General features: G+C 43.4%; 1 protein-coding gene across 1 annotated transcript; it reads left to right on the forward strand.

The window, feature by feature from the left end:
* Nucleotides 1-41,396: 41,396 nt before the first annotated feature.
* On the forward strand, nt 41,397-219,666 carry LOC126203537 (cuticle protein 18.6-like). The gene is made up of 3 exons (XM_049937861.1): nt 41,397-41,494; nt 207,727-207,968; nt 219,175-219,666. The coding sequence occupies exons 1-3, from the start codon at nt 41,444-41,446 to the stop codon at nt 219,275-219,277; spliced, it is 396 nt and encodes a 131-aa protein (XP_049793818.1). The 5' UTR covers nt 41,397-41,443; the 3' UTR covers nt 219,278-219,666.
* The last annotated feature ends 68,692 nt before the right edge of the window (nt 219,667-288,358 follow it).

Below are 288,358 nucleotides of genomic sequence, written 5' to 3' on the forward strand. Positions count from 1 at the left end.
TGGGCGACAAACCCTGCTTAACATACTGCATACTGTAAAGTAGCCATATTAAGACAGACGCTGAAATGGCTATAAGAATAGCCACTGGTCTGGGATAAACCAAAATCTTTCCACCCCGTGTTCCTAGCTCAAATAGAACGAGACCCACGACTCCCACGCCCCACTCTGTTACAGCGCTAAGTTTGCAAATGGTTCAAATGGCTCTGAGCACTATGGGACTCAACTGCTGAGGTCATTAGTCCCCTAGAACTTAGAACTAGTTAAACCTAACTAACCTAAGGACATCACAAACATCCATGCCCAAGGCAGGATTCGAACCTGCGACCGTAGCGGTCTTGCGGTTCCAGACTGCAGCGCCTTTAACCGCACGGCCACTTCGGCCGGCGCTAAGTTTGCAGTGAGATGGTACTCATGTAATTAGTAGCGTAACTATTCATTTTCTTGTTATATGGGTGACTTCAAGAAATGTAATATTCAGCCACAGAGTAGCAGTGAGAATGCTAATTTAACAAAATATTGAAAATATCGATAGAAAATATTAGAAAAAGAAATATTGTAGATTTACCAAAATTTTTGTAAATTCTAAGTTGTAAATTTAAACTGAAATTCGTAATTGTACGTCTGAAAAAGGAAATAAATTAACAGAAAAAAGAATTAACTAAAATCGAATCAGTCAAAAATATCCGCAGAACTGCTTGGCGGTTCTGGCCCGTCGCAGAAAGCCATCGGTGTGTGGCTTATTATTCCCGCCTTTCCAGCGCTGTCTGTTTCCCTGTTGCACCGAGTCCTGTGTACTTTCAGGCTCGACCGAGTACCCAAATGAATCGCTGGCCTCGATGGAAGACCGCCGTACAGCTTAACTCGACTACCCGAGTTTCGGGCAACAGAACGGAGCGGTCGGCCGCAGACGGACTCCAGCGAGAAGTGTGCCAGGACGCAAGCGGCGCGTTGCCCGCATCTCTACAGAAGACCTGTCAAATAAACGGGTCGCCAATAGGTGCAACCGCGGCTCACGCTATCCATGGGACTCCTCATTCCTACGGGTAGCGCGAGGCCTACGAGAAAGGCAGGCCGCGACGCGTACCGGTACGTCACGAAGGCAGGCCAGCGTGTGCTCGCTCGCTAGCTCAACTCAGCGGAGGAAGAGGAGGAAGAGATTAATGTTTAACTCCCCGTCGACAAAGAGGTCATTAGAGACGGAGTACAATTCCGGATTAGAGAAGGATCGGAAGGAAATCGGTCGTGCCCTTTCACAGGAATCATCCCGGAATTCGCCGGAAACGATTTAGGAAAATCAATGAAAACCTAAATCAGGATGGTCCGAATGCGAATCCAGTCTACTAACCACTGCGCCACCTCGCTCGGTCAACTCAGCAGACAAACTACGTTTCTACACCTGTTAACTCGTAACTTGGTGTGTACGTATAAACGAGAACTGCATCTTCTCCTAGAATCCGCTATTTGGAGTCTTACTCTTATTAGTTCTACAACGATCGGAAGTTCATAGCCTACTTATAATTCGTTATGCCTGTACTTGGCTACAAAAAAATTAAAATCATGCCAAAATGATTATCAGTTGCATAAGGCGCCATTTCTTGTATGCAATGAGGACTCTTAAGCAGAAGAGACTAAATGCTATAAGCAAGCCGTTATACCATTTATACCGAGTATTGATCTTAAATCTAATTTTGTTTAGTACTGTTAATCAGCAAGACTTCGTAACAGCAGATTCCAGTATCAGATGTCATTCTCGTTAGTACGAGCCCACCCAGCTGCGAGTTAACACGTTCAGAAACGTAGTTTTGTCCGCTGAGCTGAGCAAGCGAGCGAGTTCAGGGTTACCTTCGTGGCGTACACGCCGCGGCCTGTCTTTCTCGAGGGCCTCGCGGGTGGCGTTATGGACGTTACGATAATACGCTCCCATCCACTTTTTAAGACGATGCAAACGAGCTTCTCCCCCCCCCCTCCTCCCCCCCAGATCTCTGAATACTCGCAGTGAGACTACTGAGGACATTGCTCGACCTTACTGATGTACAAGTCTATTCTGTGATTAGTATGTCAGAGGCATACTCGGACTGAGATTCACAGTTATCTAAAGTTATTTACAAAGCAATTTACAAGTACCTAAATGCGAATTTCTATTAATGCTATTAACACTTTTATTTTTCTATGAAGATATAATTCGTTTCTGGACTTGCTCAGCAATGTGGCGCAGTGGTTAGTGCAATGCACTTATTCATGAGGAAGATGGTTCAAAACTCCGTCAGGCCAAACCAGATTTGGGTTCTCCTTGATTTTCTTAAACCGCTGCAGGCAAATGCCCGGAAGGTTCCTTCGAGAACGGCACTGCAGATCTCCTTCCTCATCCGTTCGTAATATAGGCTTGTACTGCGTCTCTAATGGCTGCGCTATCGACGGGAAATTGAATAATCTTCCTTCATTCCATCCTTGTTACTGTACTTAACCAATACTCGAAAGACTATGTCTTCAATGGCTACTATTCTACAAGAATAAATGAGAGTTGAACTAATGCCTGCTGTGGACTAATATGTGGTAAAATCCCACTTCTTGACTTGCTAATAGACTGTAGACCTATGTTCTCAAATCTACCGAGCGAGCTAACGCAGTGGTTATCACACTGTACTCGCATTCGGCGTCCTACCGTCATGATTTACTTTTTCCGTCATTTCCTCAAATCACTGCAGATAAATGCCGGAATGATTCCTTTGAAAGGACACGGCCGCTTTCCTTCTCCATCCTTCCGTAACCCGAACTAGTGGTTCATCGCTAATGACCTGGTTGTCGACGGGATGTTAAACACTAATCTCTTCCTGCAGTTCTCTCTCTCACATAAGAGTACACAGCGTCACTCGTTCACAGACAGATACCAGTATAAAACCACACTAACGTTTGTTTGCATTTAGATAGTTAAAAGTGGAATTTGTCTCGACTTGGGCTAAGTTACTTTCTATTAATGTCACTATTGCAAATTTATTAACTTAAGTTACAAATGTTTGAGCAGTTGCATACCTATTGAAACTGTATTAAAGTAAGCACTTTATTAATTGAAACTGTTGTGAAACTAATGTTAAATATCTGTAGCAAAGTTCCTATTTGCAGTGTTTGTAGTCATGCATGACAAGAATTGGTGTTTCGCTACAACAGCAACGTAATGACACAGCCGAATTAGTCAACGAACAACAACAATGTAATAACACAGCCGAACTAATCAATGAACAAGGTAATATCATAAGAACTAAGTCAAGTTGACGCTCATTTCTACTTCATCTTTATATTTATAATCCAGAAGAACGGACTGCGAGTAATATCCACACGTTCTCTGCAAGGAAGTATTTAGTTTTATTATTAATTTTAAGATTAACTGACACTGTTCTGAAGTACATTGTTGTTATCTGTATTTAAATACTATCAGTAAGTGTTACTTAGTTCATCGACACTGACACGTGCTGGTACTCGTCTTTTTGTTGCGAAAATGGCCGCCCAAAAATGTACAGCTTTTCTCCTCACCTGAGGCTGTAGTGACGCAGAAAGCTGAAGAAAAGCTCTGACTTTTAATTCCGTAGATGTTTTCGCTGAGCTCAGAAGTTGACAATGTGAGACTGCGCCTTTAGTTCAAGCAGTGAAAAATTAAATAAAAAATATCATCCTTCAAAATAGCTGTTCCAAAAATATGTTGGCGACATAAAAGATAGAGTATTCGGTTGGATTCAGTAAGCAATTATGGACGCCTACGCAGTCTTTTATTTATGTGGCGTGGTATCGGCTTATTCAAATTTTCCCTTCCGACTGAATTACTGAACACCGTTTCATCTTCTTTAGCATCAAGGCTGCTCAGCAGTCACTTTCTTTTGTACCGTTCATTGTCGCTGTAGGTCACCGGCTCTTTCCATCTACCAATCAAAACAAATAGCTGTCATTTTCTCCGCCACAGTCACTGCTATTGTTCCAGACACTAAAATTTTTTCAGACGAGAACCTGCACAATTCTTGTTCTTCTGATGACTTCATATCTTCCTCCACTGCCAATCAGCAGTGTCTACTCTCTTGAAAACTATTCCTATATATCGCTCTTCGGTTCTCCCGTATTCTCTCTTCCGTGTTCTCCCTCATCAGGCTCTCTTCTCGCTTCGGAAGTTTAGGACAACGACTTTTAATCGTCAAATTTAATGACTCATTACAACCTTCTCTGGGAATTTATTCATTCTGATCATCGCTGACCTTTAAAAACTGCTTCCATTGTCACAACCCTTCGACTCCCCTCTCTACAGTATTCGTTCCAACTTTTGAGCACCACAAAGGAACTACTTCTCTTCAACAAAACACGTTTCTCCTCTAAGAAACTAACATATCCTTTCTATCCATCTTTCCATTGCAGATTACCATAGTTTTTAATTATCAGGCTATAGCATTTGATACTTACAGTTAATGTTATATAGGACTTTACACTTGATCTCATATGAAATATAACAGACAGAAATTTAAATATACACCGAAAAAATTAACACAAAATCAATAAAACGCATATTACATTTGAATTTGCATTAACATCTGTAATCATGACTAAAGGACTAAAAGACAGGTTAGTTATGTTCACGTAGGGCGCGTGTGTTTTCTACCGTAGGGCACAAAGGAAGAATATAAATCGAAAACTGACGATTATGTAAAGTGCATGTTGTGAATCTTGTAAACAGCCGTCTGATGATGAACTTGTCAGTTCGAAACCCATTACGGCGCTATTTACTTAAATAAATAACATTAATAATAGTGGCTGGTTGCTGTCTTCTTCTTTGTAAGAATCAACCTACATTAATTGTACACAGCCAAGGTCTCACCATGTCAGTTTTAGACAAAATAGCTTTGTTTTTTCTTTTGTTGATATTCATCTTACATCTTCTTTTCAAGACGCTGTCCATTCCATTCAACTGATCTTCGAATTTCTTTGCTGTCTCTGGCGGAATTACAACGTAATCGACAAGCTTCGGTTTTTTTTTTCTCCCTCAACTTTAATTTCTATTTTAAGTTTTTATTTCGTTTTCTTTATTGCTTGCTCATTTTACAGACCGAATAACATCTGGGATAGGCTACACCCCTGCCTCATTCGCTTCTCGACCACTACTTCCGTTTCATGTCTCTTGACTCGTCAGGTTTCTGTACGAGTTGTAAACAGCCTTTCGTTCCCTGTGTTTTAATCTTTCTCCCTTCAGAATTTCAAGAGAGTATTCCAATCATCATTGTCCTCTAAGTCGCCAAATGCTATAAACATATGTTTGCCGTTTCTTATGTTCTAAGATAAGTCGTGGGGGTCAGTATTGGCTCACGTGTTCCTACATTTCTCCAGAATCCAAACTGATCTCCGCGAGGTTGGCTTCCACCAGTTTCTTCGTTCTTCTGTAAGAATTCCTGATAGTATTTCGCGACCGTGACTTATTAAACTGGTACTTGCATTTCGAATATTTTCACACCTCCTGTCAACATCTTTTTTTTCGCTTTCGAATTAGAATTAATACATTCTTCTTGAAGTCTGGGATATTTCGCCTGTCTCATACATTTTGCACACTAGGTGAAAGAGTTAAGCCCTGTCTGGCTGCCCCTGGGCTATCTGTGGTTCTGACTGGAGGTCGTGTACTCCTGGTGCCGTGTTTCGACTTAGATCTTTCGCTGCTCGGACAAATTCTTCTCGCAGAATCGTATCTCGTATCTGATCTTCATTTACTTTCTTGCCTTCACGTTCGTTTCCCTCGTAGAGACCTTCAGTATACTCCATCAACCTTTCAGCTTTCCCGTCTTTGCTTAGGGCTAGATTTCCATCTGAGCTCTTGATATTCATACAGCTGCTTCTCTTTTCTCCAAAGCCCTCTTTAATTTTGCTGTACATGGTATCTATCTTTCCTCTAAAGATACATTCTCCAGAATCCTACATTTATCACCTAGCCATTCCTGCTTAGCCATTTTGCGCTTCACATCGTCTCATTTTTTATATGTTTGTATTTCCTTTCGCCTACTTCATAGGCTGCATTGTTCTATTTTCTACATTCATTAGTTACATTCAATATCGCTTGTGCTATCCAAGGATTTCTACTAGACCTTGCCTTTTTTACTTATGTGATCCTTCGCTGCCTTCACTATATCATCTCTCAAAGCTATGCACCCGTTTTCTACTGCATTCCTTTCTCCTGTTCTAGACAATAGTTGCCTAAAGCTCCCTCTGAAGCTCTCAATAACTCTGGTTCTCTCAACATATTCAGGTCCTGCCTCCTTAGTTTTCTGCCTTTTTGCAATTTCGCAGTTTTATTATACGTTTCACAATTGTGGTCAGAGTTCACGCCTCCCACTGAAATTGTCTTACAATTTAAAATCTGGTTTCGAAAACTCCTTCTTACCATTATATAATCAGTCTGAAACATCCCGCTTTCTCCAGGTCTCTTCCAAGTCTACAACCTTATTTCATTATTCTTAAACCAAGTGTTAGCGACAATTAAATTACGTTCTGTGCAAAATTCTGTCATTACCTAGTGCTTTTCCTTCTCTTTCTCTTTTCTAATATCGAATTCTAGTCCCCAATCGCAATTAAATTTTCATCCCCCTTAACTATCTGAATAATTTCTTTTATCTAATCACGCATTTCTTCAATCTCATTATCATCTTTGTCGTACTAGTGTGGTGAGTGTGGGCTTCTTTTCTATCTTGGCCACGATAATACGTTCACTATACTGCACGTAGTAGGTTATCCATTTTCTTATTTTCTTATTCATTGTTCAACGCCGGCCGGAGTGGCCGAGCGGTTCTAGGCGCTTCAGTCTGGAACCGCGCGACCGCTATGATCGCAGGTTCGAATCCCGCCTCGGGCATGGATGTGTGTGATGTCCTTCGGTTAGTTAGGTTTAAGTAGTTCTAAGTTCTAGGGGACTGATGACCTCAGATGTTAAGTTCCATAGTGCTCAGAGCCATTTGAACCATTGTTCAACCTACTCATGCAGTACCCCTAGTTGCTTTTGTATTTGTAATCATGTATTCACCTGGCCAGAAGACCTGTTCCTCCTGCAACTGTACTTGACTAATTGTCACTATATCTAACATGAACCTATCGATTTTCTTTTTAAATTTCCTAAACTACCAGCCCGATTAAGGGATCTAACATTCAACGCTCCGATACGTAGAACGCCAGTTTTGTTTCTCCTGATGATATCCTCCTGAGTAGTCCCCACCCAGAGAACAGAAGGAGGGACTACTTTACCTCCGGAATATTTTACGCAATAGAATGACATCATCATTTAACTCTACAGTCGACCTGCACGCCCTCTGGAAAAATTACGGCTGTAGTTTCCCGTTGCTTTCAGCCATTCGCAGTACAAGCACACCAAGGCGGCTTTGGTGGCTTGTACAAGATCAGATGAGAGAATCATTCAGACTGCTGCCCATCTAATAAAACACTTTTACGCATTCATCCGTGAAATATAACACGACTGCAGAGCAAAAGGGAGTGTGCCATACGTCATATGTGTCTTAGCGCTACTAACTCTATCCGGCTACACGGTGGAGCCAGACCCACATTTGTTATAACCAGTCCTTGCAGCCCTAGAAAACACATCTGTCTTAGGCTTCCTGACCTGTCGTTAAAGTTGGGCAACTGGATGTCTTAAACATTTATGTAGTTTTTAAATGAATGTTTCATGAATTTTTAAGTAATATTGTCACTCTATGAAAATGGGAGGGCATATTGCTACGTTTAATTTATAACCATGTTCTCTCTAAACTTTAATTTTGTTTGCTTTCACTTGACGGCAAAATGTTATGGATAGTACTTTTATATTTGAAAATTACGCGAAAAGACATTAAGTTTTATTCTAAATTTTGTTATGTAGATCGTTGTATTATTTACTTTAGCGTTACAGAATAGCGGAGATTAATGTATTCACTTCAGTTAAAAAATAGAACTAATTAGTAATAATAATTTAGGGTGAATGAGCAAGAATTCAAAAACATGTGATAATTTGCCTTCAACCTTAGTTCCATTACCAAGCATGACGGCAGAACTGCCACTTTGGTCGCTTTACCATTCTTAATGCCAAACTGGTCGCCATCTAACAGATCCATTATTTTGTATGTTATGCAGCAAATTGGATACATGAGCTGACTGTGCGATAGTTATTGCACTCGCTAGTCCTTACTATCTTTGGGATCGAATGAATGATACTTTTTCTAAAGTCGTTTTTCTCAAGACTAATAACATCTACAATCCACAGTTATAGTAGTTTGATCGCCACCTCCCCCAGTAGTTTTAGGTCTGCAGGGACGTTACCTATGCTTTTCGTCTTATTTGATAGTAAGCCATGCAAAATTCTGACACTCATCCGGCTAAGTTTTCCATGTCGACACCACATTTCTTCTTCTTTCACGTCAGAATGGTTCCTCTCTCGCCCTCTCTCCCTCTCCCGTAGATGCCTTCAACGTACTCGTTCCACCTATTCGCTCTTGCGCTCTTGCACTTTTAAAGCGACGACTTAGTGTTTACTGTCTGCGAAGCATGTTTCGGTTTGCTGAATCAGTCCTTCCGATGGCCATTCTTTTTAGATTTCTTTGCATTTTTTCCTGGAACATCTCGCCTTACCCTGCGTTTCCACTTATTTCATTCTGAAGTTTTAAACATGGCTGCTTGGTTCAGTGACCGTTCCTAAATTAAAATTGAAACAAATGAGCCCTCGGTCGCAATTATTTTTAGTCTTATTGACTAGGTTTCAACACTTCTAAGAATGCCTTCGTCAGAATTAAAACAATTAAAATGGCCTATAACATAATTATAAATTTATAGCATATGACATTTTTGTATAAAAAGTGTGAGCACTGACTAACAATAAAAGACAGAGGCAGTACTTACATGTCACATATAAAATAATCAACAGGCCAGAAGGGTTTTAGTCACAAAATGTATAAAAAGGAATGCGTGAAAGCGAGCCACTATGGGCTGATTGTACCTGTGCAGCCACAGGTGGCAACGGACTGAGGTGCCCGGTTAACAAGTGCGGGCAGATGAACGTGACATTGCATCGAGAGTGCCATCCAGTAGCCGCAGGTACAACTTGGCTTCGTAACATTCAAGTGTAGACAGACGAAAATTGTAATGAATATTGTTCAGTAAATAATGTAAAAAGTAATATTTTGTTTAACAGTGACAGATAAAGTAATATTTTGTCTGCATCAGAGCTTAGCAGTACAGTTTGAAGCATAAAACCGTCATTATAGAAAATACAGGAGGGACCGAATGACACACCTCGAAGAAAGCGATATAACATGAAATACAGCCAATAAACGATGTAATAAATGAAAAATTATGATTTAACTTAGATGGGTTGGTTGGTTGGTTGGTTGGTTTGGGGAAGGAGACCAGACAGCGTGGTCATCGGTCTCATCGGATTAGGGAAGGTTTGGGAAGGAAGGCGGCCGTGCCCTTTCAGAGGAACCATCCCGGCATTTGCCTGGAGTGATTTAGGGAAATTACGGGAAACCTAAATCAGGATGGCCGGACGCGGGATTGAACCGTCGTCCTCCCGAATGCGAGTCCAGTGTCTAACCACTGCGAACTTAGATGGGAAAAAACATTTCGGTAAAGTGCACAAGGAGATCCGAAATCAAATGTCAAGTAACGGCTTTATACCGTTGAAGAAATTTTTATTACGCTGTTCCTTGAGAATGAGACCATCACTTCGAGAAAGATGTTTAAAAATCTGTAATTCTTCCAGAATGTCTAATTTACGTCCCCTCTTCTCGGTGTGCAAAATGTCGATACCGCAAATAGCTTTAGGCGCGTGACCTTTAATTAGAAGATGGTCGGCGAAAGAAGAATTTTGGGTTCTAGTGCCATTTTTTCTTAAAAGGTGTTCTTTATATCTAGTTGTAAAGGCACGTCCTGTTTGTCCTGCGTAGTAAGAAGAGCAGGTATCGCAGCCAATCTTATAGACGCCAGAACTTTCTAAAAGAGAACGAATCGATTTTAAATTATGAATGAAGATTTTTATCAAATTATTATTGGTAGAAAATGCAACGTTGCAGTTGTGTTTATTATGAAGAAGGCGTTGGATCTGATAGGAGATGGGCCTGCGAATGGAATAGAGGAATATTTTTTGGGTGAAATTCAATGAGATGGATGCCGAGCGTAGCAACTCTTTTAGCAGTTTTTTTTTTCAAAAATGTACTCATTATTAACTGCTATCGTTTTGATTTCGTCATTGAACTTTCCTTTCGTAAGTGGAATGGAAGTAGCTCGGTGGATAGTAGAATGAAAGAAGGCGTTTTTACGAGACTGTGGAAGTTTTTTTGTCGTTTTCTGAACATTTTTCTACATTCTTCTTTCATTGATCATCGTCAAGGATGCTTTGAAGTTGGCTTCTTGTTTCTACACTGAAGGAAGAAGTCGCATCACCAAGAAAGAGTTGTGAGGCATAAACTGAAGTTGGTAGGTGTGTTTCTACGTCTGAAAGATGATGTCTATTTAATTTTCCCGTCATTCGCATTAGAGTGACACTAGTAGCGCCACTATGGGGCTACAAATCCGGTTTGTTTTAAATACATACTTTAACGGTGGTGAGCACTTTGGGCGTGGTGAGTTGATGTTAACCGAGAATGCGTTTAAGGAGACAAAGTAGCCATTAATAACACCTCATTGAATTTGAACGAGGTCGTGTACTACGGCTACGAGAAGCTGGATGTTCCTTCAGCGATACTGTAGAATGACTTGGCAGGAATACAGCCACTGTAGATAATTGCTGGTAGTCACGAGAGTCTACGGTCTAAAGAAGACAGAGTTCCAGCTTTCCACGTGTTACTGCCAAGAGGGAAGATCATCATGTTCGATGTCTGACTCTGGCGCATGGTACTGCATGTGCAGCAGCAATCTGAGTAGCAGCTGACATCAGGGGGACACAACGAACTGCTAAAAATCGGTTACTTCAACGACAGTCCCGAGCCAGACACCGTGTAGCATACATTCCACTGACCCCAGACCATCGCTTTTTGCGACTTCAGTGGTGACAAACGAGAGCACATTGGAGGGCCAGGTGGAGGTATGTTGTATTTTATGATAAAATGTGACTCTGGCTCGGTGCCAGTGATGGCCGTATGTTGGTTAGACTGAGGCCAGTCGAGGGCCAGCAGACATCCTGTCTGCGTGCTAGAGACACTGGATCTACGCCTGGAGCTATGGTCTGGAGTGTAATTTCGTATGACAGAAGCAGTACTCTCATGATTATCCACGCAGCCTGACTGCAATTTTATACGTCAGTCTGGTATATCGACTTGTGCTGCTAATCAAGAACAGCATTCAAGGGGGTGTTTTCCAACAGGATACGTACTCTCATATACTGCTGTTGTAAGCTAGCGTGCTCTACAGAGTGTTGACATGTAGCCTTGGCCTGCTCGATCACCATACTCGTATCTTTCTCCAATCGAGCACATATGGGACAACTCCAGCGTCATCCACAACCAGCATTAACCGTTCCTGTCTTGCCTGACCAAATGCAGCAGGCATGAAATTCCATTCTACATACTGACATCCGGCTTCTGTACAACATAATGCATGCACGTTTGCATGCTTGCATTCAACATGCTGGTGGTTACACTGGTTACTAATGTAGTAGCTGTGCACATTTTCAATGCCTTATCTCGCTTTTACATTAACCTGTGATCCTGTAACGTTAATTACTTACGTATGTTACCTAGATAAATGTATTTCTTAAATTCCATTACTCTACGTTAATTATTTTTTTGTGTTGCGATATTTTCTCCGTCAGTATATGTCTGTCCAACTGTTGAATTCACTATCACACTGTCTACACCGTTAGGGAATTTCACATGTATCTCATCATTCCTTAGTATTTCACACTGATTCTTCTGGTTGATTCGCTCAAACTTCAATCCACTCTCCATCATTACTAAATTGTGCTATGAATCTTTATGTGATCACTTTACAATCCAGTATCTGCTTACGTATTCACTGTCTTGCCATGGTGTGATTCAGCTGAAAGCTACCCTTGTTTCCGGGACTTTTCCAGTATATTTCTTCCTCTCGTGACTGTGGACAGTGCATTCACTATTACTAACAGAATTTTGTTTGCGAAATACAATTAGTCTTCTTCTTCTCTCAATCCCGCCGCCGAGCTCTTGTACTTCCGTAGCACCATAATGTATTCCTTCTGCTTATATGACGTCACAGTCGCCCAATATTATTTTATTTTCATCTCCGTTTGCATACTGATCTACTAAGTATCCTCGATCATCTTCTGTTGTGTACATAGTTCCGCGTAGTCAGCGTGTAAGCAACTTTCCCACTAGAGTGTGCCCCGCTAAGCACAACAGCGCAGGCACAGCGCTCGTCCGTCTCCGCACTACGAGATGGCGCTGCCTTAGAGAGGGACCAAATTCTGCTTCCGCCGATCCGCGTATTAATATGTAACGCAGCCAATGAGATTGCTGCTAACGTAGAACCTTTTCTCCTCGTGGATCACACTCGCCCAGTGATACCCGAACGCGAGAGGTATTATAATGAGTGTACAGACCTCTGATCAGTCAGTCTGCATTAGTCTGTACGAGTCTGCATTTATCTGCACCTGTCAGTACCAGTCTACATTAGTCTGTACGAGTCTGCATTTATCTGCACCTGTCAGTACCAGTCTACATTAGTCTGTACCAGTCTATAATCAAGTTTCAGTCTGCGCCTAATAAGATTACCATATTCCTGTACATACCCATGAAGATAAATGAATAGACACTTGGTCAAGTATCAGAGATATGTGAGAATAGGATTAACGTACCAAGACCAAAGGAACTTCAGATTGTCAATGGTAAAGAGCATCCAGAATCAAGTTACGTAATTTCTATGCTTTTTATTATTTTAATAAATGTGTGTGAAAATTAATCAAGTTCTGTTTAAAGTTGGTCACCGTCAATCTGCTACTCTAAGCGTGCAAGTGGCATTTCTATCGTCTGACCTAACGGCCGAAGATAAACACGCCACGTTAAGACCACGAGACATATTGCTGACACTCGCCTACTTCGTTAGAGCGACAAGTCAAATAATCTGATCAGTACGCACACCACATCTTCCCTATCTCCCCATCTTATGCCTGACTTAGTACGTTTGCCACCGGTTCCCTTTCGATTTTCACGGAAATAATCCTATCACTGAATTGTTCGCAGTATCTTACTCTCTGCCCTACCTTCTTACTGTTTATGACGAATCCTACTTCTGTAAAAAGTGACTTCCACGGTAGGGAAATACCAGATTTATTAAAATATTCTGAGCTATGATGTGGTCGGATGGATTTTCTGTGGAAATCCAATTTTGTCCTCGGCTGCGGAGGATAATTTCGGATGCACAGCCAGTCTCACTACTGACTAAAGTAAAATTCTGTTTTCGTGGCTCCCCCGCAGAGCGCAATTGGCCGTTGTCTATTGCCAGGTCGGTATTTTTATCATCCCATGGTGGAAGACTGATACAGCACCTAAACCCAGGTTAAATAAATCAATAAATAAATAACTAAATAAATAAATAAAATTTGAGAAGTGAGGAACGCCTTTGAAACTGATTTGCTGGATACGAAATTGCAGTGTCTCATCAATGCTTAGCTCAAAACTGGGTATTCTTCCGGTGAGACAAACTTTTAAGCCAACCACCGGAAGAAAGGTATCCGCGAAGTCCAAGGCTTAACTGCCGTTCATTAAAGACGTTACTGACCGCATGATGGAATGGAATATCACTGTAACGTACAAACCCACTTGGAAGACACACGAATACCTCACATTAGCCATGAATGCTCATAAACAAACCCGCTTGGAAGACACACGAATACCTCACATCAGCCATGAATGCTCATAAACCGAAGCAAAACAAATATTTACAGGATCCCGTGTGGTTGTTGAGAGGTATAGTACTAGAAGAACGTTCGAAACAAGTCTAGAAGAACATGATGGCGTCTAGAAGTAGAGAAACAGGCAGATCAGCTATTGCGAAACATACTTTTCAACCGGGAGAGCACCACAATAGATCTGATGAGACTAAAGTTATGGGAGGCTGAAATGGAGACTCTTAAATGCTACAGAGTGAAGCGGTTGGGATCCTAAACACCCTAATAATTTTAGTCAAAAGGAGGAGGATCTGAAGTTAAGTGGAGTCTGTATTAGGGTTAAGAAGAAGTGTACTATTGTTCCACCACGGAATGGTAGCAATAGTGGACGACAACAACCGACGACGGTCAGCCGCTCGCAGGTTTTCAAAACGCTCAACGTCACGCCTTTGAGAGGCAGTACGTGCGCGCAGAATTTTACTGCAGTTAATAACGAGACAGAGTGTATATCGGACCTCCAAAAAAGTAGCAACCCCGTTGAAGATGTCCTCCGCAGATGGAACGAAACTTGGGTTTCATGAAGAAATTTATCCGACCACGATATTATAGTCTGGAATATTTTGTGGTTGGATTCACGAACGGCGGCAGTTCCCATTGGGGGAGACACGAATGGGGATTGCTGCCGGTTGCAAGCGGCACCTGCCGTACGTTCACGCGCGTGCTTTGCCTTGGTAGAAAGCTTGTATCCCACAAATTACCTCTCTCCCTTGCATATGCAAAATTTGTCGCTTACCACCAACACCCGTGATAACTCGCAACAAATGGAATAAAATTTCGCTAAATGACTCGTTACCATAATGTTTAATGCTCATATTGGCTACGAGATTCACAGTAGAGCTCTCATAAAACCACTGAAAGCACATTGTTTCTCAGAGATTGCGTCACGTAGATGCACAGAGGAAGCTTAAACTCTACCGTCGTCGTTCGTATTTCCAGCTACAAGACCTGTGAACCCTACTCCTGTTGTATCACTTTCTGTTGAGGTTGACATTGTCTTATTATGCTCAAAATCCGTTCCACTGACCCCTATTGTGTACAGACTGATGCTTGGATACCCTTTTTCATGCTTGCTAGCTTCACTAACACATTGTGGCATGTGACATTTCACTCGTTCATTGAATATTGCCATTTCATGGATATTTTATTTCATTGCCCAAAGCTACTCACCGTTGGCAGATATCTGCCAGACAGTCGCAGTCTTCTTCTGGACAATGGAGAGATCATCACAGCACTTTTCATTTACAGGTGAAATGCCCTTCGGACGTGCACAATGCGTGTTTAGTGCAGGAGCTTTCAGTGCCTCATGCATTTTAATACTATTTACTGTCATTGATTCTTCGACTATTAGAAGACGTTTTTCCACTTCAGGATGAAAAGGATGCCCAAAAACTCTTTACGCTCCTCATTCTATGATACAGCCACTGGCAGAACTAGGGTGACTACTTATACCATAAGTCTTTGTCACAGCTTACGAATTTTATTCAAAATTTAAACAGTGGTTGGGACTGAACCCGAGGCGCACAGAATATTTGTTATCAGTGAAAGTCGCTTCTCCTAGACCACGATGTTTCAGTCTAATCGCTGTTCAAAATCAAAATGAAGTGAAACTGGATTTAGGACCATCTTAGCCTCATTACTATTCAAAATTAAACTGAAATGAAGTGTGCCCGAGTAGCATTTATTGGATAATCAGTTACCATTCAAACAGAGCATCCCCCTTGATTCTTTCACTTCTAGTAGCTCATTTTATTTTCTCAGGCGCATGTATTAATTAGGTGTGGTGTTTATTCTAGAAGAATTCAAAGTAATATCAAACTATGTGAATGAAATTATAACTCTGTAGACAACCAATGCCGTACTTTTCGTTTTTTCCCTTTTCCCAAGATTTAGATAAAAATAGTTAGCAGACTTGTTTATCAGGAACACGTTTCATTTAAATATTTGCGAAAAATTACAACACAAGTAAGATTAAAAACTACATTTCAACATGTGGAAGATATAGTACAACGATTTCTCTTTGGTCGGAATCAGAGTGCAAAGGTACAATTTTTCGAATGTTTTGCCAAGGCAATGCTATCATTCGTTGATGGCACAAGATTTCATCAGTGTATATTAATATTTTTAAGAAAAACGTAGTTTGTGAGCAAGTTCATCTTCAATGAAATGTTTGCACAAGTCACGTTAATTCTTGACTGTTTCATAATTTCAATTTCATCGCAGCTTTTTATCTTTACAAGTGTGATCTTTCTATTGCAGTACTCTGTGCAGTCGTTCTGCATTTAGGTTTTGTTCTTAGAAATTAAATACCTGTTATGTTAGATTCCTTACACGCCAGAACCATGTGGTACGTTCGTATTTTCGCAGTGATCGTTACCTCTGAGTTCTCCGAATGGGTGTCTTTCACAGACTTCGTTTTCCGACGCTTCATGTTTGTGAATTTATGAATGCCTGCTGATTACTAAGAGGAAAGAGTGTACTTTCACTAGATGCCAAAATTTATTTAGGTACATGGTACAAAAAAGTATTGTTCCTGTACATGTACTGTTCTAAGCAGGATATTCCTAATTAAACGTTTTTTAACCAAAACATATTTTGCAGCAAAATTGTAATCAGTTTTTGTTTTTCATGTAATAATAATCGACATATATTTGATTCGACTGTGAAACCCAAAACCACAACGAATAGACACAGTAATATTGTGATAGGTCTTAAGCTGAAAACCACAAACTTTTTTGTCCCTACGCACTTGAAAATATAGTTGCGAAGAAATTATAAACAGGAAATCAGTTGCAAAACGGAAGGTTTATTTCAACGGTTTCGAGGTTCATAAAAGGTGTTCTTTAGAAAGAAAAGTGTGATAACTGGGCTACGTGTTTTGACGGAAGTAAGTTGAAATATGGCCAAAAGTCTTCAACAAAATCTAAAATTTCAACTCCATAACACAAGATGATGGTCGTCATTAAGTATTATTTAATGACGACCATAATGTTGTGAGTGATTTTAATTTTATGAAGATGAAATTTTACATTTTACTGACGTTTTTTGACCATATTTCAACATACCAACGTTAAAACAAGTAAACTATTTGTCATTATATCCTTCAGAAGACGATATTTATATAAACGTTGAATCAAGGTCTAGGTGTTTCAACATACCTTCCATTCTGCAATTGACACGCTGTTTATTATTTTTCACAAGATCCTATCCTACAGTTACTGCTGAAGCCTTGCACAAAATTTTAAAATTTAGTTCTAATTTGGTACACTAATCCACATAATAATGCATCGAATTTTACGGTACTCAGACTTGTAGCTTCCTAAAGTCACTTAAGAAAATGGAAGTACCTTCAATCAATATAATTAATGTTAGTGAAATATTGATACGCATGTTTCCTGCGGCCACTTTAGCTGCAACTAATTTTAAGTACGGCGTCCAGAGGAAAAGTTGGGTGTATTTGTTAAGTGAAAGCTTATGGAGCCAGAAATGTAGATAATAATAATTACAATGCTAATAATAGTAATAACAATAATAATAATAGTAATTATAATGAAAGTAGATACCAAAAACAAACACATTTAAAGTCCAAATAAAAGACCAGCGGATATTACAATGCTCAACGGTGAGATCAACGATAATGGTGTATGTGATGGCAACTCAGTCGGCCATATACCCCGAGGGTGTGGCAGTGCCTCTGCCAAAAGATTAAAATAGTAGCACAAAGAATTTATAGATCTTGTAGCATTACAGAACTGGTGTCTGTTGCGCAAATGCTGCAGGAGCAGTTTACAAATAAAATAAGTAAGGTATTTCCTGCATTGAGCTACAAATAAGACAATGATGTAGGCGTTGTGCTCATTAGGAGCACATCGCAACAACCTGTGGACCGCCTGTAGCAATCAGCGACACGACAGCCGTAGGTGCGCCCACGGCGGTTCAGCTTACAAAATGCAGCAGCGAGTGCGAAGTCGTAGACATCTGGGAGCCGCACACAGCCCGCCTCCTGCTGGGATCGCCCGGTGCCGCTGCCGCCGCTGCTCTGATGTGCGTTCGCGTCGCTGCAGCTGCTGTGATCTTCCCACGCGCTGCCGCCCCTGCCACAGAACACGGGCGGTGACGGCTGCACAGCGGGTGGCGGCTACTGCAGGCGCTCAGCGAACACAACGCCGTCCTTCACCTCGCTCCAGGCACGCTGCTATCCTCTGCTCCAAACGACTTAGCCAATCGCACGAGACCTGTAGTCGCAGCAAAACCTCGCAGTTGCCAGACCTACAGTCCCACCACTACACTACTAGCCTGTCGCACTAAGCTTCGGGCAGCGTGCGTCGTGTGCGGAGCAGTTATGTGCTCATGACTTGCAGTTGCGGGGTAAATATTTTATCTGCTGTGTTTGTGTGAATTTGAGCAATGTTAAAAGCTAGTTCATTAAATTTTATCCAGAAGAATAGTTGGACGTCTGCTGTTGACCAGGGGATTGCCGTACCAGACCATTCGAGAGAAATGGGTCTTCGCAGTAAGTGTAGGCACTATCCGTCATTATTCTGAATAATACTTCCGACCATTCTGTTGTAAGTGGCCATGACAAAATGAAAGGAGAACATGGTTGATTTGCTTCGGCCACTAGACTGCTTCCCTCTTACTGAAATTTCAACCAAGTATACAGGGCGACGCACGAGAAACCGGCCCCGAGTACACGGGCTGCTCATTGTCGCCCGCCAGTTGTCATCTATTGTTTCGAAGCTGTTACGACTACGTTTTGTATTGTTAGTACGAAAGTCGTTGCGACTTGGTTACGAATGTGGAGTAAATATCTCAGCGAGATGTATCCTCTTCAAAAAGGAATCACGTTAGTGGCGGTGTACATGTCTACTGGATCATAAAACGAAATGGTTCAAATGGTTCTGAGCACTATGGGACTTAACTTCTGAGGTCATCAGTCCCCTAGACTTAGAAATACTTAAACCCAAGTAAACTAAGGGCATCACAGACATCCATGCCAGAGGCAGGATTCGAACCTGCGACCGTAGCAGCAGCGCGGTTCCGGACTGAAGCACCTAGAACCACTCGGCCACAACGGCCGGCATCTGTTAAGACATCACGGAATGACATCCATGGTACTAGAGTGAGCTGTAGAGAGCAAGAACTGTATAGGAAGACAGAGATTGGAATACATCGAGCAAATAATTGAGGACGTAGGCTGCAAGTACTTTGTGATGAAGAGGTTGGCACAGGAGAGGAATTCGTGGCGGGCCGTATCAGACCAGTCAGAAGGCTGATGATCCCCCCACCCCACCCCACCCCCCCCCAAAAAGGGGGTAAAGTCCTACATAATGATATGTTTCCAGGAACTGAAGGAGGAAGATAAAGCAAAACGTGTGAATTACGGTATGTGGTTATGCCAAACAATTGAGCCTGGAATGTTGGATCCCCTGCAATATTTCATGAGTGATGAAGCGTAGTTCCATCTGACAGGACATGTAAACTCGCAGAACGTCAGATACTGGTGAACAAAAAATACCTATACGATTAATGAGGAACTTGTTCAGCATGAACGAATAGGAGTTTCGTGTGCACGTCATTAAGCCGGATTGTGGGTTCCATATTTTTTTGCACAACAATAAACATTGCTGTTTATATGTGAATCTTTGAGGAACTTTATCCACAATTAACTACCCCACTACCCTCCACCGCTGCCACCGTGATGCTGCTTCTCAGCAGTATAGGGGAAACTTGTCACACTTCACGTGAGTCAGTCTCGCGAATTCATGGAATTCATAGAAGAAACGACTGTCAGCAAAGGATTGTGGCCTCAGCGTTCGCTGGACCTAACCACCTTATGACTTCTACATCTACAAATACATCTACATAGATACTCCGCAAGCCCCCGTGTGGTGCGTGGCGGACTGTAGCCTATACCACTACATGTCATTCCCTTTCCTGTGCCACTCGCAAATAGAGTGAGGGAAAAACGACTGTCTGTACGCCTCCGTATCAGCCCTAATTTATCGTATCTTATCTTTGTGGTCCTTGCACGCGATGTATGTTGGCGGCAGTAGAATAGTTCGGCAGTCAGCTTCAAATGCCGGTTCTCCATATTTTCTCAATAGTGTTTCTCGAAAAGAATGTCGCCTTCCCTCCAAGATTCCCATTAGATCTTGGGTATTAATAACCGCTCTAGCTGTATTTAGTCCTTTGTTATTGGATCATACCGGTTCAGAGGCACTAAAAGCCACATCTTTAAAACATATGACTAAAACACTTGAAGATGTTGCTTTTACTGCCACGAAACCGCTAGTGATCCAGTAATAAGAGACTAAATACAGCTGAAGCGGTTATTAATACCCAAGATGAATATTCATAGCCCTGGTCGTCCAACCTAAAAGGTTGTCTGCATTCCCATTGGAGTTCCCAGAGCATCTCCGTAACACATTTTGTTCGAAACTATCCGTAACAAAGCTAGCAGCCCGCCTCTTAATTGATTCAATGTCTTCCTTCAATCCGACCTGGTACGGATCCCAAACGCTAGAGCAGTACTCAAGAATAGGTCGCGCCAGCCTCCTATATGCGGTCTCCTTCACAGGTGAACCACTCTTTCCTAAAATTCTCCCAACAAACCGAAGTCGACCATTTGCCTTAACTACCACTTTTTTCACATGCTCGTTTTACCTCGTATCACTTTGCAGCGGTACGCCCTGATATTTAAACAGACTTGACTATGTCATGTAGGACACTAGTAATACCGTAACCGAATTTTATAGGTTTGTTCTTCCTACTCATCCGCATTTACTTGCATGTTTCCACATTTAGGTCTAACTGCCATTCATCACACTAACTGGGAATATTGTCTAAGTCGTCTTGTATCTTTCTACACACACTCAACTTCGACACCTTAACGTACACCACGGCATCATCAGCAAGCCACCGCAGACCTCTGCCCACCCTGTCCGCTAAATCATTTGTGAATGTAGAGGACAACAGTGGTCCTTTTACACTTCCCTGGAGCACTCCTATTGATACCCTTGTCTCTGATGAATACTCGTCGTCGAGGACAACATACAGCGTTCTATTATTTAAGAAGTCTTCGAGCCACTCGCATAACTGTGAACTTATTCCATACGCTTCTACCTTTTTTAACAGTCTACAATGGGGCACCATGTCAAATGCTTTACGGAAATCTATAAATATGGAATCTGCCTATTGCCCTTTCTCCATAGTTCTCAGTATATCATGTGAAAAAAGGGCAAGCTGAGTTCCACACGAGCGATACTTGGTAAAACTGGTAGACGTGAAGTAAAGGAAATTTATTTTATACATCCATCTCATTATGCATCAACAATGGCAGTTTCAGTTGAAAGTGGCCTGATGTAAAGGCCAGAAGCGGTCCTGGGCTTAATAAAGTTCTTATTATCGAAGTAATAAAATTTGTATGGTTTCATGTGTAAATGTCGACGCAACACACGGCAGACGAACATCGGGGGTATGTTGAGTTGTCGAGCTGCATGGTGAACGGATTTCTTCGGACTCATTGTGAAACTATGGCAGATGCGTTCGACGTCTGTGTCAGACACTCGGGGACGGCCCAGTTTCTCGGAATTGTTCATGCCAGCGTCTAATGCTCTGTGCTTCAGAAGGATCCACAACATGTCTAGTATGAAAGTCACGCTGAACGGTTTTTACTGATCCGCACTAGGTAAAACGTAAAACACAAAACACTTTGCCGGCCAGAGTGGCCGAGCGGTTCTAGGCGCTACAGTCTGGAACCGCGCGACCGCTATGGTCGCAGGTTCGAATCCTGCCTCGGGCATGGATGTGTGTGATGTCCTTAGGTTACTTAGGTTTAAGTAGTTCTAAGTTCTAGGGGACTGATGACCTCAGAAGTTAAGTCCCATTGTGCTCAGAACCATTTGAACAAAACACTTTCTGTTGTCCCGACACAATGTTTGCTAGAAATGAAATGGGCAGACACTGCTGCTACCTAACGGGAACCATGTAAAACTCGAGAGTTTGTTCTTTCCAACATACGTTGCTCACGCATATATCTCAAATAACATAATGATTACGATTTTTTAAAATCGGATGAATCTTTTTAATACACCCTGTAGTTTTTAAAATGGAAGTAACGTACTTTCTAATCGAGTTACTTGCTTACGGATTATATCCACACAAAGTTCTTAAAAAGATTGAATAGAACTGTAGAGGTAATACTGGGATGTGAGTAGGCCTGATACTCTGTTTGCAGTGACTTTGGTAGTCAGTGTGGATAGACGACTGCCGTAGCTACCTCGGGCACGCGCAACATGGCCAGCATGCTACAGTGCTTATTAGCTTCCAGTTTGTTTACAACGTCTACTATTGCCGTATTTAAGGTAAGACTTGCACGTATTTTAGTACTTTCATGATGTGTCGTTGTGAATTTTGTGGATAGTAATGAAACGTTATTTACAACATGCCTTTAAATACGGTTTCTCTAATAAATCGAAACTATAAATCTTCAGAAAATTCGCATTTGTGATACTAACGGATAATAAATATTCTGTTACTGTGTAACTGTTTCATGTTGGGCATTGCATAACTAACAAGCACCGTTACTTTTCCTTTAGAGATAGAGGCCAATGTAAATTGATCGCAGCATTATAGTTCGGATCCAATGATCTGAAACTAAAGCAAAAGTGTATTCGGCTATTTTATTGGAATAAATATTTAAGATCTATTGAAGTTCTAGGTTCTAATAATTTTTTATGGCAACTGTTCACTAAATCATTAAAAAGTCTTTTATCGAGTAGCAAATTCGGCTATTAATCCTAGAATTATTATTGAAACATATTTGCGTACTACTATACAGTTTGGGTTGCCATACAATGGATAAATATATTTTAGGTGATGAATTTTTTTCGATTTAAATGACAGGAACATTGTTTCCAAATGTCACTCCAATACGAATTCCGTAACTATTTGTACCATTTAAATTAGTGAAAAGACGGAAACTACTTGACCTTCCCCCTAGCCCCCTTTATTAAAAAAAAATTCAATAGTTGATTTGGTGTAAACTATGTTCAGTAAACTGGGCAGACTGCAAAAGGAAAAAAAAAAAAGACTCATTGAAAGGTTTATTCTACTGTTGGTATAAAGATTCGTGTTGAAGATAATATAGTTCACACCTTTGTAGTTAAACTGGAAATTACTTCTTATGTGAATCTGGTAAATGATAAAATTGATCAAGTCTGACATTTCATCAAAACTGAAATAAGCGCTATGTAATCTACGTAATCTATGTAAACAAAAGGTATGGTGCTTGATTTTTAACTGTTTATGAACTAAACTGTTCTAAACAATGAAATTAGGCAATCTTGCGTACTGATTAAATTAAAGCTCATAGCAACGTCAATTAGGATTTTTTGTGGAACAGTATACTTAATATCAGATCTTATTTAATGTGGAATTTTAACTATTATAATTATGAACAAGATGACAGCAAAATTTAGTTTTACAGTGTTTCATTGTCTGACAGTAAAATGATGTAGGTATATGACTTATGGCACGAATGATACAAGAAGTTACAACAATAATAATACTATACGGCTATTGTGTTTAGAAGTTTGTTAAAGCTTTTCGTAAGGAACAAATAAACGCATAACACAGGTCCGACTCCGAAAAATTAAACAATTTTCATCTGAGAAATAATAGTAATGAAGAATTATTATTGCATTGCATTACATTTATTTCACCACTTGGACATATAACAAATCCTGTGGTTGCATCAGTAATTTCTTCCCTACTTCATCTTACTTATCTTTATTTGTATCTCTGGCGTCGTCTTCCTTCGTAATGAGCAAGTGGAACGAACTCCCACGTCTCTCAATGTATCTGTCAGCTGGATTATACCTGCTTACGTGGGCCATGCTAAGATTGTTTATGGACAATGTTCAGATATCGGACTACTTCGCTGCTATCTTGCAGTACTTCTTGTGGGCTAAATCCTATCTACAGGTTGTATTCAGGGACGCCGTTGTCACTTTGTGGATAATTAACGGCGCACTTAGAGCCTCACTAAGCAGGAGGGTAGGAGTACAAAATCCGGTTCTGACTCTCCCACGCCGTGAGACTGCTGCCAGTGCGCCTTTTTTTCATGAATTTTGTGAGGTCCAAACTGATGTCGTATGTTACTCCCATTAAGATGTCTAAGTGGCAGCGTTATGCAGAAACTGCAACTTAGAGCAAGCATCCATAATATAATAATTTCCGTTCTGATAAATCAGTTCTGAATTCTTCCTTTTCTGCCGATTACATCTATTTTTTCAGCTATTATAATTGTTAATGTACTCAGTCAACATATGAACGACTGGGTGAACAAATTCTACGGCACGATGAACCAGCGAGGGACGCCAGTAGCGTAACTTCTCTCGATGAGTGTCGCACCGTAAGTCTTTCTAAATTCATTTTGTGAATGAAATTTGCTTATCAGTAAAGTAGCGACGGATGCGGTTAACATTATGTACAATGGCCACTGCCGAAACAAAATACGATAAAAAATGTAAGTGCAGAACGACATCAGCGTTAATATTGAAAAGAAAATATTGTACAAAATACGAGGGCAGTTCAATAAGTAATGCAACACATTTTTTTTCTGAAACAGGGGTTGTTTTATTCAGCATTTAAATACACCAGGTTATTCCCCAATCTTTTAGCTACACAACACTATTTTTCAACGTAATCTCCATTCAATGCTACGGCCTTATGCCACCTTGAAATGAGGGCCTGTATGCCTGCACGGTACCATTCCACTGGTCGATGTCGGAGCCAACGTCGTACTGCATCAATAACTTCTTCATCATCCACCTAGTGCGTCCCACGGATTGCGTCCTTCATTGGGCCAACCATATGGAAATCCGACGGTGCGAGATCGGGGCTGTAGGGTGCATGAGGAAGAACAGTCCACTGAAGTTTTGTGAGCTCCTCTCGGGTGCGAAGACTTGTGTGAGGTCTTGCGTTGTCATGAAGAAGGAGAAGTTCGTTCTGATTTTTGTGCCTACGAACACGCTGAAGTCGTTTCTTCAATTTCTGAAGAGTAGCACAATACACTTCAGAGTTGATCGTTTGAGCATGGGGAAGGACATCGAACAGAATAACCCCTTCAGCGTCCCAGAAGACTGTAACCATGACTTTACCGGCTGAGGGTATGGCTTTAAACTTTTTCTTGGTAGAGGAGTGGGTGTGGCGCCACTCCATTGATTGCCGTTTTGTTTCAGGTTCGAAGTGATGAACCCTTGTTTCATCGCTTGTAACAATCTTTGACAAGAAATTGTCACCCTCAGCCACATGACGAGCAAGCAATTCCGCACAGATGGTTCTCCTTTGCTCTTTATGGTGTTCGGTTAGACAACGAGGGACCCAGCGGGAACAAACCTTTGAATATCCCAACTGGTGAACAATTGTGACAGCACTACCAACAGAGATGTCAAGTTGAGCACTGAGTTGTTTGATGGTGATCCGTCGATCATCTCGAACGAGTGTGTTCGCACGCTCCGCCATTGCAGGAGTCACAGCTGTGCACGGCCGGCCCGCACGCGGGAGATCAGACAGTCTTGCTTGACCTTGCGGCGATGATGACACCCGCTTTGCCTAAAGACTCACCATGCTTTTGTCCACTGCCAGATCACCGTAGACATTCTGCAAGCGCCTATGAATATCTGAGATGCCCTGGTTTTCCGCCAAAAGAAACTCGATCAGTGCCCGTTGTTTGCAACGCACATCCGTTACAGACGCCATTTTAACAGCTCCGTACAGCGCTGCCACCTGTCGGAAGTCAATGAAACTATATGAGACGAAGCGGGAATGTTTGAAAATATTCCACAAGAAATTTCCGGTTTTTTCAACCAAAATTGGCCGAGAAAAAAAATGTGTTGCATTACTTATTGAACTGCCCTCGTAATTACTGTTTAGAGGAAATGAATATACTTTGCAGATGACATGCTGTATACTCACAAAGTGACCCTGTAAAATCGAAAACCTTAAATTACTGCAACTTCATTTGCACGATATTCACAACAAATTGGGCACTCATGTTATAGTTGTAGGCCTAAGAAATTGAATCAAAATTCTTATAAATTTTGCATAAATAATTAAAAATTGAAATAAAAAGATTGGTCAGATTATCGTGAAATGGTCTTTGTAAAAGTAACAAAAGACAGATCAGAGCATAATTTTTCTCGAAAATCCTGCATTTTGTACTTGGTTCTCAGGAAGACTTTTTGACAGTTAAATGTCACATCAATAGGGTTTTTTATGTGAGATGAACTTTTCGACATTTCATACTAATTAGGTTTATCTAAAATACCCTGAATGCTTTCAAGCAATCAAATATTTTGTGCAAAACGAGTACCTATGCTTGTCACTTTGACTCACCGTTTGCTCATTTCTCACTCTTCATCTGGTCATGAAAATTGGGACAAAGCCACTCAAACTTTTGACTTATCTTATTTCACCAAAAATGCGATGTACACGTTTGCTTAAATAACAAGAAAAAGGAAAAACATGGTGTACTGTATAATGTAGAGCTAAACAAGAAAAGCGGGTGTTTATAATCGCAGCAAGATGTTAAACAAGACATAGAGTTCACGTGTGTTATTAGACTGAAAAGTATTTCATCATGACTCAGATTCAAAATTTAAACAGGAAGCAGATAAAGAGGCTGCAGGTTACCAAAACTATTCTTTATTCTAAACAGCCCTAGAGAATGTTCTGCCCTTCCAACTGGGAAACGAAGAACAAATACGAGTTAATAGAGCATGTATAAACCAGCTTCCTTTTGCTGATTAAAATGTTGAAATGTACGTGGCTAATTCGGAAAATAAGGTTACAAGAATTTTTTGAAGTACAAAAACTGAATTTATTTTAATAAAAAAATTACATGCTTTGTAGTATAGATCTCACATTATCTTTCCACATAGTGACCATACACCTCAATACCTCATCCGTGGGATGAGTTTTTTGACTCCTGTGTCTCTCGTCGCCTTTTTCAGCCAATTCTTCACTTCAAGTTTCATCTCGTCATCGTCGGAAAAGTGTTTTCCACGAAGATGTTCCCTCAATTTAGTGAACAGATTATAGCCACTAGGTGCGAGATCGAGGCTTAAAACATCCCAAAAAAACAAACGAAGTCAACAACTCTTGTTTTGCATGAACGGTGTTCGGACGCGTGTTGTCATGAAGGAGACAGACTCCCGTTGGCAGCACCCGGCGACGTTTCTTTTGTATGGCTCTGTGAAGTTTCTCCGTGTTCTCACAATATCTTGCAGCGTTTATTGTTTCGTCTCTTTGCAGAATATCAACGAGCAGAACCCCTTTTCTACCCCAAAACAATGACGCCACGATTTTCCTCGCTGTTTGCTGAGTTTTGAATTTTTTGGTTGGAGGAGAATAAGTATAGCGTCACTGCGTTGGTTGTTGTTTTCTCTCCGGAGTATGGTGATAAGCCAAAGTTTCATCTCTCGTCACTACAGAGTTGAGAAAAGCCTCGAATTCAGTCTCAAAACGGTCAAGAGAGTCGCGATTGGCACTGACTGTTCATTTTGAGCGCTTCGATAAGTATGTCGGGCACCCATCGCGCATGCAAGAACAAAAGTTCGTAAAATCTTTGGACAAACTGCATGCAGGTCGTCAATTGTCGAACGTCGATCGGAGATAAGATGTTCTTCAATTTTTTGCACCGCATCATCTGTCACAACAGACTCCATTTCGCTTACCGCTTCTGTCATCATCGCGATTTTCCACCTAGCAAAACTGAAATTCCGTACCCATCTCCTCACATGCTGCCTTAACATTACGTCCTCTCCATAAACTTAAATAACTTCGCCATGAGTCGCAGCGGCGTTCATGCCCTTAGCATGGTAGCGACTTACAGCGCGGACATGGGAGCCGGAACGATAACGCTGATTTCTGACAGTCACCACAACACTAATCGACGAGCTACTGATTGCTGGGAATGGTCGTTCCTTACGTTGTCTTCCCGCTACACGGCAGTGGTACCAACTTCCCCCATGGACATTCCATGCTAAAGCTACATGCCTTGTAACCACAGTTTCCGTATATCCCATTTGGCGTCCATTATAGACAAGCTTCATCAACTACTTCATGAATTCGACAGAGTAAGCTGCAAGTTAACTATAACCTGACTAAAATCACCTATAACTAACAAATTGAAAAGAAAAAGCACGTCCTTAAAATTAAGTCGTAGAGCCAGCTGACGAGCTTTTAATATGTAAGGCAGTTGAAGACAATAGATGAATGGACAACAAAAATAAACAGTGGACTAGGGGGCTGTTTCTAAACTAAGTAGGGGTTTCAGAAAGTAACTTCCACTGTGTGCGTATTTCCAGTTTTAACTTATGGCTATGAGACACAGACATTTAATGCCAAGATGATTCGATAACTGATTGTTGCTCAGTCAGCAACGGTGAGCTCGAAGAAGAAGCAAATGAATCTTAGAGCCGACTGGACTGTAAGGCGTAGTTATGGCTACAAGGAAAACGATATAAAAATGGGCATGTTGCTGGAGTGACTGTGCTGGTTTCCAGGCTCGAGACGACGACCTCCGGAACTGTATTTGCAGACGTCATACAAGGTGGCGTACTTTCTGGGCGTCCCGTTTATCTCGTCCACATAAGATAATTTTTTTGGAAATTTGTGGTAAGGTGTTATGGGACCAAACTGCTGAGGTCAACCGTCCCCAAGCTTACGCACTATTTAATCTAACTTAAACCAACTTACGCTAAGGACAACACACACACCCATGCCAGAGTGAGGACTCGAACCTCCGACTGGGGCAGCCGCGCGGACCGTGACGGGACGCCCTAGACCGCGCGACTACAGCACGCGGCCACAAAATAATTTTCAACACATCTGTTTAGTAACTAGGAGACTCGGGCTCGAATCCAGGTCCGGCACAAATTTTCAACCTGCACAACTGATTTAATCAACACCAACTCGCAGTCCAAAGAACAAATGCCTCATATAAATAAGTTTATTCTTCACAGATCACAGTCTCCTTGCGTAATCTTGCTTCTACAACTTTCCCAAATTTTCATTGTGTGTGCCATCAGTTTAATACCTCTATAGTTACTGCAGTCCTGCACATCGCCTTTCTCCTTAAATATTGGGATCAGTACACTAGTTCTCCACTCGTCTGGCATCTCCTGTTGCCAAATCTTCTTCATTAAATCCCAAAGGAGCTCAATTCCCTTTTTACCGAGACACTTCCATACCTCAACGGGGATCTGGTCTCGGCCAACTGCCTTCCCATTTTCATCTTTTCAACTGCCCGTTCGACTTGATCTGTACTTATATCCATCGTTAATCCTTCGCTTACCCCTCCTTCCTCAGGTTTCACTCTTACATTTTCTTCATTCAGCAATTTCTCAAAATAATTCAACCACCTTCGGATTATTTTTCCATGGTCATACAGAATTATTCCTGTTTCATCTTTCATTTGTTTTATTGCTGTTAGATCCTTAGAAGCTTTATCTCTTGATTTGCCTATCCGTATCAGTTGTCTCATATCCTGATTTTCCTGTAGTTGTTCGTATGCCCCCCTTACTGATTCAGCTTTAGCTTTAGCCACGGCTCGTTTTGCCTCCTTCTTTGAACTTTTGTATGCTTGCCCATCCTCAGCACTTCCGGACACACTCTATATTGGCTGCAATTATTAGAATTTTCTCTTCACGCTCATTACGCGTGATGTATGTAGAAGTAATATTTTGTCCGACTCTTCCTGGAAAGTGCTTTCTCGAAATTTCAATACGGAACGTCTGCCGAGCGAGGTGGCGCAGTGGCCAGCACACTGGAATCGCATTCGGGAGGACATCGGTTAAAATCCGTGACCGGCCTTCCTGACTTAGGTTTTCCGTGAGTTCCCTAAATCGCTTCGGGCAAATGACGGGATGGTTACTTTGAAGGGGCACGGCCGATTTCCCTCCCCATCCTTCCCTAATCCGAGCTTGAGCTCCGTCTCTGATGACCTCGTTGTCGACGGGACGTTAAACACTCATCTCCTCCCAAACCTCTCCGTGATGTACAACGCATCTCTTGTAACGACTGCCAGTGGAATTTGTTGAGCATCTCGGTAATGTTCTCGCACCAGCTAATTGAACTCGTGAGGAATGTTCCGCTCTTCCTTGGATCTTCTCTAAATGTTCTATCAGTCATACCTGCTATGGAACCAGTATCGATGAGCAATGCTCAACAATGAGTCAAACAAGAGCCTTATAAGCCAGTTCCTTCGTGGGTGGTGATTTCCTTAAGATTCTTGCTATGAATCTCAGTCTGGCATCTGCTTCTCCTACTATTTGTTTTTAATGTGGCCGTCCCACTTAAAGCCGCTCTGCATAATTACTGTTAGATTTTTACGGCAGATGCTATTCCCAGCAGTTTCTCATCAATAGTGTTGTTGTGCAGTAGTGGCTTCTTTTCCTATATATGCGCAATATGTTACATTTACTTACGTTCAGGTCGTCAGAGCCTACACCATTCAGTAATCCTCTGCAAGTTATTCTGCAAATGGAAACTGTCTTCTAGCATTCTACTTTGTTGCATACAGCCGCATCATCTGCGGTCAGTCTTAAAGAACATCCGATGCTTTTTACCAGATCATTTATATACACTGTAAACAATAACGGTGCTATCACACTACTTCGGAATTTACTTTCACCCCTGTCGATTTTGTTCCGTTAAGAACGAAGTGTTGAATTCTATCTGCAAGTAAGTCTTGAATTGCAAATCTGATCCGACACTCGGTAACCTCGCCCTTTTCTTTTTTTCCACTAAACGACAGTGCTGGCCGGTGCCAAATGCCTTTCTCAAGTCAAGGAATACTGCATCAACCTGAGCGCCGTTGCCTATGGCTCCATGTATCCCATGGAGGAACAGATTTAACTGAGTTTCGCAGGATCTCTGTCAGGAGGAAACCTTGTTGATTTAAGTAGTGGAGGTTTTCGTTCTCCAAAAAATTCATAATTCTTGAGAATAAAACATGTTCCATAATTCTACACTAGATTGACGTCAACAATATAGATCTTTAATAGTGTGCATCTGTTCTGCAGCCTTTACTGGAAACAGGAATGACCTGCGCTTTTTTGCAGTCGTTAGGTACCATTCGTTTGTTCCAGCGATCTACGATAAGCTGGTGCTAGAATGGGAGCAAGTACTTTTACATAACCCTTGTAGTATCTTATAGGTGTCTCTTCTGGTCCTGCTGCCTTTCCACTACTAAATGATTGTAGTTGGGTCTATTCTGCGGTCGGTTATCTCAGCATCTGGCATTTCGATGATCGTACTATGGTTGAAAGGAGGGTCGGTGTTACGGCCTTCCGCCATGAAACCATTTCGGAAGACAGAGTTCAGTATTTCGGCCTTCTCTCTGTTGTCTTCGTCTCTGTGTCAGTATAATATCTGAATGAATAGATGAGTTCGAACCGCTTACTGATCTTACGTAAGTTCAAAACTTCTTGGGGTGTTTACACAGATCGACTGAGAAAGTTTTACTTTCAAAGTCGTTAATATCCTCTCATTATTCTCCTTAGCTCATTTTCGCTTCATTCAGTTTTTATTTGTCACATAGGTTTTGACTTCTCTTAAATCTGACATGAAGCTCTCGTTGTTTACGGAGCAGATTTTGAAGAAGACCACTGAAGTTAGGAACATTTACAAACTTGAAGTCATACATTCCTTATTGAAACTACGACGGTCTAAGAAAGTGTAAAACGAGATACCTGAAATATTTGAGACTCGCGTACAGTACGTCATTATACGCACGGCTATTAAGCAACGATAAGCCTTCCCATCCCTTAAGACCTTAAACGTAAACGTCACATCCACCAGTTCGACGACGTAACACAAAATTGACGTTGGTTTTCCTGTGCTAGGACACGGCGCAAGTGCAAAGGCGCCCACACCCGGGGCAACGAGAGGCCGCACTCCTCCTAGCTCTCAGGGAAATGAAAGAAATATAGTGCCACCTGGTGTGTTTCTTTCAAGAAAATTATTTAAAAAACGGTAATATGCAGATTTTTAACAGGGTCGTAATTGGAACTTCTTATGGCTACTTACAAGACGCCATTCGTCTCCGTACACCGAGGTCTAGCCCCCCCCCCCCCTTTCTCCCGCGTACAACCTATGGTGTAGGCGCCCTTGTGCAGGTGCCCTAGATAATGTAAGTTGTCCACTTTCAGGTACAAGGAAAATTGTAACTTACATTCTCCACAGATTAGACACAGGCCTGCCTTCCCTTCCAAGGTGTATGCTGTATTCATACAAACTTTCAACCGAAGACGGCTGACTGAATGACAGGTGTGTATTTTTCTTGCGTTTCCATTTGTTTACCTTCAACTCCAGCAATTACATCCCCCCCTTCCTCGACCACCCTCTCCCCCTTCCCTCCCGCTACTGCACTGAACTGTAGAGAAGAGCAAAGTGTTTTATGTTACGTTTTCAATAAAGTGATACTTCCAATAATAAAACGGAAACAAAACGATAATGATAACTCACATTCTCCACACGTCAATAGCCTTCTCTTCGTTAATGCACCTAGTACTCATACAAGACCTTGAACTGAGGACGGTTGACTGAGTGACCGGCGTGTTTCCGTCTGTTTACTGCTAACCCCTCCAAGGGCCTTGCTTCGTTGAATACCCCGGTTCTCAGTTCAACGTCGGACGTCGGACGTGGCCAGTACTAGGATGGGTAACAGCCTGCGTGCGTCCCGTGCTTATGTAGATACAGTTCCCGATTACCAGATTCTGTGCCAGTGTCCCGGATTAAATTCCAACTCTCTCCACAGAGAGGGCTGCGACACAGTTGATGATGATCCATCCATCGGTTGGGGATGTTATGCTCGGCAGCTCCCTTGGTTCTGTTCGAAAGGATTAGACCATGTACCGACACACGGGGTTTCACCTCTCCCTTCTCTCATCACCATACAACACACACACACACACACACACACACACACACACGTATCACAGTCACTTGCACTTAAGAGGTGTGCACTCAAACACACAATCGTCGCATTCGCGAAGGAAAGGTGCTATTGTGCCTGTGACACGAAACTCTTTCCGATTAGGCGGCTGAACCTGCCATTCGTGTTCTACCAGGCAACAATTCTATACTACTTTACATTTTCACTGCCAAACCCAACAAGTGGGCGAGTTGCGGTACTCCCCGTAATTGTACTGTGTGTCAGTAGAGAAGAGTAAAAGTCAAATTTGTGTTACGTTCTTAACAGGTTTATGTTTGCCTGAAAGGTGCTCTGTGGTAAGGCTTTCAACAGATCTTAAGGAGAGGAAATGGAATATCCAAAAAATAAGGGCGTTGTATGTAAAAAAAAAGAACACGTATGAAACGTGGGACTTAGGGAAGGCAGGAAAGGGTGTGAACAGGGTCTTACTCAGTTACCGTCGGTTGCTCAGTAAACACATACAGTTTCTTAAGGAAATACTTTTTTTGTAAACAATCATTTTAAAAAATGACTGTAACACAAGCTACACTGACGGCTGAAGGCCTTATTCAGAAAGAATTTAAAATTATTTGTCGGCTGAAGGCCACAAGCAATACTTCAGAACAATTAGCCGCTGAAGGCCTGAATTAAAAGTGAGGAAGACATCTACACGTTGAAAATACCAAAATAATTTTTAAAACAGTCCTTAAAAAGAATTTAATGTAACATAAGCTACACTGTAGGCTGAAGGCCTTACTAAGAAGGAATTCAAATTAAAGGGGGGCTCTGAGCACTATGGGACTCAACTTCTGAGGTCATTAGTCCCCTAGAACTTAGAACTAGTTAAACCTAACTAACCTAAGGACATCACACACAGCCATGCCCGAGGCAGAATTCGAACTTGCGACCGTAGCGGTCTCGCGGTTCCAGACTGCAGCGCCTAGAACCGCACGGCCACTTCGGCCGGCAATTCAAATTATTTGTCGTCTAAAGGCCACAAGCAATAGGAATGATTTAAACAAAATACTATTTTTAAACAATTGACACAATCAGACCAAATAAAGAAGGGAGAAATCCACAGACAGTGCTCCAAGGATCGATCTGAGAAAAGTCCCTACAGCTGCGTAAGCGGTGAGACAGGCAGCCAAGAGTTATGCTCACTTAACGGAATGGCAACTGAAACCAGTCACAGTTTAAATGCAAGACCAACGCTCTCGCAAAATCTGCCTAACGTCTGATGCCCAATACAACGATGGAATAACCCATGCCAGCCACATAGGCGGACTACACTCTTGAGATCGTAAAACGACAAACATTATACAAAAGAATATGTTCAAACGAAAGAGTAATCCACGGTAATCACTACAAGTTGCCTCCACGAATCCAGTACGCACACAGCGTTAAAACGACTGCTCATTCAAAACCACACTAGATACACACGGATCCTCCACAAACAACTCAAACAATACTAAAACCAGTCACTATGGAACAACAAGGACGAATTACAAGTCGACACAAACACAAAGAACCCAGAAGCGGTCGGAAGAGCAAATACACGTCGTCCGTTGAGACGACTGACCGAACGACCAACCAACAGTCGCTCTCGATCAAGTCAGGCTAGGTAAACGTTTCAGTATGAATCGTCGACTGACAGTTTATTCCATGAGGTCACTTCGACGGACACACACACACACACACACACACACACACACACACACACACACACACACACACACGCCAGGGAAGGTTGCACTATTCGGATATAACGATTCATTCAACTTAAACTCGCTGAATCTAGTCTTCGACGTGGTAGTGAACTCTCGCGACCACGTCCTTACATCGAGCAGAGCATGTATCGCCAGCTGTCCCGGCGAGTACTGGCGTTGCGCGGACCTACCTGTTGCTCAACCGACTCCGACACACGACGACCCGGAAATACTAGATGTCGCTCCAAAGATAATACCACAGTACTCGCTATCGATAAACGCCGCTGCTGCTACTCACGGACAAAGCGAGCAAACATAGTGGTGCCATTGAACGCACTAAGAAAACTAGAGATCACAATCCGAATACACGACGCCAACCTGTCAACGGCACAAACGCGAGCCGGAGCACGATCAACGTACTGCTGTTCATATCTCCGTAACTCACAATTATACAAGAAAGGCAAACATTTGCTTGATACATTTTTTCTTCTCTTTCTGGACTAAAACTTATTTGGTATGGCCAACGTAAATGGGACACTCGTGTATCAAGGCCTTCCGGACCAAGGAATAATTATTTCTCGAAGTCTGTACAATTACCTGAAATGCATTTCCTCAATTTTTCTGCAAATTTTGGCACGCTCGCTACACGAAGTCTTCTTCTTCTTTCTGTGGGTTTTCTTCACCATGCCGTGTCTCTCGAATCCAAGTTTCCAGCTCCTTCGATCTTGCCAGTCCTTTTCTTGCATGGCTTTGTCCTGCATCTCACGCCTCACACCATCCTTCCTATGTAACCGGGGCCTTCTTCTTTTTCTGCGTCGTGGAAGTCTCCACAGCCATATTTTAGAAGGCCATCTCTCCTCTTGCATTCTTCTAAGACGCCCGTACCATGTTAAGCGTTCGTTTTCAGTTGTGTTTACAATATTGTTCTTAACTCCAATCCATTCTCGTAGCACTGCATTTCTTATTCCGTCTCTGCTTGTTACTTCCCAACTTTGTCTCCCAAATTCTATTTCCATTGCCTTTAATTTCTGCTCGTCGACTTTGGAGACTTCCCACGGTTCAACACCATAGAGAGCAATGCTCTCGATTATAGTTTTGTATTTCCACCTTTTGAAACTTTGTGCGTATTATTTCCTCGTTGCTTCCACCCTTCTCTGAAATGATTGTCCCTAAATATTTATATGGTCGACTACTCTTCACTGTAGATTTATCATCCTTACCAAGATCCGTTCCTGTTCCTGCGACAGATAAGAATTCAGTCTTCATACCCCACTGCTCATATTCTTATTAAGCTTTCTTAGTATTGTAAGTAGGCTGTTTAGGTTTTTTTATTGGTAACGCCACCTCTGTATGAAAATCACTGGCTGTGCTGTGTGCAGTCTGTGGCTGCTTTGCATTGTTGTAATACTCGCCATTGTAGTGTTAGGCAGCTGGCTGTGAACAGCGCGTAGCGTTGCGCAGTTGGAGGGGAGCCGCCAGCAGTGGTGGATGTGGGGAGAGAGATGGCGGAGTTTTGATATTTGTAAGAATGGATGTTATGAACTCATATATATATTATGATTATTAAGGTAAATACATTGTTTGTTCTCTATTAAAATCTTTCATTTGCTAACTATCCCTATCAGTAGTTAGTGCCTTCCATAGTTTGAATCTTTTATTTAGCTGGCAGTAGTGGCGCTCGCTGTATTGCAGTAGTTCGAGTAACGAAGATTTTTGTGAGGTAAGTGATTTGTGAAAGGTATAGGTCAATGTTAGTCAGGGCCATTATTTGTAGGGATTATTGAGAGTCAGATTGCGTTGCGCTAAAAATATTGTGTGTCAGTTTAAGCACAGTCTTGTATAATTGTTCAAAGGGGACGTTTCAGTATGAAATATCAATTTTTTTCCTCAGCGAAAAAGACCAGATCATCAGCGAAATTTGTGGAGAACAGTGTGTCGTGACGTATCCTTATTCCCATAGTTTGAACTTACTTTTCCTATTTGCCTTGCTACAGTCAAAGTCATTTTAAAGAGGGTAGGTGCCAAGCAGTATTCTTGCCTCCTTTTCTGGCCTTAAATTTCCGTGATAGTAACTTTCTAACTGCAACTTAACAATTATTATCTTAATACAGCTTTCCAACTGCTTGTAAGTAAAATTTGTGACTGTTCTGGTTATTCATTCCTTCCATCATCTTAGAATGTGGTACACTTTCAAAGGTCTTATGCAAGTCTATAAAAACCGTGTATCCAAGCCATGTGCCATTCTCTTGTCAGGCACCTGTATAATGCAGCAGATATTATCAATACAAGGCCTACCTGCCTGGATGCCACTCTGTTCTTTTACTTCCTGTATTTCTCTCTCAATTCCGTTTTTAAGAATCTTACTATACCCTCTCCGCACAGAACTGATAACTGTGATACCTTGACAATTTGCGGAGTCATCCGTGTTTCCCTTTTCAATCTTGTATATGATGAACCATTCTTTAGACTCGACTAGCATTTCCCATTCACTAATAGCTAATAGCTTCCCGAGATGTTCAAATAATACGTTTGGTTTGGCCCTCAACAACTCCATACAAACAGCTCGAGGTCCTGGTGACATGCCGTTTAAGAATTGCTTAACTGTCTCCTGTACCTCCACTATTATTATATCCTTGTTTTTTGTGTCATATTCTATGCCTATGTGTGTCTGTGTGTGTATATTACATTAACATAACAGAAATTCTTCTGTGGAATGGAAGGAGATGCCAAGGAGAAAGATTTCAGTTCACTTGTAAGTTTTACTTCGCTGTTTGTCAGACATTTGATATCACTGGGTAAGTGATGAAATTTTTTTGTTCCAGCATTGTGCACGCCTTTTTATGCTGGAGACAACCATAAGGTGGAGAAATGACTGCAATTTTTCCTTCTTGTATTGCAGTTACGCACGCCGTTGTTCCTTTTCAACTGTAGGGGGTTATTTACATCAAACCTTATGTAGGAACAAATGTACAGTACTGTAAAACAGTAGTCAGAATACCCAAATCCTTAAACAGATGTCTACAAGATGACTGTGGATGAGCACCACATATTATTCTTACAGAACGTGATTGAGCAACGAAACTTTCTTTCTTAAAAATAAGTTACCCCAGAATGTTTTTCCGTAAGACATTATTGAATGGAAATATGCAAAATATGTCAACTTACTGATTTGTTTCTTCCCGAGATTTGCAGTGATTCTAAGTGGAAATTTGACTGAACTAAGTTCCTTTAGGAGTTCCAAAAGGTGCTTTTTTCCAGTTTATATTATGGACTCCTAGTAATTTGGAAGTTTGCACACTAGTTATTATTTCTTCACCATATCTTACAATTATCACTGGTGATGTACCCGTAGATGTGCAGAACCAAATACGTTGCGTCTTTTTAAAATTGATAACGAGGCCATCTGTAGAAAACTTTTAAGAAACTTGTTTACCATTTCTGCTGTTATTGCATGTATGTATACAATACTAATGTCATCTGAAAAAAGAATTAATTCTGCTTGTAGATTAGATGTAATTTCGTTTACATGTATGATGAACGATAGTGTACCTAAGACTGAACCTTGGGGAACGCCATCTGTGATTCCTCCCAGTCAGAATTATGTCCCCAAACTATACTGGTTGAATTACCAAATAAAAGCTTCGGTGTTATCTTGGTTATATGTGAGATTATCCGTTGGTTAGCTATATCATCCGTCCAACACAATTTCAATTTATCTAGGAGAAAACGATGATTCACGTAGTCAAATACCCTAGATAGCTCGCAAAAAATACGAACCGAAGATACTTTATTATTTAATGGTTCTAAAGTTTGGTGACTGAAGGTGTGAGTGACATTCTCCGTAAAACAACTCTTTTGAAACCCAAACTGTGATTTGTTGAGGATATAAGCTGCGACACATTCGCTAATTGAACAGTGACCCGAAAATAAAATAAATTTCCTTTACTTCTCGTCTACGGCCACAAATTTTTATGTCATTAGACTACAGGTTTCGGTCTATAATGACCATCTTCAGATCTCTTTTACAAAAATATGTCCTAATATACTGGAGTCATAGTAGTCTTTGACTATGCCACTACGGCTGTAGTAAATTCGGACATGCTTTTATGGAACAGATCTGAAGATGGTCATTATAGACCGAAACCGGTAGACTGATGACATACAAATTGTGACCATAGACGCGAAGTAAAGGAAATTTATTGCTGACAATAGTATTGTTGCTAAGCTGAGATACTATTCTACAATACGTCACCTTCTAAAAAATTTTGAAAAACGATATCAGCAGTGAATGGTCGATCCACATTCCACTCGCCGGTAGGCTCTGCAATCCTCTGCCTCGGCACGATTTCTTTCCTTATAGTAGGCGCTCTAAAACATTTTTCGACGCACCCCATCTTCTGAAACAAAAATTATTCGCCCCTCCCCCTCACCTCCTATTGCTGGTAGGAACAGAAGAAGATACAAAAAGTAATATATATACTTTCATTAAATTCGACATTTTTTCCTTACTAGTACTTTCTTACGGGGAGAGACACTCCATGAATCATTTCCTTGAGAGATCGTGTTACCACTGTGAATCAGTAACACATCCATGTGAATGACGAACCTTTTTTCTCTTTATTTTAAATAATCTAAAGAGACAAAGGAACTGGTACACCTGCCTAGTATCGTGTAGGGCCATCGCAGTCATGCAGAAGTGCCGCAACAGGATGTGGCATGGACTCGACTAATGTCCGAAGTAGTGCTGGAGGGAACTGACACCATGAATCCTTCAGGGCTGTCCATAAATCCGTAGGAGTACGAGGGGATGGAGATATCTTCTGAACAGCACGCTGTAAGGCATCCCAGACATGCTCAATAATGTTCATGTCTGGGGATTTTGGTGGCCAGCGGAAGTGTTTAAACTCACAAGAGTGTTCCAGGAGCCACTCTGTAGCTATTCTGGACGTGTGGGGTGTCGCATTGTACAGCTGGAATTGCCCAAATCCATCGGAACTCACAATGGAGATAAATAGTTGCAGATGCTCAGGCAGGATGCTTACCTAGGTGTCAGAGTCGTGTCTAGACATATCAGGGGTCCCAATTCCAACTGCACACGCCCTACACCATTATAGAGCCTCCATCAGCTTGAGCAGTCCCCTGCTGACATGCAGGGTCCATGGATTCATGAGATTGTCTCAATGCACTTGCACGTCCATCCGCTCGATATAATTTGAAAGGAGACTCTTCCGACCAGGCCACATGTTTCCAGTCATCAACCGTCCATTGTCGGTGTTGTCGGCCCAGGCGAAGCGTAAAGCTTTGCGTTGTGAAGTCACTAAGGATACACGAGGGGGCCTTTCGCTCCGAAAGCCCATATCGATTATGTTTCGTTGAATGGTACGCACGCTGACACTTGTTGATGTTCCAGCATTGAAATCTACAGCAATTTGCGGAAAGGAGATACTCCTGTCACGTTGGTCCTGTTCTTGGAGGATCTTTTTGCGATCGCAGCGATGTCGATGATTTGATCTTTTCTGGATTCCTGATATCACGGTACACTTGTGAAATGGTCCTACCGGAAAATCCCGACTTAGTTGCTACTCCGAAGATGCTCTGTCTCACCGCTCGTGCACCTGCTGTAACATCACGTTCAAACTCACTCAAATCTTGATAATCTGCCATTGTGGCAGCAATAACCGATCTAACAACTGCGCCGGATACTGCTTGCCTTATATAGGCGTTGCCGACCGCAGCGCCGTATTCTGCCTGTTTAGCTATCTCTGTATTTTAATACTCATACCCATATCAATTTCTTTGACTCTTCAGTGTGCTACCACTGAATATACTCTGGAGTTCAGCCACTAGCTAAGTCATTGTCTGGTAAGTGACTCCTGCAGCGTGACTGAAATCAAGTGGATAGTAACAATCGCTGTGGTCAGCAATGTCTTCTTGCGGTCATTGATGGAACGAAGTGACGGTCATATTGTCAAACGGCTTACTGTTGGTATATTTTAAGTACGCCGATGATCGGTGAGAGGGCTGTGTGATGAAACAATTACTCTTCATTTTTCTCAGAATTCCTGCTGGCAGGATCTACTGGTCGATTGTTGTGAAATAAGACAGCAAATTAACTATGGAGGAGCTGCCTATCTTGGTTCATGTCTGTGATAATAATCAGATGCTAGCAATATTTTTTTCACTGGCAGGCTTTTTCTTAGCTAATACAAATATTTCAATGGAAGTCGGCGGCTTTCTACTTTGGAGACAAGTGCTCTATAGCATAATCAACAGCAAATTTGGGGCGGATATTGTGAATGATAAAGCAGACAGGCTGGCACAAATCTATGAACAGTGCACTCTTAAGGTATGGAATGATTTTCTCAAATGGTTCAAATGCCTCTGAGCACTATGGGACTTAAACGGCTGAGGTCATCAGTCCCCTAGAACTTAGAACTACTTAAACCTAACTAACCTAAGGACGTCACACACATCCATGACCGAGGCAGGATTCGAACCTGCGACCGTAGCAGTCGCACGGTTCCGAACTGAAGCGCCTAGAACCGCTCGGCCACGGCGGCCGGCAATGATTTTCTCCTACACTATTCTAGTATATGTGTATTGAATGATCCGCATTTAACTTTTGGTTCGATAGGACGGTCCAGCAGTTGTCAACGTTGTGGGCAGAGTGGAGCCGTGCAGAGGAGACGGCCGGCGGTGGGTGTGTTGGCCGCGCGCGCCCGCATCCTTGCCGCTCCGCTCCGCTATATAAACGCGCCGGCCGGCGGAGTCCTCACGCACTCCGTCCGCAGCGCGCCACTCTCCACGCACCGCGCACCACGCACCACGCATCCGCTCCTCATGGCTCCGCCGATGATGCTGGTCGCCGCGACGGTGTTGCTTCTGCTCAAGGTCAGTCACCCCGCACGCTCTACTCTCCTGCAGAACCAACCGCGTGGATTACTTGTGCAACCGTTCAGTGTCAATAAAAACATTTCGCTTTTATACCACAACGTACGTCTGTTGCTCATTGCCTATTCTAAACATGAACAGTACCGCGATCCCGGAGGAGAAGAAAATTCTAAAAAAGAATCTGCGCATATTTAGGACAACAAATAGTACGAAATACAGCTTGCTTTTACTTGTAAATACTAGACGCGGTGGAGAAGATAGATTTCGTCTTCCCTGACTTCCGTAATCTTTACGACACTGTGCCACACTGTCAGTAGATAACTGTTATACAGAGCGACCGACAAGTGACAGTAAATATGTCTATACATTAGAAATGCACCGCATTCTTCCGATCAACCATCGAAAGATAACACCACAGTTATTACTGACAATGAAGAGAGCAATTTAATGGGCACAGGTTGCAGTGTCTACGCAGTTCAGCACCCGATAAAATTACCGTTCCCCCTTGAGCATTGTTGATGAGTTTTCCCGGAAATGGACGACTAAGCTCGCTATTACTGATAGACAGAAGTGATGACACTTTCTACAGGACCTGACCATCATTTTGCAGGACAGTGCTCAAGCACGTTCAGTGCAAGCTGTTGCTGATTTGTTTAGCTGATGGAGCTGCTAAGTGCTATACCATCTACTGCAATCCCTGACTTAAGCCGTCGTGAGTTCAAGTCGATTTCTAAACTGAAGGAAACACTTCACGGCTTCAGAACTGCTACAAATTCGTCGGGCAATAGACCGCGCCGCTCGAACTGTCAACACAACTGTCACTGCTAAGAGTATCCTACGACTTCCACATCCCTTGCATCAGGTTATACACAATACTGGTGACTACTTTGAAGGTCAGTAAAACTTTGAAACACGTACCTATTTTGAAACTTCTTGGCAGATTAAAACTGTGTGCCGGACCGAGACTCGAACTCGGGACCTTTGTCTTTCGCGGGCAAGTGCTCTACCAACTGAGCTACCCAACCACGACTCACGACCCACCCTCACAGCTTCAATTCTGCCAGTACCTCTTGGGTAGCTCAGATAGTAGAGCACTTGCCCGCGAACGGCAAAAGTCCCGAGTTCGAGTCTCGGTCCGGCACACAGTTTTAATCTGCCAGGAAGTTTCATATCGGCGCACTCTCCGCTGCAGAGTGAAAATCTCATTCTGGACGTATCTATTTTGTACGAGCTGTAAATAAATAGTTGCCACTATTAAAGTTCCAACCCTCGTAATTCCCTGTGACAAATACGTTCAGATTCGGTAGAGGTTTGCCAGTTGTTCGTGCCAACGTGTTGTAGAACCATTTCGTAGGAAATATACAGATGCCGCAATGCTGAATAATTCAACAGTAGTGAAACTGATCATCTACTCCCGTGAATACAAGAATTAAAGCCTATAGATCGGACATTTTGACAGACGCTAAACCGGCTGACTAATGCGATGCGATCGCCGTCGAAAGGTCTGACAGGATTATCTGACCAATCTCATTTTTCGTATGACAGAACTCAGAAAATTCCATTTTTGTGTATGTCATGGTCGCAGTGTACAACATCTGAAGGCACTGGGTGAAGAAAAGAGTCTAGCGTAGTGTGCGCTAAGCGTCTTCCGTAATTTGTTTTCGTCCATGGAATCGCAGAACGAGACCATTCTCTGATGAGGTATGCACTCACCTTAGTGGATACTTGAATACGCAAAAAAACTCGAAATTTGGTCAAGAGAAAATGCGTAAGTCTTTCATGAAATCACCTTTCGCTGTCACATAATATAAGTATGATGTGTCGTACCATGTCGTCGAATAGTGGCCCCTATTTGCTTTGAAGCTACGGTGAACAGTGTGTTGTACCAAGACATCACTACATAGTTTATTTCGCTTCTTGACACTGATGAACATTATCTTTGGTTTCCATCAGAACCTGTAACTCCGCAGACATCTATAACTTTTTATGTGCGTCGTAGAGAGTATCAACGGAAATACATGACTGGTTCGAAGAATTTCGAGACAAAGAACACTGCAGTTAACACAATACAAAATAAAATATAGTAAGGACAGGTGTCCTATAAGGAACCGTAACATGATCTCCATTACTTTAAAAGTGCATAAAGCTTTTATCAGACATATCAGATTGTGGGTTTATGCTGTCTTCAGGGAAGTACTGTTCCTATATGATTGTATGGAGATATGGGACGGGTATAGAAAGCGTTTTCACAGGTGTTCAGAATTTCAGGTTCCATGAGACAGCCACAAAAAGAGAGTGAATCTTACATCATAAAATTGCAAGTAGTAAACTTCTGGAGAATGTTACATTGTTCAAATATTTGTGGGAGTAATACTGCGAAGCCACTTGAAGAGGGACAAAAGGATATAATAGATAGTAGGGAAGGCCGTTGAAAGACAGACTTGTTGGAACGGTTCTGAGAAGTTAGGTGCCTGTGTACGGAAAACCGCATAGGATACACAACACTACTTCTACAGTTCTAGAGCACTGCCTCAACGTTCGGAATTCGTGTTAAGTGCACTTGTCAGCGGGCACAGAATGAATTCAGCAGCTATAATGGGTACAACACATTCGAAATTGTACTAGAAATGTAACTGCGTAGGTTTTTGCGGGAAGATAGATAGCGTAAAGGGCAATCTCTGGAAGAGAGATGACTTTCTTTCCGCGATACCTTGTCAGGAAAATTTTAAGAATATTTACTCTAGGAAGACTGTGCAATGATTTTGCTCCCCCTTCCGTGTATCTCGTGCATATGTCACGAGGACAACGTGTGAGAGACAGTAGCGTGTCCCAGAGCATACAGACAATTATTTCTCACTTTCTACGCACGCGATGGAATAGGGCAGGAAGGGGCTAACCGTGGTACAAAAAACTCTACGCCATGTACTGTACAGTGGATGTCAGGTATATCTGTCTAATTTCAACAAGCTTCTCTAACACAAAAAACATAAAAAAAGTATCTGACGGGAGACCGCGCGAGAGTGCCAGGTCACAGAATTCCCTAGAAGATCCTGAACATCTTGAGGCTCTGCAATACATCATAAAGTAACGTCGGAATTGTTCGGATATTCGTAGCTATGATTATGGCACTAGTATACCGTAATTGACGGTATTTTCTGAGTTAGCAAATCACTTACTTCTGATATTTTTTTTATTGGATATGTGTCTCACAAGCGCTCACATGACGTAATTTAAATTTTTGTTTAAAAAATGGTCACTCCAGCTACGTGTTACTACTTGTGCCTAATTATCTGATACAGAACAGGAACAATCATTCTGGTCCCAAATATGAAAACAACTGATTATTTTCAAAGTTATATATCTTCCACTTAAGTGGTTAGTGACAGAAAAGGATAGACTAGATTTGTGTCCCACGGATGTTGATTCTTAAAGGTTAATGTCCTGTCCGCCTATAAACGTAAGAAACAATGTGTTACCACAGTAGCTCCAATACAATTAAGTTTTAGTTGCAGCCTTGTCGAATTAATCGTACTGCTGCTTAATAGATTTGTTTTCTTGGCAAGTGCGCTGCCCATTAAACAGCCATGATTTATGATTTACGTGATTACGCGAAGCTTTTTAAGCAATTACTATTGTGGATTAGCTTTGGAAAAGGCAAGGCTTGACAACTTCTACATTCGCTGTCCATATATGTTCGTACAATGTCACTTAATGGAAGCCCAGTGTTGACAAAGCATTAAAAACTAATAAACCTTACAAGGAAAGACTTTTCCACAGTGTTTGGAAGTTAATGATAGTGACTTTTCAGTTGTTAGTTTATGGTTCGTCATTAAATGTGTCTACTAGCTAAGTTGTCTTTTCAGGAAGACGTCTTTTATCTATGGCTCTATTTCCTTCTTTACGCTATAATGAATGTTAAACCTGTAAACATATCATATTACTCATGAGACAACACATGAACATAGTGTTGTCGTACTGAAGCAATAGCTGATCTCTGCAGCTATGAAGCTGTTGAGACTTTGACCGGTTAGAGTTTCTACTAGATAAAGTTCTACAGTAATCGCGAAATATTCTATCCCTGTGCTTTGTTTAAATTGTGAGACGTTTGAGAATAGATAAAAGAGGCTTGCTCTGCGCCGTTGTATTTGCAATCATATTTTTACTGAATTACGTGCGGAGGCAGTTCGCTAGTGCATTACAGTGAACGAAAGTACTCGTACTATGGATGCTATATAAACTATGCTCGCTGTCTTCCAGTAGCAGCTTGTCAGCCCTGGTAGTGTAGTGGTAAAACGCGTGCCTGGACACCCCTGAGGTCGCAGGGTCAATACCGGTCGGACCACGGAAATTTTCAGTTTGGTCCTGATCTAGCCTTCTCCTCTCAACAATGTGAATAGTCGACAGGAAAAATTACTCATTCGAATTCGGCGTTAGGCTGCAGGTCCCCTTACCTCGGTTAGATAACGCGTAGATTAGGGACAAACAAGTCGCCGAAAAGGCGTCCAATTGAAATACCATTGAGCTTCACGAAATTATTAATATTAGTAGCAACTTGCAGGTTTCACTACAGTCTACGATATCAGAAAGGCTCACAGCGGCGTTAGACGGTAAACCAGAGTGTAAGTTAACAAATGCCTTCATTGTGAGTCAGCGATTACACATTATATTCATTTAAAGACTTCAGTTAGCAGAATACCGAGACGAAAGGAAATGAAAAATTGTTTGCTTACAACTGGAACACATGAATCATATAACTTAATATATTCTGACAGTAAGTAGAACGTTTGCGCTTGATAGTGGAATGAAATAACTCTTTTCACTTATGACGTATCATTATAAACACAACTGTAAATATGTATAAAGTACGCGATGTTGTAAGTGTTTTGTTGGTCTTCAGAAAGAAAGAGAAGATTTTCACGTAATAGAAGAAAAAAACTTTAAAATGTATACAAGTGTGCCATTTCTATCGTGGCAAAGGCAGTGACTGATTGTTTACGCCCGCATCTCGTGGTCGTGCGGTAGCGTTCTCGCTTCCCACGCCCGGGTTCCCGGGTTCGATTCCCGGCGGGGTCAGGGATTTTCTCTGCCTCGTGATGGCTGGGTGTTGTGTGCTGTCCTTAGGTTAGTTAGGTTTAAGTAGTTCTAAGTTCTAGGGGACTGATGACCATAGATGTTAAGTCCCATAGTGCTCAGAGCCATTTGAACCATTTTTTTTTTTATTGTTTACGTTAACCAAATACTGTTACTTCACCTTGATAAGAACAAATTAGGTGCTACGTGGGCCCAGAATATTTTCGTCAGAATTCGGGTGAAAATGGCAAGAAGGCTCTGCGCTGACCGAGCGAGGTGGCGCAGTGGTTAGACACTGGACTCGCATTCGGGAGGACGACGGTTCAATCCCGCGTACGGCCATCCTGATTTAGGTTTTCTGTGATTTCCCTAAATCACTCCAGGCAAATGCTGGGATCGTTCCTCTGAAAGGGCACGGTCTACTTCCTTCCCCATCCTTCCCTAATCCGATGAAACCGATGACACGCTGTCTGGTCTCCTTCCCCAAACAACCAACCAACCAATCAACCTCTGCGCTAAAATATCGTGGCAGGAAGTTGCAGACAAACGGCAGTTCTTCTAAAATTTTATGGTGCAATTCGTACGCCGGGAAAGTTTTAAGTTCCACATAGGTGCTACATGATATTATTCACACGGATGAATGAGTGTGTGATTCCAATAACATCTGCGTCGGATGCATGAATGTGGATCACAGCATCACGAAGTCAAAGGTCCTGAATCTTACTCTAACACCAATACATATAGCCACATCAGAACGCCCCTATGGAGGTTCGACCTTCCAAGTGAGTTAGTAACATACTTACACAATTAAAGGTCGAACTAAAATCGCCATTAAAATAATAATCTTATTATGCACTAAATTGTCGAAAACTGAGTTGGCGAGACCTTATCTGTTTGAAGTACGAGACAGTCATACTGGAATAAGGAAAAACTAATATCCATTACCCTCTCCGCTTAAGTTCTGTACGGACGTTATTAATTTCGAACTTCTGTTATTGATATCCGACAGACATTCCTGATTTGCATTTCGTTGGTGACAGAGAGGCGTGTGCACAGTGTAGCTGAATATTTATTGAATAGTTGTGCCGTGGGTAATTATATAAGGGAGTCATGAAACAAGATTCACACAGTGGATAGGACACTAAACAGAAGAAGCAGAGATCACACACCTAGCAGTTTCCCACGATTTCCCCAAACCAGGTCATTCCAGTGTCTGAGTGAAAAAGTCACAAATTACCATTTAAATTATAACTTTATGTATAAGTGCGTTAAAGTCGTATTTCATTTCACCCTTCAATTTTTTTTCACTCCTGCAAGAAACTAAGTGTAAATCATCATAACCTATGGTCACCGGAGCACATAGAACAGCCACGCAATTACTTTGTTTCCTATTTATCGATAAGAGTGGATTTCGTTTTGATGTCCAAAACTTCCAAATTCAAATTTTTATTGCTCGATAAAATAGTAACATCTTTGTCATTATTGTCCTAATTTTTGTATTGTACAGGCATTCAAGTTGCACAGTGATTCTGTAGAGCTCTGGCGGCGAGGCCATGACATTGGTAGTGTCCATGTTTCTTCGTCTTTAACCCTTGCTCCGAGAATTGTTGGCAAGAGCCATCAAATGGTTCAAATGGCTCTGACCACTATGGGACTTAACTTCTGAGGTCATCAGTCCCCTAGAACTTCGAACTACTTAAACCTAACTAACCCAAGAACTTCACACATATCCATGCCCGAGGCAGGATTCGAACCTGCGACCACAGCGGTGGCGCGGCTCCAGACTGTAGCGCCTAGAACCGTTTAGCCACTCCTGCCGACCGACAAGAGTCATCAGTGGAGGGGATGTTGCAGTATCTACAGATATCTATGTAAGTAGAAAGTATCTGAAACATTTCTATTACTCTGTTGCTAATGAACTACAGCTTCATTTGAAAGCTTTAGTTTCCTTCGTTTCCTCCTAGCGGGTATTTAAACAGTGATGTGATTCGTTCTCCAGCTCAGGTTACAAATCCGTAATAGCTTACCTCAGTGAAACCTTCTGTCACTGTTTCTGTCAGTATGGAAGGCGTGTAATGAAATCAGCCGTTCCCTTTTCAAAGGAACCATTCTGGAATTTCCCTTAATTAAGTTGAGGACACAAAGCCTAAGTAAGAGCTCGTGATCATTTTTGCACTTTTTATTATAACTTTCTGACAAGGGCACAATTTTAATTTCATTGATAACTAGTTTCATTAGATTCTGTTGAAACATCAAATGAAAACAGAAAATTAGAAACATATTACATAACATTAAAAAACTGCTGGATAACTACAGTACAACAAAAAATTACGTGTATTTTTTCGGATACGTTGTAAACCGTTAGATTTGAATGCCATACACAAGTGCTCTGTGAAAGATAGCAGACGAGTACTTTTTAAATCAAAGATAAGGCGGCTTCAAAAAGTAAATTAGACTTTTTTTGGCAAGCCAAATAAATTTTATTAAATGATGCGCTACACTTCAAAGTTACACTATTTTTCAGCACAGACACCGGAAATCTGTAAACAACGGTCGGAACTTTCTACGAATCCTTCAGTTCCTCGACGACAGAAATCCTCTCCCCTGTCACGGAGCCATCCCAGAACCGCGTGTGAACATCCTTATCGCTGGAAGATCTGCGATTGCCGCGATACAGGTCCTCGATTGGCTGGACATTGTCGTCTGTAGTCGGTGTAGATGGTCTTACTCTACATTCAGTACCACCTACGTCTATGCGGTTTTCGTCAACTTATTGGCGGTATTGCACTGTGATTGAAGGTGACATTGCGTTTGCCCCATGTATCTCCAGAATATCACCGCGAAACAGCGTACAATTAAGACCTAGATATCCTTTCCCACTTGCCCGTTCTCACTCACTCACTTAGCCCAATTAATTATCTCTTTGTGTCTCTCTGTCCCCTGCCTCACAGCCACAGTCTCCTTCGCTCTCTTTTGTTACTTCTGTCTCACTCTTCCTCTCTCTTACTGCTATTACCTCATTTATTCCTTTCCGCTGCTGCCGTGTCTTTTCACTGCCACTATATCTCTCTCTTTCTCATTGTCATTATGACTCTAGCTCTCATTATCACTGGCTTTCAACAGCTTCCTCTTTCTCCTTCTCTTTATGCCTCTCCCGATGGTGTGTCTCCTTCACTCTTTTCCTAGCACTGTTCTGTCATTGTCAGCCATATTCCACTGCCACTGCGTTCCTCTCCTTATCTCGCACTACCACTGCCTCATTCGCTCTTTCTAACGACTATCTTCCAGTATTTCTTACTTTTTGGTCCCTTTCCCACTGGCAATGTGTCTTTTTCTCTCAGCATAATTGGCGCGAATTTGTTCGCATGCCAACCATTTTGGGAAAGTTTTTGAATTGGCTGAGAAATGTAGAATGCAGGAGCTGGTACCTCACTTTCAGCCAGAGTCTTTTAAACAGGAGCATATTCGCCTTTCTTTTGCTCCGTTAGGTGCATTTTCCCGCGGGTCCCTTCTCTTCCTTGCTACAGTGGGATATGTCACTCACATGAAAAGAAGTTTATAGGTCAGTATAATTTTGATAGTTTACTTATGTCGAACTGAAGTAACGCAAAACTAATTTTACACATATACCAAATTTTAGGAGCACAGAAAATTTACATGTGCAGCAGTACTGCAACATGGGGTTCCCGGAACCCAAATAATGATAATGGTGGTGCTTTATAGCATATTCCTCCGTCTACTTCGCTGTATAAACTACGTTTTCGCCTCACGCCGGATTTTACGTGTACAAGTTAACATCCGTATCTCCGAAACGGAAAAGATATAAGAAAATTTTCAAGGCCGTCAGAGATCGGGGTCTTATGGATACATGATAAAAATTTCAGCCATTTTATGTGCATAGCCATCCTGAAATCAGAGACTCGGATTTGCTATCCAAAAACCATATTGTTGGAGTGTTTCTCGATAAAGGATAAAGATTACTGAAAAAGAGATTGACGGCACTTCTAGAGAGCTACCTAGAGATCAAAATTTGAACAATATTCTGCTATTAATATATCGGCTGCACACCGAAGACCACGTAAAATGCAGAAGAAACCGACAGATTTGTTCCATTTGCCTAAGCTGAAGGAAGTGTGTAATATTTGGACTTTGACCTGTACTGTAGGATAGTCACAGTAAGGTGATGCTTCTGCTGGTTATACAAATGAATCCTAGGGCAAGGGCTATGCAAAAAAAATTTACCCTACCTTTCTATCACCAACAGCGCACGATGTATGAGCCCTGGTAAATGTCGTTTTCATTCGCAGCTTTTTGGAACATCTTGGTAAACCCAAAAAGATAAGTAATTAAGGAAAATAACGGAAAATCTAAATTTTGGATAGAGGAACAGGGCTTTCAAATCCGGTCCGACCAAATACGAATATAGTGTAAACCGCTACGTCATCTCGTCCGCTGATAGCGGTGAGAAACTGCCACGCTTTTGGCAGGTTTTATGATTTATGGGTTACGAGCGAGAATTTATGGTGGCTGTCAGCGATTACAGCATACTTAGGTGGTTGCTCGTGTACGCACGGTCTGCGTCGCGGGGCGTGGGCCCCGCTTTGCAGGGGTGGAGCCGCCAGCGGTGTTCCCGAGCGGCAATTAGGCATTCGCCGCGCCGCCCCGACCTGCCCAAGGCGGGCGACCTCGGCCCATCCGCGGCCGGCCGCCACTTTGCTGCGCGCCTCCGCCGGCCCGCTGTGATGACCGCTCCTTACATTTCTTATACAGCCTGATGCGCATGTTGCGTGGCGTTTAATGAGCAAGACGGTCGTTGCGCCAATTTTGGCTCGTAGCCAGCCTAGGACGCGGCCCCCAAGTTGTTTGCCCCTGAGAACACTCTTATTTACGTTGATATGTTTCTCTGTCGGTCTCACTGTTCAGACTCAAGCTTCGCCTTCCGGCCCCTAATGACCATCCAGTGTCAATAAGGCATCGAGCTATCGTCCGCCAGCGTTATTCGGATGAGCAATGGAGGAACATGTTTAGCACACCCTCGAACTGCGACTTCCCAGTCAAGGAGCTCCTTAATGGGCGTCACGAGGATGAGTGCCCTCTGTTCTAGTCCTCTCACGAAGAAAAAATCTTTGCCAATACCTAGAACTGACAGTGCCAACCGAATTGTAGACAGACACGCTGACCGCTCAGAAGTGGACCTCATTACCTACATGTTGTCGGCTATTTGACACATACTTTTGTTGTGGTCTGGTTGCTGTAGTTATCGGTCGATTCATATGGTTCAAATGGCTCTGAGCACTATGGGACAACATATGAGATCATCAGTCCCCTAGAACTTAGAACTACGTAAACCTAACTAACCTAAGGACATCACACACATCCATGCCTGAGCTAGGATTAGAACCTGCGACCGTAGCGGTCGCGCGGTTCCAGACTGAAGCGCCTAGAACCGCTCGGCCACACCGGCCGGCTTGTCGATTCTAAGACGTAGTCGTCAGCATTCAGAATTCACCACAATCTGACGTCGAAGATAGCTGTAATTGCCGCGCTGGATTAACCGAGCGGTCTAGGGCGCTACAGTCATGGACTGTGAGGCTGGTCCCGGCGGAGGTTCGAGTCCTCCCTCGGGCATGGGTGTGTGTGTTTATCCTTATAATAATTTAGGTTAAGTAGCGTGTAAGCTTAGGGACTGAAGACCTTAGCAGTTAAGTCCCATAAGATTTCACACACATTTGAACATTTTGAAAGCTGTACTTGGTTCTTAAATATACGTCTGCTATCCGCAATATGTCTTATAGGGAGTAAGGAAGGATACTTCACGTGTTACTTCCCCTTCTCACCCCCGTACCCTCTATCCTCTGCCCTTCCAGTCCCATTCGCGATTCCCTGTGAGTATCCGAATTAACTCGAATTTCTCTGATATTCACCTCGCGGCAGTTTTGTGACATCAACAGCGTAAACCATAACTAAAAAAAAAAAAAAAAAAGTTATCTTTGTCGCACCTGAACAAGAAATACAGAGTACAGTCACATTAATGTGACCACCGCCTACGTTCGACGTTGACATTAATAAGCACTCACAGACGACAGTTGGCAGCACTGGCAGTGGAGGGTGTATAAAGCGAGTCGGAGGGGGGATGTGGAAAACAGTACAGTCGATGTTGTAAGGCGGAATAGGAGCGAATTATCTGATGTCCAAAAGGGAATGATCACTGGCTTTCGGGCCAAGGGTGGAAGCATTTCCGAAACATTTAAGTTCTTAAACTGTCAGCGTGCTTCCTTGATTCAAGTATATCTTGCATAGCAAAATGGCGTTTTCCAAAACGGTACTGAGGCAAGAGTAGTGCGCCATGCGCCTTAGATAAGAGGTGAACGATGGCTGTGGATGTGAGTACGGGGGGAAGGATAGATGTGCAACTGTTGACCGGCAAGGTGAACCAAGGGGCTACCAACAGGATCTCCTCAACGAACGTGCCTCTGAAGCAGGTGCCCTGTCCTTGACCTATGCTGACAGTTGTTCATCGGCGAACTGGACGTCCAATTAGTAGCGACAGGTGGCCTTTCAAAGGAATCACGTTTTATCCTCCTTCCGACAGACGATCGTTGGCGTGTACGTCTGAAAGCAAAGGGGTCCAGGCCGGAGTAGGAAACGCAATGGTTTGGGGAATGTTTTCGTGGCGTTCTCTGGGTGACCTCGTCATTCTGGAAGGCATAATGGATCAGCACAGGTATGCATCTGTCCTGGGGGTGGTGTTCACCTCTACGGGCAGTTTGCTTTTCGTTGGCACACCAGGAGAATGCAAAGTCTCAGACAGCTAGCAGTGTACGTGCGTGGTTCGAAGAGCATCGGCCACCAAACTGCTTGGATTAAAACTCCATCGAGAATTGTTACACCAGCTCGATCGGCCTGTTCGCGGCATGGATCCTCGGAAGAGAAACCCAGCACAACTCGCCGCTGCACTGGAGTCGACGTGGCTCCACGTCCCGTTCGGTACCTTCCAGAACTTCAGCGACTCTCTTCCTGCACGTCTCACAGTGGTTCAGTGCAAAAGGTGGCTATTCATGCTTTTGACAGGTGGTCACATTAATGTAACTGGACTTCAATACTTCACATATTCCAAGTTTCTGCACACTCACACTTGTTAAATGTGTCCACGCATGGATGCAATACTGCACTGTATAGTGAGTTACAAATTCTTTCAGTCAGCGTCGGATCATCTCATAGAGCTTGATAGGAGTGTTCAGCTCGTTGCTCCAGCTCTTAAACTAATAAACGGCGGTTCAAAATTCGCCTACGGTTTTTTCTTGGAAGAATGTGTCCGCCCCCGATAGCTGAATGGTCAGCGTGACGTACTGCCGTCCTAAGGGGCCCGGGTTCGATTCCCGGCTGGCTCGGGGATTTTCTCCGCTCAGGGACTAGGTGTTGAATTGTCTTCACCATCATTTCATCCTCATCCGGCGCGCAGGTCGCCCAATGTGGCGTCGAATGTAATAAGACCTGCTCCAAGGCGGCCGGACCTGCCCCGTAAGGGGCCTCCCGGCCAATGACGCCAAACGCTCATTTGGAAGAATGTGATCACTTAGAGCCCCTAACCACACATTCAATGAGAAGCGTTGCTTATGTGATGACTAATGAACTGTATGTGGGCTACCCCAAATTTATACGCTGACTTAATCGAATATTTAACGTACTTTTGCACTAAATACGACAGTACATCTTACTGTGGTCAACAACGGCTCTTAAACACAAACAGTTCGCTGGCTTTAACGTTTTTGCTTCTATTATTGTATCCTTTCAGCGGTATCAGTTTTCTCCATTAACTATGATTCGCCCTCTATAGCCTACAATCCAACAGTATCATTTCCTCCAACCATCCCCTATCCTCCTGCTATCCACATTTCCACACCCTATTCTTTCAATTCAGTTTGCGACTTTTGTTAAATCTCCACATGAATTTCTCTGACAGAGCGAGGGCAGGCCGTGATTAGTACTCTGGACTTGCACCTGGGAGGTTGGCGGTTCAGATTCTTATTCGTCCATCTAGATTCAGACTATCCGTAGCTTCCCTGACTAACTTAAGGCAAATGGCGGTATGGTTGTTTCGGAAACGACGTGGATGATTTCCTTCCCCATTCCGAGATCATTCTCCATCTTTAACATCATTGACAAGGTAACGTTATACCGTAATTTTCCTTCCTTCCATCTCATCGTGTGTTTATGCCCCTCGTGGTCATGTTGTAAGATGTATGTGGGTGGAAGTAACGTGTTTCTCGCAAATATGCTTTCTCGAAGCGTAATACCTCTTCTATAACATCTGCCGTTGAAATCAGATGAAGATATGAGTCCTGCTTTAACTCTCATTATACAAAATAGTGACCAGACATGCTGCGCTCCATAAAATCTTCCCTGTTATTGTACCTAATGAGCGATCGAGATTGATGAGTAACACTCAGTAATCGACCGAACGAAAATTTTATAGGATATCTTCTGTATTGATCAACTACATTTCATCGGGATTCATCGACTCTGTCATCTTCACTTCCTTTTACTAGTGTCACACGGTCGTTCCACTTCAAATCGCCCTGATACCAAATATTCGAGGATTGCTATTGTTTCTATTGATTGTTTGCTAATCCTGTAATAAAATCTTCCGCCAGTTCACCCCCATTACCTGACATTTTCTGGGCTAACTTTCAGTTCCTGCACCAAGTGAATGTTCTCTGGGGCTTTTCCTAAACGCTACAATATTCTGGCGTTACGACTTCCTTTTCGACGTTATCCACTGGTCATTTATGTATGTCCTAAGGAGTAACAATTCTCTGACACGCCCTCAGTGTACGACCAAAGCTCACACTGCTCGCTAGTTGAACTGGAGGAGGGCGAGAGTAGATAATGCATTTTGCGAAATCAAGTGAAACGTCCAGGCATTAGACTGTAGCCGGGCTGGATTCCCGGCCGGGTTGGGGATTTTCTCTGCCCGGTGTTTGTGTTGTTCTCATCGTTTCATTATCATTATCATCATTCGTGACAGTGGATAGAGTGGATTGTGTAAAAATTGGACTGTGTAAAAATGGGATTTTCTACAGGCGCTGATGACCGGACAGTTGAGCGACCTACAAATCAAACATCATCATGATCATTAGACTGTATCGATATAGGCAAATTGTAAGAAACCTAAAGGACATTCACCAGAGGAGCTTTTGAACCACGGCGTCTCGAATATGAGTCTAGCGTCCACCGTCGCCCCCTTTCATTCTCCTTTCTTTATTTTGCCACATGTTTTCGGGCAATTAGTCTTCTGAAGGAATTAGTCTTCTGAGTACGGCACTGCGTTCAACCAGAACTACGCTGGTATGCAAAACTTAAGGACTAAAGAAGCTTTCGCATGATGTGTATCACAGTTCGAAAATGCTTCAAATTGCTCTAAGCGCTATGGGACTTAACATCTGAAGTCATCAGTCCCCTAGACTTAGAACTACGATACTTAAACCTAACTAACCTAAGGACAACACACACATCCATGCCCGAGTCAGGTCTAGAACCTGCGAGCGTAGCAGCAGCACGGTTCCAGACTGAAGCGCCTAGAACCTCTCGGCCACAGTGGCCGGCTCACAGCTCGATTGAACATACAAAGAAGTGTTACAGTGTACCACAGGAGGCAACTGAAAGAAATACCCAATGAAACCAACAAAAACGTCACTTTTATCTAAAGACAATAATTACACTGAAGTCACTGCGATTCATGATGGTTCCTTGTACATTACAAGAGGCAGGTTATGGTTATTAAACAGACATGCGAGCACCACAGACGGCAAAGCATCTTCTGCAACGTCTTCCCATACTGCCCTGGAGGTTGGTAAGGAGTTCTTGAGGTAGGGCGTTCCATTTCCCAAACAGCGCAATTGAAACCTGTGGAAAGATCACTGGCGCATGTGGACTTGCTGCGACACGTCCCCCAATGAATCCGACAAGTGATCGATGCCATTTAATTCGGAGGAACGGGCAGGACAGACCATTCGTCGAATAACCTCTCGTTCCAAGAGCCCCTTCACCTGCGACCTCGATGCGGTCGCTCATTGTCGTCCATAAAATGGACGTCAGGGCCGAATGCAATCCCAAAAACACTCACTTGTGGAAGGGGTACAGTGCCACAATATGGTTAACAGGTGATTTTACCGTGTTCAAAGATATGCAGGTCAGTAGTGCGACGGTAAAAACCGGTTACTGCTACTGTAGTCGCTCTTCCAAACAGCATCCCATACGAGCAAACCATTTGCGTCTGTACCTGTGGTTACTCGTACTTTAGCTACATGGGCTATACGCGGCTCTATTTAAGAAGGAATTGCTCGATGTAGTCATAGGATCGACACGCACACGTCTGCTCTCATGCCCCATAGCTAATTCGCTGCAAATAATAACCTGTAGTTTTGATTCTGCAGTCAAACAGTCTATGCATTGGCTAGAATTGAGAGTTAATAAAATACACAGAAATACAACATAAAATCTAAATGAATAATTTAATAAAAGAAGTACTATTTCAACGTCTGTACTGGACGCAAACGACAGAGAATTGCGTTGAAGAATGTTTATTCGAGAACGGACGTTTCAAATAAACCGGAAGTGGTCCTATGATATTCAGTTAAAGCAAAGACAGAAAATACCCTTATCAAATGCAGTACAGTTACATTGAGAGTGTTACGAGGACAGTAGCAAATTCGCAAAACTAAATTGTAATCAAAGATACGCGAAAACTAAGTCAATTTTGTAATCACAATGTACAGAACATTCACCAGCTCAAACAAGTCCAGAGTTGAACATGATGATTTACAAATTATCACACACAATACAAATCATAGTAACCTGTAATCTGTCTATCCTCCGTTCCGTAAAATAAGCGGAAAAATTTAGAAGTCTACTCTGGAGCACATTCAGACCTCTATAAATATAAAGTTTCTTCACAAGTGTGGTAGCAGACGTTCATCACCCAGAAACAAATACCTACACTATCGAATAACACTCGTTACTACAGCCAGGTTTGCCTGTTTCCAGAAAGCACGTAACTGTGTTTCTCGTCTGTTTATGTTCTGGATTCAATGTGGTGGTGGGGCAGTGTTTTGAGGGTGGTGTAAATGTAGCAGGTTTGTGAGACAGTCCAAAATCAGTCCCTTGAGCTCTTCATTCGAAAAATCTGAGTCTGCACGTGACTCCCAAAGGAAGAATGAAGGAGGATTGGGTTTAAAGCCCCGTCGGTATCGATGTCATTAGAGACGGAACTTGATTCGCATAGTGTTCCGCTACTGTCTGCCTGTCCATTTGCTGAAGGCCATCCCCCCCCCCCCCCCAAAAAAAAGAAACAAATACATCGTTCTACATTATACAGACATAACTTGACTTATCTTAAGCACTTCCTGGACCAAACTATTATATTACAAAAATATTTACATACAGAAATGCTGTAAACATTGAGTCACACTCAAATCATTCACAGTAAATAAAGGTTTGTTCTTTAATAAATAAGCCAGCACTCTTGCACAAGTGCACTCACTGTGATGAAAACTGATTATCTCTAATATCCTTTGAGCAATAATTTTGGCATGCTTGTCAGAAGTGTCATTTGGCACTCTTTTCCAAAGGTGGCATCAGCTAACACATGCGACTGACCACTTCTTAAATTACCGTGATTTTGTGTTATGTAGTTAATATGTAAATAAAGTTACTGACAAGGCAGTAAACGGTTCATTAGATAAATACACGAGTACGACGAAATATGAGATATTCATGCAGTATTCATTTGCTGTGTAATTGTGGAGGATACAACGTTCTGACAAACATTCGCATAATGAAACGTACACAAAATGTAATAAATCAAGAAATAAAACAGATGCAGATAGATAGCTTTCAGCGACGATAGCTATAGTGCAGAGCTATCACCTGAGATATCGTAAGCTGAAATCACATGAAACACTTAAAATCTATTAATTCAGAGGTTCATTATGCAAACATTTTTATTGTTTTATAGGTACTGAAATTATTGTCGTGCAATTGGATGCGCGCCTTTTTTCTGTGATCGCCGATGTATTCAGATTTGCATTAATATTTTACTGTACACTATTAAAGACTCTCAAAGCGCTTCGCCTTGTCTGACACTCCGTCAGTTTTGGAGCATAGTCTGCTGCACAAAGGCCTTGCTGGCAACAGCCGTTCAAATTCCCAGCTTTGGGTTTTACCCATTTTCGACAAGCTGCTCGTCAGCAGCTTATGTAGGCATATGTGTTTCAAGTTTTCGTCTTGTGTATACAGAACTTCACATCTGTAGAAGGCCGCGCGGGGTAGCCGCTTGGTCTTGGGCGTCTTGTCACGGTTCGCGCGGCTCCCCCCGTTGGAGGTTCGAGTCCTCCGTCGGGCACGGGTATGTGTGTTGTTCTTAGCGTAAGTTAGTTTAAGTTAGATTAAGTAGTATGTAAGCCTAGGGACCGATGACCTCAGCAGTTTGGTCCCATAAGAGCTTACCACAAATTTCCAAAATCTGTAGAAGCTAACTGTGCTGTATTCTTACTAGGTACGGCATAACATTTTTTTCTTCCCACTATGGTATACTAAGTGATGAAACAAAGCAGTAGGCTTTTACCAGAAATATTGACCCTTAGACAATGTGTCTAATAGATATTTTAAATACGACAGTATGCCATCTTAGGCACTGCATAACATTAAAACACTTGATAATGGCACATTGAAGCCGAAATCATGATCATGTAAATGTAATACTGCAAATAAAAAGCAGTCCAATGGCCCCACATTATGAAAAAATTATTACACATCCAGGCTGGCTGGCTCTCGCCGTTAATCCGCGGGGCGGATTCGATCCGGGGCCGGCGCGCCTACCCGATTCCAGGAAGCAACGTATTAGCGCCCTTTTTTTTCCCACTCTCAGCTAACCTGACAGGTCGTGGTTATGACATTGATTATTATTAGTATACGTATCAGGCACAATTTAATAAACGGTCTTTATTACCCTGTCAAAGATGTTAATGTTAGGCTAGTTCAGTAATATGCTCTGACTACCAAGTTGTTAATTATGCCTCCAAACGTGCAACAAAACTGCTCATAACAATTTCTAAATATTTATTCAAGAAGCTTCATGCAAAAACAGACTTCTCTGGTGTTTTTAGGATAATTTTCTACTTTTCACTTACCTTTCACAGCATATTACTTACAGGACTTCATTTGTGCTTCGAAATACATTGTATTACTCGTGTTCTTAATTGTAGTTTAGAGTACTGTGGTATACAGTACGTTAACCTGCATCCAACTCAGCAGTTTTAATAATCTCTTGTACTACTATGCCGTACACTAAGATACGTTATCTTAGCTGACCTGAGACTTCAGTAATTGTCAATAGTTCAATGAATAATTACTTTCGTGGTATTAAGTAGGGAGCGAGGTGCGAGTAGGAGGAGATGGAGCAAAAAGCATTCACAAATAAGTAGGAGCATAAATCACTGCGTAGCATGAGCTGTCAGCTGCAGGGCATCCGCCAATCCACATGATGCCAATTACACGAGGGATTTATTTTATGTCTACCACCCAAAGTTATTTACTAGCGATGCGGCGTCAGAACTCGTATTCCGGACGTCAGACATTAATTTTACTTTCTACTGACCATGAATAACGAAACAAATAAAACGGCTTAAGATGTGGAGGTCAACGGACTAGACACGGTGACAAAATGAAAGTGAATCTCTCCAATTCAAAGGGATAGTGCTTACAGGTAAGTCACCTGTTAACAAAAGCTACTTTCGTTGACAGGTTATCAATATTCTCTACGTCGATATTCCCGATGTGACATAAAAATATGATATCTAGGATTTGTTCAAACGGCTCTAAAAACTATGGGACTTAACATCTGAGGTCATCAGTCCCCTAGACTTAGAACTACCTAAGCCTAACTAATCTAAGGACATCACACACATCTATGCCCGAGACAGGATTCGAAGCTGTCACCGTAGCAGCAGCGCGGTTCCGGACTGAAGTGCCTAGAACCGCTGGGCCACAGCTGCCGGCTATCAAGGATTTGTCTGTAAAATAATTTTACCAGCGTTGTCAAAAATAGAGATAACTGGATTATTCAATATTTAAGATTACGTATGGAGAACAAAAATCTACCATTTTGTCAAACTGATAAGCCGATCAAGGAAAACCTACATGTCCTAAGTAGGGGGCTCTATTCGGATAGCGTGAAGAGCCGTAGTAACTGCTCCAGTGCTGTGCCGTCTGAGTTGAATCCGTTCGCTAGTTTGACGAACATCGACATCGTGCATCGACCATTGTAATAGCTGAAACTCGAAAGCAACAACTTTGTTTTCTGTTGCTGGAAAAACGGTAACGTAAAACAAATGAAATAATGAAAGAATAGAGAGAGTGAGAGAGAGAGAAAGAGAGAGAGAGCGAGAGCGAGAGCGAGAGAGAGAGAGAGAGAGATAGAGAGAGAGAGAGAGAATAAAAAAGTGATCGATAGACCAGTAAGAATTCTACGGAAATGGGGTCAATGGTTATCTTCTAGTTGTCGATATTTTCAGTTGGTGAAACAGACCATTTAAGTTAGATAGTATCCAATGTAGAAAATTAACTATAACGGAGTTTGAGTTTTAACATACGAAATCACAGTATTACTCCACCGTATGTATGATATCCGAACACAAATTCCCTTTTAGTTTTCGTTGAGCAGCCTCTCTAGTGGGTAGTTTATAGGTAAATGGAAATTTATTGCAGTTTACATCTATTGTGAAGACTTTTTTGTGTTGTCACTCTGATTCACTTGAACATCATATTAGGTGGTCCACTTCTCAAATTTTTCGCGTTCCTCGGTGAAAGGGAATATCTTTTGTTAAGTACTGATTAATCGTTAGGTGAATTAGTAGTAGACATAATGCTGTATAATACAGAACGATCTTACGTATGAATGGTTTTAGCTAAGATGCTGTGTAACTTTCATTGAGTATTTAAAAACATAGAGTGACAAATTTTAGTGGAAAGATTCCATTAGGACTCAAGTAGCCATTAAGGGTAAGCTGTCGGAAACAGTCGAGGTATGCAGGGAAATAGGTCCGACAGTTACGGTGATAGTTTGGAGTGACTTGTTTTCAAAGTATCTTACGTTGGAAAGCTGCTGGAGCTTGTACAGCTCTAGCAACCTAATCTCCCATAGTACACATAATATTCGCAAATGGCCCCTGGGTTGAATATCTACGTAAAATTCTTTATAAGTCATGGTGACAAATCTAATACCTCCGCGATGACGAAAGTCTAAGACTTCTCATTGTTATATCCGTGCTCAGCTGTATCGAACCATAACTGAGAACAAATGAAAGAACGAATGAGGAGAAACAGTAGTTCGAATTTATCCGCCTACCACTTTTGGTCTGAAGGACGTTAAAGTGATAAATGTTTCGAGAGGGCGCCTTTCTTTTCTTCAGGTACGTTTAGCGTGCAATGTGGGATTGGGATCTGTATCAATAAATGGCTATCCCGGTTCATGGTTGATTGTTCACGGTCCCTGTTACAGTTTACCTAACCAAATGCTTCCAGGGCCAGCAAAAATTTGATTTCCAATATTTCACGTAATTATTGATCAAATTTAAAAGTTTAAATGTTGCATAACGCACTCATTAAGAGGTACAATCTTATGATAACGTTTTTACACCGTTAAGAGACGTTTACAAACTGTGTGTATGCCTTGAGGCGCTAATATCCAGATTATAGCCTTTCAGCATTTGAAGATAAGAACACTTAGTTTGTAAACTTCACACATACTTTGAAAAGTTTTCGAAAACTTTTCTCACTGACGCCACCCTACTCCTCCTCCTCCCCCCCCCCCTCTCCTCCACACACACACGCGTACACACACAGTAGAAAGCAATGAAGAAAGTTTATTCTTTATTACATTTGCACTGATCTTGTAGTAGAGCTGCTGCATCAGACATGATGATTCAATTTATTATTATTTTTACTACTAATTCTATTCGCAATACGTTTTACAGACAGTGTCGACATATTTCAATGAATCTAAATGCAAAATTGTATAACTGTGCGACACATATTTTCGGAGATGTGACCGCATAAACGTTTAGATCAGTGAAAAATTAGATTTTTGTTGAAACGGAAAGCAAATTATCCAGATATATTCAACCAGCGTTTGATAGGCAGAGCACGTAGTGACTTCCAACAAACTTTAAAAATAGTTTCTTCGTCTAAATGCCTATGGACAAATGCGAACATTCGTACACTTAGAAATATATTTTATTGAGTGTCAGTAGGGAACAAAGAAGTCCTCATATTATGCATACGATATTGCAATGCCTGCAATTCTGATGTCGACGCACTGCGGCGACCACAGCCGTTAGGAAACACATCAGATGAATTCGCAATTGCGAATAATGACTACCATCAGCTGTATAATACATAGTGACGGTCAGAAAGTTGTCCGAGCTCACTTCCATACGCCCTAGGAATTGACCTGAGATGCAGCCACTGTTGTAGAACGGACCAGATGCCGTGCTACCAAGTCCCACACGGGCTCACTAGATCCGGATTTTCGTACTGAGAAAGGGATCTGACGAACAGCTCTCAAATCTCAGAATTTGAAAGGAAATATATTTCTACTAATTCTCCCCGAGTAAAGTATGTTATCGTAACGGTGTTCCTTAGTCTGAAAAGGAGGTAATCGGCCGAACTCACTATCTTATTATGAATGTGTCCTGCAATATTCTTATATCATACACCGTAGTAGGAAGGTCACGGTATGCTGCACGACGCCGACTGATGCACTCGGAAGGAAAGAAGGAATGAAGATTAGTAGTTGAGCCCCTTTGGCATCGAGGTAATTAGAAGCGGAGCGCAAACTCAGATTAGGGACAGATGAAAAATGAAATCTGCCGTGCCCTTTCAAATGGATGATTCAAGCATTTCCCTTAAGCGATTTAAGAATCAGGAGAACCTATATCTTGTTGGTCGGACGTCTTTTTCCCGAATGCGAATCAAGTATGCTAAGCACTTCGCCACCTCAATCGGTGAAGTACTCTTGTTGTTACCTAAGTTCCCCATTAGACGCCGCACCCGCAAGTCATATTCATTGACGTGAAGAAAGAATCGGTATTATTATTGGATAAGTATTTTATACCATCTGTCGATTCATCCATCTCTCCATCCAACCGTGCCGGTGGTTTGTAGAGGGATGGGGGAAGAGACCGGGCGAGCGCGCCTTCAATCGTAGCCCCGTTTCCAGCAGAAATTCTCAACTAAATTTTTACCGTCCTGTACTTAACCACATTCGACAAAAACGTCACGCCTCTCAAGGGGACATCATGCTGACGCCGACTCTGGTCTTGGTAATGGTCTCAGCTAGGAAGGAGCCCACATATATTTTTATGTATCCTGAAACCGTTTGATAACGATTTGATACCGCAGAGCTATAAAATTACCAGGTTCCGCTGTCTCAAGTTATGTGGTTATTTAGCGGGTCAAGCGAAGTGTTAAAGGACGCCTTAGTGTTTGTGTAAACAGAATCGTATAGGTGGAGCCTTGTGAACACGGCTATTGACTTCCTAGATGGTGGAATGGGCAGCTTTCTGTCGCCAAGAATATTGAAATAAATATCCTGGCTCCAAGTGATGGTACGAAAAACATCCTCAATACATCACAGAATCACCTCCAACCTGAGGTGAAGCGCCGCAGTGGGAAATCTGTGCTCCCGGTGCCTGGTATCATTTAAATGGTATCATTTAAATGTAGATAAAATCCCGACTCGCCGGACGACGCTACACGCGTCCAGTCAATTACTGCCCAGTTTCTGTATTGTGTGATTCCCTGAAGACGTGCAGCTTTATATACTGCTGAGAGCAACGGCCTACAGGGAGAAATATGAAACTGGCTGCGATGGGTCTGCATTCAATGACAGCAGTAACTCTTGTCGAACTTCAAATCGATTGTAATTGACAAGGCTGACATTTGTCTCTGGTTCGTGTCGATTTGAAACTTTTCACGCGTACTGTTCTTGCTACATGGTGTACAGCATGAGTCAGAAGAAAAGGTACATGCTTTGAGTGGTGATGGTGATTAGTGATTCTGAACAAAAAATTTCGTGGACATGTGCCCTACTCCGAATGGATTTCGAATTAGAACATATTTACTGTCACTTTATTTACGTATATCTTAAGCAACTCGAAAACCACAGCCCTCAGTGGAAACGAGTCGCAATACAAAATTAAACTACACTAAATTTCCTACAAAAACTATCAAATGGTTGAAATGGCTCTGAGCACTATGGGACTCAACTGCTGTGGTCATAAGTCCCCTAGAACTTAGAACTACTTAAACCTAACTAACCTAAGGACATCAGACACATCCACGCCCGAGGCAGGATTCGAACCTGCGACCGTAGCGGTCGTGCGGTTCCAGACTGTAGCGCCTTTAACCGCTCGGCCACTCCGGCCGGCCAAAAGCTATCCTATTCATTTTTCTCTAAGACTAAGAGTGTTCATTAAGGGCGCAAGTATACTGAAAATCGCGCTCGACGCGCATACGTTGCAGCTTAGGTACTTCTTGTAACCCACTTTGAGGTAGTTTCCCGAGTTGATGGACCACAAGTGTCCTAAATAGTTTGTCTCGACTCTAATGTGGTACATCGTAAGCAATGACATGGTTTGAATAACATAAAAATTAAACATCATTATACATTAAATGTGTTCTATCAAGGAATTTATTCGGAATGGGGCATATGTTTATTTTATTTATTCGTTGGGGGCCATCTAGGACCACGTTAACTCTAGTTGCACTTAGCACTGAGCCTCGCTTTTTTCTGAGCCCGGATTTCCCTCATTCGTTGTGAGTGGGCCTGCTTGTGCTCTTCTATCCAAAGGACACCGTGTCTTCTTTTCGGTTGCTCGTCTCAGGTTATTCCGCTTGTCACTATCTACTTTTGGAAAACAACTCTGTCAAAAGCATCTTCGGGTTTTATGTGTAGTATCTGGAGGTCTTCTTTGGTGTTTTTAAAGCATGATACCTCAGTCTTTGTTTTTGAATCATAAAAGAGAAGTATATTTTTGATGAACCTACTTCCGTCCATTCGTTTGAGGTAACATAAAATTGTGTCCGTCTCTTACAGATTGTGTCTGTATTTTTTTGTATTTTACTGTAGGCTTCCTTGTAGGATCTGTTTTAATGGATGCCATTCTTGTACTTGGATCCTAGGATTCTTCTAACGATTTTCCGTTCTTTTTCGTCCAGTTCTTCAAGGAGTCTTTTACCAGCGTTTAGGGATAGAGTTTCGAGTGCATACAAAACTACTGGCTTCAAAACTGTTTCGTCGTGACGTATCTTAGTGTTTTGGGAAAGGCATTTCTTGTTGTAGGTAGTGCGGGATGGTTAGTACGCTGTTTCTAGTTTGAGTATCCGTGCCCTAAGGGCTTCCTTGCCCAGTCCATTTTTCATGCCGATTTCACCTAGGTACCTGTATTTCTCTACCCGGGCGACGACCCCATATTTCGTACGGAATTTTGGAGGGGTGTCTTATGTGTTAATTATGACTTCTGTTTTCTCAAATGGTATTCGCAGACCAGATTGTTCATCGATTTCCTTTAACACTTCGATTTGAACTCTGGCGGAGTCTACGTCGTTTGACAGAATGGCAATGTCAGCGGCAAGAGCCAAGCAGTCTACCTCGATCCCCTTCGATTTGGTTCCAAATGTCCATACGTCCATATGGAGTTTTTATTTTAATTTATTCTTTTTTTGTCATAATCACTATGACCCCACAAAGTACGTGCCATTCCTCCTGACTCACCATGTGTAAAGAAACGGATCTACTTCACTCGCGGTACTATCATGGGCACATACTCGATAACTCATCTATACCTTTCTGTTGCATTTCCACGTGGTGGACCTGCTGCCACATCCCACTCTAATGCTTTACCTTTGGCCTACGTTAGTGGCAGTCGGTCATGTTTCCTCCTAGTACTAGTTGTACAGCATGTACCAGGCTCCAAACCGACTGGTGTATTTTTTTAAGAGATTGATATTTTGACCAAGGTTGCTTAAGAATTTTCTTTATGTTTCCAGTTGACCTCTACCTAGCGTATCATTCGTATTCACCGCATGTGGCGATACTTATTTCGCTTTTCTTAACATCGTAGGATGAAGTCAGTAACAGCATATCGTACCAACAGCAGTGCCTTGGGCGAGACTGTTACGCATAAGCCATGGAGGAACGTCAGAGCTATGTACACGGAACCGCCTTCTTGGCATTGTTCATACATTTTGCTGCAACCGCGCTGCCGCTTACTTGTGCGGTACCGAGCCAGTTATCGGGGCAGCGGCAGGGCTGTTAATCTGACTGCGCCCACGCAGCTGTAGTCCCACCTTTGCTGGCTCATCGCTGGCGATCACGTGGCGGCGCGCTTCGCTAGATTTACGATGTTGCCCGCAGCCAGTTCGCTCTAGTTGTTTTAATTACTGTGGCCTTCATATGGCGTCGTACGTACGTAGGAGAGTCACACGCGGGAGATGTCGTTTTGGCTGCCGTACCAAAAAACTGGTTTCTCCGGCGACCCACGTGGTCCAAAGAGCATCGACATTGTAAAATATGAGTTATTTCACCCTGAGATGGTGCAGGGTCTTGCGTGGGAACATATAGGAATACTGAGACAAGCTTCGAGTTAAATTATCAGTGTTAATTTACTGAGTGGACATAATTGATAAACTTTTGAGTTTTAGTCTGAATGTTTCACAATGAGAGGGGTGGAAATGTTATGCTGTTGTTGTTGTGGTCCTCTGTCCTGAGACTGGTTTGATGCAGCTCTCCATGCTACACTATCCTGTGCAAGCTTCTTCATCTCCCAGTACTTACTGCAACTTACATCCTTCTGAATCTGCTTAGTGTATTGATCTTTTGGTCTCCCTCTACGATTTTTACCCTCTACGCTGCCCTCCAATGCTAAATTTGTGATCCCTTGATGCCTCAAAACATGTCCTACCAACCGATCCCTTCTTCTAGTCAAGTTGTGCCACAAACTTCTCTTCTCCCCAATCCTATTCAATACCTCCTCATTAGTTACGTGATCTACCCACCTTATCTTCAGCATTCTTCTGTAGCACCACATTTCGAAAGCTTCTATTCTCTTCTTGTCCAAACTGGTTATCGTCCATGTTTCACTTCCATACATAGCTACACTCCATACAAATACTTTCAGAAACGACTTCCTGACTCTTAAATCTATACTCGATGTTAACAAATTTCTCTTCTTCAGAAAAGATTTCCTAGCCATTGCCAGTCTACATTTTATATCCTCTCTACTTCGACCATCATCAGTTATTTTACTCCCTAAATAGCAAAACTCCTTTACTACTTTAAGTGCCTCATTTCCTAATCTAATCCCCTCAGCATCACCCGATTTAATTTGACTACATTCCATTATCCTCGTTTTGCTTTTGTTGATGTTCATCTTATATCCTCCTTTCAAGACACTGTCAATTCCGTTCAACTGCTCTTCCAAGTCCTTTGCTGTCTCTGACAGAATTACAATGTCATCGGCGAACCTCAAAGTTTTTACTTCTTCTCCATGAATTTTAATACCTACTCCGATTTTTTCTTTTGTTTCCTTTACTGCTTGCTCAATATACAGATTGAACAACATCGGGGAGAGACTACAACCCTGTCTTACTCCTTTCCCAACCACTGCTTCCCTTTCATGCCCCTCGACTCTTATAACTGTCATCTGGTTTCTGTACAAATTGTAAATACCCTTTCGCTCCTTGTATTTTACCCCTGCCACCTTCAGAAATTGAAAGAGAGTATTCCAGTTAACGTTGTCAAAAGCTTTCTGTAAGTCTACAAATGCTAGAAACGTAGGTTTGCCTTTTCTTAATCTTTCTTCTAAGATAAGTCGTAAGGTTAGTATTGCCTCACGTGTTCCAACATTTCTACGGAATCCAAACTGATCTTCCCCGAGGTCCGCTTCTACCAGTTTTTCCATTCGTCTGTAAAGAATTCGCGTTAGTATTTTGCAGCTGTGACTTATTAAACTGATAGTTCGGTAATTTTCACATCTGTCAACACCTGCTTTCTTTGGGATTGGAATTATTATATTCTTCTTGAAGTCTGAGGGTATTTCGCCTCTCTCATACATCTTGCTCACCAGATGGTAGAGTTTTGTCATGAATGGCTCTCCCAAGGCCATCAGTAGTTCTAATGGAATGTTGTCTGCTCCCGGGGCCTTGTTTCGACTCAGGTCTTTCAGTGCCCTGTCAAACTCTTCACGCAGTATCTTATCTCCCATTTCATCTTCATCTACATCTTCTTCCGTTTCCATAATATTGTCCTCAAGTACATCGCCCTTGTATAAACCTTCTAGATACTCCTTCCACCTTTCTGCCTTCCCTTCTTTGCTTAGAACTGGGTTGCCATCTGAGCTCTTGATATTCATACAAGTGGTTCTCTTCTCTCCAAAGGTCTCTTTAATTTTCATGTAGGCAGTATCTATCTTACCCCTAGTGAGACAAGCCTCTACATCCTTACATTTGTCCTCTAGCCATCCCTGCTTAGCCATTTTGCACTTCCTGTCGAACTCATTTATGATACGTTTGTATTCCTTTTTGCCTGCTTCATTTACTGCATTTTTATATTTTCTCCTTTCATCAATTAAATTCAATATTTCTTCTGTTACCCAAGGATTTCTATTAGCCCTCGTCTTTTTACCTGCTTGATCCTCTGCTGGCGTCACTATTTCATTCCTCAAAGCTACCCATTCTTCTTCTACTGTATTTCTCTCCCCCATTCCTGTCAATTGTTCCCTTATGCTCTCCCTGAAACTCTGTACAACCTTTGGTTTAGTCAGTTTATCCATATCCCATCTTCTTAAATTCCCAACTTTTTGCAGTTTATTCAGTTTTAATCTACAGTTCATAACCAATAGATTGTGGTCAGAGTCCACATCTGCCCCTGGAAATGTCTTACAATTTAAAATCTGGTTCCTAAATCTCTGTCTTACCATTATATAATCTATCTGATACCTTTTAGTATCTCCAGGATTCTTCCAGGTATACAACCTTCTGTTATGATTCTTGAACCAAGTGTTAGCTATGATTAAGTTATGCTCTGTGCGAAATTCTACAAGGCGGCTTCCTCTTTCATTTCTTCCCCCCAATCCATATTCACCTACTATGTTTCCTTCTCTCCCTTTTCCTACTGACGAATTCCAGTCACCCATGACTATTAAATTTTAGTCTCCCTTCACTACCTGAATAATATCTTTTATCTCGTCATACATTTCATCAATTTCTTCATCATCTGCAGAGCTAGTTGGCATATAAACTTGTACTACTGTAGTAGGCATGGGCTTCGTGTCTGTCTTTGCCACAATAATGCGTTCACTATGCTGTTTGTAGTAGCTAACCCGCACTCCTATTTTTTATTCATTATTAAACCTACTCCTGCATTACCCCTATTTGATTTTGTATTTATAACCCTGTAATCACTTGACCAAAAGTCTTGTTCCTCCTGCCACCGAACTTCACTAATTCCCACTATATCTAACTTTAACCTATCCATTTCCCTTTTTAAATTTTCTAACCTACCTGCCCGATTAAGAGATCTGACATTCCACGCTCCGAGCCGTAGAATGCCAGTTTTCTTTCTCCTGATAACAACGTCCTCCTGAGTAGTCCCCGCCCGGAGATCCGAATGGGGGACTATTTTACCTCCGGAATATTTTACCCAAGAGGACGCCATCAACATTTAATCATACAGTAAAGCTGCATGTCCTCGGAAAAAATTACGGCTGTAGTTTCCCCTTGCTTTCAGCCGTTCGCAGTACCAGCACAGCAAGGCCGTTTTGGTTAATGTTACAAGGCCAGATCAGGCAATCATCCAGACTGTTGCCCCTGCAACTACTGAAAAGGCTGCTGCCCCCCTTCAGGAACCACATGTTTGTCTGGCCTCTCAACAGATACCCCTCCGTTGTGGTTGCACCTACGGTACGGCCATCTGTATCGCTGAGGCACGCAAGCCTCCCCACCAACGGCAAGGTCCATGGTTCATGGGGGAAGAATGTTATGCTAAGCCCTATAATGTTATGCTAAGCCCTATAAAAACTGAAGAAGACACAACAGTTACTGGAGGCACTGCAGACGTCCGTATCTTCCTTCATATGAGTTTGACGGACTATTTGCTAGAAGGTGGTTCGCAACTACACATGCAGAGAGTGCCAACATATCTCAGCCTATAGGCTTTGATGACCGTCGTCAGTGAAGGCAAAATTTACGAGGCTTTGAGGCTGCAATATAATCCCCTTCAAATTCTTCTTTCACAGTCGAAATTTCGACCCCTCTGCTGCGATCTTCTGGAGTCCCAGGTTAACTCAATACTCTTCTGTGTTCAGTTATGTTTCGCAGGTCCAACAGTCTTGATATAAATTACAGCTGGCTGAAGACAGGAAGAAAGATATGTAACATCTGCAGAGGCTGTCCAAGCACATACACAGTGTGTCTCAGTTTCGTTAGGGCTACTTGCATGAAGTTCCAAATTGCAGTGCTATCTCGTGACGAGTTGTGGCATTACGACCCTTGAATTTTCTTTAGCTGTCTATAAGGTCAAAGCAGGCGAGGCGTCCTGGCCGCAGACGTACCAGTACGTGACTGACACAGGTCGGAAAATGACGGTGGAAGAGCGAGGTAACATCAAGTTTTTTGAGTTCTCCATCATTTGTGGACGAGAGACGGGTTCCTGATTGCTCCTCCAAAACAATGCCAGACCACACAAAGTGAAGACATGCGCGTGTTTTTGGGCACGAAATGGATTCGTTCCATTTGCCCACAGCCGAATTCTGGTTGATCCCCGAAATGACGTTGACAATGGAATGCACACAATTACAATGCAGTTAAGGACATCCAAGGAAATTGTACTTGCAGTACTAAATGAAGTTCTAAAAATGGACTATAGTGCCCGTTTTAGAACACTTTTAAAACCATTTTAGCTGTGTATTTATTCATGTCGAGACTACTTTGAATAAATACAGCGATTATGAGAATATAATCTATCACTTTTATTTTTCGTATCCACAGTCCTAAAGGGATTGGGACACACTGTGTAATAATATATTACTCGTCCGTGCGATATGTTCAACAACGGAAATGATTGAAACTTGTTTGTCGTGACTCTTACCTAAACGAAATTCATGAGTTCTCGAATAAAAATGAAGAAATGGAGTTGAGCCCATCTGAAACATGTCAGTGTGTTCTCGTCTTACTCGTCCAATTTTTATTTCATTTCTCTATTTCATCCTGTACATTCTGGTACCGATAAATGTATTAATGCTGATTATGAGTAGCATCCACGTTTGCCAAAATTAAGCCGTGATTTCTTGGTTTAATATCCTCTCCGTACTGGATAGATTTTTCATCTGAATTTTCTGTAGCTACATGTCTGGGACGCGTAATGAGCTCAGAAAGGGATAGGCGCGGATCGAGGATTCCAGCATAGTCTCCAGGGGATGTCGGTCCTGTTCTGAGAGGAGTACTGGCGAAGGCCAATGGATCACGTGCAGACCAGTTAGGCCGCAGGTTGTTTTGATTCACCAGACGCCGATAAGGAATAGCTTGGTAAGCACTTGAGTTGAAGAGGTATGGACAGCTCTAAAAAGGGCAATCATGGAAGCTGGAAGGAAAAACATAGGCACAAAGAAGATAACTGCGAAGAAACCATGGGTAACAGTCGATCGACGAAAGAAGAAAGTGCAAAAAATTTCAGAGAAATTCATGAATACAGAAGTACAAGTCAATTAGGAATGAGGTAAGCTGGAAGTGCAGGGAAGCTAAGGCGAAATGGATACGTGACAAATGTGAAGAAATCGATAAAGAAATGACGGTCGACTGACCTGACTCATCATATAGAAAAGTCAAAACAACTTCTGGTGAAATCAAAAGCAAAGGTAGTACCATTAACAATGCAGTAGGAATTCCGCTGTTAAATGGAGAGGAGAGAGCGGGTAGATAAAAGAGTATACCGAATGCCTCTGTCAGGGGCAAGATTTATTTGATCAAGTGACAGAAGACGAAACGGAAGTCGGCGTAGAAGAGATAGGGGATCCAGCATTAGAAACAGAATTTAGAAGAGCTTTGGATGACCTAAGATCGAATAAGGTAGAAGGGATGGATAACATTCCACCAGAATTTCTAAAATCTTAGCTTAACAGCTCCTGCATCCAAAGTGCTGAAAATAACGATGTAGAAAAAAATGGAAAATAAAAATTGAGGATGTGTTAGATGATTATCAGTTTGGCTTTAGGAAAGGCAAAGACACCAGAGAGGCATTTCGACGTTGTGGTTGGTAATGGAAGCAAGACTAAAGAAAAATCAAGACACGTTCATAGAATCTGTCGACCTGGAATAAGCGTTCGATAACGTCGAACGGTGCGGTGTACGAAATTCTGAGAAAAATAGTCCTAGGCTACAGGGAAAGACGGATAATATACAATATGAACAAGAGTCAGGGGGAAACAATGAGAGTGGAGGGCCAAGAACGAAGTGCTCGGATCGTATAGGGTGTAAGGCAGGGATGTAGTCCTTCGGCCGTACTGTTCAGTCTATACTTCGAAGAACCAGTGATGGAAATAAAAATATCAATGATACGATTCGCTGATGAAATTGTGATCCTCAGCGAAAGTGCAGAACAATTACAGCATCTGCTTAATGGAATGTACCGTCTAATGAGTACAGAATATGGACTGACAGTAAATCGAATATAGACGAAGTAATGAGAAAAAGCAGAAATGAGAATACTGAGAAACTTAATACCAGGATTAGTGATCACGAAGTAGATAAAGTTAAGGAATTCTGTTACCTAGGCAGCATAATAACCCTTGATGGACGGAGCAAAGAGAACATGAAAAGAAGACTAGGTTTGGCCAACAGGGCATTCATGGCCAATGGTAGTCTACTAGTATCGAACATGTGCCTTAACTTGGGGAAGAAAATTCTGAGAATATACGTTTGGAGCTCAGCATTGTATGGTAGACATGACTGTTGTAAACCTGAATGATGACTGATAAGGTAAGAAATGACATCATGGAATAACTTCTGTGATAGCAGAGGGAGCTGCTGAGGGTAACAGCGGTAGAGGATTGGGACACATTCCACAAATAAATGAGGACGTAGGTTGCAAATGCTACTCTGAGATGAAAAGATTGGCACAGGAGAGGAATTCGTGGCGGGCCGCATCAAACCAGTCAGTAGACTGGTGAATATAGTGGTCAGTAAAGCATGAGGGTGCTTTGATCCATCATAAAACGCCGCTAGAATGAGCCATGAGGAAACCCTGTACTGACAACTGCCTATTTTTACAGAGCCAAAGCTAATTGGTCTAAGGTCGGTGACCGGCGACACAGAAAGAGACTGGAACGTCACTCTCAGATCAAGATCCCTGTCCTTTTCGTGAGAAAAGAAATACGTGAGTTCCTTTTAGAATTTTTCTCCGTTTGCAGGGCCGAAGTGCCGCCACCTAGGAATTGTCTCCACGCAGGCTGAACGGTCTGTCATTCCACAGAAAACGTGAAAAGCAACTCCATCGGGTGACCCTAACAAATCACTAGGGAGTGGTAGGTACCAAGGTTCTTAGCTACAATTAGAGACGAGCAAGATCAGCGTACTGGATGAAATTATTACATCTGTAAACAGTGGAAATTTTGTATTTAACTTTGAGGAACGGTACTCTCAGTAACATAAGCCACTGCATAACTGACAAACTTTTCCCAGGGAGGGGAGCTTAGCAGTTTTCATACAAACATAATCGTTGGACAGAATTTAACGGAGCCTTGGCTTTGGCGAAACGTAGCCTTATGTGTACTTCGGAGGGAGGAGAGAGGAGTTAGCTGTGGGACAGGGATTTGGATACAGCTCTGTGAACTGTGAGGACACAACTCTGCTGAGGGGCTCTTTTTCGACAGCTCTAGCGAACATGCTATGTTGAGCGACCGATACGTCGGGAGCCGTCCACACTACTCCTTTCTGGAGCTTACAAAGGTAGTTTGGATGTCTGGAAGAAAGCAAGCAAAAAATGTTTCTTTTTTCCGTAAATATATCACCTTACTTCTCCACATAGTCTCCTGTGAGGGATATACAGCTGGTCCAGCGAACCTCCCATCGCAAAAACAGATTCTATCAGACTCTGCAAAGTAGTCTTTGATTGCAACTATCAGTTCCTCATCTGATGAAAATTTCTTCGCAGAAAGCCAAAGTTTCAAGTTAGCGGATAGGAATAAGTGACTTGCTATGTCTGGCGTAAAGGGTGGATGAGAAACAGTTCAAAGCCCAATGCGTTCATTTTCGCCGTTGTTATCGCTGACGTGTGGAGTGGTGCATTGTTCTGGTGAAGGATTACATTTTGGCGTGACAACTGTGGTGTCACCGCTAGACACCACACTTGCTAGGTGGTAACTTAAATCGGCCGCGGTCCTGTAGTACATGTCGGACCCGCGTGTCGCCACTGTGTAATCGCAAACCTAGCGCCACCACATGGCAGGTCACAAGACACGGACATGACCTCGCCCAGTTGTACGGACGACATAGCTTGCGACCAGACGTACGAAGCTTTCCTCTCATTTGCCGAGAGACAGATAGAATAGCCTTCAGCTTAGTCCATAGCTACTACCTAGCAAGGCGCCATTTGTATCCGTGCTTATAGCTAACGAATATTCAAGAGAGATGTATTCCAAGGATTCATTAAAGTTAAGTATAAAAGAAGCTCCCTTCTTTTCTTTATAGTTTTCATCCAGTATCCTGTTTCAGACTTCACGCCCGTCTGCGTTAGTTTAGCGTGCACCTAGCTACCTCATTGTGTCTATGCTGTATGAGCTAGACACAACAACAACCCTGGTATTTTCAGCTAATGCCAGTCTCAAACGATCCATCAATGAACCAAAATAGGGTCCAGTTATGGTTCTGCCTTTTCCCAAGTAATCTATCAGGATTATTGCTTGGCAGTCGCAAAAAACCTTACCAGCTGATAACATGGTCTTTGCTTCATTCGGTGCACTTACACCAGTATTTGTCCATTGTTTTGACTGCCATTTTGATTCTGGTGTTTAATCTGCTGTTACATATTGGCGTAAAATGTCTTGCATACTGAAATTAAACATCGCCAGACATTGTGCTGAGCCAGAAGTGCTTTTGGTCGACTGTGAGCAATAGCGGTCTCGACCTCACACATAGCTTTTCCATAGCCAATTCTCGGTGCAGAATATGACGCACTCTCTCATTTGAGATGTATACAGTCTCATCACTCTCACCAAATTTTGTTCTGGGGTCTTGCATCACCATACATAGTTTTTGTCAATGGTGACCTCAATTTGACGGCGCTTCACTTCGTTGGTTGTGCGACCACGTTTAAATTCACCAGTCCAGAAGTAAATGGTCTTCACTGATGGTCCAGAGCCCGTGTGAAGTTCATCCAGTTCTGATTTGATTTTGCCCGTGTGAAGTTCATCCAGTTCTGATTTGATTTTTGCCTTCAAATTAAAATGTTTATTAAAGCACGAAACTGTGTTTTCACCATTTTCAATCACAGTCCACGAACTGATCAGTTCAGACGTCAGTCAACAATGAACTGTACACTGTACAGTGTTGACATTTTTTCATAATCCTTGGATATAATCGAACTTACCAACCATGAAGGGGCAACAAAAATGTTCCATTCTTTCAGGAATATTTACCCGACCCATCAAGCCATCCTCATAAAGCATGGGTGAAATTTGAGGCATATGCGAGATATAAATTGTAGTTGAAGACGTAATTTTGACTTGTTACTTTTGATTCGTCTTCCAGAGGTCATTACCAACTCAATCACGATAGTTGCATGTGATACCCTATGTCTTGTGAAAACATCGGAGCAATGACTGCGCAGACATCGCGATCGTTTCTTTTTATGAATGATGTCTAAAGTTGTAAGGTGATGATTATATCCCTTGTTCTTTATTCTCTCGTTGTGTTACTTGCTGTGCGCGTTATTCCTTTATATATCAGTATTTTTAATATCTGGTGTTAATTATTTGTCACAGACGTTTTGTAATAAAATAATGGGGACGAATTGACCGATATTTTATTTCATGAGATAAATGAACCCACTTTTATTGATATTATTAATACTTATTGAAGAAACAAACACCACGTTCATTTGTCAGGGCTGCCCTTTTCATCACGTTATTCCGTTGCATGTTCTGAATACCACATCTGAGGGGAGTGATTTTCCTATCGGAAGTTCAAACCAACGCAGATTAGTGTGGTTTCCAGAAGACATGTGCAACTTGTTTGACATCTTTCACATTCCTATATAGTACGACTACGTCCAGAAGTTCACCGTAACTTTATTGTAACAGTAAGGCTACTTATGTTTAGCTTGCGCGTTCTCGCAAGCCATATTAACTTTAAAAACGTTATTCGGTTCTATATGGGATGTCTGTTGAAAATTTATGATAAAATTTCAATTGATGAGAGGAGCCTTTGAACCTAGCACAATAGTGCTTACATTCAACCTCGGCTGCATGTCCAGCTAAATGTGATGGTACTGCTTCCAGGCTGGTACTTTCTCAGTGTTCAAAAACTTTTTAAATTACCTATTTCCAGGAAGTCGTACGTAGAAACAAAACTAGCAGGAGGATTAATGCTACAGCACGTAGTGACGGTAAACCAATTATTGTTACGCTTCAGGAAACATGGTTAAATAGAAAACGCCAAGTAAAGCTGTCCTCAAACGTCACAGTGTTTTGCTGGGCATGGTCCTATAGAAGGCGGTATGTTCTTGCTTTCCTTGAAGGCTGATTGTAGGGGACCTAGAGTATAACGTGGACTCTGACACAAGAAACTAGTTGGCATATTCCACTATAGAACATCGTTGAGAGAGGTATAGGAATTAATAAGTGACAGGGAAAACCGTGGGACAGATTGGGGATCGAATTTCGACTCTTTAGATTTATTTTATGACATCTATTCAGCGAATTGCATTATAGACTCTGGAATACTAAACACCACATAAATGGAAACACTGAGGTAACATGTAAAACACTTACGTGTGCGTATTTTCCGTTATTTCCCAAATAATTCAACTGATCTACTGTGACCAGTGGATGAAAACCTTTGATTAAGGGAGGGGTTCACATATTTTGTTGAACGCAGTTCGAAGATGTTTGATCGTGCCTACGTTAGCGATGACAGTTTCACTGTCTTATTCAAAAGTTGTTATAAGATGAATATAAGCAGAGGTAAAACAAAGGTAACAGAATGTAGACGAAATAAATCAGGTGATACTGATAGAATTATATTACAAAATGAGGGACTAGAAATGGCATGTGAGCTTTGCTATACCGACGATGACTGAAGTAGAGAGGATATAAAATGCAGACTGGCAGCTGCTAGAAAAGCGTCTCTGAAAAGGAGAAATTAGTTAACATCGATCATAAAACTGTAGGTACTTGTACTTGAACGCAGGTCAAATGTAGAGGAAAAGTGATTTAAACAAGAAGATTTGAGAAGTTTTTGAAATGTGGTAGTACAGAAGAACACTGAAAATTTATTTTTGTCATTCGCATTACCGGCTCAGTGAAACTGATAGGAATTACCTAGTTTAATGCAATTTTCATTTTCATTATTGCAGAGTATAACAAGACGAAGCGCATTTTCAGCTGCCACGTTGAACGCGTCTCTTAATTCTATAGGAAACGTGAAAGGATCTTGTATCTATCGCTTTATCATCTCACACTTATACAGCTCAAAACAATTAAAAGGACTAGCATTTGACCAAGTGTAGCATGTACGTAGTCTGTGCTTAAGATATATATTGTCGCTCATAGCCTTCCGACGTGTTTTAATAATGAGAACAATGCTCCACAATACTTTTGGAAGCCATGGCTTAGTGCCACCATTCAAATGTATCATGCTGCGTCTAAGAGTGAAACGGAAGAGCGAAGTCTCACTCTGTCATCTTATGAGTGTCAGTAACGAGTGAGTCTCTATACTATTGAAATTTATGGTAAGATCCTATGAGAACAAACTGCTGAGGTCATTGGTCCCTAAGGTTACACACTACTTAATGTAACTTAAACTAACTTAAGCTAACGAGAACACACACACACCCATGCCCGAGGGAGGATTCGAACCTCCGACGGGGGAAGCCGCGCGAACCCTAACAAGGAGCCTACGCGCGGCTACCCCGTGAGGCCGTCTCCATACTATTTGTGCATGTTTCATCAGTCAACATGAGGCATTAGCCTGAAGCAGGTAGTGACATTACTGCAGGAAGACTGGACTACTCGTGCAGAGCCTGCAGAGGTTAATGTAGCTTCATTAGTTGCTGGGAGGGCTCAGAAACGATTTCGTGAAAGTGGTACGTATATCAAGAAAGCCAGGAAAATGGTGAAAACGGAACACTTCGGCCAGAGACGGCCGATAACGTGGTTAACTTTCCTCTTCGCCTGCGGACTGCGACTATACAGGACCTATAAAATTAATTAAGAACAACAACTGGTTGCAGTGTCAGTGATCAAAAAGTAGGCAACAGACTACGAGAGGCTGATGTAAGACCAAGAAGACCTCGTCACGATCCTCGATTAAGAGCTCGACTCATGAAACATCTACATCGATTTCCTGAGGAAAACAGGCACTGGCAGCTGCGTCACTGGCGCAATGTATTGTTTACAGACGCTTTCGTGTAACATGGCACGACGGACGCATTCGTGTGTGTCGTTGCCATGGTGAACGTTGTAACGAAGCAGCAGTCAAGAGTCCACTGGTGTGGTGCGGAAACATCGCAACTGGGCAGTTCGGACGTCCAGATACTCAGAGGCCGACTTAATGCTCAGAGATACATCATCAAGATTGTGCTGGGCCATGTTATGGCCACTGTAGTTGTAATGGGTCCCCACTTTATTCTGCAACAAGACAATGCGAGAGCGCATTCAGCAACATGCACCACGGAAACGTTACAGGTCCTTGCGATTCAAACAGATTAACTTGCTCTCATTCCTTTCCTGAGTTCTTCATCTTTTGGATTTTCAGATCTTGCAGATGAAGGACCATTCACAACAAATCGTGAGTAATAACGAATACATACGCAAAAGATTAGGACACACCAAAACCACGTTTTTAAAAAATCAAGGGATGCGTTAACTCGCTGATAAAATTTACATTTACATAGTTTGGTTCGCAGATGACAAGCCATCAGTGCAGGACACTATACAGGTGATACTGCGAAACCAGATAACGTAAAATCATGGTAAGAACACAAACGAGCCGAAACTGTCTTTAGGCCTCATTTTGTTAGATCAGTTACAACGTAAAATATGTTCACTATTTACAGTTTTTCAATAAACAAAACCCACTGATGATGACACAGAGGTGCTGAAACTTGTTTGGAAACAAGAAACAACAGTGTTTTGCATAAAAGGCGGAACCTGTATCCAGTAATTCCAGAATTCTGTTCATCATTTATGACAGACGCTGGACAGTTAACTTAGGGCTCGTCCTGCGGCAAAACAGGCTCTTGATAAATTTGCAGAGGCCTTTATTGAGGCGTGGAAAAAAATCCACAAAAAATGTTGGCGGACATGTCAGCAGCATACCTCGAAGATGTGAGACTGCAATACAGGCACGTTAATGGTCTACCAGATGTTGAAATGCTCCCTCTTGTGCCTTAATTAAAGTATTTTCCGCTTTGATTTACTAAATTGCGTTAATTTTCTGGTTGTCGCACTGACATGTGTGGTGAGAACAGCATATGTACATTTCTTTTCAACAAAAGTTTCATTTTCCAGAACAAAAATCTGTTTCACCCCAAACATTCTTGGAAAAAGTATGGAGATGTTTAAAATTTTTTCCCTCTAATTGTTTGAGCAGTGTGTATGGATGTCTGTATTGTGGGAAAATAGCCATGTCTCATGAAATAAAATTACACTCTCGTTTTACGTGTATTAAGTGATAGATAATGAAAAAAAAGGAATTTGTTAGACTTTTTTTATGTTTCATGATTCGGTTGCCCAAAGCACTCTGTACTCTTTGGTCCTAACGCTTTCTTCCGACGTGTCGTGTGTTTGCAAGTTGTCGTCACGTAGGTGAACTGACGACGCGTGAACGCGGCAGCAATTTACGTCACGTTAGGCTGCTAGGAATCCGCGGCGGCCCGGCCGGAGGTGGTCATCTGTCAGGGGTAAACGGCCGTCCGTGGCGTCGCGGCCGCGGTAATTACCCCGCCGCACCGCGGCGCGTCCCGTCCGGCCGGACTCCGGATTACCATAATTGCTGGCGTGGCACCCCAAGCGGCGGCAGCGTGGGCCAGGTCTTAATGGCGGCCGGCTCTGGGCCGAGGGCACCGACCAGCCGACACCAGCCACCGCACACCTCTCCCTGCCCAACGACCCGTGGACCTTTCCTCATCACCTCGCTTTGCACCCGATAGACGGCTGAGTGAGTTTGTGCTGTGCCTGATACACTACTGGCCATTAAAATTTCTACACCACGAAGATGACGTGCTACAGTCGCGAAATTTAACCGACAGGAAGAAGATGCTGTGATATGCAAATGATTAGCATTTCAGAGCATTCACACAAGGTTGGCGCCGGTGGCGACACCTACAACGTGCTGACATGAGGAAAGTTTCCAACCGTTTCTCATTCACAAACAGCAGTTGACCGGCGTTGCCTGGTGAAACGTCGTTGTGAAGCCTCGTGTAAGGACGAGAAACGCGCACCATCACGTTTCCGACTTTGATAAAAGTCGGATTGTAGCCTATCGCGATTACGGTTTATCGTATCGCGACATTTCTGCTCGCGGTGGTCGACATCCAATGACTGTCAGCAGAATTTGGAATCGGTGGGTTCAGGAGTTTAATATGGAACGCCGTGCTGGATCCCAACGGCCTCGTATCACTAGCAGTCGAGATGACAGGCGTCTTATCCGCATGGCTGTAACGGGTCGTGCAGCCACGTCTCGATCCCTGAGTCAACAGATGGGGACGTTTGCAAGACAACAACCATCTGCACGAACAGTTCGACGACGTTTGCAGCAGCATGGACTATCAGCTCGGACACCTTGGCTGCGGTTACCATTGACGCTGCTTCAGAGACAGGAGCGCCTGCGATGGTGTACTCAACGACGAACCTGGGTGCACGAATACCAAAACGTCAGTTTTTCGGATGAATCCAGTTTCTGTTTACAGCATCATGATGGTCGCATCCGTGTTTGGCGACATCGCGATGAACGCACATGGGAAGCGTGTATTTGTCATCGCCATACTTGCGTATCACCCGGCGTGATGGTGTGAGGTGCCATTGGTTACACGTCCCGGTCACCTCTTGTCCGCACTGACGGCACTTTGAACAGTGGACGTTACATTTCAGATGTGTTACGACCCGTGGCTCTACCCTTCATTCGATCCCTGCGAAACCCTACATTTCAGCAGGATAATGCACGAGCGCATGATGCAGGTCCTGTACGGGCCTTTGTGGATACAGAAAATATTCGACTGCTGCCCTGGCCAGCACAGTCTCCAGATCTGTCACCAATTGAAAACGTCTGGTCAATGGTGGCCGAGCAACTGGCTCGTCACAATACGCCAGTCACTACTCTTGAGGAACTGTGGTATCGTATTGAAGCTGCATGGGCAACTGTACCTGTACACGCCATCCAAGCTCTGTTTGACTCAATGCCCAGGCATATCAAGGCCGTTATTACGGCTAGAGGTGGTTGTTCTGGATACTGATTTCTCAGGATCTATGCACCCAAATTGTGTGAAAATGTAATCACATGTCAGTTCTAGTATAATATGTTTGTCCAATTAATACCCGTTTATCATCTGCATTTCTTCTTGGTGTAGCAGTTTTATTGGCCAGTAGTTTACAATGCAGTCTTCATTATGCCTGCCTGTATTCCGAAGCTTCATGGGTTCAGCGTGTTAATTAGTGGAATTGACAATGATAACTGGGCTACATCAAAATTACCCAAGATGGTACACTCAATTCGGTAGTGGAAGATGTCAAAGTGTGTCGTTTTCGGCACTATGGTAATGTTGGCTATACTCTCTTTTGTTGCTGAGGTGACCGCTCTGACTGAAGTGCAGTTTTGTCTGTGCCAGGAGTAGGGGAGTCATTCAGTACAATTGCACGTCCCGATATATGTACGGTCAGAGCAGACAAATTGTTTACTTGGCTCTAGACGGAAGGCGCCGTCAATGTCTTACTGGATGTCGTTATTGTGTATATTGGTCACGAGAGTACTGATTATTGAAGTGTGTGTACGAATAAGACGTGCAGAAAGTATATACTTTAACAGTGTTGGAGACTCAGTGTTTTCAGGAAGTGCTTAATGATCATTGTGTCTCAGGTTATGAGTTCTTGCTTTTAAGTTCTGTGACTGTTCTTGAAGCAACTCCTAGATTTGGTGCACCACGTGAGACACTTGCATTGCAGACTTATTCTTTTACTTGTCTCCAGTCTTACCGCCTCCAGACTGTGTCACTGGTCTGAGTAAAATGGATATAAAATGCGCATGTGCCATTGCCAATATTGCATTTAAACGTGTACAATGTATTTACTTGATTCTGCTGAGTTACGTTAAACTTGCTCTGGTATTTTTTCTTTTTTTTAGTTGTCGTCTGCTTCGTTATTGTTTTGCGCTGTACTGCTCTGCGTGTTTTTATTGTGCATTTGTGCTAAACATTATCAATTTGAGTGAAGAGGCAGTTGCTGGCCCATCTCGGGACTCGCCAACAACCCCTACCGGCAGGCTTACGGTTAGAAGGAAACCAGTATTACGTAGCGATGCTCGCAAAATTACACTCCTGGAAATTGAAATAAGAACACCGTGAATTCATTGTCCCAGGAAGGGGAAACTTTATTGACACATTCCTGGGGTCAGATACATCACATGATCACACTGACAGAACCACAGGCACATAGACACAGGCAACAGAGCATGCACAATGTCGGCACTAGTACAGTGTATATCCACCTTTCGCAGCAATGCAGACTGCTATTCTCCCATGGAGACGATCGTAGAGATGCTGGATGTAGTCCTGTGGAACGGCTTGCCATGCCATTTCCACCTGGCGCCTCAGTTGGACCAGCGTTCGTGCTGGACGTGCAGACCGCGTGAGACGACGCTTCATCCAGTCCCAAACATGCTCAATGGGGGACAGATCCGGAGATCTTGCTGGCCAGGGTACTACCTGACTTACACCTTCTAGAGCACGTTGGGTGGCACGGGATACATGCGGACGTGCATTGTCCTGTTGGAACAGCAAGTTCCCTTTCCGGTCTAGGAATGGTAGAACGATGGGTTCGATGACGGTCTGGATGTACCGTGCACTATTCAGTGTCCCCTCGACGATCACCAGTGGTGTACGGCCAGTGTAGGAGATCGCTCCCCACACCATGATGCCGGGTGTTGGCCCTGTGTGCCTCGGTCGTATGCAGTCCTGATTGTGGCGCTCACCTGCACGGCGCCAAACACGCATACGACCATCATTGGCACCAAGGCAGAAGCGACTCTCATCGCTGAAGACGACACGTCTCCATTCGTCCCTCCATTCACGCCTGTCGCGACACCACTGGAGGCGGGCTGCACGATGTTGGGGCGTGAGCGGAAGACGGCCTAACGGTGTGCGGGACCGTAGCCCAGCTTCATGGAGACGGTTGCGAATGGTCCTCGCCGATACCCCAGGAGCAACAGTGTCCCTAATTTGCTGGGAAGTGGCGGTGCGGTCCCCTACGGCACTGCTTAGGATCCTACGGTCTTGGCGTGCATCCGTGCGTCGCTGCGGTCCGGTCCCAGGTCGACGGGCACGTGCACCTTCCGCCGACCACTGGCGACAACATCGATGTACTGTGGAGACCTCACGCCCCACGTGTTGAGCAATTCGGCGGTACATCCACCCGGCCTCCCGCATGCCCACTATACGCCCTCGCTCAAAGTCCGTCAACTGCACATACGGTTCACGTCCACGCTGTCGCGGCATGCTACCAGTGTTAAAGACTGCGATGGAGCTCCGTATGCCACGGCAAACTGGCTGACACTGACGGCGGCGGTGCACAAATGCTGCGCAGCTAGCGCCATTCGACGGCCAACACCGCGGTTCCTGGTGTGTCCGCTGTGCCGTGCGTGTGATCATTGCTTGTACAGCCCTCTCGCAGTGTCCGGAGCAAGTATGGTGGGTCTGACACACCGTTGTCAATGTGTTCTTTTTTCCATTTCCAGGAGTGTATATTGCGTATGATTGAATGCTGCGAAAGGGAAAGGGAGCAGAAAAAATTGCTTCGCCCCATTTACAAATATCCAGTGAGAAATGCTACATACACAGGACAAAGCATGCGTAGCATTGGATGATTCAAACAGTTTTCCAAGAATCATCCTGGCGTATCGCTACAAACGCCTAGTTAGAAAAGGTGAGTTTCCATTTTAGATATTTTGCTCGCGATCACTTTGAAGGAGCCCCCTATTTCGTCCGAATTACCTTATATTTCATTTTTCCTTGCTACCGTATTGCTTTGTATGCAAACACCACTGGTTACTGTATTGACAGTTACGTTATACTATATGACCTGTTTGAGTGTATTTAAATTTTATAATTAATAGTTTAACATTGCGGGGAAATGAAATAAAATGAAAAAAAATTGTAAGCACTGGGCATCGAACCCGGGTGGGCTGCATGACAAGCATTGACCTAATCAATTGCGCTATTTCCTTTTTTTTTTGCCTTTTTTTCCTTTATTAAAACAATCATATATGTACATAAGCACAAAAACAAAATATTGAAGTGCTGGAACTGATTCAACACGAATTGTATCCTACAATAGACTGAAGAATACATTTCAATATAGTGCCATTTGTAAGGTTGCAAAATAGAACATAAACAGTAAACTAACAATAGCCTGTTCACTCCAGACAGAGACATAGAACCGAGACGCAAACATATATATAATTGATTGTCTTAACTGGAATGACAGTTCTGTCATTTGGTTAATAACCGCCCAAAACTCAAAGTCATTTGGAGCACACAAACGGATAACAAGAGATGCACAGGAACATAAATTAATGAAAACGTCATAATGAATTTAATAACACCATTGAGAAGTCGGGAGTAGTCCTAGGAACTGGTATAACCCCTTATTCGTCGTGTATTTTGTCCGCTACATAGTCTTGCATGTGATTTGTGTCCTTACCGGCATCGAGAATTACCCTACGCCTTGTTTTTCAAAAATTATGTCTAACATGTTAGCAAACATCTACCTGAAATTTGGGTAACGTTTCATCTTCCAGCGTGCCGTTCTCATGTAAGCCTCGAAGCTAATGAGATTATCTTCACTATTGTGGATGATGATATATGTCACAAACTGTCCTAACATCCACATCACGGTGTTGTTCTTGGTGGCGGGAAAATGTTTCGCGTCCGGCCAGAGCTGGATGTCGGTGCAGTGGCTGGCTGGGCTGCTGCGGGTAATCAGGCCCATCCTCTGCTGCACCCATTTCCAGTTAATGAGATGACCGCCACAAGTGAAGCGATGGCGTAAGGTGTCGACCAGACCACAGCGGACGCATTTATCACTGTCACTTAAACTGATTCTATGCAACCTTTCATTAGTGTATAACATCGTTTACCACTTAATACCATATGGACGCCACTTCAGCAGTGTGGACAGTTAAACTTAGGTTATCCAAAACTGCCTTCCAATGAACACTCGGGTATTTAAGTTCAATGGGATTCCGGATTATTGAAGATTCCATCTTTTTAATAACAGGTGCGTCGTCGGTAAATCTTGCGTGAAATAATGTCCATCAATATAGCTTACTTCAAGAAAAAACTGCTTGACATGTCGTAATTTGTAATGTATTTTACCTACATCAATGGGTGGATGCATATTGGTGGGTTGTAAGGTTCGGAAGAGCCAACTGGTTACGCTGAGAGGTTCCTTGTCCAACAAATGGGAGCCCGCATTCTCGCTTCCCACGCCCGGGTTCCCGGGTTCGATTCCCGGCGGGGTCAGGGATTTTCTCTGCCTCGTGATGGCTGGGTGTTGTGTGCTGTCCTTAGGTTAGTTAGGTTTAAGTAGTTCTAAGTTCTAGGGGACTTACGACCACAGCAGTTGAGTCCCATAGTGCTCAGAGCCATTTGAACCATTTGAACCAACAAATGGGTGATTCGTTTTATATATAACGCAGTATACTTTCGGTTGATGTCAGGCATGTTTAGTCCGCCGGCCTGTCTGGAAGACGTCAGCGTGGTATATTTCACTTTGAACAGATGCCCTTGCCAGATAAATCTATTAGAGAGTTTCATCACTTATTTGGCCTGCATCTTGGGACTGGAAATAGTTGGGCCATATAGTACGCTTTACTGAATATATAACTGCTGAGGAGTCGTATGCGTTGGAGAATGTTAACGGATCGCCAATTGTTTTCATTACCGGCGTTGATTTTAGCACCGGAAGCACGACAGTACTCGTCTACCGCGGTCTTGAGGGTATCGTAGATTAGTGAAATATTGTATTGTCTTTTCTAAGACTGCGTTGTTTGAGGTGTAGGATGAGATATTTTGTATACTGCATGAAGGACTTTGATCAGACGAATACTTGGATGTCTTAACCTACAGCTTTTATTGTCTAGAGCTCCCACTAGTACCAAGGAAGTTATTCACTGATGTCCTACCATTCTGTCTCTTTTCCTTGTTAGTGTTTTTCAAATATTCATTTCCTCGCTTATACTCTGAAGAACCTCATCAGTCCATCTAATTTTCAACATTCTTCTGTAACACCACATCTCAAATGCTTCGATTCTCTTCTTTTCTGGTTTTACCACATTCCATATTTCACTACCATACGATGCTCCAGACGTACATTCTCAGAAATTTCCTCCTCAAATTAAGGCCTATGTTTTATACTAGTAGAATGCTCTTGGCCAGGAATGCCCTTTCCTCAGTGCTAGTCTGCTTTAATGCACTTCTCACTCCGTTTGCGATTTTCTTGCCTAGGTAGCAGAATTCCTTAACTTCATCATTTCATCTGCTTTATGATCACTAGTCTTGATGTTAAGTTTCTCGGTGTTCTCATTTCTGCTGCTTCTCATTTCTTTCGTTTCTCTTCGATTAACTCTCACTCCATATTCTCTGCTTATTAGAGACAAGTCCTACTCTATATTCATGAAAATAATTCCCTGTCAAAAAGTGACAAAGCTTATTGGTAACATGATTGGTAACAGAGGATTCCAGGTCGTCATGTGAAACAAAGCCAGGAGCCAAAAATTCCTTCAAAATGGCTTACCTCAAGGCTCGGTATTAGCCCCATTGCTTTTCAGTCTATACGTTGCTGACATGCCTGAAACAGCATGTAGGTAATTTGGCTACGCTGACGACTGGGCTATTGCATCAAGGCACACCGATTTTGACCCTGTCATCCGATCTGTCTGCCCTGGCAGCACACTTCCGTAAATGGAGGCTTAGGCCTAACGTCAAGAAGACAGAAGTAAATTGCTTCCACCTCAATAACAGAGAAGCCGACAGAGCTCTGGAAATATACCTTGACGACACGCGCCTCAACCGCAACAAGGAGCCAAGGTGCCTAGGGGTTACGTTAGATACACCTTACAAAAGGAGCTCCCAAGGTGAGAATAAGAAACAACCTCATCCATAAACTCCGCGGAACCACCTGGGGATCAACGGCAAAAACTCTGAGGACGTCTATGCTGAGCCTGGTATACTCTGCAGTGGAGTACTGCGCGCCACTGTGGCTAAACAGTAGTTATGTGAACAAAATCGATGTCGAACTTAACAACACCATGCGCATTATTTCAGCAACCGTTAGGTCTACACCTAACATATGGCTATCTGTCCTGAGTCATATACCACTCCAAAAAATACTACAAGGAGCAGCCTTGGTCAGGGAATACAACAAGATCGAAGCAAACCCTGAACTACCGGTACACACCGATATACCTCACTGGGGCTGACATCAACTCTTTGAGAAGTGAACGGCTCCAAAATGCTCCAATAACTTACCACCTAATGCCTTGTATTACTGAGGCAGTTCCTTGGTTTGGTCAGCCCCGCAAGATCAACTCTGAACCGACCTAGAACTGGGCATGGAAGATGTGCTGACTTACTCTTCAAATGGGGACTGCTGTCTTCACCAGCATGTGACTGCGGCGCACCTAAGCAGACCATCTAACACACCAGAGAAGAATGCAGTGCTAGAGCGTTCAGTGGGGACTTCGAAGAATTCCTCATGGCATCCCAAAAATCCATTGAATATATACAAGGACTAGATGTTTGTCTGTGATTATAAGTAATGTTATGTACTGTATGATAACGTGATCCAATACTGAAATGTTCTTAAATGCCATTCGCTAAATAAATAAAATAATACTTATTAGACTATTCATTCCATTCAGCAGATCTTGTAATTTTCTTCACTTTCACTGATGGTAGCAATGGCATCAGCGGTGCAAGATGCCGATGGTTAAAAATCTGTTTTGTTGTACCATTATCTACTTTTATGGAGGAATTTTCATCTTAAAATTCCAACCTTAGTAGAATTATCAGCACTACAGTGACGTTACCCCAAGATTGGGACTCCTCAGATTCTGGTGTTTGTAGTGGAACTTCAATTCCAACGTCTTACTTGATGCTCTTGTGAAATTCTGTTCATTAAGATCAATCGATTTTTAATTCCGTCAACTGCTTCTGTTGGATCAGTAATTGTTTTTATGAGCAGTTTAATAATCTTAAAGCTCCTGCAGGTTTTGAATAAGTATCATGTTTCAGCATAATAATTCGTTCTTATGAGATGTTTGATGATGAAAGGCCATTGTTCCATGGAACACACAATTGTAATTTGCTGAGATGTGGAAAATCTGTTTTATGTAATGTATCTGTCACTCAATCAATCGTTTCCCCTTTTCCTAATCCATGGGTCCCAATGCACATACGAGAAAAAAGTACAATTTCTTCATAACTTTATTTTACCAATAACTCTAATAATTCGAAAAAACAATAAAGGTCACTAACAACAACAATAGCATTTCTTTAAAACATATACAGTGTAAACATTACATTACATATAATCCCTGTGTGGAGTACAACATCTCACAAGGGTTTCAAAAATAACCGCTTGGGATAGCTTCCCAAAATGTTCCTCTCTCACACAGATTAATTATGATACAATGAGGATCACATTTTTCAGTGATCTAAAACACACATAAGAAACAACCATAGCACACGTGTTGAAGTAAAATAAGCAAGAAAATCCTCTACAGTCTAAAAAGAGAGAAACTCTTTCTTCGGTAATGTGGTCTGAAAACCAAACAACTGTGCTAAAACATATCTTCATTTAGTAACCCTATCGAATAAAAGTCTACTCTTAACTATGACTTAAATGAACAAGGCTTTATCAATACTTGGACAAAATATCAGGCATTAAAGATCGAAACATTTTTCCAACAATGTGATTTCAAAAGCAACTTGCCTGACATGAATCGCTGGTTAGACAAACTCTCTCTAAGAAAAACCGATCACTAATCTTAATCCAGAGCAGTGCTTTAAAAATATAATTGCTTTTAAAACAGTTTTTAAATAAATATTTAGCAAGATTAATGGCACTTATTCATACATAATTTTTTGAAAACGCTGTACCAATAATCATCACCATCAGTACACGGAACTTAAGAGCACCCTCCAAAACAAAGTACTGAAAAGCCTGGAAATCGAGTGAGCACACAGTGTACCACTCACAATATAGACTAGAAAACAGTTATCTCAACGCCGTCAGACAAGATTAATTGGTGGCGAACGTTAATACCAAAATCTGGCCAGTGTTTGCGTGTCAAACTGTAAGACTTTGTCTGTTTCTTTGTGTTCTTCCTTCTTTTACTGCGATGAAAATCCACAAGCAACACGGCGAAACCCAGTCAAATTACCAAATGACTTGGGCCGTGCTTGTTTCGCCTGCTGACCGTTTTATAGAACAGATATCACATTCAGCAGCACATACACACACGTAATCTCGCTGAAGAACGAACTGAGCCAGCAAGCATAACGCTTCCACGTCAATGCAAAGTTTGAACTCCAAACATAACTCGAATTCCACTTCACTAGCAGATGGCCCTGTAAGCTGGTACTGTAGACAACATGTAACTATATCAACATATTGATAAATCGGAAAGAGAATATCGACACATACCAGCGATATATCAACAAATAATCGCAATAGCTTTTTCATGATATATCGGTGCATAGATATGAAAATGGCAATATCGAGTGCCTGTATTTTTATTTCATATTATATTCTTTTCGCAATTTGCGGTAAAAATTTGAAATTATTCATTTTCAAATGTAGTAGAACATAATTTTACTGTCACTGTGTGGAGTCTTACTACTTTTTGGGCTTTCATCACGTCCAGTCTTTGTCTTTGACTGCATTAAGCATGGTTTTTTTTTCTGACTAGTTTTATGCGGCCCGTCACGCATTCCTCCTCTGTGCCAACCTCTTCATCTCAGAGTAGCAATTGCAACCTACGACCTCAATTATTTGCTGGAGGCGTTCCAGTCTCTGTATTCCTCTACATGATGTCTTAACATATGTCCTATCATCCTATCCCTTCTCCTTGTCAGTATTTTTCACATATCCATTTCCTCTCCGATTCTGCGCAGAACCTCTTCATTCCTTACCTTATCAATCCACCAAATTTTCAACAATCGTCAGTAGTACCACATCTCAAATGTTCGATCCTCTTATGTTCCAGTTTTCTCACAGTCCATGCTTCACTGTCATACAATGCTGTACTCCAAACGTACATTCTCATAAATTTATTCCTCAAATTAAGGCCTATGTTTGATAGTTGTAGACTTCTCTTGGCCAGGAATGCCGTTCTTGCCAGTGCTAGTCTGCTTATGATATCCTCATTGCCCCGTCCGTCATTGGTTATTCTGCTGCCTAGGTAGCAAAATTTCTTAACTTGATCTACTTCCTGACCATCAATCCTGATGTTAAGTTTCTCGACGTTCTCATTTCTGTTACTTCTCAGTATTTTCGTCTTTCTTCGATTTACTGACAGACCATATTCTGTACTCATTAGACTGTTCATTCCATTCAGCAGAATGGAAACTTGAATTTCTGTATTCCTGAATTTCCCTGGACATTTTTGTACTTCATTCTTTCATCGATTAATTGAAGTATTTCTTCTGTTACCCTGGTTTCTTTGCAGTTACGTTCTGCGTACCTACGTTTTTTTTTCAGTTTTTGTGATTGCCCGTTTTAGAGATCTCCATTCCTCTTCAACTGTACTGCCTACTGGACTGTTCTTTATTGCTGTATCTACATCCTCAGAGAACGTCAACCGTACCTCGTCATTCCTTAGTACTTCCGTATCCCACTTCTTTGCGTATTGATTCTTCCTGACTAATCTCTTAAACTTCAGCCTACTCTTCATCACTACTACATTGTGATCTGAGTCTGTATCTGCTCCTGGGTACGCCTTACAATCTGGTATCTGACTTCGGAAACTCTGACCATCATGTAATCTAACTGAACCCGGACTTTTCCAAGTATACCTCCTCCTCTTGTAATTCTTGAACAGAGTATTCGCTGTTACTTGCTGACATTTATTACAGAACTCAATAATTAGTCTTTCTCCTCTTTCTCATTACTTGTCCCATGCTCATATTCTCCTGTAAACTTTACTTCTTCCCCTACAACTGAGTTCTAGTTCCCCATGCCTATTAGAATTTCATCTTCCGTTGCGTATTGTGTTATCCTTTCAGTATCCTCATATACTTTCTCTATCTCTTCATCTTCACCTTGCGACGTTGGCATCTATACCTGAACTATGGTTGTCAATGTTGGTTTGCTGTCGATTCTGATAAGAATAACCTTATCACTGAACTGTTCAGAGTAACACACTCTCTTCCCTCCCTTCCTTCCTATTCATAACTAATTCTACTCCCGTTATAATATTTTCTGCTGTTGTTGATTTACCCTATACCCATCTGACCAGAAATCCTTGTCTTCTTTCCATTTAACTTTACTGACCCGTACTATATTTAGACTGAGCCTTTGCATTTCCCTTTTCAGATTTTCTTGCTTCCCTACCACATTCAAGCTTCTGACATTCAACACCCCGACTCGTATAACTTTATCCTTTAGCTGATTATTCAATCTTTTTCTCAACTGCTACAAAGGTATTAAAACTACAGCACTATAAAATAACTGCAGGACAAGAATTTAAACCGGGTTACCCTGCAGAAAGATTGCGGCTCTGTGAATTGATTTTGAGTAGGATGTATAACGGAGTAGGAGACCGTCACCGAACTTTCTTTTCGGACGAATCATCGTTCCACCTAATTCTATACGTTAATTCGCAAAAGTTTGGAGTTCTGAAAGCCTAACGTAATAAACGAGGCGCCCCTGCATGATGAAAAATAGGAGTGAGGTGTATTATTGGCGCTAAGAGAGTAATAGATCCTACTTTTCCAGGAAATATATAACAGTGAGAGGTATGTGGAAAATATTTTGCGCCATTTTTTGGTCAGTTGTTTGAGAGAGAATGTGCTTTTTCGACCTTTCAGCAGAATTCTGCGACGACACATACAGCCAACTCCTCATTACAGGAATGTCCTGACGTCTTTCAAGATAAGAGTTATCAATAACAAAAAATGGCTTCCTCGTATTCTCTATGCAAGTCCACGCGCTGTAGATGAACTTTTAGAAGAAACTGCTGCCATTTATCAGAGGTAATTGAAGAGTGTAAAGAGCAATATCCTAAGCAGGTGTCAGAAATGTTTGAACAGTGCAGGGAGGCAGTCCCAGCATCTCCTTGCTTAATAGATGTCGGTAATTTACTTTTCGTTTTACGTGTTTTTCCTTAAGTATGTTAGAAATAAATTACGCGACAAACCGTACCACATTCGCTTCGGACCTAGTGTCCAGCTGGTTTCGCTGGCCGGCAGCAGGCCGCAGAAGTGGTTGTGAGAACGAATAATCACCTTGTACAAAGTTTGCTAAATTTCGAGTTGCTGCTTTATGGTATGACACTTTCCATTATATACAGTGTACAAACAAAGAAATTACATACAGCTAAACTGGTGTACAAAATTAAATCAGCAAACCGCTGTTTCCGCGTCCTGTGTCTAATTCACGATATAATCATACGAAGTGTCAATAGATTTCCGTACGATCACGTACTGCACGGCAGATAGCATTCCTGTCAACGGGAAACCAGAGCAACGATTACGTCAGGGCACCTTTCACATGGAGTAATGTCTGCCGTGTAGTCCCACATCCACAATCGCTGTGTCCACAGTCACAGACGGTGAAGTATGCCACGGAGAAGACCCCTACCTGGCTCTCTGCGATGGATTGCCATAGGAAGAATGGAAGCAGGACAGTAGCAAGTTCATGTGGTTCGATAGCTTAATGTGAATCGTCCTGTTGTTCCTTGGATGTGGTGACAGTTTATAGGGACCAAAGCGTTATTCTGAGGACCAGGGCAGGGTCGTCCACGTAAATGGTGTACAGAAGGATTCGGCAGAGTGGCCTTTATTGTCGGACACGTGTTGTATGTGTACCTCTGACCCGTCCTCAAAGAAGAGAACGTCTAAAGTTGAGTCGTTCACGTACGACCTGGACGGTCGAACAGTAGGCCCATGTTCTCTTCACAGGTGAGTCCCAGTTTAGTCTGGAGAGTGATTCTCGACGGATTCTCATCTCTAAGGAACGTGGAACATGATTTCGGAACCCAAACGTTGTGTAAAGAATCTATATCGAGGAAGATCCCTACTGGTGTGGGCTGGGATTGTATTGACAACTCGAACACATCGCCATGAAATTGTACGGGCAAATCGGCAAGGTTTAATTGCTGTCAGGTGTCGTGACGAGATCTTGGGACCTCATGTGCTGTTACTGCGATGTGGTTTCGGCCAGGGCTTCGTATTAATAGACGACAATGCTCGATCTCATTGAGCACAGGTGGTTGATGTTGTCGCGGAAACGGAAGATATTGCATGCATGGCGTGACCTTCACGCTCCCCGAATTTGAATCCCATAGAGCACATTTGAGGTGCATCATGTCACCATCCACCAACCATTCTCCAAGACTTGCGAGCAGCTCTGCGGGGAGAATGGGCATTATTGCCTCAACATGAGATTGATGACATCATTCATAGAATACCCTATCGTTGTCAGGCTATACCGCTACCATAGGTGATCGAACCCCACACTGACCACATTAGCGAGCTGTGTGCAAATCCGTTAAGTTAGAAAAAAACGAAGAAAATTTTTCCGTTATGCATGTTACAGTTGTTTACGTTCTGTATTTTTTACATTGTTTTTAGTTTACTATCACCTATTTACACTGTTTTGTGGCGGAATAAATGCAGCCTTGCAAAATTTATGTTTGTTGTTTTAATTATGGACTCCAGTGTAGATAAAGAAACAGAGGGAAAAACGACTGTCAAGCTCTCCCAACCACTTATCGGCTTTAGAGCCGACTTGATGTTTTGTCACACGCACCAGAGAAAAAAGCACATTTCTAGTTGTCCTGAACGATATGTGCCATGATCTGCACCATCCTTTTACGATCACTGCTTGGAGAGTCTCGCCGTCCCAAACTATAGAGAGTAGTAGCTGTTCTCTCTGTTCCATGCCTGATTCGATTCAGTTTTCACCAGGTGGAAGACTGTAAGCGCTGGCTAACAGTCTCGTGGCCGTTTTCCAGGCTGGTTGAGACTTCAGATGGATTGTAGAATCTTCCTCAACATCTGAAGGTTCTGTGTTAAATTACCTTATACGTCTCCTGTCGGTGGTGCTGACAATAATCAGATGCAGCCGTACTGCCCTCCTGGTCTTCGCGGCTCTTCAGCAGTCTTTGTCAGGACTCACTATTACACAAACATACATTCGGCTCTTAATTATCTCCAAACTTAACATCGAAGGCGTAAACAAAGCTAACGGCAGTTACTTATTCAATATCCAGTAATTAGCCTTAAACAATTTAGGGAAATCACGGGAAACCTAAATCTGGATGGCCGGAAAGCGATGTGAACCGCATACCGCTTGGTCAGTGTTGTGGAGTTAAGGTGATCTGGCAGTTCAGCCAACGAAGAGTTGCATTGTTCTGTGAATACGTAAACCGCCAGTGAAGTGTCGCAGGCGACAGACATATGCATATCGTCAGGACATTAGCTTTTTGTGTCGTACTACTGTCAGATGATGAAAACATATCAAGAGTCCATGAGACTGCTTGCACCTCTTACCCTAATCGGTACCAAGTAGTGAGTAGGGGTGCATCGCCTCTAGTAACTTTCAGACAAATCTCCCCCTTATGTGGCACATACCAACGGGTATCAAGCAACATTAGACTGTTGTTGTTTTTCCTTACTATGAATCAGTCCGTCAGGTGTAATTGGTGGGTGTGAGCGGTTTTATGGGGGCAAGTTTACTGTACTGAAGTTATTCCTGTGAAGGTCTTCAGTCCGAACACTGGTTTGATGCAGCTCTCCTCCCTTGTTTATCTTGTGCAAGCTTCTTCATCTCTTCAACTTACATCCATACCGCATTCGAGCCTTGGTCTGCCTTCACTATTTTTACCCATACTTCTTCACTCCATTACCAATCTACGATTTCTGATGCATCAGGCTGTGTCTCATCAACCGATCCCTGTTTTTATGTCAGGCTGTATCAAAAATCGTTATCTCCTTGTTAGTGATTCCCCTTGCCCTTCTGATCTTCAGCATTCTTCTATGGCACCAGGTTTCACAAGTTTATATTCTCTTCTTGTCTGAACTACTTACTGTTCATATTCCACTACCTTCAGAAAAGAATTACTAACATGGAAATTTATTTTCCATCTGAAAAAAAATCCCTCTTTTGAAAAATGGTTTTCGTGCTGTAGCCGTCTGTATTTTATAGCGTACCTAGTAGGTCGATCATCAGTTACAACCGGAAAAGTCCACATATTGGAGCACAAAAAGGAGAATATGCTACTGTTCAAAACACTGTGACTCAAAAATGGAGTACCAGCTACCTCATCCTGCCTTCCTCAGCACCTTCCATAATTTTCCCAAACATTTTGGCATGCGAGCATATTCGCGCTTTTTTAAGATGCAACTCCCACAAGGTTCCGTAACTGTCCATCGCTGTAAGTCGCTCACACCCTTCCAATTCCATTTTCTCATCCTCATTCACTCGTTCACACGAACACACTCTCTTTCTTTGTGTCTCTAACTGTCTCTTGTCTCACAGCCACAGTTTTCTTCGTTCTGTACTACTACTATTACTACTACTACTACTACTACTACTGTCTGCCGCTTCCTCTCATTCTCACTGTCCCCATCTTGCTGTCTTTTATTATTTCATTCCTTCCCACTGCTGCTGTCTCTTCTCACTGTCACTATTTCTTTCTTCCTCGTTGTCATTGTCTCTCATTATCGCCAGCTGTCACCTCCTTCCACTTTCTCCTTCTCTTTATTCATCTTCCACTGGCACTGTCGATTCAATATTTTCTCAGCACTGTTCTGTCACTGTCAACTATATTCCAGTCTCAGTGTGTCCCCCTCTTTCCCTCATATTGTCATTGTTCCCTTCGCTCTTCCTATACCTTAACCAATGTCTACTATCGTCCAGTATATCTTATTTTTCGGTCTCTTTCCCGTTCCCAATGCCTCCTTCTCTCTCAGCATAAAGATGCATGAATTTATTCACATGCCAAAATGTTTGGGAAAGTTTTTAAACAGTCTGAGGAAGGTAGAATAAGGCAGCTGGTATCCTACTTTTCAGCCAGTCTTTTAAACGGGAGCATATTCGCTTTTTGTGTTCCGTTAGGAGCGTTTTTCCACTGGTTCCCTTCTTTTCCTTGCCTCATATGAAAAGAACCTTGTCGATCAGATAAATTTTAATGAATTACATATTTCCAACTGAAACAACGCAAAACTAATTTCACACCTCAGACCGGATTTTACGTTCACGAGAATTTTGTATGTGTTTTAGTACTACAACAAGGTGTTCTCAGAACTCTTCCGGTCATAATGGACACACTTTACGGCATTTTTCTACGTGCTGCTTCGTTTTACGTACTACGTTTTTGCCTCACGGCGAATTTTACGCGCCTATTTTACTCGCACGGTTAGGACAACTTTGAAACGGAAAAAGAATCAAGAAAACTTTTAAGGCTGTTCGACAATGGGATCGTGGGAATACATCGTAAAAATGTCAGGAATTTGCTGTGCGTAGCCGGCCGGCTTAGAATCCACAGTTCGGTTTTGTTACAAAACAATTATAAAAATCCTTTTTTTACTAAGGAAACACAGAGGAACTAATGGTGCCTCCGAAAGCTCTTTAAGGTCCACCATAGACGACATCATATGTAAAAAGAGCCAACCGATTTGTTCTCTTTGCCTAAGCAAGGCGAAGTGTTTGATATTCAAACTTTGACCCTACACTGTAGGATAGTGACACTAAGACGACTCTTCTGTTATGTATACAAATGGTCCCTATCTCAATATCACCAACAGAAGTTTTTATACGCGACGTTTTGTAACATATTACGTAGGGCACGCTGTTACGTGCGTACCGGTTTTGCCGCCAAAACAGCAAATCTAGTGTCTCCTTCCCTAATTTGATTCTCTCACGTCGCCTGATTTAGAGCCACTTTGTTGATGTTCTTCTTACAACTTCTTTCCAAGACTATACGTTTCATTCAACGCTCTTTCAAGTCCTTTGTTGTCTCTGAGAAAATTACGATGTCACTGGCAACCTCAAAGTTTTTATTTACACTGCATGAACGTTAATCCCCTTTCCAAATTTCTCCTTGACTTTTTTTAATTATTTGCGCAATCCATAAATTGAACAAGAGAGGCTGCAATCGTGCCTCACACACTTATGAACTGCTGCTTGCCGTTTTTTGTTTTTCGACTCTTTATAGTAACAGTCTGGTTACTGTAAAACTTCTAAGTAATCTTTCACTTCCTGTATTTTATCCCTGCCTCTTTTAGAATTTCAGAGAGTGGCTTCCCACCAACATTGTCAGAAGCTTTCTCTAAATTTACAAACTCTATAAATGTAGGTTTGTGTTTGTAGAGCCTACCTTCTGAGATAATATGTTGGGGCAGTAATGTCTCACATGTTCCTACACCGATCTGGAACAGTGTTTGAACTTCCCCGAGATCGCCTTCTACCAGTATTTCCACTCTTCTGTAAGGAATTCTTGTCAGTATATAGAAGCCATGACATATAAATCCTATAGTTCGATACTATTAGCACCTTTCAGGACCTGTCTTACTTACCTTCTGTGTTTCTGAGGGTATTTCGAGTGTCATATATTTTGCACAGCAGGTGTAATAGACTCGGCCACCCGCTCCCAAGGATCTTAGAAATTCTGAGGGATGTCGTCTACTCCAGAGGCCTTGTTTCGTCTTAGATCTTATAGTGCTTTGTCACATTCTGCTCTCAGTATTGCATTCCCATTTTAATCTTCATCAACTTCCTTTTCCCTTTCTGTAACAGTGTCTTTCATATCGTTTAGTTTGCATAGCCCTTTTGTATATTCTTTCTACCTTCCAGCCTTCTCTTTTTTGTTTAGTATTGGCTTGAATATCAACTCATAATATTAATACAGCTGCATCTCTTTTCTCCAAACGTCTCTTTAATTTTCCTATAGATGGTATCAACCTCCCCACACTCATACATGCTTCTACAGCCTTCCATATGTCATCTAGAAGTCCCAGCTTCTCCATTTTACACTTTCTATCATTTTTAGATCTAGTTCGTTCGTTTTGAAGGGAAACCAGAGTTTTAGATCTAGTGTTCATACCCTTCTGCCTGCTTCGTTTGCTACATTTTAACATGTTCTCCTCTCACCCCTATACGATCCCCTTTCATGCTTGAGATATCAGATGTCAGTGTTCTTGCGTGCTTGTTGATATTTGTGCTACGTATCATACAGTGAGCAAAAAATGGTTCAAATGGCTCTGAGCACTATGGGACTCAACTGCTGTGGTCATAAGTCCCCTAGAACGTAGAACTACTTAAACCTAACTAACCTAAGGACAGCACACAACACCCAGCCATCACGAGGCAGAGAAAATCCCTGACCCCGCCGGGAATCGAACCCGGGAACCCGGGCGTGGGAAGCGAGAACGCTACCGCACGACCACGAGATGCGGGCAACAGTGAGCAGAGACACACGAATTGGCCTACGGTTTCTGTATGCCACAAGGAAGAAGTAGATCACTATAATATGGCCGTTCATAAGCTGTTGTTCTCAGCAATGAACTAATGAATGTTTCGGTACACTACAATACGCGTGTGCGCTGTTATAGTCAGCGGTAGCAGCCGCGACCTCTGTCACCATCACGTTGTTGCCTCCGGCAGCTTGGAAGCGGCAGTTTTCCGCAAGGCGAGTTTCTTTCGGCGCACCCGCGACCAGTCTGCACATCTGCAGCTCAGTGCGACAACTTCCAGCACAGCGATCGCTCCCGGACTGTTGTCAGCCAGCGATTTTCAGGGCAAAATCTGTACATTTTGTTGTGGTGAGCCCAGTTCTTGACTCACCGTAGATTTCTTTTGTTTCTTGACGGATCTCTGAACAGAAAATTTCCTGACATCAACCTACTCATCCTCATGGCGTTCTTGCCTTTCACAAGGATGTTTCACATGCAGTCTTAAGTTACCCAACGTACTGTCAGGGATAATGTTTAATGATCAGCTTTTATTCTCCCAGTTCGCACCATCACCAAACTTCACTGAGTAGGTTTGGAGATGATGGTACGTAGTAGCGTCTAACCTCCATAGCTGCCGTCATACGTTGTTGTTTCCCGTGCAGTATTAGGTTTTCATGTTCCAGTGTTACTGTAACAGAATGCTATACCATTTTTAATTATGAGGATTGTCTTCCTGTTAAGATCTTCCATTTACTGCTCTGTTCGCAGTAAGCCATAGTAATTTGGAAATTTGTAGTAAGCTCCTATGGGACCAAACTGTTGAGGTCATCGGTCCCTAGGCCTACACACTACTTAACCCAACTTAAACTAACTTACGCTAAGGACAACACACACACACACACACACACACACACACACACACACACATTCCCGAGGGAGGACTCGAATCTCCGACGGGGTCAGCCACACGAACCATGGCAAGGTGCCCTAGACCGCGCGGATACCCCACGCTGCAAATAATTTATTTTTTAAGAAGTTACTGACTGGAAGAAGAAGTTACTGAAAATAGAAAATTTTATTTTCGTTAATATTTATTTATTACTTATTTCTATATAAATTAAAATTAAGAGACGAAGAATACAGTTTAACACAAGTTAGAAGGCAATAAATGTAGAATTTGTTTTTGGAAGAGTTCGTCTATGAATCCAGCAGTTTGACACATTCCATGGTTCCACTCTAGCACTTTTTTCCTCTGTACCTTCTTTTTTCTTCAGGTAGCGTACAGATAGTTTTCAAATTTGAATTTGCATTTTGATCAACGTCGTAACCTAAAGTTCCCTTTTTAATACACGTCATGAAGTCTATGATGACTATTTCTTTATCTTTTCTGATTTAGAATAAAGTATTTCTTCTGGTTTCAACACAGCCCGTTCGTGAATGTTGGCTGTTTTTTTTTTCTTTGTATTGTCAGTAATTTATTTTCGGTTCATAACCAGTTATTCAATTATTCTTGAAACCTTCCCGTCTCCTCTATATCTCTTTTGTTACGCCACCTTCCCTTCTACAATAACCTATGAAACCTTCCCTTAGGATTTCTATCTCTTGCGTAATAATAACAAATGAAATCTTCCCTTTGAAATTTATTCTCTTTCTCAATCTTCGCATACAAATTTAATTGCTGCTTATTAAAAGTGATTCTCTGATTGTTTCGATGAAACGTAGAATGTGTCGTCGTCGTGGCCCTCAGACGTTATCTGCAATAACCCAAAACTGTTCCTTACCTTTTCTACTGTTACAGGATCGCCATCTGACTGCTACATCGAACTGCTATATGAATATACTTACTCTGTTTTACTATACTTTATTAGCTGCTGGTGGGCTGTCATAATAAGTGGCTGTATTTATTACCAAAGCTTATGTTATTCTTTAATAGCAAAGCTGACGTTATTCTTTAATTAATTTGACTGACGTTACGTAATTCATAGTTAAAATTTGTCTTGACAACAATAAAATTTTGCAAAGTTTTACGTTGATGGTTTTTGGGATGGATTATAATCAGTAATGCAATATTGCTGGCAAAAATTAATTATGTTCTGAATGAAATGATTTTACAAACGTTCAAATGGGACTTAGTTTTTACAATAATCTTACAACTAGCATTGCGCAAACATACCTTCATTAGTCTTGAGTTTCTCAAAAAAATAATTCAACAATATTAGTTCCTCTTATGATAATAGTTATCTGATGTCTCTGTACATCCGTTTATAATCTCTTGTAAATCATATCTGGTGGCTGGCAGGCACACCGCTCCTCTCAACCTCTCGCTTCAAACCTGCTACCGACTCGCTTCACTTATCGTTTACCATCGCTTCACTTATCGTTTACCACTGACTTCCTACGAACGCTAAAGTGCGGTCTCTCCCGCCAACAATGCTTTCTAGTGCAGACAATCCCTGCTACCATTAAAAAATGTATCAATGCGCGGTCTTTTCCGCTCTTTTCTTAAAATGTATCCATACGCGGTCTCTCCCGCCCTTTTTAAAATTATATCAATGTGCGGTCTGTCCTGCCAACAATACTTTGGTGCAGACATTCCCTGTTACCAAAATTATTTCCAACATGACAAATATTAATTATTCCTACTTATCCTATTAATAAAATATAAACATCTTTCATAAATTGTGGTTTGACAGTAGACAAAAGAAATATTATATTCTGCACATACGGACTTGTATGCGAGACTACAACAAAGGAAGTTCGATATTAGTTACAGACGTGTAGTGTATTTAGCTTTTCGTTTGTGAAACATGCGAGGTACATTGTACTTTTTCGGTCACAGCTGTACATAACCCTATTTGTATAACATTAAAGCAACAAGTAGGATGGAGCGCTTGGAGGCCATTGAGCAAACAAAAGATTTCGATTACTGAAGTGTGGGAGGTGGGCAGAAACACACAGCGGAAACCAGAAGAGAAATAAAACGGCACAGTTAATTTTACAAGCTCGGCCTGTTGCTGGCGGTCTGAGAACCGCGGGCGAGACATTAAGCAGCGCGAGCAGGTGTTACCTGACAGCGGACCGCCCCCTCGTCCATCAAATCCAGCGCGCCAGATGACCTCGTTTTCTTGCTGCTCCCTGGGCTCCACAGCAGTACGTGCCTGCGAATACCGCTGTTAGTATACCAACACTTGTAGAGCACTAAGGAGAAATCGTAAAAAAAAAAATATGTACCTCCACGACCACGTTCAGAAGGCAACTTGATGTAGACCGGCCACCGTCTCGTCTTCTGCCAATCGGGTAGGTGGGCGTCGTTTTATGCGACGTGGAGGGACAGTGGGGCAGCATATCGCTTTGGAGCTGCTACTTCTCCTTCAAGTAGTTCTCCAATCAGCCTCTAGAGGCTAACAGTTTCATCTGATCAAGGACAAATCCTTGGTGGTTCCGGAAGTTGAACACAGATCCTGCTCTTATTTCTACGAGGGTTGGAACTTCAATAGTGGCAACTATTTATTCACAACCGATACAAAAGACGTACATGTTTGCACCTGTTACTGTCCTTCAAAGTAGTCACCAGAGTTGTGCAAAACCCGTTGCCAGCGATGTGGAAGGCGTACTATACTGTTAGCAGAGCCTGTTCTGTTGATGGTGCGAATGGAGAGGTCTACTGCCTGTCGAATCCCTGAAACAGTTCAGAAGTGAATGTCACGAAGTGGTTCCTTCATCTCCAGAATCAAATCAAAGTCACAAGGACTCAAGTCCGGGGAGTATGGTGGACGTTACAGTACTTCCCAGTCCCATCGACCGAACAGAGCAGCCACAGCTTGCGCTGGATGTACCCGTGCAGTGCGTGCAAAATCTTGGGTGGGTTGCGCAGAAAGTGTCGCCGCTTCTTTCGCAAAATAACGCCTTCTTAACGTACTGAGTTTTAAAACAAGAACTGAAAATTCAAAACATTACACCCACTGCCCACGGCAACGTTGGATACTGCCTGGAGGCGATGCGCGGACGTGATGCGGCAATAAAAACATGTAAACGGAGCAGACACGGACGGGGGATCACTCTAGCGAAGTTAAGGCCTGCCAATGGGGAAATCCATTGAGACAAGCGACTCTGACAAAGTGCATATTATTATTACGCAGGTCCTGTGAACGTGTATTTCGAAAACTACGAAGCTGTATGAATGTCCACGTGCTACTATCGTGAGCGTCTACGGAAAGAGGTAGGGCAGGGAAACCATGACTAGGCGATAAATTATTGGACGTCCACGACTATTCACAGAACGTTTGATTCTGAGGCTTGCCTGCCCTGTAGGACAGACGGTGATCTTTGGCACCTCTGCCGAAAGAGCGCAATGGTGGTACGCACACAAGTGTTTCGGATCACACCGTTCATCTTACATTATGAACATGGAACTCCGCAGCAGACCACCACTACGTGGTCACATGTTGACCCAACGACATCGTCAATTTCGATTGCTGCGGGCACGAGGCCTTCGGAATCCGACTGTCGATCGGTGGACGCCTGTCGGCTCTTCAGATGAATCACATTTTTGCTGCACTAGGTCGCTGACCGTCTCCACAAGCGCAGTCTTCGAAATGAACGGCGGCTCGAAACGTGCATCGCGCCAATATTTGTGGTAAGGTTTTATGGCACCAAACTGCAGAGGTCATCGGTTCCTTAGGTTACACACTACTTAATCTAACTAGCTTACGCTAAGGACAACACACACACACCCATGCCCGAGGGAGGACTCGAACCTCCGACGGGGGGAGCCGCGCACCGCGCCAAGGAAGCATCCTGGTGGGAGCAGTATTATGCTATGGGAGACATTCTGCTGCACTTGCATGGGACCTGTAGTAGTAATCGAAGACACGCTGACAGCTGCGAACCGCCTGCGTCCCTTCATGCTTGATGTCTTCCCCGACGGCGGTGTCATCTTTCAGCAGTATAATCGTCCGCGTCTCGGAGCTACAGTGATTTGAGGAGCATTATAGTGAACTCATGCCGAAGCATCGCCGACCAAATTCGACTGATGTAAATCCTGTGGAGCCCACCTGGATCGCTATCCGAAGCCATCATGGCATATGCAAATCAACAGGCCGTTATTTACGCGAATTATATCATCTGTGCGTAGGCACCTAATGCCAGATACCTACACAAACTTACGAACAAACTGTTGGATTCGTGAATCGCAGAATCAGTGCTGAATTTCGTTCCAAAGACGCACAAACAGGCTATTAAACAGTTGATCATAATGTTTTGGCTCATCTGTGCATGTTAGAAACTTTGTGCAATTGATTAAAACATGAAGATAACATGAACTATTAATGATAACTGGGTCGTTGTAGCGTATGTATAAATCTCATTTCCTGCTTGTCTCTATGTTTAGGTAAGTTTTAGCATATGGCATTAAAAGGCAGACTCTATTAGTATAGTGGCGGATTAGGGAGAAATTCTCTTTCGGTGCCTATCCGTTTTGGAGGTAGGCGATCATGATGACCGTTCTTCTCTTGTTGGTAGCAACAGGGAAAAGTTCTTTTGAAGACATACTGTAACAGCATCTAAGATTGTCAAACCAAGATATTCTTTTTCCAGGACCTCTTTCGCTGTTGTTTTCCCTTGAAGCATTTTTTGAAGCAAATCCTATCTATTTGTATTACGCATGATACGTCCTAGATATTGCAACTTTCGGAATTTCATTATCTTGGTTAATTTAGGTGTTGTGCTCGTTTTTCTCGAAACTTCTACGTTTGTCACTCTCTGTATTCTCAGGTGCTCTCAGGATCTGCCTATAAAGCCACAATTCAAACGCATCCAGTTTCTGCTCGGTGTTTTTATTTAAGGTCCATCCATGTCTTCACCCCATATGAGAGGGCTGAATACACAAAGCGGTGCAAAAGTCAGATTTTTCTTCTTAGAGTTAGGTTGCGGTTTTTTAAGACAGCACTGATTTTCTAAAACAGACTTCTTGTTTTCCCGATGAGAATCTTAATTTCTTGTGAATCTTAATCTTGTGAATCTTAATTTTAATTTATTAAAGTTCCAACGTATGTGTATTGTTTAACCCATTATATAGTGCTTTGATTAACAACTAATTTTACTTCTGTAATATTTTTCTTACTTGCGACCGTGTTAGCTCTTGGTGATGTTTATTTCAAGCCTATACTGACTGCTGACACAATTCTGTCCATTAATAATTGTAGCGTTCGAATAGTGTCAGCAAATACAATAGTACCATCTGCATATCGAATGCTGCTTGATCTTATTCCATTTATCAAAATTTATTCTTCTACTTCTTCCAGGACTTCTCTAAATATGAATTCTGAGTATATATTAAATAGCATGGGTGACAACGTACATGCCTGCTTCATTGTATTCTACATTAAGGCGCAACATCGCTGTTTGATTCCAGCACAGATTCTTAATGATTAGCAGATTTCGTGCCCCCATTCCAATATTTTTCAAAATCTCCATCAATTGGTCGTGTTTTACTCTATCAAAAGTTTTCTGGTAGTCTAATAAACAAGCAAATACATTTTTATTTACATTTTTACATCTCTGGAACAATATTTGTACATTGAACAAGGTTTCTCTCCTACCTACCACATTGACAAACTCAAGCTGATTAGGGGCTATCTGTTCCTCTCATAGTCTATATATTCTTCTGTGCATCACCCTCAACCCTCAAAAACAATTTCAAAATATGGCTCATTAAGCTTACCGTACGATGATATCCGCATTGTTTTGCATTTGTCTTTTTGGGCAGAGTAATGAACCCTGACTTCAGCCACTCCAATGCATTGTTTCCGGATACATAAATTTTATTGAAAACTTGGGTTAACCGTTTCACGTCATTTTTATCCATCAATTTTAAGATCTCTGTTTCTACTTTACCTGGCCCCACAGTGTTTCCGTCCTCCATCTGATTGACGGCTGTCTGAACCTCTACTTCTAGTATATCTGTATCTCTTGTACGTCAGTAAAAACCACATCTAGTGTCGTGAAATACATTTTCTATATTTTTTCCATGTCTTTTCCTTGTCTTGTAATCCATCAAGTTTCCTGCTTTGTCCACTAGTTTTTCATTGATGCCCTTCCTGTATTTCCCTGTTATTTCTTTAGCTTTCTTGTAAATATTGAAATTATCATATATACTTTGATAAAACTCGATTTCACCGCATTGCTCCGCTTTTTCATTTTCTTTTGCCCTTTTTTTTTCTTCTGACTTCCATATTTATCTTCCCGTATTCCATTGGGCTTCCTTTATGTAGCCACCTTTCCTCCATTAGATTCAATATCACATTCGTCATCCATGATTTCCTCTTCTTTCTCTCTGGTTTTATGTACTTTTTTTATTTATTGTACAACATTCTGTCGTTTCAAATGGTTCAAATGGCTCTGAGCACCATGGGACTTATCTTCTGAGGTCATCAGTCCCCTAGAACTTAGAACTACTTAAACCTAAGGACATCACAAACATCCATGCCCGAGACAGGATTCGAACCTGCGACCGTACCGGTCTCGCGGTTCCAGACTGTTGCGCCTAGGACCGCTCGGCCACCCCGGCCGGCTTCTGTTGTTTGTTCAATTCTAAATTGACATTGTTACGTGTAACATTCTTCATGTTAATCTCCAAGCTGAGTTCTGCTTGCAAATTCTGGTTTACTCTCGGGTCTTTCCTCTTCTTCAGATTGTAGATCTCCTCCTTCTCTCTACGCCCTGTTCATTCTAACTTTAAAAACTCCTACAAGCGCTGGGTGAGGAGAGTTTATTTCTCCTCCTGGTTACGTTTTTACTGATGTACAATTAATCCTAAAACGTTTATTTACTAGTATGAAACCAATCTGGTTTCTCACACATTTCCCGCGTCTACCCGCTGGAGACTTCCATGAATACAGTCTTCTAGGCGGACGTTTAAACTAGATGCTCATAATCACTGGGTCATTTGACACAGCAAATTTCTCAAGATCACCCCCTCTATAATTCCTCTCTCCTAGTCCAAGTGGTTCTAATTTGATTTATGTTAACATAAAATTCTCTTAGCCCTTCAACGTCCTTGTGCATTGTAGGGCCGAACAATGGTATTATTTTTATATCACTAGTGCTTGCACTCAACTGCAATAATGTTACATCGGCTGATACAGGTATGAAACTTTTGAGACACCTGCTAGTCTCGTTGATAGTATACACCGACTCCAGGCTCGTGCACCCTGTCTGCTCTTCCTGAGTATAGCACTCTATGTCCATTTATGTAAATATATCCTGTGTTCGGCCATCGCTTCTCTCTAACTCCAAGTATCTCTGTTCCAACGTCACAATTTTTTGAATTGTTTGCGTATTTTCCCTCCTTGACTCATTGATCTTACATTTCAGGTCGCCACTTTTATTTTTTCTTGCCATTTGATGTTCTTCTTGCCTATATTCATTACAGTTCCTCCCGAAGATCCGATTGAGTAACTAATTTCGCCATGATCATGACCGTGATGATTATTACGTTATTCCATAAGGTCTTCAATGTAGTTGTTATCCAGTGTGGTCTACATCCTCATGGTTCCTCCGCCTTTACGGACAGTTTCCCAACTCTTGGGAAAAAGAGTGCCCTAACCTCAATCCGCTATTTGCAGGAGAGGGGGGTCTCCTTGTCCCGTGAGCACTCGGTTGCCACAGCCTCGTCAGTCTAAAGCAGGTGAGGATGACATTTGGGTAGAATCTACCCATTACACTCCTAAGGAGAAGTAGTGGTATTAAAAATTCACTTTCAGCTTCTGTGCTTCATATTCTTCCTCATTACCAGAAGACGCTTGCCCTAGTTTCTCTTCATAGCGTTTAGTGCAAGATGTTGTGGTGTTTGTAACAAATAACGTTTCTACGTGTGGTTGCCTAATTTTATCTCCACAATGGAATTCTCACACTTACAAATGATTAAGAGACCCTACCATTGATAGCCCATGCCTAAGGATTCCCATACAACGAAGTATCGTGTTTCGGTTTTACTTCACATTAGTACATGAAACCAGGTCCTATCACGATGCTACTGGAATGAACCAAAACGTGAACACCGTAAATTACTCGTTGTCAAAAATAAAGAAGTAAATAAAAATTAATAAACAAGTAAATAAATAAATCATACAGAGTGCAAAAATTGTATAAATATGAAATACGTAATATCGGATTATTTCGAGTTGGGAGTACTTATTTTTTTACTTTCTTTAGACCGTTCCCTCCGTTATTAGATGGACACAAAGTTGACTGATACTGTTTAGCATTGAGAAAACTTCATCGCTACTGGCAGTTCCATAAAACGTTTGGAGGACAAACAAATAGAACTCAACACATTTATTGTGAGTGTTTCCCAATCCACCAAATCAGAATGCTCAGCACGGACAGCAGTTGCACTGCACTAATGATCAGCACGCTAGGGCGTTGGCCGCTGTGCAGGCGATGTACGTGGCATAACTGCAGTTCTCTGCCTACACGGTGGGCGCAGTATGCTGTCTACAAACTTCTAGGGCTGGAATTACCTCAGCGCAAGACAGAACGTCAGTCAATATTTCTGTTTGCTCACTAGCCAGGAACAGACATTCGGCCCAAGTATACTTCCGTAAAGAAGCACTTCAGTGCGTGTCAAACTCCACAGAGAGCTAAAGAATCTTCACTATAGTAAACAGAATAAGAACTCTGTGATGGACAAACGGCTTAATGTGATCCCTATGTCGAAAGTAACATTTCTCAAAATCTAAGCGCCAGATTCTCCTCTGTGGCTCTGGCCATCGAAGTCTCTAGCTCGGTCCCCAGAGGGGACTGTCTTTGATCGCTCCCAGCAGGGGAATGCTCTCCACCCATCCCCAGAGGCAAGACCTTGCTCATGTCATACTCCGCCCCCTATTGGACATGTGGCGTCTACGTTTTGTCTCAGGCGACAAATCCTAGCGGCTGCTACAAGAACATTACCTCCACTAAATGGGTCCTGAATCTTCTAGCCAATCCCCTGAATGTCATACTTCTTTTAGAAGATTTTCTGGAAAGTTCCATTTCCCCACTTACGTTCTTAGCGCTTCGCATAAAAAGACTCCTCGGACATCAGCTTGTGACCATCGTTTATAATCTCGTGCATTCCTGATCACTAATTTGATGTCCTTTCACCTTCTTCCGCCCCTGACGCTCTTTTTGAAGATACACTATAATGAAATAATTTTCCGTCCCACCAGAGAGCAAGCTTCCTCCAGCTCTGCCCTCTTACGGGAGTTCTGCGGCCTCTAGCATCGTAGACTGCCGGCAGTACGTTGTCTCTCTCTCAGGGCACGTAATGTGTGCCCCTGCAAAACATAACAAGTCTCTTTCTAGTCCCTCTTTAGCAGATAGCAGCTTCTGAGGAACGTTCTGACAGTGCTCAACACCAATTAACTCCCAGACATGTGGTACTAAGAAATTTTTAGTACTTGGTGCTAGCCAGTATCATCCAATGAAACGATTAATAATCCAATTGTGCAACGTAAACAGTCGTCTAATACAAAATTAATCTGCGGGAATACTAAACATATGGTGCCAAAATCTTGCCACCTTACAGCGTGAAGAAACTGAAACATAAAAGAACGTTGAGATGACTGACTCAGATGACAGAAAAGTGAGAACAACCTTCAGTGAAATTAAAAGCGACGGTGGTGACCTCAAGAGCGTAACAGTAATTCCATTGCTAGACGTAGAGGAGAAAGCAGTTAGGTGGAAGTAGTGCGAAATGCCAATCGAGCAAAGGCTTCCTCCTGGAATGGTATAACGATCAGCATAATTTGTGTTGCTGAGGGGCAGAGTGCTCCCTGAAGGACTCAGATAATGAAATAAAATGTTATGAAACAGATTTTAATCAATACTATTAAAAAAATTGGTGGCCCTAGTACTGAGTCTTGGCGATTAGCACCCCCATAATTCAGTATCAAAAAACTACACGGAATTGGGGGGATTCACTAATTATGAAATGATGATCTAGGCCCAAGTGAACCCAGATTTTTATTACAAAATATTCAGTATGTACTTATTAATAACGATATTGCATAGAATCAGGTTGTTATATTATAAATTAACATTCGATTTAGCCCAAGACAGCGAATTACAATAATGATTATAAAATAAATTAAAATTATAAAATAAATTAAAACTTGGTAACTGTGAAATATGGCAATCAACAAAAGGAAGTCCGGCGCTCGTGGTCTAATGGAGTCAGGTTTATCTGGTGCCACTCTGTATTACGCGTACGTCATGGCGTGCCCCCGTTTGCAGGGAGGTTTGGGCCTCCCTGATATTCGGGTTAAGGCTTCTGCCTCATTCATCCGCCACACCGTTTTAACAGGTCAACGCGCCGCCCAGTCACAGCTCGCCTTTGTGACTGTATCCGACCGGCGAGTTTAACATCTCCAATAGATATTGGTAGGATTAGTTATAAACTACGAATTTTTTCTTGAGGTCAGTTATTTAGGAGTAAATATCATTTCCCCACCGATTATCTCCCTAAAAATGGGAACCTTGCAGAAGAGCTTCTGTGAAGTTTGGAAAGTAGGAGACGAGGTACTGGCGGAAGTAAAGCTGTGAGGACGGGGCGTGAGTCGTGCTTGGGTAGTTCAGATGGTAGAGCACTTGCCCGCGAAAGGCAAAGGTCCCGAGCTAGAGTCTCGGCGGGCACACGTTTTTAATCTGCCAGGGGAGTTTCTCCTAACTATTGTTTTCAGTATTGTTGTTTTATTTATAATTTTTATCTGCTTGTCACATGTGCAGAATTCCTTATCACATCTGCATAATTCCATTTGATAAGGAAATAGGCATCTTTCCCGAATTCTTTTTCCCCATAAACTGCAATTTTTAAGCCTAGGTATTTAAATTGGCCAGGACCTAGTATTGTTCCCTTCCCTTCTGCTAATACTAAATTTAATGTAACAAGATGGATGTGAGTATAAACATCAGTGAAACGAAATGTAAGGTAATCGGTGGAATAAATGAAGATTTCTTTTTATCCTGCATTTTACAAGACTTAACAATGTGCAAGGAAAGGGGAAGCTTTCAGCTGTAAGGTAGTCGCATAAACATACCGGCATTCGCATGGAACGATTTGGAAAAAAAGTAGTATCAGGATTATTCTATCGGATTAACAAGTCTCTCATCTTCTTGACAAAGAGAGTTTCCGTACCTCTTAAAGTCCTTTAATGACTCACACTTCAAGCAACATAGTACAGCAAACTTAAACTTTGATTTCGTTTTGGCAGGCACCATAGTCAGTATAAATTAAAAGGAGGACATAACCATTTTCTCTGGAGTTCTTCAGTGTTAATCTTAATCCACAAATCGGTCTCTACCACAAGCCGTTGTCAAGTCTTCAGGGACGGTGATCACAACTCTAGTATAAAAAATATATGCACAATTAAAATTTATGTAACTTCTATCATGGCATGTTTGTACAAATGTGAACATACCAGTCAGTAACTTCATGGCATAACAATCCTGGAATTTACAACTTTCTCTCTGTCTTATCTGCAGCTCAAGTGCATATTGTACTGGGCGCAGTTTGTATTAGATTTTTCAGGTTACGCCAATTGAGCTATTTGTTAGGCGAGATGCGTTTTAAGTCTCAGTCTACAATCCATTACAGAAAAAAACGAAAAAATCGCAGTTAAAATCATCCTCAACTGACATTCTATTTCACCAATATCTCTTCGCAAAATCGGCATGCTTCACACGTTTAGTTAGTCTTAATATATCAAAACATATAATCTCAGATGCTCCAAACTCTCCTACTGGTGCGGCTATCGTGTAAACTTAGGCTCGGCAGGGATCTCTATCATCTGATTGTGTTACCATATGCGCTGCCCTTGTCTTTATGAGCATATGCTAATATAGAAAAAGTTTAACTTACAAAAAACTGATAAAAGGTGGTCCTGGGAAACTTTTGTAGCTGTCACTAACTTTAGTAATTTAACAGTTTTATCATCACGCACAGTCACTTTCAGCTGATCACAACTGTTGTGCTTCGACCATCGGAAGTCAACATTCAGTACACGCACAACTCGCGCATTCTCAAACTAAAATTATTAACTTGTTATATCAGTCACCGACTTCACTTTTAACAAGATGCCAGTGCTTCCACAATCTGAACAATATCTGGGTTCGAACTTGGTCTTTTGTTCCACTTTTTGCCCACGTAAGCAAGGACGACGCCTAGCTGAATTAGTGTCACTGGGGTAGATGGCATGACAATGGTCAACATGTTTCCATCCATTGCTGACTCTCTCTGTACTGATTGACATTCTGCATTAGTGCCTCCACAGAGATTCGTCCCTGCTGCTCGCCAACGATTTTGTCAATGGACTATTAACTTCGGTCCCAAAATTTGGTTTAACCTAGATTCACAGCTGATAACATTTCCATGGTTTCCTCTGGCCAATACAATCGAGGCTGCGAAATGCTTAGGTGAGTCACCCCCGAAGTTGTGCTAGGTAGATGGAAAGTAGGTCCCACTACACATGATGTCCCATTAATTATTAATAAACCACATCCATCTAACATTTTTGCTGTGGTGCATTTCACCTACTCGAAATAAATGGCTACTACGATTACTTTCTCGAAAGCAGAATACAACCAGTGTGCCTCAACTTGCTATAAGTATAAACAGGCCTAATTACCGTCTTCTTCTAATCTTTCTCCTCTTTCTCACCCAACAGTAGCTTTACTGCACAGGGCTTCTGACCCTCTCTCTTTACATTGTCTGGACAAACTGTACAAACCGTAATCTCAACCCTGTGACACTTCTGTAACGCCGTTTCTTCCATTTCCATTTGTCCGCTCTTGTCTTCTGTAACGAATAACAACTGTTGTACCTTTACTATGACAGACTTCTTCAGCATCCCCCACCCTACAGGATATGCGTGCACTACTTAATATTTGTACCATGCTTGCTTCCCTGCTGCTGGGAAAGAAAAAGAAACGTACATGTTTGCTCCATCGATCCTTGCTTCTGCTGTGGCTAGTTTAAAATAAAACAGTATACTCTGATTAGGTTCCAAAACTAACCCTAACTCTGGTGATAACTCTTTTTCCACTTTTCGTAGCCTCTCCAAGTGCACTCTTAGCTGATATCATACAGCTCGTGCGTACCTTCCAATAAATCTGCTACTTTTCCTCGCGCTTACCACACACTGTTCTCCAAGGACCCTTACTACTACTTGTCCAATATTTCTACTCCATTTTGCAATCTCTTAATCGTTCTGAGTCTCTGATTCTTCTGAAGGTCTTACGTAGCTCATCACTTCCCTGGTCAGGTGACCTAGTAGCCGAATATTATTCAACTCATCTATCTCCAAACTCGCGATTTGCGTGGTGTGCCATGCAATTGCTGCCTTGTTTCCTTTCACTCATTGTTTAATTACTTCCGCTGTGTCATTCACCCTCGACAGTCGTTTTAAGCGCTCCTTGATTCTCTGCCCCCTTTCGAAAATTATCGAAGGCTTACTCTAGACATGCAACCTCATGCCGCATCTTCTATGCTTTAAATACCACCTTATTACCTAGCGATCTTCTTGGTTAACGAACAGCACTCTCCCTTCCTGTTGCTAGTTTCATAATGCTTCCACTCCCATGACGACCAGTAGCCCAGTTACGCATCATCTTGTCTCCCGGCCCATCTCACCTGAGGACAGGGATACCTACTACCCTTTCCTCCTCCGGAAGTTCATTTTTCTTATACTAAATCTTTTGCTAGATCTATATCTAACATATATAAAACACAAATCTCCTAGATCTTAAGCTATGTGGACATACGATCGCTGGTTCACCTACAAGCTCTTGCTTGCTCCTCAGCACCTTCATTTTCATTTTCCTTTTCTGGTCCGGCCCTCCAATTCCTGGAATAACCTCCGGACTCTCTCGAAGAGGTCTCAAGCGTCCCACGCGCCTAATTGTCATTCTTATCGCGCAACTGAATCTTGACATTCGCTGGCGACATAATTTCCACATCTCGATATGGCCCCTGATACTTTGGAAAAAAACTCTTCGTCTTCCCCTTTGGAGTGCAAGAAGTCAATACAGTAACCACTGGCCAACCTTGTATTGCGGCATTCCCACTGTACGAATCACTGCTTCCTCTTGCTTTTAGTACTCGCCATGTGCATCTTGTTCCATATTTCTCTTATCTTCCTCGAAAACTCCTTAACAGATTCTTGGTTTTCAATATGTCGAACGGCGACGACATTTTACGACCATATGCTACCTCATATGGCGACAATTCTATACTGATAATCACCCCATGCCGAAGAAAATGTTTTTCTTTGATCTTCTGGAGCGACGTCTAGCTGAAAGTAGCCACTCCTTCAGTCCTTCGTTCAAAAGTACTTGAACTGGCCAAAATAGGCTATGGGTTCCGTAATGTTCAGCAAAGTGTGGGCATCCGTTAAAGTCTCAGCATTCTCGCGTCGGAAATCGCAACACAACCTATACTGCTGAGTTCTTGGGCACGGCAACAATTGCGGCCGCCATGGGCTATTATGCTTATCAATAATCCCATCCTTCAGCTGCAGATTGAGAAACTCTTCCAGAATCGACTGCAAAAGTCTCGGCGTTCTGTATGGTTCTTGGTAAGCCGGCGATACATTTGCTGTTGGTAATTGGTGCTGCCTAATATGCGTAATTGGCAACGGACCTTCTGGATAAAAACAAATCCCTAAATCAAGAAATTACTCTTCCCTCCATTTCCTGTTACTTCCTTTTAGGAAGTGTACCACTCGTCCTCCTCCAGGATATTCAATTTAGTGATCAGAAATCCCTTCCTTGACCGTAAATACTCGGCGCGGAAAATACAAATACAGATACCATTTTCTCATCGTTTATCCCTCATATGCAGATAACACTTCTATTTTTCAGATACAATCGTGTAGACCGAATCTTAGTGTGAATATTCGTGGTTTAAATAACTTTTTATTCGAGATAGACTTACCTCGACATCGCTACATTGGCAGCAGTTCCAACCAGCTGCAACATTTTCGAGCTCAACCATATGCTCCCGAAGATCGATTTTAACACGATGCATTTCGACACAATGCTGATACAATAAATTCAATCTCACAATCAATTATAGCCCTCACTCGCATGTAGCACAGTTTCTACACATTTATTGAACCGAATCGTACCCAGGAAAAATCTACGTCCACCGATCCCAACGGAGCTACATCTTTATCCCTTACATCAAGTTATCTATGTTGTGGTGGGTTCAGTTGCTTATGTTTTAAAGGTCGTCACTGGTAACCGACACATACGCTCCTATGTCCAACAGTACACTGCAGTTCCTCTTTCCTAGTGTTCCTCTGACTGCACAATTCACTTCTGCATGTGACTTCGTAGCGTGTAATGTGACTGGGAATAACCGTAGGTGATCTCTGATTCCCTCTGGCGTTTAATTTCTGGTTCTTTCCTGGTCCCATGACTCTGAGACTATTGTGACCTCTGCTTCTACTCCCATTATCCCGAGGTTGGCGGCATTGCCTAGTCAAACATCCTGTTTGTTCACACCTATTACGCCATCTGTTTAACCTACACTCCAGTTGCTAATACAATTTATTCAGATTATGTTGCTAATCTGACAGCTGCATGCAGATCAGTCCGTACTCTGAAGGTAATTCCCTTAAAAATGCGTCAAGTTCCCTCTGCTCAGAATATCGTAAAATCGCCTCATTAAATACAGCATTCTGTCCTAAGTTGTAAGATCATCCTTATTCTGTCTGCAAATTCTTCCGCCGATTACGCGTGCTTATTCGCCTAACTGCTCCCTAAAATTTCTGGCACTATTCTGCTTCGAGTACCTCTGGACTAACCCCTTCTTAAATTCACCAAATATTGTACCTCCGTCGAGACCCTCCGTATACTCTACGTAAGTTTTTGCTTCTTCCATTTATCCCAGCTCTGTCCTTAAAGGTTCCATGGCAGACCACCCTTCCACCTCTGCCAAATACTTAAGATCTTCCACAAATGCTTGCACATCCTCAGTTGATTTACCAGAGAAAAGAGTAACTAAACTTTCGGCTGACAAATTTCTGTGTTCCTGTGGTGACTGTCATTACTAGATCACGTAAGTAGGTTTGTATTGTCTGCTGTCAATTGCGCTACCTTTCCCAATAATATGCCAACTGCCTCTGGTTCTGATACACCTTGCATTTCTGACTCCTGCAGAAACAATGTTTTCCGGACAGTCATCTTGAAACAGCAGAAATCACAAAACCTAGTTCTTACATCTAATCAAAACCATTTCGATTCTCGGCACTACTTACTCATATGCCCATAGCGTTTAGATGTGGAACATGCCACTGATACTGATTCTGTACAGTTATGTCGTATGACCCACGTTACACTGCATACATCTAACATGTGCTACGCAGTTGTGACTCCCATTACCTCTGAGACGCGACAGATCTACTGATTCTTTACTTTTAACAAAAAGCATGGCAGTCAACCTTCTTTTCCGTGACGAAAATACTCAACAACGATTAATTTTCTTGACTCAGCATACTGTACGCTGTAGATTCAAACGATGCTCTGAAAAGGTGTCTACATTATTCTGACGGCAGTGAAGGAGGCCTGAGTCAGAGAGATTGTTTCGTACCTTTCAAATTCCTTTACTACGGCTCTTCTTTCACACTTGCTGTAGTGGCTTGCGAGGCTTTTTACGGTGTTTCGGTTTGACTGTCTGTTCGGAACAGCCGAAGTCACGCAAACATCTTTATAAAGACGAACATAGAGTGACTTAAAGGTGACCTTCTTGCTAGTGTATCACTAAGTGTCTGCAACTGCGAATGTCCGCGATTCGCTTCTATACAATGCCCTATTCCAGACACATATTTGTTATATTTTTCCCTTAAGCTAAGGTTTTATTCTTCATTTGGCGAGGCATTTCGCTTTGTTTATGCCAGTCTACGTTTTCTATCTTCCTTGCTTCGTCCGTCACTTGTTATTTTGCTACAAAGGTAACAGAAAACTTCATCTATCAGGTGGTCCCAAATTCTAACTTTAAGTTTTACAGTAGTCTAATTTCTGCTACCCCTCACTACTTTCCTCTATCTTTGGTTTACTGTCAACCATTTTTTCCCTAAGAGACTCCTTTATTCAGTTCAGCAGATCGTGTTCTTCTCTCTCACCTTCACATTGGACAGTAATGTCATCAACGAATCTTACTAATTATATCGTCTGCCCCCGGTAGCTGAGTGGTCAGCGCGACAGAATGTAAATCCTCAGGGCCCGGGTTCGATTCCCGGCTGGGTCGGAGATTTTCTCCACTCAGGTACTGGCTGTTGTGTTATCCTAATCATCATCATTTCATCCCCATCGACCCACAAGTCGCCAAAGTACGGCGGCACGGTACCTCAGCGTGTTCGTTCAGGGAGCTGGTTGGCCTCTGCAATAAAGAAAACTGAGTGGAAGGATCAACAAACGAACTTTAACGGATGTCATGTGACATCCGCAACGACCAAACCCAACGGACAAAAATACAAAAAAAAAAAAAAAAAAGTGGCGTCAGGTCGAAAGACTTGCACCTGGCGAACGGTCTTCCCGACGGGAGGCCCTAGTCACACGACATTTATTTATTTACCATTTATATCCAGACATCATGAATCCTAGTTCAACTTCTGAACATTTCTTTTATTTCTTTCATTACCCTTTGGTTACATGTTGAAAAGTACTGATAGACGGCATAACTTACTTACGAACTTTCTAATCGGAGCTTGCTTGTTTATTGTACATATAAAGCACATATACAGGGCGCGCGAAATGTGTTACCATTTTGTTTTTGAATATAAACTGAAAGGAACATACACTAAAATGAAGAGCCGTCCATGTAGATTTGTTCTAACTCAGCACAGGCTCAATATGTCCACCATTTCGTTTCCTAACTTCCTTGAAAAGAACCCTGAAGTTCGTTATTACCCTACGGCACATGTCTTTCGTAATTTCACTGCAAGCTTGAAGAATAAGTCTTCTGAGCTCCATTAAATCACGTGGACGTTTCGGGAAAATTTTTTCCTTTAGGTACCCCCAAAGTCACATGGATTAAGGTCTGGACTATTGGTGGGCCAATTTTGTCCGTCATTGAAGCAACCTGGAAACCTGAGTGAAATGATCCGCATGTCGGAATGCTCCAACACAGTGTTTGCAGTGTGTGGCCTTGCTCCATCTTCCATGAACCACTGCGTGTTGAAGGGCAAGGCAGTAGCAAGAAGCTGTGGAATGAAGCTATTGCGAAGCACGCTCAAATAACGCTCGCTGTTCACAGTTTCTTCAAAGAAAAATGGTCCAATATGTCCGTGACTGGAAATTGCTGCCCACGGTGTAATCCTCGGAGCGTGATGTTGCCGTTCATGAAGCACTTGTGGGTTTTCAGTGGCCCAAAAGCGTACATTTTGTTTGTTAACCACACCGTCTAAATGAAAATGCGCCTCGTCTGAAAACCAAACGTTGTTGAGAGTTTCTTCCCTATCCTCTTCCCACTGAGCAAACAGTAGTCTGTGCTGCTTTTGTTCTTCAGTGAGCTTCTGTGCACAGGTCATCTTGTATGGGTACATATGGAGCTCACTTTTAAGAATGCTTTGAACGGAGCGTCTGGATATTCCCAGTTGCACTGCTGCCTTTCTACACGATTTCCCGGGACTTCTCTGTACAGCAACTCGTACCGCTTCAATATTCTCCGGCGAACAAATCGGCTTAGGTCGACGTCGCTTCGCTTCCAGTACTGTTCCTTCCTGTACAAATTTATCGTACAACCTGTGGATGGTCTTCTTGCAAGGGACCCATCGTGTGTTAAACTGTTGTCGAAAACGCCTCTGAATCACAACAAGGCTTTTCGTTTCTTGAAAAATTAACACAATTGCCGATCGTTGCTGTGTCGTTAGTCTTCCATTGTCCGCCATTGTTGCTTACTAGTCTCCTAGCGGCAGGATCGTGAATTACACATCATTTCGTAACTCATTTGTTTTTCCAAGCTCTGCTCGTACTGCTGTAGAGATCCCAGCGGAATATCTAATGTGCGTCGTAAATTGTGAAAGAAGCAATTGGTAACACATTTCGTGCGATACCCTGTATATTTGTCTGGGGATTTCAAACGTCGTCATCCACTTTCCAGTATTTTAGATCGACAAATCCTCTGACAATGAGATGGTTGTACCTATATCTCGGTTAATTATAATCGAATGCCACAACTTACTCGCTGGTGTATTTACCTTTTCTAAACCCAAATTGTTTGTCACCCAATAAATCCACACTTTTCCATTCTTGTGTATGTTTATCTGTCCAACAACGTGAATGGGATGATACGTTTATTTTCCTGCTTTTGCTATATCCGGCATTGTGTGGATCGTCCTTCGGAAGTGCGATTTAGTGTGTCTTTCGTCTTATAGATTCTACACACTAATGATCTGGCTGTCAGTGTGCACAATTATTATAGAAATTCCGAAAGTATGTTATCTAACCTTTCTGCCCTGTTTAATGGAAAGTCTCCGACAAGCTCTAATACTGTATCCCCTATGTTTTCCAGATGAACACTCTTTATTTCTTCAGTCAGGTTAGCAGACACTTCGTCACTCTCGTAGATGCCCTCATTGCTCTCTTTCATATCAGCTCTCTCCTCTGCGCTTAACAGCGGCTTAACGTTTATGCCCTTGTTTTTAAATTCCCAAAATCCTTTTGAATTGTTCTGTACGTTGAATCTGCTCCTCAGAGAACATTTTCATATCGTTTTCTCCACATTTTTCCTGCAGTCATTTCTACTTATCTTGATTGTACTTACTAATCGTTTCATTTCTAATTTATTTTTGGTTTTTTCTTGTCCTGAATATATTTTCATTTTCTTTTCCCGATTAACCGAAGTAATTCTTCTGTTCCCCATTATTTCTTAGCAGTGGCCTTCCTTACACCTAATGTCAACATGATGTCCACTAATGAGCTCATTTGGACATCTCTCAAACTACTCTTTGTTTTTTCCCCAAATTTTTAATTTAAGTTTGCATTAGAAACAACTTAGAAAGGAATTAAGAATTAAGGAAGCAGAGTTAATATTAAACGTCCCGTCGACAATGCGTTTGTTAGAAACGTTGCACGAACTCAGGTAAACAAAACTTGACAATGAATCTGATCAAGTACGCTAACATCCCTCCATTCACATGATCGATTTAAGCATGCCAGGTAAACAAAACAAAACAAAAATCCGGATGGTTCGAAGGGAAAATGAACCCCCGATCCTCCCGAACGGTACCTTAAGGGTAGTTAGAACGGAAAACTTTTTTTTTTGTATTTTCCGATTTTTATCTCATTATAAAATTTCCCGAATATCCACAGGTTGAGGAAGTTGAAACAAAGTCTGAGAGACAAGATACTTTCTGATAGTAAAACCATAAGAGGCAGCCTACATCAGCATTATGGGATGACCATTAGAAATAATACTCAAGGTTTGTTGAAAATTAAGCAGGCATTATGGGCTTCCTTCTTCCACAGACTGTCAACTGATGAAAAACCAGTACACCACCCTTGCCCTCCCGAACCTGATTCATGGTGCAATTACCACAATGCCCAGTACTCAAACAGTTCATAAACATTCCATTCAAGCAGCAGTCATGGATATCATAAAACCTATTTACAGAGACCTGGCAAATCCTGCATTACTAAAGAAGTGTCTGCACGGTCAGACTCAAAATCGCAGTGAGTCGTCCAATAATATTATATAGACTTGTTTACCAAAAAACATTTTTGTTGGAATGAGGACACTAAAGTGGGGCGTCAGTGATGCTGTTATTGCTTTTAATGATGACAACACTGGTAGGGTGAAAGTGCTACAGCGTATGGGAATTTGTCCTGGAGCAAACTGCATCAGAGAACTTGAACGGATGTACAAGGTTCGCATTGATAAAGCAGAGTATGCAGCACAGTTGGCCACTAAGGAGTCCTAAAAGAAGAAAAGGAGAAAAGAACTTGGAAAAAGATCAAGAGAATGATATACGGTATGGTGTAGGGTGTTTCTGAGTGACTAAAAATAAAAAATTAAGCATATATTGAGTTACAGTCTTTTGGAACTTTAGTAGCCGTTCCAAAAAATTTACATTTTCTGTTGCACTTCGAGTAGAGTATTAAAATTTTCAATGTGTAATAACATATATATCCTGAGCCTACTGAACTAAAAAAAAACATATCGTTATGTATAATTAAAATTATCTAGGATAACGTGCAAAAAAGTACAGAAAGTTTTAAACGTTTAATTAAAAAATTGTATTTCCGAAAGCAGTGGTTGAAATTCAATTATTGTAGTTCAGTAGACTCAGAACATACAGTTTAATATCCTGGAAAAGTTTCATGTCAATGGCTACAGTGGTTCCTGGAATACAGGGGAGCGAAGTCACTAAATTTAACATTGTCAGGATAGGGCGTTCCAACTCCTTTCAACAACTGATACACCTCAGGTTTGAAGGGAATATGAACCTCCGATCCTCCTCAACGTGAATCCGGTACCTCAGCAACTGTGACACCTCGTAGGGTAATTAAAAATAAAAGAATAATTGAATTTCTTGAAACATTCTGGAAAATTGAAACTGTGCTGGACTGGGAATGTAACCACGGAGCTTGCCATCTGCAGTAAGTATTCTTACCAGCTGACCTATCCAGGCACGTCGAACAACCCAACCTCATAGCTTTGCTGCATCACGATTCGGCAACCAATTTGAATGTGTCAGTATATTCCAGAAATCAATTTTTATTTTGTCATAAGTCTGTATAAGGTCTGTCAGCAGAAGCACGTAACACTTAAAACTGTGGGGAACCTCCTGGTGGTTAATATTGCTTAAGGAACGAGCTCTGCGTTTACTCGGATTGGTAAGAGGTGCGCAAGTTCTAAAGTCTCCAGTTTCCTTTCTAAGGACTAGGAGCAAATAGAAATATTAGAGTTGGCTTCAAATACACTCCTTACACGCGTGACACAGTTGGCAACACAGAACGACCGTACCCCTAGAGAGAGGAGTGTTTTACACCAAAGAAGAGTGAGTAATGATATGGTTTCGCCACTTGTGCTGTGCGACGTCCACAGAAACTCACCGCCAGTGAGTGAGACGTGTGGTGCTGGAGCGTGATGAACGAGTCGACGTGGGTTAGCAGTTAAAAGAAGGTCCAATTTGATGAGACAACAGACCACAACAATCTCGGCGCTCCACCAGCTGGTCTGACAACACGGTCATGCGAGCAGGAATTTTGTTTTGGAGGATCACTAGAGGCCATTATGGTGACAAGTGCAGCTACCAAGATGGTGTATAGAAGGAACTCTCTTCCGTGTTGCGGGAAAAACGGTCGGAAGAGGCTTCACGTGTGATCTTTCGCCAAGACAATACATCAGAGCTTCGGACGAACGTGACGCAGTAGTTTCTTCGTGAAAGTAACTTTGAAGTGGTTTCTCATACTCTTTTCTTACCTGCCTGACTTCTGCCGATTTTTGGCTTTTTTAACTATGAAAGAAACACTTCGCGGTCGCACTTTCTCCAGTCGTGTCGCTATTCCAACATCGATTCTCCTGATGAAACAGTCTCCTAAAGAAACATTCGGAAAATAATGGTGTAGACTTTGTGAAATGAGTACACGGTTCCAGGGCGATTATGTTGACCAGTTATTGAAGGTTAGAAATGGTTTTGTGACTGCTTTGTAATGTAGTGAAAATAAACGACAGAGAGGAAGGGAGGGTAGTTTCGGACAGTGGATTGCATCCGAGAAGAGCTGTTTCTAATCTCTAGTGCGAGTGGAAGTACCTAAAGCGTCTCTGTAGTGAGAACTACAACAACAGCCTGGAGAGACAACATACACTCCTGGAAATGGAAAAAAGAACACATTGACACCGGTGTGTCAGACCCACCATACTTGCTCCGGACACTGCGAGAGGGCTGTACAAGCAATGATCACACGCACGACACAGCGGACACACCAGGAACCGCGGTGTTGGCCGTCGAATGGCGCTAGCTGCGCATCATTTGTGCACCGCCGCCGTCAGTGTCAGCTAGTTTGCCGTGGCATACGGAGCTCCATCGCAGTCTTTAACACTGGTAGCATGCCGCGACAGCGTGGACGTGAACCGTATGTGCAGTTGACGGACTTTGAGCGAGGGCGTATAGTGGGCATGCGGGAGGCCGGGTGGACGTACCGCCGAATTGCTCAACACGTGGGGCGTGAGGTCTCCACAGTACATCGATGTTGTCGCCAGTGGTCGGCGGAAGGTGCACGTGCCCGTCGACCTGGGACCGGACCGCAGCGATGCACGGATGCACGCCAAGACCGTAGGATCCTACGCAGTGCCGTAGGGGACCGCACCGCCACTTCCCAGCAAATTAGGGACACTTGCTCCTGGGGTATCGGCGAGGACCATTCGCAACCGTCTCCATGAAGCTGGGCTACGGTCCCGCACACCGTTAGGCCGTCTTCCGCTCACGCCCCAACATCGTGCAGCCCGCCTCCAGTGGTGTCGCGACAGGCGTGAATGGAGGGACGAATGGAGACGTGTCGTCTTCAGCGATGAGAGTCGCTTCTGCCTTGGTGCCAATGATGGTCGTATGCGTGTTTGGCGCCGTGCAGGTGAGCGCCACAATCAGGACTGCATACGACCGAGGCACACAGGGCCAACACCCGGCATCATGGTGTGGGGAGCGATCTCCTACACTGGCCGTACACCACTGGTGATCGTCGATGGGACACTGAATAGTGCACAGTACATCCAAACCGTCATCGAACCCATCGTTCTACCATTCCTAGACCGGCAAGGGAACTTGCTGTTCCAACAGGACAATGCACGTCCGCATGTATCCCGTGCCACCCAACGTGCTCTAGAAGGTGTAAGTCAACTACCCTGGCCAGCAAGATCTCGGGATCTGTCCCCCATTGAGCATGTTTGGGACTGGATGAAGCGTCATCTCACGCGGTCTGCACGTCCAGCACGAATGCTGGTCCAACTGAGGCGCCAGGTGGAAATGGCATGGCAAGCCGTTCCACAGGACTACATCCAGCATCTCTACGATCGTCTCCATGGGAGAATAGCAGCCTGCATTGCTGCGAAAGGTGGATATACACTGTACTAGTGCCGACATTGTGCATGCTCTGTTGCCTGTGTCTATGTGCCTGTGGTTCTGTCAGTGTGATCATGTGATGTATCTGACCCCAGGAATGTGTCAATAAAGTTTCCCCTTCCTGGGACAATGAATTCACGGTGTTCTTATTTCAATTTCCAGGAGTGTATTATCTGTGTCTAGTGATATTTTCTATGTACGAACTTAATATTAGATTGTTGCATTTTCTTTGCAGTAAAGTGAGCTTTCATTTTATTCTATCTTTAGATACAACTAATAATATTCTCTATATTGTAGGTCGTGACAATGACTAGTCTGATTAATGGTAATGGGTATGTCAAACTACAGCAGCAGCTTGTTCACGATGAATCGGAGAAAGCAATTTGGGGTTGCACCAGGCAAAACAGTTACCGTAAAACATTTATGATTTTTTCCTTTAACAGGCAAATATAGAGACGTCGCGACATAAATGGGATCAAAGTAACATGAAAGGCCGCTTAAAATGTCAGACGTCTTGAAATGACAATCAGGGAAGCGAATGAGAAATATTCACCTCACTACCACATTTGCGGGAAAACAAAGAGTTGGTCATGAAACGGCTTTAGAAAACAGTAAGTTTTTTTTTCCCGAGAACATTCAGTGACGAACAGGAAACGCACGATCAATGAAACATTCGAAGACGACTGAAGTGAATGTTACATTTGTGTGGGTTGGGCCCATGTGGATTGTGCTCATATGGAGCTGAACAGTGTTTACTATACCTGTGATAAATGTTTCGCTCAAGTTCAAATTAATATTCTGATTTAGGGCTAATCTATTCAGAGCTGTAAGTTAATACGCTTACTATGAATTTTTGTTTATTTGAGTCTACTGTCTTCTGACATAGAAACTTAGGGCTAAGATGTATAACTTGCACTTACACTAAGGGGACAGAAGTCATGGGATACCTCCTAATGTCCTCTCGGACCTCCTTTTTCCCGGCATAATGCAACAACTCGCCTGGCGTGGACTCAAAAAGTTGATGGAAGTCCCCTGTAGGATGAACAATGCTGCCTCTACAGCCGTCCACAATTGCGAAATTGTAGCCGGTGCACGAACTGACCTCTTAATTATGTCCCATAAACGTTCGATGGGACTCATGTCGGGCTATTTGAGTGGACAAATCACTTGCTACAACTGTCGATAATGTACTTCAAACCAGTATCGAATAACTAGGTCCCAGTGACATGAAATCTTTCTTTGGGATCATGAAAACCATGAATGGCTGCAAGTGGTCTGCAAGTAGCCGAACATTAGTATTTCTAGTCAATGATAGGTTCAGTTTGACTAGAGGACCCACTCCATTCCATGTGAACCCACCCGAAATCGTTATGGAGCGATCACTAGCTTGCGTAGTGCTTTGTTGATAATCCCGGTCCATGGCTTCATGAGCTTTATTTATTTTATTTACACGTCAAGCTCCGTAGGACCGAATTGAGGAGCAAATCTCCAAGGTCATGCAACGTGTCAGCACATGAAATTACAACATAAAAGTAACAACAGATAAAAATAAATATTTATGAACCCGAAAACAGTCAGTGCATAAGTTTAATTAAACGCCGTCAACAATACAACAAGATTCAGTTTAATTTTTCAAGGAATTCCTCGATAGAACAGAATTACTGATCCATGAGGAAACTTTTCAGTTTCGATTTGAAAGCGCGTGGATTACTGCTAAGATTTTTGAATTCTTGTCGTAGCTTCAAAAAAATAGATGCAGCAGTATACTGCACATCTTTGAGCACAAGAGTTAAGAAGTCCGTTCCAAATGTAGGTATGATTGCTGCCGAGTATTGAGTGAAAGCTGCTTATTCTTGTGAATAAGCTAATATTGTTAACAAGAAATTACAGTAAGGAATATATACACTGAAAGACCAATGTCACCCAGACTCGTGAACAGGGGTCGACACGAAGTACGTGAACATACACCACTTATTGCCCTAACCGCCCGTTTATGAGCCAAAAATATCCTTTTAGAATGGGAAGAGTTACCTCAAAATATAATACCATACGACATAAGCGATTGAAAATAAGCAGAGTAGACTAATTTTCGTGTCAAACGATCACTCACTTCAGATATCGGTCGAATAGTAAAAATGGCAGCAATAAGTCTTTAAACAAGATCCTGAACGTGGGCTTTCCACGTCAGCTTACTATCTATCTGAAAACCTAGAAATTTGAACTGTTCAGTTTCACTAATCATATGCCCATTCTGTGAAATTCAAACTCGAATCATACTATCAGCTCTCGTCAACTGAAATAGGGATTCATCTAGAGTTTAACCAACATGCCCAGGAGCCCAGGACAAGGGACGCAGGCGAAGTCAGGCTGTTACCAAAGGCAACAGCGTCTTTCGTCTGCTGGCACAGCCCATTAACGCAGAATTTCGCCGCACTGTCCTAACGGAAACGTTTGTCATTGGTCCCACTTTTGTTTCTGTGATTATTTAACAGAACGTTGCTTGTCTGTTAGCACTGATTACTCTGCGCGAAAGCCCTTGTCTCGGTATTTAAGTGAAGGCCGTTGGCCTCTACGTTGTCCGTGACGAGAGGTAATGAAATTTGGTATTCTCGGTACGCTCTTGACACCGTGGATCTCGGAATAACGAGTTCCCTAATGACTCCTGAAGAGGGGCAGCAGCCTTTTCAGTAGTTGCAGGGGCAACAGTCTGGACGATTGACCGTTCTGGCCTTGTAACACTAACCAAAACGGCCTTGCTGTGCTGGTACTGCGAACTGCTGAAAGCAAGGGGAAACCACAGCCGTAATTTTTCCCGATGGCCTGCAGCTTTACTGTATGGTTAAATGATGATGGTGTCCTCATGGGTAAAATGTTCCGGAGGTAAAATAGTCCCCCATTCGGATCTCTGGGCGGGGACTACTCAAGAGGATGTCGTTATCAGGAGAAAGAAAACTGGCGTTCTACGGACCGGAGCGTGGAATGTGAGATCCCTTAATCGGGCAGGTAGGTTAGAAAATTTAAAAAGGGATATGGATAGGTTAAAGTTAGATATAGTGGGAATTAGTGAAGTTCGGTGGCAGGAGGAACAAGACTTTTGGTCAGGTGAATACAGGGTTATAAATACAAAATCAAATAGGGCTAATGCAGGAGTAGGTTTTACAATGAATAAAAACGTAGGAGTGCGGGCAAGCTACTACAAACAGCATAGTGAACGCATTATTGTGGCCAAGATAGACACAAAGCCCATGCCTACTACAGTAGTACAAGTTTATATGCTAACTAGCTCTGCAGATGATGAAGAAATAGATGATATGTATGATGAGATAAAAGAAATTATTCAGGTAGTGAAGGAAGACGAAAATTTTATAGTCGTGAGTGACTGGAATTGAGTAGGAAAAGGGAGAGAAGGAAACATAGTAGGTGAATATAGATTGGGGGTAAGAAATAAAAGAGGAAGCCGTCCGGTAGAATTTTGCACAGAGCATAACTTAATCATAGCAAACACTTGGTTCAAGAATCATAAAAGCAGGTTGTATACATGGAAGAATCCTGGAGATACCAGAAGGTATCTGATAGATTATATAATGGTAAGACAGAGATTTTTCAATGGTAAGACATTTCCAGGTGCAGATGTGGACTCTGACCACAATCTATTGGTTATGAACTGTGGATTACAACTGAGGAAACTGCAAAAAGGTGGGAAATTAAGGACATGGGACCTGGATAAACTGAAAGAACCAGAGGTTGTAGAGAGTTTCAGGGAGAGCATAAGGGAACAATTGACAGTAATGGGGGAAAGAAATACAGTAAAAGAAGAATGGGTAGCTCTGAGGGATGAAGTAGTGAAGGAAGTAGAGAATCAAGTCGGTAGAAAGTCGAGGGCTAGTATAAATCCTTGGGTAACAGAAGAAATATTGAATTTAATTGATGAAAGGAGAAAATATAAAAATGCAGTAAATGAAGCAGGCAAAAAGGAATACAAACGTCTCAAAAATGAGATCGACAGGAAGTGCAAAATGGCTAAGCAGGGATGGCTAGAGGACAAATGTAAGGATGTAGAGGCTTATCTCACTAGGGGCAAGATAGATACTGCCTACATGAAAATTAAAGACCTTTGGAGAAAAGAGAACCACTTGTCTCAATATCAAGAGCTGAGATGGAAACCCAGTTCTAAGCAAAGAAGGGAAAGCAGAAAGGTGGAAGGAGTATATAGAGGGTTTACACAAGGGCCCCCCCCCCCCCCATGAACCATGGACCTTGCCGTTGGTGGGGAGGCTTGCGTGCCTCATCGATACAGATAGCCGTACCGTAGGTACAACCACAACGGAGGGGTATCTGTTGAGAGGCCAGACAAACGTGTGGTTCCTGAAGAGGGGCAGCAGCCTTTTCAGTAGCTGCAAGGGCAACAGTCTGGATGATTGACTGATCTGGCCTTGTAACAATAACCAAAACGGCCTTGCTGTGCTGGTACTGCGAACGGCTGAAAGCAAGGGGAAACTACGGCCGTAATTTTTCCCGAGGGCATGCAGCTTTACTGTATGATTAAATGATGATGGCGTCCTCTTGGGTAAAATATTCCGGAGGTAAAATAGTCCCCCATTCGGATCTCCGGGCGGGGACTACTCAAGAGGATGTCGTTATCAGGAGAAAGAAAACTGGCGATCAACGGATCGGAGCGTGGAATGTCAGGTCCCTTAATCGGGCAGGTAGGTTAGAAAATTTGAAAAGGGAAATGGATAGGTTAAAGTTAGATATAGTGGGAATTAGTGAAGTTCGGTGGCAGGAGGAACAAGACTTCTGGTCAGGTGACTACAGGGTTATAAACACAAAGTCAAATAGGGGTAATGCAGGAGTAGGTTTAATAATGAATAGGAAAATAGGAACGCGGGTAAGCTACTACAAACAGCTTAGTGAACGCATTATTGTGGCCAAGATAGATACGAAGCCCACACCTACTACAGTAGTACAAGTTTATATGCCAACTAGCTCTGCAGATGACGAAGAAATTGAAGAAATGTATGATGAAATAAAAGAAATTATTCAGATTGTGAAGGGAGACGAAAATTTAATAGTTATGGGTGACTGGAATTCCAGTGTAGGAAAAGGGAGAGAAGGAAACATAGTAGGTGAATATGGATTGGGGCTAAGAAATGAAAGAGGAAGCCGCCTGGTAGAATTTTGCACAGAGCACAATTTAATCATAGCTAACACTTGGTTTAAGAATCATGATAGAAGGTTGTATACATGGAAGAACCCTGGAGATACTAAAAGGTATCAGATTGATTATATAATGGTAAGACAGAGATTTAGGAACCAGGTTTTAAATTGTAAGACATTTCCAGGGGCAGATGTGGACTCTGACCACAATCTATTGGTTATGACCTGTAAATTAAAACTGAAGAAAGTGCAAAAAGGTGGGAATTTAAGGAGATGGGACCTGGATAAACTGAAAGAACCAGAGGTTGTACAGAGTTTCAGGGAGAGCATAAGGGAACAATTGACAGGAATGGGGGAAAGAAATACAGTAGAAGAAGAATGGGTAGCTTTGAGGGATGAAGTAGTGAAGGCAGCAGAGTATCAAGTAGGTAAAAAGACGAGGGCTAGTAGAAATCCTTGGGTAACAGAAGAAATATTGAATTTAATTGATGAAAGGAGAAAATATAAAAATGCAGTAAATGAAGCAGGCAAAAAGGAATACAAACGTCTCAAAAATGAGATCGACAGGAAGTGCAAAATGGCTAAGCAGGGATGGCTAGAGGACAGATGTAAGGATGTAGAGGCTTATCTTACTAGGGGTAAAATAGATACTGCCTACAGGAAAATTAAAGAGACCTTTGGAGATAAGAGAACCACTTGTATGAACATCAAGAGCTCAGATGGAAACCCAGTTCTAAGCAAAGAAGGGAAGGCAGAAAGGTGGAAGGAGTATCTAGAAGGTTTATACAAGGGCGATGTACTTGAGGACAATATTATGGAAACGGAAGAAGATGTAGATGAAGATGAAATGGGAGATAAGATACTGCGTGAAGAGTTTGACAGGGCACTGAAAGACCTGAGTCGAAACAAGGCCCCGGGAGCAGACAACATTCCATTAGAACTACTGATGGCCTTGGGAGAGCCATTCATGACAAAACTCTACCATCTGGTGAGCAAGATGTATGAGAGAGGCGAAATACCCTCAGACTTCAAGAAGAATATAATAATTCCAATCCCAAAGAAAGCAGGTGTTGACAGATGTGAAAATTACCGAACAATCAGTTTAATAAGCCACAGCTGCAAAATACTAACACGAATTCTTTACAGACGAATGGAAAAACTAGTAGAAGCCGACCTCGGGGAAGATCAGTTTGGATTCCGTAGAAATACTGGGACACGTGAGGCAATACTGACCTTACGACTTATCTTAGAAGAAAGATTAAGGAAAGGCAAACCTACGTTTCTAGTATTTGTAGACTTAGAGAAAGCTTTTGACAATGTTGACTGGAATACTCTCTTTCAAATTCTAAATGTGGCAGGGGTAAAATACAGGGAGCGAAAGGCTATTTACAATTTGTACAGAAACCAGATGGCAGTTATAAGAGTCGAGGGACATGAAAGGGAAGCAGTGGTTGGGAAGGGAGTAAGACAGGGTTGTAGCCTCTCCCCGATGTTATTCAATCTGTATATTGAGCAAGCAGTAAAGGAAACAAAAGAAAAATTCGGAGTAGGTATTAAAATCCATGGAGAAGAAATAAAAACTTTGAGGTTCGCCGATGACATTGTAATTCTGTCAGAGACAGCAAAGGACTTGGAAGAGCAGTTGAATGGAATGGATGGTGTCTTGAAGGGAGGATATAAGATGAACATCAACAAAAGCAAAACGAGGATAATGGAATGTAGTCGAATTAAGTCGGGTGATGTTGAGGGTATTAGATTAGGAAATGAGACACTTAAAGTAGTAAAGGAGTTTTGCTATTTGGGGAGCAAAATAACTGATGATGGTCGCAGTAGAGAGGATATAAAATGTAGACTGGCAATGGCAAGGAAAGCGTTTCTGAAGAAGAGAAATTTGTTAACATCGAGTATAGATTTAAGTGTCAGGAAGTCTTTTCTGAAAGTATTTGTATGGAGTGTAGCCATGTATGGAAGTGAAACATGGACGATAAATAGTTTGGACAAGAAGAGAATAGAAGCTTTCGAAATGTGGTGCTACAGAAGAATGCTGAAGATTAGATGGGTAGATCACATAACTAATGAGGAGGTACTGAACAGGATTGGGGAGAAGAGGAGTTTGTGGCACAACTTGACCAGAAGAAGGGATCGGTTGGTAGGACATGTTCTGAGGCATCAAGGGATCACCAATTTAGTATTGGAGGGCAGCGTGGAGGGTAAAAATCGTAGGGGGAGACCAAGAGATGCATACACTAAGCAGATTCAGAAGGATGTAGGTTGCAGTAGGTACTGGGAGATGAAGAAGCTTGCACAGGATAGAGTAGCATGGAGAGCTGCATCAAACCAGTCTCAGGACTGAAGACCACAACAACAAACAATACACAAGGGGGATGTACTTGAGGACAATATTATGGAAATGGAAGAGGATGTAGATGAAGATTAAATGGGAGATACTTTACTGCGTGAAGAGTTTGACAGAGCACTGAAAGACCTGAGTCGAAAAGGCCCCGGGAGTAGACAACATTCCATTAGAACTACTGATGGCCTTGGGAGAGCCAATCCTGACATAACTCTACCATCTGGTGAGCAAGATGTATGAGACCGGCGAAATAACCTCAGACTTCAAGAAGAATATAATAATTCCAATCCCAAAGAAAGCAGGTGTTGACAGATGTGAAAATTACCGAACTATCGGTTTAATAAGTCACAGCTGCAAAATACTAACGCGAATTCTTTACAGACGAATGGAAAATCTGGTAGAAGCCGACCTCGGGGAAGATCAGTTTGGATTCCGTAGAAATGTTGGAACACGTGATGCAATACTGACCTTACGACTTATCTTAGAAGAAGATTTCGGAAAGGTAAACCTACGTTTCTAGCATTTGTAGACTTAGAGAAAGCTTATGACAATGTTGACTGGAATACTCTCAAATTCTAAAGATGGCAGGGGTAAAATACAGGGAGCGAAAGGCTATTTACAATTTGTACAGAAAGCAGATGGCAATTAAAAGAGTCGAGGGGCACGAAAGGGAAGCAGTGGTCGGGAAGGGAGTGAGACATTGTTGTAGCCTCTCCCCAATGTTATTCAATCTGTATATTGAGCAAGCAGTTAATAAAACAAAAGAGAAGTTCGGAGTAGGTATTAAAATCCATGGAGAAGAAATAAAAACTTTGAGGTTCGCCGATGACATTGTAATTCTGTCAGAGACAGCAAAGGACTTGGAAGAGCAGTTGGACGGAATGGACAGTGTCTTGAAAGGAGGATATAAGATGAACATCAACAAAAGCAGAACGAGAATAATGGAATGCAGTCGAATTAAGTAGGGTGATGCTGAGGGAATTAGATTAGGAAATGAGACACTTAAAGTAGTAAAGGAGTTTTGCTATTTCGGGAGCAAAATAGCTGATGTTGGTAGAAGTAGAGAGGATATAAAATGTAGACTGGCAATGGCAAGGAAAGCGTTTCTGAAGAAGAGAAATTTGATAACATCGAGTATAGATTTAAGTGCCAGGAAGTCGTTTCTGAAAGTATTTGTATGGAGTGTAGCCATGTATGGAAGTGAAACATGGACGATAACCAGTTTGGACAAGAAGAGAATAGAAGCTTTCGAAATGTGGTGCTACAGAAGAATGCTGAAGATTAGATGGGTAGATCACATAACTAATGAGGTGGTATTGACTAAAATTTGGCAGAAGAGAAGTTTGTGGCATAACTTTAATAGAAGAAGGGACCGGTTGGTAGTACATGTTCTGCGACATCAAGGGATCACCAATTTAGTATTGGAGGGCAGCGTGGAGGGTAAAAATCGTAGAGGGAGACCAAGAGATGAATACACTAAGCAGATTCAGAAGGATGTAGGCTGCAGTAGGTACTGGGAGATGAAGAAGCTTGCACAGGATAGAGTAGCATGGAGAGCTGCATAAAACCAGGCTCAGGACTGAAGACCACAACAACAACAAACAATAACTTCCGAAATGGAATGTCCCATGCGACTAGCTCCAACCAGCAGTGCTAGCTCCAACTACCATTACGCGGTCAGAGTCTGTTAATTCCCGTCGTATGGCCATAACCACGGTAGAAATCTCTTCCCATGAATAACCTGAGTGCCATTTATACTTCCGCGTACGCATTGCCCTGTTATACCCTGTGTACGCAAACTATCGCCATTTGTATATAAGCATATCGCTATCACATGACTTCTGACACGTCAGTGTACTTTGATTTAAAGTTAATAAACATTTACGGCTCAGTTTTTGTTTTATACGAAAAATTTTTCTTACAAGTCGAGGCTTCATGTTCGATACAGCTCTCCACAACTCTGAACGATCCAAATGTAAAGGGTGGAAAAGATATAAAAAATTCAACTAATGTATGTTATTATGACACTGTTTTATTATTCTGTTTCGTAATGTATCATAGTACAGTTTAGGGTGAATAATGTTCCTATACACCCTTCACAAAGAGTTATAATTTCGAAAAAACCTGCACATCCCCTATACAATTTTCGATAAGGGACTTGAATGCATATTCACACTACACTTGAGACTACATTTACCGCCTCGTTTAGAGCAACTGTGCCGCCGCGTCTCCGTGACGTCAGCAGAGGGCGCCAACATTGCTGGCGCCTGGAGCAGGTGTTCGGCCCGTGGCGGCCCGCATGCTCTGCATCCTCAACAGGCGCCGCCGTGGCCCAGGTTTCTCGTTGCCACTGCAGTTCTGCACGGGACACTCATTTACCCTGTCCCTCCGTTACAATACTGGCCACAGCGACAACTCTTTTGGAAACCAAAGATAAAACAATCCTACTTTTAACCCTACCACAAATGCACAATTTTTCGATAGGCTGCAGGACTTCTAGACTATTAGAACACGAGACATAAATTATTTTCGCTACTTCTCATATTCTTAATACGAACTGGGGAGGGAGTAGCATCACATGTTCAATCTAACGACAACTTACTGCCGAAGGCACCTTAGGCAGAAGACAGCAGCATAACTACACAACCTTTTAAAAATCAACCAAGAAAATTTGACGTAGAAGGACACTCATACATGTCACGTTTGAGGTGACTTGCTCCTAGGTGTTCCTTCCAAAAGAGAAGCGACGTTCTGACACAGTTCCAGGTGAAGATTGTTGCTACAACAGTCACTCCGCTCTGTGACCGGCGGAAAATCTATGATATATATATCGAGTTTTGGTTTCCTGAGCAGTTTTACCATCGGCTACACAGTTCCTCTGGATTGACCCACACTACAGAAAACTGTGATCAGACTTCACATTTCAAGAAAGCAAGGTAATTAGTAAATTGGTTAAAACACTGCATTCATATTCAGGCCAAATCTCCTTCCAGCAGAGTCTGATTTAGGCTTTCCGCAATTCTTTTGGGCCGTATTCGGGTAATTCCACTGTATTTCATTCTTCAGTTTAGGGTCGATTATTTCTTACATCTCTTCGATATGAGTTCATGCTCTCTCTCTCTAACGATATATTAAGACTCTGACAGTCAGTCCGGTCAACTGACAGGATGCGAAGGTTTCGGTGGACCGTTGATGCCGTTATTTGTAGGGGTGCGATTTCTCCCGCTTTCAGATTCGAAATCACGTGTATTGACGGGATCTATCTGTCTTGATTGTTAGCTAGTTTCATTAATAAATACTGCAAAACAATAAGATTGGGCGCCGTTCTAAGGAGCGGTAAGGTTTACGTGGCTGGCAGTCGCTTCTTTCTGATTTGCCATGGTATGGCAAAGAATCAGAGAGCATATCACACTGAGATGACAGAAGTCGTAAAATACCTCCTAATGTTGCGTCGAACCTCCTTTTGCCTGGCGGAATTGCCGCAATTCGGCGTGGCATGCCCATGAAAACTTCATTAACCAACCTTTCTAAAACTCTATTGATTTGTAATGTTTGTGTACAAAACAACGTTGGCGTCTTGTAATGTAACTGATGACAGGTCATTGATGTACTGAAGAGAAAGTAAGGACTCAAATATTGACGACTGTGCATGTCACTTTAGTCGTACGATGTTTTAACTACAATGCTAACTGCCTGCAGCTGTAGTGAGGACTTTTTGATGTTGAGCTTTGCACTGCAAAGATCATTTACGAGCACAAAAGGATTTTTTCTGTGCTGCAGTTAAAGAGTCTCTCAACAGATATATCCTAGTCGCTTCTGAAAGGAACACACTGGTGGGTTTTGAGCGCTGCAGACGATATAGAACTTACTATATAGAACTTCCGATACAGAACTTACCCGAAACCGTCATATGAGCGTCCACCACAGACGTAAACCATGGCAGTGAAGTTTTGTTTGTGTTTGTGTGTGTGTGTATGTGTGTGTGTGTGTGTGTGTGTGTGTGTGTGTCAGTGTGTTGTATTACATCAGAGCAGTAAAATAGAGACGTGAGTGAATGGCAGCAAGGTGCTATCCCGTTTGATTATGCTCATGACCACACCGTGAGCCAGTTTTGCCGGTTTGTTAGTTTATCAACGCGGACTGTGCGACGTGCGTACAATGAATGATCTACCACAGGTAGCCAGGTAACACGACGCAACAACAGGGGCCGCAGACGCGTCACATGTCAATTCTATCGGTTTCAAGCTCGACATTAAAAGCTTCTACCAGTAGTTGCAAGTCCTTCTCAAGACGTTTCTAAGCAAACGCTGTAAACTACATGCAATGGATATATGGAGTCGGGTACCTGACAGGAGACCATTTCTGACAACGGCAAATCTCCTGGACCTCCATAATGAGTATGCTGTGGATGTTCCCGTTTGGAAAGATGACTACAGACATGTTCAGAGAGTTGCACGCTTACGTTCTTTGTTGGATAAACACCGAGGAACCCTGTAGCAGGCCATAGGTTTACAATAATATTTGACTGAAATATTGTGCAGTATATAGACGGTTGGTGCCAAAAGATTAATCGATATTGAGCAATATTATTGTCAAATTTCGGACGCGTCTATATGACGCAAGCGGACACCAGCTGTTATTTGGCTCTTCAGCGGCTCTGCACTCACTTAAGACACTTCAACGTGTCTGATAAATCAACGTAACTCAGTCCAAGAGAAAATGTCTAAAACCATTTGGTTCTGGTGGTGAAACGTAGCATTCTACATCCCCGCAATTTGGTAGCTCTAAGACATAGTCATCAGTGAGTGGCTTCAGCTTCATATTTTTGAATAAAATTGTGGACTTACTTCTTCTTCGGTTTGAGACCGTTATATGGGCTGCAGGTGGTGTTACACGGTATAATTGTATTGTCTCCAGGAAGATGAAAAACATTTTGCGAGGTTTGCTTATCTATGACGTCAGAATTAGTTGCAACTGTAGACTTCGTTACTTGTGTGGAAGTCAAATGTTGGTTTGATAGCATTGAACTACCCGTAGTTCTGTTTTAGATTATACGTCCCTGCTTATCCACGCAATTACAAAGCAATTCAAACAGGGTGTCCATAAAGTCTGGGCACATGGGGATTTCTAATACATAATAATAAGGCACATTTTAGTCACTTTAGTGTTAATAAATAATATTTTCAACATGATCTCCGCGCTTTTCAATGTATAACTTGATGCGCTTAAGGTGAACTCGATGGAATAGATCTCAATTGTCGTCGATTTCAACACACTGACTGGTAATGAGTTCTGTCAGGTGGTTTAAATTTGTAATCTTCATGGAGTAAACTTTCTCTTTCAGCATACCCCAGAAAATAAATCAAAGGGTGGAAACTCTGGTGAAAGAGGAAGCCACCCACATGACCTCTTCACCGAATCTATTGAGAAAAATTGTCATTCACCCAGTCTCTCAAAGCTGCAGCAAAATGGGCAGGGGCCCTATCCTGCTGAAACCAGTGTAGAAGTCCCTCACCCAAACACTTAATTTGAGGTATCAATTTGTCTCTCGGCACAGTCAGATAAATCTCACCCATTACATGTTCACCAAAGGAGAAAGGTCCAAGCACATGAGCTTTCCAAAACCAACCACACCATCACCTACTGGCGGCCTTGCTGGTTAGATGGACTCATCCAGTGTGGAGTGCCTTGAGACAAGTGTCGATGATTTTGCATGTTCACTTCATCATTGACATAAAACACAGCTTGACCACTTAACAAGACACAGTCTGTAGTAAAATTTATATTTTCATCCAACTTCTGAACAAACTATTCACACATGAACATGCATCTGTCGGGGTCATCTTCATGTAATTGATGCAATATCTGTAACTTGCACGGCTGAAACCTCTCCTCTGCCTGGATTTTGTGGATGATTGACCTTTGAACACGCAATTCCATGTATGTCCGACCAAGAGATTTCTCTTGGCTAGCATACACATTGGCCAAAACAGCTTGTTTCGTTTCGTCCGAAGTTTTTGGTGGTCCGGAACGTGGTTTGTCCAACACAATCTCTGTTTCTTTAAACTTAGTGGTTAAATTCCCGACAAGTAGGTGGACGATGAGGGTGGCGAAGGTTTACTTCTTTAAACACAGTCCTCATTCAGTCTGGAAATAAACAAAATTTATTAAAATTATTTGAATTTATTTTATTATTATTAATTATTTATTAATATTTATCGAATATAAATTATTTGTTAGAATTTATTTGAATTCCGTGTGTACCCAGACACCCTGTTGTGTATTCTGGTTTCCGAATCACAGTTTATATTATCATAAGCGATAGAAACGATACATGACGGAAAAGTATAATATCAATTAGGGATTTAAAACTGGGTCATTGAATTTGTAGTCCACCTCAGTTAACTGCTAAAAGGTATTAGCAGCCTCTAGAGGAAATATCGACCCGTCGCAAAGATTGACAACTAGTTTTTACCGTCTCTAATGACCTCGTTGTCGACGGGACGTTAAACACTAATTTCCTCCTCCCTCCACTAGTTTTTAATACAGAGGGAAAAAAAGTGAACTTTACGAAACATAATCACTAACGATGGCTGGAGTGCTGAAATCACAGTTACAGATAGTATGCGTAAACCACTGATGCAGCGTATATGTGGGACGTGATAGCCCCTACAGCATCAACTAAGGCCTGAAGATGGCGGATTGAAGGGCCGAAACTGCTAGTTACACGATAAATAAGATCGTAAGGACGAATGTAGGCGTTTCATTTTCTTATAATAGTGACCGCTTGATCCCGAAGATCTGCAGTCAAAAGGATGGACATACAAAAAATTACTAATCAGTCTTTTCACTACAGTCGATTTCTGGTCCACAGATAAAAGATAGGGGTATGGGTGTCGCTAGCCAAGCGAGAGATACTCTAGAGGTGCCAAGATTATCTGTACAATAATATACCGACATCAGTGCTATCATACCAGAACTACAGGGGGCGAGAATTGATAGCGATGACGCATCATACATTAACTCTAGCTTATCTAGTAACTTGATGTTTCACATCGCATCGGCAAATTGAAAAACATTTAGTATGTCTGCGTATTCGGCTTCGGTTGCTATCTAAGTCTCCATCGAACAGGCAGTACATAGAAAAAGAACTAACTGAGAATTGTGATGCGGCAGTTGCACTACTGTTTATGCTCAGCTTGAAATTCTTTAAATGCGTGGCACTGTCTCTAAGAATGATTTTACAATAAAAACGAAACGTTATACACCCTTCAAATACAGAAATGCACAGTTTAAAAAAATTTAATGCTACGCTTACTGTTTGCCTACCATATCTCATACAAAATTTGGGACTCCTTTATGAGAGGTTTTTAAACACTAATAACACCAGTTTATTGAGCTGGATGAAAACGCTGTTATACAGACTGAAGTCAAATTCTGCAGCATCGTCCGCTCATGCTGATTTACGTTTCGTATTAGAGCTCAAATTGGTTCAGATGGCTCTGAGGTCATCAGTCTGAGGTCATCAGTCCCGTAGAACTTAGAACTACTTAAACCTAACTAGTCTAAGGACATCACACATATCCATGCCCGAGGCAGGATTCGAACCTGCGACCGTAGTGGTCGCGCGGTCCCAGACTGAAGCGGCTAGAACCACTCGGTCACAACGGCCGGCTATTAGAGCTCATTTTCACTATTTAGGAAGAGAGGATTACGGAATGCCACGTCAGACTTCTACCTCCTCCTTCGCCCACGTGAACTCATGATCTACCTGTAACAACTTCAAACTTAAATCTTTAAATACCCTTCCCTCTTCTTTTCACTTACCAGTTTGTTCCAAGAGGTCGTACGCATCGGAAAAAACTGTCGTTCTGTAATTTGTTTACGACTTTGAGGCCAACATAAATTCGAATAAAGCAAGAATATATGAAGGAACTGGCCAAGGCCTTATTCAAAGAAAACAAAGCGAATTATGTAAGACGAGAACTGAAACACTTTGGCCCGAATACAGGTCCATAATGTAACAATTATTCCACTTCGCTCTGTTTCCGACTGGAAAAGGAGAATATAAAGAAGAAAACTCCCCAAAAATTGAAAGGTACGTAACTTGCTTTAATGGTGGCTGAAGCTATACCCAGCTTGAACCATGTTCCCAAACAGTCCATTAAATGTCAATGCAGTTCATGGTACCAGCAATGTGATGGCATTGTGATTAATTCACGGGACTGGTGTGCAGGACTACGGCACTTTCAAATCCCCGTTCAGCCATCCAGATTCAGGGTTCCCGTGGTTTCGCTAAATCTCTTAAGAGAAGGCTGGGATGGTTCCTTCAAAAAGAACACGTCACATTTCCTTCCTCATTCTTCCACAGTTCGAACTTGTATTTTGTCTCTGATGACTTTGTCGGCGACAGGACGTCTAACTCCAGTCATACATTTTCCGTCGAAGTTATCCTAAAGACGTGCTCAATGTTGAAAATTAACTCCCAACACCTCAACAAAGCCCCAAACTACTCAGTTCAGCGTCGTCGGGGGAACGCTCATGTTTCTGCCCCCTCGCACCGCTGACGTCATTTAAAAATGAAGGAAAAGGATAATTCTGTATCCACTTCCTCCACCGTACTGTACCCTCTTGACAGCGCTACACGAAACGGGCAACGGATGTTCCTCGAGAGCCCTTAAGCCCCAGACCACCGGGTGCTGGCGCTTTTGTACGATAATGGCTCATCCAGCTGGAGCGCCTTCCAGCTGGAGAGCGACTTCTGGACTCGTCTGACGTTCGGCGACTTTTTGTCCCTCATTTAACGAGCCACCCACTCGCCAACAGTTTACAGCAGGCGAACACCACTACTGACATGTTCTGCCTACGAATTACTGGCCTCGTATATTCTCGGGCCCTTCCCTTTTCGTGCGACGTCCAGCGAAATGCAATTGCCCACAACCTTCTATAGACAATCTTCAATCTCTGCTCTCGCATTCTGGTTCTCACGATTTACAATGAATGCCAGTGAGTGATCTCGTATGCGTAATGCGCAATTTAAATTTTAGCACCACTCCAAGAACTAGGTGCAGCGCAAATAAAATTTCCATTATTTACACGCATTATCAGGTACGTGAGAGGTTTTTCCTCTCTAGGTAAATAACCGTGGAATAATTTTTCTTATACGACTATTCGCATACACCTTCGACATCTACTTACGTACCTTCCGTTATCTCACTTCTGCGTACGTGGTAAATACCATTCCCATTGAGTCACAGTTACGTCTTTCAGTCCAGCGTGTTCCCTGGTACATTTGTACGGGGTGACAACAATTGAACTACAGCGTGCACACACTTTATTCGACATGTAAACATCACAACAGATATTCGGATTTAGGTTATGTTCAATATGCTTGCTATCATTTGCGATTATGTGCCGCACACGAATAGCGAAATTCTGCTTGACCCTCTGAAGTGTCGGAACATCGTTGCTGTCGATGACCTCCTGAATGGCTGTTCTCAGCTCATCAATGATTTTGGGGTTATTGCTGCACACCTTGTCTTTAGTATAGCCCCACAAAAAGGAGTGACATGTGTTAAGATCCGGAGAATGTTGTGACCAATCGAGGCCGATGCAAGTGGTCCCGGGTACCCCAGAACCATAATGCGGTCCCTAAAGTGCTCTTCCAGGACATCACACACCCTCCTGCTCCGACGGAGTCGAGCTCCGTTTTGCATGAGCCACGTCTTGTCGAAATCAGGGTCACTTTGGTTAAGGGGGATGAAATAATCTTCCAAAAGCTTCAAGTACCGTGCGGTGCCATCAAGGAATATCGCACCGATTATTCCGTGACTGGACATTGCACACCACACAGCCACCCGTTGAGAGTGAATAGACTTCTCAATCCTGAAATGCTGATTCTCAGTCTTCCGATGCGCCTATTGTGCATATGAGGAACCTATTCAAATTAAAATGGGCTTCGTCGCTAAGCCAAATCATATAATTCTACCGTGCCCCGCGGCCAGCTGTGCAGTTTAAACATCCTATCGTAAACCGTTTGAAGTTATGACGATTTTATTTCTTATAGTTCAATAATTGTCAACCTGTATATTTTCCTGCCCCTCTCGTTGGTTATCAACATGTATCTCTGTATTACACCCCGAGAAATCCTTTTTCATTAAAATTGTGGTCGCATTTAAAGTGCGTATCACAATCCCCGCAACTTTCTGTTCATTGAGTCGTTGTTGCCAGGTTCCCTACATTCACAAAGATTTCAACAGTTCTATAACTTCACTGTCAGTTTGTACTATTATCTTCCCGATGTGTTGATTGTAGAATGTTTCAGTCTTATAATTGAAGAAGTCGGCTGTAAACTGTGGTAAGGGAAAGTTCACGAGAAACCGAGTTTTGCGTGTAAGACATAATAAGTGATATGGTATATTCATTTAGTTGAGTCTTCCACGACAGACCGAGAAATTACAGCTCTATCTCCCATTTCAGACTCTCAGTAACGGCAGCTTTGTCAATATGCGTGCATGTAAACAGTGGTCGGTGCAAAACATGTCTGACAGTAGCAGTAATGCGGACGGTGTTCATGGTAGGAGAATGTTATGAGGGACGCTTTGTACGAATCTGAGGATGATGTCGGTAACTAAGACTCAGATAAAAATACTGAATATGTTCCTGAGAGCAGATGTGCTTCAAAAGTTGTCGTTTATCAGATAAATGCTACTATAGTGCGTAAAGGATGTAAGTACAGATATTTCTATTGGTGACCGAGGACGCTGTACCGAACGACATTACATCAACATTTATATCACTTCCAGACTAATTATTATAGCTTTTACATGTCATATGTTTTTCGTTTGGTTAGTACCTCCAAGTTCCTGTGGTATGAGCAAGCCATTAGTGCTTATATTTCCCTGGGAGGCATGTCAGGTGTTGAAGCGTGGACCCATGGACCAAAACGTTTAGTCTGTACTCGTAGAGATTGTCTCCGGCAGAAAACATCATCTCGTAAAGTTGGTGACGATGTGTGTACACATTAAGGCACCACATATGAAGCATTTAAATGACGTTAATTCGTGTTCTTTAGCGCTGTTTACATGAATGTACGTGACAATGTCATGTTAGACATGTTAAGGGCCATCCTTAACATTGTTTATATGCTGAGGTTATATACCTGCCAAAATTAATTTCTTATTGTGCTCAGTCATAAATAAATTTTTTAAGTTTTTATACTTTCTTATTGCAGAATCAGTTAATGCAAATCATACTATCAAAACCGGAAACAGTATATTGCTTAAATTCGCCCAGCAAGTAAACAGTGATAAGTCAAGACTAACCCATCTTAAATTCATTCAGTTTGCAAATAAATAGTGTTAAGTACCCATTGTCTATAGAGCTATCATTTGAAACATTAATCATTGCTGTAAATATATTTGAAAATAATGATTTAGCTGAAAAATAAAGAATCTCCTTGCGTATACCTGAATTATCTTGTTTACGACGTTTCACCGAAACTTTAATGTGCAGTTTCCCGAAACAACCAGTTTGTTCATTACCAATGTTAACAGCCGATATCTACAATTTATTTTCTTATCTACATGATAATCATAATTCACTCACTCGTTTTCTTTAATAGTGGTCTTGTTTCAACTGACAGTGTTTTCCTGTTTTCTTCTTCATACCTGCAGCGTCCTTCGACATTTTCATACTTACCCTTGTTAAAAGTGGTTTCACTCTTCATCAGTTTCTGTAAATCATTTTGTTTAATCTGGTATACGTAAATATTCTTAAATAAGTATACATATTCTACATACCTGTTTTTCTGTCTCATGAGGTTTTTTTCTAGCTTTGTACAAAAATTTTCGCTTTATATTTGTAGTCACTGATAGGCTTACGATCGTCACAACCTGTTCGTTATTTTCTTTTCTTCTTTCTTTCTTGATAAAATGTAGTAAGCTTTATTGCTTCTATGGCTAATCGGAAACTAAGATCCGATCACGGGCGACATGGAAACCACAATGAAAGTCGATAGAAACTTCGGACACATGTGTCAGGCAATGTCTGTAATGTAAATGGACAATTACAGAGCCCCAGCTTTGGGGAAGTTATCCGCGTTAAGAGTCAAACAACAATGATGGGTCAGCACAATAAATTTGAGTACACCCAAAGAGACTTGTCAAAATGTACGAAGCATGACTGCTCAATGAGCTAGGCCGGAACACCCCAGAGGATATATTATAAGATCCGTTAGACAACAGGTGTATAAAAAATCAATGAAGTAAAGCGTAAAGTCCTGTCCATCTACATTACGGAAACCATCTAAGCCTTAAGATGCGTCTATACTGGAGTGAAACCGGTAGCTGCGAATAAAGAACCATCATACAGTATGCGGCTTTTGGAAACACTTCATCATTGTTGACTTTTTAATGTTAATAATTTTTATGATAATTTGAATGGTTATTGAGTGTTGAGCGTTATTATTGTAAATTTCAGAGTCTGAGATCAACCTGGTTACTTCGGATTCCGATTATGTGTGCCTGCAGTCATCCTTGTCAGACAGTATTACAGTGACTTACGTGGTTAATGGAAGCTACACTGGATGGTTTCTGGAATCATCACTAAGCTGTAATAAAGGGCAGGATAACATTGGCAAGATTCGTAAGGAGCGTGTTGCATAGTGGTCAACATTCTGGACTCGCCTCCTGGAATGAAGTGGTGTAGATTTCCATCCAGCCATCCAGATTTAGGTTTCCCGTGCTTTCCCTGAGCCGCTTACGGCAAAAGCTGGTTTCTTTCCTTCTAAGAGGACACAGACGATTTGTTTCCTCATTCTTTCCCCAATCCACGCTTACGCTCCATCACAGTTGACCTCGTCATGCCATCGACGGAAAATTAAACGCTAATTTTTGTTTCACAGGATTCGTACTTCCAGAAGTAAGCGACAATGACGCCAAATACAAGGAGCAATTCAGCCCAACATGAAACGCAGCTGTTCTCGACCGCTTTGAGAGAAAAGAGCCGTGATGTAAATAGGAGATAGGGCCACGTTTGGCTGGCAATCCCGTCCCGGTTTTATGACAGGTGTCCGCCATTACCTTCGCCTACGCAGACGCGTTCGCTCTGAACGATGTGGAATTGGCTGCTACCAGAAACGGCCGCTGCGCCCCAGTGCTATTAACGAGATCCGAAAACTTACTGCAGCAATAACTTTGTGTGTAGGCTGTACTCCAAACATATCATTACCTGTACCTAAAGCCGAAATTTCAATTATTTAACCACTTTATAACCCGCCGGCGCCCCACTTGATCAAAGTCTTCCTGCATCTTTGCATACTGATTCAAAGATGCATTAACACCCACAGCTTTTTAATATCCAGTACACCGTAAATAAGGAAGACGTTGTGAAACGTTTTCGTTCCATGCACACATTCCTCTTTCTCCGAGATAGGATCGGCTGCGACTAATTTTACAATGTCGTTGAACTGTTGATAAGCAGCATGGCCTTCCCAAAAAAGTTAAGCGTAGGTGTTTCGAAGTATTCGTTAATGAAACACGTTTCATTCATGGCTATGTAACTGATGCTAACAGAAAAAAAAATCGCTCTGTTCATTGTCTGCAACTGTTTCGTTTACTAGGTTGTAAGAGCGCGTGCTGAAAAGTAAGCCTTCGAATTTCTTATGTGAAAATGTTTAAAGCTAAAACAAACGTTAGTAACATTCCACGTCTTATATTCTTCATGCCTATATATTTATTTGTCAACATAGCCACTGCCGCTGGACTCGTTTCTCCCATTTAGAGACCAGCTTGTTGAAAGCGGCACTGTAGAATGTTTGACTTTGTTGACGGAGCCACAATCTCACCTCTGTTTGCACCGCTTCATCACCTCGGAGGTGTTCTTTATGTTTGGAAATAGGTGAAAACCCGATGGGGCCAAGTTGGTGGTAAGGGGCGTTGATCAATGAAAGTGAAACGAAGGGTTCGGATTGTTAGAGATGTCGCAACGCTCATTGTGGTGCTGCGTTCTCATGCTTAAGAAGAGGTTGCTCCACGTGCGGACGCACTCTACGATCTCGTGCTTTCAGTATCCTCAGGGTGTCTCACGCACCGTCACACGTTACGTTAAGTTAGACGTCGCCACCTTACACGAGACAGATGGCTGCAACTTGCGTCAGCAAAGCCCTTAAGTCAATCGAGTAAGACGCATAGCCTCAAATGATATTGAGAACAGAGTAAAAAATTCGGAGCATTACTTTCCAGTGCACCTTCGTAAATATAATTAAATTCTCATTTAGAGATATCTCTGCATCATGATATGTTGCTTTCAGTGAAACTGGATGATTCAAATGCTGCGGACTTTTAAGGAATATACTATTCGTTTAGTATTTGGTGCTCTAAACGAAGATCGATGAACGAAAATGGTTAGTTTCCATGCTGTTTTACAGAAAATTTATTTACAGCATGCAGTGCACTCACTTCTACTCTACTCTGGACTCCTCGAATAACGAATTACACAGAGGGAAATTGAAAATCAACATGTTAACAAACATTACCAAACTTATACTCCAGTATTTCCATGCCTGTGGGTACGTTGATTAAAATGTTATCCTTATTTAAGCTTATTTTCAGTATTTCCAAAATAGATAAAAACCAAATGAAGTTTGATATGAGTAGAAGACACTATTGGAGTCTAGCGTTACTTTAACTTTTCAGATGGAGATCGCAACACAGCATGCCCAGAGTTTGTGGACGTGCAACTTATTATCATCTTTCGGAGTGTTAGAAGGGTCGAATTTTTGACATGAGTAGGGACGTGGGAGTACAGCGTCGTCGTGGCAGATCACATACTTTTCCGTAATGCGATTCTTGCCAAAGGAGAGGGAACGAGATGGACAACAGTGAAGCGAGAAGAGCAGAAGGGCTACAACACGAAGATTTCGTGCTATTGTTTGATTGTCTCTGACGAATACTCGTATGACAGCTGAAGTCTGGAGTGAGCGTACAGACAAGCGTGTCACCATTAAACATCTGGAGAAGATTACTGGAAGATGGGTTGAGATTTCGAGTTATCATTCGTCGTTTACCTCTGACAGTACACCACACACAACAGATTACAAGATAATTTTTGTTGATTGTGTTCACCAGCTTTGATAAATCTATAACAATGACATATTGTAACACGTGAAGCTGCTGTACAATTTGTTTTTAATTAAACGACCGGTTTCCATCAGATACCATTTTCCAATACAAATTTTTGTTAATAGCAGGTTTTAAAACTAAATATCGAATTATTTTTATAGATATATATTTTTTGACATTTCTTTTATAATGTATGTAACGTGTGCTGTCAAAAAAATATGTAACGAATAATTGCCTATGACCAAAAGCGGTTGTACAATAAAAATAATTTATACCACAGCTTCACTCGTTGTAACATGCCACATCTAAAAACAGACGAAGACGCTTGTAAGGTACAGGTCGAGGGTTGAGCAGAGCGTACAAGACGCGAAGGAGTCCTATAGATCTGCGTCTGACATCTCTGATGTGTGGCAGCCTTGTAAGCCACCAATCGAGGGGTGAACCCGACATATTTCTGTAAATTGAAGGAAGGGGGTAGAAGGAAAGGAAAGGAAAGGGAAGGGAAGGGAAGGAAAGGAAAAGAAAGGAAAGGAAAGGATCAGCTGCATTGGAACTTCATGCGGTATCAGCGGCGGCGAGTGAAAATGTCCACACATGTTCGAAGGAATAGACACCATGCACTCATATAACACACACAAAATATATTGCTGGTCTTCTCCATGTAATGGCGGCCACCTCCTCCTCAGAGATGATGTCGATGTTGTCGTCCTCTGCCATGGCTATCAGGAAGGTTAGCAGCTCATGCTCCATACGATGGACGTCTTCCTGGTCGACGATGTCGTCCATCACCATGAAGTTGGCCTCCAACATGTCTGCCAGCACTCTGGCTTTTTCGTCTGGGTAACAGGCGGCGTCCTGACCGAGTTGCAGTGGTCGTCATTGGAGTTTAGCGTTACCACAAGGCCACCCAGTTTGTTCTCGTGTCCCGTATGATTTTGCCAGCGTTTCGGGTCGGGCTGGCAGTTGAGCTGCCACTTCCGGAATATTCTTTCTTTCGGATCTCTTCCGTGATGTGAGGTAGCAGTTGTCGGGAGAAATCTTTCGGCTGTTGCAGGCGTCTCGGCACTGCTCTGTCAGTCTCTCGCAGCAGCTGACGGATGAAGAATGCTACTGCCGCTTCAGACCTCACGGCGTCCAGGTCTGGTAGGTCCTCGAGAAGTTTGACAACCTCTGCTCTGAAGCGCTCGCCGTCCTTCCGTCAGTGATTTCTGCTGCGGGCGGGCAGCACTAAGCCGATGACGTCCAAGGCGTAGGTTACCAGCAGGTGATCGGACAAAAGGGTTGCAGTGCTTTGTGGCAGACGTCAATTGCCTTACGCGTTTGCGGATAGCGACTTCGAGCACGTCCGGCTTTCATCTGTTGCGAGGAGTGCATTTTCACACAGCCCAGGATGATGACGTCGTTTTTCTTGCCAGTTCACAGGAGGGCAAGGTGTATACAAGAAGGAGGTAGATCAATCACGCTCCTGGCGAGTAAACAATTCCAGACGCTCTTGCGCACCTTGAGGTCACATTGAGAACTCTAGTGGCTATGCATTCGGCAAGGATGTCATGGTGTGCATCCAAAGAAAGGAACTCATTTCATGTAAATCATGAGCAAGGGTCAGTGTAATCACGCTGTGCTACAATGTATTATTATTGCTCGAAGTACGATAAACGTTATTTATCATGGTTTTTTCAGGGTAAATACTCCGAACTGGATTGGGGAATAAATTATAGAAAGCAGGCATGCAAGAGGAAAGATATGAAGGCAGTACATAAGTAACACTCGAAATAGTTATAAGTCAAACATTAGTTTAAGGTAAATTCATTCACATAAATTTAATATTTTTTCACACAATACTGGATTATTCTATGTCACTATATTGCAGGAAATAAATCAGTTATTTTGCTCAGGTTTACTAGTGTCAGTTTCAGTTTCTGGATATTGTAGGTTCATTTATCGTGAAAATAGCCGATATTTCTTTCGTTTTCTCAATATGTACTAACTTCTCCAGTGCAAGAAAATCTCGTACAACTTGCAATTGAACTCCTGCACATTTGCGTGCTCTCTGCCACCTTAATAATAAGAATGTGTAGTCAATAAAAATTTTCTGGGGTTTTCACCGCATTGTCAATATGTAAAATAACCAATCTTTCGATCACTGTTGCAAGTGGCCTTCTTCAGAGTGTCATTGAACGGGTTGGCAAAATCCTCCGCCGAGCAGGCATCAAGCCGATTTCCGAAGTTAAAGATGTTCTTCGCACAACGAAAGATGCAGTTGACAAACTACAAGCTGCTGCGGTATACGAAATCAGGTGCAAATGTAGATTACTGTATACAGGCAAGACGTGGGGACCCATAAACACACGGATATCTGAACACGAAAGATATATCCAACTAAGACACTATTCCAAGTCAGCGGTGGCATAATACCAGGTTGAGTGCGGCAAACAGATTGATTATGATGAAGCTTGCGTACTGGCGAAACAGCCTCTTATTTCAGGAGGAAGATTAGAGAGGCAGTAGAAATAGCCACAGCCAGCCAACATAAACAGTGTCCGCAGCTCGTGGTCTCGCAGTCGCGTTCTCGCCTCCCGAGCATGGGGTCCCGGGTTCGATTCACGGCGGGGTCATGGATTTTCACCTGCCTCAAGATGACTGGGTGTTTGTGTTGTCCTCATCATTTCATCATCATTCATGAAAGTGGCGAGATTGGACTGATCAAAGGTTGGGAATTTGTACGGGCGCTGATAACCGCGCAGTTGTGAGCCCCACAAACCAATCATCATCATCGTCATCAAACATAAACAGAAATAACAGCGTTAGGGGACGACAGCTCACGTAAAGCAATACACACAGAAGTCTGCAGCGGCCGCATGTACACAGAGTAATGGCGTGCCTCAGCCGTGCTAGAAAGCAGGAAAAAAACGCCACGTCACCACTGTGGCCTGTTTTTCCATTCGCCTACTTCAACCAATCACAAGCAGTAGTGCAAACATCAGTCAAAACGCCGGGTTTCCACCAATGAAAACAAATAATAAAAACACCAATAAGAACTTCTAATATCCCTCCCCTTCATCCTTAACAGCCTATCACATTAGATAACAGCCACGTCTGCAGGTATATAAAAACAATGTTTTCTCATTCAGCAGTAAACAAGAACACCCTGAAGACGGTAACTTGCAACAGTGAGCGAAACGTCGGTAGTTTAACATATGCTGTCGATGACCTCCTGAATGGCTGTTTTCATCTCAACAATGGTTTTGGGGTTATTGCTGTACACCTTGTCTTTAATATAGCTCCACGAAAAGCAGTCGCAGTGAGAATGCCGTCCCCAAAGTGCCCCTGCAGGACATGAAATGCTCATCTGCTTCGATGAAATCGAGATCCGTCATGCATGAGCCACATCTTGTGAAATAAGGATCACTTTGGATAATGGGGATGAAATCATCTTCCAAAACCTTCAAGTACCGTTCGGTAGTCACTGTGCCATCAAGTAGTATCGCACCGATTATTCCGTGATTGGACATTGCACACCGCACAGTCACCCGTTGAAGGTGAAGAGATTCCCGATCGCGAAATGCGGATTCTCTGTCCCCACAATGCACCAATTTTGCTTGTTGACGAACCCATCCAAATGAAAGTGGGCTTCGTCACTAAACCAAACCGTGCATGCACATACTAATTCTCATCATTCCCCGCAGCCAACCGTGAAGTTTGGACGTCAGTTCAGAAGTTATAGTTCAGTAAGTGTCACCCTGTAGATTTGCATGGAGAACCAAAACAGAAAATCGATGCTCAAATTTACGTTCCAAAACTAATTTTCAGTACTAAAGCCACTCTAACTATTTTTACGAGGCAAGGTGAAAAAACACTGAGGCTGACATCGTCAGCATACATTTATCCGTTGTGAGCATTATAGTTTGTGTAAAGATCGTTAACGATGCAACATGTGAGCGGATCCTTCAGGAAACAAAACAGAAACTACATTTCTGTCGCACTGTTGCAATGTGAGTACTGTGGACATCGATCATATTGGTTTGGGATTCAGCACCATCAGAATGTTTGAACATCCATTTGAACTCCCATCATAGTCGGCCCTTCTGCCCAATGGCACAGTATATAGTCATGTCGCTGAAAGATGGACGCAATTCCGAACATATCCTATCCTGAACGGAGTCCAAAAGGCCAGAATTGAACTTAGAAGACATGGTCTCCTCATATCTATATATCGGCGGCTGCCGTGCCGTCCTCATTTACGACGGATAATCAAGGACTTTTTCCGGACGGGGGAAGGATGGCCATCTCCTATCCGAATGCGTCCAACGCCGGATCACACACGGATCGGTGACACTGGGAAATAAAACGCCCATTCTACATGTTACTGACTCCACTCCGACAGCGGCACCCCCATAAACAGATGATGATGTCCAGGTGATTAAATGGTGATTCACTCTTAGATCGTGCCAACTGCGACCTTTCATTGCCGGAGCGTCGTGAGTCGCTGCCGCCATCTGACACAAAGGACGCACCAAAAAGCAACGATCCCCAAAGCGCCGTAAGCGAAGGCACAGAGAAACTTGTGAACAGGTTGAGGACCAGTTTCTGGTGGACGAGGACTTCAGCCACCAAGACGATGATCCTACGAAGGCAACCGCCATTGGCCGCAGCGTCGGAACACAGAATGGGACTGAAGGAGTTTTGTATGTACTTGCCCTCAGCTGAGCGATCCGACACTGATACTCAAAGAGGGCTCTGTCGTCCACATGCCAAAGTGGTGGACACCCATCCTATGATCTGAGGAGATAGAAAGTGGTCTTACCCTCCGTTCAACGGCGTGGAGTGGCGGGGGTAAGGGCTCCAGGAACGGTTCCTGCAGAGGTGTTTGGGGTGGCCAGAGGTGACGATGCAGGCTGAAACACAACAGAAATTTCCGAGCTAATGAATAACGTCGCACCCGCAGTTAGACGATAGGCTTATTGTATCGCCACAGTTAACCTCAATGTGATTAGAACAACGGTGAAAATCCAGCTGCTGCGAGATTGCTTCACCCATCGGATACTGACTTGCTTTATTGCAAGAAGTGCATCTCCCATGCCTCCCTTGACACTAGTGATCAGACTAACAGCGGTATGGTGATACTAGTCGAGATGGTAATGCCATCGAAGATGTGACTTACCTCCCTTTAGCTAGGGATCTGGCCGCTGGGCACACGTATTTTAATGTGTATGCTCCATCAGGAACCGACAAACGCTGCCAGAGATCGCAGTTTTACTCAGAGGAAATCGCCCCCCTATTTATTGGCCGCTGCGATCAGTGTACACTTATCAACCAGAACATCATGTACAACTACCTAATAGCCGGTATACCCACATTTGGCACGGACAATAGCGGTCAAGCATCATAGCATCGAAGCAATGAGGCCTTGATAAGTCGCTGGAGGGAGTTGACACTCCCTCTGCAAACATGTCACCTAATTCCCGTAAATTCCGGCGAGGGGATTCCTGGCCTTGTGACATAACGCGTTATGTTGTTGAAAAATGCCTTTGCCGTCGGGAAACATGACGGTCGTGAAGGGGTGTACGTGGTCTGTAACCAGTTTACGATACTCCTTACTCGTCATGGTGCCTTGCACGAGCTCCACTGGACCCATGAATGCTCACGTAAATGTTCCCTAGAGAATAATGGAACCGCCTCCGGCTTGTCTCCATCGCTGAGTACAGGTGTCAAGGAGCAGTTCCTCTGGAAGAAGACCGATTCGCGCCCTCCCATCAGCACGATGAAGAAGGTATCGGAATTAGTCAGACCATGCAATGCTCTGCCACTGCGCCAACGTCAGGTGCCGATGGTCACATGTCCATTTCAGTCATAGCAGCCGATTCGTGGTTAACATTGGGATATGAGTGAGCCGTCGGCTGCGGAGGAATGGTCGGTGCACTGGGTGTTCAGACAATTGTGCTCTGTCTGGCATTAAATGGTTCAAATGGCTCTGAGCACTAGGGGACTTAACATCTGAGGTCATGTCCCCTAGAACTTAGAGCTACTTAAACCTAACTAACCTAAGAACATCACACACATCCACGCCCGAGGCAGGATTCGAACCTGCGACCGTAGCGGTCGCGCGGTTCCAGATGTAGCGCCTAGAACCGCTCGGCCACACCGGGCTGGCATTAAAGCCTGATGTTAATTCCACCACAGTTCGCGGTCTGTCCTGTTTTACCAGTCTGCCCAGTCTACAATGTCCGACATCGGTAACCCCAGGACGTCTGGACGTGGTTTCACATTGGTTTCGCCGCGTGTCGAACATACTCACCACAGCACTCCTCAAACAAGTTGCACAGTTTCCAAAATGCTCGTGCCAAGCCTCCGGGCCACTACAATCTGCTCTCGGTCAAACTCAGATACACTGTGCGCCTTCGCCTTTCAACACTCGTGCAGCACACTCACTGATTCTATATGTACCGTGAGTATGTCTGACTAACAGTCATTCCCTGCTAGGTGACGCTGCTATCGCCTAGACTGGTTAATATCAATAGTAGGTCGATGGTCATAAAATTCTGGCTGATCAGTGAATCTTCGATGGCTATTTTAACTGTCTGCTCCACCCCAAAGACCAAGTGCCACACTTTTCGACCTGCATCTCATCAATACTTGGTAGAAAGAGCAAGGTGCCCTCCCTAGACATACATGTCTTACTGGTCACGCGGCCAGTCGTCTTGATCGGATCTATGTCTCACACGATGTCAAACGGTGGCCTATTGTCTTTTCAGACCGTAGTGCCTTCATATGCACTGTCACCCTCCAGCAACAGCTGATGAATGTGGCACACTTCCAGGACCCTGAATGCCGTCAGATTATGGCCACCACGTTTGCAGAATGCGAAAGACGTCTTCCACGATACCTTTCGACGTTGAGATGGTTGACAGATCGTAAAAAACCAGCTTTCCGGCGGTTGCTTATACAATATGGAAAGGACGTCAGTGCACGGCATCGTCACACTTTAAACTTTTATTACAAGACGCTTCGCGAACTCGCATACCATCCGCCGTCACCAAACCGACAGATGGCAAGCCGCAGAATTAAAGCCAAAATATTGCCTCTTATACGGAGAAAATTGGAAGGGGTCGTCGTGTCGCCGCGGCGTCAAGACCGAACGAACGGCGAATGCATCACATCGTGCTTGATAACGGTCGACGCCGACGACATCTAGTCGCGGACATCACTTGGCCGGATGGTCGATCCTTAACCATGCGACAGCCATTGTGGAAGTCTTTGAAAACAGTTATCGACGTTTTTACTGGGAGAATAAAGTAGAAGAGGGGGACGATAACGATGTATGCAGCACGTATCGCACACCCTCGACGTCACAGCAGAATCGTCACTTTCAGTGGAGAATACGCACGGCTACACTGAGGACGCGCTAAATAAGAGTGCACTTAACAAGTCGCCTGATCCAGACGGCCTGCCTCTCGAGTGCTTTCGGACTTTCTGCACCCTGATGACGCCACGCTGGATCGCCATGTACCGAGAGCTGATGTCACCCGAATTCTGCGTGCCACCTGCCTTCGTCGATTCATTACTCATCCCGACACACAAGTCTTAAAGAGGTTGAGCAATGGAGAACTACTGCCCTATTACAATATTCAGATAATAAATCTTTACCCGGTTCCTGCCAGCGCGCATAAAGAAGATCCTGCCACTAATCCTTCTAATGGAGCAAACGATATGAGGAGGACCAACACGCAAACGGTTATTGGTGAATATTGGGATTTGATAACTCTCGCCACATCCTATAGCCTTACAGCTGCGGTGATTGCAACTGACTTTGACCACGCTTTCGACAGATTGCACCATTAGTTTCTTATGTCAGTTATAATCCTCATGGGCTTCCCATTTGACTTCCCCGGCGTAATTTTGCGTCTCTTAAGCGGAGCATCATCCGATGTACTGGTAAATGGACGCACCGTGGGTCCCAATCTGGCATGCGGTTCGACAAGGATGCCCACTCTCCACGATTTGTTACGGGATCGCCGGCCAGAGTGGCCGAGCGGTTCTAGCCGCTACAGGCTGGAACCGCTCGGCCGTTACTGTCGCAGGTTCGAATCCTGCCTCGGGCATGGATGTGTGTGATGTCCTTAGGTTAGCTAGGTTTTAGTAGTTCTAAGTTCCAGGGGACTGATGACTCCAGAAGTTAAGTCCCATAGTGCTCAGAGCCATTCGAACCATTTGTTACGGGATCGCACTTAAACCGCTCATAGGTGGTGTGAAATGCAAGCTTTCGGGGATCATGAACTAGAGACGTCTACTGCAGGCGATACGCACCGAAGTCTACCAGAACCTATTTCGACGTATGTCCAGTATTATAACGTTCACGTGGCGACCAAGTTGAGACACATGGCTCTGGTTCTTCCACTACCGACAGCGATTGCACGCAGACTATGGACGACATTTGGATATTGCATTACTGCTGTATCCCTCACCCTTCGTCAAGGTTGACAAGGTCTTAACGAAGGTATAACCGCGGGCTGCAGTCTGTTGGAAGAACTGATGCCAGCGTCCCTCCTGCCACCTGTTATGACTGTGCACGTCAATCCCTTTCTTTTCCACATTTCGGCATTCATCCTCGAATACAGCTGTGTAAACGCTGACTTGCACATCTACATCTACATCTACATCTACATCTACATCTACATCTACATGATTACTCTGCAGTTCACATTTAAGTGCTTGGCAGAGGGTTCATCGAACCACAACCATACTATCTCTCTACCATTCCACTCTCGAACAGCGCGCTGGAAAAACGAACACCTAAACCTTTCTGTTCGAGCTCTGATTTCTCTTATTTTATTTTGATGATCATTTCTACCTATGTAGGTTGTACTCAACAAAATTATTTTCGCATTCGGAAGAGAAAGTTGGTGACTGAAATTTCGTAAATAGATCTCGCCGCGACGAAAAACGTCTTTGCTTTAATGACTTCCATCCCAACTCGCGTATCATATCTGCCACACTCTCTCCCCTATTACGTGCTAATACAAAACGAGCTGCCCTTTTTTCCACCCTTTCGATGTCCTCCGTCAATCCCACCTGGTAAGGATCCCACACCGCGCAGCAATATTCTAACAGAGGACGAACGAGTGTAGTGTAAGCTGTCTCTTTAGTGGACTTGTTGCATCTTCTAAGTGTCCTGCCAATGAAACGCAACCTTTGGCTCGCCTTCCCCACAATGTTATCTATGTGGTCTTTCCAACTGAAGTTGTTCGTAATTTTAACACCCAGGTACTTAGTTGAATTGACAGCCTTGAGAATTTTACTATTTATCGAGTAATCGAATTCCAACGGATTTCTTTTGGAACTCATGTGGATCATCTCACACTTTTCGTTATTTAGCGTCAACTGCCACCTGCCACACCATACAGCAATCTTTTCTAAATCGCTTTGCAACTGATACTGGTCTTCGGATGACCTTACTAGACGGTAAATTACAGCATCATCTGCGAACAACCTAAGAGAACTGCTCAAATTGTCACCCAGGTCATTTATATAGATCAGGAACAGCAGAGGTCCCAGGACGCTTCCCTGGGGAACACCAGATATCACTTCAGTTTTACTCGATGATTTGCCGTCTATTACTACGAACTGCGACCTTCGTGACAGGAAATCACGAATCCAGTCGCACAAATGAGACGATACCCCATAGGCCCGCAGCTTGATTATAAGTTGCTTGTGAGAAACGGTGTCAAAAGCTTTCCGGAAATCCAGAAATACGGAATCAACCTGAGATCCACTGTCGATAACGGCTATTACTGCGTGCGAATAAAGAGCTAGCTGCATTGCACAAGAACGATGTTTTCTGAAACCATGCTGATTACGTATCAATAGATCGTTCCCTTCGAGGTGATTCATAATGTTTGAATACAGTATATGCTCCAAAACCCTACTGCAAACCGACGTCAATGATACAGGTCTGTAGTTCGATGGATTACTCCTACTACCCTTCTTAAACACTGGTGCGACCTGCGCAATTTTCCAATCTGTAGGTACAGATCTATCGGCGAGCGAGCAGTTGTATATGATTGCTAAGTAGGGAGCCATTATATCAGCATAATCTGAAAGGAACTTAATCAGTATGCAATCTGGACCTGAAGATTTGCCCGTATCAAGCGATTTGAGTTGCTTCGCAACCCCTAAGGTATCTACTTCTAAGAAACTCATGCTAGCAGCTGTTCGTGTTTCAAATTCTGGAATATTCCATTCGTCTTCCCTGGTGAAGGAATTTCGGAATACTGCGTTCAATAACTCCGCTTTAGCGGCACAGTCGTCGGTAACAGTACCATCGGCACTGCGCAGCGAAGGTATTGACTGCGTCTTGCTGCTTGTGTACTTTACATACGACCAGAATTTCTTCGGATTTTCTACCAAATTTGGAGACAATGTTTCGTTGTGGAACCTATTAAAGGCATCTCGCACTGAAGTCCGTGCCAAATTTCGCGCGTCTGTAAATGTTAACCAATCTTCGGGATATCGCGTTCTTCTGAACTTCGCATGCTTCTTCCGTTGCCTCTGCAACAGCGTTCTGACATGTTTTGTGTACCATGGGGGATCAGTTCCATCTCTTACCAATTTATGAGGTATGAATCTCTCAATTGCTGTTGCTACTATATCTTTGAATTTGAGCCACATCTCGTCTACATTTGCATAGTCAGTTCGGAAGGAATGGAGTATTGTGCAGGACAGCAAGGAATGGGGGCATGTGCCTGTACACTGTGTGTGACTTAAAGAGGCTGCTGAACAGATCCCATAGCCCAGATGTTCTAGTTCGTTATTGAATTGGTCAGGTTCCATCTACATCGGAAGGTGGCAGAACACCACCTTCAGGAGCTTGAGGGGACTCAAGTGTGTCAGTGGAGCTCCTCTTTCGCAATCAGGTCATCCACCCTTCTGTAGTCGTCGTTGGTGCCAAGGGTAATCTTGTGGATGTCATTCCCAGCAATGCAGATAGATGTTGCTGTGGCTTCATCTGGAATTGATTGAATGCCCCAGTCCAATGTACGACAATGGGTGGTGTTGGCGGTGGTGCTGGTGATGGGAGAGGCTTGTTCACTTTCAGGGCAGTCGTCTCATCCTCCACGACAGTCGTACGCATGCTACTGTAGCAGTTTGCCGTCTGCAGTGGTCACTCTTGCTCTAACAGTACGGACTTTGCAGTGTTCCTCCGCCTGGGGGATGACGAACACATCGCCTTCACTCTGGTGGGCAGCTTTTGCTGTTTCCTTCTCCTGCCTCTTCTTCTTGCTCCACTGCTTGACTGGGGCGGACTGGTGTGACTAACTGTTCCCATGAGTGGCTGTCTTCAGGTTGGGTAAAGGGTTTATGGTGTTCAGATGAGTAAAGCGAAAGAAATCTGCTTTTATGTCACACGATAGACATCCATGACTCCTCAATGAAAATTGTATTTTTACATTGTCGGTAAGTCGCAAGTAGGCATTAAATTATGCCAAGTGCATTGTTAACTTTCGTCTGATGATGAGCTAAGGCTGAAACGCAGAGCCATATTTTAGTAAGGGAACCGGACAAGATATTAGTCACCCCCGTAAAGCGGAACAAAAATCGCTTTGGACACCTGTAGGTAGTGTAGAAACTGTACCAGGCAGTTCTGTGACCGTCCATTGCTGACGTAAATCACTGTCAGTCGGTTGTGTGGAATCAGTGCAGTACTGTGAATTGAGATGGAGACGTGACTAAAGGTTTTTGGTGTTGCTTCGAGACACTCTGTGTAATAATGTCTAAATGAATTAGTTCGGTAATAAAGATAACTGTAGCTTACTTTCACAGTCAACTCACAGGAAGAGAGCGAGAGAGAGGAATAAGCAAAGAGGAACCTAGCAACACGACAGGATTTGTTTCGTTCACTTCGCCGTAATAATAGAAGCCATTCAGACAGTATCCCAATTCCGGCTTCAGATAGAAAACATTATTGGAATGGAAATATACAGCTGTATTGATTATTTTCGTTATTTCGATATTTTTGAACGGGGTAGATTGCCTGTTTAAGATTAGTTACCTGGACGTAACTAATCTTACCTCCAGGTACTTAGTGTTACCAGAGCGAAGGGCATGGAAATTAATTTTCAAAGCCATACTGCTATCTAACTTCGGCAAGTCCAGAAAGTCGGATGTCACATCTGAGTTGCGAACGCCACAGAAAACAACAAATTATTTACGACAGTGTGGCTGCTGTTGTATCCGTACCTACGACAGTGTGGCTGCTGCCCTGAGCATTGGGACATAAACAGGAGAGCTGTGTGGGCGGAGAGATAAAGGAATGGCTGCGCGCGCACACGCGGCGATTATTTCCGATTGTTTTACGGCTGTAACAGCCCTTCAGTACAGCCGCGGTTTACGGCGCCACTCCCACGATTTACCAGCACAATGCTGGGCCATTAGTCTAATCTTCCACACAGGCGGTTTGAGACTACCCGTGCACAATAGCTGGTTAATGGCTTGATGTCTTCATGGCTTTTTATTGCTGCATCGTCGAGATTCAGGCTCCTTATCTTTTAGTTTTGTTTTTAAACTGCTTCAATGCTCGTGCATCTGTTGAAAATGTGGAGAGGTGAATAACGCAGGGAGGACGCTATTAAATAACAGATAGATGCGTAAGATAGATATTAAACCGTGCGGTATTAAATAACACGATGTATGCGTCTGGAAGAAGCGGCGAAATAGCTAAGAATGATGGCTGATAAGATTCTTTTGGAAGCACTTTCCACTGCATAGTATTTTTATATTTGTATCTGCGTTAACTACTCCAGTGAGACTTAAGGGTTCGAACCTGCGACCGGAGCGGTCGCTCGGCTCCAGACTGTAGCGCCTAGAACCGCACGGCCACTCCGTCCGGGCAAAATGTAATCACATGTCAGTTCTAATATAATATATTTGTCCAATGAATACCCGTTTGTCATTTGCATTTCTTCTTGGTGTAGCAATTTTAATTGCAGTACTGTAGTATTTGTAGCTGATATACAGAAAACTTCCTCATGAATGTCTATTAAAATCGCATCAAAATCCCTTCACTAATTCCTGAGATTTGCCTGAACATACTAACAGACTGTGATGGTTGTTTTCAGTTTGTATGTGCGCTAGAGATAGAGGAAGAACATAGGTAGAAGAGCACTTGCTGCTGAGCCAAACACGTAGCTTTTTAAGAGAATACCTCAGAACAACAAGACCTCGACGAAGGTCGTATCCCGAAGTCAGTGGGAGCGGACAGGTTTGGGAGCCGGCGGCGCTGGTGAGCAGTGTATGGGGGCGGCACGGGCGCGCCGCGCCGTGGTAATTGGCGGCTGCAGAGGGCAGCAGACGTGTGACTGTGGGGCGCGCCCTGCCGTCTGCCAGCCACAACACAAAACACGTCACGGCGCCACGGGACAGGGACCTGGCGATTGGCCGGCGACGCCTGTCACGCCGCTGCTGGCCTCGCACACCGTGTCTCCTCCGTGGATCACCCTCCTTGAGTTTTGTGTACATCGACTTGTTTTGTTGAGTCACCAGCCTCGCTCCTACCAACGAAGCAGGGCTCACCAGTCTCGTCATGTACACTTACATAGAGGTGACAAAAGTCATGGGATTCTTCCTAATACAGTGTCGGACCTCCTTTTGTCCAGCGCGGAGCAACAGCTCGACGTGCCATGCACTCAGCAAGTCTTTGGGAGTCCTCTGCAGAAATACTGAGCCACACTGCCTCTATAGCCGTCCATAATTGTGGAAGTGTTGCCGGTGCAGGACTTTGTGCCCAAACTGAACTCTCGAGCATGTTCAAAATGATTCAAATGGCTCTGAGCACTATGGGACTTAACTTCTGAGGTCACCAGTCCCCTAGAACTTAGAACTACTTTAGCCTAACTAACCTAAGGACGTAACACACATCCATGCCCGAGGCAGGATTCGAACCCGCGAACGTAGCGGTCACGTGGTTCCACACTGTAGCGCCTAGAACCGCTCGGCCACTCCGGCCGGCTTGAGCATGTCCCAAGAATCTTCGGTGGGATGCATGTTGGCTGGCCAAATCACTAGCTTGAATTGTCCAGAATGTCCTTCCGTGTGGCCTGGTGACATGACACATTGTCAGCCATAAAAATTCCATCGCTGTTTGGGAACATGAAGTCAATAAATGGTTTCAAATGGTCTCCAAGCAGCCGAACATAACCATCTGCAGTCATGATCGGTTCAGTTGGACGATGGGGCGCTGTCCATTCCATGTATTTCTTATTTATTATTTTACACGTTCCATAGGACGTAATGAGGAGGAAATCTCCAAGGTCATGGAACGTGCCGGTGCATGAAATTACAACATAAAAGTAATAACAGATAAAATGAAATGTTCATGAATCCATAAAAAGACAAGCCATAAGTTTAATTTTTAAAGGAACTCCTCGAGAGAATTCAAGGAGTGACCCATGAGGAAACTCTTCGGTTTAGATTTGGAAGCGCGCGGATTACTGCTAAGATTTCTGAACTCTTGTGGTAGCTTATTGAAAATGTTAGTACACTGCGCATCTTTCTGCACAAGAGTCAAACAAGTGCGATCCAAATGCAGATTGGACTTCTGCCTAGTATTAACTGAGTGAAAGCTGCTAATTCTTGGGAATAAGCTGATACTGTTAACAAGAAACGACAGTAAAGCGTATGTATGTATTGAGAGGCCATTATCATAACGAAAACGTGGTAATGTCCCCCGAACTCAAATAAAACCAAAGGACAAACAGCAAGCTTAATAAAAAATATAAAAGAATAAAAGTCACCACCTAAAAAAATTAAAGCTAGTAACATTCTTATAAAAACAATTCTAGTATACTCAGCTAAAAAAATTAAAGTAAACCCTGTCAGAATACCCAGACTATTCAACAGGAGTCGACAAGAGGTTCGCGAAATTACACCACTTATTGCCCGAACTGCCTGTTTGTGAGACAAAAAACATCCTTTGAGAATGGGAAGAGATACCACAAAATATAATACCATACGACATAAGCGAATGAAAATAAGCAAAGGAAATTACTTTTCATGTCGAACGATCACTTACTTCAGATATCGTTAGAATACTAAAAATGGCAGCATTAAATCTTTGAACAAGATCCTGAACGTGAACTTTCCACGACAGTTTACTATCTACCTGGACACCTAGAAATTTAACTGTCAGTTTCACTAATCAAGTGCCCTTTCTGTGAAATTGAAACGTCTGCTTTGTTGAATTGTGTGTTGGAAACCTTAAAAACTGGATCTTATTGCGAATTAGCGTTAGTTTATTTTCTACAAGCCATAATCTCATGTCATTAACTGCACTATTTGAAACAGAGCCAATGCTGCGCATAACATATTTTACTACCAAGCTAGAGTCATCAACAAACAGAAATACTTTAGAATTACCTGTTATACTAGAGGACATATCATTTATGTAAATAAGGAACAGGAGTGGCCACAGCAGTGATCCCTGGAGCACTCCCCCCTCCCCCATTGACCCTGCCCCACTCAGACCCCACATCACAGTCATTCTCAGCACTGTCTGTTGTTAAAGTAAGAGGTCAGCCAATTGTGAGCTACTCCCCGTATTCCATAATGGTCCAACTTCTGAAGCAATATTTTGTGATCAATACAATCAAACGCCTTAGTGAAATCAAAAAAGATGCCTAACGTTCGACACCCTTTATTTAATCCATTCTGTACTGACAGACAAAATAGAATATAGCAATTACAGTTATTAAATCACTTCTAAAGCCGAGCTGTACATTTTATAGCAAATTAAGTGATATAAAATGATCAATTATCGTTACATATACAGCCGTTTCAATAACTTTGGCAAACACAAATGACATAGAAATAGGTCTAAAATTGTATACGTTGTCCCTTTCTCCCTTTTTATAAAGCAGCTTTACTACTGAGTACTTTAATAGTTCAGGAAACCGACCATTCTTAAAGGAAAAATTACAAATATGGCTAAGTGCAGGGCTAACACGTGCAGCACAGTATTTTAATATTCTGCTAGCCACTCCATCATACCCACGAGAGTCGTTAGTCTTCAGTGATCTAATTATTGACTCACTCGCCACCTTGTCAGAATCACAGAGGAGTATTTCAGACATTGACCTAGGAAAGGCATTTTCCAGGAGTTCTTATTTAATTCACCAGCAATTCTCAGAAAATGATTGTTAAATACTAAACCAAGGGCGATGCCACTGGGCAGTGGATGCCTGGAAACGAGTCATTTGGAGTGGTGAATAAGATCATACTCTGTGGCTATTCGATGAAACAGTTATGGGTTTGACGAATGCCGGGAGAAGATTACCTGCCATCATTTGCAGTACCGACAGAGAAGTACGTAATTGAGTGTTTTTCACGCATAGAGTGTGGTTCTCTTATTGCACTTACGAAACGTTAACTGTGGAAGGATATTAACACATTTTCCAGCGTAGTGTACTGCGTACAACAGAGAAACTGTTCGGAGGCAATCACTGCATCATTCTGTTATAAAGCATCATCTGTGGGGTAAATATTTTTGGTCAATTATATTCGTTAAATGTACTGAATGGAATGGAATACCTTTGGGATGAGTTAGAGCCTAGCCTATTTACTTTCTCTGATTTCGGCTCTTGAGGACGAACACCTTGAGACTTTCAAACACATCACTGAAAATGTCCCTTCCAGAGTTCAAGCCATCATAAAGCCCAAGGGTGCAACCCCCCCCCTCCCCCACATAAATTGTGTCCCGTTTCCTCTGATCAGACATTTTCCTGAGGGTCCCAAGAGTCCGGCGCCATGACTACCGGTTCAGGATACAGCTTTGAATTTTCTTTCGGAGTACAATTGGTGTGCCACCACTCCATCGATTGCCCTTTTGTGGTCGGTTCAAAGAGATGAACCCAAGTCTCATCGCCGATGGCGATGTTAGACAATAAATTGCAGCGTTCAGCCTCGGAACGCGCTAGCAATTCCGTACAGATGGTCCTTCGTCGTTCTTTATGTTAAGCTGCTAGGTGGTGAGGAACTCAGCTGACACACACCTTTGATTACCCCAACTTTGTGTAAGAGAGTGTCAGCATTACCAATAGAGAAGTCCAGTTGTGCAACAACGTGTTTCATTGTGATCCGTCGATCACCTCGAATGCGAGTGTCCGCGCGTTCCAACGTTGCTGGAGCCCCAGCTGTGTGCGTCCGGGTGGCACGCAGATGATTGGACAGGCTTGCGAGACCTTGTTGCGGTGATGGCAGACGCTTCGCCCAACGTCTCAACATGTTTTTGTTTACTGGCAGGTCTCTATAGACAGTATGCTGGCGCCTATGAATATCTGGGATGGTCTGGTTTTCCGTCAAAAGAAACTCAAGGACAACTCTCTGCATGAAACGCATCTCATTTTGAAGCCTGCATATAGCACCACCACCAATCGGAACTTCATGAAACTATAGGCGCTGAAGCGGAAATATTCCACAGCGTCCGACAGCAAATTCCGCAATTTTTCAAACCAAACTGGTCGAAAAAAAAGTGTCTTTTATTGCTTAACAAAAGTCCCTCCTATTTTCAAGTTTTGCAGCATAACTTCCCCCACCCTTGCACACCTTGCATAATCCACATTTTGCATTTAATTCAAATGACCATTTATTTCCATTCGATCTTCCTCGCACACTTCACTGTATCATACCTCTGGTCTACGAATGATTTTGTGTTATGGCTTCTCTGCAGTCCCCAAAACTCTTCCTTTGACAGACAGACTGTAGTTATAGATCTCTTTACTCCGGATAGCATTTTTGTTTTTTATCGAAGAAGCTCCTTGGCTAGGTCTTGGAAGTTTTGTTTGGAGATTTCATCATTTCCCTCGGATTTGGCAATATTTTTTGGATGGACACTTTCAACCCACTTTTTGGCTGCCATTGCTTCTTCTGGATTACATTATGGGGCAATTCGTTTAGTTCTACAACGTCGAACGCTAGTTTTCTTACGTCCGACATGCGTAAGCTAATCGCCGTCTCTTCAAGCGTAAGGTTAAGTTCTTCCGATTCGTTTTCAACTTTGCTGGAAATCACTTTACTGTGAGCAAAATTTTGTACATCCCATTTTGTTTTATTGTTTTCATTTTCAGTGTGTGAACCTATTTCACATGCGAACACATTCATTTAATCCACGATCCTCATTTAGATACACTGTTACCCCTAAATGCAATTAATCTGTTCCACTTTTCATAACCCCTTTACGTGCCATACCGTAATGTGATGAACACATAAGAACACCACATTATTTCTAAACGTAATGTTGCGCTAACAGTGCTAAACGCTTTTTTTAAAGCTCACTAGACGAGCAAGTTTCTCAAATTGGCCCGTTACAGTATCGGAAACTTACAGTGGTACGTTATAACAATGTTGTCATTTTCTCTTTTTCATTGCCCTACAAGTGAACCACGATGACTACAGATTCATAACTGGATCAAACTAAGATCATTTCACGTTCAGAAAAAATTGGGTGAAAACTACAGCAAAACCAGCGCTGTCTCCAGGCAATCTATTCCTCGATACACAGAGCTCATTGCTGACAATATGACTCCAAAATCATGTACTTCATGCTGACCACATGAAATGTCAGTTAGTAAAATTTGATAGCAGTGGTAGAAATTAGAAGCCGGTGAAATATAGACAATTGCCCTCCATATTGTAGGAGGTAATTATCTAAATAAGGGAATGATTCTATTAAAAACTCTTAAATTACCGATTCCTGCATCCTCACATAAAGGGCTTAGGTGCTCAACAACGTTCTCTTGTCACCAAATCTGACAAGGAAAGCAACTTTACAGTATATATAAACGTTTCCGACAGAAATAAAGCTCACCTGAGTTAGTCTTTTCATAGGTACCCATTTCGTTAAATATAGACGAGTGATATAGTCGGTACTGTTGCCTAGATCTTCAGTCATTATCGGCATGTGGGTGAAAAACCTTACTGGTTTCTGACGACAGTGACCTTTCCCTCTAGCGCTCCCAGTTCTGCAACAATTTCTGCGAAAAATGCCTGGTAGGAGCGTCACCCTCCGCTAAGTTCAATGAACACTTGTTTTTACCAAACAGCGAAGCAGAACAGTGACGAAAGTCATGGTCGCGAAGACAAAAAGACACCGCCAATGTCCGAGGAAATTTAACGACCGACACTGCAATTAGAGCCGCATTAGCGACAGAACGAGAAACCAGACAAGTTCACAGTCGTGTAATTAGGTGACAGCAGACTATTCATTACGAATGTGATTTGACGAGCTCCCGGCGAGAGGAAAACACTACCACACAGGCATCCGGTAGCAATCAGTGACTTTTCGCTTCTGAGTGTTATGCTGTACAATTACTACAAGCAAAAGGTCAAGAATCTCATCGAATGGTCAGTCTTATATATTGTCGTTCATTCTTTCTTTTCTTGGTTTTATGTTTCCGTCACAAAGGATCTGTATGCAGCAGATCTCCTCCATACATGTAATTTAAGTCGGTGATCCGGGTGCGGCTGAAGATAGCAAGAGTTTTGTAGAACTCGAATAGACAGTAATGTGGGTATGAAGATTCTCAGTGCTCAAGCTATTGATATTACTGGCATTTGGGCACTAGACTCGCCACTTTTGAAGTACCAGATGTCTTTATACAAGTACCCCTTATTATTGTTTTATTTAGTTGGTACAGTAGTTTTCTTATTGTCCATTCTCAATCGTCATACGTACGTATTTCTGTGGCACTTGATGCAACAGCTATGTAGGACACCCTTCGGAAAGTTTCATTTGAAACTCACGCGCATGCCCGCGGCGAGAATCTAGCCTACGATCTGGTTTGTGGCCCAGCCGGACTCCAGAATTTCGGAATTCCCACTGGAGTCGATGTTGACGTACCACAGTCAGAGACCATCGTGATCGCGTACACGGTGTCAGCATACACGCCATGTCATTCAGTCGATCGAACCAGAAGCTCAGACGTTCTTGTCACGACCAAGGGTACGAATCGCTCCAGGTTCACTATCAATTGGAGAACTGTGGGACCTCTCTTAATAGGTTGGGAGTGCACTATACGCAGGACGTGGCATTTAGACTAGTAGAGCACTTGCGACGTGCACATTTGGGTTTTACAGAAAGGGAAATTCGCATACACGTCCTGTTAAATACAGAGAGTAGCATTCCTCGTGTCTAATCGGAGAAAGTGGATTTTTATGCAGTATTAGTTAATTTTAGTAGTGTTAATCTAAATATCTCACAACTTGTCTCGCTTATAAATGGTAGTAATGCCCCCATAGTACTGTTAAAAGTGAGTCGAACTATGGTAATATGATGCTTTTAAAGACTGAGATATAGCAAAGAAAAATTTCAAGAATAACTGGAAGAACATTCAACGTAAATTTCTTGGACGCCTTACACTATGTGGGGCAAAATTTCGGTGAGACTGGTATTTGACTGGGGGTTATGTACGCGTGGCCTTCTGACCACATGATTTGTTTCATTAGCAACGTTTGACGTTGCCACAGAACAAACATAAGTAAATAAAGCAACACTTCGTTCTGTGTTCACATCAGGCAACTCCAAAGGAAACAACAATTTTAAAAATATTGGCCTCACAGTAAGAAATAACGAAAGCTTGACAGCGGGCATTAAGGACCTACAATAGTACTTAACCTAAGATACACCTTTAGATATTGTAGATATTGTACATAAGAAATATGGCTTCAACCCGCAGAAACTAACTTTACAAGGGTCACAAACATAATACTGCACGACAACGCTATCTTATCAGAAAAAACAACAGCATGCAATTTTAACGAATAGTTTAACCACACCTCGAACAGGCAACACCACTGAAGACACAATCTATTCTGATACTAGGCACTAACACACAATAAAGTATAAACGGCTGATAGAATTACAAACCTTCTATCTACAACAGAATTAGACACACCACAGCTACGCAGTGTCTTTTCACTTCAATTACAGTATTAAGGCAGTAAGAACACTCAAAGTACTCGCCGTGATTGATTTAGTGCTAGCGTTTTTGATTAGTAATCAAAACGCCCCACCACTACTTAAATTTTGAATAAAAATCATCAGCAATTGTGACCGAAGTCTTCCGACATAAGGAGTCACCCTCAAACAGCCAACGGCTTTTTCAAAGAGGGCGGAGGAGCGGACAGAAGTTCAGGGCATTCCCTTGACCTTGGGGTGGGAAACTGCTCCTAAAGGGCGGAAAAATCAGCAATAATCGACGTCATGATTATGCAGAAGAAATGAAAACCACTGCATTAATTATCCATATTGGGTATCCACAGAAGATGGGGCCTGTAATTAAAAAAGTGTCTTGATTGGCAAAAGATTCCAGACTAGTCCTCCATTCGGATCTCCCTGTGGGGACTTACAAAGAGGAGGTGGTCATGAAAAAACGATTAATAATGAACGAAAAGATAACGTTCTACGAGGAGAGAAATGGAGTGTCAGAATTTCGAATGTGTCAGGAAGTTAGAAAATCTAAAAAGGGGTAATTCTAAGGCTCAAATAGTGTGTGTGTGTGGGGGGGGGGGGGGGGGGAGACTGTGAAATGGAAGGATGATAACGATTTCTGGTCAGATGAGTATTGGGTAGTATCAGTAGCGGCAGAAAATCATATAACGGGAGTGAGATTCGTTATGAATTAGAAGATAGGACAGAGAGTGAGATACTGTCAACAGTTCAGTGATAGACTTGTTCTCATCAGAATCGACAACAAACCAACATTGACAACAGTACTTCAGGTATATATGCCGGTGTCACATGCTGAAGTGATAAAGTGTATCAGGACACTGAACAGGTGTTACAGTTAGATGAAAATCTAATAATCATGGGGATTGGAATGTGGCTGTAAGGAAAGGAGTAGAAGAAAGGGTTACGGGAGAGTATGGGGTTGGCACTAGGAACGAGAGAGGAGAAAGATTAACTGAGTTCTGCAAAAAATTTCAAATGATAACAGTGAATACTCTGTTCAATAATCACAAGAGAAGGAGGTATACTTGGAAAAGGCCGGGAGATACGGAAAGATTTCAGTTCAGAGCTTTCGAAATCAGATATTGGATTGTAACGCGCACACCAGGACTAGATACAGTCAGATCACAATTTAGTAATATGAAGAGCAGACTGAAGTTTAAGAGACTTGTCAGGAAAATCAACGACAAAGAAGTAGGATACGGAAGTACTAAAGTATGAAGAGTTTCTGTGAAGTCTGGAAAATAGGAGATGAGGTACTGGCAGAAGTAAAGCTGTGAGAAGGAAGCGTGAGTCGTGCTTGGGTAGCTCAGACGGTAGAGCACTTGCCAGAAAAATGTTCCGAGTTCGAATCTCGGTCCGGCACACGGTTTTAATCTGCCAGTAAGTTTTATGAAGAAATAAGTTCAAGTTCTCTGAGGCAATAGATACTCAGAGGGTAGTTCAGCTGAAGGGGAATGGCCCTCCATAAAAAGGCCTATACCTGATGTTGGAAAGAAAATGTGGGTACAAGGAAGGTAACTGCCATGAAACCATGAGTAACAAAAGGAAATCCAAAAGTATTCCAGGAAACTCTGGAATAAAGAAATACAAGCCACTTATGAATGAAACAAATAAGAAGTGCAAGACCCTAAGCGAAATGGCTCCATGAAAACTGTGAAATCGAAAAAGAAGTAATTGACGGGAGGACTTGCTCAGCATATAGAAAAGTCAAAAGAAGCTTCGATGAAATTAAAATCAAGGGCGGCTACTTTAAGAGTGCAAAGGGAATGCCGCTATTAAATGCAGGAGAGAGAGCGGAAAGGTGCAAAGAGTACATTGAGGGCCTGTATGAGGGAGAGAGATAGTACTAGTTGAAAGAAGAGTCAGGAGTCGATAGGGAAGAGTAAACGGGGGGGGGGGGGGGGGGGGTCCAGTATTAGAATATAGAAGGGCTCTGGAAGATTTAAAATTCCACCGGAGTTTATAAAATCATTGGAGGCTTTTGCGAAATACCATCTCACTTTCAGAAAAATATCATCCGCGTAATTGCTAAGATTGCAAGATCCGGTAAGTACGAGAATTATCTCACGATCAGCGTAACAACTCATGCATCCAAAGTGCTAACAAATGTAATATACAGACGAACGGAAAAGAAAATTCAACATCTGTTCGATGATGACCAGTTTCACTTTAAGAAAGTTAAAGGCACCAAAGAGGCAGTTCTCACGTTGCGGTTGACGGTGGAAGTAAAACTGCAAAAAGGATTTGTCTCCCTAGAAAGAGCCTTCGACAACGTAATTTGCTGCAAGTTGTTCGAAATACTGAGAAAAAGGGGGGTAAGAGGTACTGGAGGGAGCTGTAGACGGTAGAAACTGTAGAGGAAGACAGAAATTGGAACACGTACAGCAGTAAGGTAGAACAGGAGAGAATTCGGGGGGGGGGGGGGGGCGGGTCGCACCAAACCAGCAAAAATGCAATTGTGAGCATACTGAACAGCACAAGTCACTCTTATGCTCTTGTTTAAAATCGTCATGATGGAAACTCTGTACCGCAATTCCTCCCTGCCTAACAGCTGCCATAGCTTCTGGAAGTACAGAGGAAACACCGCCTGCTGCCTCAGCCAGGAGAAGTCCACATGACAGGTGGCCACACTGTGCGTCGACCGTTACACTCCCACTGCTGTCCTACCTCCATCATTTTCCACAACTCCAGGGTGCTCTCTGCTTCTATAGGGTCTGTCACATTTCGCTGGCAGAAACTCACTGCCAACTGCCCAGTACTACATGCAAGGTCCTGGCTGCCACTGCTGCCCATGATACCCAGAGCTGGCTGCTGGACGCTGTTGCTTTCACATCGTGCCAGCATACTGTTCCCTGTGTGATCTGAGGGTTTCCCGGCGTACAGAAATCTTGAAAATTTCTCGGGTATTCTTGGTAGACACCAAGAACGCCTGAAGATGGCAAGAAGTCGGCTTGCCGAAATATCGCGCCTTTTGGACGACGCTACCTGGCTGAATACCAGAGAAATTTTCAAGATACTGTTCCCTGCTGTGCCACGGCGACACAGCTGGGCTGAGCATGATACTGCCTCCTCCCATACACCGCTGGCAGGACTGCACTGCCTGGCTCATGCTGGCGCGACCATCTTGGCATGCGGGAGTATTAAGGTGTCGTCAGATTTACCAGCCATAGACTGGAAAACGGAAGTAATTAGCATATGTAGTAAACACAGGGAACAGTGTGAACTTTTCTAAATGGCTTATCTGAAAATTACCTTGAGCTGTTAACATTTCAGCTCAGATAACGTAGAACGGGGATCAGTGAACATAAGGCCATTGTATAGCATCATTGATCACACATGTGAACAGAAATGTAGAGAAAGGTGGCAAGAAATATCGGCTTAATGGATGCAACAAAAAATTGTTTTCGTAGTACCTCAACGATCAACATGTTCATCTCTCAAACCGTAAATGTGTGAAGGGGACTTAGACCAGTAAGTCCAAAGCGAAGTTTTGATGTATGGGAAGGCCTGATTTAGTTCGACAGCTGTTTTATAAACATACTCCGAAAGCAAAGAGAACGTCGCTGCGCATTTAAACGTAGCAAAATTCTCGTACATGAGCAGAAACTGAACGAGCAAAACCGATTTGAGGAAAACTGTGCAAAACGTTCAAAGTCTCACGTCGTGAGAGTAGATACTTTAGTTGCGCGTTACACCAGTAAATGGATGATTTTGGATCAAAATCATCTGTCCATACACTCTGTGGCTATAATGGCATCGATACAGAGAATGACAAAAGGCCGAACTATTTGTCCAAAAATTGCTTCAATGAGGAAGATCGTACTGCTCCTTTCAAATGCCACACAAACGTCAATGTGACAGGTACAGAAATAAGTGAGTTCAGGATAGGAAAGCAACTGAAATCCCTCAGCAGAGAAAAAGCGGCTGCACCTGTTGGGATATCTTGACAATTGTTTGTCTAAGACTGGCCTTCATCCTCTCATTTTTAATCCATTTCTTCATGATGATATGCTGATTTGGGAATTAATTGAATCGTGCTTGCGATGCTAAACCCACTCATGGGAATCGATGAATGGTTATGTGATCCACCTGCAGTCTCATTTCGTCGTTCTCTTCCAGTTTCCTTAGATTCAGGTCCATGTATCGCATTTTTTTAGCAACGCCAGCGGCATGCTAGTTCGGTGGTTCTGTGTGAGCTGCAGCGATAAGTGGAAGAGGGAAATTGGTCGTGGTTTGTATGGCGACCATTGCAAAGGGGAGATACCTGGTGGAGAAGGGACTCAACACCTACGGCCCAGCACATTAGCAGGGACCGGGATGACGCTGTCAGTGTGGTGCTGGGATGCTCCTGTTGTACAAAATGCTAATTTTTTGGCCTTGACATAAAATGTTTATCAGACGAAGACCTCTAGCCGTAGAAAATACGAAAGCAGTTTTACACTAAAAGGGCATCTTTCTGGACTGCTAGCAGACAAATTTTTCACCAAGATAGCATATTTCTATGTCGCGTGAGAAGCAGACACCGGGAAATGTTTTGTTTTTGTTTTGTGGCGCAGAAGGTGCCGGTCTGGCACCAAGCCTGGGAAACGATTTACTCATTTCTCTGTACGTGGAGTGCAACCCATTGGTTCTTTCAGAAAATTTCCATAAGTGGGAAATATAACTTTGTTATTAAATTTTCTACGCCATAGAATGGAGCTAGCCATCCGATTGGCGGAGGAAGGTGCGTGACACTATAAGACTGACCTCTGGAGCTGACAAGTGGTGGAGTCTGGGGGCACGGGGGGACGGTCACGTGGGAGGTACTCTTGGAGACTTGGCTTCCATTAAGCACTTTACGCGCTCGCTGCAGACTTAGAGAATGTTGCGCTTACGTACTGTAGAGGCGCAAGGACATGAGAAACGATGGACATCTGTCAATAGTGTATTTGATTTTGGGGCTTCTCCGGTTGCGGCAACGCATGTCTTGCAGCTGTAATTTCCAGCATACAATTGGTAAAATGTATATGCGGCTTGGGGTTTCGAGACTTTCATGGAGTTTAGGTGCTATCGTACCATAGGTTTGATTCAGTCTTTCATCAATTCATACAGTGACACACAAGTGATGTATTGGGAAAAGTTTGGTGTCCGGGTCTACGTATAACATTACGATCACATTTGTCTAACCACTAATGGTAAATTCTGTGGTTGTCTCTCCAACCCAGTTGGATATTATCCATTTGGTCACCCATTATCAGTATGGTCGTCCACCCTTATATTCTACTAATTAATTATATCAATTATTCAAAATGACAGTCACAATCGCATTATTTATTTTGCCGCCAACCGGTTTCAACCCGCGATGGGGTCATCTTCAGGGCAATTTACACCAAGTGGTCGCTCGCTGGGGTCGTCACCCTGCCTGTGCACGGTTGGTAACCAAATGGTGTAAATAACCCTGAAGATGACCCCATCGCAGGTTGAAACCGGTTGGCGGCAAAATAAATAATGCAACTGAGACTGTCATTTTGAATAATTGATTATAAGTAAATTAATCGCTGTTTATCTCCATACAACTACGTTGTCTAAAAAAACAATAAACTAATTGTATCAATTTTTGTAGGTAGTGTGATATCATTATTATATTATACTTCGTGACATAAAATTACTGTACCTTGTTGATCTCATGTGAATACATTCAGAGGAAATAAATGTAATTCCACTGGGACTCGAATTTAATTTCAGTATTTAGAAATTCTATCCCATTTCGCGTTAGATATTGTAAATGTAAAGATGCCGTCAACGTGACTAAATAAAATGGCCCCTTTGATATTGTTTACACAATTAATTTTCATGAAAACAATTTTAATAAGTAGTTGGGTTCATGGGCGCTGTCTGTCTCGCGTAGGCCCAACCAGAGTGGAAAATTTTTATCGAACTCTGAATCAGACCTCGGTCGATATCTTGCAGCCTATAAGATTCCTCATACAGTATGCGAAAGAAAGCGATCCTCTTCAAACAGCAGTGAACCATAGGTTTCTGGAGTAGCGTTCGAGTGGAGTTTTTGTATAAATATGTGCTAATCATTCCTTTATTCAATGGCACAGACCATTGATAGTGAGATGGGAGACGCCATTTTTCTTTAGCGCTCTAGCGGCGTGCTATGGTATTGCGAGATTATAGTTCATGAATACCTCATGAGTGCTCCACATTATCAATGGGCTATTTGTCCATTATACTCGTCTGCTTAAGTTCTGTATCTCTCTTGCCTTATTTATTGTCAGTTCTGTAGAGTATTCAGGAATTTCTCACGACATACTCCCCGCTATTCCATTTCGTCTGATAATTTCAGTCGAACATGTCACAAAGCTAATCCAGCGTCTGTTGGTTGTTGTTTTCATTTTAGTCACTCGTTTCGGTTTCTGAATGGTATCGCTTCGTTTGTTGGGATTTTATCTAACTGGCCATTTCTCCATGCAGAACTGAAGACTTTTTAAGTAACGGTCAGTCTGTCGTGTGCTCGTTCCTGAACCCAATGGGCAGTGTGGAGAGCATAAAGTTGAACACCCTCATTATTTTGAGTCGTCTTATGTGTTGTATGTCGGTGGTGCATAATGAATTTGGTGGGGTGGGGGGAGGGGAGGAAAGGAGGGGGAATTTGAAACACATCTTTATTGGCGTTTATCGCACGTTGTTAGTGAACCACTACATTTCGTATAAGTCACACTGTCTCGGGGGACAGCAGAATAGCCCGCCAGGCCTCATTTTGCCAAAATCCCTCTTGATGTCCAGAAAGGTAACGATTTTGCGTTGAAAGATTACCGTCAAACCTCCTCCCAGGGACGCCAGATGAAAGTTGATGTCGTGAAGCCCTGAATGAAGATTGCGCAACGGATAACGGGAGAGGGGAGCTTGAGACCGCTACCTAGAGAGCGTGCCCTTTCTCTACGATACTAGCCAAGGGGCTGGAAGCTTACACGCTAATGTGTGGGTCCCTGCATTCTATATATTTTATTTTAAATGAATTCCTTTAACCTGATACCTATGTGATTTTTGGGGTATGTTAAAGATTGATGACAGTTGATTACCTATTTATTTTAAACATTATTTCTCGACTTTACAGCGATTGCAGCAATTGTTCCAGTTTACAGATATTACAGTTTTACAACTTATAGCTCGGGTATATTATATACTAATCTGCACGCACATTTCTACGGACAAGACGGAATTGTATTGGCCAAATGTATACCACCAAAGTCTCCCAATATGTGAGGAGGATAACGGGCAAACTGGGGACCAGATACATTAACACAGGGGGTCAAATTTCCGAAATTGAACATTCATTTCCTTACACAATCCGAAGCTGGAAATAAAAGAATTAGTGCAAATATTCAAATATCTCTCTTCCACGAGTGAACATCAAGATAGACGCACTGAGGACATGTCTGCTCACTTACCTGTCTTCTGTAACACTCCCAGAATATCGCGGGCACCCGGAGGTCTTCCTGGGCCCCGGTGAAGGAGATGGTTGAACCACTTGGCCGTGACCAACCTCTCCACCCCAAATCTTGTGACACTGGAACGTCTTTGACTTTTACCTGCTTGTGCTGTCTCTCTGATCCCCTACCGAGGAGTAAGGTTGGCACTACTATACTACAGAACTACTTCCCAACTAAGATTCGGCCACGCTTTATGGAAAGTTGTGAGATGGATTAGGAAAGTTCATGTGCTGATTCACATTCACGAACAAGAAATGCATAACACACGACACATATAAATATCTATTACGAAGCCTGACACATTTCTTTCCACCCGTCCACATGGGTTCTGTTGCACCCGCGGCCGGCCGCGTCGTCCAATAAAATTGGCGGCGGAGCCGCCTCCGTTAGTATTTCCCGCTGCGAGCGAGCAACGAAACCTGCTGCTTATGGAGCAGCAACTACTGTACCGTTTCACTGTGATGCTCAGTCTTGATGGCTTTAGTGATGTCAGAAGTCAGTCGTAATAGAGGATCATTTGCTTGATATTGTCTTAAGCTGGCTCTAAGGATCCATTCAAAGACCCTGTCGTATCACCTTTGTTAACGAAATTGGTGGGTATGATTTAGGATCTGCCCATGTTCCGTTTATCTGGCGGATCATGATCTCACACGTTTTACGTCATTGTGGTGATGTTGATCATAAGGCAGTTGTACAGTGTAACCTTCCCACAAAAATATTAAAAAAAAAATAAGAACCGTGTGTAAACTCCCCACGGAAATAATAATAAAATGAATTTTTAAATATTGTTACTTCTGAACAAAATTGGCTCCCATTTATAATCTCTGTGCAGAAATGCATTCACATTTAATGTTCCCACAAAATTCTTTTCTCATTTAATGTTAAGTTCGAAACAGAAAAATTCCTAAACACCAAAATAATAAAAACAATTCAGTAACCTAGTAAATTTTATGACGACAGCAGCGCTGCGCCACGGCCCTGGACTCTGAATAAAAAAAAAAGCAAAAATTCTTACCTCAATAAAAACTGCAAATATATTTGCTCTTACATAAAAAATTTTCGGCCCAGCTCCGTGCAATGCTGGCCTATGCTTTGTGACTCGTGAAAGGAATTAATTATCCATTGGAAAAAATCTTTAAATTGAAATGAATGCTTTTTTTTCTTTTTTTAAAAAATTACTTTATATTGGCTCTGAGCACTATGGGACTCAACATCTTAGGTCATAAGTCCCCTAGAACTTAGAAGTACTTAAACCTAACTAACCTAAGGACATCACACACACCCATGCCCGAGGCAGGATTCGAACCTGCGACCGTAGCAGTCCCGCGGTTCCGGACTGCAGCGCCAGAACCGCTAGACCACCGCGGCCGGCTTTACTTTATATTACAAAAATTATTATTGGGGCATTTTTTAAAGAAACTGAATGACAGTTGACATACATTATTAGATATGCGCAAGGCTGCTTCTTTACCTTCTACAATAATACTCATCCTCCAGAGTCCCGACCAGAGCAGACTGCACACAAGCGCAGACACGCGCCGACTACCGCCGACTACTGCCTACTCACGCAGACTACTGAAGACTACTGCCGACTCACGCAGACTGCTGAAGACTACTGAAGACTAATGCCGACTAGCGACAAGCAACAACTAACTACATACTGCTCTCTGGTCAGAGGCTCTCCAAAGTCTTGCCTGTTACAGGCAGCGCATACATCGCATACCTCTTACAACAGTAGTCGCAGTATGGAAACGACGGTCGTACGGGGAGCTTTCCGAAGAGTGGAGTTTTTTTATACCAATTCTTGCTGTAGTTAAGATTTGTTCGTAATCATTAGGATTCCATCACACCACGTGAGCTATTAACACGGTCGCTACCGGTGCCAGAACTCACTATTTTGTCGGGCATTAGTCTGTGAAACGTAAGTGGACGTGGTAACTCTAATGACGAGAAAGAAATCATACGGTTATGACTCATCCACAGTAGTCATCTCGAATATTAGCGATTGTAAATAGACGAGATTGAAGACACTACTTCACACAACAGCGATGAATGTTCTGAGTAGCAGCGTGAGACATAGTAGGACTGCGCTGTTGGTGACACAGTACCATCCAAAGGCAAGTATGGAGGCTATGGAGGCTCGAATCACAGTCTGTTACGATTTGTGATGTATGATTAATTTACTCTGGATGTAAACATCGTGTGAATATATATACACTCCTGGAAATGGAGAAAAGAACACATTGACACCGGTGTGTCAGACCCACCATACTTGCTCCGGACACTGCGAGAGGGCTGTACAAGCAATGATCACACGCACGGCACAGCCGACACACCAGGAACCGCGGTGTTGGCCGTCGAATGGCGCTAGCTGCGCAGCATTTGTGCACCGCCGCCGTCAGTGTCAGCCAGTTTGCCGTGGCATACGGAGCTCAATCGCAGTCTTTAACACTGGTAGCATGCCGCGACAGCGTGGACGTGAACCGTATGTGCAGTTGACGGACTTTGAGCGAGGGCGTATAGTGGGCATGCGGGAGGCCGGGTGGACGTACCGCCGAATTGCTCAACACGTGGGGCGTGAGGTCTCCACAGTACATCGATGTTGTCGCCAGTGGTCGGCGGAAGGTGCACGTGCCCGTCGATCTGGGACCGGACCGCAGCGACGCACGGATGCACGCCAAGACCGTAGGATCCTACGCAGTGCCGTAGGGGACCGCACCGCCACTTCCCAGCAAATTAGGGACACTGTTGCTCCTGGGGTATCGGCGAGGACCATTCGCAACCGTCTCCATGAAGCTGGGCTACGGTCCCGCACACCGTTAGGCCGTCTTCCGCTCACGCCCCATCATCGTGCAGCCCGCCTCCAGTGGTGTCGCAACAGGCGTGAATGGAGGGACGAATGGAGACGTGTCGTCTTCAGCGATGAGAGTCGCTTCTGCCTTGGTGCCAATGATGGTCGTATGCGTGTTTGGCGCCGTGCAGGTGAGCGCCACAGTCAGGACTGCATACGACCGAGGCACACAGGGCCAACACCCGGCATCATGGTGTGGGGAGCGATCTCCTACACTGGCCGTACACCACTGGTGATCGTCGAGGGGACACTGAATAGTGCACGGTACATCCAAACCGTCATCGAACCCATCGTTCTACCATTCCTAGACCGGCAAGGGAACTTGCTGTTCCAACAGGACAATGCACGTCCGCATGTATCCCGTGCCACCCAACGTGCTCTAGAAGGTGTAAGTCAACTACCCTGGCCAGCAAGATCTCCGGATCTGTCCCCCATTGAGCATGTTTGGGACTGGATGAAGCGTCGTCTCACGCGGTCTGCACGTCCAGCACGAACGCTGATCCAACTGAGGCGCCAGGTGGAAATGGCATGGCAAGCCGTTCCACAGGACTACATCCAGCATCTCTACGATCGTCTCCATGGGAGAATAGCAGCCTGCATTGCTGCGAAAGGTGGATATACACTGTACTAGTGCCGACATTGTGCATGCTCTGTTGCCTGTGTCTATGTGCCTGTGGTTCTGTCAGTGTGATCATGTGATGTATCTGACCCCAGGAATGTGTCAATAAAGTTTCCCCTTCCTGGGACAATGAATTCACGGTGTTCTTATTTCAATTTCCAGGAGTGTATATATAGGGTGTTTCAAAAATGACCGGTATATTTGAAACGGCAATAAAAACTAAACGAGCAGCGATAGAGATACACCGTTTGTTGCAATATGCTTGGGACAACAGTACATTTTCAGGCAGACAAACTTTCGAAATTACAGTAGTTACAATTTTCAACAACAGATGGCGCTGCGGTCTGGGAAACTCTATAGTACGATATTTTCCACATATCCACCATGCGTAGCAATAATATGGCGTAGTCTCTGAATGAAATTACCCGAAACCTTTGACAACGTGTCTGGCGGAATGGCTTCACATGCAGATGAGATGTACTGCTTCAGCTGTTCAATTGTTTCTGGATTCTGGCGGTACACCTGGTCTTTCAAGTGTCCCCACAGAAAGAAGTCACAGGGGTTCATGTCTGGCGAATAGGGAGGCCAATCCACGCCGCCTCCTGTATGTTTCGGATAGCCCAAAGCAATCACACGATCATCGAAATATTCATTCAGGAAATTAAAGACGTCGGCCGTGCGATGTGGCCGGGCACCATCTTGCATAAACCACGAGGTGTTCGCAGTGTCGTCTAAGGCAGTTTGTACTGCCACAAATTCACGAAGAATGTCCAGATAGCGTGATGCAGTAATCGTTTCGGATCTGAAAAATGGGCCAATGATTCCTTTGGAAGAAATGGCGGCCCAGACCAGTACTTTTTGAGGATGCAGGGACGATGGGACTGCAACATGGGGCTTTTCGGTTCCCCATATGCACCAGTTCTGTTTATTGACGAAGCCGTCCAGGTAAAAATAAGCTTCGTCAGTAAACCAAATGCTGCCCACATGCATATCGCCGTCATCACTCCTGTGCACAATATCGCTAGCGAATGTCTCTCGTGCAGCAACGGTAGCGGCGCTGAGGGGTTGCCGCGTTGGAATTTTGTATGGATAGAGGTGTAAACTCCGGCGCATGAGACGATACGTGGACGTTGGCGTTATTTGGACCGCAGCTGCAACACGGCGAACGGAAACCCGAGGCCGGTGTTGGATCACCTGCTGCACTAGCTGCGCGTTGCCCTCTGTGGTTGCCGTACGCGGTCGCCCTACCTTTCCAGCACGTTCATCCGTCACGTTCCCAGTCCGTTGAAATTTTTCAAACAGATCCTTTATTGTATCGCTTTTCGGTCCTTTGGTTACATTAAACCTCCGTTGAAAACTTCGTCTTGTTGCAACAACACTGTGTTCTAGGCGGTGGAATTCCAACACCAGAAAAATCCTCTGTTCTAAGGAATAAACCATGTTGTCTACAGCACACTTGCACGTTGTGAACAGCACACGCTTACAGCAGAAAGACGACGTACAGAATGGCGCACCCACAGACTGCGTTGTCTTCTATATCTTTCACATCACTTGCAGCGCCATCTGTTGTTGAAAATTGTAACTACTGTAATTTCGAAAGTTTGTCTGCCTGAAAATGTACTGTTGTCCCAAGCATATTGCAACAAATGGTGTATTTCTATCGCTGCTCGTTTAGTTTTTATTGCCGTTTCAAATATACCGGTCATTTTTGATCACCCTATATATATATATATATATATATATATATATATATATATATATATATATATATATATATATATATATTCGTTCACACGAATTTGACCACCATCACAGACGGCAGGTGGGAGGTGTAGAAGTGGAGGGTACATGAAGCGTGGCTGGTCCCGGCGGAGTTTCGAGTCCTCCCTGGGGCATGGGTGTGTGTGTTTGTCCTTAGGATAATTATGGTTAAGTTGTGTGTAAGCTTAGGGACTAATGACCTTAGCAGTCAAGTCGCATAAGATTTCACATACATTTGAACATTTTGAACATGAAGCGTGTCGGGGAGACGTGGAAAACAGTGCTTTCGCTGTTCTAACGTGGAACCGAAGCGATTTATCTGATGTGCAAAAAAGCAAGATCATTAACTGTCCGGGCAAGGGTGGAAGCGTTTCTGAAATAGATAAGTCTGTAAACTGTTCCACGCCGTACCGTGCAAGGCAAATTGGCGCTATCCAAAACGGGTGCATAGGCAGCTGCGGTGCACCATAGGCCAAAGACGGCTGCGGTGAGCGACGACTGCAGAGATGTTTACGCAGGAATAGATGTGCAACTGTTGAGCAACTGAACGACCAGATGAACCAAGGGGTTGCCAACAATGTCTCCTCAACGAGCGTATAGCGAACGTTGCTGCGCGTGGGCCTCCACAGCAGGCGGCTGGTGGATGCACCCATGCTGACTGCTGTCCATTGATGACGAAGGCTGTCGTTTGCACACCGGTGCCGCAACTGGACGTCCACTGAGTGGTGACAGATGGCCACAAGGGAGATGTCATGAAACGTCTGAAAGCAAACCAACCTGCAACAGTCGTCGGAAGTGTCGAAGCGGGGAGGGGGGGGGGGGGGGGGGGGGGAGAGGAGCGTTATGTAAAATTGGAAATTTGTGGTAAGTTCCTATGGGACCAAACTGCTAAGGTCATCGGTCCCTAGGCTTACACACTACTTAATCTAACTTAAACTAACCTACGCTAACGACAACACACACGCCCCGCCCGGAGCGTTATGGTCTAGAGAATGTTTCCGTGGCATAACCTAGGTGATCTTGTCATTCTCAAAAGCACAGTTGATCAACATATGTCTGCATGTATTCTTGGGGACCAGGTCCAAACCTGCCTGCATCTTGTCTTTCCTCGACACGATGACGCCTACTAATAGAACAATGCAACATGTCACCCAGCTTCCAGTGTACGTGGTTCACCGTGTACCAGGATGAGTTTACCCTTCTCTCCTTGTCACCAAACTATCTGAATTCAAACCCAATCGAGAATCTGTTGGAGCACATTGATCGCGTTGTTCGCCACAGGCATTCTCAACCGAGAAACCTAGCGTACCTGGGACAGCACTGTAGTCGGCAGTGCTCCGAATCCCTGTCGGTAGCTTACAGAACCTCACTGATGCTCTTTCTGTGAGTCTCGCAGCGTTAAGCGCTACAGAAGGTGGGTATTCAGGCTTTTGACAGGTGGTCACATTAATGTGGCTGGACTACATGATATTATGATAAGTTAAGTATAAAGCTTTCATCAAGCCGGAAGTTACTTTGAACACCACGGTGCTTCACTAGTCATGGTCCAACAGGAGGTGGTGTGGCCTTACTATCCACTGACCTTCGAACTGACGTACCCAGCGAGTTATAGGTGGACCTACAGAGTAACGTGGACACCGAACTCCGGTACCACACGGCATTTTTCTCGTTACAAACATTTCCAGAGTTGAATAAAATGATCTGAGAAGAGGAAATGATTGCAGATCGAACCCGAGACCACTTGGTTAGGCTGACACTTTGTCACTGAGCCGCCGAGTCATTGATGCCTCGGATGTACCGAAATACGTAGCCCTTGTGCTATTTCTAAAATGAGGACTTGCTTACCACTATTGCTATCAAAGGATTAGATTTAAATTTCTCATTGACTGACTCTTGTGAGCCGATGTACAAAATCAGATTGTGCAAGGGCAAGGAAGGAAAGAGATAGCCCCGCTGGAGCGTTCAACATATTTAGAGCAAACTTGGAAAAACCTAGAACTGGAAGTCTTAGAAATTAGCGCCTCGCTCCTACTGAATAAAATTCCAATTCCCTAGCCTTGACATTAAGTCACTCGGATGAGTAAAACTGTGATTAGAACTACTGGTTCTTAGTAGAATTAGATCTACAGAAGGTCATCTGATTTCATAGAAATGTAGTGTAGACATTTATTAACAAAAGTCTAGTCACGTTGTTTATCTATTTATTGTTACCGGTTTCGGATCTTAAAATTTTAAACTAAAATACAGGAGGATTGTTGAAATTACCAGCGTCAGTTCTTGTACGTCGTTACTGTTGGCGTGACGATGCAATAATTTACGCCATGGCTGAATATGCGTGACGCGGTTAGTGCTTGGGAAAGACCCCGACCAGCGCGCCGATATCTGCATTATGCGGGCACTGCTCTGTCAAATGTGTGGGCGCAAAGTTTCAACGGATGAGCCTCCTATTATCTCTGTACTCCCGGCCAAAAGTCAGGCCTGGTGGTCTAGCGCTAAACAGCTTACCTGGCAACCTAAAGGTCACGGAATCGAATCCTGGTTGGATCAACACTTGTTTCAGTACTCCTTTTACGCATGCACACACCTCTCAGTTACGTATAAATTTGCCAGAAACGACACGGTTCAGATTTCACGTTAAACTGTAGGTCCCCTTTCCGCGGTTGCAAAACTGTGGTACGTTAGGGACAAACAAGTGACCGAATTGGCGCCCAAGTGAAAGATCTCAACCAGGCAAGTGAGTCACACGAAATTGCTGTTTTTTCTTCAGAATTTCGCAAAAATTCCTCCGCTAGAAAATTAAATAGCTGTCCAGGTCTGCTTGACACTTCAGCTAGTCAAGCAGCAGCCTCCTAAGCGTTCCACTTATATGATGCTGGATCAAATTCTGTCACTAACGCTTATTCCAGGATTCACACTGCAGTGTGAAGTGAAGCGAGTCACATAAAAAATAAATGAATATAGTAACCATACTGGAAAGGCACATAAAACTACTTTTTCGCCGGCCGAGGTGGCCGAGTGGTTCTAGGCGCTACAGTCTGGAGCCGCGCGACCGCCACGGTCGCAGGTTCGAATCCTGCCTTGGGCATGGATGTGTGTGATGCCCTTAGGTTATTTAGGTTCAAGTAGTTCTAAGTTCTAAGGGACTGATGACCTTAGAAGTTAAGTCCCATAGTTCTCAGAGCCATTTGAACCATTTTGAACTACTTTTATAAAGCAAACAGCGTGTCTCCGTCTGAGAGCGTACCTGCAGCTAGCGACTTCGATGCCGATATATAAGCACTGACATGTAGACAAGAGATCAATGCGGCAGTAGTGTCTTTCTGACGTGCTTGCGGTAAATGCGGAAAAGTGAACTATGGCGACGTTACTACCAAATACATTCAAACTGGACCAACATGCTGTTATTCTTTTCTTGGATGCCGAAGGGCAAACACCGGTTGACATCAATTGCAGAATTAGAAATGTGTATGGGGCAGCATGTCTGTCGAAAATCATCGACAAGGGTTGCTGCTGCATTACGATAACGTACGTCCCTATGACGTACATGTCGTAGCGCAGAAGTTACGCCAAGTCGAATGTGAGGTGCTCGAGCACGCGCCCACGAGACTATCACGCCTTCGGTCTCTTAAGAAAGGCTCTCAAAAGATCGACGATTCGTGTCGGACGACGATGAGCAGTAGGCAGTTATGACTCCTTCACACAGTAGGACACGGTGTTTTTCCAAACGGTATCTACAACGTGGTACATCGATGAGACGATTGCCTCAATGATCAATGTGATTTTACCTGTTTGCCATACCGATTCTGCATTGTACGGCCTTCGAACGGAAAATTTTTAATCGCCCCTTAGACGTATCGCGAAATGAACTTGAAAAGTTTCCAGATAGATTTCGCCTTGAGCAAACGATTTCCTTTTCTCTTTTTACCTAGACATATTTCGCATCATCAGTGGATATTCGTTTCAAAAGGCCTCAAAGGTTTGTAGCAGTGAAATAGATTTCTCCGGGAAGACCGAGGTGCGACACCTCGCTGAATCGCAGTACAGGAGAAGCCCATAGCCACGTGGCGCCAGCAGCGTCTACTGGTCCAGAGGTCAGACGGCGGTAGTGGGCGGGACCGCCGAAACCTCCTCCGCCGTGGTAGGTCCGCCCCTGTAGTCACCGCTACGAGGCGCTCCACGCCACGCCGCGCCGCCTCGTTACGAAATGCCGCCGTTTCCGCGACGCCCACGCTGTGCTCGATGGCCGGCCGGGAGCTTCCCATCCTGCCTCGTCTTCCTAGCACCTCGCATGCTTCGTCATGCAGCCATGTGTTTGAGTTTTGTGCACGTATTTTCACAATAGGATGTAAGTAGGCTCATTAGGTTTTTATATTGGTAACGCCATGAAGCGCTCTGTATGAAAATCACTGACTGTGCTGTGTGCAGTCTGTGGCTGGTTTGCATTGTTGGAATTTGCTATTGTAGTGTTGGGCAGTTGGCTGTTAACAGCGCGTAGCAGGGCAACACGATTCTTTTCCCGATTCGATTCCTACGATTCAATCTCACATTGCGAATCGATTCCTACGATTCGTTCACGATTCATGTAGTCTGCGATGGCACGATTCTTACGGAATGCAAAAAGTTCTACATCTTACTCATAGATGACAGGACATGTCTGAAATTGTCAATGGGGTTAGAATCGAACTGTGTCATAAGATATGCAAGAAGTAGTTTATTTATGAGTAAACATGCACATGACGTTACAAGTGTGATTCTCGATTTATACGTATAATGCCTTAATTGCTGAAAGGTCAGGTTTGATTTGATTGCATCTATTGTTTTATTTCAGTATGACAGGAAAGAGGAGTCGATTTGTGCGAAAGGTGGTGCAAAATTACGTGGTATGCCAGTTTGGTTGTGTGGCTTGAACGTATCTAACTACAGATGTCTGTTTTATAGTAACAAAACCTAGCAGTGAGGCAGACGTGGTTTGGCTCATATCATCCTATGTTTTTCTGTGCTAAGATGTCTTTCCAAGTCCACATCATCCTTGTAATTCATAACGCAGCTGACAGCCCTCCCACACAGCAAATTTAGCTTAACTTTCATTTCTTCTAAATACAAAGCATAGGTATTTTGCTTTTAATTTGTCTGAGAACTTGCCGCTGTCACTACTGTTTACGTGAGAAGACGACATACTTCTAAACAGTAGGATTCAATCGTATACAGCGACATTACTTCACTAAAATTTAATATGGATCTGAACACGATAACATTCGAAAACTCGAACTTGAAATTGCTAATTAAAAAGCTTTTGTTTAAAGATAAACTTAAAAATCAAAATCCGTATCTAAATATAAAATTTTATCCGAACTTTTAAAGCCGTTCCCAAGAAACACGAAATTCGCGTTTTTATTCAAAAAATTCTTTTGTGTAAAATCGCGTGCTGTAAGGAAAGACACATAAAGACAGATAAACATAAAAACCAAAACCTTAACTACATTCAATACGCACTAACAAAGTTTTACGAGATGGCGTTATAAAAACATGTGAAATAGCGTTTTTATAATATAACATTGCGTTTTTACGAATGGAACTATGTAGGTGAACTTAAAAAGCAAAAACCAGTCTAAATACAAAATTTCATGCAAATCGTTAGGGCCGTTTTCGAGATACGCGAAATATAATACACAATCGTGTGTATAGAAGGTGTGTGTGTTTTGCATTGCATCTGCATCAAATAAGAGGTACGTATTTATTCATCATACTTGGATTTCTTGATTTTAATCGGGTGTATTGGGAGCTGTGTACTCGCTGTATATCGTTTCTGTCATCACTAGATCGTGTATTACTCGCGCAAACTAAGCTGACGTCGGCGCGGTGGCTGATGGTAGCGATAGTAATTGGGAAATGACTTTACGCTCGTTCCCGTCAGCCACCGCCAAGTGTCAGCTTGGTTTTCCACGAGGAATATTACGGTCCAAGTGTCCGCTTGGTTTTCACGGGTAATGTTACAGCTCACGAACTGCGTTTGTTCGTTCCTTTGTTCACATGCATGCTCCACTTGACTGCCATCTGGCGGTCATAATCATTCGGCACGACTCGGCATGATTCGGAAGTTGCCTTCGAAAAATATCGTACTAAGAATCGGTGAATCGTTGGAACTTGGAATCGTCACGACTCGGAAACACGCAATCGTTCTTACGATTCTTTTGAACGACGATTCGTCCGTATCACGATTCGATTCTTACGATTCTTTATTTAGAGTCGTTCAAATGGACGTCTCATTCACGAATCGCCACAACTCTATTGCGCAGTTGGAGGTGAGCCGCCAGCAGTGGTGGATGTGGGGAGAGAAATGGCGGAGTTTTCAGAGCGGATGATCTGGACGTCTGTCCATCAGAGACAGTAAATTTGTAAGACTGGATGTCATGAACTGCTATGTATATTATGATTTTTCAACACTATTAAGGTAAATACATTGTTTGTTCTCTATTAAAAATCTTTCATTTGCTAACTATCCCTATCAGTAGTTAGTGCCTTCCGTAGTTTGAATCTTTTATTCAGCTGGCAGTAATGGCGCTCGCTGTATTGCAATAGTTCGAGTAACGAAGATTTTTGTGAGGTAAGTGATTTGTGGAAGGTATAGTTTAATGTTAGTCAGGGCCATTCTGTTGTAGGGATTATTGAAAGTCAGATTGTGCCAGTTTAGTATTGATCAGAATAGGTAAAGAGCGAAATGTCTGAGTACATTCAGTTCTGCTCAACTGTTTGAAAATCAAATAATGTAAGAGATTTATCAGCACAGTAATTCATTAGTTTTTCTAAGCGGACGTTTCAAGGATTACGTCAGTTATTGAAGTAATCTATATCTATATCTTCTATACTAATAAAAAATCTGTAAAACTGGCGAATCCGTCTATTTTAACACGCTTCTCCAAAACTACTAGACGAATTTTCATGGGATTTTCGCAGGTAACTTGAGCATAGCTTGGGGCACCGTATGGCTCGATTTCGCCCAAAATCGCCGGGCGTTGTGGCCGAGTGGTTCTAGGCGCTTCAGTCTGGAACTACGCAACCGCAACGGTTGCAGGTTTGAACCCTGCCTCGGGCATGGATGTTTGTGATGTCCTGAGGTTAGTTAGGTTTAAGTAGATCTAAGTTCTAGGGGACTGATGACCTCAGATGTTAAGTCCCATAGTGCTCAGAGCCATTTGAACCATTTTTTCACCCAAAATCGGATCGCGAGAAACAAAATAACAATTGAACGTTTCATTCACAATCGACAATAACACTGTAAATATAAAACTTTAACTCTGTCAGTTACGTTTTCACGACTAAGACACTGAACCGATACCAACGAAATTTGTATGAAGATAGTCTCAACCTCGAGGAAGAACATAGGCCACTGACGAAAGTGTTTAGTACAAGATATTCATTGATTTGAACAACTTAGTCGCTGAGCAGTGATCTTGCTCGTCCGGAATTTAATCCCACGTAGTATTACAATTAAATATGACAAACTTTGACTTGATTCTATAGCAACTACAGCTGTTATGGCTGGTCTAAATTAGATAACTCAGTAAGGTTCTCTCAGAGCAGCGAATGCGAATAGATGTCCTTGTGCGAAACGTACGAAACTGCCGGTTTACAACTAGAAAGACAGTTCACCATAGCATGGACCATATATCAAAACATAAAATTTTCTACAGGACTACAAATAAACAGAAAGATAGAGAATATAATAGAAAAGCAATGCTCCTGGCGGCTGGTGCGACAGTTACATTAAACACAACATATGCTCAACACACTGCATAAACAGTGTTGACAGCCGCTGTCGCTACCAGAATATTAAGCATATAAAGGAAAATATGTATTCTTTGAAATAGCTATTTAATTTTCTTACTTTTGACCTTTATCGTATTCGTGAAAATGTTTTTATAGGTTGATGCGTGCTACGTGATGCAATTCAAAGTAATGAATGCAATGCTTATACAATCTTGACTGTGTTCAGTTCACACATCCACACTATTTGTTGCATAACGTACGCGTTGTATAATGCATAGCACGATTCATAGACGCACGCTCCTGCCCACGCCCTTCTGTATGCACTTTTCGGCAGCGATGCTGAGTGTGCCTATGCATCGTTGGTGGGGACAATTTGTGAGGGGTGTGCATCACGAGCTATCCTTACCAGAACAGGCAGACACGTGAGGACAGCTGACATTATGGAGCGTGGAGTATCTTACTTACATCACTCATCGTAACAAAGCTACTGATGTATGAGTGCAGCTACAGTTAACAGCTAGAATCAAAATAAAACGCATTTATGTCATTATGTATTGTGTTGCTGTTACTGTGTACTAATGGTAATTTGCAAAAAGGACAAAAAATTATTTACCCTTAGGAGACATCACGCCAGTATAGTGCAACACCGCATTTACCCCAGATAACGGCCTCAATTCTATAAGGAAGAGTCCACAAGTTTCTTGCGGTATCCCATATCGAGCCATATCGAGCTTGGGGATCAGACCCTGTATGGGGTTCAAACACAGCAAGCTGGAATCTTTCCATCTTCTCGTACTGCACTCCTACTAATGAGTACTTTTTACTTCTTAATATCTTTCTAAATCTAATTCACACTTTTTGTACATGCACTAGTTGCCCAAACGTATCTACTTGTTATTGGGGCCGTATCCCACACAAAATTTATTATTCAGAGGATAGTTTTCGAGGTGCTAGTATAGGAATGTATTTAGTTTTCCGAGAAACCATATTAATTAAAAATAATGAGGAAAATTACACTACTGCTTGCATATAGTGAGGAATTTAGACCGAGGTAATAAGTAATTTTGGCAATACTAAGACCTGCTATTAGAAAGCTAGAAATCCAGACTTTACAATAATACGCTTTAATTTGCCTGAAACCAATTAAATTACCTGATAATTATTGTTGAAGTTCAACATCAACCAAAAATTTCTGTAGGCTTTTGTGCCATGGTACCTACGTAGCGCCCAAGTTTAACGCCATACTTTGCTGGCCTGATTTTAGTGGACTGGGTGACACTCTTCATTAATTAACTAAACCATTCATTAAGAAATTGCATAATTTATCATAATTTCAAACTCTACTTGTAAATACAGGCTGTCAAATCAAACACATTTCAGTCTTCTTATTTGCAAACCGTTATTTTATTTGGCTACCAGTTTCGGCGATTCCCTACCCAAATCGTCAGGCACGTGACCGACGTGTAAGAAGATTCACATCCCGGTTCCGGTCAAAATAGTGGCCAGCATTCAAATACTGCTATTTGAAGATTTCTGCTTACTACAGCGATCACTTCAACCATCATCTGCCGTCTCAAGTACGCCTAACGAAACAACTCCCTAAAATCTACCTGAACTGCACCTATTGAAACGAAGAGCGCAACACGCCTTTTGTTGCTGTCGTACCGCCATCTCGACCGGTTGCAGACTGTGTAATGGACCAGCGATCTGGCTGCAGGATGGAGACCCCCGGCTGCAACCTCGTGCACAGCCGAACCGAGACGGGCTTGCGCCCAGGCAGAACTGCCAAAGACGCCTCCTGAATCCATCCCCTTTCCTATGCTATTTGTTCAACGCAGATTTAGCCTGTTTTATACTGTTGTAAGTAGGTTTAATGAAAATGAAGCACGTCGAAACCTAATTTTCAGGTCGATTTGACACAAGAATTTTCTCCATTTGCTCCGCAGCACCGGAGTGGCAACACTATGTTTTTCCAACGAACGCTCTTTACCCACGAAGCCACTCTTACGAACTGCGGTAACAATCATTATACACTGAAGCGTCAAAGAAACTGGTATAGGCATGCGTATTCAAATACAGAGATATGTAAACAGGCAGAATACGGCGCTGCGGTCGGCAACGCCTATAAGAGACAAGTGTCTGGTGCAGTTGTTAAATCGGCTACTGATGCTACAATGGCAGGTTATCAAGATTTAAGTGAGTTTGAACGTGGTGTTATAGTCGGCGCACGAGCGTTGGGACACTCGATCTCCGAGATAGCGATGAAGTGTGGATTTTCCCGTACGACCGTTTCACGAGTGTTCCACGAATATCAGAAATCCGGTAAAACATCAGATCTTCGACATTGATGCAGCGGAAAAATATCCTGCAAGAACGGGACCAACGATGACGCAAGAGAATCGCTCAACGTGACACAAGTGCCACCCTTCTGCAGATTTCAGTGCTGGGCCATCAACATGTGTCGGCGTGCGAGCCATTCAATGAAAGATCATCGATGTGGGCTTTCGGAGCCGAAGGCCCACTCGTGTACCCTTAATGACTGTACGACACAAAGCTTCACGCCTCGCCTGGCTCCGCCAGCACCAACAGTGGGCTGTTGATGACTGAAAACATGTTGCCTGGTCGGACGAGTTTCGTTTCAAATTGTATCGAGCTGTATGGCTATGGAGACAACCTCATGAATCCATGGACCCTGCATGTCAGCAGGGGACTGTCAAAGCTGGTGGAAGCTCTGTAATGGTGTGGGGCATGTGCATTTGAAGTGATGTGGGACCCCTGATAGGCTAGATACGACTTTCACGGGTGACACGCACGTAAGCATCCTGTCTGATCACCTGCATCCATTCATGTCCATTGTGTATTCCGACGGACTTCGGCTATTCCAACAGGACAATGCGACACTCCACACGTCCACAATTACTAGAGGGGGTTCCGGGAACACTCTTCTGAGTAAACACTTCCGCTGCCCACTAAACTCCCTAGACATGACCCTTATTGAGTATATCTCGTATGCTGTACAGAAGAGATCTCCACCCCCTCATACTCTTACGGATTTATGGACAGCCCTGCACGATTCATGGTGTTAGTTCCCCCTAGCACTACTTCATACATTAGTCTAGTCCATGCTGCGTCGTGTTTTGGCACTTATACGTGCTCGAGGGTGCTCTACACGACATTATGAAGATGTACCAGTTTCTTTGGCTCTTCAATGTGTCACTGTACACGTCTCTTCTAGCACACAATTCCATTTTTTAAAAAAATCGTACTTGCTTCAGTATGCCGATCGATGTAGGGGATAAGACTCTATACCACACACCAAAGTACGTGTCCCTTAGCGTACTATCTTTTGCCAAAAGCCTGTTTTCGATATCGAAAACCGTTCACGAAATAAAAGGTGTGTTACGTGTCACACCAATCACCTTGTATATCTTACTTGTTATTTTGCTCACGGGAATTGTCGGCTGTGGTTTCCACTCCCTTCTGCTGTCAAGATGGACGTGAACGTTTACAAAACAGTGCCGAAATAACGACTTTCTGTCACTTCCTCCTTCAGCCTTTACCATGCTGCAGAAAAGACTGAGTTCAACAATGTGGCGTACGGATTCCGCCCGCAGTTCCCAACACATTAAAAACACGGCAGCCACTAACGTGCCAGACAGCCATCGTCGATTCTCATAAGGACATCCTTACTGCACAACAGAAATACGACAATAGTTTACCATTTGTCGGTAGACAAGGAAAACCCATGTCGGCTTGCTGATTCTATATTCAGTTTCATGCAACAGAACTGCTTAGTGCAGTACAGTTGAAAGAACACAGTCATGGTGTACTATTGTTTTGTAAATCTATACTTAGACCCAACACATCAGTCAATAAAGCAGATACCATTTACTGCTCTAGAAGAAAGAGAAAGAAGTGTGAAATTTCAGGGTCTAAAAAACTAATTTGCAAGGTTTGGATCTTGTCGAAGACTGTCAGCGTAACACAGTGTCACGTGCAATCACAGAGCTCTGAATTATGCATTCCAGTTGGCACGCTGCACAATAATATGACTAACTGGAAGACGATGATTACATTTGTGCAGTCCTAGGCCGCTAAAAGTTGATTCTACAGCCAAGTTTGAGAATGGTTTTGGTAGATTTACCGTAATGGTATATTCGTATATTGTCCTTGTGCTACACTTTAATTAGCCAGGTTCAATAATAGTTATTTTAAGTTTATTCCCAGTTTCTCCACATCGAGGTTTGTTAATGTGGAGTCTTCGTTTATGTTCAGCGGGACTTTTATAATATTTCTTTTTTTCAGTTTCAACGTAACGTTGTGGGAGTATGAATGGTAGTAAGTTTTCTGTAATTCTACTCAAAGTTAGTTTTTAAGGCACGACACCAAATTAGTTATGTCCAAAATGGCAGTTCTCAATTTTGCCCCTCCTGGAAAAATTTCTGTTGACACCCATCAATAGGAACGACACTTGCGTCTTTAGATGCTTTACCATGAGTCAGTTTCATTCGCTTTAGAATAACAAAAAACTTGTACGTAAGTACAAGTTACACGTAAGTAGCGCCTACTTTCAGTAGACTTACGACAATGGACGCTCCAGTTATGTAGCCGACGATCAGTCAGCGCTCGTTTGTTTACTTTGCTCAAACAGAGTATGGGTGTGTATAGGCACAACGACTAACAACTCCTGCAGCATTATTAATCAGCTGCAGAAGACGTATTCTTGTATTACGTTTTATTCACACAGCAGACCTTACCAACCGAAAGATCGAAGGAGCAAAAGTACTAACTGGAGTGAGTAAATTACATATGCTCTCCACAATTTTTTCTTCCTTCTTCCAGCTAAAGGTCTTGCTTCCACCATCGCGACTCGCCACAGTCCTCCGCCGGCAGGAATTGGCAGAAATCGGAAGCCTTGGATCAAATAGTGTATTTCCTTCAGTACCCGGTCGCCAACCTTTGACATCCTACAATGTCGTGGCAATATCTCCATTGTTGGTCATGAGGTGTTACACGCTTCACCCACGGTCCCTGCTGTCGAGACATCTTCGCGGGTACCGGGTGCGGTTGGGCCACCCTCTCCCCAAGGCGAGTGGCGGGTTCAGCGGCGTTCGCGGCGCATGAGGCGGAGGGTCAATGTGGAGGCTGACCGTGTGGCATCGCCCGCTCTGCCTGTGAGTGGACATGTAGCCGCTCCTTCAGCAAGATCCGAGCAAGCACACGGCGGGAGGGGTTTATTAGTGATTGGGAGCTCCAACGTTAGGCGGGTGATGGAGCCCCTTAGGAAAATAGTGGAAAGGTCGGGGAAGAAGGCCAGTGTTCACTCTGTCTGCTTGCCGGAGGGTCTCATCCGAGATGTGGAGGAGGCCCTGCCGGCGGCTATAGAGAGCACTGGGTGCACCCGATTGCAAATTGTTGCTCATGTCGGCACCAATGACTCCTGCCGTCTGGGTTCAGAGGTCATCCTCAGTTCATACAGGCGGTTGGCCGAGTTGTTGAAGGCGGAAAGCCTCGCTCGCGGTGTGCAATCTGAGCTAACTATTTATAGTATCGTTCCCAGAACCGACCGCCGGCCGAAGTGGCCGTGCGGTTAAAGGCGCTGCAGTCTGGAACCGCAAGACCGCTACGGTCGCAGGTTCGAATCCTGCCTCGGGCATGGATGTTTGTGATGTCCTTAGGTTAGTTAGGTTTAACTAGTTCTAAGTTCTAGGGGACTAATGACCATAGATGTTAAGTCCCATAGTGCTCAGAGCCATTTGAACCAAGAACAGCTTTCATTAATAAACGGTCACAATGCCCACATAGTACATCTATCTACATCTACATTCATAAGTAGGGGGAAGCAATATACTCGATACCTCATCCAGAAACGCACCCTCTCGAAACCTGGCGAGCAAGCTACACCGCGATGCAGAGCGCCTCTCTTGCAGAGTCTGCCACTTGAGTTTATTAAACATCTCCGTAACGCTATCACAGTTACCAAATAACCCTGTGACGAAACGCGCCGCTCTTCTTTGGATCTTCTCTATCTCCTCCGTCAACCCGATCTGGTACGGATCCCACACTGATGAGCAATACTCAAGTATAGGTCGAACGAGTGTTTTGTAAGCCACCTCCTTTGTTGCTGGACTACATTTTCTAAGCACTCTCCCAATGAATCTCAACCTGGTACCCGCCTTACCAACAATTAATTTTATATGATCATTCCACTTCAAATCGTTCCGCACGCATACTCCCAGATATTTTACAGAAGTAACTGCTACCAGTGTTTGTTCCGCTATCATATAATCATACAATAAAGGATCCTTCTTTCTATGTATTCGCAATACATTACATTTGTCTATGTTAAGGGACAGTTGCCACTCCCTGCACCAAGTGCCTATCCGCTGCAGGTCTTCCTGCATTTCGCTACAATTTTCTAATGCTGCAACTTCTCTGTATACTACAGCATCATCCGCGAAAAGCCGCATGGAACTTCCGACACTATCTACTAGGTCATTTATATATATTGTGAAAAGCAATGGTCCCATAACACTTCCCTGTGGCACGCCAGAGGTTACCTTAACGTCTGTAGACGTCTCTCCATTGATAACAACATGCTGTGTTCTGTTTGCTAAAAAATCTTCAATCCAGCTACACAGCTGGTCTGATATTCCGTAGAATCTTACTTTGTTTATCAGGCGACAGTGCGGAACTGTATCGAACGCCTTCCGGAAGTCAAGAAAAATAGCATCTACCTGGGAGCCTGTATCTAATATTTTCTGGGTCTCATGAACAAATAACGCGAGTTGGGTCTCACACGATCGCTGTTTCCGGAATCCATGTTGATTCCTACATAGTAGATTCTGGGTTTCCAAAAACGACATGATACTCGAGCAAAAAACATGTTCTAAAATTCTACAACAGATCGACGTCAGAGATATAGGTCTATAGTTTCGCGCATCTGCTCGACGACCCTTCTTGAAGACTGGGACTACCTGTGCTCTTTTCCAATCATTTGGAACCCTCCGTTCCTCTAGAGACTTGCGGTACACGGCTGTTAGAAGGGGGGCAAGTTCTTTCGCGTACTCTGTGTAGAATCGAATTGGTATCCCGTCAGGTCCAGTGGACTTTCCTCTGTTGAGTGATTCCAGTTGCTTTTCTATTCCTTGGACACTTATTTCGATGTCAGCCATTTTTTCGTTTGTGCGAGGATTTAGAGAAGGAACTGCAGTGCGGTCTTCCTCTGTGAAACAGCTTTGGAAAAAGGTGTTTAGTATTTCAGCTTTACGCGTGTCATCCTCTGTTTCAATGCCATCATCATCCCGGAGTGTCTGGATATGCTGTTTCGAGCCACTTACTGATTTAACGTAAGACCAGAACTTCCTAGGATTTTCTGTCAAGTCTGTACATAGAATTTTACTTTCGAATTCACTGAACGCTTCTCGCATAGCCCTCCTTACGCTAACTTTGACATCGCTTAGCTTCTGTTTGTCTGAGAGGTTTTGGCTGCATTTAAACTTGGAGTGAAGCTCTCTTTGCTTTCGCAGTAGTTTCCTAACTTTGTTGTTGTACCACGGTGGGTTTTTCCCGTCCCTCACAGTTTTACTCGGCACGTACCTGTCTAAAACGCATTTTACGATTGCCTTGAACTTTTTCCATAAACACTCAACATTATCAGTGTCGGAACAGAAATTTTCGTTTTGATCTGTTAGGTGGTCTGAAATCTGCCTTCTATTACTCTTGCTAAACAGATAAACCTTCCTCCCTTTTTTTATATTCCTATTAACTTCCATATTCAGGGATGCTACAACGGCCTTATGATCACTGATTCCCTGTTCTGCACTTACAGAGTAGAGAAGTTCGGGTCTGTTTGTTATCAGTAGGTCCAAGATGTTATCTCCACGAGTCGGTTCTCTGTTTAATTGCTCGAGGTAATTTTCGGATAGTGCACTCAGTATAATGTCACTCGATGCTCTGTCCCTACCAGAGACAGAAAGTTGGCTGAAACCAGATGTAAACAGTAATGAAATTCTAAACTCAGATTGGAATGTATACCGCAGAGAAAGGCTGGACAGTGAAGGGGGAGGCGTGTTTATAGTGATAAAAAGTGCAACAGTATCGAAGGAAATTGACGGAGATCCGAAATGTGATATAATTTGCGTGAAGGTCACGGTTAAAGCAGGCTAAAACATGGTAATTGGATGTCTCTATAGGCCCCTTGGCTGAGCAGCTGTTGTGGCAGAGCAACTGAAGGCTAATTAGGAAAATATTTCGAGTAGATTTCCCCACCATATTATAGATCTGGGTGGAGATTTTAAGTTGCCGGATATAGACTGGGAGACTGAAATATTTATAACGGGTAGCACGGACAAAGAATCCAGTGAAAATTTTTAAGTGCTTTATCTGAAAACTTCCTTGAGCAGTTAAACAGAGAACCGACTCGTGGCGATAACATATTAGACCTTCTGGTGACAAACAGACACGAACTATTTGAAACAGTTAACGCAGAACAGGGAATCAGCGATCATAAAGCGGTTACTGCATCGATGATTTCAGCCGTAAATAGAAATATTAAAAAAGGTAGGAAGATTTTCCTGTTTAGTAGAAGTGACAAAAAGCAGATTTCAGAGTACTTGACGGCTCAACACAAAAGGATCAGTGAACAAAGTGGACAAAGTTCAAAACCATCGTACAATATGCATTAGATGAGTATGTGCCAAGCAAGATCGTGAGAGATGGAAATGACCCACCGTGGTACAACAACCGAGTTAGAAAACTGCTGCGGAAGAAAAGGGAACTTCACAGCAAACATAAACATAGCCAAAGCCTTGCAGACAAACAAAAATAACGCGAAGCGAAATGTAGTGTGAGGAGGGCTATGCGAGAGGCGTTCAATGAATTCGAAAGTAACGTTCTGTGTACTGACTTGGCAGAAAATCCTAAGAAAGTTTGGTCTTATGTCAAAGCGGTAGGTGGAACAAAACAAAATGTCCAGACACTCTGTGACCAAAATGGTACTGAAACAGAGGATGACAGACTAAAGGCCGAAATACTAAATGTCTTTTTCCAAAGCTGTTTCACAGAGGAAGACTGCACTGTAGTTCCTTCTCTAGATTGTCGCACAGATGTCAAAATGGTAGATATCGAAATAGACGACAGAGAGATATAGAAACAAATAAAATCGTTCAAAGGAGGAAAGGCCGCTGGACTTTATGGGATACCAGTTCGATTTCACACAGAGTACGCGAAGGAACTTGCCCCCCTTCTTGCAGCGGTGTACCGTAGGTCTCTAGAAGAGCGTAGCGTTCCAAAGGATTGGAAAATGGTAGAGGTCATCCCCGCTTTCAAGAAGGGACGTCGAACAGATGTGCAGATCTATAGACCTATATCTCTAACGTCGATCAGTTGTAGAATTTTGGAACACGTATTATGTTCGAATATAATGACTTTTCTGGAGACTGGAAATCTACTCTGCAGCGATCAGCATGGGTTTCGAAAAAGACGATCGTGTGAAACCAGCTCGCGCTATTCGTCCACGAGACTCAGATGGCCATAGACGCGGGTTCCCAGGTAGATGCCGTGTTTCTTGACTTCCGCAAGGCGTTCGATACAGTTCCCCACAGTCGTTAATGAACAAAATAAGAGCATATGGACTATCAGACCAATTGTGTGATTGGACTGAGGAGTTCCTAGATAACAGAACGCAGCATGTCTTTCTCAATGGAGAGAAGTCTTCCGACGTAAGAGTGATTTCAGGTGTGCCGCAGGGGAGTGTCGTGGGACCGTTGCTGTTCACAATATACATAAATGACCGTGTAGATAACATCGGAAGTTTACTGAGGCTTTTTGCGGATGATGCTGTGATATATCGAGAGGTTGTAACGATGGAAAATTGTACTGAAATGCAAGAGGATCTGCAACGAATTGACGCATGGCGCAGGGAATGGCAATTGAATCTCAAAATAGACAAGTGTAATGTGCTGCGAATACATAGAAAGAAAGATCCTTCATCATTTAGCTACAATATAGCAGGTCAGCAACTGGAAGCAGTTAATTCCATAAATTATCTGGGAGTAGGCATTAGGAGTGATTTAAAATGGAATGATCATTTAAAGTTGATCGTTGGTAAAGCAGATGCCAGACTGAGATTCATTGGAAAAATCCTAAGGAAATGCAATCCGAAAACTAAGGAAGTAGGTTACAGTACACTTGTTCGCCCACTGCTTGAATATTGCTCACCAATGTGGGATCCGTATCAGATAGGGTTGATAGAAGAGATAGAGAAGATCCAACGGAGAGCAGCGCGCTTAGTTACAGGATCATTTAGTAATCGCGAAAGCGTTACGGAGATGATAGATAAACTCCAGTGGAAGCCTCTGCAGGAGAGACGCTCATTAGCTCGGTACGAGCTTTTGTTGAAGTTTCGAGAACATACCTTCACCGAGGAGTCAAGCAGTATATTGCTCCCTGCTACGTATATCTCGCGAAGAGACCATGAGGACCAAATCAGAGACATTGGAGCCCATATAGAGGCATACCGACAATCTTTCTTTCCACGAACAATACGAGACTGGAATAGAAGGGAGAACCGATATAGGTACTCAAAGTACCCTCCGCCACACAGCATCAGGTGGCTTGCGGAGTATGGATGTAGATGGCTGTAAAAAAATAGCACGAATTTAGCGGGAGGAGTGACTCATTAGTTCCAGAGTGCCACCAGCAGTCCAGCTAGCATGATGACTGTGTGTAGGGAGTTGGAAAGAATGGGGTACAATGGTCGAGAAACCCTTCATAAGCCACATATATCTGTGGACAGTATCAAGCGACGCTTGAGGTGATGTAAAGAGCCACACCATGGGATAGTGGAGACTGGAGACGAACGACCTGGAGTGATGAATCACGCTATACCCTATGGAAATCCTATCGAAGGATTTCGGTTTAGCGAACGCCTGCGGAACGTCAAATGTCTTCCTGAATAGTGCCAACGTTGAAATTAGGAGGAGGTTACGGGGTGGAAGGGTCTTTTTATTTTTAGGCTATGGTCCTCTTATTGCCCTTGCGAAGACGAGGAATATGAACAAATTTTACGGCGTTGAGTGCTGCATACAGTAGAGGAACAGTTAGGAGACGATGGTCGTTTGTACCAGCATCTCATAAAGCAGAATCGAGGCACTGGGTTGTGAGCAATTACATTCCTGGAATTGACTAGCCTGTCCACAGTCTCGGTCTGGGCCCAACAGAACAGCTTTGGCATGAGTTAAAACATTGATTTCGCTCCGACGCAGGCGTGAAACATTACCATCTATCCTGGTTTCGGTTCTTGAGGATGAATCGACTGTCTGCTCACCAGATATTCTCCTCATTGAAAGCGTCCCAAGCCGCCATAGAGGCGAGAGATGGACAGTTGCATATACGTGGTTATATTTTGCAAATTATTTCTTGTGCGATAAAGATCAATGGACTTTATTCGCTTTGTTTTAGTAAGTAAATTTTACTCGTAAATTTTATTTGTGCATATTATAAAAATTATTTGTTGTGTTAAAATGATAAATATGTTGGAATAGAACAAATGCCTACGTATACTGGAGACGGGACTTATCGGGATATTTTCACTATTTTCTTCAAGGGGAAAATGGTGACGGATGTAAACATACAACAAAACACACAGATTGTGTTGCTACAAGTGTCAGTTGGCTGAACGAAGTTGCAAACAGGGAAGGAAACGTGTAGACGACATAGCTTAGGGCTCTTTACCGGAAACGCGATCCAGATCGGACGCGGCGTGCAGTGGTGGTCTGGTGGCCGTGATTACGCAACACAACTCCGCGTAGGTGCGTGGGCCGCGGCACGCATCTCTGCATGTGGGAGGCGGGTGGCAATTAAAGCCACGACCGTGGCAGTGACCTACGGATCTTTCGAAACCGCCCCCCACGGCCGCCGCCGCCGCCGCCGCCGCCGCCGCCGCCGCCGCCAAGACGAAGCAGAAATACAGCCGCGGACGGCATGATTTGTCTCACCGGCTTCCTGGGCTTGGGCAACCCGGCGACCCGTGCTGTTGACCCCGCAGGCGGAAGAGCGAGCAGCGGCAATCATACAGTGGCGGGGACGAGGTTTCGCCACGCTCCGCTGGGTGCGAGCGTAACTAAAGCCAACTGCCCCAGCGGCGACGGGAATATCGAGAGCGGATGCCCGGTCGGCAGGTAGGTGCTGCATCCACAGTTCGCTTGTAACTTGCAGCCGTTTGTTTTAGAAAGGTGAAGTAATCGGTGCGATCGCTATCCTGTCTTTTTACACGATAGCCACAATTACCTTTATTACGTAACTAAACTGGTGTTCCTGTCGCTACAACACCAGCTGGTCAGTTGGAAAGGCTGCTTTCGACAGGAATACAGAAAACAATTGTCGTATTTGTTAAATACTCTCTTTAAGCTATTGGGGGAGTGTTCAGTGAAAGCGAAAGGCGGCAGTGACCGCGCTAACAGAGCAAGTGTTCCTCGTGTATATAGATACACAGCGCAACTGCTGTGTGCGAAGTGTTGCATAACCGAACGGCGTGAAACGTCTTCATCTTCTTCAGCAAGCACCTTATGTATAGCTCACCGTTGCATAAAACAGCTTCAGACTTCTGATTTGTCTACTTTACAAACGAGTTAGTGTGATTAAGAAAGTTTACAAAAACTTTGAAATTATGTTTAATATTTATTTAAAGTCTTTAAGTGCTCTTATCCTCAAACACTGGATGACTTTATTCTGGGAAATCTGAATTCCGCTTTAACTGAAAGCTAGTTTTTCACGCATCTCAACTTTTAGAAACATCATATCTGTTGAACTACGTGTCATAGAAACGTATAAATTTTCCATTTACAGTCAGTGGTATGAGTGAATACTGTATCTAAAATGCGTTCAAGAAATAGATGATAAAAAACAAGTAGTAAGTTAAAACATCATGCCTGATGTCGCAGTTTTACTGCACGAACAGCGAAAACGTAGCAAGCGATAACATTTTTCCTTCCATTATACTGGGAGGCGGTGAGGGGGGAGGGGCGGGGCTGTCGGAGAGAAACGTAAAATTTGAAATTAGGTCTTAAGTTTGTTGGAAGTCGCTAACTGCTCTCGTTATCAAGCACTAGGTGAGTATATTCTGGGTAATTTGAGCTTCGTTTAAAGAGAAAGCTGGTTTTTCACGCACCTCAATATTTCTGACATATCTGCTGAACTGTGTGTCATAAGATGATATAATTTTGCAGGTACATTCAGTGGTGTATGTGTATATTGTCCGCAAAATGCGTTGCGAATACAGTTAGTAGCAAAGAAATGATAAATTAAAACGTCTCACCTGATGCGGTGGTTTTACTTTATGAACAGCAAAAATGTAGTAAGCGATAAACATTTTTCCTTTCATCGCTTTTGTGTGTCTGTGTGGAGGAAAGAGGGGTGAGGAGGCGAGGGGAGGAATCGTGGACAGCGAAAAAATATTTCTCAAAAGTTTGAAATTATGTGTAAAGGTTGTTGCAAGTCACTATCTGGTCTCATTCTCAAACACAGGATGAATACAGGTTGGGTATCTGCACGTAGTAAGTTCCGCTGTCTGCAGAGAAATACAAAGTTTTTAACTGTAATATTTATCTTACTGCCTTGAACATTTCACATAAGGCTATATCTGTTAATGAGTAGATTACATCAGCGTTTTCAATTTTTCAGTTCGGTTTATATTTATATGACATGTTGAAAACCAGATTTTTGTTTTTTCTGAAAGTCATTAGAAAGGCAACCTGGGACTGGGTCCGGATTTCGTGCCCCAGATGTAGATGTTATGCACCGCTTGGTATGCATCTTTAGCGAATGGAGTATATTGATCTTCTGTAGTCGACGTCACAAGGAAATGTTAGTTTTGTGATGTACAAAGCTGAAGAATTTCGTTGCAGTCCTAAATTTGGAAGATACTTCTATCTGTTTTTTTGGTTGTTCCTTGGGGGCGAATTCACTTACTTAGAACCTAATCTGTGCTTCAGTGCCCTATTGAAAACATTAACGTGGTTTGATTCTCTCCGTGCATTTCATCTCCAAAATCGCGAGGGGTTAGAGCTCGGCCGTGATTGGAGAATACCTTTAGGAGGCATCTCTGTTTAGTGGGAGCACGAGATTTGCGCACCTACCACCAACCTTTTGAATCACACCCTGCATCTGTGGCTGCTGGAAAGAATGTCGTGAAGGGTATGTTTTCGCTGCTGGCTCACAACACCTGCTTCTCTCTGAGTGAATCTTCCAAAAAATGACTACCAAAACTTCTTAAAAACGGTTACCAAACAAACTAATTCCTAACCTAAAGTCGTGTACTGTGCAGAACTCTGACTATACTGAATTATGTAAAGACTTAATATGATTTGCTCAATGTTTTCTAAAAATTGCAACTAAATGCTCCTATAAAAATGAAATGCTACCCTCAATGTAACCTGAATTCTGAAGTAAATGCGCAACTAAATATACAAACAAATTCCTGCCTTGAACTGTATTTTCACTTGCCTCGTGTCCTAGAAAACAGTATTTACAGATTTCTTGAAAGCAGCGCACAGCATAAAGCAGGGAAGTAACGTTAAAAGCAACTCCTGAAAACGTCGTACCACAAAGTACTATGTGCGTACGTACATAACAAACCGAATGAAGGGTGGGAATTTTAACTAATACGAAATAGATTTTGACAAAATTCAAATGAAACTCCATATTCAAAAGTAATGCCTTAAAAATCAACTGAATGTTCACAGTAGTATCTACATGCCGTGACCTTAAGGAATATGCAAGGGGAATCTCATCTTCCTATCACAGCATTCCATATAACAATCCCATGTGAAATTCGTTACTACAATCTCAATAGCAGAAAACAGTTCTACTCGCTTGCATGCTTTCCTCCATCCCTCAAAAATCCAAAAACAACTCACAAATAATCTCCTTAGCTTCTTTCTGCATAAATACATCAAAAATATTCATACTCCAAAAGCATCATACTAGTATCACACTTATAAAGAAAATAAACTGACAATCCTTGAAAATACATCTGATACTCAACACTGAATGCGAGTAGCTTTAATAGCGCTTTCGGGCAGAGGTGATGCAATACTCACAGATATTGTAGCAATAGTTAAAGAGCACTCGCCTTCATGGTTTTGCTTTGCGTGACCTATGAACATCAGGCACAGAATTTACAGAGTGACCAAAATGATTTGCACACCTCACACAGCCTCAGAAGGTTTCTCGATGCTGGGCGGGAGCTTTTAAACTGCCGGAGTTCAAATAGCAAGCTGAATTTTCGGTGGGGTGAAATGAAAACGACAAACTGTGACTGTTGGCAATGAGAAGGAGGAAGAGGTACAGATTGCACCCTCTGAAAACAGAATATCCACACAACGGATGCTTCTACCAGTTATATCGAAAGCTCGTGTTTAATTGCAGAGCGTTTTTTCAGACAGTTGGAAATGTCACAACAAGCTTATCACTAATTACGCTGTAGGAAATACCGCAACTAGCCACAATTTTTGTAAAAATTATTTTATTGTTGTGTTACTAATTTCGGGCTGAGGCTATCTTCAAACGGTAGCGCTGATTTCTTGGCAGGCTTTACGTTTACGTCCTCATAAAAAGCTCTTCCTTACATATTACGAGAGATAGGTTTGTTCTCTTTTTCGATCCATTCTGATCCATGGACTAAACTAAACATTGTATTTAGTTCATTCATGGAATAACATGGATCGAAAAAGAGACACTAAAACAAAAACCAAACGTTGTGTTTTGTTCGCCTCATGGATCTGCATGTATCGGAGAAGAGAATCAAATCTCTCTCATTTAATGTGTAAACGATAGTTTTTCAGGAAGACAAAAATGTAAAAATTTCCAAGAAATCAGCGCTACCGTCTGACGATGTGTTCAGGCCCAAAACCACTAACACTACAATGAAATCACTTCTAAATAAACTGGTGGCTGGCTGCAGTATTTCCCACTGCGTAATTTACGAAAGCATCTGCAGTGCTCTGTAATCTGGATACAATCAAACTTCTTTCTCTATTTTAAACATTATTGAAACAGAAATAGTTAAAGAGCTGAAAATAGACACAACATGCGATTGGAAGAGCGGTTCTCTGATAATATAAAGGCTGATCAAACAGTTCCCGTTCTAAGGCCATACAATCAAGAATGGGAACGCCAATCAGGCAAAATTGCCGTGAGCACTGAGGCAATAATTCCATCGATGCCACAGGTTGAGGATATCCATTTGGTAAGACACAGTGCCCTGCTGTGTGAAGAAGCGCGTAACTGACTGCTGCAAATCACCGTCCGATACGAATCATCTGCTCTTCAAGGCATTTTTTGAGGCACCAAAGGCGCGATAGTCGCATGTGTAATGGTAGGTCTATCGGGTGGGTGCTCGTCTCCAACTTGAGTTAGCGTAACTTCTGCTTTTTGACATTTGCAATGTAGGGACGTGCGTTATCGTGAAGCAGCAGCGCCACTTGTCGCACCATTCCATGAAGATGGCCACGCTGCCCCATACACGGTCATCTTTCTCCGAGCGATGTCTGCCGTTGTTTATCCTTCGTCAGCCAATGAAAAAAGTAATGGCACATTGGTCATGTTGAGACGCTTTTGGTAATAACGTTGCTACAGTTCACGTTTCAGCATCTCCCGCACCCGCACGTCGAAAGTGCACAAATGCCACACTGATCCCTTACCTACATGTCGGTGATTATATACCCACATCGGAGTCGCGCTGCGTTGCATAGACTGAATCGTTTTGATCGCCCCTTACGTTTCATCGTTTATTAGCTACGTCTACTTCGGGTACTTAATCATCCCAATATGTTACCGAGTAAAATTAAATTTAGTGAAACGGAAGTATGAAGTTTTGACATTTGCTACATATAATGTTATCCAAAGTGATGCAGTTGTGATAGTCTGCATTATACTGATTCGTATTCAGATGTGGCTGGACTAGATGTTTGTATGAAATCTTTACTAATAATTTTCGCTCTTGAAATTACTTTCTTATCATACAACAATCACTACTGTTTCCATATGATGCCTGACAGATGGAGTAACAAGCATCAGTCTAATTAATAACAGCATGGCTAGAAGCAGTAAATCAAAGTACAAGTTTCGTGATGGGTGGCCATGGTCGCAACTCCGAATACAAACAAGCCTAACATCGGAAACCTCAGTTTCTCCTGGCATATACACCGTTCAGATAACTTGCGCGAATGCAGCGGGGTGACGTCTTCGATAACCGCCGATATTTCGACAGGTTTAACCACACGCAAATGATGGCCAACGTCAGGAATAATCAACGGTGAATATTAATAACCAACTGATGAGGTAGCATCAACTACGTACCTCTGTTTCTTGAGAAGTGAAAGAGCAAGATTCCATGGGGAATTTAAGCAAAAGCCTCCATATCGTCCGTGAAGAGCACACAACCCCATGGATGGTTCTCAACCTACAAGTCATCGGATAATGAGACCAGCGTGGTGCATTCGCCGTGCCATTGTGGATCGTGTGCCTGCGTGTCTTTCAGTGCGGACAAACGTGGTTGTAATGCGACTCGCTCTTTGACACGGGTCCCCCGGTGCCCGTTGCACGACGTAGCGGACAATGACAGACCACCTCCTCTCCAGCGTTTCGTAACGCTCCCTATGCACGTTAACCAATCCTGTGAGCAAAGTCAAATTCATGGGCTACTCGTCACACTTCATCCGTTTTCTAATTTCTTTGTGAGTCTTCCCCGAGTAAAGTCGTCCACATCTTATCCCTGTTCTATTGTATAATGGAGAACGCCACCACAGTGCACCATAACTGCTCACTGACTGAGAAGCACTGCCTTTTGCCGTTCCTTCAACTGCCTCGTTTTGCGGGCCCAGGCACATTTGGCCCTACAGTCACCATGACCTCAAGAGATTTGAAGTCCAGCTTCCTGTGAGCAACTGGGAGTTCTTTGGCAACACGCTCCCTCACATTCATTCATTTGCACCGAATAGTTAATGTGCTATGTTACTTTGTTATTTTAACTATCTCTTCTTTAAGGTTTGCCTAGCGTTGCAGGTAAAGGCCAGTGTGTTGCCTTAAGGCAATACGCTGGGTCTGTGTCAGCCAGATATTGTCGTCAGTCGAGGTTTTGGCGCGTGTCGTGAGGCGATCAGCGATGGTGCACTGTAAATGCTCCACTAAGACTCAGAGGGCTTGTTTGTTTTGCACAGTGTGACTCTGGCCATGTGCGTGCAACGAAGCTGTAGCGTAAACGTACCGCCGGCCGGAGTGGCCGAGCGGTTCTAGGTGCTTCAGTCTGGAACCGCGCGACCGCTACGGTCGCAGGTTCGAATCCTGCCTCGGGCATGGATGTGTGTGATGTCCTTAGGTTAGTTAGGTTTAAGTAGTTCTAAGTTCTAGGGGACTGATGACCTCAGAAGTTAAGTCCCATAGTGCTCAGGGCCATTTGAACCATTTTTCGTAAACGTACCGTATGAAAACATTCACGCCGGCCGAGGTGGCCGAGCAGTTCTAGGCGCTACAGTCTGGAACCGTGCGACCGCTACGGTCGCAGCTTCGAATCCTACCTCGGGTGTGGATGTGTGTGTTGGTTAGGGTTAAGTGGTTCTAAGTTCTAGGGGGACTGATGACCTCAGAAGTTAAATCCCATAGTGCTCAGAGCCATTTGAATTTGAAGACATTCATGTCGCAGTGACACTAACACCACACGTCGCCGTGCTTGTGCAGACGCCGACGCGGGCGTCGCCGCTGAGCCTGGCGGAGGGCAGCACGTCGTACCACGAGGTGGAGCCGCACGGGCCGGGCACGTACGCCTGGGGCTACGACGTGGAGGACGCCGCCACGGGCAACACGCACTTCCGGCAGGAGGAGCGCCACGCCAACGGCACCGTCACCGGCAGCTACGGCCTCCTCCAGCCGGACGGCGTCGTCCGGGTCGTCCACTACGTCGCCGACGACGCGGGCTACAGGTGCGTCTCTTAGCGTCCCCTGCCTCCTCCCGTGTGTCACTTACTCCTCCGATGAAGCACAGTCATAACAGACGGAGTGCTAAATTTTGTTTCCAGACCGAAACGTTCACTCTTCAGCGGATTGTGCGCTGTAGAATGAAACTGTATACCAGAACAGGACCAGAACCCGGAACCTCGCCTTTCGCGGGCAGTGCTCTTGCCGACTGACTTATCCAGGCCGAAGTCACGACCCACACTCACAGCGTTACTTCCACCAGCGCCTCATTACAACTTTCTAAACATCGCATAAGCTGTGATTCCTCAATTTCTCCATATGCATTTCATGACGAAATAAATCTTGGGTGAACAGCCTGGTGTGACTGTACAAAGGACTGTATCATCAACGAGTTTATAGACATCAGAGTAGGAAAGCCTGAACTGAATCGTGACAGCGGCTATTCCGTTAACCAAGCTTGGGAAACAGCCATTACCCGGATTAAGGAGAAGATAGAAAATCCCAGAATGTACTGACTTCGAGGGCGGGGGGAGGAACCTCCGTTGTCCGCAGCTAGTGGTCGTGCGGTAGCGTTCTCACTTCCCGCGCCCGGGTTCCCGGCGGGGTCAGGGATTTTCTCTGCCTCGTGATGCCTGGGTGTTTTGTGATGTCCTTAGGTTAGTTGAGTTTAAGTAGTTCTAAGTTCTAGGAGGCTGATGACCATAGATGTTAAGTCCCATAGTGCTCAGAGCCATTTGAACCAGTTTTTGAACCTCCGAAGCCGGCCAGGTTGGCCGAGAGGCTCTAGGCACTACAGTCTGGAACCACGCGACCGCTACGGTCGCAGTTTCGAATCCTGCCTGGGGCATGGGCGTGTGTGCTGTCCTTAGGTTAGTTAGGTTTAAGTAGTTCTAAGTTCTAGGGGACTGATGACCTCAGAAGTTAAGTCTCATAGTGCTCAGATACATTTGAATCATTTTTTGAACCTCCGAAACGCCGCCGGCAAACCTCCCTGGTCGCGGACCTACGAGGGAACACCCAGACGCTGTGCCACAAGTCGGGCGTCGAACCCCGGCCCGGATGGCCGAGAGAGCGCCCGCGGAGTGGAGGGGGAGGGGGGGGGGAATCTGATATATACCTCGAGGCCTGCCGTGCCTTGGCAGTACATCAGCACACCTTATGATGGCAAACAAGGTCGACTGCCAAAATAATGTGTCCTTTGTACGCTCACACCAGGCTGTACACCCGAGATTTATTTCGTCATCACGTAAGTTCTCCCGCATGCCTTGCGCAATTCCTTCCTTCCAGGGGATGCACGTGAAATCAAAGGTTTCGGCTTCGTGTCCCGATCCTGCACTTCCCTTTAATCTACCAGGAAATTTCGTTAACCTGGTTTTTTCACTAATACAAGTTTATTGCGAGAGCGTAGTAGAAGCTCCGGGGGTGTGGATACAGATACAATGACAACAATAGAACAGCAAAGTCGACTAAGCTAAAGGGGCCTCTGATGTAGGTTCATTTCGAGCAACAACAGTCTGTAGCACAAATTTCGATACCACAATGATGAACAAGGCAACGGAGAGCAGTCCAAGCGAAACATATTTGTAGCCATTACCCTGTAACTGATATAGTAAGAAGGTTTAGACAACATCCATGGTAAACATATCACTTGTTATCAGCTCTCTTTGCCTCGTCCTTAAAGGTTGAATGGTCAGTTCGTGCTCTGATCCACTGCATAGTCGTCGACTTTTCAGCCAAATATCAGGCGAATTGACATTGAGGCAAACGGAGTCCCAAATGGGAATACTTCTGAGGCCATTTGAAGTTGTCGCATTTTGTCTTACAATCATAGCGAACGTCCCGAAATCCGTGGTTAGTAATGTAGAGTTGGAGCCCAATTTAAATTTACTTATGAGACAATAAATCTCAGACAAAAATATGAAACTGTACTTCATATTTCTTTACGTGGATGACTTGCTCCATAGCTTAGCGTTCATGCGTCGCTATCAACTGCAGGCGAATTTAGTATTTCGTTCTTCTTTCTATGATTCCGGCTTCAGTAATAGTACGTTTGCTGAGCCATTTGGTAGATGACTTCCATTCATTTACTGATAACCGAGGACCGAAACCTCTAGGAAGTTTTTATCAGATCGGTAGACAGAACTTTACTTTAGCTTCGTTGAACGCCTCACACATGCCTCCCCTGACACTATTTTCGTCTTCGTTCATATCTGCCATTCAACAAGATTATGGCTACATTTAAAACTGTGATAGATCTCTCTTTACTTTCGGAGCAGCACTGTAACGCTTTTGTTGAAAGACGGATGACCTTTCGCGTCCCTCACAGTTTCACTTGGAACGCCTGTATAAAGCGTAGCCCTATCGTACAGTACTATTAAGCTTCGTAGATTTATACTGAACATTTTCTGTCCCAGAGTTGAATGTTTAATATTGAATGCTCACCTAATCTGAAATCCATTTCTTCTCGCACTTACTAAGCAGATATTTCTTTTCATATTTCTGAACATTCCTACTCACACTAGCAGTCAGCGATGTTGTGGCAGTTTTGTAGGCAGATTCTTAATTTTCCTTCCCTAGGTAGAGCGGGCTGTTCGGATAACGATCTATGCAGATTCACAGACCTTTCTTTCAAATACTAGGCTAGGTGGTAGTGAGGCAAAAGGAGTCTCAATTGGGAATGCACTGACGGAAAAAATCACATCAAGAAGGAGTTGTGGACACAAACAATAGTTGGCAGGCGTGTTTCTACATCTGAAAGATGATGTCTGTTCAGATTTCGCGCCAATCAGGTAAGAGTGTCACTAGTAGCGTCACTGTGAGGATTCAAATTAGGTTTGTTTTAACTAGACGCTGTAACGGTAGCGAACGTTAGTTACCTTCCAGATTGGCAGTGGTGAATTGCTGGCAGCAAAGAATGCCTTTAAGGCTACAAAGACGCCATTATCAACACCTCACTCAGCTTAAACGAGGTCTTGTAATAGGGCTACGAAAACCTGGATGTTCCTTCTATCGACACTGCAGAAGCACTTGGCAGGGAGGTAGTCACTGTCCTTGTCTGCTGGCAGCCGTGATCACAAGAATGCACAGTCACAAGAAAATCGTGCTCAGGACGACCACATGGCTCTATTGACTGGGAAGAGCATCGTGTTCGGTGTATGGCTCTGGCACATCATATTGCATTTGCAGCAGCAGTGTGAGTAGCAGTCGGTACCAAAGTGACACAACCAACTGTTACAAATCGGTTATTTAAAGGCTAGCTCCGAGTCAGACGCCCTGTAGCGTGCATTCCACTGACGCCAAACCACCTCAATTTGCCGCTTCAGTGGTGTCAGGCCAGACCTCATTGGAAGACAGGGTGGAGATCTGTTGTTTTTTCTGATGAAAGTTGGTCTTGCTTTGGTGCCAGTGGTGGTCGTGTGTTGGTTAGAAGGAGGTACGTCTCAGCGTGCTAGACACACTGGACTGACATCTGTAGTTATGGTCTGGGGTAAGATTTAGTATGACAGCAGGAGCACTCTCATCGTTATTCCGCGCACCCTGACTGCCAATTTGTATGTCAGTCTGATGATTCGACCTAATGTGTGTCACTCATGAATAGCATTCCAGGTGATTGTTTCCAAACAGTATAACGCTCGCCCCCATACTGATGTTGTAACCCGATATGCTCGACTTTTAGCTTCGCCTGCTCGATTGCCTTCAGTCGAGCACATATGGGACATTTTCGGACGACAACTAAAGCGTCATCCACAACCAACATTAACACAAGCCGACACCCGGTACCTGTGCAACACAATGCATGCACGTTTGCATGCTTGCATTCAACCTTCTGGTGATTACACCGATTATCAATGTACCAGAATTTCACATTTGCAATGGCTCAGCTCGTGATTACGTTAACGTACGATCTTGCAATGTTAATTACTTAAATATATTACATAGACCAATGTATTTCCGAAATTTCATTACTCTACATCAACTACTTTTTGGTGGTGCGGCTTTTTTCCGTCAGTGTATTTGGGAGCGGTTTTCCAATACTGCATTTGCCTTACAACTAATGGAAATGTCCCGAAAACATCTGTCGAAATAGGGGGATGAAAACAACATTTAATTTTTTTCTGGAACAACGTTCTCAGGGTAAAATAATTGAAAACCTTGTATATAAGTATGAATCATTGTTTATGCGTCTGCAGAGCAAAGTCTTGCTCGCTGTCCAGTTGACGGTGTTCTGTGAGTTGCCCATCGGGCCTCTTCATGCACACACCATTACTAGAGGGATTTCCAGCGACGCGCAATGAGAGCAATACTTATGACACGTCTGGAATTCGCACGAGCTACGCCTACGGTGGTGTGCGATTATTTCGAGCTACAATTAACTGTCCGCTGAGAACGCTAAATTAACTTTTAGCTGTCGCTGGACAAGAGTAGGGGAAGATATGCGCATTACCCGAATCGGTGCCGAAGGGCTCTAACACCCGTTTGTGCAATGACGCTCGATTCGGTGGTGACCGCTTCCAGTCCTAGAGGTGGAAGAAGTTTTTGTTGTCAGTAATGGACTAGCATCGGAAGGGGAGATTGTTGCATCAAGTTTCTGATCACCAAGCTTTGTGGTAGTATCTTATATTAAATTCCGACTTTTCCGCAATGTCTAATGTTGTGAGGACGCTTGTCACTGTTGTTGGTGATCCGCTGGTCGGTTGGGGCATTAAAATTTGTGGCCACTACGAGGTGTGATTGGAAAGTTTTAAGAATGGGCTTGTAATTGTACAACGGTGGTACTTGCATGCTACTGTGATGCATCTCCTTCAAAATAGTCGCCTTCTCACTGAACACACCGACCCCAACGGTGTTTCCACTTTTGGAAACGTTCCTGGAAATTTTTTCCTGAATTGTGTTAAGGACGCTCTCCGTATTTGCCTGGATGTCTTCAATCGAATCAAATCGCTTCCCTTTCAGTGAAAATTTCAGTTTAGGAAAAGGGCAGAAATCCGCATGGGCCAAATCAGGGTAATTGGCGGTTGTGGAAGCACAGGAATTTTGAATTTGGTCAAAAATTCAAAGACGAGAAGGCACGATGAACCGGAGCGTTGTCATGGTGTAGCACCCAACTACTGTCTTTCCACTATGCAGGCCTTTTCTTCCACACCTTTTAGCGAACACACTCAATGACGCATTTGTAGTATTCCTGGTTAATTGTCTGTCCTCCAGGGGTAAATTCATGATACACGATATCGGTAGAATCGAAAAAAAAATCACCAACATTTTCTTCACCGTGCTTTTTTCTGTCGTTGTGAACCTAGAGTCTTCCACTGCGAAGACTGCACTTTGGTTTCAGAATCATATCCAAGTACCCACGATTCGTCACCTGTAATCACACTATTTAACAAACCTGGGTCATTTATAGTCCGATTAATCAGTTCTTGGCACACTTCAAGTCAATATTGTCTCTGGTCACTTGACAACATTTTTGGAATGAATTTTGCGGACACTCGACTCATATTCAGATCTTCAGTTACAATTGCCTGAAATGCAAAGAAACTTAAATTAAGTTCATCAGCCATATCCCTAATTGAGAGTCTACGATCAGAGCGCACTAAGTAGCGAACTTTCACATTTTCATTCGTCTTTGACATGGAAGGACGGCCGTACCGTGGTTCATCTTCAGATCATTCGTGGCCATTTTTAAATCTGTTCAACCAGACAAAAACATTTGACTCGCTCATCCAATTATCTCCAACAGTTGTTTTTAATAGTTTGTAAGTTTCAGAAGCTGATTTCCCGGTTTTAAAACAAAATTTCACATAAATTCGTTGCTCCGTTTTTAAGTCAATTTTCACGCAGACAGAATCCGACAACAAGCCCTAACCGACCCGAACTCAAGCAGCTGCCACAACGAACTGACTAAAGAAAAAACGTAGTTTCTCGTCAGAGGGCGTTCAAAGTCAAGGCAATGACTCAGTCCCACTCTCCGTGTACCTGATCGCCAAACCAGTAAGCAGTATTGGATGCATTCTTAAAACTTTCCAATCACACCTCATATTTTTTCTTGACAGGAATAGTCTATTTACTCGTATTGTATTTCCTCCCCTTCCAATTTCATCGATAACACTGCGCTAAGATTCCCACCCTCTCATTACAATCAATTACATTCGACAATTACAGCCACTGGTTGCGAAGAAAAAAAAAACTTTACAATCAGAACGAACCGACTACCTGGGGCTTTCCAGAAAACCATAATGTTTTATTTTATTTTTGTATCCGAGCTTTCATTTTAAGTGATGCAGGGAAATCATAGAACTCTGTATTACGATGGAACGGCACTGACATGATCTAATTTTTTCGAAACAGCATCCTAGTGACTCATTTCCACAGGTCTCACACGATATATATCTCTTTGTTACTGGTATTTAATTCGTCATAACGTGTTCTCATTCAGTCTTAATAAGATGTTTCTTACCCATCCGCATGGCTTAGTGACTAGGTGCTTAAATGTTAGATTCGGTATCCAGATTAACAATCAGAGTGATATCTAAAACTTTCTTAATGTGCATATCACGGTTTGTCGGAAACAGATACAGCTTGGAAATGCAAGGAAGTATTTAAAATCTGAAATCTAATTGAGACCACACTGCAGGAATCCAGTTTGTTGAAATAAACAGCCTCGGATTCGGTATCATTAGTAGAATGTTCGTCTGGTAGAGCACTGCCTGAGATAAAAGTGAAGCACCTAGGGAGGAAGAGGAAACAAAACGGAACTTAACAGGAAGTCAACGTATATGATGTTATTTCAGTGATGACGAAATCGAACCAAATTTGAAAATAACTTGGCAGCATTAGCCTACTTATGAGTTGCACCCCTTCTGGCCTGGATGAATGCACTGATTTATTTGTGAAGGGAGTCATAAAGCCGCTGTATCCTCTCCTAATGCAAGCTGGCACAGAACTGTTGCAACTGGTCCTTGATACACTGGATAGTTGCACTGGGAGGGAGTTGATGTCCGAAATGGTCTCAGACAGGTCTGGGCGTCTTGCTGCCATCAGGAGTAGCCCCGTATCACACAGACTGTTCCAAAGGGACACGTTCCATGCGTGGTCGAGCACTGTCCCGTTGCAAAATGACACCACGGTACTCTCGCCTAAGAGTAACAGTTGAGGTCACAGGATGTCCGTGACGTGTCGTTATATCGTCAGAGCTCCGTCAGTCACTACCAGCGCGACCTGAGGACATGCCCGATGGCTCCCCACACAATGGCGCCAGCTGTAACACCGTTGTGCCTCTCCCATACATTGGAAGAATGCCACCTCTCCCCGCGTCGCCACCATGCTCTCCGACGATGGTCATCCGTGGCACTATAGAACCCCGATTCATCACTGAACACAAAGCGACGTAATTCGTCAGCAGGCCATGTTTACCGGTCGCGGCAACACTACAAATGCAGGCGTTTGTCTTGTGGTGCAACAGTAGCGTACGCATGGGCCGGTAATTTCCTAACCCGCCTGCTGCTAGTGCCTGACCAATGGTGCGGGATGACACAGAATGCTTCAGGGCGTCCATTACGCGTTCTCGGATGGCAGGCGCAGGGTTTGTAGAGGTTTCAGTGTGCTTGATCCAAAATACGGCGTTACTCTCTTATGGGCTCCTACATGGTCGACCACAATCTTTCCGACGTGTATACTTGCTCCCACGTCCCCATTCAGGCCAATACCGGACCACTGTCACATCCGAGTGCCCCACAAATCGCATACTGCGATGCAACCAGTCAGCCAAATGGAGATCCACAATCAGGTCCCTTCCAAACTCTGTTATTTGATGATGACGCTATCTCACACGAGTGACTGCAAGGTAGTAAATTAACAAAAACGTTCGACAGAGGAAAACGAGAGTGTACCTGATTGTATACCATCATGATACTATATACATTATGCGAATGAACTTGGCCTTCGTTTAATAGCACTCTGTCTTACAAGGAACCCGTTGAGTGAGAGGTTGCATGTTGAATCTTTAATAAGGCTCATTTGAAAGTGTTGTCTTAACAATTACGACAGGCAATATATTAGCTGCTGGAGACTCACCATGTGCATAAGGAGGGCGACAGAAAATGAGTGCCCGGGGTGTATGTATTACACTTCACAGGATGGACATCGTCGACGTTCAAAAAATGTTCAAAACAAACTATTAACTTGCACATGAACACCGAACTAAAACTGGCGTGCCACAGTGATCACAAAGGTTCACAGCACCAAGAGAGAAGGCGAACTTCATGGGCCTTACAAAATATACAGGACCCTCAGGTAGTAATCCCCTCTTAAAAAATGCGTACAGAACCATATAGATGTAACGAGTTGATTAGAACTGATTAAGTTTGAGTACATGCAACTTAAAGCGAAACAATCTATCATGGAGTTTATCGTGAAACAGACTATCCTTTAAGGTGTAGTTTCGGGTGGTGCGCCGGCCGCTGTGGCCGAGCGGTTCTACGCGCTTCATTCCGTAACCGTGCGACTGCTACGGTCGCAGGTTCGAATCCTGCCTCGGGCATGAATGTATGTGATGTCCTTAGGTTAGTTAGGTTTAAGTAGTTCTAAGTTATAGGGAAATGATGACCTCAGATGTTAAGTCCCATAGTGCTCACAGCCACTTGAACCATTTCGGGCTTATAGTTTTTAGCACGGAGAAAACAAACATCCAGAGACTGAGTTTGTCCTGTGGTTCCAGGTGGTATGGAATGCAACGTCACATACTTTTCAGGAGGGATAGATTGCTCAAAAGGAGTATAATTTTTATACGCAGACCAGGATTCAAGCAACAGCAAGTTATTTTGGCCAGATATAGGCCAAAAGCAGTGCTCATACCGTAGTTATAGTTCTCTTGCGCCCATTTTTCCACCCTTTCTTGTTGTGGTGCAAATATTCCCCACTGCCCTTGTAAGACCGCGCACACGAGAAAGAATCGTAGGGGGAAGAGCACCCCCAACTTCTTGTAGCACAATAAATAACTTCACAGCCAATTTACCATCCGGATTAACAATTGGCTGAATTGTATACGAATGCGTTAAGGCATAAAGTTTAGTTAATCTTGATACGACTTCTTGGTACTTCTAATTGCAGGGTTCCTTTCATACGGACTTCCTTTTCAAAACCAGACTGGTCGGAGTGGAAAAAAAAATCCTTACTGAACGATGGGATAAGTTTGTTTATCTCAGCAACTAATTTACGGGCCGATTACGCAGTTTGCTGTGCAGCGTCAACTTACGCATTGTTTGAAATTTCGTTCTCATACGACTTCCAATTCTTAACTAGTGTTCAAAGTTATGCAACAATCCACTCCTTCCCTTGAAATCACTGTAACCTAAGTTGCGCGCAGTTTGATGTGTATAACGTAGTAAGTCACTATCATGCACATCCTGCAAATTGTGTTGAGCATTCTTGAAAATCGCAAACACCAGTTTTTGTAAGAAGTGCTCCTTGTCCTTCCTTGAATATCCGTAGTTTTTCTTATGCACAACGTCTTATTTCTGTGGACTTACCCGAATCTGTTCATAATTGGTTTTCTTTTTACTATGCTGTGGATGATCTTCCATTTAGGTAATTATGTTTAGTACTTGCTCCTTCGACAACGATTTGTCCATCACTGTGTTTCACTGGAGGTGGGATATGTGCCTCGCCGTCCGAGAAGGATGATGAATTGCATGGCTCCACACTTGTTTCAGTATCACTTTCAATTGTTAACCACAAATTGTCTTTATTGTACTCCTAATTTACATTGTCAACACAGTCGACCATATACAACCCCATATATTCCACCGACTCATATTACACAGACGGTAATATTTCATCCGCCACTTCTTTCGCACTGCGATATTCGAAGGGGTTCCTTTCTGACTAAATGTCAACGTCGGTAACTGTTGTTTATGTAATGCCAATATTTTGGACGCATCGTAGACAATATGTGGACAGTCGAATGCCATAAACATCACTGGCCTTTTGGGAGTTCGCACTCAATGGGCTCCTTGTTAGTTCGCTGGATAAATACACAGGTCATTCTCAGTGTCAACTACAGAAGTTAATAAATGCATAAAACTGGATATATGTGGACTATGTCCTATTCTAGTGTGGAACCATTGTCCTAGCATATGTTTATGAAATAGCAGTTCGTAGTTTGGTATTGGTGAACTGTTTACAAGTTCAGTATTTATTCTTTTATAGCCTGCAGGCTTCTTGTGTTCGTTAAGCATCAATACTATTCGGAACTCTTATATTATTACTGTGTCATTATTGTATTTATTTTATCATCTCCTTCAGCCAAGTGTAATTATCACTGTACCAAAAACAGTGTCTTTGTCTTCTTTATTTAAATATTACGTTAAGTGGTATGCTTTCTTTGTATTTCGTTTATAGCATGTTCTATCTGACTGACGTGTGTCTCCAAACATTTCCTTTCAATGTGTGTGTGTGTGTGTGTGTGTGTGTGTGTGTGTGTGTGAATGTATATATATACATTTTATACGTGTCAATATGTATGACGTTACAATTATGGAAATAATCGGAAAGGCACCAAAAAGAATATGCAAAGTCACAAAGGTTCCTAAAATTCATACTGTCATCCAATCAGCACACTTCATTCTGTCATCACCAAGCTGTAAACTATGTCTATACACTTGGAAAGCTCATGACATTTCTATAATATGAGGCAGCACCATACCTCACATGGAAGTCGGGAAAAGGAAAAGGGTGCTTCAGGACCATTATCAAACATCGCTTGAGTGGAATCTGAATAATCAACTAAAGCATTTCACAGTACGTACTCCTTAAAAACAGTTTATGAGATCAAGAAAAGTCAGCCAGTCGCCTACTTTCCCGTTCGGAACTAATAGGTGAAACATACCAATAAGATGGGACAGAGTGACGTCAAGGAATAAGTTTCCCTACGTACAATGATTCTACTTGGAGAAGATATAACGAAAATGTCCGAATATTGGCGTACAATAAGCTACAAAATTTTAGCGGAATTAGGAAACTCAGGTTATATTCTTGTGAAAGTGTGCATCGGTTTGTTTTCTACATATCTGAAAGTATTATCAGTACAGATTAATCCACATTTAAGTGTTGAAAAGATACTTCTGTAATCAATTAACTTTTTTTGTTGAGCGAAAAAACCAGGCGTGTTATTATGCAGGTAATGACGTTCTGTGATGCTGAACCCCTTTGTTTCAGATCGAGGACGGAGTATCGCCAAACCAGAAGCCGAACGTCCCTACCCAGCCCGTATCCTAGTCTCTTCAGCGCTGAAAATTACGTCTTCACAAACCAAGTGTAATGCTCGTCATCACGACAGACCATATTCATCTTAGTGCCGTAGCGGACAAGCTTCCTGTAACAACTACAGCAAATCTTTTAGTTATTGTGGGACTCTAATCACGTTACGGTCTCTTTGTGGAGAGGTGTAATGGCTTTAGCTAAACAACGCTGAGAACGTATCGCACACGCAGAGAGAAGAAACAGATGAAGCTCTTTATTTACTCAGTACAAATTAGGCGTAACGAAGCATTTCGTCGTCAGTGATAAATCACGGTACTCGTCTTCATCAAACTCAAAAACGTTCAAACTGTAAGAATAATTCAGCTGATTCTTATATTTATTTTGTTATTTATTATTTAAATTTTATACTGCAGAGCTTAATAAAAAATAAATATACTAAAATTTGAATTTGATGATTTTTTATTTCATCTTCATACCCTTACCACATTTAGGTGGTTCCAGCATCCGTCAGTTATTGCGCTTATCGACCTTTTCTTCATTATGAATGCAGTGTTTCTCAAATTTTCAGGGCACAGTAGTACCTCTGGCTGTAGTTACACTGTTTCGATGTGATGGAGAAATCCGTCAAATAAGACATTACATAAATATCACGTACTGCTCGAATAAAAATATTATTATGAGTTCAATTAATTTACATTACGCAGCATTACATCACATTCCCAGGGTTCTATGGCAATGGGTCCTGTGATGTGGAGAGAAGTCAAGGATACACATTGTATTTACATCCTATAAAATAAAATAACTCAGTATAATTAAATATTATAGTTTTACAGTGTTAATATTAGTCATAAAATGTCTGAAATACTCTGAACCACTGTGAAGATATTCCTCAACGGTGTAAGAATATTTGGCAAACTGAAAGTTTTTAATAATCTACAGCTTCGTAATTTAACCATGTAATTTAAACGCAAGCCTTTAATGACATTAAACACTTTCCAATAGAAAAACATTAAAGAAGAAACCTGTATCTATATACATGATGGAATGTCGTTGTTTATTTATTTAAGTCTTTAGGCTACATTACCTCACAGCCAGCATTATGTATGGGAAATTCCGTTTGAACATTATTTTGTATGACACGTTGCCAAAGTTTCAATCCGTTGTCGTTGTGATACAGTCCTACATTGCATTTCTGTCTTCGTCAGGACTTCAACAAAGTAATTATGTAATTTAAAGTGATACAAAAAATCAGAAACACTTATGGGAAGAGCAGTCACTCTTGAAATCAGTTTCTTGTACCATCTATCTTGTGCGTGCATCTGCTTTGTGCATGATAGAACGATATTTTAGTCTCGATAACAATTTGCAGAATCAGAAATTTTTGCATTAAATACCAGTAAATGTTAGTTTTAAGGAAGGCCATGTCTGATATAATAAATTGTTTTCTTCTTTTATTTACTGGATTACGGCCACAGGCTTTAATTATACAAATACTGATTTCAGCTCTAAGTCATGATTATAGAGTAATCTAAATACCGGAAATCACATAGGTAAAACTGGTGATAGTCGTCGAGTAAACAAAAGAAGAAAATAGGAAATAATATATTATTCCATGTAAATGAGTAATATCCGGGTTGCATAAAAAATTAAGCAATTAGTCATACTGGCTACGAATTTATTTATTTAAAGCATTGCCGGTTGCGAGAAATTCCAGTTACTCTTCAGGCGATACAGGGTGTTCACATAACAGCTGAGCACGAAATCTTCACATAAACTGGTCATAGTAACTTCTAGATCCTGCTTGAATTTCAAAACTGTGGTGCAATTTCATCCGTCCACAGAAGATGATGTTTAATACTGTCAAACCATCGCCGTCTCTAACAGCGTGGTATTCATTTGTTCTGCTTTAGACTCTTACCATTCCTGATTTTCCCATTAAAAGCAGATTTCAGAATTAACTTTCAAATCGCTGTAATGAATCTGCATTAATTGGAACTAATCTTTCCAAATATCCTCCTTTGCTAAATCGTTAATACTTTCAGTACAAGAGATGTAAAATAGCCTTACGACGGATGTCCTAGTAATAAAACATTTGAGATTCAAAGATCCGATAACAAACAGAAATGTAACAATCTACTGGCTAATTTTCTAGGCAGTGGAACGGCTCAAAAAACTGCCAGTTTGTAGGGGGAAGAAAAACAACGGATACAAGTACAGCTGAAATGCACGGAGGTACAAAATGTCTAATTAGAGAAGAGGCAGCGCTTTATTCTTGAAATCAGTGCTTCACCTATCTAGACAAAACCTGATGTATGTAGAGGCTATGAATTTATTCTGAAGCCATTTGTTACAGGCAGTAATGACGCAGGAAACTGAAGGAAACGCTCTGTACATATTGCCAGATCAAACATGATTGCCGAACAGCTTCGTATCTCATTGTGTAGGCGTCCAGTCTGGTAGCTTTTTATGTACGTTATTAGACCAGGTGTTCTCGAATTATGATAACATCCTTCTGACCATGAGGAAATTGAAAATGTTTTGCGTAGCTGCCGCTAAATTGGTAACGCAGTATCGCCCACTTCCTACTTATTACGAAACAGCACAATTATTATGAAACAGTGTCTGCTCGACGTATAAAGTACTTCCTAGATGTTTGCTCGTTAGGTCCGATGTCTGTGGTGGCCCCTGTTAAGTGCAGAGTCCTGTTCACGGACGATACTTCAAGCTGTGTGGGCAGCGCATTTTAAATGATACTTGTCCTTCCTCGCCACATGTTTACACATGCGGTAACATCGTCAAGGGGATAATTCATACAGGGATGGTCGTCGTGACACGTATCATACAGTCACTCTGACGCAATTAGTATAAACAACTCTGGGGTCGGACTTCAACAGAAAAATATTCGAGAAGTATCATGGGTCTTTCAGTGCAACCAGTGAAATGACATCCTTGTGCACAATAGTTCATTTTATCATCGCTTGAATACATATACGACATGTAACACTGACTCGTTCGAGCTTTCATAATTATTCCTGCATCAGTCCGACCACAGACACTGTATGCAGAGTGGGCTCCACATAGCAGCAGGGAATACAGAAATCGACAGTGTACTGAGATTACTCGTTTGTATAGATTTTACTACTGACGACAGCGACAGATAATTGTTTTTTATAACTGAAAAGCCCATGGAAAAGAAAGGGATGAATCTCATTTTGTACAGTTTTCACGACAGGAAAACGAAACTTTCAAGATTACAAAATATACTTAAAATTTTCCTATCGATTATAACCAGTATAATTATGGTTTCAAATTTAATGTTCGTACAAGAAATACATTAGAAAAAAAAACAAACAGCAGTAATTGTATGGTAAAAAGACAAAACATGCAGAGAAAGTACATCTTTACCACGAAATGGAAATTTCTTTTTGCTGGTCTTTGATTTTCGTCCAATATGTGGTAGGCTGGAATAAAAACTTCTTGCATATTGGCCTCAAAACGGTTTAAGTTTTTGAAGGTCTGCATAAATTTCATAAGATTTATTGGAAAAACAATCTTGATTTATTTACAGGAAGCTTCATATTACAAAACACTTACAATTATATGTTCGATGAGGCTGTAAGAAGTCATCAGATCCCTGTAGTTGATACTCAGGTTTGACATATACTTGCAGATTAACAGAACGTTCCAAATCTTTTGGTGTTCAGGCTCCATTGTAGGTAACCCTCTACGTGAACAGCTTATCTTCTTTCACAACCAGAGCTTCTCTGAGCGGTCGTGTCTTGAAAGAACACTTCTGTTTGTAGCATTCTTTTAAAAAGGTAGTCCAATATCGTGTAATTTCTTGTTGAACAGCAATGGTTTTGTAAAGCTTTCGCTTCGCTCCTGCGGTTTCAAAAGCATTAACCCAGTCTTTGGTAATACTGTAACAGTTTTCTTTTTTATCAAAGCAAAGTTTCTATCACTTTCCAAGTAACAGTGTTCTCTTATTGGAAATACTAGTTTGACCATCTAATCTCTTAATGGTGCGAACGAGATAGTGAAGGTATTAGAACACAACGTAGTTCTATTTTACCTTTTGGATCGAGGATTTCACTTACATAACTGAGCTATAAACTAATAACTTGATTCGCTCATTTATTTCTTGCACCTTCAATGCAAGTATAAAGTACTGTTTCACCGTTGAACATTTCATGTATGTTGAAACTGTAAAACTATAAATGACGCTTGTAGTAAACATCATTAGCTCTGATATTTGGTAAAGGTAGGTTTTTTGATAGTTCATACTTATTGTTTTATTTTCCACTATCACTCTACTATCTTGCCTCGCTTTTCACTTTTTTTGAATAAAATGTAACATTCCTTAGCTTGTGAACCTGGTCTTCCATACTAAGTACTTTAATGCTTTTGTAACTTCTAACATTTCTTTCTCAGAGATGTTTTGTGAAAGCTTTACATTCAAACCTTTTAATTCTGCTTGAAGTCTGTCACATATTGAACAGGTATCAGCATGTGGGTATGAAAATAAGTTGAATTTTCTGTTAAATATTTTGCTGTATGTCTCATATGCAACAAGAAGTTCAGGCTGTATCACTCAAGGCGTTACTTTTATTGATAGTTTTTCTGGAAGGTAAGTTCTATTTGACTTTCCTTTGGCATACTGGCTCTTTCTTTCCTTAAGTAGACTTATATGGTTTATAACGACGGTCTTCTTTTCTTTGGATAGTTTCAGAAGCCAGTTACCACGTATGCCTCTTTTGGTTTTGGGAGATATTCCAGTATCCTTCATACTTGATGTATATAGTGTGCAATCTGCACTTTACTAGTCTGTGCAAAGCAGTGAAGGTCTTTTGGCAAAAAGGAATTTCACTCATGCTATCGTTTCGTTTGATTCTTACGATGTACCTGGAAGAGCAATCTCTGGCGTCGGAATCATCATACCTAGGCCTTCTACAAGTAATTACTGTCACTGAAATTAGCTGCTTAAATAGGGATATTTATCATTCCAGTTACCTAACAAATTAAAGTTCGTATTAACCTGTTCTCTTTTGTGGGGTCTAATTTGTTTGAAACACTCAGAGTATGAGCATTCGCAGTCACTGCCTACCTCATAAGGCATTGGCCTAAGGTTCCTACAAACACTACTCAATCTAACATTTGCCCGCATCTCGTGGTCGTGCGGTAGCGTTCTCGCTTCCCACGCCCGGGTTCCCGGGTTCGATTCCCGGCGGGGTCAGGGATTTTCTCTGCCTCGTGATGGCTGGTTGTTGTGTGCTGTCCTTAGGTTAGTTAGGTTTAAGTAGTTCTAAGTTCTAGGGGACTTATGACCACAGCAGTTGAGTCCCATAGTGCTCAGAGCCATTTAGCCAATCTAACATAACTTTTCTTTTGTTAGGTGACTGATTAACAGATGGCTTCTCACATTTATCTTGTGATGTGACAGACATTTTAAAGATTCTAAAAAGACCACACTGCTATCACACACCAAACTAAACACTGTTACTATAAGGAAGCAACACAGAGTAAGAAACTTAACTGATCAGGTTTGCAGCCAACTGACCTAACAGGTGTAATGAAAGCAAACCTTGGACTTGTCCCATTCTTTACGTGAGAAGACCGGCTTAGATTTTCGTTTCTGTTACCACTAAAAGTGAAACCCTTTTCATCACGGTGACAGGCCACATTATTTGAAAGTAATTTCGACTTCGTAGTAACACCGAGGGCTGTCCATCAGAATGTACCATATACTCATTTCTTCATCTAATGGACTTAGCCACATTTTACCGGGCGGTGATCATTGTATTTTTGTTACTTACTCCACAACAGGAGTACATACAAAATGGATAAGCTTAATTAGGAGCATTATGAATTAGAGTGCTGGACACATTCTTTAAATATACAAAACACAATCCAAATCGTGATGTCGGAGACGCCTCACGGTTACATTTTACAAGAGAAGTGACACTAAGATTCACTTAGAACTCAAACATTTTACATTGTATTTAACTGCTGCTATTCCGAATATCAGTTGGAACACAGATTTGTCTGTAATTATTCTATCTATTAATGTTTCCAGTCCACAGTAGAACTATATTTACAGCAGCTGGATTCGGTGACAATTAACATACCATATATTACTTTTTTCGTGAATGATTTTGTGGGTAACCTGTTTCACTGCCTCTGAACAGAAAATGAAAACAATTTGCTTGAGTCTATGGAGTCAAACATTAACACTTAGTTGCAGATGAACAGCAATTTTAATACCTTTCTGCGTTTACTGTATGCTATATCCACATTTCTCGTTTGAACTGTTCTAAAGTGAGAGTGTAGAAATGGTATACTATATCCTAAAATATGTAATGATCTTATATTGTAATGAATACAGTAAAAGAGTCGAACATAACAAGTTTTAGATGACAACTGCGTGTGTGAGTGGATGAGATAAAAGTAGAATAGAGGTACTAGGCCGCGTTCCCATCGAGAACCATCTATCCAGAGTCACTGCTCATTTCCTCCGTACTCGCTACTCTGATATTCCTGCAGAAAGTCAGACGTACTTGTGCATCCACAACGAAGAAGGTCGATCGACTGCCCATCTGGGCGAGTCAGTTATACGGATGTGTGGTGTATGTTCTTTTGGAAATGTCCGTAAGAATAGACACCACGCTTTCATATAACATATAACTGAAATTATCATGGGCTGATAATTTAGTAGGAGTAGTGAAGTAAGTAAATTGCGGAGATTTGATTGTGCATGGATATGTGTGTGTGTATGTGTGTGGGTGGGTGGGTGTGTGGGTGTGTGTGGGTGTGCGTCTGTGTGGAGAGAGAGAGAGAGAGAGAGAGAGAGAGAGAGAGAGAGAGAGAGAGAGAGAGAATGAATGATAAATTATAAATTGGCAAAGTGATGCTGTTGAATAAATTGACAATTGTATCACAACTTTACTACTTTTTACTGTTTTCCCAATACCGTGATATAACTGCGATTCTTCGAATTGTCTATTAAAATAACTACGAAGTGTACTTGTTAAATACAATTGTGTTTTTTATATTACTTATATTATTACTGAGACGACATTTTCTCAGAATTGAACTGAAATGTGGGTGTCAAACAGTTCATACAAGCAAAGATCATGAGCTTCCGAAAGCTGGTGCTTCAGTAGAGCTCTAAAGGTTAGTTGGGTAGATCGCTTAATTAATGAGAAGGTATTAACGAAGGATAAAAGAAATTTATGACACAAGTGTGCTATAAAATGCATCGATTGGTGAGGCATATCCAGACACGTCAAATTGTAAATCAGTGACCTGACTGAGCAGCAGAAACATTTATATACTGAGTTTATGTATAAATAGTAGCACAAACGTTTTGGAGAAAGACTGGAAAACACACATCAAGCTCTGACATAAGTACAACAAAATTTTTATGGAAAACGTTCTTCAGTTTATATTTTCCACTCAATGAATTTTTGTAACTTAATAGAAGTCTGAGAATTTGTTAAGTCCTTTAAAGTTTTACGTTTAATATTAGCAAGAAAATATTTTATCAGAAGAAGCCAATTTAGGCAATCTGAGTTTCTTCCTCTTTTGCACCTCTTAAATTTTCTCTATTTTCTAAACAAAAAAGGAAGGCAGGTATTCACCTCTTATACACAAGCAAAACAATTAATATTATTAAGAGGCAAAACCTTAAATTAAAACTTCGAAAAAGATGGCAAGCTAAATGAAGAGGAACTCATACCGACAAAATATGATCTTCAGCGATTGCCGCACTACAAGTCTGGAGGTTCAGCGTTCGGTTCTCGTTCGCACCAAGATTTTTATCCTTTATTTCACCTATAGCAATTACTTATATACGTGAAAATAACGCTGTGGTTCGAGATACACATTAAACTGTAGGTCATGCTATAGCTGTTAAAGTGCGTTAGTTCAAAGGTCGAAAGAAGAGGTTAGTATGCCACCTCCAAAATAACTAATACTAGTAAAATACTGCTCTTTCATACAACGTCATTGTTTCTGATATGCTATGCAGTACGAAGAATTGTATGATGCATACTTATGTTACCTAATCCTGCGTAAGCCTCTCCGCTTCTGGGTATTTGTTGCAACCTGCATCCACTTGTACATGCTTACTGTAGTCAAGCCTTGGATTACCCCTACATCTTTTGTCTACCACACTTCCTCCCATAATCAAATTGATGCTTCTTTAATTGATCCGGATATGCCTCATCAATCGATGCCTTTTTAGTACACTTGCGTCGTAAATTTCTTGTATCCTCCGTTCTGTTTAGTACATTCTCATGAATTATACGATCTACCCATCTGACCTTCAGCATTCTTCTAAAGCACCACCTTTCGGAAGCTTCTGGTCATTTCTTGTATGAACTGTTTGACAAACACATTTCAGTTCCATTCTGAGGGAATGTCCTCTACTGTAGGGGTCTTATTCTGACTTTGGTTTTTCAGTCCTCCGTCAAATGCTTCTTGCAGTATCATAATTGTCTCCCAACTCATCTACATGTATTTCTTCTTATTTTTATGCAAAATTGCCTCTACAGTTTCTATATATTCTTTCCACCTTTATGATTTACGTTCTGTCCTTAGAGCTTGTTGACCATCAGAAATCTTAACATTCCATCTTTTTCACAAATGTTACTTTAATATTCCTCTGAGTGGCGTCCATTTTTACCGTAGTCATACATGCTTAAAAAACTTTGCATTTTTCATGTAGCCATTTCTGCTTCGCCATTTTGAAATTTCTGCCAGTCTCATCTTTTAGCCGTTTGTATTCTCTTTTATCCGTTCCATTTGCTGCATTTTTATATTTTGTCCTTTCGTCAACTAAACATATGGTATTCCAACCAAGCATTTCTACTGGGTCCTGTCTTTCTTTTTATTTTATTGTTCACTACCTTCATTGTTCCATCTCTCAAATGTAATCATTCATCTAATGTACTGATCTCCCCCATTCAGTCTGTCGCTGCCCAATTCTGATTCGAAATTCTCAACAACTTTGGTTCCCTTTACTTATCCAGGCCCAATCTCCTTAATTTGTTACCTTTCCGGAATTTCTTCAGTTTTAACCGGCATTTCATAACGAATAAAAGATGGACAGCTTCCAAATCTGCCCTTATAAATGCTTTATGGTTTAAAATCTTTACCGATACCTAATCTTTCTGAAACCTAACAGTATCTCTAAGTCTTTTAAACGCATACAACTTTCTGTCATGATTATTTAACGAAGTTTTATCCGTGATTAAAGTGTACTCTGTGCAAAGTTCTATCACGCAGCTTTCTCATTCATTCCTTTCTTCCAATCCACGTCTTTTTACTACTTTTTCTTCTTTCCCTTTTCTCTCTAACGAATTCCAATCCTCAACCACAACCAAATTTTCGTCTTCTTTAACTACTTAAAATATTTCGTTTATACCATCATACATCCTTTAAAACTCTTCCTCATATGCGGAGCTAATAGGAATATAAATTTGTACTACGGGAGTGGGTGTTGTCTTCGTGTGTAACCTGGCGACGATAACGGGTTCACTATGCTGTTTATAGTAGCTCACTCCTTACCGTGTACAGACATAAGAAGGTGGATTGAACATATTCATTGTTTTAAGAGCGAGCAGTAACTGAAGAAAGGTAATTGAGCAGCGAAATAATAAGTGACGAACCGGTCTTCAAGATCGTGAAAATTCCGAACAAATAAGATTTCCTGCAGTTTCAAACAGTGCAGTTTGATGGTTTGCTGCAGACCGAGTAATCATGTCGACGGCGTTATAGAGGTTGACAATAGCGAGACGTATCATGGAGAATGGGGATAAAAGCTTTTTGTTAATTATCGAAATAAGGATGTATTGTAGTCCCGCTGATTACTATAAACGTAAGAACAATGTTTGCCATAGCTCTGACAAAACGACCTAGATACTACTTCGACTTCTTAATAGACATATATCTGCAGCATCACAGTCACGTAATAATGAATTGTGTTGTTGTTGCTGCTGTACTGATCAGTCTGAAGACTGGTTCTATGTGGCTCTGCAAGCTAGTCCACACAGCAGTGCTGTATAGCTGCGGGAAGTAAAGGAATTGCAGTTTCTATATCCCCTCACCCGTGCATTAACCAAATAAATTACATCTTCCAGAAACATATTAAATCTCAACTTTATCTGTGATAATGAATGCAGGCCGAAGCAATGAATTAACATTTGTACCAAGGCCGGAATTTGAACAGGGGTCTCCTTCTAACTAGGGAGGGAGCCATACTAGGGTAATGCGTGCAGCTATGTTATCCGTTGTGCTAGCATGGCGTGGTGTTCAGAGCATGTGCCTGGTGATCAGGAGGCCCAGGGTATAATCCCGGACTTGGTACAAATTTTAATCCATTGCTTCAGTTTGTGCTCATCGTCGTAAATGTGTTGATGTTGTCTCTCCACAGATCCCCTACACACGTAAATGCCTGCAAGAATTCTAAAAAACAAGAACTCGTGTGCTTTTAACGGAATTTCGAACAAAATTCTGAAAAGCAGTTCCAACTTCAATAACTAACATCCTTAGCGATGTATTAAGGCATCATTGGTACAGTGAATGTTTAAAGCCAGGTTAAAATATGCAGTTGTTAAAACCTCTTCTCGAGGAAGGTGACAAGTTAGACTTAAACGACTCTCAATGTACTCGAGAGTAGTCTCACACTTAAGTAGGAACAATTTACTTAGCATATCACAGTCTGGTTTCCGGAAAGGTTGCTCATCCGAGAATGGTACTTACAGATTCACAATAAAATTTCGCCAACTGTTATTTTTTGTAATCTTTCGAAGGAATATGGTTATGTAGATCATGTCACTCTCTAAGAAAAATCAAGTTTTATGTGACTGATGGCTTTAGACACACCTGGTTTGTACCATGCTTAACAAACGTAATGCAAATCGTTGTTCTAAATAATTCGTACAATGACGGAAAGGCAGACAATTTTAGTGACTGAGGATAAATCACAAATGCAGTCCTACAGGATTCAACATTTGGTCCACTTCTGCTTCTTATATACGTGAATGACCTCTCACTTAATATTGTACAAGCAGAATTGGTACTTTTTACAGATGATACTAGTTTTATAATAAGTCCCATTAGAGAGAAAGCACCAAAAGAGATTGTTAATTATAGCTGCCAATCAATTATAAAATGGGTATAATCTTTGAAAACAAAAGACAAACGATATTCAGTTCTGTGCATCAAATAGAGTCATACGAACACCTGATGTAGCACATGAGCAGGAACCTGCAAATAGAGTAGAACGCTTCAATTTTTCGGTTGTACATATTGATGAAATCTTGAACTGGAAGCAGCATGTTATTGAGCTTCTCAAACAATTAACTTCAGCTTCAGTTGCTCTTCGTATGATTGCTGATCTTGGAAACAAACGTATTAATCTCCTGGCACATTCTGCATATTTGCACTAAGTAATGTCTTACGGAATAATTGGCTGGGACAGCCCAACACTTGGAAAGAATGTACTGATTGCACGAAAGCGAGCAGTAAGAATAATATGTGGTGCTCACGCATGAGCATCATGTCGGTATCTCTTCAGGTAGCTAGGTATTTTAACTACGCCACCGCAATACATGTGTACCGTAGTGAAATTGGTCATAAATAATCCATCACAATTTGAGAAGAACAGTAGGGTCCATACTTACAGCACTAGAGGGAAAGATTACCTTTCTTACCCATTATCAAAGCTGTCAGTGGCTCAGAAAGGAGTACAATAAGCAGCAAAAATATCATAGATCGGTTTCTTATCAATACAAACTATGTGACATGTAGCAAATGAAATCGTAAATCTAATCTAAAATCATTTCACCTAGACAACTATTTCTATTCCTCGTACGAATTTCTATTTAAAAACTAGTAACCTGTTAAGAAAAAAGGACTAGTTTGTAAGCGAAGTTGCATGATGGAACTAAAAAAGAGTGTGCTCATTAACGTTAGCACTGACCATGTGCATGTATCTTGTAGGCTGATATATTCATCACAATTGCGGTCCAAGAGTCATTCGGGTGGTCTATGGAACACGTAAGTAGCTAACTAACTAAGTAACTCTACCGTCGAGGTACACAAGCTAGCTCAGTGGGTCAAGATTCATCGTTAGTAGGTGGAGTACAGTGTGGAGGGACCAAGCCCACTAAGGAAGAGGATTCTGCTATGTAAGGTATATCATAACGTGAAGAATTATAATGATACACAATACATTTAGAAAGGAAATATTCGTTTATACTAGATAGATGCCAATAATTAAAAACTGAGTTTCACTGCATCAACGAGTCCAGATGTGCGCTCTGCTTTCGGCAGCCCTCTACAGTGAAATAACTGCGGAGCAGTATCCAGTCGACGACAGTTTATTCGTGATTGCCAAGTATCGCGGCTGCTGTGGAACCTGCGCGGCTCGCTGCGACAGCGAGGGCAGGCGGCGTCAGTAGACGATGAAGGAGATGTGCGCGGGGACGGCGCCGGCGTCGGTGAGCGCCGCGACGAGCCCCGGCGCCAGCGCGAGGCAGCCGTGCGACTGCAGCGCCGCCGACGGCGTCTGCGGGCGGCGCAGCGACGCCACGGGGCCCCGGTAGGAGGCGCCCAGCGCGCCGCGGCACGCCGTCGCACTGCCGCAAATACAGACAGGGCTAGCGGCTCTGCACCGACCTCAGCACTTGGTGAGGAAATTCATTTGCCACAAGAGTCAGCAGCCTAGCAGCAGATTAGTCACCCTCCTACGACAAATGAAAAACGAGCTTCCACTCATAAGATCTATACTGGCAAACCATATCCACATCTAAATACAAAAGCAACTGAAATTAAGCAATGGTGGGAAGGCCATTGGTCCAGACGAGATACCAGTACGATTCTACGCATAGAATGTGTACCATGGGGTTATGGAGGAGCGAAGAGCTCCTGATGATTGGAAAAAAGAGCACAAGTCAATCCCGTTTTCAGTTAAGGTACCGACACTTAAGCCGTCGGCACACGGACCTCGCTGTCGAACGTTAACGTTGAGCGTGCCAAGTTCAACGTGCAGCTGAACGCTCAGGAACGATGCGACTTGTGCATACGGTACGTTAGCCCCAACGTGGTATACACGATCGCAAAGCACTCCAGCGGCAGTTGAGGGATGATTCTAGTTTCGCTGGCCGAAGTGGCCGAGCGGTTCTAGTGGCTTCAGTCTGGAACCGCGCGACGGCTACGGTCGCAGGTTCGAATCCTGTCTCGGGCATTCATGTGTGTAATGTTCTTAGGTTAGTTAGGTTTAAATAGTTCTAAGTTCTAGGGGACTGATGACCTCAGAAGTTAAGTCCCATAGTGCTCAGAGCCATTTGAAGCGATCTTTTTTTTTTTCTAGTTTCCTAAATCACACTGTTTACTCAATGCACCCGCGTAAAATTCCCACGTTAGCTCTATTAAAACGTACATTTCCTCCATCGTCCACGAAAAGGAAAGTACCATGTCCAGTCAATAAGGACACAGGCTTCCATTACAAACAGTGCGGCACAAATTTGGAATACTTCTCTGCATAAGACTAATAAATAATGTTTATTATTTCATCATTCCCACATTTTAGTAAAACCCCAAGGTGAGTCTTACTTGATCACTGTTCCTACTCAGTAGCATAATCTTTGCAACAAGTGAATTACGAAGCGTAAAAGAAAAAGAAGCAAAATATCGTTATACAAGTAGCGCAAGCTGTCTAGTAGATTAAGCCAATCGAACAAAGTTACCCCTCAAAAAAAGGTGAACTTATATTTACATAACATCAAATATTATAGTATATACTTATATTAAACTAATAATAAAGTAACAGAACCTAATAAAAACGCGATTGTTAGGAAAACAATTAGGAAGCGCCAAGAAACAACTCACTACCAGACGGTCGGTGATTCTCCTCATTACGATAAGCCAGCTACACACCTCTGTCTTTTTACCATAGTACGTTACACCTTGCTGAAAACCTTAACCGTAGATATGTTACTAATTGAAATTTAATTATAACAAATAGTACGAAGAAAAATGCGTTTTGGGTGGACCTTCAGTATGTCGCCGGACGGCGTGGCCGTGTGGTTCTATGCGCGTGACCGCTACGGTCGCAGGTTCGAATCCTGCCTCGGGCATGGATGTGTGTGATGTCCTTAGGTTAGTTAGGTTTAAGTAGTTCTAAGTTCTAGGGGACTGATGACCACATATTTTAATTCCCATAGTGCTCAGAGCCATTTGAACCATTCCGTCTGTCACTGCCTTCAAATAGCCTACTCTCATAATACGCAAGTTACAATAATTCTTTTGCCACGAATATGATGTTTCTCATTATTTTATTGGAACGAATCACACAGTTAACAACGGGTTTTCCAGTGATTCTCAATTTGCTGGTGCTCAGAAACGGCATATATACATATAGGTTTGAAATGAATGCCAATATGGGGCCTCACAACTCTCTACTGAAGAGAGACGGCGTGCATGTGACGTAGGTGGCGTTGTGCCATCTCATTGGTTGACGCTCAGACGCATGCTCAGAATATCTGACTTGCCAGATATTGCTCTACACGTTCGGAAAGACTCCCGAACGTGCTATTCCACGCTATGACGTCAGAAACTCGGCACGCTCAACGCTCAACGTTCGGATGCACGGTCCGTGTGCCGACGGCTTTACAAGTACTGCAAACATGTCTAGCCAACGTTATAACCTAGCGAAAGATGAGTGAGGAATAGGACTTAGCTTCTTCTCGATAGTAACAGACGGAGTATTATCTCAGATGAACAGTGGAATGAATCGACTTGCTCATTATTGAAAGAATAATTTCGACATTTAGGACACCACGTAGATTCTACAATACGAGCTCAGTGCCGCAGTGTGTCGTGGCATTAACCACAGTATTATAGCCGAGTGCGGTATTGCAGTGGTTAGCACACTAGACTCGGATTCGGAAGGACAGTGGCTCAAACGCGCGTTCGGTCATCCTGATTTAAGTTTCCCGTGATTTCCCTAAATCGCTTAAGGCAAATGCCGAGATGTTTCTTCTGAGCTTCTGCTCCATATCTAACGACCTCGTTGTCGACGGGAAGTTAAACACTAAATCTCCTCCTCCTCCTCAGAGTATTACAGAAACTAAAAGGTATTATACTGAATTTATTTATATGCAATCGCGCGTTCGATGTGTGCCGTGCTCAACTGATGGCTCACTCCACAGTGCGCTAACGTGATTTGTAATAAAATTCTTCTGTCAGTACCACAGTTTCGCCGCCACACGATACGTGCGCCTGGCCACCGTATTGGATACTGATCGAGGACTGCAGCTTTTGTTTACGCCAGGGCAGTGTGCTCTGAAGCTGTTAGGCCCATGGGGCGGCCGCTACGGGGGCCAACGCCGGCCCCGGAGAGTAGCACGCTGACCACCATCATGGGGGTAATGCATCTCTGCCTACTACGTCACCGACCAGCTGCTATTCGACAATGGCGAGTCGGGGCGTGGAACGCACCGCTGCAGCACAAGGGACATGCAGGGGCCGCTGAGCATGAAGTAGCGCCGCTCGCGGATGAGTTTGGGTCGCCAAGGCCATGGACGTCCGAAGCTGCACTGTATCAGCATTCTTGGGCGTCAGTAACACCCGAGGCACCAGAATTCCTTGGTTAAGTTGCCGTCGTCCTGTACTGGGATCTACATCTACATCTACATTTATACTCCACAAGCCACCCAACGGTGTGTGGCGGAAGTCACTTTACGTGCCACTGTCATTACCTCCCTTTTCTGTTCCAGTCGCGTATGGTTCGCGGGAAGAACGACTGTCTGAAAGCCTCCGTGCGCGCTCGAATCTCTCTAATTTTACATTCGTGATCTCCTCGGGGGTTATAAGTAGGGGGAAGCAATATATTCGATACCTCATCGAGAAACGCACCCTCTCGAAACCTGGCGAGCAAGCTACACCGCGATGCAGAACGCCTCTCTTGCAGAGTCTGCCACTTGAGTTTGCTAAACATCTCCGTAACGCTATCACGGTTACCGAATAACCCTGCGACGAAACGCGCCGCTCTTCTTTGGATCTTCTCTATCTCCTCCGTCAACCCGATCTGGTACGGATCCCACACTGTTGAGAATTACTCAAGTATGGGTCGAACGAGTGTTTTGTAAGCCACCTCCTTTGTTGATGGACTACATTTTCTAAGGACTCTCCCAATGAATCTCAACCTGGCACCGGTCTTACCATCAACTAACTTTATATGATCATTCCACTTCAAATCGTTCCGCACGCATACTCCCAGATATTTTACAGAAGTAACTGCTACCAGTGTTTGTTCCGCTATCATATAATCATATAATAAAGGATCCTTCTTTCTATGTATTCGCAATACATTACATTTGTCAAGACGCGGCAAGACACAATAACAAAGAGCACTGGGTACGTGCCGACTGTTCTCTGGTGCCGCAAGGCTTCCGTACAGCCACACCCAGGTGCTGACACCCACAAGTGGGTACGACAGTACGAAGGTGTAGAAGAGACGTTGGTCGACTGAGGAAAAGCGAGAAGGTTGTCGGAACGAATCAAACGCTCAATCATTGAAGGAAAAAAGAAGCAATGCATATGATAATTCCTATCAGGCTAATGTAAATACTAAATATTTAGGAGGGGTGTTCAATAGGTAATGAAACACTTTTTTTCTGAAATCAGGTAGCTCTCATTCAGAATTCCAACACGTCATATAATTCTCACTCTTTTGGCTACAAAACCCTATTTTCCAAAAAAAATCTCCGTTCAATGCGACGGTCTTACGCCATCTTCCTGAGAGGACCTGTATGCCACGATGGTACCACTCTACTGGTCGACGTCGGAGACATCAGTAACCTTCCCACCATCCACGTACAGCTTCCCACAGAATGCATCATTCGTTGGTCTTTAGTTGCTCTAGATGGTCTTCTGTTAGCAAGGAAAGCAGCCACACACCTCTGACTCCCACAACTAGCGGACGAGCTTGCCAGCACTACCAACAGAGACGTCCAGTTGAGCAGCGAGGTGTTCTTTTGACATCTGTCGATCACCTCAGATGAGGGTGTCCTCACGTTCCACCACTGCAGGAGGCACAGCTGAGTGCGGCCGACTGATACTTTGGAGATCAGGCATGTTTCTGTGACCTTGCTGCAATGATGACAGATGCCTCGCCCAACGACTCACCACACTTTTGTTCACTAACAGCTCTACGTAGAACTTCTGTAAGCTCCTATGAACATCTGCGATGCTCTGGTTTTCCATCAAAAGTAACTCAATGAGAGCTCTCTGCTTGGAACGCACCTCCATTACAGTCACCATTTTGATGGCTACGTATAGCGCCATTGCGCCTACGGGTGAAACTATAGGGGCTAAGCGGAATTATTCCACGCTGTCCCACGACAAATTCCGAAATCATCCGACTGAAATTTGTCGAGAAAAAAAATTATTTCCATTACTTATTGAAGGCCGGCCGAAGTGGTCGAATGGTTCTAGGCGCTACAGTCCGGAACCGCGATACCGCTACGGTGGCAGGTTCGAATCCTGCTTCGGGCATGGATGTGTGTGATGTCCTTTGGTTAGTTAGCTTTATGCAGATCTAAGTCTAGGGGACTGATGACCTCAGAAGTTAAGTCCTATAGTGCTCAGAGCCATTTGAACCATTTTACTTATTGAAGGCCCCTCGTTTGTACCAATTTCCGAGTACCACGTGTGTCTGACTGCTGATGTGTTACGCAGTACAGTTCATATCAGATTCTTCTTGAAACGTACGCTCCCAGAAGAGTGACCGTATAGCTTTCTGTGGTGCACAACGCCGCTTCTGTATCATCTATCAAAGGAGAGTATTTAGCATCTCCGCAACGTTCTCGCGCTTATTAACAAAACAGTCACATAACGCGCAGTCCTTCACTCGATCTTCACTATCTGTTCTAGTAATTCAGTCTGCTAAAAGTCTCTGCATGTTGACCAGTATTGTAGCATTGGTCGAAGAACTATTCCGCAAGCCACTTATTTTTGGCTGAACATTTTCTTCAGATTACTCCACTGAAGCTCAGCCGAGCAGCAGCTTTTCCCATGACCATCTTAATTCGTAATTCCACATTATATTACTTAGAACGTTTATTTCTAGGTACTGTACGGCTCTTCCTGTTTACAGTAATTTATCACTTACAGCGTAAATTTAACATAGAGCTCTTCCCTTATACATGCACTGTACCTAAGCTTTACAGGGTCTGGCAGAATGAGTAATAGGATATAAATGGACATAACTTCGAAAAAATTATCACATGGACCACAACAAAACCGACCACCATTTACTGGAAAACATGAAAATGAACACAACTATTTTGCATCATTTATATACACTGAACCGCCAAAGAAACTGATCTAGGCATGCATATTCAAATACATAGATATGTAAACTGGCAGAATACGGCGCTGCGGTCAGCAGCGCCTATATAAGACAAATACGATAGGCAATTACATCTCTACCATTAAAACTTTCAAGACCAGGTACACTAGAAACTCCGCTACCACCTCTTACTATAGCGACGGTGAACCATCCGTTTCCATGTGAGAAAGTATCGTTTATATCCAAGCTAAAATTAAGAGAACATCCAAGAAATACACAAGTTCCATCGACGAGGGCGTGGGCTGCAACACTCTTCACTGGAATGCGATTCTTCTTGTCTCCTGATGTTGTTGTAAGTTCAGTGTTTTCTATGGTTTTGTAGACTGTTGTGCGGGTACGACGATACCTCCTGTAGGGCATGTTGGCGGCGTTCAATGCAGTTGCCCGTGCAGCAGCAAGACACAGACTGAGCGTAGCGCGAGAGCGCGCTCGCTTGTATACTGTGCGAAACCTTTGACCTGGCGCAGTAGTTATATCGGTTACTGCTGCTACAATGAAAGCTTGGTTCAAATGGCTCTGAGCACTATGGAACTTAACTTCTGAGGTCATTAGTCCCCTAGAACGTAGAACTACTTAAACCTAACTAACCTAAGTACATCACACACATCCATGCCCGAGGCAGGATTCGAACCTGCGACCGTAACGGTCGCGCGGTTCCAGACTGTACAATGAAAGCTTATCAAGATTTAAGTGAGTTTGAACGTGATGTAATAGTCGGCGCACAAACGATGGGACACAGCGTCACTGAGGTAGCGATGAAGAGGAACTTTCCCGAACGAGCATTTCAAGATTGTTCCGCAAACATCAGGAATCCGCTAAAACATCAAATCTCCGAGGTCGCTGCGGCCAGAAAAAGATCCTGCAAGAATGGGACCAAATGACTCTGAGCACTATGGGCCTTTACATCTGAGGTCATCAGTCCCCTAGAACGTAGAACTACTTAAACCTAACTAACATAAGGACATCACACACATCCATGCCCGAGGCTGGATTCGAAGCTGCGACCATAGCGGTGGCGCGGTTCCAGACTGAAGTGCCTAGAACCGCTCGGCCACTGTGGTCGGTTAGAACGGGATCAACGACGACTAAAGACAATCGTTCAACGTGACACAAGTGCAACCCTTCCGCAAATTGCTGCAGATTTCGATGCTGGGCCATCAACAAGTGTCAGCGTGCAAGCCAGTCAACGAAAGATCATCGATGTGGGCTTTCGGAGCCGAAGGCCCACTCGTGTACCCTTCATGACTGTACGACACAAAGCTTCACGCCTCACCTGGCCCCGTCAACACCGACATTGGACTGTTGATGACTGGAAACATGTTGCCTGGTCGGACGAGTTTCGTTCCAAATTTTCAAATTTTATCGAGCGCATGGACTTGTACGTTTGAGTCTATGGACCTTGCAGGTCAGTAGGGGACTTTTCAAGCTAGTGGAGGCTCTGTAATGGTGTGGGGCGTGTCTAGTTGAACTGTAAATGTCGCGTGACTAGGGCCTCCCGTAGGGTAGACCGTTCGGCGGGTGCCAGTCTTTCGATTTGACGCCACTTCGGCGACTTGCGCGTCGATGGGGATGAAATGATGATGATGTTTAGGACAACACAACACCCAGTCCCTGAGCAGAGAAAATCTCCGTCCCAGCCGGGAATCGAACCCGGGCCCTAAGGATTTACATTCTGTCGCGCTGACCGTTCAGCTACCAGGGGCGGACTAGTTGAACTGATATAGGATCCCTGATACGTCTAGATACGACTGTGACAGGTGACACGTACGTACTCATCCTGTCTGATCACCTGCTTGCATTCATGTCCATTGTGCATTCCGACGAACTTGGGCAATTCCATCATAACGATGCGACAACCCACACGTCCAGAATTGCTAGGGAGTGGCTCCAGGAACACACTTCTGAGTTTAAACACTTCTGCCGGCAACCAAACTCCCCAGACATGAACATTACTGAGCATATCTGGGAAGCCTTGCAACGTGATGCTCAGAGGAGACCTCCATCCACTCGTACTCTTACAGATTTTTGGACAAGCCTGCAGGATTAATGGTGTCAGTTCCGTGTAGCACTCGTTAAGACAATAATCGACTCAATGCCATGTCGCGTTGCGGCACTTCTGCGTGCTGCCGGGGGTCTACACGATATTACACAGGTGCACCAGTTTCTTTGGCTTCTCATATTATAAAATGGAAGCACTTTAGCGTATTATTGTTAATGAAACAACAGATAAAGTGGCACTAAATACTCAAAGATTCTTGCGCAGTGTGGGGTAGACGAGATGCTGTTAATCAAAACATTTACACTACTGGCCATTAAAATTGCTACATCACGAAGATGACCGGCTACAGACGCGAAATTTAACCGACAGGAAGAAGATGCTGTTGTATGCAAATGATTAGCTTTTCAGAGCATTCACACAATGTTGGCGCCAGTGGCGACACCTACAATGTGCTGACGTGAGGAAAGTTTCCAACCGATTTCTCATACACAAATAGCAGTTGACCGGCGTTGCCTGGTGAAACGTTGTTGTGATGCCTCGTGTAAGGAGGAGAAATGCGTACCATCACGTTTCCGACTTTGATAAAGGTCGGATTGTAGCCAATCGCGATTGCGGTTTATCGTATCGCGACATTGCTGCTCGCGTTGGTCGAGATCCAATGACTGTTAGCAGAATATGGAATCGGTGGGTTCAGGAGGGTAATACGGAACGCCGTGCTGGATTCCAACGGCCTCGTTTCACTAGCGGTCGAGAAGAGAGGCATCGTATCCGCATAGCTGTAACGGATCGTGCAGCCACGTCTCGATTCCTGAGTCTACAGATGGGGACGCTTGCAAGACAACAACCATCTGTACGAACAGTTGGACGACGTTTGCAGCAGCATGGACTATCAGCTCGGAAACAGTGGCTACGGTTACCCTTGACACTGCATCACAGACAGGAGCGCCAGCGATGGTGTACTCAACGACGAACCTGGGTGCACGAATGGCGAAACGTCATTTTTTCGGATGAATTCAGGTTCTGTTTACATCATCGTGATGGTCGCATCCGTGTTTGGCGACATCGCGTTGAACACACATTGGAAGCGTGTATTCGTCATCGTCATACTGGTGTATAACCCGTCGTGATGGTATGGGGTGCCATTGGTTACACGTCTCGATCACCTCTTGTTCGCATTGACGGCACTTTGAACGGTGGCCGTTACATTTCAGATGTGTTACGACCCGTGGCTCTACCCTTCATTCGATCCCTGCGAAACCCTACATTTCAGCAGGATAATGCACGATCGCATGTTGCAGGTCCTGTACGGGTCTTTCTGGATACAGAAAATGTTCGACTGCTGCCCTGGCCAGCTCATTCTCCAAGTCTCTCACCAATTGAAAACGTCTGGTCAATGGTGGCCGAGCAACTGGCTCGTCACAATACGCCAGTCACTACTCTTGATGAACTGTGGTATCGTGTTGAAGCTGCATGGGCAGCTGTACCTGTACACGCCTTCCAAGCTCTGTTTGACTCAATACCCATGCGTATCAAGGCCGTTATTACAGCCAGAGGTTGTTGTTCTGGGTACTGATTTCTCAGGATCTATGCACCCAAACTGCGTGGAAATGTAATCAAATGGTTCAAATGGCTCTGAGCACTATGGGACTTAAGTTCTGCGGTCATAAGTCCCCTAGAACTTAGAACTACTTAAACCTAACTAACCTAAGGACATCACACACATCCATGCCCGAAGCAGGAATCGAACCTGCGACCGTAGCGGTTGTACGTTTCCAGACTGTAGCGCCTAGAACCGCTCGGCCACCCAGGCCGGCAAAATGTAATCACATGTCAGTTCCTGTATAATATATTTGTCCAATGAATACCCGTTTATCATCTGCATTTCTTCTTGGTGCAGCAAATTTAATGGCCAATAGTGTATGTAACGAAAAATATTTGCCATCTGAAGATGGGCATGTTAGCCCGAAACCGCTAATGTCAGTAAAATAAAACGTTCAAAAAGTATTTGTGGTTGGTTGCTTCATTCATCAACTATTATTACATTTCTTGAAACAAACATTGAAAACACACAGCGATTACATATGATGTATGCACTTGGGTTTGAATATAGCACCATACATGGACTGTGGAGTCAAATGTAGGCATGTTGCACCACGCAGTCACTCCTTCACACTGAGGGGGTTTCTGATACAGCCACTTAGTACAGCCTAGGCTGCGTGGCGCCCATTGCCTGTAGAGAATGTACACTACCGTCTAGATGGAAATGCGTCTTATTCAACAGCAGTATGTTGTTTCGGGTCTGGGAGTCACCAACTGAAATTTTCAGGAATTGCAAGGCGAAGGTTCCTTCTGTTTCTGTGTTACCTGTAGTTTGTACACATGGAAGCGCAGGCTATCACGAATGATGAACCACAGGGAACCATTGACATTCTTAGCGTCAAGGCGCGTCTGGCAGCAGAACAATAAAGACTTTGGAGAGTGCTTGGTCCACCTACACTAGCTCTGCGATTCGCAGTTTTCTTCGTCGCCCTATCGTTTCTTTCTTTCACAAGATGCGTTAGTCCTGAATTACTGCACCCATCATACAATCGACTGTCCAGAAATTTATTACGTCGGTTCAACTCGAAATGGCGGAGAAACAATCGCTGGACTATCTTGGGAATCCTTATCTATGAGTTATGCATCGAATACGAATGCTCGATGCTCTGATTTCCGCAAGGCCACAATTACACATGGCTGTCCTTCCTGAATGTAGCACGCATATATTTATTCCGCGCAGGTACAACAGCGATCCCGTGGTACATGACTCAAATCTTGCTATTCATTCTGGCGGACTCTGTATTTATGTTCTCGGTCAACTGCCTGCACCAAATGTCAATCCCCTCCTGGTGCTGATGCTTTTCGCTACAGTATTCTCGCGTGACACCCACCTACACAAAAAAAACCGGTACCGACCCGGAAAATCCTCACGGAGCTTCCGAAGTTATCCAGTGAAACCACCATTTGTATTTATTGCAAACGATAACACTCCCTATAACAGTTCGTTGTGGTGGTACCTAAGGATTTTCTCGCTGTGACTGGTTAGTGATGTGCTGCGGATTGTTCAGTAGGTCCCTTGTTTCCGTTTTAAGCCACTTCGCAATTGACTCAGCCATCTTATTCAAGTACAACATGTTTTGCATAGCAGCGTATCAGTGTTTACGGATATTGGGCCACCATAGGGAAGGCAAGCACTGCTTGGCTTTTCTTTCCGCATATATGTTTCAACTTCTTTGTCCAGCGTTCTTGATTTTCACAGCAATCTCTGTTTAATTTGACGATATGCGTACCATACGTAAGGCTCTCCTTGATATAAAGTGAGCTAGCTCTGTGAACCCGAGTCTTTTGCAACGAATTTATTTGTAACAGATGGCTCGAACCATGGAGATAGAGTATACGTGGGTTTTCTATGTAAACTGACCCAGACATCCGTCGAGCCTTCTCATAACTAATATATCTTGTTCTCGGCCAACTGCCTGCCCCAAATGTCAATCCCCTGCTGGTGCTGACGCTTTTCGCTTCAGTATTCTTGCGTGACAACCAACCTACACAAAAAAAACGGCAACGACCCGGAAAATCCTCATGGAGCTTCCGAAGTTATCCAGTGGAACGGGCCCTCTTTTCCAAGCTCCAACGTGAATTTTATATCAACGTGCATAGCCATTAAATGTTCCAAGAAATCTTCTAGATGTTTCGCTCCATGTGAACGCACTACAAAAAAGTCGTCTACGTTTCGGCAGAAACTCACTGTTTTGAACTTAACAGAATGTAGGGCACTTGTTTCAAAGTGTTTTTTTCTATATTTCTCAGCGTAACGCAACTAATGATCAACCGCACTACCAGTGATACAAAGGCTCGTGGAAGGAACATCCGGTTCATGTGGTCGATCATGGCAGAGTTCACGATGTGAATGGGTAACGAGATATAAATCTAGAGCTAGTGAAAGTCGTTGTAAGCATGCACAAACAGTGTGCAGAGCAATCCAAATCCAAAGGGTAACACAATCAAGATCAATAAGCCTATTGTTAATCGTGCATGTCAATAGATTTATCAGACAGCGAGAGCTAACAGACAAATGTCGAGTCGCATTATTTACATGCATGCTCGCGTCAGAGGAGAGGCCCACATAATGTGCCTGTGGCTGCTGCGGGGCCCTCCACAGGAGCGAACTGCGGCCGTGGTATCAGGCCCAAGTATCTCTGATCTTTCCGCCGTATCAGTAAAAAGGGTTGGGCAGGGAATACGAATCACTGTCAGATACCGAATGTTCCATGTTTCGGTTGGGCGCGACAGATGGTTGTATACTACCCATGGCCACGCCGTTGATTTTTACATAACACAGGTTGACAATTATTGAACTATAATTACTGAACGGTTTGCGTTAGGAGGTTCAAAGTGGACGGTTGGCCGCGGGGAATGATGGGAATTAGTATGTGAATATAGTTTGGTTTGGGGACGAAGCCCACTTTCATTTGGGTGGGTTCGTCAATAAGCAAAATTGGCACATTTGGGGGACCGAGAAACCTCATTTCGCGATCGATAAGTCTCTTCACCCTTATCGGGTGACTTTGTGGTATGCATTGCCCAGTCACAGAATAATCGGTGCGATATTTCATGACGGCACGGCGACTACCGAACGGTAAGTGAAGGCTTTGGAGGATGATTTCATCCCTATTATCCAAAGTGACCCTGACTGTGACAAGATGTGGTTCATGCAAGACGAAGCTCGACCCCATCAAAGCAGGATATCCCGGAGGAGCGCTTTGGGGACCGTTGGCATGAGCCTCGATTGGCCGCGATTTTCTCCGGATCAGGACACACGTGACTCCTTTTTGTGGGGCTATATTAAAAAAATACAAGGCGTACAGCAATAACAGCAAACCATTGCTAAGCTGGAAACAGCCATACAGGAGGCCATAGACAGTATAGATGTTCCGACACTTCAGCGTGTCAAGCAGAATTTCACTATTCGGCTGCGCCACATCATCGCCAAGGATGGCAGGCATATCGAACATTTCATAATGTAAATCTGAATACCTATAGTGACGCTTATTGAAACTAATTTATGTTTTTTTTTATATAGTTCACTGTCATGCTGTATTTTCATTCTTGCGCACAGGGTCCCGGGTTCGATTCCCGGCGGATTCAGGGATTTTCTCTGCCTCGACATGGCTGGGCGTTGTGGTGTCGTCTTCATCATCATATTTCATCCCCATTACGGTCGGAGGAAGGCAATGGCAAACCACTTCCGCTAGGACTTTGCCTAGTCGGCTGTGCGGGTCTCCCGCATCGTCTCCTACTCTCCTCGGAGTATGAGACCTCATCATCATCATCATTTTCACTGAATCAGGAAATAACACGACGTGAGAACCTGTCTCAAATGTTCAATGAAACAAATCAGTGGAGCACCTGCAAGCACACCATTTAGTTCCTTGGGTTTCTGCCGAAATTAATATGGCACGAGCGAGGTTTTTTTTCTGTAAAGAAAAACGATTTGAGTTCTGTCTGCAAGGAAGCCCTGGAACCGATTAAAAATCTAGTGTGGTGCCCTGTAAACTCGTATCTGGTTCTCTAAAAGACAGTGCGGAACTGTATCGAACGCCTCCCAGAAGTGAAGGGACCACTGACAAACCTGGAGGCGACGTTATCTACGGGGCGCCACGCCCTTCCTTAGCACGTACCCTGCAGCTTTGCCCACCTGTAGGTGCAGCTGCCGCCCTCGACGTCGCACAGCCAGACGAGCAGCGCGGCGCCCAGCGCGCCCTCTGCCTCCCCCGGGGTGGCGTGCAGTGCCGGGCCGGCAGCCGCCGCCGGTGGCGACCCGCCCAGGAGGCGCGTGCGTGACGTCAGCACCGGCAGCGGCACCACGGTCCGCGCTCCGTGCGACGACCGCGAAGTCCTGCAGACAGAGTTGTGTTCGCGCACACAGGGTGCCCAACAAGGGAGTCCCTCATCTTACGATTCAGTCACAAGAAACAAAGAACAACTCAAAAAAAAAAAAAAAGCAGCGTGATAAATGCATGCTTGAACACATGCTAGCAAACCTTCATGTTGCGCTGTTGTACACTACTGGCCATTAAAATTGCTACACCAAGAACAAATGCAGATGATAAACGGGTATTCATTGGACAAATATATTATACTAGAACTGACATGTGATTACATTTTCACGCAATTTGGGTGCATAGATCCTGAAAAATCACTACCCAGAACTTAAATGTCCAGCAGCTATCATAAATCACGATGAGTTCAGTATGATTATGATCTTTGAACGAAATTCGGATGTGTTATTTCTGTTCGTCTCATTGTGTATTTCTTCCAGTTACCTTCTTACCATGATGCTACAGTTCTTTGCTTATGTATCCAAGTTTCATCAAACTACGTTACTCGGCAGTGACACACAATGCGAAAAACTTTTGTGCTTCAGCTTTGCGCACCAGTGTAAGTGTGGAATCTAATTCGTCCAAAGTGACTCAGCCATGTTAATAAGTTGTGTGAAAATCGCTGCAGCTTTGATGTGATGTCGTGCCCTCCTTTGGGACGGGTGCGTAGCTGACGCGCGGCCTGACCTGTGGACGAGGAGAAGAGCGACGCAGGTGGCCATCTCGAGCGGCACGGTGGTGGGCAGCAGCGCCAGCGTGGTCTCTGCGCCGCGCACCGTGTTGGCGACGGGTACGTCCGGGTGCTGGAAGCGGAAGTGCGACAGCAGCGCCGTCACCGCCACCAGCCGCCGGCACGGCTCGCGGGGGCAGCGCAGCGGCCGGTGCGACGACGCCGCCGGCGGGGAGCCGCACTCCGACCTGCCGGCCGCCAGCGCGCGGTGGAGTGGTGGGTCGTGTACCTGGCTCTCACTGGACACAGAAGTTCTTCCACACGTCCAACGGCCTGATATCGCTCACTGGTCCAAAGCAAGTGGACAGCATCCAGTAAGCTACCAGAAACGCAGTACATTAATAGTCCTCAGGAACCGATTAAAAGACGTGGTCATATATCACATTCATATTTATTCTTGATATAAGTTATAAAGTAAGAAAGACGTAATTCTTGCAGAGATCCTGAAATCAAACTTCCTGGCAGATTAAAACTGTGTGCCCGACCGAGACTCGAACTCGGGACCTTTGCCTTTCGCGGGCAAGTGCTCTACCATCTGAGCTACCGTAGTACGACTGACGCCCGGTCCTCACAGCTTTACTTCTGCCAGTATCTCGTCTCCTACTTTCCAAACTTTACAGAAGCTCTCCTCTTCGCAGGAGTTTTCAGGTGAGACATAAATGAAATGATCGTACGGCGCTTACGGCCGGAAGTCCCCACCTTGGGAAGTTAAGTGCCGAGTTGCAAGTTTTTGCAGTTGACGCCACTTGTCGATGACGATAAATGATGAGGACAATACAATAGCCAGTCTCCGAGCGCAGAAAGTCTCCGATCTGGCTAGGAATCTAGCCCAGACGCGCTGCATGACAGTCAGACGCGTGGCCACTCAGCTCAGGGAGCGGACATTGAGACATAAAATACCCACGGAACAATGTTACGCTCTGAGAGGTGAAAATGTTTAACAAAATGTCACGCACAGCACACTTTATTTTTACAACGATACGGTATTTGCTTCACATATTCACCGTTACAGAGGAGGATAAATAGTTACAGACAAAAACGCAGACTTATGAAGTAAATAAAGTGGTCAGTTTGTCCACTCACAACGGAAAGATCTCGACGAAAATCAATAGCGCAGACGAGGGCAGACTCGTAGAGGTTAAGAAGTGAGTTAGTTCCTCCACTAACAACCCAGTCATAGTCAAGGTAACAGTAGTAGCGACTGTCCCATTATTTACCATCAGCTATATTGCATGTAGCACACACGTGATGAAAAGCCAGGCGATAATAAACGTGGTGAACCTACGTTGTAGTAGCGTTTCCATAGTAGGACTCTTGACATGGTACCGAAGCAAGGCTGTCTTCCTCCAGTGAAGCAAAACTGGACTTTCAGTCTTAATACTAAACATGTGAAGAATTTTATCAATGTAATGTGTGCATGCATTTCATTCTTTAAGTAGTAATTGCCTCACATGAGTGTCCATCATGCATGTAACACAAGTAAACAATAATTATACATTATGTTAAGTGCGTGTACATTCTGTGCTGGAATGAAAGATTAACTGGATGTATGTACATATTTAGTTAAGTGTGCTGAGGATCAGCTGTATCATAAAAACGAATTTACTTCTAATACCTTGGAATTTTGTGCATACTTCATAAGTATGTCCATAGTGTCTATACGTAATAAAATGTGTACAGTAAAATTCGCAGCTTGCGTTAAAGTTATTCCACAGATATTTAGAGTAATATCCACCTTGTGTACCTAAAGGATGGTATACTATGTGCATCTTGTAGAGAGCTCAATTAGTAAATAATAAAAAAAGAGGAAAGGAGAACAAATTGCAGGTGCACTTCAATCCATCTATTTACACAGGGAATACAAACTACGTCAAAGCACAACACATACTACACAAGGATATGGAAAAGGAAAGGTGCTTACCATGGCTTTGGTAATTACTGTGTGCTCATCTGCAGAGCAAATAACACATTTGCAAAAAAAGTCAGTCAGTCATCAGTCGCTATTCTTATTTCTCAACTGGTACTGTCTTGGTGCTCAAGCATATGTCATCTTACCATATCATAAGAAAAATTGTAAACTATTAGTGTTCTATTTGTGTGACAAATTGCATCTTAATTCCCTAACAACTTGTGTCTCAAAACATATCTTCCACGTTATTCATATCCAATACATAATATTAACTTCATCTCTTTACATCAATAAATTCTTTGAAAATTCTTAATTTGAGTTTTGTATGCGATGCGTGGGACGTTTCAAGTGTGTTCCCCTGCTTTTTTTCGTAATATAAGAGTTGTACTAGCTCGTCACATTGGCAACAGCGCTGATGGCTCTGTGCACTATGGGACTTTTTTTTTTTTTTTTTTTGGTCATCAGTCTTCTGACTGGTTTGATGCGGCCCGCCGCGAATTCCATTCCTGTGCTAACCTCTTCATCTCAGAGTAGCACTTGCAACCTACGTCCTCAATTATTTGCATGACGTATTCCAATCTCTGTCTTCCTCTACAGTTTTTGCCCTCTAAAGCTCCCTCTAGTACCATGGAAGTCATTCCCTCATGTCTTAGCAGATGTCCTATCATCCTGTCCCTTCTCCTTATCAGTGTTTTCCACATATTCCTTTCCTCTCCGATTCTGCGTAGAACCTCCTCATTCCTTACCTTATCAGTCCACCTTATTTTCAACATTCGTCTATGGCACCACATTTCAAATGCTTCGATTCTCTTCTTTTCCGGTTTTCCCACAGTCCATGTTTCACTCCTATACAATGCTGTACTCCAGACGTACATCCTCAGAAATTTCTTCCTCAAATTAAGGCCGGTATTTGATATTAGTAGACTTCTCTTGGCCAGAAATGCCTTTTTTGCCATAGCGAGTCTGCTTTTGATGTCCTCCTTGCTCCGTCCGTCATTGGTTATTTTACTGCCTAGGTAGCAGAATTCCTTAACTTCATTGACTTCGTGACCATCAATCCTGATGTTAAGTTCCTCGCTATTCTCATTTGGTTCAAATGGCTCAGAGCACTATGGGACTTAACATCTGTGGTCATCAGTCCCCTAGAACTTAGAACTACTTAAACCTAACTAACCTAAGGACAGCATCACACACATCCATGCCCGAGGCAGGATTCGAACCTGCGACTGTAGCAGTCGCGCGGTTCCGGACTGCGCGCCTAGAACCGCTAGACCACCGCGGCCGGCTGTTCTCATTTCTACTACTTCTCATTACCTTCGTCTTTCTCCGATTTACTCTCAAACCATACTGTGTAATCATTAGACTGTTCATTCCGTTCAGCAGATCATTTAATTCTTCTTCACTTTCACTCAGGATAGCAATGTCATCAGCGAATCGTATCATTGGTATCCTTTCACCTTGTATTTTAATTCCTCTCCTGAACCTTTCTTTTATTTCCATCATTGCTTCCTCGATGTACAGATTGAAGAGTAGGGGCGAAAGGCTACAGCCTTGTCTTACACCCATCTTAATACGAGCACTTCGTTCTTGATCGTCCTCTCTTATTATTCCCTCTTGGTTGTTGTACATATTGTATATGACCCGTCTCTCCCTATAGCTTACCCTTACTTTTTTCAGAATCTCGAACAGCTTGCACCATTTTATATTGTCGAACGCTTTTTCCAGGTCGACAAATCCTATGAAAGTGTCTTGATTTTTCTTTAGCTTTGCTTCCATTATTAGCCGTAACGTCAGAATTGCCTCTCTCGTCCCTTTACTTTTCCTAAATCGAAATTGATAGTCACCTAGCGCATTCTCAATTTTCTTTTCCATTCTTCTGTATATTATTCTTGTAAGCAGCTTCGATGCATGAGCTGCTAAGCTGATTGTGCCATAATTCTCGCACTTGTCAGCTCTTGCCGTCTTCGGAATTGTGTGGATGATGCTTTTCCGAAAGTCAGATGGTATGTCGCCAGACTCATATATTCTACACACCAACGTGAATAGTCCTTTTGTTGCCACTTCCCCCAATGATTTTAGAAATTCTGATGGAATGTTATCTATCCCTTCTGCTTTATTTGACCGTAAGTCCTCGAAAGCTCTTTTAAATTCCGATTCTAATACTGGATCCCCTATCTCTTCTAAATCGACTCCTGTTTCTTCTTCTATCACATCAGACAAATCTTCACCCTCATAGAGGCTTTCAATGTATTCTTTCCACCTATCTGCTCTCTCCTCTGCATCTAACAGTGGAATTCCCGTTGCACTCTTAATGTTACCACCGTTGCTTTTAATGTCACCAAAGGTTGTTTTGACTTTCCTGTATGCTGAGTCTGTCCTTCCGACAATCATATCTTTTTGGATGTCTTCACATTTTTCCTGCAGCCATTTCGTCTTAGCTTACCTGCACTTCCTATTTATTTCATTCCTCAGCGACTTGTATTTCTGTATTCCTGATTTTCCCGGAACATGTTTGTACTTCCTCCTTTCATCAATCAACTGAAGTATTTCTTCTGTTACCCATGGTTTCTTCGCAGCTACCTTCTTTGTACCTATGTTTTCCTTCCCAACTTCTGTGATGGCCCTTTTTAGAGATGTCCATTCCTCTTCAACTGTACTGCCTACTGCACTATTCCTTATTGCTGTATCTATAGCGTTAGAGAACTTCAGACGTATCTCGTCATTCCTTAGTACTTACGTATCCCACTTCTTTGCGTATTGATTCTTCCTGACTAATATCTTGAACTTCAGCGTACTCTTCATCACTACTATATTGTGATCTGAGTCTATATCTGCTCCTAGGTACGCCTTACAATCCAGTATCTGATTTCGGAATCTCTGTCTGACCATGATGTAATCTAATTGAAAGCTTCCCGTATCTCCCGGCCTTTTCCAAGTATACCTCCTCCTCTTGTGATACTTGAACAGGGTATTCGCTATAAGTAGCTGAAACTTGTTACAGAACTCAATTAGTCTTACTCCTCTTTCATTCCTTGTCCCAAGCCTATATTCTCCTCTAACCTTTTCTTCTACTCCTTCCCCTACAACTGCATTCCAGTCGCCCATGACTATTAGATTTTCGTCCCCCTTTACATACTGCACTACCCTTTCAATATCCTCATAAACTTTCTCTATCTAATCATCTTCAGCTTGCGACGTCGGCATGTATACCTGAACTATCGTTGTCGGTGTTGGTCTGCTGTCGATTCTGATTAGAACAACCCGGTCAGCCGGCCGAAGTGGCCGTGCGGTTAAAGGCGCTGCAGTCTGGAACCGCAAGACCGCTACGGTCGCAGGTTCGAATCCTGCCTCGCGCATGGATGTTTGTGATGTCCTTAGGTTAGTTAGGTTTAACTAGTTCTAAGTTCTAGGGGACTAATGACCTCAGCAGTTGAGTCCCATAGTGCTCAGAGCCATTTGAACCACTTTGAACCAACCCGGTCACTGAACTGTTCACAGTAACACACCCTCTGCCCAGCCTTCCTATTCATAACGAATCCTACACCTGTTATACCATTTTCTGCTGCTGTTGATATTACCCGATACTCATCTGACCAGAAATCCTTGCCTTCTTTCCACTTCACGTCACTGACCCCTACTATATCTAGATTGAGCCTTTGCATTTCCATTTTCAGATTTTCTAGTTTCCTTACGACGTTCAAGCTTCTGACATTCGACTCCCCGACTCGTAGAACGTTATCCTTTCGTTGATTATTCAATCTTTTTCTCGTGGTAACCTCCCCCTTGGCAGTCCCCTCCCGGAGATCCGAATGGGAGACTATTCCGGAATCTTTTGCCAATGGAGAGATCATCATGACACTTCTTCAATTCGGTTAAAGGCGCTGCAGTCTGGAACCGCAAGACCGCTACGGTCGCAGGTTCGAATCCTGCCTCGGGCATGGATGTTTGTGATGTCCTTAGGTTAGTTAGGTTTAACTAGTTCTAAGTTCTAGGGGACTAATGACCTCAGCAGTTGAGTCCCATAGTGCTCAGAGCCATTTGAACCATTTGAACTTCTTCAATTACAGCCCACATGTCCTGTGGATACACGTTACGTGTCTTTAATGCAGTGGTTTCCATTGCCTTCTGCATCCTCATGTCGTTGATCATTGCTGATTCTTCCGCCTTTAGGGGCAATTTCCCACCCCTAGGACAAGTGTATGCCCTGAACCTCTATCCGCTCCTCCGCCCTCTTTGACAAGGCCGTTGGCAGAATGAGGCCGACTTCTTGTGCCGGAAGTCTTCGGCCGCCAATGCTGATTATTTATCAAAATTTAGGCAGTGGCGGGGATCGAACCCGGGACCGAAGACGTTTTCATTATGAATAAAAGACGCTATCCCTATTTTTTTTATTTTTGGTGTAGGAAAAAAAAGAATAATAATACTGATGTAAGCTAAGAGGTGTGAAGCAATATACAGTGGAGTGAGGGAGAAACCAGTGTTTTCTGGTGTAGTGCATAAAAGAAAGGAGGCGCGTGTCCATGCGCCTACTCCACTGTGGGTTACAATGTAGAAAGTAGCGCGGGGGGTCTCAGATGTCAGCAGGAGGGGGGGGGGGGGGGAGTGCTGTCGGCGTGTGGCACCATCCAACTGAGCGGGGGTGACGCAAAGATCGCATGTAGGTAATTGGCGAAGAAGGCGCGGTAGCGCGATCGATGTTCGACTTCACTGTGGGCGGTTTGTAAGTACTGCCAGAAATCAAGGCGTGATTTGTCGCCATCATTATACATGTAGGTGATAGTGCATCCCTTGACACATACAATCGCATGAGTTTTGGTGGTGGGGAAATAAGTATTCTCAGGATGGATAAAAGTCCATGGGTCAATCGAGTCCGGCGGAACGCGGAGGTAACAGGCAACGAACTATCGGGCAAGTTTCCAGACGTCACTGGTGGCAGCACAAGACAGTGGATGGACATCGTCATCCACGAGGTGGCAAATGGAACAAAGTGGAGAGTCCTTTAGTCCGATGGCGTGAAGCCGATGATTTGTGGCGAATTTTTCATTTGCGACTTGGTACCTTGTTGCCCGCACGTTGGAGGGAAGAAAAGGCTGGTGGATGTGACGCCAAACCGTGGGCCACTGCGTGGACGGATGTCTCAGTTCGATATTGTTGCTGGATATGGAACGAAGGAGTGGGGTGTAAAAATCTTTAGGTCGAGGAGAACGCGTGGTCGGTAAATGTGTGTGAGCATAACTGAAGTCGACGATGAAATCAGAAATGTGCGTCAGATGGTGCGTGATGTGTCCGACTGGTACTGGTGGTGTTATGGTCACGGGCACAAGAATTTCCAGCAAGCTGCGCGTAAGGGAGGTGCCCCAGTGCCACTGCTTGTGCATGGTGGACATGTACAAGGACGCCGCGCGGAGTCGCACATTGACAAGGCCGAGGCCCCCCGCTCGCGGGGGAAGGGTGAGCGTGTCGTAGCGGACCTTAAAGAGCGTACCGGCCGTAAGGAAGTATCCGAAGGCAGCCTGGAGGCAGCGTCCAATACTTGATGGCAGCGGGAGGACCTGTGCAATGTGGACCATTCTGGACGCCACATGTTGATTGAGGTATTGGACACGTTGTAAAGAATCGAGTTGTCGGAGAAGATTTTGTCGCACCGTCGTGCGGATAGTTTGGAGTGCACGCCGAAAATTGATGGCAGCGGAGCGGCGCACGGTTGAGGTGAAAATGATACCAAGGTATCGAGTTTTTTTGTACACACGGGAGAGGTGCTAAGTCGTCGTGTGAGAGGCCGCGTCCAATGGGCATCGCCGCGGATTTAGCCACATTCATGTTACTGCCCGCTGCAGTGCCGTACGTTGATATCAAAACAAGTACCGTGTTTGTTTCACTCCGTGAGCGGATCAAGTGGAGGAGGTCGTCCGCATACGCACAACATCGGAAACTGTGCTGTCGCAAAGTGAGACCAGAAAGGTGGCTCGTCAGACTCCCGATGAGTGGCTCCAGGCTTATGGCATAGAGTAGGGTCGAGAGTGGGCAGCCTTGCCGTACGGAACGTCGGATCGCCACTGGTCCCGCCACACGGCCATTAACCTGAAGCAGAGATTCGGCGGTGCCGTACAGGCGCCGGATCACGTCGATAAAGGCTGGTGGAAAACCCATGCGGTTCATCACTGTGAACAGAAAAAGATGCCGCACTTTGTCGAATGCGCTGTCAAAATCAATGGCAACCACTGCGGCGCGGAGTCTGCACACCGCTGCCAGTGCAATTAAGTCGCGACATTCTCCTGTGGCCGTTTGTATATTAACTGAGCCGCCCAGAGTTGTCTGTTCCGGGGATAGAATGCTAGACAGAACCTTGCGGCATCGCGTTGCCAGTAGGCGTGTAAAAATTTTACAGTCTGTGTTAAGCAGAGTCAGGGGACGGTAATGTGCTGTCGTCACACCTTGTGTCGGTTTGTGGATGGGTATAATAATTCCCGTGACGAAGGACGGCGGTACGGCGTTCCCCATCGTCAGCAGTTCATGAAACATCGTTGTCCACCGTGACGCCATTAGTGTGAAGAAAGCGCGATAAAATTCTATCGGCAATCCGTCGACACCAGGTGACTTATTCAGAGCACGTTGTTTGATTGCATCGTGGATTTCGTCACTCGTAATGGGCTCCATCAGCTCGTCTGCTTCGTCGCTGGTGAGGGTGCGAGTTATGTGTGGTAACACAGACTCCTCAGCGTGGTTGTTGGTAGAGTCCTCCTGGTACATTGTGCGGTAGTGGTCGACAAAGGCACTGACGATTTCGGCCTGGCAAGTGACGTGCTGGCCGCGACAGGTGGTGATCTCGGTGATGAGTTGTTGTCGTCGATGTTTCCTATCGGAGGCGATATGATGCATGGTCGGATATTCTTGTTCCGCCGAATCTTGACGTCGGGTTCGCACCATAGCCCCCTGCAATCTACGGCGTGTCGAAGTTACAATTTGCGCCTTAATCCTGCTGCGTTCCCTCTGGGTGTCGGGGGTGGGCGGTTGGGCGTCCAGGCCGCGGAGAACGGCGTAGAAATAGTCGGTAGTGTGCCGGTGCCACATAGCAACTTCCTTTCCATACTGAATCAAAGTACGTCGAATGGCAGGTTTGGCACATTCCAGCCACCAGGTGAAGGTCGTGCAGTATTTAGGTAAGCGACGTTCACCGGTGGCCCATGTCTCGGTAACACGTTGAAGACATTCGGGATCATGAAGATGGGAGGTGTTTAGCTTCCACGGTGCACGACTACGCCAGACCACTTACTTGGGGAAGAGAATGTTGCAGATGTAGGCACAGTGGTCCGAAAAGGCCAAGGGCCAAAGTTCTGCACCTTGGACTGCAGGTGTGAGTTCCCGAGAGACGTAAATTCCATCAAGGCGGCTCGCGGAGTGACTCGTCTGGTAAGTATGTCCAGGCGCGTCGCCGTGCTGGACTTCCCAAGTGTCGCGGAGCAACAGATCTCGGACGACAAGACGCAGTTCTTTACAGGTGTTGTAGTGGGGCACTTGATCTTTAGGGTGCAAGACACAATTAAAATCACCTCCAAGCAAGTAATGGTCGCAGCGTCCAAGAAACAAAGGAGCGATTTCTTCTGAATAGAAGAGTGCCCTGTCGCGTCTGCGTGTGGAGCCTGACGGAGCGTAAATGTTGACGATACGCGTCCCCATGACGGTGGCGGCCATACCTCTGGCAGATGGAAGGTATGTGATATCGGCCACTGGAATGCCTTCTTTGGCGTAGATGGCTACGCCGCGTCCCAAGTGGTCACCAGGAGAAGGATAAGTGTTATATCCCGCGACGTCTGGAAGTGTGGCCAAGTGTACTTCCTGTAGTAGTGCGATATCGACGTCCGACGCCCATATCATCTCTCGCAGCAGTTGAAGTTTCACGGGTGAGCTAATGGTGTTAGTGTTCATCGTCGCTATTCGGTAGGTTTGGAGCCGTACCCCGCCGTAGAGGGGAACTCCACCGGCGGAGGATGAAGAGGGGCGAGGCAACGGCGAGTCGTGCCGTACGCCGCCTGACGGTGCTATCAGCGGCGTAACGATGCTTCCGTCTGGGGTAACTCTGTCCCTAGCGTGTGGCCGGGTCCTCATGGACGTCCTCACTCCACACCATTGAAGGCGTTGTCGTTGTGATGGTCGTACGTTCCACTTCGGTCGTAGGGGCGGAGGACGTCTCGGCGGCAGTCGCATCGGTGGAGCCCATTGGTCCAGGAGCACCTGAGCGAGCCAGAGTAGGCATCGACACATCCACAGTCGGCGTCATGTTGTCGTCATTCGTATCGTAGTGTAGGTTCTCCGAGGCCTCGTCGGGTCGGACGGCCTCTGGAGCATCAGGGGGAGGTGATCTGTCTCGTTCCGAGAACGTACGGCGCCTCCTCTTGCGCCTCTTAGGTGAACGTTGTTTGCGGGTTCGTCCCTCCGTGTCGGAAGACGGAAGGGAGTCGCGTCGCTCTGAGAGGAAGGCCGTCGCGGGAACGTCAAATGAAGGGGCGTCCATATGTTCAGGCGGGTGGGTGTCGGAAGTCGTCGCTGCTGGCAGTGGCGCCGGAGTAGCGTCAGGCTTGGAGCGCGACGTGTCGGCCCCGGCGGTATCCGTAGCAGCTGGAAGCGTCACCGGTACATGGTCCGACGGGCGGTGGCCGGTGGGAGGAGAAGAGAGCGCCGATGCGTAGGTGATCGGTAAAACCGTCGTCGGAGCCGGAGGTGCCACGGTAGCGGCTGGCAATTGGGTGATTCGTCGCTGAAGACACTCAGATCTGAGGTGGCCTTCTTTGCCGCACCCGGAACAGGTCTTGGGTTGGCCGTCGTATATGACAACCGCGCGGCACCCGCTAATTTGCAGGTAAGATGGCACGTGGCGATGGAGGTCGATGGTGATCTGCCGTACACCGTTAAGAACGGGGTACGTTTGGAACTGCGCCCAGCGTTCGGCAGTGTGGCCATGTACAGTGCCATAGGGGCGGAAAGCCGCAATAACATCTTCCGCCGGAAGCTCGAACGGGAGTTCGAAAACTCGTATGGTGCGCATTCCTAAGCCGGCATGGTCGACAGTGACCGCTCCGACATTGCCGTCGGCGTGGCAAAAGCGTAATCCATGGTTGGTGTCACTAAGTATTCTTTACATACCGCGTCATTGACGACTTTGACGTATACAGTACTGCTCAATATGGACAAATGTATGCCCAAGATGTCTGAAGCTCGGATCTTAGCAACGTCGCGTAGGAAGCGTTCCACTTCCAAGGCCCTTGGTCGAGCGTAGTCGTAGCAGAAGGTGAATCGTAAAGTTGATTTTCGAAAACGGTTGGCCATGGTTCTAGTGCACGTAAGCGACACGTATGTGACGGCCGCTGAAATCTAAACAACAGCGAGCGCGCGCGCTCCACAGGCGGTAACAACAACACGTCCGCACTGCACGGCGGCGAAAGCCGGACTGTCCCCCTAGACCACGAGTCTCTTTTGGGATTTAGAACTACTTAAACCTAAGTAACCTAAGGACATTATACACATTCATGCCCGAGGCCGGATTCAAACCTGCGACCGTAGTGGTGGCACGGTTCCAGACGGTAGCACCTAGAGCCGCTCGACCACCGCGGCCGGCGCAAAAGCGTTGAGTCGTCCGCTCCACGGAGAGTATTTTCTGAACATTACTAGTTGAGGGAGTTGAATTAAGATTCTGAGCAGTTCATGTTCCGGCCACAGTCCGGGCTCATCTTCGTAAGCTATCTGAGTTTGGAGTAGTGCGACCCACTTTCTGAGCAGCTCTGTGGTTAGGCTACTTACTACAATTTCTGTTACTTAATTGGCTATTGTTTGTTGATTCCTTTTGTCTCGTTACCTCTGAATTAGAAAACTGCCCAGAGGTGAAGATATTATTGGTTTTTCTTTTTCTCTCTATGGTCTTCCGTACAATTTGGTACCTCTCCACGGTGTTTGCGTCACTTTGTGATTTCATTTTCAACATATAGAGAACATTTCTCTGTTTTAATTATATGTGTGTTACTTCAGTCAATAAGAGAAAATCTATATCTGTTACGCTTCAATTAAATTGGAAGATCCCTTACTGTCCTATAAATTTTCCAATTGTTAGGCCACTCGCAAATAATAAATAAAACCTATTATATTCCTGAGCTGTTGATCTCAGTCTGACCGAGTTTCCGTTGTGCACTGTGGCCAAACTCAATGATCAGCTACTTTAAAAAAAATCAGAGAAGCGAACGAGCATTGCACTCGCTCGTCTTGTTTACTGACCAAAGAGAGTGGTTTCGATTTCGTCTTTGTCTATAACTTACTTTTGTTGGGTTTCGTGACACTGCGGCTAACGAACCTTAAGACAGAGATCACAACTTTCAACAGGATGTAGACTGAGCGCATATTGTTATGCTCAGCGAAAGCATGTTGTTTTTGTGGTCTTCAGTCCAGAGACTGGTTTGATGCATCTCTCCAGGCTACTCTATCCTGTGCAAGCTTCTTCATCTCCCAGTACCTACTGCAACCTACATCATTCTGAATCTGTTTAGTATATTCATCTCTTGGTCTCCCTCTACGATTTTTACACTCCGCGCTACCCTCCAATATTAAACTGGTGATCCCTTGAGGCCTCAGAATATGTCCTACCAAGCGATGCCTTCTTCTAGTCAAGCTGTGCCACGAATTTCTCTTCTCCCCAGTTCTATTCAATACCTCTTCATTAGTTATGTTGAAAGGTATGTGCTGAGATTCGATCAGGATAGAGCCAGTGAAAAATGTCGATAGTTCCCAACCGCAAGGTTGGACGAGTAGTACATCTTCGAGTAGTAAGATCTTTGACAGCTAACAGAGCTAGGTGCACGCGGTAAAAGTTTGAGTAGTGGTGAGGAGATGCGCAGAGACAGCAGACGTGTTTCGATTCGGAGCTAGAATTGGCGCTACGCACATAATAAGATATATATTGAGCGAAACTCGGCACATACCTGGGGAAACTAGAAAGAATAATTAAAAAAATAGGTTTTCTTTGGTTAAATAATGTCTAAAAGCTAGATAGAAATCCCATTGTTGACGCAATAAGCGTTTTGTGAAACTTTCTCGTAAATCCATGCTATAGAAGGTTTTTTTTTCATATTTTCACATGTGCCTTAAAAATTTGAACAATAAATATTTTTTAGATAAAATTAGAGTTTATGTCGTTCTCCGCATCCTGTGCTTGCATTGAACCTAAAGGTACATTAAAAGTAAAGTTCCCATGAGTAAAGCTAATAATTTCTTTATCAGAGTAAAATAATCTAAATGCCATTGCACAGTTGGCAAATTATTCAGATCAGGACAGAATTTTTAAAAGTAACAAACAGGGCCAAAATGAGTGAAGTTATCTAGAATGAAAATTTTATGCCATTGCAACTACGGCTGAGTTGAATATATGTTTTATTATCGGCTAAACGGGAAGGAGTGCACGAGCTACGTCCACAGACGCAGTCAGATGCAGGTTGGTCACTTTCATTTATTTTTACCACTAAACTTTCATGCAGTCAGATGTGTATTTTGAGTATTTATTTTTCCAACAATATTTTCATGCAGTCAGATAAAGTTCAGTTCAGTTAAATACGCAGTCAGATGCAAGTTTTATTAAAAGACTAAAGAAGTCACATGCAGTTCAGTCTATTTTAAATGGAGAATTTTTATTAAACAACACTTTCAATGTGATCGACCCATCTAACCTTCAGCATTCTTCTGTAGCACCACATTTCGAAAGCTTTTATTCTCTTTTTGTCTAAACTATTTATCGTCCACGTTTCACATCCTAACATGGCTACACTCCATACAAATACTTTCAGAAACGACTTCCTGACACTTAAATCTATACTCGATGTTAACAAATTTCTCTCCTTCAGAAACGCTTTCCTTGCCATTGCCAGTCTACATTTTATATCCTCTCTACTTCGACCATCATCAGTTATTTTGCTCCCCAAATAGCAAAACTCATTTACTACTTTAAGCATCTCATTTCCTAATCTAATTCCCTCAGCATCACCCGACTTAATTCGACTACATCCCATTATCCTCGTTTTCTTTTTGTTGATGTTCACTTTATATCCTCCTTTCACGACACTATCCATTCCATTCAGATGCTCTTCCAGGTCCTTTGCTGAGCGAAAGCATATACTAGCAGAAATAAAGGAGCTTTTCAAAGGCAGAGACGATTCGTCCACACATCCACATTCTTAAGACGGTAGTTTTTCAGCAGCAGAAGCCTGTCTTACGCGAATAAAGAAATATGTTGGGTTAGATAGAGCAGCAATCAGTCGAAGAATTAAGTTGCTTTAATACGACATTTATAGTCACAACGCAGATCAGATTTCGACCTTTGTCAGGTCATTATCAACGCAGTGTGGAATTGTAGCAGTTGTTCGTGCTCAAGTGAATGCTTACACAGTAAAGGTTGAACTGTGTAAGCATTCACTTGAGCAAGAACAACTTCTACAATTCCGCACTGCATTGATAATGACCTGACACAGGTCGATATCTGATTAGCGTTGTGACTATAAATGTCATATTAAAGCAACTTAATTCTACGAGTGATTGCTGCTCTATCTAACCCAATATAAACACAGTCGTTGCGTGCACCCACCCCACGGAGGGCAACCTGATAAAGAAATATGGTACCTGGAGGCGTCGTCCTTGCCGCTGTCGACTCGAGAGGTGGCCATGGACGAGGTGGAGGCGAGCGTGGCGGTGGAGGGCGAGGGCCGCATGGCGGAGCCCCTGGGCGCCGGCGACCCCTCGGCCAGCAGGTGGCACAGCTCCTCGGCCAGCAGGTTGCGGCCCTCCCTCACGGGCTCGCCGCACACCACGCAGCACGGCGGCTCCGCGCTGCATTCCTCGTGGCAGCACTCCCCGTCGCTCCAGTCCAGGAAGCAGTTATCTGCGCGGCACACCCGCAGCTTCAGCGACGTGTTCGTTTCACTGCACAACCGTCGTGTCACATCATTTCGTGGCCGCCTCTGCGTGCTCTTCTTGTGGCTACTGTCTGTGCCAGAATCGGTACCAGTGGGAAGGAAGTTTCTCCAGCTTGGAGGTGATGCTCTGGTGTTTCCCCAAACCTCCTAAATGGGTTGTTTCAATCCCTGCACTGCCTCAAGGGCAAGTAATTTTTTTTCCAGAATGTTCCAATCAAGTGGTTGGAAATAAACATATGAAAAGTCCAGACAACAAGCATTATTTTGAAGTGGATTGATTTTCAGGAGTGGGTAACGCCCGATAAAATTACCTACTTGCGTTTACTGAGTCTGGCTGTAAAAAAGGCAGTCTGGGGCTTGAGAAGTCAAGGGATAGGTCGGTAGCCCTCGTGGGGCGTACGTATTACACTACTGGCCATTAAATTTGCTACTCCAAGAAGAAATGCAGATGATAGACGGGTATTCATTGGACAAATATATTATACTAGAACTGACATGTGATTACATTTTCAGGCAATTTGGGTGCATAGATCATAGATCCTGAGAAATCAGTACCCAGAACAACCACCTCTGGCCGTAATAACGGCCTTGATACGCCTGGGCATTGGGTCAAACAGAGCTTGGATGGCGTGTACATGTACAGCTGCCCATGCAGCTTCAACACGATACCACAGTTCGTCAAGAGTAGTGACTGGCGTATTGTGACGAGCCAGTTGCTCGGCCACCATTGACCAGACGTATTCAGTTGGTGAGAATGTGCTGGCCTGGGCAGCATTCGAACATTTTCTGTATCCAAAAAGGACCGTACAGTACCTGCAACATACGGTCGTGCATTACCCTGCTGAAATGTAGGGTTTCGCAGGGATCCAATGAAGGATAGAGCCACGGGTCTTAACACATCTGAAATGTAACGTCCACTGTTCAAAGTGCTGTCAACGCGAACAAGAGGTGACCGAGACGTGTAACCAACGGCACACCATACCATCACGCCGGGTGAAACGCCAGTATGGCGATGACGAATACACGCTTCCCATGTGCGTTCACCGCGATATCGCCAAACACGGATGCGACCATCATGATGCTGTAAACAGAACCTGGATTCATCCGAAAAAATGAGGTTTTGCCATTCGTGCACTCAGGTTCTTCGTTGAGTACACCATCGCAGGCGCTCCTGTCTGTGATGCAGCGTCAAGGGTAACCGCAACCATGGTCTCCGAGCTGACAGTCCATGCTGCTGCAAACGTCGTCCAACTGTTCGTGCAGATGGTTGTTGTCTTGCAAACGTCCCGTTACAGCCATGCGGATAAGATGCCTGCCATCTCGACTGCTAGTGATACGATGCCGTTGGGATCCAGCACGGTGTTCCATATTACCCTCCTGAACCCACCGATTCCATATTCTGCTAACAGTCATTGAATCTCGACCAACGCGAGCAGCAATGTCGCGATACGATAAGCCGCAATCGCGATAGGCTACAATCCGACCTTTATCAAAGTCGGAAACGTGATGGTACGCATTTCTCCTCCTTACACGAGGCATCACAATAACGTTTCACCAGGAAACGCCGGTGAACTGCTGTTTATGTATGAGAACTCGGTTGGAAACTTTCCTCATGTCAGCGCGTTGTAGGTGTCGCCACCGGCACCAACCTTATGTGAATGCTCTGAAAAGCTAATCATTTGCATATCACAGCATCTTCTTCCTGTCGGTTAAATTTTGCGTCTGTAGCACGTCATCTTCGTGGTGTAGCAAATTTAATGGCCAGTATTGTATGTGCCATCTGCGGTGGAAATGGTGTTTTCGTAGCGTAGCTCAAAATCCATGAGATGGAGTTCCTACGTGAATGATCGAGTTATTTCTTGCAGTATTGAAAACTGAGGAATTGCGTTCGATTGTATGGATGCGGATTCCAGGCTGACCTAGCGAAGTTGAATAGAAGCCACGAAATTTTATTTGTTTCGATGGGAACTTGACATTGATGCTCTTGTGTGACTCTGCCCCTGCTGACTTTGAACCGTATTCCAGTTTGTTGTCGTGGTAATGATTGGCAATAGTGGTTAGTAATCAGTTGGAGGGAATGTGCTAAACGTTAACGGTGAACATATTCCAGTTCGGCGGTCGAATCTCAGGATCTTTCCTGAAAGTTGGAGTTGTAGAAGTTTAACCGTGTCTCGCAGGTCAAAGCGAGGGTAGAGACCATTATTTACAATGACTGCTAGTGTAGAAGAGCAGAGAACTAATCCGGTCCGCCAGCAAGTGTTTCTGATTAAATGCGTGTAGCAGTACATCGTATAGATGGTGTCGCGCGCCGCACGTTGTGAAGAGCGTGTGGATTATGTGTGGGACTTCGCAAGATGCCCATAAAGTGCTACATTTATTTATTTATTTGCAATGCATCATAATTCATTACGTAATATTCTGCAACCGGGCCTTTTAGTGCATACAATTCTATTTTTATAATTATGAATATATTTTTACAAATCCTGCAAAAATTACTGTTAATGTCGTTATTACTGCTGGTAATACTATAACCATCTCCATCCATACTGGTTCTGTGGTATCAACATATGCCTACCACCACCATTCTTACAGTGGGTGGAGAAGAAGATGGAGACACAAAAAACATACGGTGTAGCAAAATCGTTGGTGTTCAAAGTAGCTTCCAGTCGTCTCCGAATGGATAAATACAGGTGTTGTATCGTTTTCAAGGAAATCCTGTACCATTCTTCCTGAAAACAGAGGCAAATTCAGGAAATGATGATGAAGGTGGATAGCGATCATCCACCCTTCTCTCCAAAATAAACCACGAAGTCTCAGTAACACTGAGATCTTGTAACTGCGATGATGAGGGAAGATGCCACACTTCACCCTTGTGCGCACACAACCATCCTTGACGATGCGAGCTGCATGAGTGTCGGCCTTACAATGAAACCCTACAATTTTTATTGGGAAGTATACTCGACCAGAAACTGTCTGAAACAAGACTCATCCAACCGAATGATTTTCTCCGTTTCTCCATAGTCCACTTAGACCTATATGAGATCGACACCGCGTTTTCCTCTTACGGGCATTTGTATCACTGATGAATGGTTCTCAAATTCCAGCTAGACCTGCGGGTCCCTGCTTATGGAGTTCCCTTCGTGTTATTCTTCAATGACCATCCATCAGGATCATTCGACATATACTCGTACTTTCGTTCGCGTTGTGACTTTGCAGATGACATTTTTCCTCTTTCGCTTGTAACGTAGCAACTACGTTACGTTGTGTTGTGTAAATGTAGCCTTCTCTACTTTCATTTTTACTTACAATTGATAATAATAGTAATAACCACAATATCCTGATGCGTGTGAGACTGAATCCCATAAGAGTAATGGACCTGCCCAGACTCCGCCACACTCCCGTTAAGACTCAATGTTGACTGCAAGTTACGAAACGGAATTGCTAACTTCAAATACCTTAACATAGAAGCATAAAGTGGAAAATTGCAGTAATCCTGCTATATAACTGTCTGTTCAATCAGTAGAACAAATCAGTAAATTGAAGGTAACTACGTGCTCCTTCAAATAAAAAGACAAACATAAACGAAGTTACTCCTCACGACAACTAACAAGATAGGCAATCAGAGGGACGGCTACGGTGTCCTTGCTGCACATTAAATCATAAATCCAATACAACTCAACGATTAATTTAGAAAAGCCAGTGGCCGACTGAATATCACATCAAACGATACTAAGGCATGAATCAGGATTAGCGGAGCTGTGGCAATGGTACGCTTCCTGTTAAAACATTAACCCCCATCTAGTGTGCCCTGGCGCTATATCCTCTCACCAAAATCTGCTGTGGAGTTAAGGCGGAGGACCGTGGTCTTAATCGAGAGTCAGAATCACACGCCTCAGGACTCTGAGACCTCCAAGCGCCGCAACATGTGGCACCAGTAATCTGTCTCCATCCACAATCAATCCATTTTCCACCAGCTCCCGACTCATCAGTTTTCGTCAATCTGCCCGCAAACGCCAATCAGGATAAATGCAACTCTCTCCCCCCCCTCCGGAATGTCGTGAGTCACTGGCCAATCAGAGCTCATCTTCTTCCTCGCTAGTTTGTCCAAGAAATTCCAGTCTGACGATAGCCGGCGAAGGGTGAATCAGAGTGTTGTTCAATGCTTCTGAATTTCCTGAGGCCAAACCAACGGGACGTGCCCTCTGCGAGGCCCCTATTCTCACCGCGGTTTTCCCCAACATTGCAAAATTTCTACTTTTCCGCCATAAACTGTGGAGCCTCACCAAGCACTTGAAACTGTTACCCTCGGCAATCTCAAGAGACTAGTCGTGCCACAGACCGCTAACCCCCACTTACTGAACGGGGCCGGTAGATTCCGTGAGCTTTCGCGTTTCTCACGTATTGTCAGACTAGAACTATTAGCCCCTTTCCCGGTGACCACTGAAATTTTATAAAATACATTTCCCCGTAAAAAAACAACGAAATGAGATTTTAAATATATACAATTAAAGTGTCCTGCCTACCGCTTTTCGTGACAAGGGGCAGATAAATTTAGTATAAATGGAGGCAACACAGGCGGCTGTAAGGTTCCATAACTAAAGGCTTCACTATAATTTATAAAAAAGAAGTTAACGCCATCCATAAGCGACGTGAAATAAACTATTTACTTTACACTCCAGTTAAAGTAAGAGGGAGCACTTGAAATTAAACGAATCAGGCGGGCGACTGACAATACATTTGGGAGGCGGTTAGTTGCTTTAGCGAGAACGTGAGAGTAAAGTAGACGGAAGTTACATGGGCGTGGCGTTTTCGTCGGAACACAGAAAACGTCTGGATTGTTCTAGAAGAATCTTCAGGTTAAAATCTATTTATTTTAATTGTGATACAAAGAAGATAATTGAGGACAGTACCTAAAGTGCCAGACTCCCCTGGTTAAGTTCACATATTTTCATTCATTTCCAAAGCATCTACATCTGCTGTGACAGTTGAGTGTGGCACATACGTATAGTGAAGGGAGCATCACCTAAGATGGTGACGCGCTCGGAAGTAGAAGTCGCTATTGGGATGCCTGAGTGTCAGGTCACAAAGACGAACGCTTGGCAAAAATGTTCAGTTTCTTATCTAATATAGTAATTTCAGAGTACTGTCGCATTTCGGAGACTACTCCGAGTGTCCGAAGCAGCATCTGAGTAGCGAAAGGTTATTCCACAAATACCAGGTGTACCGGTACGAAATGGTTCAAATGGTTCTGAGCACTATGGGACTCAACTGCTGTGGTCATTAGTCCCCTAGAACTTAGAACTACTTAAACCTAACTAACCTAAGGACATCACACACATCCATGCCCGAGGCAGGATTCGAACCTGCGACCGTAGCAGTAGCACCGGTACGAAATGACCGTTAAGATACAAATGTGTCGATAGGGAACATTTGTTGTGAACGAGCCTTAATTTTTTTTTGTTTGGTTGGTATGACATCTGTAAAAGATATTTAGTATACATCAAGTCATGGAACAAACATCATCATATGTTTTCATCGTGTTAACAATGTCGAATTTTGTACCGGAAAGTGATGATTTGCGGAAAGCATTAATTTTTTGTTTTCATTAGAAAAAAAGTGCTGCAGAGTCGCATCGAATACTTGTCGAGGCATATCGTGATCATGCTCTATCAGAAGCAACATGCAAAAGTTGGTTTCAACGGTTCATAAATAATGACTTTGGTGTAAGAAATGAAGAACGCGGAAGACCACCAAAAAAGTTCGAAGACGCCGAATTGCAAGCAATATTGGATGAAGATGATACCTTGAGTCAGAAGCAAATGGCAGAAATGATAAATGTTGCACAACAAACAATTTCTGACCGTTTGAAAGCTATGGGAAAGATCCAAAAGTGTGGAAAATGGGTGCCACATGAATTGAACGAAAGACAGATGGAAAATGTGTCAAATACATGAAAGAAAATCAATTTTGTATCGAATTGTTACTGGCGATGAAAAATTGATTTATTTTAAGAATCCTAAACGGGAAAGATCATGGGTTAATCCGGGACAACCATCAACATCGACTGCGAAACCAGATCGATACGGCAAGAACACAATGCTCTGTGTTTGGTGGGATCAGAAAGGTGTGGTGTATCATGAGCTTCTAAAACCTGGTGAAACTGTGAATCGCTACAGACAACAAATGATCAATTTGACCCATGCATTGATCGAAAAAAGACCAGAATGGGCCAGAAGACATGGAAAAGTAATTTTTTTACACGACAATCCACCTGCACACAAAGCAAAACTGGTTCAGGATACAATCAAAACACTTGGCTGGGGGCTGCTACCCCATCCGCCGTGTTCACCGGACTTGGCCCCTTCCGACTATCATTTGTTTACATCAATGGGACACCCATTGGCTGAGGAACACTTCGATTCCTACGAAGAAGTTGAAAATTGGGTGCCTGATTGCTTTGCTTCAAAAGACGGACATTTCTATTGGCGTGGTGTCCACAAATTGCCAGAAAGGTGGTCAAAATGTATAGAAAGCAATGGTCAGTACTTTGAATAAAATGTTTTTACTTTTCAATTCAAAATTAGTGTTTCATTTTCACAGAAAAAAACGCTTATTTCGTACCGGTACACTTGGTATTACAGTCAGTAAGCTGTACAAAGCGACTTTGAATGTGTGAAGAAGTATCAATCCGAATCCTTTATTCTATTCACTATGTCTATACGAGGAAGAATATACTTTAGCCTCGTTATTGAAAGACTCGTGTGGCAGTGCAAAATTGATTAATGCAAGTGAAAGTTTCTCTACATATTATTTTTCCGTGTTGTAACAATGTTAAACTGCCAAGTTCTTGCAATAGATTTCTGGAATTCTAGAAATGGCGTGCGTGAGTAAAGATTATCTTCATAGTGTGTACTTGATTTGTGAGAAGAATTATATTTAACATAACTGATGGAAGTATCATACAAGGCACGTAGGAGAAGATGTTCCCCTAATACTGCTGTCTTTCGTCTGCTCTCATCTTAAACATTAGGTGCCAAACATAACTGAACTGTCACTCCCTTGTTATTGTAATTGCAGTTTATTTAAGGACAAAGTCCCCCTCAGCTTCAATTGAAACATATTGCCGTTTGATACTTTTACTCGTGGTTAACCAACCTTACTTCTCAAGCCGACACAATATGACTGTGGCGCTAGCAGCATCTCACAAACGTAAGATGGCCTTTGGCATCTTTGGCATGGTGCCCTCCGTGGTAATGGAAGGGAGTGGCACCTGTGCACTGAAGTAACTGGTCAATGGCATTCATCCGATAGGGTTCAAAGGCATTTACGTTTAGGTTTTGAAAGTAAAATTACCATTCTACAAGTTACAGAGATAGTCATGTGGATTTGGTTGGTACAGTTTATGATTTTCCACCGTGCCTGCTAATTTCCACCTTGTATGCGGTATAAATCGTCGATACGGTGCCTCTTGAAACACCAACATTTCAACTCCGTTGGATACAAAGGTATCTACCATATGAACACCAACAACTTTCCCACTTTCAAATTCAATTAGCTCCGAAATAATGCACTCACAACTAAACCAAACACTGTTCTGACCACGGGTGACACTTGCAACGTAGTGAATAAATCCTGAATAAATCTCAGACGTGCCGCTCATGATCTCTGCAGTTGTGCTCAAGAATGCATTTCTTGTGGTGTTTCCATATTTTGTCAAATCTTTGTATCTAGCACTGTCTATCTATTGAGCATCTGAGATTCCTCAGAGTCACTCAGTAGCTCTCTATTCTGTACATCCACTGCCGAGGGCACTGGCGAGAATATTGTGAAGGAAGTTGCACCTGCGTCAATTTTAGTTGCCTGCACACTTTTCTCCTCTGCTTTCAAGTTGGGAAGGACATTCTTTTGATACCTGGGCTTGTTGCGGTATTCAGCGCCCGTCGTCGTCACAAGACAACGCGCCTTATTCCGGTTATTCGTATTCGTTGGATACACCGGCTCGCACTTCAGTGGCGCTGTTATTTCAGTAGTGCAGGAGGGGGGGGGGGGGCGTGTTGCATCAGACGACGTCGTGCCTCATATGTCTTGGTGGACAATGTTTCAGCAACGAAGGTGAAACAGGTGGCAGATGTCGGCACACGTTTAGCAAATTGGAAGTTCGAACATTCCGCAAAATAGAACAAGACAGAACTACATGGGGATACAGAAAGCATACAAAAAAGGCATTGTGAATGGCCACAGACTTGTTTGCCCAATGAGAGAGCGTCAAGGAGACACAAAGAAAGCTGAACTGGCAGATCCTTGAAAATAATTGCGAAATATACTGCAAATGACTACTTAAAGAACTTCAATAACCAGCGTTAAGTTGGAATGTTGAGTAAACTTAGATCCCTACATTTGCCTGTCATGGAGCGAGTTCTGCAGAGCGACGACAAGACACAAATTTGCAACCGCCAGGAAAAAATGCTTACTTTCTGCTCGGCAGCGTCCTCTGATGTATACACTGTGATATACGTACTGCAAAATAATAGGATAAAATGTAATAATAGATTAGGTAGATTTATGGTTTCTTTTGTTCCAGTATTAACACCCACAATACAGTAATGTAAAATAAGATTAATGAACTCTCCTGGAAACTCTGGACTAGCCTCTACAAGTCAAGACAGCGATACAAAACATCCGAACTCATAACGTGTGGGCTTTCACGGCCGGCGTCTTCATTAGTTAAAAATTCCGGGCTGAGAGGCCGTAATCGATCTGTAACACTTCTTGTTCCTGACGTTTCGTTGCCAGCTGCGGGCAAGATCTTCCGAACGGAGTTTTTCTTCCATTTATTCGTAATATTACGGACTGTATTGGGAAAGATCTGGCCCAGTTTCAAGTTGAAACAATCTTTAGACTCACCAAGAGAATTAGCGAGTGTTTAATATGGGCGAAAGACACACGACACCTCGGATGTATAAAATTCCGTATAGCTGTGGGAAGGTTTATATTGGAACAAGGAAAAGTTTGTCAATTCCCCCTTACCCGAACACAAAAAGAACTGTCGGCTGGCAGATACGGGCGAATCAGCTGTAGCGGAACACGTTTTTAAAGACGGTGATCATGAAATAAAATTGTGTGAGACGTGCGTGCTAGCCAGGACATCGCATTATTATGCACGTATGTGTGGAAAAGCTATAGAGATTCAGAAACACAACAATAATTTTAACAGAAAAGAGGAAGCCGTAAAGTTAGACAAGATATGGTGGTCGATTTTGCACCAACGATGTGACAATCGATTACCTTCAATCGAGAATCGAGAATAATGACGTCAGTCAGAGATAGACTTGCAGTCGTTCCCACGTGACGTACGGTGGTGCCCTCTATGCGCTCTATATCAACAGGACCTCTTCGGCCTGGTAGCCAGTCGTTGACTCACCTCGGAAGATGTTTCTCGCAGTTGGCAACGAAGCATCAGGAAGAAAAAGTTTTACAGATCGTCCACGGCCTCTCAGCCCTAAGTTTTAACTAATGTTATCCGAACTGATGAGGAACTGCACCAGTTTACGTTCTCCTTGTCGAAAAAGTTCACTGCTGGTAAATTTATCTTGTATCTTTCTCGAGCCTTAGGGCAGTTTGTAGACAGCACAGAGTAACACGACCAACATTCTGCAGGTCGAACAAGTGCCATAGACTGTTCAGAAATTAGTAGTGAAACAGAAAAAATGTTGACTGCGCTCACTCACCCTCGTTTATTTCTTCATGACAGTTACAGCACACTTCCGTCTCTGAAATCAGAAGAAAAGACATTATTACACATTTTGTAGCTGTGTACTACAATACATAATCTCATTTAGAGTAGGTAGTTAGAAACAGACTCTACTTTCATTAGCGCCCAAACAATATACCAATATAGTGAGGCGTCAGTAAGTAAAAGCAGCTATTGGTTGATGTTACAACGCGTCTGACAAATCATTACCGCTAAACAGTGCGTGCCCAGCTTTTTGTTGAGACAGAAATGACTTAATCATATTCGCTAGTGGTAGTGCAGGCCTATGTTACTATGAAACATCTTTGTCATTTTTTGAAGTATCATCATTCCTATCGTATACCTGTAAGTCGTTAGTAATAAAGTACAGTTTATCAACAATCTTGACTAAACTCTATAGAGAGACTTAAGGCCATATTTTGCAGTAATTCTGTAGTAAACATAGTTACGATGTTCGATATCGGGGTCTCTAAGCTTTACATTCCGCTCTCGGGACGTGAGACACACTCTCTATCCAGCGTACTTCCGTTAGTACCTTTAGTTCGCACTGCTGTCAGCAACAATGACTTATCAGTCGGCTTGTAAATGCAGTGCGATGGTATATCGATGTAAAGACTGCCTGCAGCATCAATGGAAACCTCAACAAATGTCTCCATTCTGACAGTTCCCGGTGCCCCAGAAGTTGTAGCATTGTTCGTTTTGGTATCTACATCTACGTCTACATGGATACTCTGCAAATCACACTTAAGTACGTGGCAGAGGGTTCATCGTACCACCTTCACAATAATTCTCTATTATTCCGATCTCGAACAGCGCAAGGAAAAAGCGAACATCTATGTGTTTCGGTGCAAGCTTTGACTCCACTTATTTTATAGTGACTGTCGTTTTTCCCTATGTAGGTTGTCGTCAGCAAAATATTTTTGCATTCGGAGGAGAAAGTTGGTGATTGAAATTTCGTGAGAAGATTCCGCCGCAATGAAATACACTTTTGTTTTAATGATGTCCACTCCAAACCCTGTATCATGTCCGTGTCACCCACATCCCTATACCGTAATAACAGAAAAAGTGCTGTCCTCCTTTGAATTTTGTCGATGTACTCAGTTAATCCTATCTGGTAAAGATCCCAAACCGCGCTGCAGTACTCGAAAAGGGGACGGACAAGCGTAGTGCAGGTACTCTCTTTAGTAGATTTGTTACATTTTCTAAGTGTTCTGCCAATGAAACGCAGCTTTGGTTTGCCTATCCCACAACATTTTCTATGTGTTCTTTCCAATTTAAGTTGTTAATAATAGTAATTCCTAGGTATTTATTTGAATTTACAGCCTTTAGATTTGACTGATTTATCGTGTAATAGAAGTTTAATGGATTCCTCTTAGCACTCATGTGGATGACCTCACGCTTTTCATTACTTAGTGTCAGCTGCCAATTTCCGCACCATCAGACATCTTTCCTAAATCGTTTTTCAATTGATTTTGATCTTCTGAAGACTTTGCTAGACGACAAACGACGGCATCATCTGCAAACAACCTAAGAAGGCTGCTCCGATTGTTTCCTAAATCGTTGATACATTTAAGGAACAGCAGAGGTCCTATAACACTATCTTGGGGAAAACCAGAAATCACTTCTGTTTTACTCGATGGCTTTTCGTCAAATGCTACAGCAAATCAGGACTTCACTCACATAAGTCTGACGATATTCCATATGTACGCAATTTCACTACAAGCTGCTTATGTGGTTTTCTAAATCCTGCTTATGTGATTTTCTAAATCCGCGTGGACTGTGTGTCAATAGACCGTTCTCTTCGAGGGAATTCATAATGTTCAAACACAATATATGTACCAAAATCCTGCTGCATATCGACGTTAATGATATGGGCCTGTAATTTAGTGGACTACTCCTACTACCTTTGTTGAATATTGGTGTGACCTGTGCAACTTTCTAGTCTTTCGGTACGAATCTTTTGTCGAGAGAACGATTGTATATGATTGTTAAGTCTGCAGCTATTGATTCAGCATACTCTAAGAGGAACCTAGTTGGTATACAGTCTGTATCGCATGACTACCTTTTATTAAGTGGTTTAAGTTGCTGCACTACTCCGGGGATATCTACTTTTAAGCTACTCATTATGGCAGTTGTTTTTGATTCGAATTCTGGAATATTTACTTCATCTTCTTTGGTGAAGGAATTTCGGAAGCTGTGTTTAGTAATTTTGCTTTATCAGCACTGTCGTCGATAGTATTTCCATTGCTGTCGTGCAGAGAAGGCATTGATTGTATCTTGCTGCTGGCATACTTTACATACGACCAACATCTGTTTGGATTTTGTGCCAGGTTTCGAGACAAAGTTTCGTTGTGGAAACTATCATAAGCATCTCGCATTGAAGTCCGCGCTAAATTTCGATCTTCTGTAAAAGATCGCCAATCTTGGTGATTTTCTGTTCGTTTATATTTGCAAGTTGTTTTAGTTGTTTCTGCAACAGTGTTCTCACCCGTTTTGTGTACCTAGAGCGATAAGCTCCGTCATTTGTTTATATATTTGGTAAATATACTATTTCTTTGAATTCAAGCCATGTCTGGTCTACAATTACATTTTTAATTTGAAAGGAGTGGAGATCGTCTCTCAGGAAAGCGCCAAGTGAACTCTTATCTGCTTTTTTGAATAGGTATATTTTTCGTTTATTTTTGTAGGATTTCGGGGCTACATTTATCAATCTTGCTACGATAACCATGTGTTCACTAATCCCTGTATCTGTTTTGATGCTAGATATTAGCTCAGGATTATTTGTTGCTAAGAGGTCAATTGTATTTTCACAACTGTTAATTATTCGCGTTGGCTCATGAGCTAAACCTCGAAATAATTTTTACAGCACGCGTTTAGCACGATTTTAGATGATGTTTTATGCGTATCTCCGGATTGAAACTCGTATTTTCGCAAATATAACGATGGCAGATTAAAGTTACCAACAATTATAACAGTATGAGTCGAGTATGTTTGAAATTTAACTCAAGTTTCTTTTTAAACTTTTCAGCAATTTTATCACCTGAGATGGGAGATCGGTAAAGGGATTCAATTATTATTTTGTTTCGGTGCCAAGAATGATGTCTGTCCAAACTAACTCAGAGGAACTATCTACTTCAGTATCAGTACAAGAAGACCTACTTGTAATAGCAGCAAACACACCACCGCCAACTGTCGTTAGCCTGTTGTATCACATGGGTTCCGACTTCTTACAAACATACTGTTCTTTCTTTTTACCCGAACATGTTTCAGCACCTCTGCTCGATCATCAGTGAGTTTTCGTTTACTGAAAACTATAGAAAGTGAAGGTATTTTGTGATATAACTGATTTATCAAAGTTAGGCCTAAAGAAAATTTTTGTTCGTTTTGTTTCGTACCATTATTTTACATTATATGGTTTCCCAGGACTATCTCTATGGTGTCCTGCACTGATAGCTTGTCATCTGGAAACCAAACGATGTAAATGTAAATTTCATCGGGGGGTTAACAGTTCCTTCGATTTTTAAAAAGCGTAATTTTGGCGTGTCAAAACGTATTGTGTATATATTTGTTACTACTCACGTTTTAATGTGATTGATCCTTCTTCTTTTGGGTTCCGAGGACAGTACACACACATGTCAATGTACTTTGTGTAATTTATTTCTTTCTAAATGCATTTTTACTTCGCAAAACGCGGTGAGAATTATGTTGTTTCCTAACCCCGTCAGCGTTCATTTGTTCTCGAGAGAGACTGGCGCCGAATTTGAATTTTATTTACTTCTCCCTCTTTCTGTGTGTATGTGTGCGTATGTTTATGCGGTGTGTGTGATCTCCTTTAGCTGTATGTGTTGCCTTTTTTGTAAAGTTTCTTCAATGTGTTAAATAATATGCCTTTACAGAGTGTAGTATTTTGATTTAAAACTTATTCTGAACACTGTTTGTCCTTCGCTCAAATTTCGGCTGAACTTATCTCCCGCTTTAACCACCTTTCAGTGCCTATTAGCTCTTGGAGCTCTGGTACTTTCCCAACACAGCTACGATGATTTACAACTGTTATACTGATGGTTCCTGTGTCCAGGTTCTTCCTGTGTTCGACCTTCCCCTTTTGAGACTGAAGCCCTTTTTGTGTTTCCCAAGGCCCTCTAAACTACAAAGTCTCCTAGTCCACGTCACACAGCCCCTGATAGCAGTGCAGCCACCTTCTACATGTAGTCGACTCTAAACCTATTCAGCGGAACTCAAAACCCCACCACCCTACGGCGCATGTTGAGGAATCTGCAACTTAAACGGTCGCAGAACCGTTTGAGCCTCTGATTCAGACCCTCCACTCGGCTCTGTACCAGTGGTCCGCCAGCGGTTCTGTCGCCTATGCTGCAAATGGTGAGCTCTGCTTTCATCTCGCAAGCAAGACTGGCAGCCTTTACCACTTCTGTTCGCCCCTTCAAACCAGGGAGAATCGGTCCCGATCGAAAGGGAGCCTACACCTGCAGATGGGTGCACTCTGTCCTCTTCATGGCATCCGGAAGGACCCATTACACATCTGGAATGACTGCACCCGGTATGCACACGGATTGCGCACTGACTTTCTTCCCCTCCTTGGTAGCCATGTCCCTAAGAGATCCCATAACTCACCTAACATTGGGGCTCCTAACTACCAAAACTCCCACCCTCCGTGATTTCCCATATGCTGTAGCTGAGAGGTTTCCTCTGAAACAAGACAAGGCACTGCGTCTGGCAGAGGGACAGTGTCAGCCACAGACAGCACCTGGAACCTGTTTATCAGAATAGTCGGGGAGGTCTTACATGCTTCTCCCTAGGAAGACTTTCGCCGTCTGACAAGACTCGAGGCGACCTCCACCACAGGTAGGGGTCAACCTCAGTATGAGCAATAACTAGGCTGGCTACCACATGGGACTAATCGGAGGACTCAGACGAGCTAGACGTCTGTTGGCTCCCCACGGCCGGCTCACAACAGTGATGCCCATCCACTGCAGCTACAAGCTCAGTAACTGGAGCCATCACAACCTGGAGCTGAAAGCGAAATGTCAACAACTTGGCTTGCATCCTCACGCAGCAATCGCATTCCCTACCCATAATAAAGACCGAGGAACTACACAGACTAATAACGACAATCGACATGCACTACTAAACTCTACTGTGGATACAGAGGAAAACGCAAGACCTGTGTCCAGTAAATTAGATTAACACGCAGATATTCAAAAACTGAACCACCTAAGCATTCAGGTGAGACTAAATTATTCGCTCTTAATTAGGAACTTGTAATATATCACAAAATTGGTTTACTTTTCGATGCAAACTAAAACGGGAGAACTGTGGCTATTATACATTAAATTAACACGCAGGAAATCAAGACACTAAATCATCAAAGCACACAAATGAACTCATATAATTTGCTCCTTGTTAGTAACTCGTAAAATGTCACAAAGTCGGTTACTTTGCTATTGATGCTTGTGTCTCGGTCGTTGGCTGCTGCCTGACTAGCTGACTAACGGGGTCACTAGCTTTCAAAGCAAACGAACAAACAATTATCGTCACACGCTGCGGAACTCTACGGTAGACACGGGGGAAAAAGCAAGAACTGTATCTAGTAAATTCGATTAGATACTTGCTTTGTAGTAAACAAGCAGATTTTCTAACTCTGTGACGTGACTGAACGATTCTGCGCGCCAGTCACATTGAACTGTTGACACGCCTCATGGCATTCAGTAATCCCCCTAGCGCCCATCAATCCACATGACAGTCGAAGCCCGAGCAACGCCAGCAGCGGAATCGCTAGGCCCAGATACGGCCGCTGTTGAATTCCGAGACATGCTGGCAGACGATTCTCATTCATATACGAGGCGTAACAAGTTCTTCTCACAAACGAACATTCAGATACGATTTCTAAATGAGATACTTGCTGCGTAATCGTTGTTTACATATAGATCGTATATGGCGTTACTCCAATCTGCGCCGGCCGAAGTGGCCGTGCGGTTAAAGGCGCTGCAGTCTGGAACCGCAAGACCGCTACGGTCGCAGGTTCGAATCCTGCCTCGGGCATGGATGTTTGTGATGTCCGTAGGTTAGTTAGGTTTAACTAGTTCTAAGTTCTAGGGGACTAATGACCTCAGAAGTTGAGTCCCATAGTGCTCAGAGCCATTACTCCAATCTGCTTCCTGTGGCTGCGTTGAAATACTAATCCAGGAGCGTATAAAGTGACGCAGAAAGTTGTATTTACTGGCGGCCAGGTAGACGCCATGTTACTTGTATTTCGTAAGGCTTTCGATACAGTTCCGTTTGCCGCCTAGTGAACAAAATAAGAGCATACTGAATTTCAGACCAACTGTCTGATTGGACTGGACAGTTTCTAGTAATCACAACATAGCATGTCACTCTCAATGGAGATAAGTCTTCAGACGTAAAAGTAATATCGAACGTACCTCAAGAGGGTGTTATGGGTCCATTACATATAACAATGTATATACATACCGGGTGTTACAAAAAGGTACGGCCAAACTTTCAGGAAACATTCCTCACACACAAATAAAGAAAAGATGTTATGTGGACATGTGTCCGGAAACGCTTAATTTCCATGTTAGAGCTCATTTTAGTTTCGTCAGTATGTTCTTCCACCTACGCTCAATGGAGCACGTTATCATGATTTCATACGGGGTACTCTACCTGTGCTGCTAGAACATGTGCCTTTACAAGTACGACACAACATGTGGTTCATGCACGATGGAGCTCCTGCACGTTTCAGTCGAAGTGTTCGTACGCTTCTCAACAACAGATTCGGCGACCGATGGATTGGTAGAGGCGGACCAGTTCCATGGCCTCCAGGCTCTCCTGACCTCAACCCTCTTGACTTTCATTTATGGGGGCATTTGAAAGCTCTTGTCTACGCAACCCCTGTACCAAATATAGAGACTCTACGTGCTCGTATTGTGGACGGCTGTGATATAATACGCCATTCTCCAGGGCTGCATCAGCGCATCAGGGATTCCATGCGACGGAGGGTGGATGCATGTATCCTCGCTAACGGAGGACATTTTGAACATTTCCTGTAACCAAGTGTTTGAAGTCACGCTGGTACGTTCTGTTGCTGTGTGTTTCCATTCCATGATTAATGTGATTTGAAGAGAAGTAATAAAATGAGCTCTAACATGGAAAGTAAGCGTTTCCGGACATATGTCCACATAACGTATTTTCTTTCTTTGTGTGTGAGGAATGTTTCCTGAAAGTTTGGCCTTACCTTTTTGTGACACCCTGTATATATATATATATATATATATATATATATATATATATATATATATATATATATATGTGTGTGTGTGTGTGTGTGTGTGTGTGTGTGTGTGTGTGTGTGTGTGTGTTCCCAGAACTCTTGAAGATAGACGTTGGCTGTGGATATTGTATCGCAGACACAGGCTCTTTGACTGTACAGAGGTGTCACTAAACCCGCCCAAAGATGTAAACAACCACGGATGAGCAGCGCCTATTACACGGAGGGGGTCCGACAGCCGATAAGTACCAGTCATTTCATCAGGAAGGAGGTACACGACTCGTGTTGTCTGTAGTTCAACTATGCCTAGACGGTCAATACCGCAGATCGATCGTGTCCGCATTGTTACTTTGTGCCAGGAAGGGCTCTCAACAAGGGAAGTGTCCAAGCGTCTCGGAGTGGGCCAAAGCGATGTTGTTCGGACATGGAGGAGATACAGAGAGACAGGAACTGTCGATGACATGCCTCGCTCAGGCCGCCCAAGGGCAACTACTGCAGTGGATGACCGCTACCTACGGATTACGGCTGGGAGGAACCCTGACAGCAACGCCACCATGTTGAATAATGCTTTTCGTGCAGTAACGGCTTTACGATACGTGAATGCCATTCTCCGAACGATAGTGCAACCTTATGGGGAGCATATTGGCCAGGCATTCGTTTTCATGGACGACAATTAGCGCCCCCATCGTTCACATCTTGTGAATGACTTCCTTCAGGATAACTACATCTCTCGACTAGAGTGCCCAGCACGTTCTCCAGACACGAACTGTGTCGATCATGCCCGGAATAGATTGAAAAGGGTTATTTTTGGGCGACGTAACCCACCAAGCACATTGAGGAATCTACGCCGAATCGCCATTGAGGAGTGGGACAATCCGGACCAACAGTGCCTTGATGAACTTGTGGATAGTACGCCTCGAAGAATACAGGCATGCTTCAGTGCATGAGGACGTGCTGCTGGGTATTAGAGGTACCGGTGTATTCAGCAACTTGGACCATCACCTCTGAATGTCTAGCTGTATGATGGTACAAATGCACTGTTTCGTTTTCATTAGCAATAAAAATGGCGGAAATGATCTTTATGTTGAACTCTGTTCGAATTTTCTGTGCAGGTTCCGGAATTCTCGGAACCGAGATGATGCAAACTTTTTTTGATGTGTGTATAAATGATGTAGACCCACTAAACAACTTCTGAAGTCCCACTGGGCTTTTCAAGGTTGTTCCGAGAGCGTATGTTCCTAGAAGAGGCCACAAACATTTTGCTTCCTCCTACCTACATCTCGCGAAAAGCCCATGAAGATAAGTTACACAAATTCGAGCCCACGCAGAGGCTGACTGGCAAATGCTCTACTTGCGAACCATTCGCGACTAGAGCAGGGAAGGGACGGAAGAGGGAGTGATACACATAGTACCCTCCACCACAAATCCGAAGTGACTTCTGGAGTGTAGATGTAGATGTAGAAATATATCAAAGAACAAAGGATTAATTGAATCCTACAGAGACGACGCTTAGTGTTTCATTGCAAAATACGAACAGCCAGTGAAGGACAAAGAAGACTGGGCTACCTGAAGATAGCGTTTTTGTCCCCTGTCGATAACATCCACACGAACGATCAACAAGTTCATCTGGAAGACGAGCAATACATCTATGTTGATGATACATCGTTGGCTTCACAGGGCGACACATTTCAAGAGGTTGAAGACAAATTGATAAAATCACTGGAGAACTCTCAACATACTGCGAACGCAGCCAGCCGAAACCAAGCCCCAGAATAACCAGAGTGTGTGCTCCCCATGTCAGAGAAAAAAAAATTCGAGCTTTGCGGAAACTACAGATAAACTTCAAACAACAAGTCTTTGATCACTTCTCTAAACTAAACCATCTTAGCATAAAACTAGATGTAAAATTATGTTTCAGATTAGACTGCCAGGATCTGAAATAGGGGCTGACTGCTGAAAGCACTGGAATGTGCGGCCTCACGTACACTCCTCCCCCCCCCCCCTCCTCCTCACTCCCTCTGTCACATCATCACATCAGCCAATGCGCTCTGCTTGTCCGCAGCAGAGTATGCAGCACCAGACTGAAAATTTCCACCCACCCCCAACAAGCTTATGTCACTGTTAATGAGACCGGGCGTATTGTGTCGAGCTGTTTAAGACGAAAACCTATTGAGAAAATCCATCCCATTATGTAGGAATTACTCCACCTCATATAAGCAGGATCGTCGCAGCAGAAGTCGAGCGGAATGAGCAAACAGCTGATCTGCGCCATCCACTGCATGACCGTCGGAAGCAGCCATCCAGGCTTAGATCATGCGAGACATTTTTAAGAACTTTTGAGCCATTTACTGGTGGTGCTGAGACTCGTAGAATGGAACTATGGCGAGTGCAAGTACCAGGAGGCTCCCTCTACCGGCTTCCACATTCCATGACTCACTTCTTGGAAGTCCCTTAATCGACTTATAACGAAATATTCAAGATGTGAAACGAATCTTATTAATTGGGGATACATGAAAGGGAATGGAAGATATGACTACAAAATGGTACAAACTGAATGAGTTCTAGTCTGCCAGAACACAATCTCCGCTTGGTGGGATTTTATAATACGCAGTGACAAAGCAATCTTTGTAGCTAGATGTTGACAGAACTAAATTTGAAATATTTTATTACCATTATCACCCTTGTCTTGATGTATTAGGCGCGTGGGGAAGCCGTGCTGTCTTGGGCGCCTTGCCACGGTTCGCGCGGCTCACCCAGTTGGAGGTTCCAGTCCTCCCTCGGGCATGGGTGTGTGTGTTGTCCTTAGCGTAAGTTTATTTAACTTATATTATATGGCTCTGAGCACTATGGGACTTAACATCTATGGTCATCAGTCCCCTAGAACTTTGAACTACTGAAACCTAACTAACCTAAGGACAACACACACATCCATGACCGAGGCAGGATTCGAACCTGCCGCCGGAGCGGTCTCGCGGTTCCAGACTGTAGGGGTGGGTACGGCGGGGGGGGGGGGGGGGGGGTGGAGTGGCGGTGTGGAGGGGAAAGCGTTTAGAAGTCACTTTTCATGTATTACCTGAATAACTCGAAAACCGCGGGTTCTAGCAAAAATCTTTTCCAGTACAAAGTTAAAGTGCATTAAGTTTTCTACAAAAAAATAATTTTCTCTTTCTAGGACTAATAGTTTCCGAGTTGCAGGGGATGGAAAAAAATGCAGGTTATTGTTAATAATATTGTTTTAGTAGTATAAAAGTAATGATTACTTTAAATAAACTACGTTAAGAACAAATATTAAATTTGTTTACCACGTCTAAGTGCAGTAGACAAGTATTAAGGGAGAAACTCTGCTCTGGCTATGAAGTAGTGAGGAGAGGGAGACAGTGAAGAGTAAAAGCGCGAGGGAAGGGAGGCGTCTGCATTGCGGAGATCAACTTGCCCCCCCACCCACCTTCTAGGTCTGACAAGTGAAGAGCTACGACACTACGTCTACCACACTACGTCACAGGAAGTAACTGGAGGGTGTTTCGCCAAGTTATGCGGGCCCTCCACAGCGTACCTTTTGAATCAATGGCGATCCCGTGCACAGACATTCCCGGAGAGTCAAATTGATTTCACTGAGTTCGTGCTTTTATATTGGAGTTATTTCTGTTTATTACATACGTGTTTATTTGCACTTGTTAAGGGAGCTGTTATGTAAAATAGTTTAACAACTGGAGCTGTCAACTGTGTACCACACTGTTTCAAGTTTCAGGTTTATCACACTCTCGAGAGCTATTCGAAAAAGTAGATTTCTTACGTTCCACAATCACGGACTGGAATACTTTTCACAGCATGAGAAATGTGAAGTGCATCACTCCATTCTCAGCTTTCGCAACTTCTGAAGGGAAGCAGAGACCTAATTCGCATCCCTATAGACAGAATCTACGTAAGTTTCTGCACACTGTTGTACGCTGCTGCAAGGGAAATTGATCCTGAGTCACCCTGCACAGCAGGCTTTTTTGCTCGCTTTTCATTTTGCAGACAGACTATACCTGCCCTTAATTTCCTGCCCAGTTCTCTTACGTGAGTAGTCAAAATGATTTCACTGAGTTCGTGCTTTTATATTGGAGTTATTTCTGTTTATTACATACGTGTTTATTTGCACTTGTTAAGTGAGCTGTTATGTAAAATACACTCCTGGAAATGGAAAAAAGAACACATTGACACCGGTGTGTCAGACCCACCATACTTGCTCCGGACACTGCGAGAGGGCTGTACAAGCAATGATCACACGCACGGCACAGCGGACACACCAGGAACCGCGGTGTTGGCCGTCGAATGGCGCTAGCTGCGCAGCATTTGTGCACCGCCGCCGTCAGTGTCAGCCAGTTTGCCGTGGCATACGGAGCTCCATCGCAGTCTTTAACACTGGTAGCATGCCGCGACGGCGTGGACGTGAACCGTATGTGCAGTTGACGGACTTTGAGCGAGGGCGTATAGTGGGCATGCGGGAGGCCGGGTGGACGTACCGCCGAATTGCTCAACACGTGGGGCGTGAGGTCTCCACAGTACATCGATGTTGTCGCCAGTGGTCGGCGGAAGGTGCACGTGCCCGTCGACCTGGGACCGGACCGCAGCGACGCACGGATGCACGCCAAGACCGTAGGATCCTACGCAGTGCCGTAGGGGACCGCACCGCCACTTCCCAGCAAATTAGGGACACTGTTGCTCCTGGGGTATCGGCGAGGACCATTCGCAACCGTCTCCATGAAGCTGGGCTACGGTCCCGCACACCGTTAGGCCGTCTTCCGCTCACGCCCCAACATCGTGCAGCCCGCCTCCAGTGGTGTCGCGACAGGCGTGAATGGAGGGACGAATGGAGACGTGTCGTCTTCAGCAATGAGAGTCGCTTCTGCCTTGGTGCCAATGATGGTCGTATGCGTGTTTGGCGCCGTGCAGGTGAGCGCCACAATCAGGACTGCATACGACCGAAGCACACAGGGCCAACACCCGGCATCATGGTGTGGGGAGCGATCTCCTACACTGGCCGTACACCACTGGTGATCGTCGAGGGGACACTGAATAGTGCACGGTACATCCAAACCGTCATCGAACCCATCGTTCTACCATTCCTAGACCGGCAAGGGAACTTGCTGTTCCAACAGGACAATGCACGTCCGCATGTATCCCGTGCCACCCAACGTGCTCTAGAAGGTGTAAGTCAACTACCCTGGCCAGCAAGATCTCCGGATCTGTCCCCCATTGAGCATGTTTGGGACTGGATGAAGCGTCGTCTCACGCGGTCTGCACGTCCAGCACGAACGCTGGTCCAACTGAGGCGCCAGGTGGAAATGGCATGGCAAGCCGTTCCACAGGACTACATCCAGCATCTCTACGATCGTCTCCATGGGAGAATAGCAGCCTGCATTGCTGCGAAAGGTGGATATACACTGTACTAGTGCCGACATTGTGCATGCTCTGTTGCCTGTGTCTATGTGCCTGTGGTTCTGTCAGTGTGATCATGTGATGTATCTGACCCCAGGAATGTGTCAATAAAGTTTCCCCTTCCTGGGACAATGAATTCACGGTGTTCTTATTTCAATTTCCAGGAGTGTAGTTTAACAACTGGAGCTGTCAACTGTGTACCACACTGTTTCAAGTTTCAAGTTTATCACACTCTCGAGAGCTATTCGAAAAAGTAGATTTCTTACGTTCCACAATCACGGACTGGAATACTTTTCACAGCATGAGAAATGTGAAGTGCATCACTCCATTCTCAGCTTTCGCAACTTCTGAAGGGAAGCAGAGGCCTAATTCGCATCCCTGTACAACAGAAGTGCGTCACCTAGGTGTTAAGGAAAATTCGCATATACTTCAACATAAGCGAAGCAATGCATTACTGTTCTAGACTTGCACATGATTAGTTCCATTCGAACAGTCATATTCACATTCACCGTGGAAGACATACTGAGGATGTGTGACAAGTGGCTTCACTCTACAAGTGACAGCAATTCCTGAGTGGAAAATATTTATGTAGTCTACCAATAACACAATTGATGGTGAGAGAAATCAGTAACTTACTGGTCATTCGACAGTACACCATCAAGTGTCTACCAGACAGTTATACGGTCTTACAATACGCTGCCACCAAGAGACAGCAGCAACGTGCCACATTTACCAATGCAATCCCTTTCCAACCAAAACTATAAAATGCATTAACAACATCAGACTTCCAAAGTAACACTTCTTAGCCATTGTTTAGAAGAACGTATTATACATAAACCTCATTAATTTAATACATTGAAAATAGCTCACCTATATAAACACGAGTTCAGTGAAATTATTTTGTCTAATCACATAGAGAACTGGGCAGTCTGTCTGTAAATAGAAAAGCGAGTGGCGTTCGTGATTCCCTTCCCCCATCTCCTCCTGTTCCTTGAACGAATACGGATCCTCACCATCCTTTGGTTTCCCCAATCCTCTCCCACCCTAGCCCACTGCCTCACCTGTACCACAGTGTCCCACCTGGTCTCCATCTCCACACGCTCCGTACCCTCGTCCAAGTGGCTTCCGCCAACTCCCTCTCCTGGATGATGTCCTCATGCCCTCCGTCTGCCCCTCCTACCTGATCTAATCCCGCCTTTCCCCCTCCCCTCCTCAGGGCTCCCTCTCTCCCCCTTCCCTTCTTCCTCCTTTTCCCCTGCTGAACACCTTCTTTCTCCTTCCCCCTTCCCCCCCCCCCAGGCTACTGGCTCCTTTCCTTCACCTCTCCACTGCCCCCTCCTACCCCCTTCCTTCTTTCCCCCTACCGTCTCTCCCCCCACCCTTTTCTTCCCCCCTTTTCGTTGTGGTGTCCGTGTTTCTCCAGTGCTGTTTGCTACATTCCACCAGCACCAACAGTGTTGCCAGTATCATTCATTTGTGTTCCCACTGTGGTGTTTCATTGTCTTCGTGTCAACTCACAGTGCTCATTCTCCACATGTGTATGTGGCTCTCGTCTATGTGTTTTTAAATCTACCATTTATACTCATCTATTTTTGTTCTTGTTTATTCACCAATTTATATCATCCTATGTTATGTGTTCTTTTCCAATTTGACTATGTTTCTTTCTGTAACTCTCTTGGCTGAAGAGCGGCGTATTGTGCTGCTGCCAGCACACCCCATTTTGGGGAGTGAAATTACAATAAAGAATAAAAAAGCGTTCATGATGGGGGAGGTTACCTTTCCCTGAAGAACACTACACCTAGTGTGCGGGATGATTAAGAATCAGTTTACCCTCTAGCAGTGTAAAATAGTATGCAGATATGTAGGTAGATTCCGTTCATATGCATTAACAATTCATATCTTTATTCTATATAATGTTAATGCATTTTGTGGAAAATAAACAGCCCCAGACATGTCTTCACACTGTGTTGCCTGTGATTCATAAGGCACACGGTGGAGTTTCGGTATAACTTCGTGAAACTCCCTCTAGTTGGTACTTGGGACGTAGTAGTATAGATGGCGGGAAAGTCATCTACTTGCTGCTCACTTTGCCGACCTATGACGGCGGGAAGTGCCTGACCACAATCCAGTGACCTACTTCTCTAGACCTAGTTCTAGAGAAAAAAGGAATAGAACCCAGAATGAGATTTTCACTCTGCAGCGGTGTGTGTGCTGATATGAAACTTCCTGGCAGATTAAAACTGTTTGCCAGACCGAGACTCGAACTCGGGACCTTTGCCTTTCACGGGCAAGTGCTCTAACATCTGAGCTACCCAAGCACGACTCAAACCCCGTCGTCAGAGCTTCACTTCTGCCAGTACCTCGTCTCCTACCTTGCAAACTTTGCAGAAGCTCTTCTGCGAACCTTGCGGAACTAGCACTCCTGAAAGAAAGGATATTGCGGGGACATGGCTTAGTCACAGCCTGGGGGATGTTTCCAGAATGAGACTTTCACTCTGCAGCGGAGTGTGCGCTGATATGAAACTTCCTGGCAGATTAAAACTGTATGCCGGACCGAGACTCGAACTCGGGAAGGTAGGAGACGAGGTACTGGCAGAAGTAAAGCTGTGAGGACGGGGCGTGAGTCGTGCTTGGGTAGCTCAGATGTTAGAGCACTTGCCCGCGAAAGGGAAAGGTTCCGAGTTGAGTCTCGGTCCGGCACACAGTTTTAATCTGCCAGAAAGTTTCAGGAATATAACCGTTTCTGTAGAAACCTTACTTTTGCACTGGGAAACATTTTCGTTAGAAGCTGCGATTTTCGAGCTATTGAAGAAAAACTTAAGAAGTGTCCTCCCACCCAGGCTCACACCCCACTGATGGGGATTTTAGTAGGTTGTTCATGACGTACTCTCCTTCCACTGTACAAAAATCTGCGACTACACGAATTTTGTCCTGTTTTCCTTCATTGGCTGGAGTGTGGAGGGTACTGACGCGTGCTGAGGTCCTGGAAGCAGGTGTGGCAGAGGCTGTGCCCGTTGGCGCAGAGGCGGACGGGCGGCGCTGGCGGCGCCTGCTGGCATCGCGGGCAGCGCAGCAGCTCCAGCAGGTCGCTGCGCCACACGAAGCCGCCCAGCCGGCGGGCCCTGGAGGGCCAGCACAGCGCCGAGGCGGCGGACGCGGAGGCGCCGGCGGGGGTGGAGGCGGCTGCGGAGGCGGCGGGGGTGGCGCCGCCAGACGGCGACGCCTTGCAGCTGCAGCTGCTGCGGCTGCTGCTGCTCGCGCGGGCGCTGTCGCCGGCCGCTTCTGTTCCTGCAACACCAACATAGGTTCAAGGCTGCTCGTTAAAAAGTCGACACTCAAATTATACACTTTTTTGCAAATTTTGATTCGCAATCATATTGATGATGTTCTCTGCCAGGTGACCGATTACTTCAAGTATCACAGTCTGTGAGTAGTCCAGTAAAGACATACCTGCGAGAGAATACTTTCGAGGTAGTAAGTATGAGCCAATTACGGGCACGCACGGGCGGCGAGGAATCTGTGAATCGCACTCTGTGAGAGCAAAGCGAAATCGGCACTCAATTACGAAATAGACTCTCATCCTGCGACTAAGCATTGAAGTCAGCTGTTTGCGACACAGGAAAACTTGTTCCGGATTGGGACACCAACCTGGATTTCTCGCTTATCGCGAACGGTCTCCTTATCCACTTCGGTTATCCGAGCACGCATACCGGACCGATCCAAACTACCATACGTCACGTAGTCACAACTCTTATCCTCGCACAGTCCGTGATTCCTGCATAGGGGGATAAATGTTACGTTTTCATTTTAGCCCAGCGAGGCATATTGTGTATAATCACAATAATGTGACGGCCTGCTCAGAGTTTGAATAACAACCGTTATTTGCAGCACAGAGAACTGCGAGACGTGCAGAAAGAGTGTCAATGAGGTTCTGGAAGGCTTCAACAGGAATAGAGAGCCATGCCAACTCCATTACTATAGCCAGCTGCACTAGGTTTCTCAGTTGAACAGTGCAGTCACAGTCTCCCTAAGCTTCTGGGTTGGGTTTTATTCTGGAGACTTGGGGGGGGGGGGGGGGGCAGTGTAGTACGGTAAAATCATCCTGGTCCTTTTCAAACCATGCACATACACTTCAATTTGTGTGACACCTTGCATTGTCTTCCTAGTAAATGCCATCGTGCCCAGGAAAAAAATGCATGTTTGGGTTGATATGCTCCCCACCGATAGATGCACACTTGTGTTGATCGGTTGTACATACAGAATGACGAGATCAGTCCGGGAATGCCACTATTTGTCCAAGAATGCCCTATTTGTCCAAGAAATTCACAGTGCCGTAGACACTGGCGAGCAGATTGATGCCGTATTCCTGGACTTCAGGAAGGCATTTGATACGGTTCCGCACTTACGTTTAGTGAAAAAAATACGAGCTTACGGAATATCGGACCAGGTTTGTGATTGGATTCAGGATTTCCTAGAAGAAAGAACACAACATGTCATTCTTAACGGTTCAAAATCTGCAGATGTAGAGGTAATTTCGGGAGTACCGCAAGGAAGCGTGATAGGACCTTTATTGTTTACAATATACATAAATGACTTAGTTGACAACATCGGTAGCTCCGTGAGGCTATTTGCAGATGACACGGTTGTCTACAAGAAAGTAGCAACATCAGAAGACTCGTACGTACTCCAGGAAGACCTGCAGAGGATTAATGAATAGTGCGACAGCTGGCAGCTTTCCCTAAACGTAGATAAATGTAATATAAT

Source organism: Schistocerca nitens, chromosome 9 (assembly GCF_023898315.1).
Source record: "Schistocerca nitens isolate TAMUIC-IGC-003100 chromosome 9, iqSchNite1.1, whole genome shotgun sequence".
Classification (NCBI taxonomy): domain Eukaryota; kingdom Metazoa; phylum Arthropoda; class Insecta; order Orthoptera; family Acrididae; genus Schistocerca; species Schistocerca nitens.

Bases quoted from the DNA above. Each gene is read 5' to 3' on its own strand.
- LOC126203537 (XM_049937861.1), top strand. From the start codon at position 41,444: ATGGCTCCGCCGATGATGCTGGTCGCCGCGACGGTGTTGCTTCTGCTC. The intron at 41,495-207,726 runs GTCAGTCACCCC...GTGCTTGTGCAG, and splicing joins CGGTGTTGCTTCTGCTCAAG to ACGCCGACGCGGGCGTCGCC. The intron at 207,969-219,174 runs GTGCGTCTCTTA...CCTTTGTTTCAG, and splicing joins GCCGACGACGCGGGCTACAG to ATCGAGGACGGAGTATCGCC.